The 288358-nt window shown below is 34.3% G+C and overlaps 2 protein-coding genes across 3 annotated transcripts; one reads left to right on the forward strand and one right to left on the reverse strand.

Moving 5' to 3' along the window:
* Positions 1-12953: 12953 nt before the first annotated feature.
* Positions 12954-178587, forward strand: LOC118195624 (F-box only protein 32). Of its 2 annotated transcripts, none has more exons than XM_085825529.1 (9): positions 12954-13200; positions 118345-118457; positions 127663-127715; positions 151606-151698; positions 162198-162291; positions 162398-162573; positions 165604-165872; positions 166526-166598; positions 177976-178587. In XM_085825529.1, exons 1-9 carry the CDS (start codon positions 13088-13090, stop codon positions 178120-178122), a joined length of 1131 nt encoding a protein of 376 aa, XP_085681655.1. In that variant the 5' UTR covers positions 12954-13087; the 3' UTR covers positions 178123-178587. The 2 variants fall into 2 exon arrangements, with proteins under 2 accessions (XP_085681655.1, XP_085681656.1); XM_085825530.1 differs by having other exon boundaries at positions 118345-118403.
* Positions 178588-277101: 98514 nt separating this feature from the next.
* On the reverse strand, positions 277102-285426 carry LOC118200875 (uncharacterized). Its single transcript, XM_085825531.1, has 3 exons — positions 284173-285426; positions 283613-283733; positions 277102-278194 (listed from the first exon to the last, which is right to left on the reverse strand). The coding sequence occupies exons 1-3, from the start codon at positions 284185-284187 to the stop codon at positions 278004-278006; spliced, it is 327 nt and encodes a 108-aa protein (XP_085681657.1). The 5' UTR covers positions 284188-285426; the 3' UTR covers positions 277102-278003.
* Positions 285427-288358: the final 2932 nt, after the last annotated feature.

Raw genomic sequence — 288358 nt, forward strand, 5'->3', positions numbered from 1 at the left:
TTTAATAAATAATGGGATATAATTTAAAAGACAATAATTTAATGTAAGAGATTTAGATTGACAAATTTGCACACGCAAATGAATTATCAGATTTTGTAAGGTTTTATTTCATGAAAAACTTTGATTTTTGAAATACGGCATTTGAAATTATAAACGTGTGTGGACACTGAAAAAGTGCTGCACATATAAGAACATTATATATTTCAATAAGTTTCATTATTGAATAATAAATTCTCGCAGTTCTATGCTATAAGACTAGGGTATAAGTTTGTATAAAAGTTCCTATGTTAAATAAAAGAATTTAACTCTTTATGAATATGAATATAACTTTTTATGATGACTGTTTATGAATATGTACTTTCTTACATTTAAAGGTAGCATATTTGCACAATACCGTTTCACGATGTTTATGACCCTTGTGAAATTTTGCGATCTTGTTTTAATCAAAACAGCAAAATTTTGATTTTCATACAGTTTTTTTGCCCTTTCAAATTTAAAATATGTGAAAAACTTGTTTCCGCACTCAAAAGGCAAGAATTTTTTTTTTTTTCACATCCATCGTCCTCAAGTTATGTCAAACAAATAACACGTAAATTTCAGTAACAATAACTAAAAATTAATTAACAAAGAAATCAAATTCAAGGAAGATAAGCAGGAACTATTAACAGCCCTCGCTCCCGCTAGCGTATTTCCAAACCCTACCCCACTTTTCGAATTTTTGACGTCATGGAAAAATCGACTAGTTTCGCCTGGATGGTAATTCTTGAGCATGTGCTGCAGGGCGAGAAGTAACGTAAATAGAACTTTGGCTTCCTTTTGTAAACAGTATGAAACATATAATTTGAAAGTGCATTCGTTTATGTACTTGCATAATTTGACTGTTTCTGTAATAATAGAACTTCATTCAGATAAAATTTATTTTAATATTATTATCTGGTTATAAGATTATACGAATACTATCGTAATCTTCACATAACTTTTCACATTGTATTTTGTCTTATCATTATAAGATATATTGTATTATAAAGATTAAATTAAAGCAAATTACTTTGTTAGAGTAGAGATATGAATGTTCTAACCGGGTTATCTTTTTATCTCTTATTATTTATTTACGCTTTGAAAACAAGTTTATATTTGACAAATATTTATCTCCGTTGAAAATTTTTTGTTTGCTTAAAAACTATATTTATCAATAATGTAATAAAAACTCACTAATCTAGTGCTTCGTAGATCAATATGACAACAAATTCAAAATGTTTTAAAAACAGTTCTTTAATTTTTAGTTTGTAGTAGATGCAATTAAATGGCACAGAAAAAAAAAGTATTTCAATAAAAACGTTCTCCATGTTAATCAATTGCAAAATTATTTCTATTTCAGTGAGAAATCCGCTTTCAATGCTTATATAACAGAAAAATATAACATAAGCCTTTTGGAAGTTTTAAATATAAGCTAAAGGTTTACTATACAATTTTATGTGAGAAACGTAATAATTTAGTTTCATTCCTTTTAAATCAGCATATTCGTTTCCAATAGATAACTAAAATTTTTGGCAAGTTAGAGACTTAACTTGAACACACAGTAATCCGTCACTTAAAATATCAATTAATTGTTCTTTCCCATTTAGTGATACATTGGAATTGAAAATACCAAATAAATAAGTAAAAAAAAATTTTAAATTGGGTCACAGATCCAATCTAATTCCTTATATGGAAATTTTTCAAAAAGATCTGTATTATTTTCTTTAGTAAATTCTGAAAACATGTTTCTGTTGTTTTTGTTCAATTCTCCTTGCCAAACTATTAGCTTAGTTTTAAAAGCTTCAGTATTGGTGCTCATTATTAAAATGTTTGGGATTTTAGAAAATGTTTGTTATGAAACTGAGTTTTCCTAACTAATCATTATTAATGAATGAACTTGCTGATGTATGTTTTTTGTCTTCCAAAAATATGTAAACTATATTTCTCAAATCGAAAATATGATTCAGTATTTTTGTGTGTGAAAGCCAACTGACTTTGGTAATAATGTCTCATACACAGCACTTATCTCATTACATCGTATTAAAAAGTGATAACTGTTTAGGATCTTGCCTTTTAATCTAATTAATTGCAGTAATAACCCTGCAATATCCTGTACAATTCTTCACAATGAGGAAATATTATATGGGTAGCAATTTTCATTATTAACCCTCTTAGTCCTTTATAATTAATTACCTGTTGATGCTGCAGCATCATCTGTACAAACTGTGTCTAGATAAGATTATTCGTTTCAAAATATCTGTTAATAATTTCAAATATTTTCTCTCCAGTTGCTTTTCTTTCCCAAATATTATAACATAAAAATTATTCTACTGCATTGTCTTCAAAAACGTATCTCAGATAAACAATGAATTGAGACATTTTAGTAATGTCAGTAGTTTCACCAAGTTGTATAGTAAAGACAGGATTTTGTATTCTATAGTGTCTGATATGACAGAAATTTGGTGAGAAACGATATCTTTTCGTAATGCTTTTGTTTTTAAATCATTACTATTTTTCTGCTTGCATAAATGATGCCATTTTAATTGCTGAAGGAAGAAGAAGCGATTCTCCAATTGTATAATGTTTTAAATTTTTTGCAATTAAATATGAAACTTTTAAGGATGCCTGTAAAGCCTTCTCAGGAACTGTTGCATATTTTTCCAAAAATACATTTTAATTTTTCATGCTCTCAGCTTATTCCTTACAAAAAATTCTTCAGATTTATTTGCTAAATCTTTATGTTTAGTTTCTGAGCTACTTTTCTGTTTCACCGGCACAAATCGCACCAAGCAGACTTTGTTGGCGACAACATACAGTATACATATAAAAAGTGTGGTACTCTTCTGTTTTGAGGGCCGTAAAAAAATTGCAGCGAAAATGTATGTGCAAAAGCGCCAAATCTAGCAAACGCGCCCATTTAACAGCGCATCAAATCTAGCGTATGCGCTGGTTTCAGATTGTGTAAGTTTATATAGTTTTGTATTTCTTAAGATGCCATTGAAATACTAGTTTAATTTTTAAATCCTTTTTGATATCCTATGGATTTAACAATTTGGGAATTGCCCATGATGAAAAGTTGGCAATTGAATTTTGGGTAAAGTGCAGAATCACTCACTGCTTGACGCGTTTTTAAGAATTGCACATACTCGGTATACATGTGCACATCGACCTATTTTCACTTAAAAAAAAACCCAGAATTGCACAAAAATGGCACTGCACACCCCCTTGACTTTATCTATGTACACATCGACCTATTTTCATTTAAAAAGTAAAATAAAATTGACAAAAATTCAATTATTTTTACCCTTGTAAAATAACAATAAAAACAAATAAGTGAGCGATTCTGCACTTCTGAATTCCGATTCTGAGTATTTTCAAAGAAAAGGCATCATTCATTATAGAAAATTACGTTTAAACAACCAACGAGATGAAATTATGCTTTAGCGTCAGTAGCGTAATAGCGATGGAGGCATCCATTCAGTTATGTTTAGCAATTTATATATAAATTATAATAATCATCTGAAATAGTTATTTACTCTTATGCTGCCATTCATTCATGTTTAGCCTTTTTTATATAAATTATAATAATAAAAAAGTATTATATGAAATAACCCTTCATCTAAATTAAAACATCAATCTTAAATAGTTATTTACTATTATACTTCATTTTTTGCCGCAATTATTTTTGGTAGCATTGGCATCAACAATAGTTTGGCGATTTTTTACGGCCTCGAAACCGAATAGTACCAAAAATGTTAACAAACGTTAGTTCTAAGAATTTTTTATTTTGAAGGCATAAATATTTTAATATGCTTTAAAATTTTGTAAAAAAGCCAATAAATAAAGACAATAAATTTGTAAAAAGACGTTAAGAATTTACTTTGCTTTCATGGTTCAAAATCCTGATTCGCCAGTTCGTATCATGTGACCTCATCTCACGTAAACTACACTACAAAAATCTAATTCTCTCAGCAATTATCTACATTAATTTCAACTTAAATCTTAATTTGGAATACAAGTTTAAATTCAAGAATTATTTCAATTCGTACGAATAGCTTACTCAGAAATTATGTAAAACCGCAGTGCTTTACTTCGCTAGTGCATTCTCATTAGAATTGATGAATTTAACACCCTGATTTTGCCTTTTCTATATTTTCACCTTTGGATGAGCGGTGTGATTGCATTCTAATTGACTTAATTACTGCAAATGGTCTTAGGGCATAAAATTTAACTTTCTTGTAAAAATTCTACAGTCAAAAGTCTTTAATCCGGATTATCGGTTTTTCCGGATTATAGATCATCAATTTAAATCTGGTAAGATGGCATGCAGAAATTATAAAGTTAAAAATATGAAACTGTAATTTATGAAATAAAGAGCAATTATGATCTAAAGGGTATAAAATTTACAAAAAGAAAGCGTAATATTTATTTGTTTACTTTATTAAACATTTCTTTGAATGCGCGCATGTGTAAAGCATACATTACGCATAGTCGAAATTAGAAAATTGCAACCAGAAAACTATTTGATGTATATTCGTGATATTTATAATGACGAGGAATTTGATTTAAATCATATCAAAGACGGAGTACATCGAGATGAAATACTACATTTAGTAAGGAATTATAAGCCGAATAAAATAAAAACATCTGCCCTGAAGATAAGGATAGTGCTGACAGATCAACTTCCAGTTCATTGCGCGCCGCGATGTCCCCCCCCCCGCAGAGCAGCGTCAAATTGATAAGCAGATTTCGGAATGGTTAGAAAAACAAAAGATATGCCTCTATCCTTTTTTTTTTTTTTGCAGCAATTTCACTTTTTGTTTAATGCACATCGAAACATTCTTTCGCTCTTTGTAGATAGATCCTCTGGCAGCTCCAGAATCGGAAATTCTATTTGACATAATCGAAAGTTCAAGCTTACTTTTATAAAATTGCTCTAACAGTCAGCAAAAAATAATAAGCCGGATCCAATTCGAAGATTAAGGAACAACGCAATCTGCAACATTAACTGAAATAGATAATTTTAGCTTAGCTTATACCGTCTGTTACACATTAAACGCGCATGTGTAAACGTATTATGCGCATGCGTAAAGGTATTTCGCGCATGTGTGAACATAATATGCGTTGGCGCGTTCGCATAGTTTGTAGCTTTCAGGTCCGGATTATAGATCATTCCGGATTAACGACTTTTGACTGTATGTAATTTTATGCCAGTATTGAAAGAAACAATCAATCTGATAAGAAATGGCTGTGACTTGTTTTGAAAATGAGGCGTAAAAGGTAACCCAGCGAATATATTTCGTTTGGCATCAGTTGTACCGGCTACTGTTTCTAAATGTGGTTTTAATTTCACAGGTTTCATGCTTTCCATGTGCTGCATTTAACGCACAATGGATACTCATTTCCCATTGATAATGCAACATGTAAATAATGGTGTGGTGTGGTGCATTTAATTATGGCAAAGCACACTAGGGCTATCTGGCTAAGGGGAGGGATGCCTTCGTGAAGGACTTTCTAAGGGAAACTGGCTCGTATGCACGTTACACATGGGGAAAACCACGAAAACACCCTTGCAGCCAGCCCGTTCGCGAGATTTGAACACCATGTAAATAATATAGTATAAAATAAACTGTTGATATTTACTCAATTTTTTAGAAGTAGAAAGAGAACCAGTGGATGCATTTTTGTTTGCATTTTCATTAATAGTTTTTCTCTTTATTTGATCCATCCCGTTTCTCTTGTGAACATTGGGTATCTTTTTTGGGCCATTTAACCATCATGAACAAAATTGTAACTAAAAAAAAATGTTTTTATTATCCTTCGAGACACTACTAAATTTTGCAATACTTAGGAAATGTTATGTGCTTACTTGACAACAAATTTGATTAGAAATAAGAAACATAGTTTATAAATGATGTGTATTGAAATTACAATTTGCATGCAAGACACTACTAAGATAGCCGAAAAAAACTACATCTTCGCTGCACGTATGCAATTGCTTTGAATTCGAGCTGTTTGGAAATCAAGTATAATACACAAATCAAGTGGAAAGCAATAAAAATCAAAATTAAAATATGGAAATGTTCAATTGAAAATTCCTGGCAAATGTTAAAAAACATCCAAAATTCTCTTCAAATTCCATATATCTTTTATTGTCAAATAATTTTTTTTGAATTTGGTGACCCCCCGTCCAATTTGATCATGACTCCCAGGTTTAAATTTTGTAAAAAAGAATACAAGTTATCAATTGCATTTTGAAAAAAAAAAAATGATTTCAGACTTGTCTTCAACAGAACAAACAGCATGCAATAAATTATTTTCAAAAGTACGGGAAAGTGTGACTTATGTGAAAATGGATAAACATTGGCTGTCCAATGTGAAAAGTGAATTACGGTTTAATATGTTATGTCCATGGCTTGTGTATTTTGATTATCTAATTAAATACAAAATGATCCGTTCCTTCAAGCTTCTGCCAGAATAACTGCTATCAGATCTATCCCATTTCAGATGAACAGAAAGCAAGTGTATTCTTATTCAACAATTACAGTACTCTCGCATAATACTTACAAGGAACGAGTTAGGTTATTTAACTAAAGTGCAATCAATTTTATTCCTTATTTACATGAATGACGTATTACACAATGCTGTGTAGGCTGGTGACCTAGTGATGATGACTCAAAATGCATTTCTGCATTCAGGCATAAACTCCTTGTAAGAATATAACCATGCACTAAAATCCTAGCTTCAGCAGGTACATTTTGCTGTGCTATGCAATCTCTGTGGGTCCTAAATTCTAAACAAAAAACTTTTCCACTCCTCAATTCCAAAAATGTTGCTACTTGATAATTCTGTTAATTCCAAAATTTTCCTCACCTGCCATAACCACATTGGCTGTGGCCTCAGTTATCAAATGTTCTAACAAAGTCAAATATTGTAACGTTATTATAGACCACTTTCTTAAACTCTGGATCGCAACCCCCATCTATAGCAGCGAGTCGTAAAAAATTTTAGTAGTTTTGGTATTTCTTGAGCTTAATATAGTAATTTTACAATTACCCAATATTTTTACACAATCTATCTGAAAATAGATAAAGATAAGACAATACAGACAAAGAGAAAAACAAAAATGTTTCGATGCACTTTTTTTTATAGTGTAAATGTTCATTTTACTTGTTTCACGTGACGTCATTTCATCTGGTACTTAATAAAAATTTTGTTCTATGTCTTAAAATTAGAAATTAAAGTTAATGACCTAAGACTGCAACACTATCTTACAGTACAAGTGAAAAAATTGACAGTTTCACTCATGCACGTGTCGGATTTTCGCAATGCTCATGGGGTCCCACAAAATTTTCGTAAATATTTTGGTGTCATGAAAAAAATCTGTGATAAAAAAGGGGTCACGACTGGAAAAAAGTTTTAAGAAGCTTTGCTTTAGACCAATCACTTTACTGACGCCAACCCATTTTTTTGCCTGTTTTGTTTCTCAGCTGAATTATAAAAAGGAAAAAAAAAAAATAGTATAAAAGAACAAGAAAAACGAGGAATCCAGCCAACTTCAACATAATAATATCGTCAAGAGGAGGTATGTCAAATTTAATTACATTTTCTCTTCTAAAACAAAATCTTTGCTTTTCTGTATCCAGAATCAGCTGATGAACCATTTCAGTATACAGTCAAAAGTCGTTAATTCGGACACCCATAATCCGGAATGATCTATAATCCGGACCTCAAAGCTAAAAACTTTCTGCGCATGCGTCATGTTGACGCATGCGCGTAAGACCTTTACCGCTACGAATTTGCGTGTGCGTGTGCGCAAAATACGTTTACGAATGCGCGTTTAATGTATAACGGACGGGATAAGCTAAGCTAAAATTATCTAATTATCTATTTCAGTTAATGTTGCAGATTGCGTTGTTCCTTAATCTTCGAATTGGATCCGGATTATTATTTTTTGAAAACTGTTAGAGAAATTTTATAAAAGTAAGCTTGAACTTTCGATTATGTCAAATAGAATTTCCGATATATATTTACTAATATGTAAAGGATATACAAAGCGAAAGTATCTTTCGGAGTCCATTAAACAAAAAGTGGAATTGCTGCAAAAAATGGATAAAGGCATATGCTTTGTTTATCTAAACTTTAACGTCTGTTTATCTAAACTTTAACGTTTGTTTATCTTTAACGCTGCGGCGGCCTGCAATGAATTGGAAGTTGATCTGTCAGCACTATCCTTATCTTAAGGGCAGATGTTTTTATTTTATTTGACTTATAATTGCTTACTCAATGTAGTATTTCATGTCGATGTACTCAGTCTTTGATATGATTTAAATCAAATGCCTCCTCATTATAATTCGCTTCCGAGAGCGAAGAAAGTGACAGAGATTATTGAAAACGAAAAAATTTCGATTGACAAATTAGTCGGTATTCTCGACACAGCAATTATAGGACTTGAACAGCGGAACTTTGTAACTGAACAAGAAATTATGTCTGTTTATAGAATTAAAGAGAATGTATTATCACATAAAAAACGAAGCAACTTAAACAACTTACATTGAAAGAAATGTTTAAAAAAGTAAACAAATAAATATTAAGCTTTTTTTTGTAAATTTTGATACCCTTTAGATCATAATTGTTCTTTATTTCGTAAATTACGGTTTCATATTTTTAATTTTATAATTTCTGCATGCCATTTTACCAGATTTAAACTGATGATCTATAATCCGGAAAAATCGATAATCCGGAATCGCCGAAGTCCCGACGATTAACGACTTTTGACTGTATTTTTTTTATCTTAATAGTTCACCTGCAAATTCTGGTCCTCCTCAAAGCGAAGGAAAATCATTAAAAATATCTTCCAATTTAAAAATATTTTTATAATCTAAAAAGAATCTTTAAAAAAAATGAAAACATGTCCTTAAAAATGTAAAAAAAAATTAAAATCCTACAGTGGAAAATCTTTGAAAGTTCAGAAATAATGTTAACACAAAACTTTACTAGAACCTCTTATCAAACAGCAGTAGCAAAGGAAAATGGGGGGGGGGGAGACAAATCATTAAAAATATCTTCCAATGTAAAAAGATTGTACTAGTCTAAAAAGAATATTTGATATTCTACATTACAGGATTTTATCAATTTGAATTTTTATTCGGCTAATCTTTGGAATATGGTAACAGGTAGTTTGGCGACATTTTGGTAAAGGCGATAAAGGTTACTAGCTAGGACATGGATATAGTCAAGAGTATGCGCAATGCCATTTTTGTGCAATTCTGAGATGATTTTTTAAGTGAAAATAGGTCAACATGTACATGGATGATACCATGTATGTGCATTTCTTAAAAACGCGGCAAGCAGTGGGCGATTCTGCACTTTCTCCCAATTTCGCACCTAATCTTCGTCATGATTAAGCATTTTTGTTCCATAAAAGTTCTAGTATAAGTATAATTCGGCTAGCAGATTGTTGGAAAAAATTTTAAGTAAAAAAACAAGCCTTTATTCGTGAAAACAAAATGGCATCCAAAATAAAACTAGCAGGTTGCTGTAGCAGGGTTGGTCGCCAAAAATCGCGAAGTTGCCATAATCCAAAGATTAAACTTTTATTCTTTGTGAAAAATTTGGTTCTAAATTTCTTTCTTTATATATTTACTGATCAATTTTTAGCAGGATAATGCACGAAAATTTTCCTTTTAAAAAATAATTTCTATATACATAGTCCAAACACATCTGTATACAGTGGAATACGTTTAAAACGAAATATCAGTTAACACGAAATAATGCAACGGTTCCGACAAACTACTATGTATTTTCATGCATTTTTGTTTCTCTTCACACGAAACAAAAATCGCTTAATGCGAAAAGATATCCTTTCTGGGAAAGAACAAAAATATAGAAAATACCCGCATCGCAGGCGAGAATTGAGCAGGGTGTGAAATGAAAGAGAGGTAGTTATTATTTGATGCTAAAAAAGACAATGCAAAGAAAAATATCAGATTATTTTTCCCAAAACTCAATATTTTGTTTTTCAAAAAGCTTGAAAATTTTGTATTAAATTTCATTAAGTTCTTGAGGATGTTTTTTCGTTTCATTGATTTTTATTAAATACATACATATCACTGCAAATAAAATGTACTCTAATAAACTTATTTTTGTTGAATATATGTTTTTTTTTTTTTTTTTTTTTTTTTTTTCAATATTCCACAAAAAGTATTTCAGTCCCCTCAGTTTTGTGTTAAATGATTTTTACTGTATATCTATTGCACATAAATCCCTTTCTTACATAAAATATATATGTATGTACTATAAAATAACCAAATAAATTGTAAAGGAAGTTTAATTAACAACTATGAAATCTTAAAAAAGTAGTATGAAATTTATAATGGCAAACATTAAAATAGATGAAAGTAAATAAAATTTAAATTATAGAATTTACTTTATAAAATTAATAACAAGTGATTAATATATATATTTTAATTACTTAAAACATGGACGTTATTTGGGCAGAGATAGTTGGATATAAAATTACTACTTCAAATTTTCAGATTACTATTATTCACATTTAAAGTCTCAACTTGCAATCTTAATCCACTTAACAACCATTGCAAAAATCACCCGTTATCATATTCCAAAGATCAGCAGCATACATTTTTTTTCAAAATCATGCATATTAAATATTGGCTTTTGATAGTCAAGTTGATACAAATAAGATGAACTGTTTTTTATGATTTTTAGACTAGTAGTCTATTCTTCCATTCACTTACTTTTCTACAGTATTTCATTTTTTGTATGCTCGACTACCCAAAATTTCAAGAGCGGCTAATCTTTCGAATATGGTAACAGGTAGTTTGGCGACATTTTGGTAAGGCGATAAAGGTTACTAGCTAGGACTTTAGCAGTGTACATGGATAAAGTCACGAGTGTGCGCAATGCCATTTTTGTGCAATTCTGGGATTTTTTTAAGTGAAAATAGGTCGACATGTACATGGATACCGTGTATGTGCAATTCTTAAAAACGCGGCAAGCAGTTTGCGATTCTCCACTTTCTCCCAATTTCGCACCTAATCTACGTCATGATTACGCACTTTTGTTAATTAAAGTTCTAGCATAAGCGTAATTCGGCTAGTAGATTGTTGGAAAAAAATGTTGAGTAAAAAAAGAAAAAAAACATGCCTTTACTTCGTGAAAACAAAATGGCATCCAAACAAAAACTAGCAGGGTTGGTCGCCAAATTTTCACCAAAAAATTGCAAGTTACCATAATCCAAAGATTAACCTCAAGAGCTTACCTGATATTTTTTTAGTTGAGTTTTTACTGTACGCACATTTCAGTATTTACACCGTCAAAAGTGCACAGACACATACTTGAAGTGAATTTACTTTTACAGCTAAACACAGGAACTGGAAAACAAAAAAGTACTTATTTGGAGATTGTATTTCTTTTTCGTTCATGAAAATCAAAGTTTATTACACAAACATGCAAGCATGTATGGAAATTCTTAACACATTTAGTAATCCTGATAATTGATTACACATTTAGTAAATAAATCAGAAAATATTTTAATGTATAACAAATGAATAAAGTAGTTAAGCTTTCATAAAACAGAGCATAATACTACAGTTACTAAGATATTTAATGTTATAAAGTTAGGTAATTTAGTAAATTTCAGTTTTTCACCAAAGCAATGAAGTATTTCGATAATTATGAAGTTCCTCATATATCTTTATAGACAAACTTTATTGAAATTCTTCTTATTATTATTTAGTTCACATAGAGGCACTCCAATTCTTTCATATTCCTTGATCTGAAGTTTTCTGCAAGTGTTTTTTTTTTTTTATTAAAATTGCTGTATTGGCACACATACAATTTTTGTATAGTGGCTTCAGATGTGGATAAGTTTTTCGAACAATCTCGTTTGTTTTACTGTCGTCGCTGAATTTTGCGCTGAATTTTGCGACATTTACTGCCGAGTATCACCTTCCAGACTTTTCATACTGTTAATGTACATCAGCAGTGAATTATTCTCCTCTTTTCTCAAATACACTACGGCGATAAACAATAACCGTTCACTAAAGATTTTGCGTAAGTTTCCACTCATAATAATTTAAAGTGCTCAAATCTCACAATTAAAGCACCTAAACACACTATTCAGCAGAATTCTTTCGAAAGCGCGCCGTAGTAGTCAAAAGTGGGGTAGGCCGTCTTGCCCAGGTGAAACTAGTCGATATTTTCGTGACGTCAAAAATTCGAAAAGTGGGGTAGGGTTTGGAAATACGCCTCCCACTACCGCCTGTCTTATGGCAAATCGGCGTAAAATGCTTGTACCTGGGCTGATTGTGCACATGCGCTAACGTAGGTGGTGCCAATAGCCTCAGAGGCCACTGCGGCTGAAAGTACCGGTTCTCGTCCTATCTTCCATGATTATAGGCCCAAATCTACATAAAGTTGATTTCCCTTCTAAATGACCCGATTATTTTTTGATAACTTCATTGTAAATTTTCGAGATATTGTAAAAAATTAAAAACTGTGAAAATTGAATTTATTTTCTCAAACTCGCTTTTACAGTCTACCTAGAGTTTCAAAAAATATTTCAGAAAACTAATGGCCAATAACGTTTCACCTGGATAAAATCACTTGCCAATATTTCTTCAATTCCTTTTCCCTATGAAATCTTCCTTTCCCCTCTCTCTTCCATTCATCACGAAACGTTTACTTGTGATGACGAAATAAAATACTGTATCCGTCCTTGAAGCAGCCAAACGTAACCGCGAAAATAAACTCTGATTGGTTTGATAACACAAGCTAACTTTGTCGTAAATTGAAAATTTTCCAACTTTTGTCTTCCAGACCTCCAATTTAACTTTTTTGAAATCGTAATCGAATCAGTGACGTCATTATCAGCATGCGCTTTATGTTGTTAAACAACTCAACCACCACACATATGTTTTGTGACGTCATGCACGTCAACACAAACTCGCTCAAATGAACGTATAAAGGACGATAAACTGAAACAGTTCTGCGTAGTGTATGTTTAAAAGAATTAATATTTGTTGTTTGCTACAGTGATAATTCACACATGCCATTTTTAGGAAGAGATTGGAGATCACCAGGTGAAGCCTGGGTTAAAACATCAGAAGGTTGGGAACGAAAGAAAATCTTGGAATATAAAAGCAGTCATGGTCAGACAAGGTAAACAATGCATTTATTACAGAGAAAATATTCCTTTGTTACAGTTGCACAGAGTATTTTTCATTTGTGGGAAAGTTACTGCCTCATAAGTAGGCAGTATAATTTATATTGTCATTTATTACTAAATAATAAACAACCAGCTGCACTTTGTCTTTTGTAAACAAACCATAAATCTCAGTTGAGCTATTGATTTTTTACTTTTTGTTTACATATTATTTAAATCTGAAAAAGAAGGTTGTTCGTTTGGACAGTTTATTTAGAAAAGTTACATATTTATTTTTTCAGTTTATTTAATTTAATTTTCACTTAACTCCTGGAATTTTTATATTATGAGGTTTATCTTTCTTGATCTATTTAAATTTGTCGTGAAAGGTACTTTTTTTTATTCGTATGGTATTTTTCATACTTCCGTTTTGAAATTTTTTTTTTTTTTTTTTTAGTGGTAATAAGTTTAAAGTTGTTTCAAGTATTTGCAAAGAAGCCAGTTGTTGGTAGTCTAGAGTGATTTAATGCTTTTTAATTCAAAAGCATCCTTCAGTCCAGTACAAGGAGCAATGCAGCCAGCCTTTTATTTACTTGCTAAATATTTAATTTTACTTTAGAATATGAGAAAAAACTACTTTTATTCAAGTTTTGGTATTTATTAATATTTTTTTCTTTTACATGAAATTTATAAAACACTGTAAAGATATATCTAAATTTAAGTAATTGTATATGTATTTTCTGAGTTTTGGAAAGGAGGGGAGGGATGATGGTCTAGCAGTGGTGAAAGGGGTGAATGGGCAAGACAGGTTGAAAACCATCACTCTGCTTTATGTTCAACATTTTAAAATAATTCAAGAACTGAAAACTATTGCTGGAGTAATATTGCAGTTACTGTTTTTGAAAGATAGAAAATTTAAAGTAGTTTAAACTGCTAAATTCACTTCTTTTTAACACCAAGCAGTTTTTAACATGATGTTTTGAAAAAAAAAAGTGAATACTAGTCGCTGTCTTGCTTAATACATAATATTTAAATTTTCAGATTTTGTCAGTTAATCAGTCTTTTTTTTTTTTTTTTTTTCTTTTTTTTTTTCTTTTTCTTTTTTTGAGTTTCCTCATATATAAATTGTTAGGAGTTGGTCAAAGTTATGTTTCCCAAAACTACAATGAATTTAATTTCAATTAAGCCAGAAGATGATATTCATGTACAAAAGTCATCATTCGTTTTAATGCATCCATAATCAAAAATGGAGATAAATGTCATTTCGAATTTTTATAAGCTTAGCAGGAATAACCGAAAATGAAAATGTGAACAAATTGCAAAAATTTTGAAAAAATAAAAATAATAAATTTTAAAATCTTAGTTTTTATTAGATGACAGTTTTTTTAAAGGTTTCTGTAAATAGAAATCTTGATATGTTAACATTAAGTTACATTTCTGACACATAATTCATATGACAAGTAAATTAATAGATCAATTGCTTGGAATTTTTTATAAATCTGAAGCATTGTGATAAATAGAAAGATTACATAAGTATTAAATTATAATATATGGTTGCAAATGCTGAATATTTAGTAATTGTTACAATGCTTCCTGAATAGTGATATTTCCTGTTGTCCAAGCTTTTTTGAATAAAAAACATCGAAAGTAATCTTGTACTATTTGTGTAAAAAATCTTATTTAAAATGTCATATCAATTTTGAAATTTTACCACAGTTTGTATAAAAGTATATATGCTATTATTTTCACATTTAGACAATTCTACATAGCATTAAAGCTTCATAAAAATAATTTTTATCACCAACAGTTAACGCTTACTCACTGTAATTCATGTTCGAATTATCATGCTCATGCACAGTCTTTCCTAAGATATGTTCCAAAGAATTAAGAAATTGCATTGATATGTTTAAAACTAGTTAAACTGTTTCTGTATGTGGAAAGTAATAATGTAGCTAATAAAAGGTTAAAAAAAATAATTGTTAAATAAAAATGCAAATAAACATAAATCAAATTAGAAGAGAAATACACCAATGTAAAATTAAGCAAAATAGCAACATTAGTTTTTTTTTTTTTTTTTTTTTTAGAATTTGAATAAAACTATCTATTTTGAAAGCAGTCAGATTAAATCTCCAAGTTTTATTTATGTCATTTTCAGCAGCAAAAAAGGATTTTTGATCACCCCCCCCTCAAAAAAATCCTTTTTTGTCCTTAAGAAGAAAGAGAGTCTTGTGTTTGATCTCCCTGGAAATTGAGAATTTTATTCTCCCCCCCCCTCTTCCTGAAACAGAGTAATCTGTGTCTGACTACCTTCAAACCTGTGATAATGCTTTAATCAAAATCTATGTTGAACTAAGGCTGCTTTTTTTTAAACCTAATTTGAAGACTTAAATGATTTACAACATAATTCATAATTTTTACAAGATTTGCATTGTTTGCAAAATGTTCGTCATTAGCCAGCTATTTTTCAGCTTGAATTCTTTCTCAATCTGTCAAGGAATTCCTTTGACCCCAGGGGGGTATTTCATGCTATCTGAAGAGAACTGCTGTGGTATCACTAAATGTATTCCCTTATTTATATCTATTAAATATAATAATTAGTTGCATATTAATAAATATGTAAATAATATATATTTATTAACTTTAAACTAGAATTTATATGTGCTTTTGTAATATACTAAACCAAATGTTTCCTTTTTCATGAGTTATTTGAAATTCTTGACTTGAAAACCTTTAGGGTGGATAATAATCTATCATATTGTGAAATAAAAGTAAATTGGGGAGAGAAGTTGAAAACCATTAAATATATGAAAATTATTTTAAAATATATTAATTATGAAGAATGTCATGAGTTAATTTAGTCCTCTTGTGCAGTTTGCAGTATTTTCGTAAAATTTAATATTATTTTTTAATGATTTATTTTTACTTCAGTATCACTTGTATATATATTTCTATGGCAATGTAATTTGAAATAATAAGCTGGATTTTAAAAAGTAACTTCAGCATTATCAGTGAATGCCAGTATGTTAGATACATTGCTTTTATTGTTCAGCTGTGCAGAAACAAAGCTCAGGAATACACATAGCTGGGAGCCCGAGGTTATGCCAAATTTAGATTTTTGCTGATTTAAGATCATGAAAGAATAAAGTATTTATGTGTTGTGGCAACTACCTTAGTAGAATTCGCCAGATTTTGCAATGTGCCAAACTCTGGGAGCCATGCACATAACCACTTTTCAGGCAACCATTCATATATCAGTCCTTCAATTTAAGCAGCGTCGGTATTTTCATATGCGTTTTCTTATTTTAAGTTCCAACAGATTTTATAAGCAAACTGTGGTTTTTTTTTTTTTTTTTTTTTTTTTTTTAAATATGCGCTTGCGGAATTTGACAGCAATGGAAGAAACTTCAGTTAAATTTCTGCAGGAATACTGAATTTTTCCACAAAATGTCTACCGGGGAACAACCAAGAGATGCGTTTGGTAGATAGCCGGTGTTGCCGAGGTTTGCGTGATGAATCTCTTCAATTCTGTGATGTTTTTTAAGCGAAAACAGATCGCTGTGTACTTGGGGAAAATAATGGAGCAAAAAAATTGGTAAAAATATATTTACGGGTGTCCCTTGGCGATTTTTGGTGGTACATGGACACCGAGTTTGTGTAATTCTTTGACTTGTTATTTTGGCTGAAATCGCCGCTACACTGTACTGAACGTACTGTCACAGACAAGTCAAGGTGAAGTCTTAGAATCATGTACTCAGATATTTAGATGCATTTGACGTTGACATTATTTTTGTGAATAAATATCCGGTTTTAACGAAAGTTTCCCGCCATCGCAAATATCGTCTGCGCAAACAAATCACGTTGGCATGTTTAATCATATTTTGTTAAACGATTTCTGACATTTGAAAGAAAGAGACACTTGCTATAGAACACTGTGTTGTGAAATTTGTAATATATATATATATATATATATATATATATTGTCGTCATTAAGTACAAGGTGTCTGAAATGGAATTATCACGCTACCAGATTAGAACCATCATTTACTTCCAGTTCCGTTGCAAAAAGTTAGCTACAGAATGTCACGAAATCATGTGTATATCTTTAGGTACTAATGTTGTATCATAAGACACTGTGAAGGTTTGGTACTGAAAACTCAAAAACAAGGACTATGACATTCAAGAAGCAGAGCGTTCTGGCCAGCCTACTGATGTTGATGAGGCCCGCCTGCGAGAACGTGTGGAAGAAGATCAGTATGCAACCAGTCGAGAGCTTGCTAAGGAGTTAGACGTTAGTGCCGTGCCCATTTGTCATGCTATGCATCGCATAAACTTGATGTACAAGCTCAATCGCTGAGTGCCGTATGAGCTGACTCAAGCAGATAAGGATATATGTGTTTCAGGCCTCTACTAATTTGCTGGAATATTAATGGAAGGACAAAATTCTTGACCGGATCGTTACTTGTGATGAAAATGGATTTATTTCAACGACACAGGCCAAAAAAGGGGTTGGTCTGCGCCCGTCAGCAGCGTCGCAAAGCGCAGTTTGACTAACAAAAAGATCATGCTTTGCATGTGGTGGGATTGGCCGTGGTATTATCCACAAAGAGTATCTGGTAAAAGATAACAACCTAAAAGTAAGGTGTGCAGTGCGATGCTGGCCCGTGTTGATGCTGCTATCAAGGAAACCTTTTTTCGCACCTGCAGCTACATCTTGCTGGTGCCATCTTCCATTTTTCAGAGGACATCCGAAATGAGGTTGATCTGTTTTTGGACTCGCGACCACCAAGGTTTTGGGCCCGAAGGCTTTAAGAAACTACCAAAAAGTTGGCAGAAAATCATAAATTTGGCTGGCGATTGCTATTCACACTAAAGGTACTGCTTTCAAGTTTTTTATTCTAACTTTATTAAGAACGTATTTTGACGGAAAACTTTCGTTACAACTAGATATCTATCCATATAAAGCTAAGCTGATTTTCTGTTTTCTCTAACATCTAGATTTAAGGTGGTAGATAGTCTGTTGCGAAGTGCTGAAAAGAGTTATTACAAGATGTCAACTTCTTCCTAGAAAATGTTGTCAAAAATTAAACCTACTACAGTGAAAAAGTTTTCATATTTCTAGAAAGTGTAATTATTTAACGCTTACGCAATTTCATACTCTCAGTAAAATGCTTACGTAAAATTTGGAGGAGTATATTCATTTTCTCCACCAACATGATCTTCTAAGACATTACGAGATCTCTAGCTGGAAAATTCTAACTTGCAACAATTATACTCATGTAATCTGCTATTTGTGCGGGAATATTCGCTAAATGCTTTTGGTTGCAAGAAAATCGTCAACCAAGTTTGCTTTATGTTTATGCAGATATCATCTAACAAAAGTCAGATTTACATCACCTATTAAAAAAATTGTCTTATATTGGGTATAATATGTTTTAAAAACAGACACAGTTCCTCTGTCAAATATGGAAGTAGATACAGACGTATTAATGGACAATGGAGCAGCCGTATATGGAAATGCGCTTGTTGACTATTATTCCTCTCTATATTCATCTTATTTGATAGATGCAATAGTGTTCTAAATGATGATGGAAGTATTTCGTGTTTATGGTTCTTTTGTAAGTGTATACAGTATCTTAGGTTAAACCAAACCTTGACTTCTCATTATAAGGGCCTTATTAAGCAGTATATTTCAGTGTATTAAGTATTTTAAATTCCAGCTTTGGAATTGTCTGCGCAGATCCATATAGGCCATTTTTCAATGCTAAGCTAAGCTTTCTGTCAGATAAAGGTTTTTATGATAACATCGTTTATAAACGGCGTACATTCTAAACCCAGGATTTAGTAATCAAACTCTTTTCGCAGGTACTAGTAGTTGTAATCAAACTCTTTTTGCAGGTACTAGTAGTTAAACATTGAGAGAAACATTTATTTATACAAATGTCAGACATTTGGCCACTAAGTCATTAGTCTTGATCTTGTTTTCCAATACTTAAAAACAATAGAATTAAAAGAGAATAGTATAGTATATTCGTCAATATGCTCCTTTAAAAAGAGGTGCATTCAAACGATCGTGCCCAATCAAAAGACGAAATAACGCCACGGCTTAATTTGCCATAATGTACTACAATCCAAATGCTCAAAAGAATAAGGAAGCGAGACAACCCTGTGACAGATTTTGCTTTAACCAGGGTGCACCACGAGGAGGCCTGTCACGTTACACCCCATTTGAGAGAAACGGATCTTTAAAAACAGTTTCTTTTATGGTCTTGTCCCGGCTTTCACGTTCAAAATTGTCAGAATTGTTGCCCAAGGTCAGAGATTATCAGTTTTGAAATATTTTGCCATTTACGTAACTGCTTTGTGAATGACATTTTTTTTTTAATTAAGATTTTACAAAAAAATATCTTATCAACTCGAAAAATGAAATCCTAAAAGCATTAAGGATTCATTTGCAAGTGTGTAATTTATGCAAATTTAATAATAATAGTTTAGTAGTTTAGCCAAGATCTTTAATAAGTTTTTTTGTTCAATTTTACGGCTGAACCATAGCGTAGAGCAGTGGTGGCGAACCGTTTCCCGAAACCTTTTTTTTGGGGGGGGGGGCGAGAGGGGGCGTGCCCCAAACCTCTTTGATTAAATCCCCATCGGAAAGCCGTTTACCATGTTTTGCCAAAACACAGTGAGATTTGAAAGCTGGTCGTTGTTAGATGGTTTGTTTTAGAAAGATAATTGCAAAAACTAGCTTTCTGTTAATTATAATTCCTCAATTTCCCTTCAATAAACACCTTCCCGTTCAGCTTCATCAAATTTGGAAAACAATCTTGTGGTTTGTGTTAAAGTGCCGTCTGACACTAGATGTGCGACAGACAGCACTTTTCCCGTACAGAATGCATAATGCTTTCCTATTGTGTTCAATAACTCTAAATGATTCTGTCCAGGGCTCTTAAAATGATCTTCCAGTATCAGTGTTTGATTTTGCCTTTTTTGCTGGAGCCATTTGTGAGGGTTCAAGACCTGGAGTATAGAAAATCCATTTAACAATGAAAGTATTAAATCTCACTGGCAGTTTGCAATAAATTTGAATTCGTGTAGCAAACATTAGCTGCTTCAATTTTGGAGTATTTTTTTTTTTCCATGTAACAAGTAATATGATCGGCCCAAACAATTGAAACATCATAAACTGGGTCAATAAATATGTATATATCATTTCTATGGCGATATATGAAAATCTTATATCTAGGCTTAGGCTCCATGTCAGTGGCATTATGCAATAAGTAAGGGAGTAAAACGTTCAAGAACAGAATAAAACACTTTTTTAAATTACATAGTATCATTTTATTGTAATTATTGATTAAGGAAATAATATTTTAGTCGCGTGCCGGCTTATGAGGCTTTTTGTGCCAACTGTGGCACGCTTGCCGTAGGTTCGCCATCACTGACGTAGAGAAACTACATTGAGCTTGTGGGGTTTTATTTATTTTAATGAGCAGTTACTTTTATTTTGGAAGCATCCTTTCTTATGTTGTTGTCAACACACACTTTCTTGCCTGAATGAGATTTCAGTTTCGCGCAGTACAAAGTAGGGTAGAAAACCACTATTTAAGCTGGTGGCTGCTTTTCGGCCACATTGTTTCTCTGCTATTTAAGCTTGCTGTTTTTACGGTCGTGCATACTGCCGGCTAATCTACGTCGCTGGTAGGGCCAAGAGCCAACTACGCGTTAAAGTATCGCTGTGCAGCTTCGGTTGATTATCAAACTTTAGTTTTAATTTTATGTTTCTCTTGTGAGTTGTATTTAAAAGTATTGGCGTGGACCTGCAAGCACCAGGAGTGCTCTTGAGTTGAATAAAAGGGTCTTTTCACTCTTTCCATGTCTTGTTACTGATACAGTTGAACCTAGCGAATAGTCGCTTCACAGTTCAAGTAAAGATCTAGCCAACAAAGAAAATTTAGCTAGAATTTTATAAGCTTATATAGGACATTGATGCAAACTCTAAAAAAAAAAAAAAAAAAAAAAAAAAAAAAGAGTTCTTTTTAGTGGTCAGCTGTGTTCCTGAGAGAATCTTTGATTTGAATGTCTAAGAAAATTTTAAAATTTTAAAACATTTTCTATCTGCAATCTTTGGATCTCAGCAGTGCTATCCTGTCGCACCTGAGTGGTTATAGTCTAGGAATTTCGTTTGATTTCTGGACTGCGTCAGGAGTTTGCCATGTAGGTGTATTTTAGTTAGTTAGTAAATCTTAGAAAAATCGTGTGACCTGCATTTTTTCTGATGCGAGTGAATTATTATATAATTATGGTTCCAAGAATCATCCGTTGGTAACTGTGGAAGCACAGACTGCCTGCAACTCTAAATTTGCTATAAAAAGAGTAGTCCTGAGTTCTTTTGCTTAATACTCGTAAATAGCTTGCCTGTCTGAAATTAATGAAGAATTGGCTTATGTGAAAGTTGTAAATTTCGTTAAAAGACACCTTTAGAAGGCAAGATGCTTAGGAAAGGGAGGGACTCTTATAAGTTTTATTCCCGTTTTATTTTACCGATAGAATGTTTTAGCATGGTGAAAATATTGATTTTTTAAGAAATGTTTTTCAGTACATTACGATCTTGGAAAAAATTTTATTGATAATTACCTATAAGTTTATCTATGACTGTTTTTCATTTGTTATGTTATTACTGGCACTGCGTCCTTCAGAAATTAAATTATTCGCATATTGTTCCCTTCTCGATTATCGAACATTAAATTAGTGAAACAAAAGGGGGAGACACAGAAGGAAATATAGTACAAGTTTTCTTCTTATCAGTTACAGTTTTCCTTAGTTTGAAGAACGTTTGTTCTTTTGCAGCTTTCTCGTTACTTGTATATTACTCACATTTAAAGAGATCTTCTGAATCGTATTGTTTTAACTTTGCCAAAGAAATTTGTCTTGATTAAAGACGAAGGTGCTGCTAATAATAATTAATTTGCCTTTCAATAACTGCAGTTTTCCTATTAGGAAATAGAACGAGCTATTAAAATCAATATCTGCTTCTTAATGTTTCGAAACATGAAATAAAGATTTTCGTAGTACCATACGGGATGTGTTTTGACAATATAATTGTTCTACATTTCTGCGTGTTCATTATCGTTGCATCAAAAATAAAACCTAATGATGATTATAAAATTCTTACTGGTTCTTTTGAGTTTTAGTTCTTTTGAAAATTTTAAATGGCGGAACGGTAAAGTTGCTGGTCATTGGTAGTTCGAACTGGGTTCAATTCCAGGCGAATGGCTATGGCTGCATATTCGTTTTTGTGTTTTCCTCATGTGTAATGTGGATACGAGTCAGTTCTCTATAGAAAGTCCTCCACGAAGGCATCCCTGCTCTTAGGCTGATAGCCCTTGCTTTTTTTGTCACAGTCAACACAAACGAAATGAAATTCTGTGAAATCCAAATTTTCAAATATGAGCATTATGCTTCGTATTACTATTCTGATAACGTTCGTAATGAGAGAATATGCCTATTTTTTTAACCGTGCGTTTCATGTTTTGTTTTAAAATGTTTAAATACATAAATTTACAATTTTGCCATAAAAGCTGTAGATTTCTGTCGTCATGAGCACTTATACAGCCTTCTGACTATCTGGCTACTCATGTAAAGGAGTGAGATTCTTTCTTCGAAGCTCAGAATTGGGATTTCGCCTTACTGTTTCGTTCATGTGTGCATGAGCACAGCTCGAAAAATATGAATTCTGAATTCGTTCTCTTCATTGTAAAATCTTTTTTTTTTTTTTTTTTTTTTTACCAGCAGCACTAGTACACATTATAGTTCAGTACCTGTACCGCACTAAAAGATGACAGTAGTGTGTCTATTTCATTTTTGCTTTCTTGCGTACTGATAATCCTCAGCTTGCGCCAGATTGTTGTAAAGGATCTCATAGATAAGGCATATCAAAATTTTATTGCAAATTCTAACAATGACATTGTACATACCAACGACATTTCTGTCTTGAAATTGCCCACCATCGGCCGAGCGGTAACGTCGCTGAACACTGGTAGTTCGGTCCGAGGTTTCGAATCCTGCGAACGGGCTGGCTGCATGGGCGTTTTCGTGGTTTTCCCCATGTGTAACGTGTATACGAACCAGTTTCCCTTAGAAGGTCCTCTACGAAGGCATCCCTCCCTTAAGGCAGATAGCCCTCGAGTGCTTTGCCGTAATCTAATAAAACCAAACCCAACCAATCTGTCCTGAAAGTAGAGAAACAAGCCTTGGATTACTATTTCTATAAGATTTCTTATAAAGAAACGTATTTTAAAACTGTCAATGTGAAAATTTTATTGCAAATTCTAACAATGACATTGTACATACCAACGACATTTCTGTCCTGAAAGTGCCCACCAGCGGCCGAGCGGTAACGTCGCTGAACACTGGTAGTTCGGTCCGAGGTTTCGAATCCTGCGAACGGGCTGGCTGCATGGGCGTTTTCGTGGTTTTCTCCATGTGTAACGTGTATACGAACCAGTTTCCCTTAGAAGGTCCTCTACGAAGGCATCCCTCCCTTAAGGCAGATAGCCCTCGAGTGCTTTGCCGTAATCTAATAAAACCAAACCAATCTGTCCTGAAAGTAGAGAAACAAGCCTTGGATTACTACTTCTATATGATTTCTTATAAAGAAACATATTTTAAAACTGTCAATGTGAAACCCTCCAGACTGAGGAAAACTCTGCAGTACTTCCGGGAAGCAACTGAAAAAAAAGCTTGCAACAAACCTCTTGCAATATCTAAGAAGAAATTTAACGATCTACGAAGTTTAATTCCAGCAGTGTATTACTAAGCTGTTTTTCAGCAATCTAAAATTTAAATCTTAAAAAAATAGGTTCTGTTTTCAAACATAGGGTGTAAATATAGGCTACTCTTGGGAGATCGTTTTCTTTCTTTTGTGTTTTGATTAATGGTGTAGCACTGAAACATTTTATAATTTTTATAATTTTGTAGTAAATGTCAGTGTGCTAACATTATCAATAAAAACCTAAACTCTTGCCTTTAAATTTTTTTCATTTGTAATAATGAAAAAATTTAGAGGCGAGCCTCTAGCGGCCGAACTGTAAAATCACTGAACTCTGGTAGTTCGGTCCGGGGCTGGAATCCCAACGAACGGGCTGTCTGCATGGACGTTTTTGTGATTTTCGCCATTTGTAACGTCTATACGAGCCATTTTCCCTTAGAAAATCCTCCACGAAGGCATCCCTCCTCTTAGGCAGATAGCTCTTGAGTGCTTTGCCATAATTAAGTAAACCAAACCAATTATAAGCCGTGGTTTTTGTTTAGTTGACTGCGGCAAAACACACAAGGGCTAAGCTGCCTAATGGGAGGGATGCCTTCGTGGAGGACTTTCTTAGGGAACTAGCTTGTATACTCGTTACACATTGGGAAAAACACGGAAACGTCCATGCAGCGAACCCGGTCGTCGGAATTCGAACTACAAGCCATGAATTTCCGGTATAGTTCAACATAATATGTTGGAACACACACACAATTTAATAAATTTTATTATTAAATGTTAATTTTATAGCATTTTATTATTATTATTATTAACCAAAATCCTATGAAGCCTTTTTAGTAATGTTTACCCCTCTATTCAGTATTTCTCCCTCTGGTTGCCAAACTACAAGTTATAAGGTATTTCTCCCATTTTACTAGCGTGCTTTCGTGGTGTAGTGGTTCTGCACGCTGGGCCAATATTCCAGAGGTCCGTGGTTCGATTCCCGGCGTAGGCGTTGCTAATTCTTCATCTTGCCTGCTTCCAAAAATTCTAATATCTCGACAGTGGGCCCGAACTAAAAGGATGTTGGATGAGCATTCTCCACACCCAGGATTTGGCGATTGGGTCCACTAAAAACCCCAGTAGCCCTTTAAAAAGGGGGTATATAAGGTATTTCTCCCATTTCCCTAGCGTGCCTTCGTAGTGTAATGGTTCTGCACGATGGGCCGGTATTCCAGAAGTCCATGGTTCGATTCCCGGCGAAGGCGATTGCTCATTTTTCATCAGTCTGGCTTCCAATTAACCTAATGTCTCTACAAAGTGGTCTTCGAATCCAGCCTTTGTGATCCTCCAAGACAACCAGATTTTTAAAAAAGACAAAAGTAAAATAAAAGTAACCACATGTATCACATTATAGTGTAAAATTTCAGAGTTTGGGGGCAGGCCACTCACAAACTACAGGGCTCAATTGTAAGTGTCGTCTAGAGTTTGTGGAAACAGTTTCTGGACCGATATCGAAAAGACCTAGACAAGGTCGACCATGATCCACAACAGCGAATGAGGATCCAAATGATACTATGAATGAAAAGAGAAAGCTTTAATATGCGAATGCTCCAAGGAGGAAGGAGGGGGAAGTAATTTCATTACAAAACAGTATTTCCTGGAAGCCAGTGTGGTGAAAACCTCTTTGGACTCCCTTCATTTATTATCGCGAATGCATATTTTTCTTTAAAGATGTTTATTGACTAATGCTATTGACTAAAGGAAAAAAGGCGATGTTAAAGAAATATATATTTTAAAATAAGAAATTCTTTAGCTTTTGGGGTGCGGACATTGTGCATGCCACTTTTTTTTTTTTTTTTTTTTTACATAAACTTTATCTGTAAAGCTGGGGATGCGTATACGGTATACTCCCCCTTTTAAAGAACAACTGGGGATTAGGAGACCCACTCGCCAAATACCGGTAGTGGAGAATTATCATCCAACATCTTTTTTAGTTCGGGCGCCACTGTAGAGACATTAGGTATTTTTTGAAAGCACTCCTGCTCCAGATGAAAAATGAGCAATGCCCTCGCCGGGACACGAACCACGGACCTTTCGAATATATGCTGATCGCTACACCGCGAAGGCATGCTAAGAAGGCGGGAGAAATATCTTATAACGTTTTCATAAAGCGCGACTGTTCGTTATTTGGCAACTGCCAAATTATGTAATCCTTATTCATCCTTTCATTAAAAAGGGTACAGAAAAGACGAGGCTTAACAACGAGGAAAAGACTTAACAACAACAAAAAAAAGTCTGCAATAGAAAACCACTGGATCGATTTGTATTCTTCCTGCTATTCGCCATGTCGTCACTAAGAACGTATGTGAAGTGAAATAAATAAGCTACTAATAGTAATAGTTCGCGCTTTGAACGATGTGAATTACGCATCTCGTTAAGGAGAAAATACCAATTTTTACACATTTTTTATTTTTTAATTTTATTCCGATAGTAAAGATTTGAGCTCTGTTTAATGGCAGCAATATTCAACCTTCACATTCGAAAACCGTCTCGACGCTAAAAAACAGGTGTTACTTTTTTCAAAATAAGAGAAAGGAAATTGTATGGTTTAATGCTAAAAAACGGGTATTATATTTTTCAGAATAAGGGAAGTTAAATTTTATGGTTTAATACTAGTTTATATGCTATCAAGATTGGATCGTAAAATCCGAAGTTCTTAAAATTTGGTTTATTCATTATACATATGCACGAGCCCCATCAGTTACCGAGTGGTTATGGCTGCTGAATACTGGTAGTTCTACTAAAATTCGAACCCAGGCGAATAAGCTGTCTGCATGAATGGTTTTCTTGATGTGTAGAGTGATTTTCCTGATGAAAAGAGTTTTCTCGGAAAGTCACCGTGGCCCACCAGCGGCCGAGCGGTAAAGTCGCTGAACACTGGTAGTTCGGTCCGAGGTTCGAATCCCACGAACGGGCTGGCTGCATGGGCGTTTTCGTGGTTTTCCCCATGTGTAACGTGTATACGAGCCAATTTCCCTTAGAAAGTCCTCCACGAAGGCATCCCTCCTCTTAGGCAGATAGCCCTCAAGGCTTTGCCATAATCACACACACACGGAAAGTCTCCGCGAAGGCATCCCTCTCATTTTAGAAAGATACCTTGTGTTCTACTTTATTTAAATAATTAAACCTAACCATACGTATCCACGAAAATATTATTCAAAGGACATTCTTGGGTATAATTGCAATGCATGGAGTAGCACAATGTTTCACAATCTGTGGTCCATGGACCACAAGTGATTGTCAAAGCCTGCTGATATTGTCTACCTAGATGCTCCCCCCTCCATTAAAAGAACAAAATTCAAATTAACTTCATATATCGCACTATAGCTGAATTTCTCAGAGTTTGGAAGTTACACATGACAATCATCTATCATTTTTTCTCTCATGATTGATGAAATTTATTACCAGTTGCTCTACTTACGGACTTCACGTTCTAGTCTTAGCAGCACAAGAGGGATTTAAAGCAGTATGATTAGTGCTTGTTGTGTACCTCCACACATTAAACAGCTAAGCAAGAATCAGCAGGCTCATCTATCTCGTTAATGTGAGTATCAGAATTTATTAAACTTTTAGTTATTTAGGTAGATTACCAAAACTCTAATAGCCTTGGAATTTTAAAAATAAATATACATTTTAATTAATTAATTTAATACCTATGTAAAACTTAATGAATTTTAAAGTAACATAACATGCTAAAGAAATAGCTTTTGAAGGGGACCTGAGTAATGTGGTCCACAGAACATTTTAATTTATATAAGTGGCCCTTACTTTAAAAATGTTTGAGAAACCTGTAGCAGCAGCCTTTTTGTTAAAATGGAAATTGCCATTAGGCGTGTCCTTTTGCTGAGAAATTTTTGATGCAGTACTGTAAAATTGTATCAAATGTAACAGAAAGCATCTTTTACTAAGGTATAACTTTATTTGAATAAATTCAATTAACCCTCTTATTTCTAACAATGCTTGTATGTATTTCTGTATTTGCTGTCGGGTTATATTGTCACGCAAGCCATCAGCTACTTGCGCCTCACCCTACATTGTATAAATAACTGTGCATTCTTAATTGAGTTCTCATTATTTTGTATTGCCTCCCGAAAACCTATTGCTAGGTTTTGTTCTGCTGAAAAGCTATTGCTGTTTTACAGGAAACCGGCATACTTATTCTGAATACCATTTATTAATCAATACTTATTACTTCTCTTTGAATGAAATTGCTGTATTAGGCGCCTTTGTTTTCGTGCTCTGTGGTGTAAAAGTCTTAAGCGTCCCAGACAAAATTCATCGCATTGAAATAACCTTCGACGTAGAAATAGAGACGTTATGATTTATAATATATTTTATCGTGACAACAATAGCGGTGTTTGCATCTATCTGAATTCGGTGAAGGTCGCCTGCTTTGCTTTTTTGCCTTCCCAGCTGGTTCCTGCGATGACGGATGAATACGTATCCAACCAGCCGTCTGGGATTAAAAAAAATATAATGTAGCAACAGTTATCTACTTAACCTGCCTGAGTCACAATTCGACTCACGGATATTTTGCCACTTCTTTGTTCCGTCGTGCGTGAAACTGTATCTCGAATTTTTGTCTCTGTCAATGTTTTGCCATGCCTGGTACGAGAAAGATGGAACGTTGTAGTGATTTGGTTGACCTACTTACCATGACTGTTGTGTAATTCCTTTTCCCTCTCTTAATGAATGCGTTTACTCGTGTATTTTTGTAAATAATTACTGGATTTTCGAGGTTTGACAACCTCAAGTTCCGCGTGGATTGCTAGACTTTAGTTTTAAGAATATCCTAAAATTGCGTGGCTTTAGAACTCAAATGTGACTTTCCTTTACCATAGCAAAAATTCTGTATTGTGGAATAGATCAATAAGAATTTTTTAGAATGCTTAACGAACGCACTCCATTGTTACCTGCTTTTATAAGTAACGTAGGGGACATGAGACATAGTAAGGGGATAAGAAAAGGTGTTGTGTACCTGCCACAGTCCTAATGTTGATTTTGAATTTCTTTTTTAGTTCATTTATGTAATGATTTAAATTGTAATGAAGGCTAAAACATATATAAATTAAAATTCTAACTTTAATTTGCAATAGTCCGTAATTCACTGTTTTAATTTGGCTATTTCTCCTATGCTAAAAAAATAATTGCTTATAATTAAGCTCTCTAAATTGCATCATTTAAAAATTAATAGCTGTCACATGATTCTTGCATAAATCTAGTGACGCAGGTACTTGCATAATGCTTTAGCCAGTTATTAAGTTTCAAATTTGGGAATCGAAACTCGCTCATGGGGAAAGTAAATCACTCTGAATCCAGCTTTCATCATAAACAGGTCGAATTCGCTCTGTGCGTCTCTTGATAGGGAGATGCTTTCTTAGCGCAGTTTCTCTAAAAAGTATAAGTTCGTCAAGAACAGTTGTCATTTCGACACCTAATTTAAATCTCGAAGCATAAAGATAAAAGTCAACAAGACTGTCTAAAATGTCTTTTATTCTTGATATATACAGCCAGACATAATTTGGGGTAGTAAGCATACCACTTCTCGCAGAATTAAAAATTTTTTTAAAGATATCGCACTAAGAAAAGCAGCCACAGCAGTTTAGCAAGAGAAACAGAGAACGAATTCGACGTCTCTAAGATGTAGGCTGGGGTCAGAGTGATTTAATCTTGAATTACATTGCCCCCATAGGGTGTTAAAAATTTCGATTCCCAAATTTCAAACTTATTAATTGGCCAAAGCAGTATTCAGTTCTCTGCATCATTACTTTCATTAGTTTTAAGAATCATATGCGACCGATTAAATTGGAAATGACGCAGTTTACAGAAGTTTGTTATAAGCTTATTTAAAAAAAAAAAAAAAAAAAAAAAAAAAAGACACAAAATGAATAGTGAAGAAGTTAAAATCATAAGAGCAAAGCGAGCAAAAAAATTTTTTTTTTACCTATGTCAAGACGAAGCAAGAAAATTTAACGTCAAAAATTATTTTTTGGGGGGGAGGGTTTAGTTTAGGTTTGTCAAAGCACACTAGGCGTATCTGCCCAAAGGAAGGGATGCCTTCGTGGAAAACTTCCTAAGGGAAACTGGCTAGCCATACACATTAAATACGGGGAAAACCACGAAAACGCCCATGCAGCCAGCCCGTTCGTCTGGATTCGAACCCATGTCGGAACTACTGATGTTCAGCGACTTTACCGCTCGGCCGCTGGTGGGCAATAAAAGGTTGGAAATTGAGACTAAGAAAATACAAAGGTTTGAAACATCTATTAAAAAAATAAATAAATAAATTAAAAAAAAAAAAAAAACATTAGCCGAAATGAAGCTATTTTAAGGCAACTGATTTATACCAGTATATGTGTTAAATCATCACCCACTTTTAAACTTTTTATTTCGAATTGAGGTAACGAAATGTTATTAAATAATAATGAGCAGAAAAGTACAAGATCAGGTTTTGTGGGTCCGAGCAGTTTTAATCATGTCGGGTCAAACGATTAACAATCGTGAAAAACCTTGGTTACTGAACTTCATTTAACTAAATCTGGCTTATCTGAACCGATGGATGAAAATAAAATTAAGTGCTCGTTCTTCTCGGAAAGCCTTTTCAAGTAACGAAGTGTTATTAAAGGTTATGTTTTGCTGAAAAGTTTTTTTTTTAATTATAAAAGTACTATTAAATGCCCTTTAGAAATACCAAATGATGACTATTAAATTCAATGTGTAACTTGAAATTTATTATTCATCGAAAAGATTATATATTCTCTATCATTAGTAATGAAACATTTGTTTGTATGTTCCTCGCATTGCTGAAAAACGGCGGCACCTAGAGCCACAGAATTTTGAATATGCGTAGTCTTCCACTTGAGCATGTACATTTTGAAGCCAGAATGTTGAATTTATTTTTTATTTATTTAATTTTTTTATACGAATGTGATGAGAACTATTTTAGGCGGCTAGTCGGAAGCGGCTAGTTTCTGTAAATACTACTGCAAAAATGTTTCCATTTGAGTTCAAAAATACATCTGTTCGAGATTTGCAAGAACTAACCGTTCTTTCTCCTAATAAACTTAAAATAAAATAACTTTACATATAAAATTCTACAGCGTCATATTTATTTTCAAAATCCATAGAACTACAAGAAACTACAACAAAATCATCTGGCAGTGACAAACTATGAAAAGAAAATAACAAATGAGGCTGGGTTCTAACAATACTCCCACCTTTTGATTGATGACATATACTTAATCAATCAAAACAAAATATAATAAAAAATACTGTCCATACAAATATTAAGGCTAAATAGTAAACAAAAGAAAAAATTAAGTTCTTGAATTTCTACTCTAAAATAACTCAAGTAGTGTTCAGGTTAGAAATCTAGATGGAATTTTGATTTGTTGTCCACTTCTAGTCACGACAGTCTTAATGTCCTTTGATAAATTTGCAGGTGAATTATTCTTTGGTAATTTTGAGACTAAACTGTCTTCACCCTGCGTCTCAGTTTCATTTGCCTCATCTGACTCCAAAGATGAAGGTATTTCGAGAGGGAATATTCTCTGGATTGGTCGAACTAATTCTCCAGACATGGTTTTGACACGAACTACTCGAATGTTGCCGTCCTTTTCGGGATATAGTTCAATTACTTTCGCTAGAGGCCACAACACCTTGCGTTTGTCATCACATTCGATAAGAACTGATTTTTATCTGTTGAGAAATCGGCACTGTAGATGGACGTTGCACTAGAAGGCCGAGATATTCATTTCTAAATCTCTTTCTCAAGAGCTCTCGTAAATTCTGTAAATGTTTCAGTCTCTTGTTGAAATCAACTTTATCAAGATGATCCAAGTCAGGAACTCCAAAGACTGGACTTTCACCTAAAAACAAGGACGGTGTCAAAGGGAGTCATCAGAGTCCTCTGACACATAAGTGAGTGGTCTGGCATTCACAGTTGCTTTGCAGTCGCACAGCACACTTATCAATTCTTCATAATTCAGACATGACTGGCCTAGGACTCGACGCAAAAGCTTCTTAATCATTTGAACAAGTCGTTCCCAAAAGCCACCCCACCATGGTGCTGCGGGTGGACTGAACTTCCAGTCGATCTTGTTTGTGGCGGCTTCTATCTCAATGGTATTCCAATTAATGGATCTCAAGAGATTATTGGATCCGACAAAATTGCTTCCCTTATCGCTATAAATTATCGATGGCCTCCCTCGACGAGCAATAAATCTTCTAAGACCAAGTAAAAATCCTTGAGTTGAAAGGGACAAAATCAGTTCCAAATGGACCGCCCTGAAAACAGCACATGTGAAAAGTAAAATCCAAGCTTTTCTTTTATCCTTCAAAATTAATGGGCCAGCTAAATCAACGCCGACAATCTCGAAAACACGAGCCTCTCTAACTCTGTTTTCTGGTAGAGTAGCAGGCACAGTCTGTAGTCGTTTACCTCCATGTCTCCTGCACCTGACACATGCATATAAAGCTTTTCGAATCGTAGCTCTACTTTTCAGGATCCAAAATGTCCCTCAAGTGTTGACATCAGTACGTGAATTCCTGCCTGAGACATAGAGATATGTTTATCAATTATCAATTTCTCCACAATCTTATGATTCTTCGGAAGTAACATCGGATAAATAAAATTTTCATGGTCTTTCCTTTCAGTCAATCTAGACCTGACACGTAAAATGCCTTCGTCATCTTTGAACACACTTATTGACTTCAGCTTCTTAATATCATCAGATGAAAAAGAATCACGTTGAATAATCTTCACGATAGATTTCTCAGCCCTAATCAATTCATAAACTTTTAACTCTCCTGGTTCTCTTTCTTCTTTCCTCTTTCGGGTATTCCCTATGAATCTGTGTATCCACCCAATCATTCTAAGTATTTTCTTATACTTTGAAAAATAGCCAAAGAATTGTGAAGACATATCGTTAACATTGCTTAACGAAACTATAACTGCTTTACGTTTTTCAGTATTAACCTCTTCTTTATTATCAATTGGGATAGAACGCGGCCATTCTTCTTCCGGCAGTGCTAACCAAGGTGGGCCCTCTCACCATCTTGATTCAATGAGTTTCTTCACAGAGCATCCTCTTGATGGCATATCGGCTGGGTTTTCCGCACCTGATACATGATGTCAATTTTCACGATCCGATAGGATTCTAATTTCTGAAACTCTGTTATTCACGAAAGTGCTCCAAACTTCAACGTTCTTTATCCAGAATAGTGCTGTTGACGAATGGGTCCAGTAATATTCCTTTGAAATTTCGACCTTAAGGTTCTTCTTGACAAATGATGCTAATCGCACCCCAATAAGACAAGCAAGCAATTCAATTCGTGGTATACTTATTTTTTTCAGGGGTGCCACTTTCAGGGGTGCTTGCACTAGGGTCACTTTGACTTCTTTATTTTGACTTCTCAAATATACTGCACTTGCATAAGATCCCTGTGAAGCATGCACTTGCATAAGATCCCTGTGAAGCATCGACAAACGTATGCAAACTAAAAGATTGTCCTTCTGTTAATGAAAGTAGTCTGGAAATCTTCACAGAGGATAACAAGGGCAATTCTTTGACCCACTTCAAGAATTTTCTTTTAATATCTTAGCTCTGCATCCCAGCTCAATTTAGTTTCCCAGCTCTTTTGCAAGTATAACTTTGGAAAAAGTGTAAAAGGGCATGTGAAACCTATTGGGTCAAAAACTCTCTGTACAATCGATAGAACGTTTCGTCTTGTCACTGAGAGATCAATCAAGTTGATATTAGGGATGTCACAAAACAAAGAATCTTCATATTTATCCCACAGAAGACCAAGTACTTTCAATGGTTCGCTCATTGTAGATTTTCCACTGTTCAGTTCTGTTTGCTCCCACCCTCTTAAGTCAAAGTTAGCACTTGCCATTAACTGAGTTGATTTTGCAATAAAGTATTCTTCTTCTTCATTCGAATTCACTGAAGTGACACAGTTGTCAACATAGATGGAATTTTTCAATTTTGTAGCCACTTCCTTCAAAGAAGGTTCACATTGGTCTAAATGAGAGTTGATCACTGCTCCTAAAAGAAAAGGACTGCATTTTAGTCCGAAGACTACTCTGCAATGGCGAAATTTTCTTATTTCCTTTTGTTCCGAGTTTTTCCACCATAGGAATCTTAGGAAATCACGATCAGATCTTTGAACAGATATTTGAAGAAAAGCTCTTTTAATATCTGAGATAATCCCTATTTTTCCGAGCCTAAATTCAAGAAGCAATCTAGGTATTAATTCAATTAAATTTTGACTTTTTGCTAAACAGTCATTAAGTGACAGGAAATCTTTTTGCTTGCACGAAGCGTCAAATACAGGCCTTACTGCTGTTGTACAGTTATCTTTGAAGACCGGTCTGTGGGGAAGATAATGATTGTTAACTCGTTCCTCTTCTTCTGTTACTTCTTCTATTACTCCAGATTTGAGCCATTCTTCGAACACTGCATTGTATGTTTCAAATTTATCTTTCAACATGAGCTTCTTTGTCGTGGAAATCAATCGCTTTTCAGCAACTTCTCTATTACTTGGTAAAGCTTCTTTATCGTTGATCCAAGGTAAACTGACTTCATAGCGATCATCCACCCTCTTCAGAGTCTTGTGAAAGTGATTCCACACTGCTTCTTCTAACTCTGAGTCAATTTTGCTTTCTTTGGCATCTGTAATTCCCAGTGGTTCTAGCTTCCACAAGTTTTCTATGTCACTGCTGTGAGTCAACATCGACGTTATGGTTGAAGACATGGACAAGGAGTTTCTTTCTGAAATGTTATCTTTTATCTTTCCCATGATTGTCCATCCAAGTAGTGATTCCACAGCAGTCAGCCCATTTTCTAATTTCTGAATTCTTCCGGTTAACAGAACACTTGCGACGTCAGCTCCAATAAGGACTTCTATTTCCAAATCCTTTTTTCCTACATCAGATGCATGGATATTCTTCTGTCTTAGTTCTTCTATCCATGGTCCACGCTGTAAACTGACTACTGGTCCACAAATCTTCGACTGTTCCAACAAGATTAAAGTGCATGGATTAAAGATTCAGATCCAATTGCGTGGCACCCTATGTCTACAGCAGTCTCCTTTAATATGTACGTTGCGATCCTGTATCGATAAGTGCTCTTACTGTATTCTGCTTTTTGTTTGCGTCTATATTAATTAATAGTGTTTGAAGAAACACTTCATCTAGAAAATTAGTGCTCGCAAGTGATACGTTTTGTGTTTCCTCTTCTTTATTCTTTTCAGCATTATTGCTCTTTTGATTGGTGGGCAAATCCGGACACATGACACACCAATGTCTTTTCGAGCATATCAAGCATCGTACATTTGTCTTGCATTGCTTGGCCCTGTGCCCAATTTTGAGGCAGAAGAAGCACCCCTTCTTTTTATTAATTTCATCATTCTTTTGACTCAGAGGCATCTTCTGAGCAACAAAGCAATCTCGACTTTCATGAAATTTTTCACAAAATATTCAAGAATTCTTCTCACTATAATTCGTTGCTTTATTTTGACCTGAGAATAAATCATTTGCTGTAGGAACGAAATGTTCACTCTGGTACTTTTTATCTTTTCTACTTTCTCTCTTGGCACTCGAATCAATTAATTTAAATCCAGCTTTTGCCAAAGAAATTCTCTGCTCTCCTTCCACTTCATTCTTTAAAAACAATAATTGTTTCAATTTCTCAGAGTGAGAATTTTCTGCTGTAATTATTGATGCATAATTTCTAATCCAAACTCGTAAAATTTCCTCGGAAATGCAAGATTCCACGAGCGGAAACAGCATTGCAGCGTATTTATCGCTTGTCATTCCTATTGACTCCAACGAACGCAAATACGACTCTAACTTGTCATACAATTCTGATATACTGTATTTTCCCTTTTGATCGGTGACATTTTTAATAATCAAACCTAATAATTCCCGAATATAGAATTCTGTAATTCTCCTAATAAACTTAAAATAAAATAACTTTACATATAAAATTCTACAGCGTCATATTTATTTTCAAAATCCATAGAACTACAAGAAACTACAACAAAATCATCTGGTTGCCACTCTGGCAGTGACAAACTATGAAAAGAAAATAACAAATGGGGCTGGGTTCTAACAACATCTGCTTCTTCGTAAAAGATTTTGTTTTGCTATTTCCAGTTTAATATTCCCAGAGGGGAAAAAACAACTGTGTTAATAAAAATTAAGCGAAAAGCCAGATAAAAAGACATTTGAAACTCCTTGTGCGCATCAAGCTCAGAAAGCTTCTCCACGCCGCGATCGATTTCTAAAAGCTGCAGTAAGGGAAAAAAAAAAAGTCATCCTTTTTGTCATAAATTATTCATTATAATCATCAAAGCTACTCGTTGCACTCCATAGTATAATCATTGTGTGCGTATATTGGGAGAGGAGGATAGATCGCATATTCTTCTCTCTATCGTAGAAACAGCGTTTGGCTAAAGAAAACGGTCGTCAATTTTTATATGGAACAAAGACGACAGCGCATTCGCAGTGTACAACTAGAAGTGTACAACAAGAATTCTACCAACAATTCTTCCCTGCCGAACCTATTTTTTAAGCTTTCTATAACTTTTTCATAATTTTGGGCATTTTCAGGGAAGCTGTTTACAATATCCCGTGGTCTCGTACCGGGAACGGTCGCTTGAACGAGATAATGCATCTTATTCTCGTTTTGAATTTCTTTATCTTCATGTATTCGCCGAAATTGCCCCCAAAACGGTAACCAATCTTTAATTTCGCCACCGAATTGTTTTAACTCAATTTTAAGTAATTTCAGTCTCCGTTTGTTCGAATTCGGCGAAACACTGCCTATGGATAGTGTCGTTTGGCGATTGAAGAATAATTCCGTTTCTACTCGTATTAAATCTAATTTTTCTTTGTATTCTTCAATTTTCGCCCATTCACTTTCAAACTGATCATTTGAAGAAAATTCCGAATTTAATATTTGAGTATCAAATGCATTAAGTTCAACAGATAAACGTTCTAAAGTAACAAGTTTCGTTTTTACAGATTTTGCATCAGGAATTTCCTTTTCTAATTCTTGCAAAATTGCATTAATTGTTCTCGTAAAAGACGCTCTGCAGGTTTTCGTTTCTCAATTAACGATTCCATTTCAATAAAAATAAATTCAATAAAGTCAAATAGAATTAAATTCGATAAAACCAACAAAATTACCTTGACTTATTTTACCGATCACTTCCGTCGTCACCAAAATTGTTCGAGATTTGCAAGAACTAACCGTTCTCCTTTCTCCTAATAAACTTAAAATAAAATAACTTTACATATAAAATTCTACAGCGTCATATTTATTTTCAAAATCCATAGAACTACAAGAAACTACAACAAAATCATCTGGTTGCCACTCTGGCAGTGACAAACTATGAAAAGAAAATAACAAATGGGGCTGGGTTCTAACAACATCTGCTTCTTCGTAAAAGATTTTGTTTTGCTATTTCCAGTTTAATATTCCCAGAGGGGAAAAAACAACTGTGTTAATAAAAATTAAGCGAAAAGCCAGATAAAAAGACATTTGAAATTCCTTGTGCGCATCAAGCTCAGAAAGCTTCTCCACGCCGCGATCGATTTCTAAAAGATGCAGTAAGGGAAAAAAAAAGTCATCCTTTTTGTCATAAATTATTCATTATAATCATCAAAGCTACTCGTTGCACTCCATAGTATAATCATTGTGTGCGTATATTGGGGGAGGAGGATAGATCGCATATTCTTCTCTCTATCGTAGAAACAGCGTTTGGCTAAAGAAAACGGTCGTCAATTTTTATATGGAACAAAGACGATAGCGCATTCGCAGTGTACAACTACCGCGTGCTATAATCTCAATGTAATTCATTTCCTTTCATTCGTTCTTGGAAAGTTCAGATGAAATCTGTATCTTGTTTACACATTCATTTTGATATTCGTTATTTCATTTTATTACAAAAATTTTGAATTGAGATTTCTGATGGATAGGGGAAGTTAAAATCGTGCAAAATTGTTTTATTCTATGATTTCAGCGCTAAGTTAATAGCCATCTTTTAGCCGTTTGAATCGTCTGCACTTCTGTAAATCTGTGAGCTCAGACTAGCGCCCCCCTCTCGAAGCAATTTTATGTAGCCAGGAAGACATTTCAATTATGCCCCCCAAAGTCCTGCTATGCTGCCTCAACGTGGCGGGGGGGTGTCACTGGGCGGAACGGGCGAAGTACGTCGGGAGCATAGCTCCTGGTAGGGCCACCCTAGGCGTGAAGGCTGTTCCAACATGCCCAGCTAAAGCATAGCAGGTGAAGAACCCTCAGGGGATTGCCGTCTTGGTGATCGGGTATCACACTCCCGGGGCCCCAGTGATCTTTCCTCCTCTCTTTCCTCTCCTCTTGTCTAGCTCTCTCTCCTAATTTTCTCCCTTGTGGTTTCCTCTACTGGAGGTTGGGGCTCACTGTGAGATGCAGCTACTACTCTTGGTTTCTGTCTCACCATGGTGAGAATACCGCCTATGCGTTTGCCGTGCATGGTGACCCGTAGGGTGGGAAAGGAGGATCCTGGCAGTTGAGGGGCGAGGTACTGTCCCCAACACACTGCTTTGGCCTCTGCTTCTACTTAAAACGGGAGGCACTTAGCTGTCCCCGCTAGTGTCAATCGGCTGGCCACTAGTCCTATTGGTCAGTGGCTAGGGGATAAGCTCTCGGAAGTCTCCGCTTTTGGGAAAGCCGACTGTGGGGGCTTCAGTTTGCGTATAGGCCCGGCTAGCCCTAACACAGGGATCTGTGTTCCCTTGTTGGGCTCCATGGTGGGTGGGGCGGTCGGGCCCGAAACCTTCTCTCTTTTCAATATGAATACTTTAACTTCTTCTCCTAACCATATGGATACGAAAAATTCTGGAGCTGCTAAAAGAATTTGTACTTCGACCTTAATTAGCACAAACAAATATCCAAAGTTCTTAGTTATCACTGGTGAGCTAGAAAATCTATCACCATTCTTCATCCATAAGCATATTGCGGCCTCAGTAGGCGAGCCAAAACACATAAAAAAGGATCTCTGCTCATCGAGACTACATCTGATGCACAATCTTCCTCTCTCCAAAAAATGACCAAAATGGGGGAACCTTCTATTACTGTATCCCCACATAAGTCTTTGAACACGTCAAGAGGTGTCATTTCGGAAATAGACTTGATATCAGTCTCTGAGGATGAACTTTCAAAAGAACTCGCCGAGCAAAATATATGTGGCGTCCGCCGAATAAAAGTCCGTAGAGACGGGCAACTCGTCAACACAAAACATCTTATTCTGTCTTTCTCCTCTCCAGAGCTACCGAAAGCCATTAAGGCAGGTTACCTAAATTGCCCCATCAGACCTTACGTGCCGAACCCACTGCGCTGCTTCAAGTGTCAACGGTTTGGCCATGCGAAGGCCGCATGCCGGGGAAACCTGGCATGTGCTCGCTGTTCTGCAGGAGGTCACGAAAGTCAGGATTGTGTAGCTGATCCAAAATGTGCAAACTGTCATGGCAATCATCCAGCATACTCACGAAACTGCCCTAAGTGGAAAGAAGAGAAAGAAATACAGCATATTAAGACTACAAGAAAAATCTCCTATCCTGAAGCTAAGAAACTTTTTAGCACGGGTCAGTCAAAAGCAAATGTCTCCTATGCACAAGCCACTAAATCATATCGGTCAATAAGTACACAAACATCGCATAGCACACAGAAGAAGATACCTGAACCAAAAACAAATGATAAAGAAAAAGTCTTTCTTCTACCTCCTCCCAAACAGACAATAGAAAGTCGAGAAATAAAAACACAAGAAACAGAGAGTTCAAAAAAGAAAATCAAAAGCTCAGAAAAGAGAAGCTCAAGCCGAAGCTCTATTGAAGGAACCTTTTCAGACTTTATCGAATCTGAGATGGAAACAGATGGAGGCGGAGATCTTTCGAAAAATGTTCTACCTCACAAAACAAAGAAACAGCATCGAAGCAATAAACATTCCTAATGGCTACTCTCATTTCGTGGAACTGCCGGGGCTTCTATCAGGGTATTGATGGCATTAAGCAACTTATTAATAAATATCGACCTATTTGTATAGCGATACAAGAGACATTCCTCAAACCTGGTAATTTTGCAAAGCTACGTAGGTACTCGATGACAAGAAAGGATAAGACATTCAGTGAACGCGCAAGTGGTGGTGTCTGTCTACTCACCTCAATTAATTGCCCATCGAGTGCTCTCCCTTTGGATACTCCTCTCCAAGCAGTTGCAGTACAGTTGAGAATTCGAACACTGACTACTGTCTGCAGTATTTACATCCCGCCTAATGAGAACATTAACTTAAGAGATGTAGAGGATCTAATTGCCCAATTACTAGCTCCGTTTATTCTAGTCGGTGATTTCAATGGACACAATCCCTTGTGGGGTAGTAAAGACACCAACCCACGAGGAAAGCAAATTGAACAGCTACTCCACGACCACTGTCTCTGTATCCTTAACAACACAGAAAGCACTTATTTTCATCAGCCAACAAGGACCTTCCATTCCATTGACCTTGCTATTGTTTCTCCACAGCTTTTGCCTTTTTGTTTTTTTAATGTCGAGAATTATCTATATAATAGCGATCATTTTCCTATTATCATAAGCATTACAGGAAATAGGAGTGTGTTTATACCTAGAACACCACGCTTTTTGTTGGACAAAGCCGACTGGGACTCTTTCTTACATTATGCTCTTTTTACTGAAGAAATAATAAAGAATGTGCACATTGATCAGGCTGGGAAGATCATTACAGATAAAATTATTCAAGCAGCTGATATATGTATACCAAAAACGTTGGGTAAACAGCCAAAATACCCAAAGCCCTGGTGGAATCCTGAATGCCAGGACGCCATCAGAAAACAAAGAAAAGCTTGGAGCATTTTTCGGCGATATCCTTCAGAATCAAATCTCGTAATATTCAAAAGGGCTAAAGCAAAAGCTCGGCAGGTGCGAAGGAAAAGTCAGAAGAATTCTTGGATCACGTATGTGTCTTCGATTAGCTCTTCAACTTCGGGTAAGAAGGTGTGGGAGAGAGTCCGGAAAGCGTCCGGTATCTACAAAGAGCACACACTTTCCATTTTAAAGACAAGTGGTGAAACAGTTACTAGTAGGGAAGAAATTGCGAACGCTATTGGACAGAGTTTCTCAGCCATCTCACACAGTAGTAACTACCCTCTTGAATTTCTTTCCGCAAAAAAATGCATTGAAAAACAACTAATTAATTTCAACTCTCCCAATACTGAACCATATAATCAGGATTTTACTGTGCTTGAACTGAAAAGAGCTCTGCTGCAGACAAAAAATTCATGTCCTGGTCCAGATGATATTGCCTATCCTATGCTGAAACATCTTCCTTCCAAGTCATTGACAACCATCCTCTTTCTCTTTAATAGAGTATGGAAGGAACAAGTCTTTCCAAATGACTGGAAAATAGCTTTTCTCATCCCCATTGTTAAACCAGGAAAAGACCCTACTAATCCGTCGAATTACCGTCCCATCGCGCTTACTAGCTGCCTCTGCAAACTCTTTGAAAAGATGGTCAACACTCGTCTGGTTTATTATTTAGAGACAAATAACTGTATCTCCCCTTATCAGAACGGTTTTAGAAAAGGAAGAGCAACTATCAATAATATCCTACTCTTAGAAACAGGTATCCGTAGAGCGTTCGTTAGAAGAAATCATTATGTTTCCATTTTCTTTGATATAGAGAAAGCCTATGATATCACCTGGAGATACGGTATCCTTCGTGACCTATATAACAATGGTTTACGAGGAAACATGCCGATATTCATCAAACATTTCCTACAGGATCGGAAGTTTCATGTGAAGATAGGCGATACACTTTCTGACATGTTCCATCAAGAAGAGGGCGTTCCGCAAGGAAGTGTATTAAGTGTTACATTATTTAGTATAAAAATTAATTCTGTTTTAAAACAACTGCCTCTAGCAGTCCAGGGTATGCTCTATGTCGATGACCTGCAAGTCAGTTGCCAGGGAGAAGACCTGAAAGACATCGAATGTAAATTGCAGACATCTCTCAATAGAATTGTTAAATGGTCACAGGAAAATGATTTTAGATTCTCTACTCAAAAGACTGTGTGTGTACATTTCTGTCGAAAGAAAATTCTTCATCCTGACCCCGAACTTTATCTGCAAGATGTGCTGATTCCTGTAGAAAAGGAAATAAAATTCCTAGGAATTATAGTTGACCATAAGCTTACGTTCCTCCCCCATATTACATATCTAAAAAAGAAATGTTTAAAAACTATGAGTATTCTGAAAGTACTGTCAAATACTTCTTGGGGTGCTGATCGAAGCTCAATGCTTCTTATATATAGAGCTCTCATTCGTTCGAAACTAGATTATGGATCAATCATTTATGGGTCGGCAAGGCCTTCAGTATTAGCCAAACTTGATCCGATACATCACCATGCACTTCGGATATGCATTGGTGCCTTTAGAACTTCTCCAGTGGAAAGCTTATATGTGGAAAGTAATGAGACCTCCCTGCAGTTAAGACGTGAAAATCTTTGTCTTAAGCATTATTTCAAAGCCTTATCACAAACCGAAAATTCTACACGGTCAATATTGCTTAATGACCAATACTCCCGTTTATATCAGGCACGACCATCGTGTGTCCCATCTTTCGGCTTGCGGATGAGTGCTCTGGTGGAGGAGTATAATTTATCTAATATAGATAGATATACAGATGGAGGATTTTTTTGGAATTCCTCCCTGGGAGGATAGGAGAATCCATTCTCTGGATACTTTTCGACACTGGAATAAATCACAAACTAATGAAATCATCTACAAGCAGATTTTTTTTCAACATAGAAACAAATATAGGAAATATATCCCTCTATATACAGACGGATCAAAATCCCAGGATCATGTTGGCGCTGCTTTCGTCACAGAAAAAACAATAGTAGGGTTCGATTACATACAGTTTGCTCTGTGCTTACTTCTGAGCTTACTGCAATCCATCTGGCTTTGACTTACCTTTCAAAACAAAAGTACACAAAATTTATTATCTACACAGATTCCATGAGTGCCTTAATGTCATTGAAAAATCACGCTCAATGTACTCATCCAGTTGCAATCAGAATCCTAAAGTTGAATCATTCTTTAAAAATTCGGGGATACCAGATTCTATATTCGTGGATCCCTGGACACGTTGCCGTTAAGGGGAATGAATTGGCAGATATTGCAGCTAAAACTGCAACCACAATGTACAATCTCCAGATTCCACTAGCAGACATCAAAGGGTTTGTCAAAAGCAAAATCCTCAGCAAATGGCAGAAGCAATGGGATGACAGAGTATGTAACAAGATGAGAAATGTAAAACCCACCATTGGATACTGGCCATGTATGGTTAATAGAAAGGAAGATGTCCTCTTGACTCAACTGAGAATTGGCCATTGTCGCCTGACCCATGAGTATCTTCTGAAGGGAGAAGAGAATCCCAGCTGCCCAAACTACAACGCAGATCTGACAATTCATCATATCTTGGTGGAATGCCAGAGTTTTAATTATTTTCGCCAAAAACATTTTAATAGTTCAGAACTGGACTTAAAAAATTTAATTGGAAAAGCACATCATCGTAATCTGTTTCTGTTTTTAAAAGATATTGGCTTTTATAATAGATTTTAACCTGTTTTTTTTTAAAGATATGAGCTCTTATCATAGACTGTAATCTGTCTCTTACCTAAGCTGGAAGTTTTTACAAATGACTAATTGCATTGTTACCATTTGTCTGGCGCAGATAACCTAGACAGGTTTTGTGCCAAGACAGGTTTTGTGCCAAATTACAATAATCCAATCCAATCCATTTCAATTATGCATTTTTTTCAAAGATATCAAGATTTTATAGGGTTGGAGGGAAAGTTCTGTCGTATTTTAAAGAAAATATTTGAATTCATTTATAAAAATATGTGTTTAATATTAATCAATTATATATGCTCCGTTATTTGTTACAACCTGTTGCCATCTTCAAGGTAACCTGTAAATTCCTGTTTTGTAGAAGTTCTCATCCATGGAGTTAAAATAGTCAGCAACTGCCTTAGAAACACTTTCAAAAGACTTGAATTTTTTCCCGTTAGATAATTTTGCAGAGATCTGAACAGGTAATAATCAGAGGGTGCAATGTCAGGTGAATACGGGGGGTGACTAAGGATTTCCCATCCTAACGCATTCAGTTTTTGTAGTGTCACCATTGCAGTATGCGGGCGAGCATTATCGTGATGGAACACTATTCCTTTTCTGGACGCTAATGCTGGCCTTTTTTTTTTTTGATAGCTGTATTCAATTTATCCAGCTGATTGCAGTACAGATCCGCGTTGATGTTTTTTCCCTGTTTCAGCAACTCGTAATACACTGGACCTTTAATGTCCCACCACAAAGCAGTACTTTTCGTTGATGGATACTTGGTTTTGGAACTGTTGCTGATGATGTTCCTGGTTTGCAGTAAGATTTTTTTCTTTTAATATTCTCGTAAAGAATCCACTTTTCATCTCCAGTAACCAGCCTGTCCAAAAACGGCTCCACATTGTGTCTAATCAGATGTGATGAACATATTCTTACACGATCAGACAAATTCTTTTCCGTTAATTCATCTGGAACCCAAACACTTTGCTTTAACACAAACCCAAGAGATTTAATGTGATCTCCAACAATTGTATGATGAATGCCAAACTCTTCTGCAATTTCTCGACTTGTTAAATGTGGATTATTTTCCAACATGGATCGCAAAACATCATTATCGATCTTGGATGGTCGTCCAGATCGAACACTTTCTTTGAGGCTCAGGTCCCCGGAACGAAATTTGCTAAACCATCTTTGACAAGTACGAACATTTACAATATATTTTCCAAATACCGCACATAAATTTTTACATGCAACAGATGCGTTGCTTCCTTTTTGGAATTCATATAAAATGCAGTGTCGTAAATGCACTTTATCTACGGACATGTTTTTCCTTTTAAATATTAGAAGTAAATGATGAACGGTAAAAAAGGGCACCTTTTATATTATACAGCAGCTAAAAAAACAAAAAAAAAAAAAAAACAAAAAACAAAAAAAAAAAAAAATCCGATTGACTCACTAGCCAGATGTTTTTTTTATTTACAAGAAAAATCACCTGCCTATTTAAAATAGGACAGAACTTTCCCTCCAACCCGATAGTTATTTTGTAGAGACGTTAGGGTTTTTGATGCTGAGAGACGTGAAAAATGTGCATTTGCCCTCCCCGGGGCAAATGCACATTTATGCCGTATCTCGCATAACTCAAAAACGAGTAGCCTCAGAACGTTGAAATTTTGTATATAGGACTGCTATAACATGTAGACGTGCACCTCGTATTTTGGTTGCAATCGGCCGCACCAAACGTATGTAAATATATATATATCCACTCTGTTACCCGGCTCAGTGATCTCAGTTTCTTTACTCTTATATGCTCGTAAACTGTACATTTTTTCCTTTAAAAATGACTGAATTATGTAGTTCGTATCTTCCGGTTAAGGTTTTTATGCCTTTAGTAAATCTGTATGCAATAGTTTTAGAATTATCAACAATTTTAAAGTTGTTTAAATGCCGCTAAGCCTAATATTTTTTTAATGGCGGCCATTGCTTGTTTACATTTGAAACAGCAGGATAGTGGATTTGCTGCCAATCTAGAGAAACTTAACTTCGCAACAACAAAGATAACGCCCTCATTTATTATTGCGAATTAAATGAAGCTTAATCCTTTCTGGAATTTTTTCGACGAAATAAGTATTTAAGATTTACTTCCTAATTTTTAATACAGATATTTTGTGTTTTTATGTATTTTTGGCCTTTTCGCGAAATGAGAACTGAATTAATTGAATGAGAAATAATCAATCGTCTGTGAAAAACTGTTTCTTTTTTTTGTTTTGTTTGTTTAATTTCTTTTATACATCGTTCTAGCTTTATTATAGTATTTAAATAGAATATGTGGCAACGATTAGATAATTCTTTAAATGATATAAATTTTGTGCATTCTGAGTTATAATATGAACGAAATATAATACTGTTAAGTGAACCTAGCGCCAGAGTGTCGCTATGGGAAACAAATAGAGTGAATTTTTTAAACTGCATTTATTCTATTGTGGTTTATGCGCTGTCGGCGAGGTAGATTTAATTCAATCCAATATGTTTAAACGAAATGCAAGAAAAAATACGTATAATTTAATATTCCGTACAAGGAAGTCATCAGAGTGTACACATCAGATTTTTTAAATTTGTGATGCATTTAACATAAATATCTATTAAAACTTGCTTTTCAAAGTATAACTTTTCTTTTTTATGTTAAAGATTCGTTATTACACGCGCAAGTTAAGAATTAAAACAAATGTAATATACATAAAAATTCAGCATTTGAACAGATAAATCCAAAATTGTATAAATATTTAAATTTTTAAATTAAGGTTGATTTTAAGGTAAATACTTTAATCAAGTTTGTTAAATTTGTAACAGTACGAATAAAAGAAAATCATTAAATTTATACAAACTGCATGTTTTACAATTAATATATTTTCGATTTGTTAGAGGGCTGGTAGCTGCAAAATGGAGCTATTTATTTTTTTTAAACAAATTTCTCTGTTTTAGCAACAAAACAAAGAATATAGTATCAAAGTAAAAGAAGAATTCCATTTCTGTAAAATACCCATAAATATTATTTGAAATTCTTCATTGCTAAACAACCTATAACGGTGCTTTATATTTTTTATTGATTAAAAACATATTTACACAACGCCATAAGAGCATTATATTTCATCGAACATTACATTTCACCGTTTGTTACAAATAAATCAAAATTCAGAATATATTAAAAAGTATGACAGACGTAAAAAAAATACATCTATATTTAAATAAAAAATCACATGTGTAGTCAGAAAATATAGTAAATAAGTTAAAAATTACGAATGTTAAAATGTACGAAATAAGTTAAAAATTACATCTAAATTAAATGCTTAAACAATAAAAGTTAGTAATATATTAATATTACGGAAAATGTCATCATAAACAGATGTGGGTGAATAAGCAATTAAATTCGGAAAACGTGTTAATTAAGGGTACATAGGAATTAACCATTATTTACGTAATAAAGTACCTCGAATACAAAGAAAAATGTATGTCTGAATGAGTAAAAATTGATTAACAAAGGAAATTACCGCCGAAGAAAGACAATCTCGTATCAAACTATAGTGTCGTCTTGATCTTTCTTCTTACCAGTTGGTTGTGGATGCACGTTGCTTCTGTGGACTTACGCACTGCGTCTCCTGGGCATGAGCTGTCCGTTTCATACTATTGTTATGTTATTATTTATCATAAATTTGTTATGTTTGTTCTTATTTATTATAAATTATATTTTTATATGCAGTTATTTGCAGTATGATTGTGTTGTACACTGTATGCTGTAGAGAAAAATGTGAGGGAGCCCGATAAAGAAAAACCATTCCTATGAAAGGGAACAATGAAAAAAAAAACAAGTTTGGGAATCCCTGTTCTGGAAGTAACTGCAATTTAGAGTAACTACTGCGGGGATTTGAAAGCATGTGCTAAAGCGTGGAACAATTTACCGGGTCCTGGTACTCGAAATTTATACGAAGTTCTGTCAGAGATAATCCTGTCTAATCTAATATGTTAAGAGTACAGAGAAAATTTTATTTGGTCCTAAATAAATAAATAATAATAAAATGCAAGTGCATTTAGTGCAAGGAACAATGAATGACTATTTATCTATTTATTCCAAAATAATCTGTGTGAGGAAACTTAAGCAAGCTTGGAGAATTATGATGAAATAATAACAGGTAGACATAACATAATAGTTGCTATTGTTGACGTGTGATATTATCACTACATGCACTGCTGTCTGCGTAGAAAACGCTACAACTAAGGCAGTTTATGTTGTATAAGATCTAACAATGGCAGACAGGCACTATAATTTGTATAAATTTATAAGGTATTTTCTCCCTTCTTTCCGCATGCCTTCGTGGTGTAACTGGAAGCACCCTCGACTCGTATTCGGAAGGTCCGGATTTTGAATCCTGGCGAGGGCATTGCGGATTTCTTTAGTTTCTTAAAGTCGAAAAAAAATCTAAATTACTCTACAAATTAACTGAATGCCTTTCATCTGCAAAGCAAGCAATAGTGAAATAACCCGCGATGGGTAAAGGGATGTTATACAAGTAAATGGGATCCACGATTCTGGAACCTTGGGCTTGAATCAGAGACTAAGTATTCAGACTATTCAGAAATCTAGATGAGACTATACAGAAATCTAGATAAAAAGCTAGCGTGTTATTACTGAGCCGCCTTCTGTCTTAGTAAAGACATGAGTGCTTTTTAAATTGGTTCATTAGTGCTACATTGCCCGTTTATCTGTGTTCGTATGTACAGAATGTGCCAAAAGTTTAATATGAAGAAGAAATCAAAGAATGTACGGAAACCATTTTATACATATTGAAAGGAGTGAAAAGAAAAGAATTTCAAAGGAAGAGGGTGATTCAAAGAAATAGCAGACTAGGAATAAAATAGTAATTTATTAGTATAAATCTTTTTTTGGTTACCGCTAAAACGACGTTTTCATCATTATATTCTCCCCCCCCCCCAAAAAAAAAGTTTTTATTTAGTCCATGGTCAAACACTAATTCGTAGCTTTGACATATTCGAACTTTTTATAATGACTCCAAAAGCACCTCGATGAATCGCTGTCATTTGCGATAGGCGACGGAAAATGTATTGTAACTTCTGTTAAAGAATCTCACCAAGACAATGAGGCATTAACCTACAGACTGCGTTGGAATTCAAGTGACGACAGCGACGCACATTTCGAAGTTTCGCAAACATCGATTGTTTGATTCGACGCAATTAGCGTCTCGCGTGGAATATTTATGCGAGCTCGGGGTTACGCTTCCAGCTGGTGCTGCTCGAAACAAGTTAGCAAATTCGAAAAAAAAAAAAAAAAAAACGGTAAGTTTACCAACAGTGACCTATTTTATGTTCAAGCAGGAGTCCTTCATTTTTAATGATATACTCTTTCCCTCCCTTTCCTATGTTGACTCTTCCGATTTGACTTCCTTGTGATCTATTTTTCAAGGTAAAAATTTGTTTTCATTTGCTAGATGATGATCAGTTGGGTCCGACGAAGTAACAATATAATTGGCCTTCTTTCTCGGGATCGGTGATGCAATAATTGCACATTAAAGTGAAACTAATTATAGGATTCTATGTTTGTTACATGAGTATTTTGTAAGTCGATTAGAAGAAGTACAAATGCCATTCTTTTGTGTTGTTAGTTAGAAAGTTTATAAATGAATAAAATAATTAATAAGTTCTCGAGTAGAGTTTATCGATTTGTTTTTATTTTTTCCTTTTTTAAATTAAGCGACAAAAAATGAAACTAATTATAGGATTCTATGTTTGTTACATGAGTATTTTGTAAGTCGATTAGAAGAAGTACAAATGCCATTCTTTTGTGTTATTAGTTAGAAAGTTTATAAATGAATAAAATAATTAATAAGTTCTCGAGTAGAGTTTATCGATTTGTTTTTATTTTTTCCTTTTTTAAATTAAGCGACAAAAAATCAAGCTGTTAACTTTTCCGTGCTTTTTTCAGAAAATCATGGGTATATTGGCGAGCGGCTGGTAAAATGTGTTCATTTCCTAAATTATAGCTAATTTGCATATGGTTTCTAGAAATGTTTCAATGTAAATCTCATTAATTCGTAATTCAACTAACCCACGGTTCTCAACCAGAGGAGAACCACCCTGGGAGGGCTTTTTAGTTTCAGGGGCGTGGGGGAAATGTGGTCTTGCCTGCTGACTATTTTGCCATTAAAAAATAATCTAAATCAAATGTATATGCATTTTTCGACTTTGGATGAGGTATGTTGATATGGTCTAGCAAAGGTGAAAGGGGTGCATGGAGGAAAAAAAGTTTGAGAACCACTGAGCTAACCGCTAAATCTCAGAGCTAACTCATAACTGACCCCTAGCTTTCCCGTAGTGTCTGGGAGCAAGGTTTCTTTAATATTAAACTCTCTGGGAGTATCAGCCGTAGGGCTTCGAAAATGTGTCTTCGCGAATTTCCTAATAAATCGCCAAGTTGGCGAGATATCTACGAATGTCGCCACCTTGGTAGCAAAAATTGTCGCCGAGCTTCCTTAGGAACGAAATTATTTATATCTCGTCTTCTATAATAGTTGAGCTATTCTTAAAGCCATTGCATTCAGAATTAAAAGATCTACAATTCTATGCAGAAAATAAACACTTAAATACAAGGCATGTGGCCCTAAATTAGATTAAACACAGAATAAATAGTAGAGTTATCATTCTAAAAATAATAAAAAAATAAAACAATACGAAATGATACAAAAATACAGAAAAAGAAAAATATAACCAAAAAGGGATTAAAATATTTACAACAGTGCATATGCAATTGAGGTTTTTCATTCATTTAATACACTTTGTGCTATGAATGACTAATAATGATTACAGTAATTGAACACAATAAAGAAATTAGACATAATTTTTACAATCCGATTACTTGTGACACAATTACAGTAGTTCAGGAGACGATGATTTGGGACAAATAGTAAGCTAATTAATAAAACAACAACCCCATTTCGAGTCCAATCAACAGTTCAGACGAGATTTCTGTATATAAATTGAAAAGGTTTTATATAGGCATACAGGGATGCAAATTTAAAATCGAGGGAAATAAGGAGAAATTAAGTGAATTATCAGTTACACATTCATCATCCGCATAAACTCCATCAACTTCTTACCCGCGGAATGCTCCGCTGCTTATGACAACTAATCCGTCGTTCATACTTCTCTTATGGATCAAGAGGCTCAAATAACCGAATAGGACGGTGATGCGCAGTTTCGAAATCTGTAATACCTGATTTCATGCAATTAGTGTACCAAAAGGGAACCATTTCGGGAATCTAATTATTTTTAACCTTTCATTAATCGATAAATGAAAGGTATAAATCATGAATTCCCACTTATACGCAGTATTATGATGCAACATGTGTGCAATGATGTAGAGACGTTAGGGTTTTTGATGCTGAGAGACGTGAAAAATGTGCATTTGCCCTCCACCAAACGTATGTAAATATATATATATCCACTCTGTTACCCGGCTCAGTGATCTCAGTTTCTTTACTCTTATATGCTTGTAAACTGTACATTTTTTCCTTTAAAAATGACTGAATTATGTAGTTCGTATCTTCAGGTTAAGGTTTTTATGCCTTTAGTAAATCTGTGTGAAATATTTTTAGAATTATCAGCAATTTTAAAGTTAATTCAGAAGTCAAACAACAAAAATCAGCGTTAATTTACAAAATTTTCACAGGACTAGTTTCGATGGTTTTACCGAACCATCATCTTCAGCTGCAAAACCGCGGAAATATTACAAGCAAACTTGTTTTCCAAAATAAATATTACAAGCAAACTGAGGGATTAGCCATGGGAAGCCCCCTCAGTCCCATCCTGGCTGATATCTACATGCATTATTATGAATCAAAATTGTTTGAAACTTTAAACTTCCCGGCATGGTTCCGCTACGTAGACGATACTTTTACCCTGTTTGAAGGTAATAAAGATGATTTAAATAGAGTTCTTTCAACAATGAATTCTATTGATCCTACTATTCAGTTCACTTTTGAACTTGAGACTTGCAATTCTCTTCCGTTTCTCGACATTCTGGTCACACGTAACACATCCAACTTCAGTACTACAGTTTACCGTAAACCTTCATCGGTTTGCCTTCCACCACACTTTAAATCATGTCATCCGACTAAACAAAAGTTAGCTTCATTTTATTCCTATGTTTTCCGTGCTCTTCAAGTTTGCTCCTCCAAACTAGCCCTTGATGAAGAACTAAATTATTTAAAAGCAATAGCTATTGACAGGGGCTTTTCACCCAACATTATTAATCAAGCAGTTAAAAAATTCTCATCTCAACACACTAAAAGCCACACTCTTATTTTAGGAGATTATAAAAATTCTGTTGTCATTCCCTTCTTTCCATCAATTAGCTATAAAGTTGCACATATTTTGCAGAAATTTAACTTTCGGGTTGTTTACTCTCCCATCAATAAAATTCCAACTTCTATACTCAAGGACCCCATTCCGGATATGAATTCCTGGGGTATTTATAGGATTCCTTGCCAGTGCGGTTTAATTTACATTGGCCAAACTAAGAGAGCCTTAAAATTTCGCGTCAAAGAACATGAGGCATATGTTAGAAAAAAGGAAACACAGAAGTCTTCTGTTGCTCAACATTGTTGGTCCGAAAATCACACTTTCAATTTTTCTGCTGCCAAAATTATTCAAAAAACATCTTCCGTTGGAGAACTGGATTTTCTAGAGGCATTTCACATTCATAAAAATCTTTCTGTTCTAGTTAACGATCCTAATTCCAATCCAAATTTGCCTTCGGCTTTTAGAGAAATTATGTTTTAGTTCTGGTTTCGCCAACAGATGGCGCCACTTGCTTTTTCTTGTCCAGGCTTTCTTATCTTATCTAAACATTATTTCCTATCTTGGTCATTTGCGGTTTTGCAGCTGAAGATGATGGTTCGGTAAAACCATCGAAACTAGTCCTGTGAAAATTTTGTAAATTAACGCTGATTTTTGTTGTTTGACTTCTGAATTAGTATTTATTCGGCGTGTTATTGTGTCTTAATTTTAAAGTTGTTTAATTGCCGTTAAGCCTGTTTTAATGGCGGCCATTGATGTTTACATTTGAAACAGGAGACTAGTGGATTTGTTGCCAATCTAGAGAAACTTAGCTTTGCAACAACAAAGATAACGCATTCATTTATTATTGCCAATTAAATCATGCTTAATTCTTTCTGGAATTTTTTCGAGGAAATAAGCGTTTGAGATTTACTTCGTAATTTTTAATATAGATATTTTGAGTTTTTATGTATTTTTGCCTTCTCGCGAAGTAAGAAGTGAATTAATTAAATGAGAAATACTCAATCGTCTGTGAAAAACTGTTTCTTTTTTGTTTTATTTGCTTAATTTCTTTTATACATAGTTCTAGCTTTATTATAGTATTTAAATAGAATATGTGGCAACGATTAGATAATTCTTTAAATGATATAAATTTTGTGCATTCTGAGTTATAATATGAATGAAATATAATACTGTTAAGTAAACCTAGCGCCAGAGTGTCGCTATGGTAAACAAAGTGAATTTTAAAGAATGCATTTATTCTGTTGTGGTTTATGCGCTGTCGGCGAAGTAGGTTTAATTCAATCTAATAAGTTTAAATAAAATGCAAGAAAAAATGTGTATAATTTAATATTCCGTACAAGGAAGTCATATGGTGTACACATCAGATTTTGTTTTTTACCATATTTGTTTACATTTGAAACTTAGCAGAATAGTGGATTTATTACCAATCTAGAGAAGCCAAGTTCGCAACAACAAAGTAACGTCTTCTTTTATTATTGGAGATTAAATTATGTCTAATCCATTATGGAATTATCATTTAAGTTATAAATTATCCCATATGTTGACTTAGCTTAGCGTCCACAAGAAATAAGTCAGTTTCTACTCCTGCAGTGTCTTTTTGTCGAGTGAGACCAAAAGTAAACGTAAAGTTTTGTGCACCGAAAAATCTGCCTTCTGGCCAGCTGGAGTAGAAACTGTAATTACATTTTTTTTTTTTTTTTTGTGTGTGTGTGTGTGTGTGTGTGTGTGTAATTTTTTGAATTGTATTTGGTGTTTTATGTTTTTCTGCATCTTTCAATTTTTAATATAGATATTTGGAGTTTTTGTTTATTTTTGCCTTGTCGAAGTGAGGTCTAAATTAATTGAATGAGAAATAAATCTCTAATGAAAATCGAGGAAATAAGTTTAAAGGAAATGCAGGAAAAAATGCGTATAATTTAATATTATGTTCAAGGAAGTCATGTGGTATACATATCAGATTTTTAGTTACAGTGAAACCTCGGTTCACGAATTAATTCGTTCTTGAAGGCCATTCGTCATTCGAAAAGTTTATAAACTGAAACTATTTTTCTTATAGCGATGAATTTCAAATGGAATAATCTGTTCTTGAACGACAGATGATTAATTATCTAAATTTTAAAACGGTATTTTGCATAGAAGTTTGCAACACAAAACCAGTGGAAGTTATTAAATCTAAGAGAATATAATATTGAGCATATAAAACAGACGAAAACGTGATTTAATTTTAGTGCACTTGAACCAAGGGGGATGAACGACAGTAGTTCAAAGAGATAAGGAAGAGAAAGGGAAGAGATGTTATTGTTTCGATAAGGAGTCCCTTTCCCTAAAAATAACTGTCTTTCAGGGGCAAGTGCCACTTTCCATGAGACTTACTGGGTCTCCGTTTCATTAAAAATTTGTCTCGTGATTTGTTGTTATTTGACTTCTAAAATATTTCTAAAGTGAGGTAATGGCATTCTTGTAGCAAGTGGATATGCTGGTTGTCTGCTGCTGCTGCTGTATATTTGTGATAACACTATTTAGAAACTTTGCATCTTGTGCAAAGTGTTGTGCATTAGTGTTTACTAATGCAGATCCATTGTAGGATTCTCCACTGTGTAATTCTAAGTTGAAGTTGAAAGTGAAGAATCTTAAGAACTAGTAAGCGAATAATCGCTTGAATTCGTGTACCGGAAACAACAACTAAGAAGAGTGAACTAATCCTTTATTATTCCAACTAAAGTTTAACAAAACTCCGTCTTGGAGTTGTACAATAAAGCCGACACTTGCGCTTGAACTTAAGAGACTAAGAATTAAACTAAACTAATCTTAAAGAGACATAGCCAAAGCTATCAAGATTCTAACAGAGTTGACCCCTTAACGCTAATTGACTAAAAAGCTATCAAGGGCTTAAAGTACGGCCGAGCGTAATAATAGCTTACGAGAGAGTAGCCTAAAAAGGCGGAAGCATGCAGCCAGAATAGCTGGTATCTCTCTAAGACCGTAGAACTTCGCGGTTATATACCACTCTTGCTCATTAGCATTCAGACGGGATTCTAAAACTACGTTCTGGCCGGAAGTGGTAAGTTGAAGTAAGAATCGATAGGAAAGGAAGTTTAACTCAAAATTTAGCTGTTAATAAAATTAACATAATTCTTACATCATTTTATTGAGAGGGGTCAAATAACAAATAATAAATAAATAACAAATCAGAAGAATAGAATGCAGGTTCACTGTTCTTTCTATCCATCTCTACACCAATGTTCCACCTTTCGTAAGTTGATCTAAAAACCGATTTTAGGATTGGAGATGTAATTTTTATTCTCAACATTTGAAATTCGAAATTTTATTTGATTAAAATATCACTTTATATGATTCTAATTTCGTAAAATGTCCGTTAAAAAATCAAGAAGCTCTTGTGAATGTGAAGTACACATTCATCGTGGACTGTGTCCAGTCTACTCATTAAAGAATGTATTACCACGATAGTAGCAAAATGCACTGTTGCTCTTTCTAAGTAAAGAACAACTGAGTCGAAAATACTATCGGAAATTAGCCTTTGCTATAAAGAAATTTATAGTAAAAACTATTGCCTGTCACAGTTGCTTTGAACTCGTGAATGGCTCTCAGTACTTAATAATAGTCACATGCCGCATGAAAATATTGCATATGACTGTTAATCAACCCATTTGATGTTATTGTGGTGATTATCCATTCCATAAGTGTGTGAAACGTGGACTTAACAGTAAACAAAACAAGTTCAAATCTTCATAAAGCCTCAAGACGATCGGTATAGTGCTTAGATAAGCGAAATGATTTTTATTATCAATGAAATGTAGCTGAGCATATGTACACCACGATATGGTGTTAAAAACAGTTTTCTATTTCAAAATTCTGTTGGCATTACTGACTTTCATTTCATTGCTAGGAAAAGTAATTTATCTCTCAGCTTTCCCGTTGTTACTCTACATTGGTTCAGTAACTGCAAACACATTGTGTCGGCCATCTGTCTATTTCCGGAACCTTGTCACGTAATTCATTGTGCCCGAGACGTGTAAGGACTGTAAGGCGAATGTATATCTGAGCACTCAGCCGTGCATGCTTAGAGCGTCAGATTTAAACCTTCCTGCATTTTAATGGCATATTATCAACATACGCTGTTGTGTGATCCTTGAGTCTTCATTTTGAAATTAACTTTTTTTTTGTTATTGCTTTAGTAGATTTCCATTAAAAGTACTGAATTTATCTTTGAGACCTTATAAGATATTTTGTTGTTGCTCAAGTTTCGTAGTTAGCGCAAAATTTTGTTTTGTGTGTCAACAAGTAATGAACCGTGGCCTTTTTGTGTTTGAGGAAGTCAGTGTAAGGGAAATGGGATATTTTCCTTAATGCTTTTTGCAACAGTGATCCTTTTACGATTTGAAAACTTTGCCATCTATTAGGATTAGCTTTCTTTAGAGTTGTATTACCTATCTTTAGAGTTCTTAATTTAGTTGCCTATTAGGTTTTGTGGTCGATTAAATAAAAGACCGCTTAACACCGTTAGTTCATCCTGTGTTCGTTTCATGGTGTACCTTCTGGCTTCATGGGGATTTCGTGGTTTCCGCTTGTGTGACGTAAATGTGTGCTGATTTCTCTTATAAACTTAGGCCCACAAGCGGCTGGGCGGTGAAGTCGCAGAATACTGGTAGTTCGACCTGAATTCGATTCCAGATCAACTGCCTAGCTACATGTGCATTTTCGTGATTTTCCCCTTGTGTAATACATACAAGCTAGTTTCCCTCAGAACAGAAGCTCCAAACCACGGGTGCAAGATAGCATTCTATGGGGTGCAAGACGATATTTTAATTTTTGGTTGAAAAATTTCGCTTACGACATTGGTACGAGTGCAGAATATATTTCCTACTCACGCGTCGATAACAGATTTGCCGCGTATATTGTTAACCTCAATGTGTGATGTGTTTGTGAAGTGTGTGGAAAAATTATGGATCATTTGGAAATATTAGAAGGTAGGAGATCCCCTTAAGATTAGAATGAAATTGGATACCCTTACAGAGAGGCTAGATGCTTGCCATTACAAGAGCCTTCAGTTCGACTGAAGTTGCCTGCGTCCTTGCGGGTGTTCCACCCCTCTCGATTTTATACAAATTATACTAAAAAAAGTTTCTATTAGCTAATAAAACTATTATAAGTATTGAAATTGGACAAAAAGTACTCACTAGTAAGGCCTTTCAACAAGAGAATGAGGATATTATTCACCCAATGACGCAATTTGGATTACTTTATGATCTTGAGTTTCCGTTTGGTGGCGAAAAAGACGTTTTTACCATGGAGGTATGGGGGAGTGGGTAGCGCTGTGGTAATTTATTTTCATGCAGTGGAGATAGACAATGTGAAAATAAAACTTAAACTAGTGAATAAAACTTAAACTAGTGAAACTTAAACTAGTGAAATTAGTGGTCTAACAAGCGTTGACAGAGGCTATGAATTGGATTAATATAAATTTAACAAAATGGCGGCACTTGGGCATAGTACCGATTATTTTGATATCCAAGATTCAAGAAAAAAGACCGTTGCTGAAATAGAAAACTGGATTTATACAGAATGGAATTTTTGCTGGGAGTCGTCTAATAAGAAAAAAAGTGTTAATGAAAAATATAAAGTTAAACAAAAAGATGATTATTAGCCGAGCGTAGTAATAGCTTAGTGTAGCCAAAAGGCGGACGCGCGCTAGTCAGAATCTCTGGCTCTATAACTCAGTGGAACTTCGACTTTAAGTACTGCTCTTCCTTTATTTTCATTTAACCGCGATTCTAAAAGCAAACTCTGGTAGGAAATTTCTAAGCTGAAATTAGAAGCGACAGGAAAGTAGCTTAAGATAACTGTTAAAGATAGATAACTGTTAAAATTTACCTTACAATATTAAAGATTTACTACAGATAAACCTTACAATATTATCAATTAGATTTATGGGAAGTCATTTGATGAGTATTACAATTAGATTTATGGGAAGTTATTTGATGAGTATTTTTGAAAACTTCGGAAGCATGGATTATAAAACCATAATCTTTTAATTTGGATAATATGTCGGATAAACTGAGAGATCTTTCAGAACCGGCACAAATCTTGTTCCTGAAATGCAGTTTGAAAGCAATACTTTGGAACAATACCAGGTGCTGGACAATAAATATGTTCCCAAAACTTTGTGAAAAGGAACTGTCTGTGGTCATCCCATTTGCGACGACATACTTATGCGAGTGGGAATTGAGTACCCTTTTGTCAATCAAAACAAAATTCAGAAAACTCTTGGATGCACAGATATGCTATTTGCTATTAGTAACAAAGTGCCACGATTTGAAAAACTCGTATCCAATAAACAGAAACAAAAAATCATTAATTTTTTTGAATGATTTATGCAAATGATAATTTTTTAAAAATATTTTCTTATTTCTATTTTTTCAATTTTTGTTTATTATTAAAATTTTGTTATACAACCCATTTTTAGAAACTGCTTTAAGGAGTAATAAAAATATTAAAAAATTAATTCCTTTTTTTAAATTAAAATTTTTTAGGGGTACGAGACATGAAAGAGATTGGGAACTCATGCCTTAGAAAGTCATTTGTCTTGTCATTTGAAAGTCATTAAGGCAGGTAACCCACGCGTGCTTTGCCATGATCCATACCAAACTAAACCCTTAAGGGCCGTTCACGGCTCTGGCGTATTTTATGCACGAACCGTATTCTTAATTCACATCATCTAGACTGGTAACATGGTGGCTGTTCTTTAAATGTCGGTTCTTGTATCTCCGCCTTAGTGTGTTGAGAATTTTAAAGTCCGCCTCTCCTAAAGTGGGTTGAGAGAGGCAAGTCTTCGAGCCAAATTACTATGCTCCCCTCGGAAACATTTTGTCTGAACCCTCTCCTCCTGCCTTATAAGAATTTGAGCCAAAACAGTAAGCCATATAGTCAGACCTTTTGAAGATTCGGGAGTGTTTAGAAATATTAATATTATGTTTATTATTCAATTAGCCAAATACAGGCCATAATATTCTGTGCAATTAATTCATTCAAGTTAGTTTTTTTTAAAGCTTATTTTACATCAGGTGAGAAAATTTATCATTTCTTTGGATTAAAAATTAGGCGAGGTAGGTAAAACTATAGTTAGACAACTTTGAAAATAGCTTGATCTGGGCGAAATTGAGAATGAATTGTTACTGAAGTAAATTGGTAGTGAATAGACTGACAGACAACTTTTTAAAATTTTGAAACGTTTCCGAAATATTTCATTATAGCAACGAGCTCAGACGATCTGTTAAGGACTCTGAAATTCCTAATAACGTGAGTGACTTCATCTGAATTTTTCCTTTGTTTTATTACTGTTTTTGTATGTTTTAATAAATATTTATGAATTAAAATTTAAAATTTCGTTAATATTTTTTGAAGGTTTTTAACTTTTGTTAAAAAAATGTTCTAGTCCATCAGCTGTTTTCAGATCATCCATTCGGCCCGCATGCAATTTGAGTTTGAGACCGTTTGTCTACGTGTTCGTTTATTGTTCCATGATTTGCATTGACGTGTTCAAATGGAGTCCCATAACGTGTTACAAATTCAGCGTGTATAAACTCAGCTCGGAAGAAAGCCTTTCCTTATTTCTATTTCTGTCTTTTTTCTCTTCCATTTTCCAGTCACGTCGGAAAGCCTTCGAACTCGGAAAGGAAGCCTTCGAACGAGTTTTCCAGTTTTCGAATTTCGTGATCGACCTGAATTCCTTTAGGCTTTACATTTTCCCCAGGTATCACGCTATCAGATATGCGCGAAAAGAGAAAGTCTTGACTTTCGACCGGAACTTTTATCTCATTTTCCCGTTGAATCTCCAGATGGCCCACTTTGTAGATGGAAGCTAATTATTCGATTGTTCTTTTCCTTTGTCCTACCGATGTATGAATTGCCGTACTAAAAGGCCTCACTATTATCAGATTATGTAGGATACTGTTTTAAAAGTATTTTTGGTTTTGGAAAATGAAGAAGGTGACTGGTGTTCGTAAAATAATCTCTATTACTCTCTCTTTATCGAAATAACTATCCGGTTTGTTAATTTGTATCGGATTAATGAGATGCAAGTAGGAAGAGTAGTTTAGAATACGTTACCATCTACTTTTATAAAGCAGAATTTTGATAATATATTTCGATTTATTTTCATTCTTTGTTTCTAAAGCTTTGGGGAAGAAATACAATGCAAGATCTGAAGAGAGAGATGGAATTCTATAGGAGCTATTGAGAAAGTAAAACTGAAAGAAGAAAGCATGACATTATAGTGGTTGCCGACGGTAAAAAACATGGTGTGTCGGCCAAAACTGTTTCTACGATATGGGGAACTTGGACCTTAAAATCTTCGATTTAAGATTCTATAATGCCTTCTTACAAGTGTTACAACATTAAGTTGCGCCTGCCACATAGTAGACCAATTTATTCAAGCTGTTTGAGTTACATATCGACACATAAAACGGTGCTGTTTTTGATTTTGCAGCAGGTCATGCATTGCGCTGCGCAGGTTGATGCGGAAAAGAATTACAAGCTACCACACATAAAACAATTCGATTAGAAAAAATTCGATATTTGCTTTGTTGCTCAGCATATTCCCTAAAATTCATTCAGATGTAAAATTAGATAGATTTCAGATGGATAACATATTAGCGTATATTAACATTTTTCGCAACATTTCAGTCCGATTGCGGATCACTGAACAGGTATTTAAGTAGTTTAAAAAATTAATAATCGAAAATTGTGGAATTTCATTGTTTCTTGCATTTTAGGTAACCATTAGGTTTAAGCTAAAGTAGGTTAATGGAAAAACAACAATTCGCCTTTTCCTCTAACATTTAAAAGACTCTAATTACGATTGCTGTTGAAATGGATTTATAGAGTTTAACTTAGTTAATAAAAATTAGATTTATGGGTCAGTGATTTTCAACTACAATTTATTGTATGCTGGCTTACTCAGGTGGCACTAAATAATGTGAAATCCGCATTAGAATGTGATATTGGTGTATGTACTGGAATGTAATAAAACTAAAATTAGTGGAACCATGGCAGCAACTTCCTTAAAAAGACTACCTCTTGACTACCTCTAGTATTTCGTGATATAGCACTCCTTTTTAATTACCGTAATTTAATTTTTAAAATTACTTTATTCATATCCTTTAAATATTAAAATGAATTCGTCCACTTAGCGATTGTTTTTATCTTATTAATAAAACAAACACCTGCAAACTGCATGCGAAGGTCGCGCCGAATCTTTCCGTTCTAACTCTTGAAAATTATGCCAACCTAATGTAAGAACCATCACAGCAAAGTAAACACGAACTGACATTCAGTCTACGATATTGAAAGTTGCTCACAAAGTTCGCTGTTCCATCATGCATGTCTTATCCATTTTAGCCCCACTAGGGTCCAGGTGAAGACCGCTGAATACTGGGTACTTGATCCGGGTTCGATCTCAGACGAATGTGCCTGCATGGTTGATTTTCATGGTTATCCTCATCTTTAACGAATACTAGTTTTCTTTAGAAAATCATCCACAAAGTAATCTCTCTCCTTAGACAGATGGCTTTTGTGTGTTTTATCATATTCAAGCAACTTAATCTATTCTTTTCAGAGGACTGTTTATGCTGGCCTGGATTTAACATAGTCTCGCATGTAAGACAGCGCTACACTTATTTCCTCAGCAGAGAAAATGATGTCAGGAAACTGAAAATTATCCTAAATTAATTAGGATTTTTTTTTTTTTTTTTTTTTTTTTTTTTTTTTAATACAAAATTTGAAGTTGGTTGTCAGCTGAAGCCAGCAGGTTCTTCAAAGCAGTTTTATCTGCCTTAATGTCGCCTGGATCTCTGCTTTCGACTGCTTAGAACTGGTTTAAATAATAAATCAGGATTGAACTATTTCTAAACTTGTTTTTACGATAAGCAGAAATTACTTTTGTGTACTTCTTAAATACATTTTGCATACATTCATTATTTATTTTAGTGTATTAAAAACGAATATAGCGCTTAGAAAGAAAACAAAGATTATCGCACTTCGGACTATAAGAATATTGCTTCCGACCTCCCAGTTGGTGTTAGAAAACCGAGCGTTTCTCGAATTCCGAGAAGGCGCATTGAAATCATTTTCTCCAAAAAGGAAAGGCATATGCGGAAGAAAAAGGAAGACATCTCCAAAATATGATCAATTCTTATTCAGAAACAGCATTATTAATCCAACAAAAATTAGCAAAGACCTTAAAAGAGATTTTTTGTTTATTGGTGTTGATATTCATCTTTAAAATGTGGCTCGTAGACTCACTCACTGGTAATCGGAAGGCGGGAAAGGAAAGCCAATTGAAAAACAGCTTTTGGTACGTCAAATGAAGCAAAAATGATTATTGTAAGGAAAAAAAAAAAAAAAAAAAAAAAACTTGACCCATAAATGGCTAGGAAAATGTGATTTTTAGCGATAAGATTTATTTATTTGTGTATGATCGAACATTTGTTGTTGCTAGACGAAGCAAGAGTGAATCTAGTAAGACCTCAGCATATCCAACAAACCGTAAAATATTCTCAAAAACAAATGTTTTGGTGTTTCTTTACTGCCGAAGGCACTGGAAATTTAGTTCCTATTGATAAAATAATGAATTCATCGAAGTATATAGAAATATTAGATGATACCATTCTTGAAAATCTTTGCATGGACATTTCAACATGACTTAGCTCCATGCTGAATTCATAATATGTTTGAAGGTGCATGTTGGAAAATAATACTATTGTGCTAAAATGACCTGGAAATTCACCAGATTTAAACGCAATAAAATAATTCATTTTATTCTAGATATTGTGGCACATTTTCAAGAAACACCTTAGCAAAATGGGTTGTATTGAAAAAAAGCTGATGATTAAGAACGCTATAAAAGTGTGATTCCTGGTAAAGAACTAAAACATATATGCACAAGATTAGTAGAGTCAATTCCTAAGTGCATTCTAGAGGTCATTTCTGCTAAAGGGCATATCGGTTATTAATTTTTAATTATTTATTTGTATGTGAAGGTATATACATAAATTACCCCAAAAAAATCGGTTTGCCTCGATTAATGTGCACACTGTAGCAGTAACCGCTTAAAACAAGGATGTCAAACTTGCGGCCCACAACAAATATTTTTGCGGCCCGGCCAATATATCGGCAAATAATAATCTATAATAATAAAATAACATATCGACGAAGAAAAAAATGAAATGTTTACTGCTAAGTAATTAACGATAATTTATTCAGTGTTGTTAGATTACTCACAGCGAGCTGACACACACACTACTTAAATTAAAAATGCGTGTGAGTAGCTTGCGTTCAGCTACCTTCGGCTTTTGGGAGACACGTGCACTCAGAACTTGTACGCATCCCCCGATAGCCGAATGTGGCCGAACTCATGGTCTCAGTTTATCATAGTTTTGTACGATATATAGGTGCATGCATGTGCATGCACTTTGCTTTATTATTAATTATTACTTAATTCATATTGTTACGGATTTCATAGTTATTTATTTATTTAGTTTTTTTTTTATTTAGAATTGTAATTAGATTTGCTTCATGTTGCCTTAGCAACGCAGACGATTTTTGAAAAGACAGCTGCGTTGGAAGGTTAAAAATAGAACAGCGCGTGCATTTAATACCTAATAAATAAATATCTCGTAATTGCTGTAGCCATCCACAGAAATCCATATATTTATAGATGTTTCCAGTATATTCGAGAAATTAATTATAAAGCTTATAAAAGCCGAGAACAAACAACTCATCTCAGTAGTAGCTGTAGTTCTAGCGAACTGTTTGTTTACTGAATGCTGTGATTGATTTGTAGCGATTTCGCTGTGAGATAGAATTAGTTTCTCTGTTTTGAATTGATTTTTGCTAAACGTTTGACATTTTATGATATTGTTAGAATATTTTTGAAGAAATATTTCAGCATTTTGATTTATCTCTTGTGGAAAGAATAAATTTTTGTTAACTTTTTAACGTTAACCGTGTTTATTCCAGCCCTTTGTATTCAGTATGTCTATATCAAAACCAAGTGGTAGTAAAATTAAACGAAAAATCGCTGACGAACATAGAATATTCCAAGTAAAATGGGAATTAGAATATTTTTGCTGTGAAATAAAAGATAAAATAATCTGCTTGATATGTAATAATACTATTAATGTACCAAAGTTATATAATATTAAACGTCATTACGAACAACACAAATCGAAGTATAACAATTACGAAGAAAAGTTGAGAGAAGAAAAGTTGAAAGAGCTCAAGTTAGGAGTGAAAAAGCAACAGTCCATGTTTGGTAAAGTATTGCAAAAAAGTGAAGCGGCGGTACATGCAAGCTACGTCTTGTCCGAGTTGATAGCTAAACATTCGAAGCCTTTTACTGACGGTGATTTTATCAAGGAATGCCTAATGAAAGCTGGAGAAATTGTTTGTCTTGGAAATGTGAAGGCTTTTCAATCAATTTCATTGTTTCGAAATACAGTTGCGGAAAGAGTTACTGATTTAGCCGCGAATTTAAGTGATCAGATCAAAGCAAAATCATCTAGTTTCGAAAGTTTCCCCATTGCCTGTGACGAGAGCACGGACATTAGTGGCAAAGCTCAATTAGCAGTGTTTCTTCGTTCTTGTGACAAGAATTTTAACATTTTTGAGGAATTACTGGAACTAATACCGATGCCTGGTACTACCACAGGAGAAGATATATTTACTTGTGTTTTTGGACTTCTGCAGAAATACAATCTACCTTTGGCAAAATTAAATTCTGTAGCTACAGATGGCGCTCCATCAGTGACCGGGAAAAACAAGGGCTTCGTAGCATTACTAAGAAAAAACTTAGTGAAATTCACGGTTCAAACATTCATCATATGCATTGTATTATACATCAAGAAGTTCTATGCATGAAAGTAATAAATATGGAGAATGTTTTGTCATATATAAAAAAAAGTTATAAATTTTATAAGATCTCGAGGTTTAAATCAGCGTCAATTCACTGCTTTCTTAAGTGAGTTAGATAGTGAATATTCGGGTTTGTCCTACTATACCGCTTGCTCCAAGATTCTCAAACAATTCTGGGATTTGAAAAGAAGAAATATGTCGGTTTTTAAAAACGAAAAATCAAGACGTAAGTTTGTTTTGCAATCCAATATGGATACAAGATTTATCTTTCTTGGTTGATATAACCAAACACTTAACCGATTTAAATTTATCGTTACAAGGAAAAGATCATATCATTACGAACATGTTTGACATAATTAAAGCATTCAAATGTCAACTAGTTCTTTGGGAAAAACAACTTAAAAATGAAGATTTGACGCACTTCCCGACGTGCAGCATGAACAAATCAAGTTTAGATGATAGTTGTTCGTATCAAAAATACGCAGAAAAAATTGCAAATTTATCAACTAAATTTGAAACTAGGTTTAATGATTTTAGTTCCCTCGAAGACAATTTTTTTTTTTTTTTTTTTGTTTTCTTCGATTTTTCTCAATAAGTATTGACTCAGTACCCAGCCATATGCAAATGGAGGTGATCGAGATTCAATGCAACTCAAATTTGAAAGCAAAATTCATTGAAGTGGGCGTGCCTGAATTTTACAAATATTTACCAGCCAGGTTTGAAAATACTCGAAAATTCGCATATGAAATTATTTCCATGTTTGGTAGCACTTATTGGTGCGAGCAGTTATTTTCAGTCATGAAAGGTAATAAGTCTGCTATTAGAAACCGTATTAATGATGCTCACCTTGGGTCAGCGTTGAAAGTTATCACTGCAAACAAAATTTCTCCCGAAATAGGAAAGATAATAGCAGAGAAGAGATGTCAAATATCAGGACGTAAACATTAAATTTTTCTTGTTCTTTTCTATATAAATATATATATATATGTTTATTATTGTATTATTCGAAATAAATCTACGTTTCTATGAATATTTATTTTTTATTTATTTATTTATTTATTTTATTTTATTTTATTTTATTTTATTTATTTATTTTATTTATTTATTTATTTATTTATTTATTTATTTATTTTTTGCGGCCCGCCTAAAGTTAAACCTTGTTTGTTTGGCCCAAGTGTACCTATGAGTTTGACATCCCTGGCTTAAAAGAACAATAGTTAAAAGTAACAGTTTAAAAAAAGTTTACCGTTAAAATTTTCGAAAACAAAAAACTGTTAAACAGCTTAATAAAGTTAAATAAATTTGGAAGAAAAAATTTTTGAAGTTTTTCAGCACAAATATTTCTCTTTTTATTTAAAAGTTATCCATAAATTTTCTAACTTTAGCATGTGCGTTCTCATTCCGTCACATACGAGTTACTGGATAAATAACTGCATGCTACGGTGCGTGCCATTGTTTGCGAGCAGTTTAAAAATAATTTGGCCTTTTGTATAATGGTAGGATTAAATTACTTTGCCCAATAGGTGTTATCAGCAATTAGCGTGACGCAAAGCGTTACGCATGAGAAGAGTCTTTAAGGAAAATTGAACGGTGTGGTTTTTCTGTCTTGTAATTTAAAAACCGGCTTGAAAAGTTTGAATCAGTTGACATGATCCTCTACGAAAGACCAGGAACTGTCAAAACGAAGCATCTTTGACTAGCTGTCGGTAATTTTGTAGGTATTTATTAAATGCACGCTTCAACAAATTTTCAAAATGACTCAGTGTGCTTTAAATGATAATCATCTGAGTTGCACAGTTTAGCCCAGAATTTGCAGAAGTCTTAAGGAATATGTTCATGGTTGTGTGTGTTTTTAGGTTTGATCTTGATATTTTGCGGGAAGAAGTGGTTAATATTTTTAGTAAAAAATAATTTATTATGGTAAAAGCATCATAAATCATTTATAATCTTAAAAAGTAGTTGCATAATGAATAATTTATAGAGTTAACTATGATAATTTAAAATGGGTGTACTCCAACTGCGCTAATGAAAATCCCCCCCCCCGGGTAGAGCTATAGTCCAACTGCGCCAATCAAAATTTCTTCCCCCTGCTGCCTACAGGGTTACAATTTAACTTTTCGAAGCCAATTGTAGCCAAGAGAAAAATAAAAATAAATAAATAGAATTACATATCACAAGAACAAGTAAAAAATATCTAACAAGCAGGCTAATTACTTGAATAACTGTAATAATGCGATAGCTAACAAAGAAAATAAAAGGTATTGATAAACATACATATTAGCATTGCAAACAAACATCTTTGATTTATTATAATAATATCATAAATTAAATAATTATAAAGCAAACAAATTATATTTTTAATAAATTACATCAATAATAGTCAGGATGTCTGAGCTAGACTGGAAAATTTAATAGAGCGCAAAAATTTATTCCATATCAAAGTGTGTTAAAGTGTGCTAAAAATATTTCTTGTTAATTAAAGTAACCATGTAAATGTTTGCAGAAATTAAATTTAGCTAAACTTAAAAAAAGCTTAGCATGTAATCTATTATAACAACATTATTATGCATTTGGAACACTGACATATAAATTGTAAATAAATTTAAATTACTATGCTAAGAAGTTTTTCTAAAATTTATCTAGAAGAAAGGAATCCGATAAACAATACTGCAAATTAATATAATCAATCAGGCCTCTCAATAAATAAAAGTTTAATTTTTTAACCAAAAATAAAAAATTGGGATGCAAAAGTTTTAGTAATATACTTGGAAATATCTGAACATATAATTAATTAGAAATGTATAATTAAATTAATAACAAGCTAATTAACAGCAAAATTAAGCTTAATTTCATTCAATCTAAAACAAGCAATCGATCAGGAGCTCCGCGTAACTGAAGTTTTATTGCTATTTTACGTAGATTTGCGTATAAAATGAATATTTGCATTTATGAAACAAGTGAATAATGTACTGATAGTCAACAGGAATTAAAATAACAGTGGTTAAAAATATGACTACTTGTCAGAAGGTATGCAAAGTTGCCAAAGCTAGAGAAATTGAATGATTATAAAAAACTCACAATATTAAGCGCTACAATGTGAAAAGAACATTCTGGAATAAACATATTAAGAAAATTAGATGGAGAAATAATCCTTAATTTATTGATATCCATACAAACTCTATTCTTTTGGAAAAATGTAACATATAATTTGATTCGAGGTATCAATCACGGAAACCGAGTTAATTTCTTTCCTTATTTTTTCTTATTAGAGGGATTTGTAAAAAGATATGCTAAGGTAAAGGTGAAAATTTTTGCAATATTTTTAAAGAATAAATTAAAAAAGTATTTTTACTTCATGAACTGAAATTTTTACGCTAAGGTATAATATTCATTCAATATGAAAAGATATAATATTCATTCATTATATCTTTTCATTCATTATATTTTTACACAGTAAATAAGTATAAAAAAAGAAAGAGCTGGGGGATCACTGGGACAAGAAACTCAGGTCGAACTACCAATGTTTAGTGACTTTTCCGCAAGACATTTTGAAATTAGGCTGAATATATTAAAGAAAATAGAAGATACAGCACACGTAAGAACAAAAGTGGGCTGAATTAGAGATTTACATGTTTGGTGAATGAGTTAAACTTACCTGTATGTCATTATGAAATATTAGGAATGTAGCATAAAAGCCTGAGTGAAGAAGGCATTGGCAAACTAAATCATTGTAATCTAAATGTGTAACATTATCAATATCTGCTATTAATTTCAATACTGCTGAAAAAATTATGAATGAATTATATTATAAATCACATGAACTCGTTGCATTACAAATTACAACAGTTAGAAATATTTTTAGCGTGATTTAGCGACCATCTTTGTTAACAAATAATTTCAAGTAATCAAATTTACAACTAGGTTGGAAAATAAGCTACATGCTGAAGATTAAGCTTTGCCAAGGTGTTAGAAACATCTTCTGTTAACTAAAGTTGTGATGCAAGAATTTGTAAAAATTATCATTTAAATATAACTTGGCATAAATACAATACAAAGTATATAAATTCTACGTACATGAAAACTTGAGTACAGTGCAACAATATGTGAAAAAGGAATGGATTAAAAGGGAACTGAAAATCCCAGGATATGAATATAAGTGAGTTTGAAATTTTTTTTTCTTTGTTAATTATGAAAATTCTGCTGACGCTCATAATTATTAATTTATTAATTAAATCTGTATTAGAGATTAAATGTATGCCAAAGTACATCAGGTGGAAAACAGAATAAATATTTAAACGTTTCTAGTATTAAACTATGGAATTTGTAACAAAGTTAAATAACCTTAAAATAACATCAATGATTAAAAATGGAAAGCTTAATACGGGAATATATTGCAAAAATATTAGTGTCAATTTAGAACGACTTAAGACGTCCAATTTTGAGATTTAATAAAGAGAATTTTTTAAATTAAATTAGAACTGTTTACCAGAAATGGTAAATTTGAAAGTTAAAACCATTCTTCTATCTAAGAAGATTTGTTAATATTTATCTAGACAAGAAACTTATTTAAGGTGAGCTACAAATCCGATATTTGATACGTTGATTATGTATCAGTTTTGTGTATGTCATTAATCTATCAATTTTACTATTCAAAACTGATATATATCAGAGACTAAAATCTACAACTTGGAAAGTTTTTAATTCTTAAAGAGAATAAGAAAAGATCTGGCTCATAAAGATCATAAAAGCGCATAAAGCATCATAAAACTTTAAAATGAGCGTAAAAGAAATTTATTTTTACTTTAGCACACGCCAGACTTTAAATTAATATTTGTTTTGCATGCACAATTTTTACAATATTGATAAACGAAAATAAAGGCTTGCAGTCTCAATAGAATGTCCCATTAATGGCGATAAATGCCTTTTTGTAGCACCCAATCTTCTTGGGAAAGAAATAGGGGACAGAAAACATCGCGCAGTTCGTGGATTAGAAAAGAGGGGGACGGGTATCTTCGATCAAATTTGGCGCAGTTCGTACCCTACCCTTAAAATGTTAATATTATTTTAATATAATAATCAACGGTTTTGTTAGGATGTATAATTTTATTGTAGAATACTTTTTTTAATTGTCATCTTTTTAAATGCTAAAATCCATTATCCGTAACTGTGCAGGGCATACTCAATTGAGATAATTCGGGCTGTATCTCTGCTATATTCTTGCTTGCACCTGATTGTATGAGCGTACGCAATCTTCCAGGCGAACAGTTCCCCCCCCCCTGTACTGCAGGTCATACACAGGCTGGTGGGGGACGGTATTATGCTTCCGGGGGACATTATCATGGGTAGCTTTGGGACCCTTTGTGGTAGAACAGATCATGAAAGCTGCGGACTGTCTGAACATAACTGTGGATCAGTTGCACCCTTAACATGTCGTCTGTCTTCCTAACTGGAAATCGAATCTTGCAGCAAAACAACGCCTCATGTCATAAGGCTCGAATTGTATTGGAGTGGTTCGAAGAGCAAAAGGATGAATTCCAATTAATGTCCAGGCCACCTGACTCGCCGGATCTTAACCCGATAGAACACACTTAGGATGTCCTGGAACGGCAGCTCAGAGCTAAACACTACCATGTCGGAATATCTCGACTTTGCGTGACCGCGGCGTGGATATTTGTCACAATCTGTCTCCAGTCGTCTTATCAAGAACTTTTAACAGCCATGCCAAGGCGAGTTGCTGTTGTTTTGGAGGCCAAAGGTTGCGCAACGCATTATTGAATAGGTGGTCATAAAGTTTTGGCTCTTCAGTGTATATAAATGAAATAGATTGGAGAGGTTTATTCCGTAGATAGAATAATGAAATTTGGAGACGACCGTAGCTGTAGATTCAAAACATTTTATTACTGGATAAAATAATTTTTAAACACATATTTTGATTCAGTCATCATTATGGGCGCAGCATGCACCCCACATTTTTGGAAGGTTAGCACATTTTAAGACCGTGGATGATACAAAGGAGTGAGCCGCTAAATGTTAGTTGGAAGCAAGCAAGCGGGAAAGTATTAGCCTGGAAGAGTATCAAAAGGTTTTGGTTCGAAAGAAGTTTTGCTTTCAGTTGAAATATTAGTATTTGCTTATTGGCTAAAACGCACCTGCAGTGCAGTGTTATGTAAAACCGTATGATATGGATTAATTTGAAATAAACGCAGCTTAGATTGATATATTAAAAACAGTTACTGTTTTTAGGACAAAAAGGGGAAATACCCAAATTAAAAGGAAGAATATAAGGAGCTATAATAAAATCACAAGTTTTATCTATATGAAAGCCGAATATGCTCCTTTATGCTATTCGGCTTAGATGCTTCTTTGTCTCTTCCATAAATAACAGTTAATGTCAAACTCCTCTCTTCAAAACTTGCACGAAGAATAAGAACAAAGTAAAATGACTACCTGTTGTTTATGGCGAGATTTTAGGGTTATTATTATTATTTTTCACCGAACATGTTTTTTTTTCCCCATTATGTTTTGGATCTTTATTGTCATTTCGCGTTTCTGTTTCTCTACCAGAATGTAAATGAAGGAGAAAGAGATATTATTTAAAACATGGATAGCTAACCCGTGGCACTGTGGCACGACGTTGTTTTAACATTAGCACGCGAAGACTTACTGAAAAATTAAAAAATCTGAAAATATAATAATGTCGTCTTCAGGAACTGTATCAAAAATCCGTAAAAACCGTATTTATACTCTACTGAATACAACAGCGCCGGAAAGCAGTACTGCTTGACACCACTACCACCTTGCAGTAAGAGAGTGTTGTCATGGGTTACCTTGGCTTTGGCGCCTTTGAGTCTTTATATGGCTATTCGTTTTGGAGCGATAGAGAGTACGGCACTCTGGCTGTTTGCTTCAGTTGATTTTAAACTGCCGAACAAGATGTTAAACATTTTTAAAATTATTTTAAAGTTTTATCTTTGTCTGTCGTTATTTTAAAAATTTGATTTTCACTATGTTCATGGGTAAACCTTCGACGTCGAAAAGAGAATATGAAGAAGATGTTGCAATTCGTGATTTTAAAACTGTGTGGGGAAAACAATTTTTGTTTACGCATCAAAATACTTCCAAGCCTTCTTGTTTGATATGTGGAATTTTCGCAGCAGTGCCGAAAAAATTTAACCTGGACCGACATTTTCAACAATTCCGTAGTGATCTCAACAGTAAATATCCTGGCGGATTACGCTTGCGAACAGAATTTACCAGTAATAATAATAATAATAATAATAATATCCTTAGCCAGCTAGGAACCCTTGTTCCAAAAGAGAAATGACGAACTGGAAATTACGGTAAAGGCTTCTTATGAATTTTCTCTGTCGTTAGCCGGGCCCACCAGCGGCCGAGCGGTAAAGTCGCTGAACACTGGTAGTTTGGTCCGAGGTTCGAATCCCGCGAACGGGCTGGCTGCATGGGTGTTTTCGTGGTTTTCCCCATGTATAACGTGTATACGAGCCAGTTTTCCTTAGAAAGTCCTCCACGAAGGCATCCCTCCCCTTAGGCAGATAGCCCTAGTGTGCTTTGCCATAATAAAATACACCACTACACCACACCTGTTGTTAGCCGCAGGAAAATAATCTACAGTGGAACCTCGAGATACGAGCACCTTTATATACGAGAAATTTGATCGAGATACGAGGAAAATATGAGCGGAAAATTTGTCTCTAAATACGAGGATTTACACGAGTAAATAAACCAGACCGTTGGGTATGCATGGCGCCATTTCACAATGCGGCTCGACTCGGGAAATCCCCTCATCAGATCACTCAGTGTTCTTGGATGTACGTGTTTGTGCGCTTGTGACTTAATTGTTTATTACATTAAACGTGAAAATAATTATTTCACAATGCCTTCCAAGAAGATTGTTGCCTCAGATAGTGCTGCACAGAAAAATAAGGATCATCTGAGAGACATGAAATTCAGAAATGAGAGACAGCATTTTGTTTTTAAACGATGACAAAAACATAGTTGCGCAAAAATGAATACACTGCATACAGTATGGAATCAAACAGAAAAAAGGATTTATTGAACTCATAGTATCGTTACACATGATTGTCTGTACAAGAGGAAGAACAACAAGCAGATGTTCTTTAGTATGGGATATGCCTATGCTCTACCCTTACTGCAATGGTAGCTTCCCACCGTCTTTCCATACTCAGCACCAGATTGTCCAACAAATCTTGAGGTAAGAGTGCTCATTCCTCAATCAGCATCTGTTTCAGTTGTTGGGTGTTCCCCCGAGGATGTATTTCAGTTGTTGGGTGTTCCCCGAAGGATGTAATATTGCCGCAAGGCGTCTCCCCAAAGCATCCCGCACATGTTCTATGGGATTTAAATCAGGGGAGTACGCTTGTCAATCCATTCGAGTGGTATCTTCACTTTCCAATAGCTCCTCAACAGCAAGAGTCCGATGTGGCCGTGCATTGTCATCCATAAAAATTAAGTCTGGGCCAATGGCACCTCGGAACAGACGCACATGAGGAAGGAATACCTCCTCACAATAGCGAACCCCGGTTACAGACACTCTGTCTTAAAACACATTCGCGACCGGCAGATGTTTTACTTTTCTTATACTGACAAGTAAACCTTCTCTTCTTTAATACAAGTTTCCCGGAAACCCGTATATTTTCTGAAAGCTTATGTCACAAGTAGAAAAACTGGGAAATCTTGGGGCAGAAGGACAAGCGTTTAGGAGCTATAGGACCCACAAAGTATAAGTAAAATGTTATAAACATGACACCAAAATTTGCTAAAATGTTTGTTTCAAGTATTTGTATGAACTAATAATATGGTAAGAAGGTGGACATCCCAATAAAAGGAAGAAACAAGTCGTTGAAAAGAAACAATATATGTTGGGATGTTGAAAATGTGACTTGTTTTTTGACTTCAAACAAAATCTATTGCAAGAGACAATGAATGTGCAGTTCGGGGGAAAAAAAAAAAAAAAAAAAAAAAAAGAACCCTGTGAGTGAGACGGGCAGAAAGACGGTTCACAATGGGCACATTTTACAAAAGCGATAGCTTCCCAATCTTTGAACATACATAATTTGTCAATGAATCGATGCAGTAACCCATAGGCGCAATCCACATTCCAGGTTCGTCGTCCAAGTATCCGTCCTTATAAAAAGCATACTTAATCAAGTTATTGAAACGATGAGCGCTGAAATGAGATATAGTGAAAAGTCTAGGGGGCTAGAAAACTATCGCGATGCCAAATGTGCTCCTGCGTCTGGATAATGATTGTGTCCGTTATGTAACGAACAAAAGATTTGTAGTGTCTGAAGAAATGAATATCCAGAGACTGGATCTTTCACGTACATCCTTCAGGTACCACTTCTTTTTGTAGGACTTTATCACCAGGTACTTCGGAAGCAAACACTGCATGAACATACAAGAAATAGAGACGTCATTGCGGGAATTTGTCCATCTGTACAAACTTTAAGCATACTTTGTGGGTCCTATAGCTCCTAAACGCTTGTCCCCTCTGCCCCTAAGACTTCACACTTTTTCTACTTATGGCATAAGCTTTCAGAAAATGTTATGGGTTTCCGGAAAGCCGGTATCAAAGGAGAGAAGGTTTACTTGTGAGTACCGGCGAAAATAATGAAATTCTGAAAGTGGTTGCCGCAAACTTGTATCGTTAGGGCGAAGAAAAAAATTTTGAAACATGAACATTGTAAATATGTGTTGTTTAAAATATTTTAATAATAAGATTTTTCTTAATTTGTATACTTGCTTTTAAGGTAGATAATAGACCACTTGGTAGTATTTTGCTTAGTTCATTTAGCATTATATTACATGTAGTTTGGGATTCCAAAGATGAAAACTAAAATTTAATATTTCTATTCAGTGTGATAAATCGGAAAACGTTAACTTTTGCATAAGGGAACTACATAATTTGCATACATATGAAACATCACGGTGCTTTTTAGGAGTCTTGCAGACTCTACAACGTATGATGTTCAGTAGCGGAAGCAATCCATTCTTATGTTGATGTTTTTAAGAAGTCCAAAAAGATTATTTTAATATTTGGATTGAGCCTATGATATAAAATAAATTAATTGAAGACTGTGCAGTCTAAAAGCTACAGGAAAACTCTTTTTGTCCATTTGATAGCTTTCGAAAAAATGAATAATATGAAAGATATTGATCTGCAAGGCATTCAGGCTTACGAACCTGCTGTCTAGTTTTTTTTATTTATTTTTCCAGTCTCGACGGTATACTGTGTACAGCATCTCGTTTATTTTTCCAATTTTAGAACTAGTACCTCACTTTCGCGCCGAAAATCAGGTCACCTATTTTCAATCTGAGATCCTTTTAGATTCTTTGAAAAAATCTTATTCCTACGTATAGTACCACAAATACGAATTTTCTTCTTCAGTAAGTTTTCAGCTAATGTTAAATTGTTAAAGTAATTGTCTATATATACGTGGCGCCATAAGTTTTCGTTTTTATTTTTAAAAAGTTGTGTTTTTTAATTATCTCCTTTTCCACAATACAGCTGAAAGATGCAGACATATCCAGTACTTGCCTGTCTCAAGACACTGACTAGTATTCCGTATTTGTTATTTTGCCTGGACTATAAACCCTAAAGGACCTTTTTCAACGGTATTGGTATCATGGCTTCATCTAAAGAAAGCTCCTATTCTGGTTTGTACACTGTGTTAAATTTATGTAAAAGATAATTTATTGCGGTTAGTATTTTACATAACTTGCTTGGTTTGACATTTCTGGATCATTGGAAAAGTGCAAAAAACGCAAATTTGAAGGAATCTATGTCTTATCATTATTTGTGCAAAGAAAGGCGTCGCGATTGGTGGACGAGTTGACCAATTGTAGTTTCTGCACCTATCGCATCAAAATATGTAATGCGATTTTTTTTTTCCATCTAGGACACTGTGATCACTTTTTTTATTTCTTTGTGCATTTATGTCTGCGGTGAAATCTCTTCAGCTTATATTTCGTCATTTTCCGTTATAACAGGAAATTGTAGTACAGTTTGTTAAATAATATATAAAAACCACGTAATATATTTATTTCAGCTGTAACTTTATATTTCCTTTTTATTTATGTCGCTCTTAACCTGCTTCCGAACTTTAAGACTAATGGTCGCTTACGATGTTTGAAACAATTGTGTTTAGACATGATTTCTAGTATATTTTCCTGTTCCCTTTAATCCGCAGCGGGCATGATGAGAACAGGCATGAAGGGTTTCCTGCAGCAAGGAGAACTTGATGAAGAAAAATGGTTGCTTATACACTCATGTCCATAAATTAAGGATAATGCAAAATCAGGCAAAGGAAGATTTAGAAGCAAAACAAATTTGACTTATTTATAAAGCTTATTTATTAAACAAAAGGTAAAGAGCAGGAAAAGATGCTATTTTTTTGAGATTATTAAAAAAATTAGCGATTTTTTCTCCCTGGAGCAAATTACAAAAAAACGTATTTACAAAAAACCAATATTACATGGTTGGTATGATTGTTAATACATTGTATGTCTCCCAGACGATGCAATACAGTCCGTACAACGCCTAGGTATGCTGAGTATCAAATTATCGATCTGATCTTGGGGGATATTACACCAGTCAAAAAGCAATACTCTCCGAAGCTCCGGTAGACATATAGGAGGAGGTTGACGGGCTGCAACTCGTCGGCCAAGCATGTCCCACACGTGCTCTACTGGATTCAAGTCCGGTGAGAATGCTGGCCAGTCCATACGGGTGATATCCTCTAATTGAAGGCATTCGCTTACGATGTTTGCATGGTGAGGACGGGAGTTGTCATCCATAAACACAAATTGTGCGCCCATGGCGCCCCGAAACAAATGTACATGTTGTTCCAGAATGACGTCCCGATAGATTTGGCTTGTCATGGTTCCAATTTGAACATGCAGGTCAGTTCTGGAACCCAGAATAATTCCACCCCAAACGAGCATTCCTGCACCACCGTAACGGTGTTGTTCAATGATGTTTTCTTGGTGGTAACGGGTACTACCTAGAGCTCTCCATATGAAAGTCCGGCGAGAATCAGACTGCAAGCTAAACCTGGACTCGTCGGAAAACATCACACAAGCCCACTGTTGCGGTGTCCACAATGCATGCTTTCTCCTCCAGGCTAACCGCAGGCGACAGTGAGTTGCAGTAAGTGGAACGCATCTGACAGGTCTACGAGCATGTAGATCAATCTGCCCTAAGCGTCTGTACACGGTCTGCCTTGAAATTGTCGTACCATTTTCTGAAGAGAGCTGACGAGACAGGTCTGAGACTGTGCTCCGCCTGTTTCTTTTGGCAGTAACTGCTGAATACCGGTCCTCATTCGGCGTTGTAACTCTGGGGCGACGTGTGCTGTAACGTCTACTCACATTACCATCATCTTGGAATCGTTGCCAAAGCCTGGAGATGACACTGTGGGCAATTCCAAGTTCGTCTGATACTTCCAGTTGGGTACGCCCCCATTCCAGACGGCCGATAATTCTACCACGTAGAAAATCATCCAAATGCGTCCTTTCTGTCATAACTATTCGGTTATTGCACTGAAATGCTTATAAAGCGCCTGCGAACAATTTTACTTCTTTGCCTGTATTCCTTATATATCACTCTCTTACACTCTTGTCATTGTGACGTTTCATCGGTGTCATCTGGTTACTTCCTGGAATTTGCATATGATTCTTGAAGATGTGTGTGGTGATTTTACAGGTGATATATTTATTTTAGAGTTCGATTTCCGCGTGACTCCGAATTATCCTTAATTTATGGACATGAGTGTACTTTGATACATATGTCCATATGTGATTATACTCGATTCCTAGTGCTTAGGCAATACTATTTTCTGCATAGGCAGGCATTTTTATAAAAGTTCTCGCAAAGACGAGCCCAGCGCCTTTGAAGGGGAAAACGCGGTAAGGTTTGCCTCGTCTTTCTCGAGATTTTAGCATTCGGTTATGAATAACAAGACTTGAATCCACGTCAGCGACAACCGGGAATAGAATTCGAAATGACGTGAATTCACACGTTAGCGGTCGCGAATATGTTAGGAAGCTTTCTAAATTTAGGATTTCACCTTCTCTTATTACATTCCAGCTCACTGTAGACTTATCTACTGGTGATATGTTCGATCTTTCGAAATCCAGGTCTTTTGTTTGCCCCTTCTTTTTCTTTCTTCCGATGTCCATCTTGACAACTGCAGTCAAGACTTCATGTGATATGTCCCTGAGGCTTTACATGTTACCGTCAGCTATCGTCTCAGTCTCCGTCAGATGCTGTAATTTTTATATTATTGTAATGTAGGTTTCTTTTAAAGAGATACTATTGCGATAGTCACCAATAGTTTATCCATGACTACTTTTTAATATGTTCTTACATTAACCGCGTTCTTCGGAAATTAAATTAAACCTTTCGATTTTTGGACTACAAAATTAGTTAAAAAGAAGGCGTGGGGAATACGCGAGGAAATAAAGTATGTTGAACACATCCTGATAAACCAAAATATCGTCATACGCTGTTAAAATATGACAAAAGTGTGTAAAAATTATGTTTTCTTTCTAGGAGTTGATAAAAAATGTATTATTTTTTTAATGTTGTTATTATTTTTTCTGCTTAAAGTTCAGTAGTTTTACAAACACAAGATAATGTAAATTTTAAAAAATAATAATAATCGTAAGAAATGCATTGCTGTTGGTTCACCTGGTTGTCAGTGAAATGATAAAAATATGTTTGTCTTACATGTTATATAATCGTTATTAATAAATCGTAGCTATTAATATTATTTACATAAATTTTATATGTAATTAATTTTATTTTATTTTTGTTATTCTTTCGATTGTTTACTTCATTGTTTATTTTAAGTTTCAGAACATTTCAAGATAATAATGCTCACAATTCTTGTGACTAAATTCTCACAAATTAACGACGGATGCTTCGAGTTTAGAACTTCGAGTGCTTCTTTCTCAGACATTAAACTTGGAATGAAGATGTCACGTTTGGCGTTGGAGATTTATCATCTCGTAAATTTACTCTTTAAAGTTCTAATGAACGCTTTGTTTTTTATTTTTTGCCAAATCTTGCTATAAAACAGACGATCTCTCAATAAAATTAACCAGCTAAACGATAAAATTAAATGCAGAGAACTTTAACTACTGTTATTTGTGGTTTAAATAATTATAAAATGTGATTTTATCTTTATTTCCACTTCATTTTTCTGTGACTGGATGTTTGCGATCTATGTAACAATTCTGATTGATTAGGCAACTGATTAATCAACGCTACCGCATATTTCAGACAAAGACTAAAAACGGAAACAAAAATTAGAATCTTAATATTAGTTTCACATCATTTTTGTGGAAACGTGGTGGTAATTTTCCGCCGTTTTATTTGTAATATCACAGACATAAAAATCAGGACTGCGAAGTTAAAAACAAAAAATTTTTATTTCTGGATTAAAATGCAACGAAAACTATTAACAATCAAAATAATCAACGAAACGTCTTTTGACGTATTCGTCATCTCAATGCAGTTTCACCACGAACTTGTTTCCTTTAGGCGAGCAGCTGCAATGTTAGCAGCACGGACTAAGGAATAATACATTTTATTGTAATAGTTAAATATGTTAAATTTCTGATTTCCATGTAGTTTACTTTCTGTAAGACTTAAGGGAGGAGACAACGAAAAAAAATTAATATTCTTTAAGACTTTGCAACTGAGTTATTATAAAATGCTAGGAAGTATTCATTATAATACTTGTCAAAATTCTGTTCTTATATTTAACAACACACATTCTAAACATTGTACTTTAAAACTATTTTAAGTACGTATTGCATCCTATCTACTCTGTCTTCCATAACCTTTCAGTAGATTGTTTACCAGGATGATTAATTCGTGCTTAAATACTTTATAAGTACATCTGCTAACAGTACTTTTAATTTATGTTCACAATTAAATCTTATTGTATGATATATTATTTCATAATTAGATTTCTTAATAATAATAAATCGTTCATTTTCAGATGCATGTATAAATAATTTAATTAATATTTACATATGTAATTAGAAGGAAATACATGTTTCTTAAAAAACATATGTATAAACAAATACTCCTATATATTTAAAATTTTTCCTTTTTCGACCTGTGCAAATCTTTATTTTTTCTGCTTTTTGTACAGTTTTCTAATTAAGTAATTTATAGTTATTTAGCATATATCAGAACTTTTATGTAAGATATATTTATAAAATGAATGAAACTTACATGCATGTTTAATGTAATGTTAGTAAAAATATACTTTTAATTCATTGTTCATAAATAATTTTCTTGATTACAACCTTATCAGTCGTCGAGCGATTAATAATTGTTGTATGCTGGTAGTTCATTCGGGTATGTATTGTTGCATGCTGGTAGTTCATTCGAGAAATGGAGGTAGCTGTATGGTTGATTTTTGTGGTTTTCTCTATGGGTAGCATGAATGGGTGTCTCCCATTCGTGCTACCCATAGAGAAAGTGAAACAATGCAAAATGTCATTTCACGCTATGAAACACATAGAGAAAGTGAAACAACGCAAAATGATGTTTCGAGACTAATTGCCTTTCTGGGCTAAAAGTCTGTTTTACGCATAACAAGATTTTATTGATTTTCACTTTCTGTCAGTAAACGGCGCGTGCTATTGGAATATCACTGCTATCGCTAGAAATGTGGACATCATCTTATATTCATGAAATTCTTTTTGTGATCTCTTGAGCAAAATCAGCACGAGTCTGATCTGGTGCTGATGTTTCACCGGTTTTTACAAACGAATTCAAGTATTAATCGTTATGCTTTTGTTTCGGTTAGATCGTTATATAATTCTCTTTAAGAGGTTATCAACTAATAGCATTAGACATTAGGTTGTATCTTATTCTTGCAAAATTATTCCATCCGCTTAATATCATTTAAACTGCTCAGCGCTGCTGGGTAAAGTAGGGTCTTTCCAACAAAGGAGAAATAACAGATTGCCCCATTTCTCTCGATCGAAGCATTAATTTTCATTCATGTATTTCTTCTTCTTCTTCTTCTTTTTTTTTTTTATTAGTTCTTGAATTATTTTAATATCTAGTTTTGAAGCAATACTTTTTTAAAAATAGAGCATTCGGTTTGGTGAGTAGTTAGTTGGTTAAAATATAAAATTACCCAAACTTCTTTTTAATAATTAAGTTATGAAAGAATTATTGTACTGAGTTTTCTATTTAAAATATCATCAGATGCTGTTTGTTTTCTATCTGTGTGTGTGGAATAGGTTTATGGATAACTCAAGTTCAAAAGAGGTGATGATCTGAATTGGGAAGTTGGATTATGCAATAAATAAAAAGCGCAGTAGAGTTCAGCGTCTTTTTCTATTCCAGCTGTTCCAAAAGTAAGAAAGAGAATAATAAAATCACGGATTGTTTTCATTTCATTCCTCTCCGTGTCATCTGCCAGTTACTAAAATTCTGCATTAACTCTTCTCAGGATATTTTTTTGCTTGCGTTGTACTTTTTACTTAGTTACAAAGTAATGGGAAACACATTTTAAAATTCTTATGTCATGTGCTTCTGTCAATTTGTATACCTTTGATTATCATTGTTTTCATTTTCGTGCTAACCTTTTTAGAAGAGAAATAGTTTTAAAAAGAGATTCAAAATTTTATTAGTTTGTAAAGCGATTGATTTGTTTAAGATAAAACAATGTGAATTTAAGCTTATGATTTGAAACAGGTATAGATAGAAGCTAGGCCAGCACCTACGTAGTACCACAGGTAATTGAGGTATTACTGAACCTAGCTAACTGTTAAACTTTCCACCCCAATTTTGAGGGAGAACACCCCGGGGGGTCTGAGGTTCTCCCGTCCCTCCTTTTTTACCATCAGCTTCTTGAGAGGACTTTCTGAGATAGCTGACTTCTGGTATTAATAATGTACACAAATCATACTGAGAAAAGACTGCCTTGAAAAGTTCAACAACTGATGCTTCCAAAAGTCTAAATGTATGAACAAATGTCCTTTCTAAGGCGGAAGGTGTAATAAGCAAGTCTTTGGAGCTACCGTGCATCAGCATTGCGTAGAAAAAGGAAATTCTTGGAACATTAAAATAAAATATATATATGTATTAGAATGATATGGAGATGAATAAGCGTTAGATATGACAAATGTCCAGCCCGAGTCTTTGGATATGTATAAGAACGTCTCTGATTTTGGCCCTAAGGTGTCTGTTTTTTATTGCATATTTCTTTGATGGTATTAGATTGTTGTTAGGCTTAATCAGATGTTTGCCTTATTACAGTCAAAAATGTAATTAATGATCAGGGTCACCCCACGCAAGAGGTCTTTACGCAAAGCCATAAAAATTATGAAAGAAATTATTTACCGTTAGAAGAGAAGGGAAGACACTGATCTTGCGATAAAAATAAAAACAGTTGAGATCCAATGTAATGAATGTGACACCTTCACCACAGTGTTCAAAAAAGCATTCGAATGGGAAGCATTTATTTACTTGAGGTGATCTCGCCGATGTGTTTTCAACTGCTAGTTTTTCATTGTAAAAAAATTTTGTGTGTTCGGTCGTTCGTGGCACATAGAACAATCTAAAATTATTGTGGGATTAATTTTGAACAATTTGTTAATATAATTTAGAAATTTTTGTCTAAAAATGGAAAAAGGAATTTATATCTAATATAATGAGCTAAAATATGTCATGCATAAGAGGAAAAGTAAAACAGCTTTAGAAATATCGGTTAAAAGAAGGCAAAGAATTAGCTCTTTGCAGCTGCTGAACCAATGACACCATAATGTGAAATGATCTAGAATCAGTCGCTCGAAACTGAACTGTAAGCCTGTCGCACTATTATTAGCAATTTAGAATATCTTTGAAACTTCTTTGGTATTCACCGGCGTAGCGTGTTATCTTTGCTGCTTCATTCAGATTTTATACAGGACTGTACAGTTGTTTGGAGCTTGCGTTTAAATTTTCTTCATTAGCCTTAAACATACCTTTGGCCTGGTGGTTAAAACTACAGACTATTGGTAGTTCGTCAGTTGTTCGGTTTCCAGCGACTAACTAGTCTGATTGTTTGAGACTTTACCGACTTTCTCATCTGTAAAATAAATACAACTCTACAGCTTTTTCTTTAAGAAGGTGATCCAGGACGATATCGCTTCCTTAAGCGAATAATTTTCAAGCGCTTTGCTATAAATAATTAACTAATTAACTTCAGTTCAGGTGCTACCTATCAAAGCAAACTGTTAAGTGTTAAAAAATTAGCTAAGCCTTAAATTGCTCAACGAAAGAGCTTATTGGTTCTATACAAATAATTTGCACAAATCTCCCGAAGGAAACCGCCCGATTCCACACTACTCTCTTCTTTGAAAGTGGCCGTCTTAGAGAGATGATATTAAATATTTATGTGTATTTATTTATATTCTGAGAAATGTTGGTATCTTTCAGCGATGGTTATCTACAGCAGTGATCTCCAAACTTGTTTGATCGCATTCCCCTCAGACGAAAATAATTATTGCAGAAAATGCTACCCCACACTGGTATGTAGAACCAAATGCTAAGACACTATTCGTTGCTCTGCTTACTAAATGTGAATGTTCGGTTTTCAATACCATCCACCAATTATAAAAAGCTTTTCTTTAAATTCGTAATTTTCTATAAAGTTATTCTTTTTCTCATGTCAATTAGCTGTTCTTGATTTATTGAGGAAATGGGTTCATGACTCATTAAAACTCTGTTTCAATATTAGGAAGATCTGAAAATTGATTACAAAATTCTATCCCCAAATTTTTTAAATGTGTTTATTTTAATGCGAAGACTAATTTCTTCCGCATTTTCTTCATTTTTCAGAAGCACAATGATGGAAACATTTCGAAAGATCTCATCTAAAGATCTAAATTCCATACACTTATAAATAATTGCGAACTTACTACTTTGGCATACCCCTCCCAAGTATCACTTTGTGTGCCCCCATTTTAGAGACCGCTCATCTACAGGAGGATGGTTTCAACGAAGCATTTCGTGGTATTATTTACAGACGTATTTCAAAAGATTACCTTGGGATGTAATCAAGGCTCAAGTGAGAAACACGAATTCTTTATTTATTTAATCAATTACCATCAATAATATTGTCACAGTTTCTTTCATCGTAAATATTTAAATGAGTTAGGGAATAGTAATATAGCTTTGATAATAAAGTCGTATATTTTAAGTAATTGGCTTATTAATATGTAATTGCATCATTGTTGTGTCCCAAGGCATATAAAACAAATGACGTCATAGTAATATTCAAATTACTGTATGTATTTATTTCTTATTATCATTTATAAAAATCTATGTTCACCATCATATATTATCTTTATTACAGTCAATATCACCTTTCCCTCCCCCTAATATTTGACCTTCAAAAATCAAGACGTTTAGATTATAGATCGCGCTAGTCTTAAAGGGAAAAAAAAAAAAAAATAACTAGCGGCCGTGCCTTTGTTAAATTACATGAACTTGCCACACCTTAGCCCACGCCCTTGGCATGAGCATGGCGCCATATCCAATTGATAATAATATTAATAAATATAAGACACACGAGTGGAGAAATACGAGTAAATATCGCGTCCCTTTCTGAAAACGCAAGAGCGATAATAAACTTGCTCCTCATTTTCCGCTTTTTATCCCTCCCCTCCTCTTTGCTTTTCTCTCTGACCTTAATAGATGCGTCTACAGAGGTCGTCGTCTGCTGTTGCCGTTTCAAAGGTGGCTGGTTTAGTGATGATTCATTTGACGACGGTGTTGCTATAGCCGTTTTCGGTGTTCCTGATATTTTTCACTCGCTTGACATGTCAGTAAAGTGAATCGTCGTTCATTGACGTTGGTCTTTTAAAGTGTCTCCCCTTCGTTTTTTATTTTTTAGCCAGTTTCGATATTTTAAATTAACATGCGGTTTTGCAAAACTTGTCCTAATTGTAGCAGTTAATTAATCATTATTTCTACTTTAATAAGTGTTTCTTGTTCTGTACATTTCTTACCTGGTGTTACAACTTAATGCAAAAAGTGAATGCCATTGAATTCTCATCTGATGAATCCAGATGTATCACCTTCCCCATTTAGAATATTTTCTTTTCATTTTAACGGCCATCTTAACGAAATAAGATTTTCCAGATTTACGATGGTGTTTTTGTATACTTATTTATTAAAGTGACTGAAAGTTTAGGAATTTTATCGCCATTCCCTTGCGATTCAATAAATGAATTCGATTGCAAGTGTAAACTTTTGACGAAGGATACAGATCAAACTTGGAAGACCTTAAATTCGCCATCATGTGCAATTTTCTGGCGTCCAGCGGCATAGTTAGAGCTTCTGCCACCGAGCGATTCGTTTAACCGCTCTTCTCAATGCACATCTATAAAATTCGAAACGGCATGTAGGGAAGTAACTAAATGCTGGGTTTTGTTTTTGAAATAGCATTTTAATTTCAACATTCTAAAGTGTTATTTCACTCCCTATTCTGTTAACAAAATCATTGATAACATTCTAGAAGTTTGTTTCTCTACTCCAGTCGTTCTACTGTAGACAGAACAATAAGATTTCTTAAATGCGAGGTATACTTCATACTCGATCTGTGTTTAGAAAGGTCCCGATCTGTGTGTGAGGAACGTTCGCAGAAATATTACAGTATCTGGAACTGCATTCTGGATATTTATTTTGAAATAAACTGAAAAAATTCAAAGCGACCATTCTTCCATCTCTTTGTTGTTCTAAGCAGTAATAGAAATTAGGTTATTCAGATATAGCAAAGCACGTTGGATTTACCTTCCCTAAGGGCGGAATGCCTTCTTGGAGAACCTTCTAAGGGAAACTGGCTCGTATTCATGTTACACATGAAAAAACCTTGAAAACCAATTATGTAGCCTGCCGCTTGCTTGGGAACGAACCGGGATCTTAACCATTCGGCCACTGGTGGGGCCAGTAACAAACATAAAGCTAAGAACTATTTATCTCTCAATGATAAACTCTTCCTTATTTATGTTACAGTGATCACAAATTAAGACATTCGTATTTTTCGTTTACAAAAAGTAAGAAAGACATACCAAGAACAGTGTCCACCAGTGCTAAAGTCTCTAAACATTGGTAGTTCGGTCCGGGGAGCGCTAGTGGTAGAACGGTCCCTAGTAGTTCGGTTCGGGGCTCGAATCCCGGCGAACCGGCTGGCTGCATTTGCGTTTTTGTGGTTTCCCCCATGCGTAATGTGTATACGAGCCAGTTTCCTTTCCCTTTGAATATCCTCTACGAAGGCATCCTTCCTCTTAGGCAGATAGCCTTGGAGCGTTTTGCCATAATCAGATAAACCAAGCTCAATCGAATCCTCGTAAAGAGGCTGGTTGCATGGGTGTTTTTGTGGTTTTCGTTGTGTATAACATATATAAAGTTCTTTGCGAAGGCATCCCTTCCTTAGGCAGATATCTCTGGAGCGCTTTGCCATAATCAAATAAACCAAACCAATCGAATCCCGGCGAAGGTGCTGCTTATTTGGGTGTTTGCTTGGTTTTCCCCGTGTGAAACATATATGCAAGCGAGATTCCCGTAGAAAGTCTTTCACGAAGGCATTCCTATCCTTAAAATGATAGCCCTCGAGTGCTTTACCATAATTAAATAAACCAAACCATACCATACTACAGCAAGAACATGAAGTAGCAAAGGCATAGCAAGGCCATGAAGCCATTGAAATATCTTTGTAATTTCTTTGAATACTCTGTCCAATGTAAAAACCGTTTTCTCTTTAATTCAATATCTAGTGATTCTTCACCTCACTACTGAACGATAAGATGATTGAATACTGGTAGTTCAACCTAGCGTCAAATCCCGAGGAATGGATAATCCATCTGCATGAGCATTTTAGTAGTTTGCCTTATGTGTAACTTTATATTGACGCATGCATGCCCCTTCGTAAATATGAGCCAGTTTCCAATTTTTAAGTCCTTTGTGAATAACTTCGTGAGGAACTTTTGACCTCCCCAAAAACATGCCTCCCCTAAGATAGATACCAAAGACAGCTTTGTTATAATCTTGTAAATTGAAATCTTATAGCATATCTCGTACTTCAGTCGCAACTGCTTGTACATCAAATTCCACGGGAGCACACTCGGCAACATCGTTATCAGTACTAACAAACGTCTCAAAACTAGCACCAAGGGTTCGCAACGTCTTGTAGGATATTCCATTCTTAAGTTCCATTCGCCGTCGCGATGATCGCGATTGTTAAGCTGTGTTACTCTTGCTGGTTATGTTTCAAAGAATACAGTGACGTTTTAATTAAGCGGATGAAGCATTTCTGAACGCATCCCTAGCAAAGAAACAACATCATATGAAAAACTTTGAAAGTTCGTGTTAGATGCAAAAATCTGACGATGCTACGGACTAGAAAACAGTTCATAATTCGTACTAACCGAAATTCGTGTTAACCGATATAATTTCGTATAAGATAAGGTACATTGCTGTCGGGATCGAAATTTTGTTCATGTTAACGAAGAGTTTGCCTTAAGCGAGTTCATGTTAACGGGGAGTTACTGTAATATGTTTCATATGAAATCTACCTCCCGAAGCTGAAAAGCAACCCCCCGGTGTAAGCAACCCCCCCCGACGTAAGCAACGCCGGCGTCTGAAGGCCAGGTCGTTGTAAAATATTTGCTACCTTTCGTTGGATATTAACTGAACGACGAGTGATTTTAAATTCAGCAAAGTTCCCGAAGATATAGTGTATATGTATATATAACGCCTGTATAAATAGTATACGTTGCTGTTTCCACTTAACTCTTAAATATGTTTGAAGACTTGCGTTTTGAGAAGGAGCTTTTAACGTTATTAAGCAATGAAGCCGTAAATTTTATTTCAGTTTCCTTAATGGAATGATTTAATTTTTAAACATCATTTCCATTGTTTGAATTAGCGAAGCATGTGAAGGTTATCGGCCTACGGAGAGGGACACCTCTGTGGAGGACTTTCTGAAGGAAACTAGCTCGTGTTCACCGTACAGATGTGGAAAAACCTCGAAAAGTATGCCACTTGCCTGTTTGCCGGAACTTCAGGTATCAGTGTTCAACGGTTTCACCGCTTGGCCACTGGGCATTAATTTGGTGTATCGGTGTGGTGGTGGTGTATTGAGAATACGGCAAAGAACACTAGGGCTATTTGCCTAAGGGGAGGGATGCCTTCGTGGAGGACTTTCTAAGGGAAACTGCCTCGTATACACGTTACACATGGGGAAAACCACGAAAACGTCCATGCAGTCGGAGGTTCGCGGGATTCGAACCTCGGACCGAACTACCAGTGTTCAGCGATTTTACCGCTCGGCCGCTGGTGGGCCCCATACAGTTTGAATTTGGTTCCGAAGTTAAGGTTTTATTGGAAAATGCTGAAGAGTTTGAATTATTGTCGTCTTTTTAATTAATTACGAGTTTTTCTGATAATCAGAAATAGGAGATTCCTGTGTACTATTCTTTCTTCAACCATACTTTGTTTGAAAAAGGAAAATGGTCTTAAGATTGGTTGTTTAACTTTCGAGTTTTAAAATTGCTGGCTAGAATAACAGATAGCATTTTTTAATTTCCCCTTCTCCTGATACCAGAGGTTTCACAGCATGAGCACTTCAGATTGTATAGTAATAAAATCCGATTCATGGTGATGTTGGTAATTCTGTATCTGTATTTCGATGTGTCACAGCAGAAGTTTCACATGCTTCGCTTAAGGCTTATGACGCAGACCCATTTTGCTTGTCGAGAATTTAAAGCAATAAACTTTCTTTCACCTGAGTATGGCTGGCGCCAGTATGATTAGGACGTCTGTGAGGGTCTTAAGTAGACTTCTTGTGATCTGGGATTATCTTAATGGTAAATGGTAGAAATTACTTCTTAAAAAAAAATATATTTGACGCAATCGAAAAAAATTAGGAATTTTTTTTTTTTTTGAGGGGGGGGGATGTATTTACAATCGACGCGTGTACTAGTTGTATTGCTTACTTAGATGTTTTTGAGAAATGTATCTTTCCTGATAGTGAAGCAAAGCTTTAAATGTAAAGGATGGTCGTATAAATTCTTATCTACATTTACACAAATACAGTAAACAAAACATTATTAACTATTAAAAAAAAAGCAAGGATAGTGCGCAGCTGAATTTTTCCCTTCCTACTTTTTTGTTAGTCCGCTTCCACAGGAAAGACTTTTTATGGATAGGAGGATTTCTAATTTGTGATTTCAAGCCACGTTCTGTCCATTAAAGAGACAAAACCAGTGGCGTCCGTTATTTCTTCTTATCGGTGTCTTGGATGACACTTGTGAAATACATTTTATCTGCGTCATAAGCCCTAAGGAAACGACTGACAGTGTGTCTGTCTGTCATGGTGGCTGTAGTGTGTAACCTTCGCGCCCAGTCCATCTTGCTTGGAATCATGGCACTCAGAACTTACAACTATTAATACCCAATGGAATGAGGCACCATTTTACCTAGGCTTGAATTTCATGCATTTAAATGCTGCAACAAATTTTGGTGTATGTCATGAACCTTGAACATCTTTTAAAAGGTTATATTGTAAGGTTATCTATTTTGACTTATACGTATTTGTAAGGAGTGGTAACTTGAAGAGTAAAGAGAAGACAAATCATTTTCGGTAACTTTCGGTTACTTCAACTAGCAATTTTATACTAACTTATATTAACAGAGGTCTTGCATTTTGTCCCGGAACATCCTTATAGCAATGCCATGTCATATAGGTGCTGGCGGTTTTATTTAAACTAGCCCAGGGTAGTCTACATAAAACAAATGTTGACGAGGCTAGGAAACTTCATACCGATAACCTAATATACTGTGAAGTCGCCTTCAGAAAGCTGATGCTACCACTTTCATGAAGATTGATATTTTAATTAAAAAACAGCAACCGCTTTTCTTCAAAATCTAGTTATCAACTGAAACTCTCTCAATCAAAAATTAGATAGAGTTTGGCAGATAACCCTTTGTGTCTTCTACTTCATCAAGGCAGAGCAGGCGAGGGCTGTGTACCAAGTCTCCATAAAGAACTTTTCCAAGAGAAAAGTGTCATAAATATGCACTCATGAAGAAAAACACGAAAATACTATGCAGTTAACTTATTCACCGGGATTTGAACCAAATCATGTGCATTTTTATGAGCTTAGCCGTTAGTGGGTCGTTTTTCATATTGTTACGAAATGTACAGACGTGGTAAGATAGATTCCCCGCAAAGCAGTTTTAGGGTTGCCATAAAATAGAAAAAGAAGGCAGGGTTGCCACACTTGGCGAGAATTCGCTCATTTGGCGACAAGATTGGCGATATGCCATGGACGGATGGAGAACCTTCTGAAACGAATTCTTACCGGTTTAGCCCAGAATGTTCTCGAACACAAGCCGAAAGCTATATAAACCCTGCTGATCAGCTGTGTGGGCGTGCCTCGTCTAGAGGGCGAGATGTTAGTCTCAAGTTAGTCAGTCCCTGCGGAGTCGATCGAGTTGACAGCCGGGCAGCGAGTGCCGAGTGGGTCGTCAAGTGCATCGAAGAGTCTCTTAGTGTTTCGCGGTTAGTGCATCGTCGAGAGAGCGTGTTGAGTTCCGAGAACGACTGAACCGAAGAGTCGGGAGCTGTGCTCTGTGTGTCGTCAAGTGCATCACGAGTTATAGCGTGGAGAGTTTCGAGAGTACGTGGAGTTCCGAGAACGACCGAGCAGAGTCGGGAGCTGTACTCTTGTGCTTTGTAGTGAAGCTGTCTCCACCGTTATTGCCTGACAGTATGAAGGCTGTGCCGCTGGGTGCTCCAGCATGTTTATAGTATATCTTCGACGACTGTAAAAAGTGACTTTGGAGCTGTCCTCATTAATATTGGCTAAATAAAGTTTATTTCGATACTTCATCAAGTGTCGTCGTTGTTCACTCCAAATCCATATGAACCCCGTACGAACATGAAGGAAGAAAATAACGTAACAACTGGTATCAGAAGAAAAACATAACAATATTTAGATAATCTATCCAAAGTGCCCTTCAGCGCTAATGGACTCATATATTACATATATTCATATATTCTAACTTTCCTAATCATATGTGTCGCTTTCAGTCTTTTATTGTAGCATGTGTGTCTGCTCCACTTTCCCCATAGTACACAAATGTGCATTCTCCATTGAATAAATCGGAAAAGCGTGCATGGTGGTTTAAGTATCCTCATTACGATTTCTGCGTCTGCTTAAGGCCCTGCTATGTTCTGTGACATAATATAACTGCTGTCTTTAAATATTTGGTTGGAGGTTGAGCTGAGCTCTAAGAAACTATGCATTTTAATCAATGGTTAAGAAAATTTGTTTTAGTGTGCTTCTTGTTGGATTCGCGTTGCTTCTTGCCTGCTAATAAATAATGAAGAGTTTGTATGTATATGTATGTCTTTGTATGTATGTTCCTCACATTGTACCTTTAAGTAAGATGTTCGTTGCGACATTTGTTATTACATCCAATTTTCGAAAGTGAATATTCAAAGCGACTTCTTCATTCTCTGAAATGGCGTTCACTTATTTTTCTTTGTTTTGTATATTTTCTTATAATTTGTTGCTTGTGTTTTAATAATCACTAAAAATTTCATCAGTGATAACGTGCCATTGCGACTGAAAAACAAAAAATGAAATACAGTTTAAAAGGATTTTATACAGTAAGCTTTTATTTGAAATGGATATAATAATTAATGCACTAAAAGGAGAAAAATAATTTACCGTATAGTTTAATGTTAATAACAGATTAAATAAATTCATTTACAGAATTTTTATACGACTTTATATCCTGAATTATATAAGCATGTGGCCTCTGAAAAGCAAAACCTCTTAACTGAATTGCATTGGGAAATGTATAAACCATTGCTTTTCCTCCTATTAGTGCATTAATTATCAGATCCACATATATATATATATATATGTATACTTTACTACATATGTGCATACTTTATATGCGTTCGCCTCTTTTATGTTCTTCCGAAGGACAACCAAATAACAATTCTTGATAGAAGTTTTCTTCATAAATCTATCTGAAACTTGCAATTAATATTTTTGAAATATCAAATGTTTCGTCCAACTGAATAATAAGTTTTGGTCTAACTTGTTAAGTTTAGTAAGAAGTTGCTGGAATTGGTAGTAGCTAATTTCAGAAATTGAACTAGCGACAGTACCGTTCGACGAAAGGATTTTCCGAATTTCATCGCCATATTTACTTCTATGAAATATTTCTGTTATAGCAGAAGATAATGCAAGATCTTCTCCAATGGTGTATGGCCTTTTTATGTTTAAATTTAAATATGAAGCTTTATGACGGGAATGAATTATTTTTCTCTCATAAATTTCGCAAAATATTCTTTTTCTTTATTTGAAGATTTTAACAGTCATTTGAAATACTCTTTACGAACAAGTCGTACGAAGAACACTTAGTTTCAAGATACTTTTTCAATCTTGATGATTCCATACTTTCCATAGTCAAAATATTATTGCAGATTAAACCGAAAGATTGTTCATTACCTGTGTCTTAATGCATCTTTCTGGTTACTATATCCTTCTTTAAAAGACTTTACAGCTAATGGCATTGCCGTTTGCGTCACTACCTTTATTACTCAAGTTCAACCACTAATCATTGAGTAAAAAAAAGCACTTTTATCCTAAAATATAAACAAAGTGACATATCGCATTGCAATTATAATGCTAATAGAACGCTTAAACAGTAAAATGCGATAAAAATCGTTCTTCTAATGCTGCTTACTTGTTGCTACGAAGCAGAACAACTGAACTGTAGTAGAAAAGCGTTATCACTATACTGTACTATTTGCAGCAGCTTCCCGACCTTATTCTCGGCTCGCCTGTGTTGTGCAGGACATTACGAACTGTGCGTTTGAAGCATACTTTAATTCTGAACTGACTTAGATGCTGAACTTGTAACATATAATACCACTATTATAATGCGTTAAAATCGTATATTTCAGCATGCAGATATAATTTACAGCTCAACTCTCCTGGTACTACGATTCAATAATTTAGAAAAATACTTTCTTTCCGTATTTGCCCCCTTTTTTCACTAATTTTATCGCCCGAAAATCAAGAGGGAAAAATTATACGAATAATTTTATTTCCGTTTACAGTAAGAACATATCAAATGAAAAGCGGTCGAGTATAAACTACAGATGTAAACAATGTTATGATAGTTATATCACAACATTATTTCTTTAAAAGAAACTTGCATTTCAATAAGAGTACATAGTAATATTAACTTTACTATATCTAATAAGTTATCTTTGTTTTTACTTGAATCTGTAACTTGAATCTAGTCCGTTCTTATTGTTGTCTTTTCGACTTCTTGAGCCTCAAATTATCCATAAATAATTAGAGAAGATGGATGTGCAGTTGACTCAACGAAATCATATAGTTCATGTTCGCTTGCCTGTGATCGGTCGGTTCTTGTATTAGGTGGGCATAAAGTTCAACAGTTAGGTGAAAAAAGGTTCAGGTTCGGCGTCCCCTTAGCTGGTAGTTTCCAAAGGTATCTCTTCGTTAGTAAGATGAAAACAATCACTATGTGGACGAATCCATTTTAAAATTTAGAGAAGCTCGTTCTCTGAACTCACTGAGGAAGGGGAAAATTACGCGAATGATTTTAAAATTTTCGGAATGGCGCTAAAAAGCGAGGGGGGAATAAATAAGGAAATACGCAGAGTCGTAGCTAGGGTTTCCAGCGCCCAGGGACAACTGAAGATTTCGCGCCCCCTTCTGCTTGCCAAGGATGGAAAACATTTAATTCTAAAATGTCGTAACATCTGTTTGGCGCCCCTTGGATCCTGCGCCCGGGGACAGATGCCCCCCTTGCCTCCCTCTAGCTACGCCCCTGGAAATACGATATAATAAATTAAAGATAATGAAGGGATTACCACTAATGTTTCTTTAAATTCATATATCTAAATTAATTTTTCCCACAGTTTAAGAAATGCTGCTCTTATGCACATAACTGAACGCTATAATCTGTTTTAGTCAGTGATCAAAGGCATTGTAAATTTTGCAAATCGCTGTTAAAATTGTGTAATTATTTTACTTTTCTGATTTGCAGGTCTTAAGTTAATTACAATGGAGTCTCAGTAATCTGAAATAAATTATACCAGGACATGCGTTCGGATAATGGTTTGGTTATTTCATTCTGGTAAAACCCGGTCTTCGTAAAGGGAGGGATGCCTTTGTTAGGTACTTTCTAAGGGAAGCTGGCCAGTATCTAGATTACGCATGGGAAAAACCACAAAAACGTGCGTGCAGCCAGTTCGGTTGGAAACGAGCCCAGGTCGAACTTCTAGTCTTCAGCGGCTTTACCGATAGAGGACTCTTGTTTGCATAATCGATTTCATATTAAAAAATGACTTTTTAAATATAAAATTCAAATTTAAATAATCTTTTATAAGCGAACTTTATATTATTTATTTAAATGAAAGAGAAATTTATTTTCAAACATTAAGCATTTTATTTTGGCCAAGCAAAATTTTGGTGGTTAATAGTAGCCGTAGCAAATATATTTTTAATTGTGTATGTCGGGGAGGGGCAGTAATCGTACAAATACCAGTAAATGTTGGTTTTCCCACATTCAAATCCACAATTGCACTAGTTAAACACCTCGAAGCCGTATTTATTGATTTCATCAATTAGGTATCTTGTCCTGATAAAATGAAATGTATTGCTTCTTGAGAGAAACATTTATTGCAACCCTCAAGTTCAAGCGATCCATTGAAGTAAAGGCGCAGCTACGTCTTGAATATTTTTTTTAATTAAGTAAGTGCACTAGCTTCCATGTGGTGTAATTACAATGAAGTTATTCTCTCTTCTTATTACATACCTACGCGGTATAATTCGTAGCACATCCTGCTAACAATTAGGAAGTCCGAAGTCAAACCCAACGTGGGCATTGCTCATTCTTTATGTTTCCTGCTCTGATAAAGAAGGGGAGGGGAACTAATGACTCACAAGAGGGAATTTTTTTCTGTCTCATTTCAAATGCAAGATTTTATATTTTGGTTCCTGGGGAGGTGGAGGACTAATTCTTAAGCTACAAGATCTGTTGCAGCTGGCTGCTTAACTTAAAATTGCTTCAAGCATTATACTGGAATGTGCATTTCAAGATTAGATTAGAATTTCTTTGAATTCTTACCTCCCCCCCCCAACATAGTCAGGTTGCAATTTTCTTTTAGTAATAAATAATTTGGCATAACTGAAATGACACTTTTTTTTTCTCCCATATGAATGCTATAATTACAAATAATACATTAACAAACACATTTTTTCATCCATATTCAAAAATTGAAGCAAACTGAATAAAGGAAAGAAATCTAGAATAAGAGAGAGTGAGAAATGTTATAAATTAGCTGAACAGAGAAGCAGTGATTACATTAAATCTTATAAATCATATAAGTTGCTAGACGAAGAGCTATATGGAAATTCTCATAACTCTTTACTTGTGTTTTTATATGCAGACGGCCCTACCAATGGTTTAGCTATTAAAACCATTGAATATTGATAGTTTCGACTAGGGATGGAATCCAGGCGAACGCCCTGGCTGTATGGTTAGTTTCTGTGGATTTTCCCTTGCCTAATATGAATAGAAAACGATTTACCATAAGTTTCTTCACGAAGGCATTCTTTCTCTTAGGCAGATAACTCCCGTGTATTTTGTCATAAGCATATCAACCAAACACCCCTTAAAAAACCATCCACGAAACATTCGTCTCCTTAAGGGCGATAGCTTGCGTGTGCTTTGTCATAGTCAAATAACTCAATCTAATCTTTATTTTCTATAATTTCTCCCAATTCGATAGTCGAGTAGATAAGTTCACTTAACTCTGGAAGCTGTACTCGAATTTTAATCTTGGTGTTCGGGCATGCTGCTTGGACATTTTTGTGGGTACGGTTTCCCTTAGAAAGTTCTCCATGAAGATAACCCTTTTCATAGAGGAAATGATTCCAATCTGATAGTCTTAGTGTGCTTCTCAGTAATTAAATAATCCAACCCACTTCTTTCGTAGGGCTGCATTATCAGCGGATTCTAGTTGCTAGGTTAGGTTAGTTTTAAAGCACAGCAACTCGAGGTCTGTCTATCTACTTATGGAAAGGAATCCCTTCGACTACGACTTTTGAAGGGAAACTAGCTCATATACATGAAACCACGAAAATTCCCATGCATTCGTCGTGATTTAAACCCGGGCCAAGCAACCAGTTTCAGCGATTTTACCGTTCGTTCACTGTGGGCTTATAGTTGCCAGTAATATATATTAACTTTTTATAGATTTAACAGAGTGACGGTAAATTTGCGAGTGTCTGCAGGCAATCTAAAATCGAAGATTTAGAATCTGTTTTCTGATATTTAGCTTGCTAATTCTATATGGATTGTTACACCACAATTCAATAAATAGTAGAGAAATCTACCTCCCTCTCTCGTCGCAGTATCTTAGCATCATTATTAATTAGTTTTTTAAGCAATAAGTTTCCTTCATGCCAGAATCATGGTGAAATTATAACCCGATTTGGCCCTTTTTATTCCCTGTCACACGAAGTAACCTATAAAAGAAAGAAGTGATTCCAAACAATTCAATAACCGCAATTCCATTAAACCAATTGCTGTCAATTTCTGCTTTCGTGCATGTTACAGTTTAAAAACAAAGAGGGAATGGATAAGTGACTCAAGGAAATGATTCCAGTCAAAGAGCAGGTGGTTGGTACAATTAGGTACACTCCTGTTCTGAAAGTAGGGGCAAGCAAAAGCAAGATTAATGGATCGTAATTAGGTAAATCAGCATTCTTTTATTTAAAAAAAAGGAAAAGAAAAGAGTAAACTTAGAAGTTGTAGGATCCGGTTTATTAAATTTTTTTGTAATCCGATTTTCCTCGTGATTTGGTTTTTAAGAAAACACCATGAGGTTCCAAGTGGCATGCTTAATGAGAAACGTTATCTGAATTTACAGGAAGTTTTCTTCTAACGAATTTTTTATTGTACACTTTCTTAGATAGAAATGCTTTTGAAGAAATATTTTAATAATCTCTCTCTCTCTCTTTTTTTTTTTTTTTTTTATTTTTTTTTATTTTAAATGCCTAATCAAGAGCAGTTTGGCAGTTGTACACCTTGAATAAAAAATCTGATGTGTACACCACATGACTTCCTTGTACGGAATATTAAATTATACGCATTTTTTCTTGCATTTTATTTAAACTTATTAGATTGAATTAAACCTACTTCGCCGACAGCGCATAAACCACAATAGAATAAATGCATTCTTTAAAATTCACTTTGTTTACCATTGCGACACTCTGGCGCTAGGTTTACTTAACAGTATTATATTTCATTCATATTATAACTCAGAATGCACAAAATGTATATCATTTAAAGAATTATCTAATCGTTGCCACATGTTCTATTCAAATACTATAATAAAGCTAGAACTATGTATAAAAGAAATTAATCAAACAAAACAAAACAGAAACAGTTTTTCACTGATTGAGTATTTCTCATTTAATTAATTCAGTTCTCACTTCGTGAGAAGGCAAAAATACATAAAAACTCAAAATATCTGTATTAAAAATTACGAAGTAAATCTCAAACGCTTATTTCCTCGAAAAAATTCCAGAAAGAATTAAGCATGATTTAATTCCCAATAATAAATGAATGCGTTGTCTTTGTTGTTGCGAAGCTAAGTTTCTCTAGATTGGCAACAAATTCTGTTTGTTAGTCTCCTGTTTCAAATGTAAACATCAATGGCCGCCATTAAATCAGGCTTAGCGGCAATTAAACAACTTTAAAATTGCTGATAATTCTAAAATTATTGCACACAGATTTACTAAAGGCATAAAATCCTTAAACGGAAGATAAATACGTTCGTACAGACGCCACGAAAAATTCTCTTCAGAATTAATTTTAAAGCAGTTTTATAATTTTTTTGAAGGAAAAGAGTATTTTATTCTGTCCTTACGTGCAGATATGACGCAAAAACATCGTTAAATTGCATTCGATAGCGGTCAAAATGGATATTTTTGTTGAAATATGCTGCCTGAAACTTTTCGTGATTACAATACTTCCTTTTTACTTCGTACAAGGAACTAAAAAGGATACAGTAGCAGTTTCAACACATTAAAAATAAACGTTATGCAGTGCGTGCCCCTTAATGTGATCATGTTTGTTCACGCTATTCTGATAACGTTAAACAATCCAAAAAAAAAAAAAAAAAATACTCGTAAAAATGCAGAGCATGCTTACTTATTTTTAGAACGATTTTGAGGCCGTTTAATTAATGTTTAAAATGTAAATTTTCGTTTTCTAAATGTTCGATCTGTAGCCCTTTTTCTGAACTATAAGTTTACATTGTGATTTCCATGATAGAAGGCCTTTTATGTTAATTAAAATAAGCTTATCTTTATCAAGAATTATCAGAGATATTGTCAGTCGACGATCAACTAATTCTATTCAGTATTTTTATCAACGACTTTCCTACTTCCCTATTTTTAAACGTGGTTTCTCTGCAGATGAATAGTTGTTTTTACTAGTTTTTAGCTACTTAAATGGCTGTGAAGGAATGCAAAATCCTGTTTATGTTATCGTCAGCTATTGCAGTTATGGCTGATTGAAGTTAATTCCGGGGAATATTTTACTGTTATGTTAATAAACATGTACCATCATCACAATTTAAGTATTTAGGGTATTTGGAAGAGAGGCTGAGAACTCCATTTCCTTGTATTTATTTTTGACATTTATTTCATATTATAGACTCTTTCAAAATAATGTATTTTTTTCCCTCCAAGGCTTTTGAATAATGTGAATAGAAAAACACTGTGAACAAAATTTGTCTTTTATGTTACCTTCAATTAGTAAAGGATTCAGCTTCTTCTTCAATGGCCAGACAGCCCAGGATGTGCCCTTGCCTTCCTCAGAATCGAATTCCAAGCTCTTCTATCCTTGGCCATGGACATCCAATCGGTTATTTTTAAAATTCTTAAGTCTGTTTCCAAACAGTCGAGCCGCCTAAGTTTAGGTCTCCCACTTTTTCGGGTGCCGAATGGTCTGGCCGAGAAGATCGTTTTAGTTACTCGATTTTTATCCATTCTGCACAGGTGTCCTGCCCATTTAATTCTCTCAACCCTTATATATTTTACTATATCTATTTCTTTATTTAAAGGATTTATAGAGTTCAGAGTTAGTTCTTCTTCTCCAGTTATTGTTACATTTTATTCCACCAAAAATACTTCTCAAAATTTTTCTTTCAAAGACAGAGGATTCAATTAAGACACAATTGTGTCTTAATTTCTGTCACAATTGTGTCTTAATATTTTGATGTTTGACTTCTGAATTAGTACAGAGGATTCAGCTAGTAAAAAATGTTTTTATGGTTTTAACTTCCAAAAAGCTGTATATCTTTAGGAGTAAAATTTCGAAAGTTGTGCATTGTTAATAATTTCAGAAGCTCAGCTGAATGCTATTTACTCTGTTGCAGATCTATATGCATCTATAACAGGTTTTGCTTTATTCCGTTATGCCATATAATCACCAGAATATTAACCTTTATATCGGGCCGGGTCCTCGGCCTCAAATCCTAAATATCCCCAAAAGGCAGCAAGTAAACGATATTTTCGTCAATTCCAAAATGAGCTCTCACCTTTGTACCTTTGTATGGACATATTTCAAGATGAATGGCTGCGTAATCAACAGTATCATAGCAAATATATTTTATGTATATGTGAAAGAAAGATTAAACTTTAAAAACGTAGTGCTTTTTTTTTTTCTTTGTCGTGCTATACTATTATTTTTCTTGCGTATGTTTCTTTAGGATTTATTATTACTTTATGATTTATTAAGTACACAGCAACGGAATTAGGGAATATTAAATGATAAGTATATACGTAGCTCCATCAGAGAGGTTAGAATCAAACATAAAATACGAGCCATAAGCTATGTCGAGTTTCCGTCGACTCCCCAGTGGTTTGGTTGTGTTTGTTTAATTATGGCAACGCACTGGAGGGATACTGCCTAAATGGAGGGACACATTAGTAGACTTTCTAAGGGAAACTGGCTCGTAATTAAGTTAGACGTGGGAAAACGCCAATGTAGCGAGCTCTTTCGCCTGGGAATCGAGCCCAGGTCGAACTACCATTGTGCAGCGACTTTACTGCTAGGCCGCTGCTGGTGGGCAGCTTTCTGAATGGAACTCACTGCTCTCAAATTTTAAGGCAGCTCGGTACTTCTCTGTTAAGAGGGCACTAGTCTCCAAAATGCCGAATGTGATAATATGTTTATATCGTGTCATAAACAGCTGTACGATCACGTCTTTGAGAATAAGCGGAGAGAATGTTCATCAATCCAGGAATTTTAATTTTTTAAGCAAGTGAATTGGCAGCGGCCGGATATGAACGTAGTTAGGTTACGGAGGACGGGGCGCCTGGTGTCTAAGAGAGGTAAACAGGCATGTGTCCCACGCCCTCCTCTAACTACAGTAATAGCTCCCTGGAGCCCCATGAGGCTGCACCAGAAGATTATTGAGGTTGTCAAAGGGAAGTATATGGCCTTACAAAGGCATTAGTAGGATTGTATTACAGATTGAAGAAAGCTGTGGTGTTACAGATGGTAAGTAGTTAAAAAATGCAAAAAGACATAGACATAAATACGCATAAACAAATAATACACAAAACGCAAAATACATAAAGACACAACACATAAAAACGCATAAATACGCATAAACAAATAATACATAAAACACAAAGCGCAAAATACATAAACACTCAACACATAAAACAGGTACATGCACATAATCACTTAAAGCACAAAAAGACATACATACATATTAATACGCATGAATACAGATGGAATTGCACAGGTACGTAGAGGCGCGAAAGACATGTGAGAACATAGCGTAAATGATATGAGTGCATGTTGACATATGAAATCAAATGGATTAGAAATGAAAGTACAAGTATAAATGTGTAAGGGTTATGGACGTGTGGTCACGTGGTGGCATGTTAATTTCTCAATTGGAGTACATGAGGTCACATGAAGGCTGGAGCACAAAGTTAGTGTTGGGCAGTTTTGCAGTATATAAGTACAGGTACGCCTTGAATGATGAGTTCGTAAATACTCATGTGTGCAGATGCATGCAGTTAGATTGCGTAAGGAGTTGCTTATTGTAGCGTCTGGCATTGATATAGCACTTACTAAAAAAACTGATTAAAATAGCACGAGGATGCTGTAACACTAATTACTGGGGCAGTGCCCCAAAATTAGTACACTGTCAGGCACACTGCACCGTAAAGCACACAAACGTTCACTAACACTGCATTAGAAGATGCTTCTTCTCACACACACATATCATTAAAGAGGCATTACACATCTCAATAAGGACATGTTATGCACTTACGAATTATTATTATTGCACACTTTAAATTGGTGGGCATGGGAACTTAAACACACAAAGTCGTTGTAATGAGCAGAATCCACATTGGACTAGCGGTAGAGCTTATCGTCATTACAGCAGAGCGTGGAGGCCGATGTCTGCTGACTGCGTCATTTTAGCACGGTTGGCAAAGGTCTGCAATGATATTGTTGCGTGCGTACGGGTTCGTTACGAAATGAATGCTGATAAAAAATGAACAAAGTCCGATGAAAAATGAACAAAAACTTATTATTATCACAACAAATATGCTTAAATTTCCTCAAATTATCGTGCAGTATTACAATATCTCACAGTAGTTATCTTTTAACTACTCAAACATTCAATAGAACTTAACTCAAAACAGCCGAAGAAAGCTATAATCCACGAATTCGCAACAATCAACAAGAGAAGTTTTCTAAACAACGACAAACTAAGTAACTGCAACGAACTGAGAGGTTTTCCTCCTTTTATAAGATTTTAATATCGCGCGCGAGAATTTTCTAGTACTTTCTCGAAATCAAAAAGAGATATTTATTAAATGTTAAATGCACACGCTCTTGTATTTTCAATTTTCCAGCTTAGCTTTCTTTTAATATTCGTCACGCGCTGCACTGCGCGGGAAATAAAACCATTTAATTTATAATTGAACTAACATTAGCTTTTTAAATACCAAATTCGTAACACTGCCCCCTTCCCAAGGACTGCACGTCCCGGGCAGTATAATCCCTGGACAGGAAGTCAAACTTATAACTGAGGCATAAATGCAACTGATGTATAAACATTACATTACAATATGAAACAACATGAATAATAAATGCAATAACTAACTTAAACAAATCAAATGCTATCAAATACTAAATACAAATTAAATACTAAATACAAATCAAATCCACATTTTAAAAACAAAAAGAACCATGGTCTTATACTATTTACAATTATTTACATTACGTACTATGGCCATAGTAATGAACTAACCTGTCGTAATGAACGACTTTAGGTTTAGAGTTGTTCGATTTGTTGTTGGACAGCAGAAACCTTTTCTTCAATTTCTCCAACTCTATTTTCAACCATGTCCACTCTGTTTTCCATAGCCTCAAATTTGTTTTCTATTATGCAAGTAATTTCCCTTTTCATTTCCTCTTGACCTGCTTCAATCTTTTCTTGAACAGTCTTCATTTCTACTTTAACAGCTTTCATCTCTTTTGTAACAGATTCTTCCATCTTTTCCTGACCAGATTTAATCTTTGCTTTCATTTTTTCCTGTCCCGCTTTCATTTCTTTCTTAAACGAGGCAAAAGCTGATATCAACTGCCTGAACTGTACTTCCATCGCTCTTGTTATTGGCATTCAAACCCCACTCCTGACACCAAAAATTTTTGCGTGTGTACGGGTTCGTTACGAAATGAATGCACAAGTCCGATGAAAAATGAACAAAAATTTATTATTATCACAACAAATATGCTTAAATTTCCTCAAAATTATCGTGCAGTATTACAGTATCTCACAGTATTTATCTTTTAACTACTCAAACGTTCAATAGGACTTAACTCAAAACAGCTGAAGAAAGCTAATCCGCAAATTCGCTACAATCAACAAGAGCAGTTTTCTAAACAACAACAACAAACTAAGTAACTACAACGAACTGAGAGGTTTTCCTCCTTTTATAAGATTTTAAAATCGCGCGCGAGAATTTTCTAGTACTTTCTCGAAATCAAAAAGAGATATGTATTAAATGTTAAACATTGTATTTCCAATTTTTCGGCTTAGCTTTCTTTTAATATTCGTCACGCGCTGCACTGCGCGGGAAATAAGACCATTTAATTTATAATTGAACTAACATTAGCTTTATAAATACCAAATTCGTAACAATATTAATGATGCTGGAGATTGAATTAACCGCTCGTTCCTTTATGCGTTATAAGGAACCGGTGATAGACATCCCTATTATCTGGAGGTAGCGTGAGATGGTATGCAGCAGTCAAAGGATATTCAAATACGTAATGATCTGGTGACACATCTGATCCGCAGACACAGACATCAATATATGAGATGCCATGGCGATTGCAGTAACTTGGAAACGGGCCGTGACCCCGTGATGAAGTAGGTGAGAGGTGCTACGGCGAAGAGTCGGTTGGTGGAAACTTTCGGGAGGTGATTAAAAGTCCGTCTGGCTGTCTCGCATTCGGTCCACTCTTGTTTTCATTGGTTCATTCCTTCCTCCCGTAGGTGGTTCTTTAGGTAAGAGGAGAGTGCAGTTGCGGTGATGGCTTGGACTGTCGAGTTGGAAATTTCAACTTTGGCCAACGTGTCTGCAGCCTCGTTGCCCTCATTATCCGCATGGGCTCTAACCTAGACCATGTTAAGAAGATATTCAGGATGTTGCATAAGGAGGTGTTGGAGATTGAGTTATGAGCGGTGAGACAGGATGATGGTTCTCAAGTGCAAGTAAAGCTGACAGGCTATCGGTATAGATGGTTGCTCGTGGGATCTAGTTATCTATGAGATGTTGCACTGCAGCCGTAATTGCCAGCATTTCCGCCTGAAGATGCTATTGTGAGTGTCAAGACGTCCTTGCCAGTCGTGTTCAGTTTTGCCATTCTCACTATGCACAAATGCACTGCCTACACCATTCTCCTGCTTTGAACCGTCTGTGTAGATCTGTGTCCTGGTGCGTGTGTCGAGGTGTGAGTCTGTTGCTTATCAATTGTGATGTGGATTCCATTTCTTTTGAGAACTGGAGAGATGTTCGAACTGGACTGGACTGTAGCTGGTATTTGCGAAAGTTGCATCTGTGCGTAGGTGGATCATTTTAGTGAAAGTTGCCTCCATCTCTGCTTTTATATAGAGTGGTAATATACCGGCTAGAAGTGTTCGGTGTGTCGTCAAACTGATATATAACCATTAATGACCTTTTATATTTCGTGCCCTTTTCCAAAATTTTGATTGACATTCAATATATTTGAGCTCTTTATGCTGATTGAGAAATCGTTACGCCATTGCTTTTGCAATTTTGCACTACTTTTGTAATGCTCAAACACAGCAGTTTTGCTTATCGCAATTATAAAAGCATCACAAATATAAAATATAATCACAATTATAAAAGCATGCACTATTTTCTTCTTAATAGCTTTCGTTGAATGAGGTGTCATTTTATAAATATATATATAGCATTTAATTGAAAACTGCTAGTCTTTTCGAAGAAATTAAGCGCTGTTTCTAGAGAAAGTCGTATTACTATAGCAACTTGAAAAATTGGCATATATATTTGTAGTGGCTTAAGAATGAGAATTTCTTGACTAGTTTAGTTCCCATTCTTATCAGGGGCGTTCTTTAAAAATCTATGAGATTACCGCTTAGGCTTTAATCACATACTACAAAACAACCTCTTTTAATTTTACCAAGTCTAAAGCCGCTGCAAAGTGTCAGCAATCTAGAGAAAGTCTCACGATTACTATAGCACCTTGAAAAAAATTCCATATATATTTGTAGTGGCTTAAGAATGAGGATTTCTTGGACTAGTGTAGTTCGCATCTTTATCAGGGGCATTCTTTAAAAAGCTATGAGATTGATGAGATTACCGCTTAGGCTTTAATAACATACTACAAAACAATCTCTTTTAATTTCACCGGTTCTAAAGCCGCTGCAAAGTGTCAAACTCATGAAGCAACAGTGTTTCTGAAACAGGAACACGTGTTGATTTCGTCAAAGAAAGAAATAATTTACCACATCAAAGATGTTTAATGGTATCTCAGAACTGTACAATTTTGAAAAGAATTATTAAAAAGAATGCAGTCTTAAATAGAAAAAGTAAATTTGTCAGCAGATTCTCATACAGATGAATTTATATACCTATATTTTACAAAGCAAGTCTATAAATGCATGTTTTTAAACGAATGAATTTTCTATTAGCAGACAAAGCATAATATGTGGTATGTCTTGGTACGCATTTGCGTAATTCCGATGTGTATGGAAGGATCATAATTTCAAATTTAAAAACATTTATTTCTCGATGCACTGAGACGAGGATGAGTTCGGTACCGGTTTTTCGTTTTTGAAAAAATGCCTTTATCCAGTGCTTACTGGATACTAATTTATTGCGTATAGAAGAAGATAATGAGGCCGGAAAGCCAATTCAGAATGAAACTACCTTTTTGGTTCTAAGACTTTCTCCCATGTCTTGGCCTAGATCATATCTTAGGAATTATCTCTTGACAATCTCAGTAAAAAAACTGCAAGAAGAATAGAATTTCTGTGAATAGGGCGGGCGCACACCTTTAACTCATCTAGCTGGCAAATCGAAATCAGCAACGACACAAGGATCCGCAAGGTCCGTAAAAATTTCCCAATGCTGATCCTTATGTCTTTGCGGACATTGGATCTCCGGATCATTATATTATGAAATATCCCTCAATGAAACCATACCATATTAAATTTCCTGAAGCTAATTCCTTTCAAAAAGTTCTAATTACGCAAAGACATCATGTTCTTAAAATTTGTAAAATTATGAATCTACTTTCTGCCTTGGGAAAGGAAAGTATTGTATTTGCCATCCCGCTTAGAAATATGAATGTAATAGTAGCATATTTAGTTCTTAAAATTTCATTATCTTATTTACAAGCTGACACGCAGTAACTTTACATTATGAGCTTAAGGATTCAATTGCATTATTTTTATTTTTCATTTGCATTATTTTTAGTTTTTTTACTCCGCTTTAATGTAAATATACTTCAAATTTATACTTTTGAATTATGTATTGTAGTATGAAAAATGTAATTAATTTGTATAGTACTCATATTAAAGTTAAAATAAATCTAGTTAATGATGAATGTGGGACAATACCTGATAACAGCTGACGGCCAGGTACCCCATTCATCGTTAACTGAACTGCAGTATTATGTTTATAGCAGTCTTATTATCTTGTATTAGAATACTATGTCAAATCTAATAAGAAGTGAGAGGTAATTTTAAATACAACAAAAATTATACCTTTTCGTAGAATATAGAAAATGAAAAAACTGCGAATTACTAACATGACAACGTAGATTGGTAAAGATACATATTTTTACATAACAGTTTTTGTTTACATTCTAAAGATACATATTTTTGCATAACAATTTTTGTTTACATTCTAAAAATAGAAATGCTTTTAGTTCTATTAACGCTGCAGTGGCGCTGCCAGCTAGTGTATGAAACATCCTTTGTAAAGGCCACCACCATGAGCTTTGAAATTACGGTATGAGAAGCTTTATCAAAAGATGCTTTAGCAGACCATGGAATTACTGCCATATTGGCCTTTGAGTCCGGGAAAATAAATAAATGAATAAAAGAAAGAAATGGTTTGAAAAGTCTTTCGTTTTTTTTTTTTTTTTTTTGTGGAATCCTTGCAAGCGTGCCTTGCGCATGTTATCGCTCAGGGCATTGAACTATCTATTTCAGTTACTGCAGCGATACGGTTCACTTAGCATTCAAACAGCTGGAACTGTTTTTTTGATTATTTTTTAATATCATTATTGTTATCCATTTTGAGGAAATGCATTGAAATTGAAAGTGTGCTAACTACCGTATCAGTAGGAAGATAAAAAGGCTTTTAAAAATATGCCGTATTTACGCATTTTCGGAATGTGCGTGGTGGGATTCCTGATTCATGATGTCATATGTGTAGTAAGTAATAAGAAGACCGTTCCGTGTTGTAACAGCGTATTAGTGTCTTTTTAACTTCCTTGTGAAATATATAAGTAGATTATTAATGGGGTTAACAAACTTCTGTCTTTTAACACCATGCTCAAATCCCTATAGAGCATGCACAACATAATGTGATTATTCCATTGTTGTCACTAGTCCATCTTAGGACAGATAATATTAAGTTAGCACCGGTGGAATTGTTAATTAGAATTATAGGATTACTCTCGCATTTCCTTTTCTGTGGGGTTATCTTTCTTTCTCGACTCCCTTCGGCAACTTTTATGATGCCTTTTGATTCCTGAATGTGTTATGAATTATATCAATATTACGTAATACAGTGGTCTCAAACTAACGGTCCCTGAAGCAATTTTATGCGACCCCCGAATATGAGTTGGGTTTGTCGCAAAGATTTCAATATTTTAATTATTTGAAGTCTGAGTTTATATAATTTTCATTACCATGAAAAATTAACATGAGTCACGCAACAGTAAATCTATAAATGGAGCTAATTAATTTACACTGTGATATAAATCTTCTTCGAAGGTTTGAAAACTCAGATTTTATTAACCTTTATTCGTACTTGTCAAAAAGTAAATACACTCTGTTACGAATTTTTAGACCAAGAATAATCGCTTTGTTTCGGAGTACATTTATATGCGAACAGCTTTTTTTCTCAGTTGAAAATTAATAAGAACCCGAAAGACTGATGAGCATCTACAATCCGTTATGAAGATAATATCTAATAATTTCTCGCCAAGGCTACAAACTTTATCAGAATTAAAGCGCCATCAGGTGTCCAACCGTAGTTAAAAAATTAAAAAGTTTATAATTACTTATACACAAACATATATTTTTATTTGTGCACTGAAGGAATATTTAGTTAGAGGTAGTAAATACTAGGTTGTCGTTATTTATTTTAAGGTCTTGTACCACTTGGGAAGAAATTTTAACTAAAAATGAAATAAGTTTTCAGTGATTAATTGAACATGTTAGAATTATTTGAAACAAATATAAGTCTGAAAATGTAATATTTAGCTTGAATTACAAAGCGTAGCGAACAGAAATTTCTTGTAGGTACCAAACATTAAATTTCGGTAGAAAATAAATATAAATTTGAATTTTTTTTTCTTTGGATATTGTTATTACTGGTTATGTATGTTTCGGTAAACATTTAGTAATAGAAATTTAAAATTTATGAAAAATTCAGCTCTGTCAGCTGTTTTTAGATCGGCTTATTCAGCCGCGTGCAATCTGAGTTATAATGTGTTAATATATGTATATGTGATATAAAGTATACATTATGTGTAACACAAAATGTATGTTAAATGCTTAATAAAATTTCTGTAGAATTATGGAAAATTATGATTTCTCTTTCATTCCAATAATTTGGGCGATGAATTACAGAATATTCCACATATAACTTAAATATGTGTTATGAAGTTATAGTGTTGCGAGGCCCCAACTTGTCAGCAACAGTGGTAGTGACTGCTATGAACTGTAAATTACACAAACTCGTAAGAAGGGTTTAAATCCCTTTTTATTCCACTTTAGAAATAACAGCTGCGTTCACTTGACGCTCACAAACTACGCCGACCCGGCGGCTTAACAAAACAGAAATGTGAAACTAAAAATAAATGACAGGATGAATAAATAACGAGATCACTACCTACGAGGCTCTAAAATCGTACCTAAGTTAACCGCGTTCTAAGATACAGCTGAGATTCAGCAAGCTTACTGATTAAGCAGTTGAAGATTCAACGAACTGCCGAAATAGGCTCACAGGCCGAAACGCGCGGTTCTTAAATTTCTACCTAGCAACCTTCACGCTCGCGATTCAAGAAGCACGCATACAATCTCGTTTCCATTCTATTTAAACTCAACTTACTTCTGCTAAAATTTGAATATACTGCACGTTCTACTACAATTTACATACTCTGGCATTGGCAATTCTAGGGGAAAGTAAAGGCTTGACAGAAAAGATAGCTTAAAATAAATGTTAGTTAAAATAAATATAAACCCTATATTTGCCGCTGCCAGAATTTGGTAAACTTGGAAGCAGGTCCTAAACACGACCTGTTGAAAAAGTTTCCATATTCTGACCTAAGACTCAAGAGCCCCGTTTACAAAAACAAACTGTTTCCTAAAACAATTACAATAATTTCTGTAGATGATTAAATTACCATATCTTCTTACAGGAACTTTTCTGGTCTTCATCAATCAATCTTTTTCTCTTCCTTCCAGCATCTGGAAACAATAAGTATCAGTATATTCGAAATACATTATGATTTACACTTTCTTAACACTCGATACATTTTCGTTTTTGATTCTTTTCTTTTCCTTATTTAACTGCTTACATTCACATTCATTCAAATATTCAAACATGAATTTAACCTTACCCTGGTTCTCCACCGTATGTGGTGTCAAACGGGAATCTTCGTGTTTTGTATTACAACACTTCCCCTAACCACAATGATTTGTTAGAATTCAACGACCAAATATGACACACCTTAATCGAACATACTGAAACTCGATGAGCTATGTTTAACATTCTTAAAATTCAAGTGTAGGTGGAGAACCCTACAAAACACATTCATTCTAAATTCCCCCTCATTCATCTTTAGACATGCAGGCTTTCGCTCTAAAGCATGATTTTATCTACTGTTTAATAGTTAGATTTGAACTCGTTTCTTTTGAGCATTTACTTTTAGCATCTAAAATTTTATGCTTCTAGACAAAATTCTACTTTTACATAACTTTCAAGTATTTACCTATATTTACAAAATTCTAATAATTTTTACAATTTACAATAAGATGAATAAGATAAAAATAAATTTTTACTTCACGCTTTCTTCGCCAAGCTGGCGGCACTGAAACTAAATATTCCATTAATACAAGAATACGAAGTTATTTTACTTTCGGCCAAATTCTGGCTTAACATAACAGAACCAGTCTTTCGACCAACAGGAACTGCTTGCTGTTAGATTTTACACTTAAAGAAAATAATGCTTTTGCCTTAGCTGACTACAGTAAACAAAACTAAGTCTCAACCGAGACAAATTGACTTCCGTCAACACATAGAACTTCATATTTACACATAACATTTCAGAACAAAAGAAAAATTCATAGAAGATTTTAACTTATCTTTGAGTTTTCAATGCTTGGAACTCCGACATCCTCTTCTGGCAAAATTGATCCCAAGTTACAGAGTTCATGGAAGTTAATCTCCGCTTTTGGGTCCTTCGAGTTTCCTCCATGGTGACGTTCCTTTTTCGCCCTCTGAACGCCGGCCTTTTGGGGTGGTAGTCTTCGGGTTCCTGTCTTTTCCGTTTGGCCCCTGGACGGCTGATCTTGGCGGCTTCCGGTCTGGATTCTTGCTTGAATTTTTTCTGCTGGTGCCAATCTTTTCTTTCCTCTTGCTGTCTTTTTCTTCTCGTGAACGGCGGCCTTGTTTGCTCCTGACTATCTGGCCCTGGAAGTGGTTTCCTCGACGCAGATTTTCTACCGTGGGAAGTTGTAACTGGTCTTTTCCTGTTTACCAAAGATTTTTTACGAGGCGGTGTTGATTTCCTGCACTTCTTGAATGCTGGAGTGTGACCATTTTCCTTCCTTCTTTTCGGGACCCTAGGAATGACTTGTAGAAGGGCTAGGTTCCTCTTCTGTTCTCTGCTTCTTGGGTGGTTGAGCGGGTGGCGTTAATTCTGGAATTTCCACTTCTTTTGCGTTTGAGTCCTGCAAGAAACTTTTAAGGATTTCAAAATCATTTTGATTATAATATTTTTTCACCTGGTCGGGACTTGCTTTACAGGTTTCCCCCTCTCTCGTTCTTAAGGTACAATACGACTCCCTTGATTTCCTGTATTACATAGGGGCCTTCAAACTTTGGAGCCAATTTTGCAATGAAATTATCTGGGGCACTTGATAAAGAAAATTTCCGCTTTAACACTTTATAACCTACTTTAAAATCTGCTTCACGGCGTTTTCGATCATAGTAAAGTTTCTGTCTATTTCTTGCCGTATCCGAACTTTTAACCGCCTGATCAATAAGTTTCTGTATATCTTTTTGTTTAAACTCTTCTTTCCTTTGTTGCACAAAGAATAATTTATCTAGTGGCGTAATTAACTTACGTCCTAAAAATAATTCTGCTGGAGTTTTTCCAGTAGTATCATGATTTGCTATTCTTAAAGCATAAGCTAACTCATTTATGTAGCCATCCCAGCTCTTGTGATGTGTGCTAACATAGCTTCGAATTATTTTGACAATATTTTTATTAACTCTTTCTGCGATGTTTGCCTGTGGTCTATACGGAACCATTTTGATATGGCGTATGCCAAGTCCAGAGCAAATGTTTTCAAAAATTTGGCTAACGAATTGTTTACCGTTATCGCTAATGACTTTTATCGGTGCACCGTATTTTAAAATGTACCTGTGTAAGAATGCATCTGCAACGGTTTTGGCTGACGCGCGTTTAAGTGCAACAATTTCTGTCCACTTTGAAAACTGATCTACAATTACTAAAAGAAAACGATTTTTATTTAACTCACTCTGAGGAAAAGGAGCAAGAAGATCTATGCCTAAAATTTCATTCGGAAATGTAGCGCGAATGCTATTTAAGTACCCGGCCGGGCTGTAATCAATATCATTTATTAATTGACATTGATTGCAGGACCTGACATACGCAATTACTATTTTGTATAATTGTGGGAAATATACCGCCTCGCGTACCCTTTTTATAGTCTTTCTGACCCCTAAATGACCCGATGTTGGCGCGTCGTGTAATTCCTTCAAAATGCTCAATCGAAGAGATGCTGGGAAGACTGGCCTGTACTCAAAATTTTCGTTTGTTGATTTCTTATAAAACAATAAATTATCTATTATTTCATAGTTTTGTGCTCTACTTCTTATTGCGGCGACATCTGTATGTTCAAAGATTTCGGAGTCTTTTAAATAAGCATAAATACTTCCAAATTCAGGATCAGCTTTCAATTCAGCAATAATTGTTTCTCTAGAATCTAAAATTTTGAAGTCAACACAGCGCATTTGAGTTCATTCCCTTCATCGTCCAGTTTTATTCGGGATAGTGCGTCAGCTACATTATTTTCTTTCCCTGGTTTATATTTAATTATTAGATTATATTCTTGAAGTTTTAAATCCCATCTTATTAACTTGGGCGTTAGGTTTTTCCCCGAGTAAAGTCTACCAACAGCCGCATAATCCGAAAAGACTGTTACTGGCGCTTTACCGAAATAAACTCGAAATTTGTGTACAGCCATTAATACGGCTAATGTTTCTCTCTCTGTAGCTGTATAATTCCTTTGCGTAGAGTTTAAAGTTTTACTAAAAAAAGCCAAAGGATGGCCATTCTGCATGAGAACCGCACCTACGGCATAGTCCGACGCATCTGCTGCAATTTCCAGGTTTTCGTCCCCTTCCGGGAATTTCAAAACAGGAGCATTGATAAGTGCTTCTTTTAACCTTTCAAATGCTGTATTTGCTTCTGCTGTCCACGTAAACTGACTTTTTTTCTTTTAATTACTAACAACGGTTCACTAATATTCGCGAAATCTTTTATGAACGACCGATAATAAGAACATAACCCAAGCAAAGAAGAAAGTTTCCTGGCGGTATTGGGAGGTGGGAAATTCTTGATGGCTTTTATTTTTGAATCCTGAGTTTCTATACCCTTTTGCGAAATTTTATAACCCAGATATTTAAGTTTTTTAGTCGCGAACTTGCATTTTGATGCGTTAATTGTAAGATCGGCCTCTTTTAATAATTTAAAAACCTCTTCCAAATCTTTAATATGTTGTTCCAACGTATTACTCGTTATAATTATATCATCTAGATAGATTAAAGTCGATTTTCCTAGGACAGGCTTTAGAACAATATCCATAGCTCTCTGGAATATTGACGGGGCTCCACACGACCCAAAGGGCATGCGTAAAAATGCATAAGTGCCCGATTTTGTGATAAACGCGGTTTTATGTATATCTTCAGGTCTCATAGCTATTTGATAGTAGCTAGACGTTAAGTCCAATGTAGTCATGTATCTCGTAGACTTAATCTTTCTAATAATTTCCTCTATTACCGGCAAAGAGTAAACCGGGAACTTAGTAATACTATTAAGCTTTCTGTAATCGATAGCAAACCTCCAAGCCCTTTTATCCGAAGGAGGGAAATCGTTCTTTTTCCTACATAGTACGACTGGACTCGCGTACTCACTATGTATGGGCGTTATTATCTGGTTCTGCAGCATTTCCTGAATGTGTTCCTCGATAATTTGCTCTTTCTGCTTATCATACCGGTAGGGTTTAGTCCTACAGGGTTTATCGGCAGTTAGTTGTATATCATGTGTTACAATTTGACAGTTACCAGACCGTTCTGAAAACAAGTTTGAAAAAGTACTCACCACTTGCTGGATGGCTTGGCTTTCATGGACACTCAAATGGCTAAGGTCTACCTGCGGTGGCTCCACCACCCTCCGATCCATTTCCAGGATAATCGAATTCTCCTGAAAATTTAGCTTGGCTTTCGCGGCCTTTAAAAACTCCATGCCTAAGATGACTGGATTTTGCAAATTTTTCACCACAAAAATTAATACTTTAAGGCTTTCATCTTTTATCTGTATTTTTAATGATAATTTCCCGATACATTGACAGGTTTTTCCTTGAGCCGCTATAATTTCTGTGTTTTTATTTTTAAATAATCGTAACCTATTAAAATTCTTTCTTGAAAAATGTATCACTAATAAAATTACCTTCTGCCCCTGTATCAATGAGGGCTTCTACTGGTACATCGCCATCTAGGACTTGTATAATTGGTAATTGGGAATTCTTTACCACGACCGTGTTTAAGTATCTTCTTAAGGGTTTTTTCGAAACTTCCGGGGTCTGGACCCTCGCTTTTACAGGCTCCTCTACTCGTTTAAAGCTTTCCTTTCAACTTCAATCTTTTGGGTACGCGGACTGTTTTTTTCAAATTTCCTTTTTGCGCCTTGACCTTCTAGCTTCGATGAGTTGGCTTGTTAGCTCTTTCCCCCATAAGAGCGATTTGTGTTTCCGGTCTGTTGATTTGAGAATTGCCTGCGGGGATTTTAAGAATACGATGCCCCTCTAGATTTTTCCGCTTTCTTCGGTTTTGGAACTTGACCGCCAGCTCGAAGAGTTCCTGCAAGGTACTTGGATTTCGAAGTAATCTTGGACAGCAGGTAGCAATCTTGGTAAGATTATTTCAATTATCTCCGTGTCGGGTTTCTTTCCATACAGCATATCCGTCAGCTTAACTTTTCGCAGAATAAAGTCCGTCAACTCTTCCATATTACGTTGATAAAAACTATACAGCTCGGCTTCTAGCTTTGCTCGGTCTTTCACTATGGGGAAGGCCTTTAATAATGATATTTTGAAATTTTCAAAGGTATATGTTTGGCCTCCGAATTCTCCTAATAAAAATTTCCCTATACTCTTCCACCATAGTGAGGCCTGTCCTCTTAGTGCAGACGTGGCAATGGCAACTTTTTGTCTTTCAGGCACAGGGTATAACTGGAAGTGATTTTCGAGGCCTTCTAAGAATATCGCCACCGATTTTTTTCCGTCGAAATTTACATTTGGCTTGATAGATGCTCTCATCGTTTGGACCAGATATCCAAATCCTTCTAACTGGTTCGCCATTTCTTGCTGTTGGAGTTGTACAGGAGCTTCAATCCAGTTATCGGCCATCTAAGTTCGTAAGATGTTCGGGCGCCAATATAGTGTTGCGAGGCCCCAGCTTGTCGGCAACAGTGGTAGTGACTGCTATGAACTGTAAATTACACAAACTCGTAAGAAGGGTTTAAATCCCTTTTTATTCCACTTTAGAAATAACAGCTGCGTTCACTTGACGCTCACAAACTACGCCGACCCGGCGGCTTAACAAAACAGAAATGTGAAACTAAAAATAAATGACAGGATGAATAAATAACGAGATCACTACCTACGAGGCTCTAAAATCGTACCTAAGTTAACCGCGTTCTAAGATACAGCTGAGATTCAGCAAGCTTACTGATTAAGCAGTTGAAGATTCAACGAACTGCCGAAATAGGCTCACAGGCCGAAACGCGCGGTTCTTAAATTTCTACCTAGCAACCTTCACGCTCGCGATTCAAGAAGCACACATACAATCTCGTTTCCCTTCTATTTAAACTCAACTTACTTCTGCTAAAATTTGAATATACTGCGCGTGCTACTACAATTTACATACTCTGGCATTGGCAATTCTAGGGGAAAGTAAAGGCTTGACAGAAAAGATAGCTTAAACTTAAAATAAATGTTAGTTAAAATAAATATAAATCCTACAAAGTGATGACAGTATAATAATTATTCGACACTTTGATATTTCGTGGGTATTCTGGCTTTCAGCAGGAAAGTTTATAATTTGCCTTGGTACAGTTTGATAATAAAGAAATGGAAGCTATTTACACTGCTGGAGTAAAATAATCTGGAACTCGGCATTCTTTTGCAGGCCTCTGAAATTTAATTTCTGTATTTTTATGACGAAAAAAATGAAAATCTTGCTTTTTTTCTCCTTATTAGTTTTTTAACTCGTATAAAAGTTCACTGATTTGTTACTCATGTTTAAATACTCTGCATCATAAAATATGCATGATGAACTGCCATGAAGAAGTTTTAATTATTATAATTATATGATTTAATTAATTATAGAATAATTTTAGAATTTCTAAAATATAGGGCTTATTGATTTTGAGTTTTGCAAGTTGTGATATATATATTTAGTTATACAGGTTTATCATTTTATCATCAACGTATAATTCAGTTTTGTTTACGAGCTCCTGTCTACTGTTTTACGTAAGATTTGGCTTCTGGGTTCTTATATAGATCTGCATATTTTTCTCTGCTTTAGCCTACTGATTTTTACGGGGATTTAGCCTACGGGTACCCGTACAAGTCTGTTGGTTATTTTACCTGTAGGCGAAATCTCTGTACAATTTTTTATGGATGTCCCGAACAGGGGATGACTGTTCGGGGAATCCGGGCTTGAATCAGAACCCACTGCTTAAAGTTCTTGGTCGAAAAAAAGTTTTAGAACGTCGTAAAATTTCATTGTCACGAGAATCATCAGCGGTAAACTCGGTTTTCGCAGGAATATTTCCACAAATTATCTGCACTGTTTTACGTAAGATTTGGCTTCTGGGTTCTTATATAGATCTGCATATTTTTCTCTGCTTTAGCCTACTGATTTTTACGGGGATTTAGCCTACGGGTACCCGTACAAGTCTGTTGGTTATTTTACCTGTAGGCGAAATCTCTGTACAATTTTTTATGGATGTCCCGAACAGGGGACATTTATCAGGGAATCCGAGCTTGAATCAGAACCCACTGCTTAAAGTTCTTGGTCGAAAAAAAGTTTTAGAACGTCGTAAAATTTCATTGTCACGAGAATCATCAGCGGTAAACTCGGTTTTCGCAGGAATAATTCCACAAATTATCTGCACTCAATTAAACAATTTGTGTTTTAAAGAATTGTTCTTGATACTTTTTTTAATATCATAGTAGTAGTGATCCAGTCATGTTAGGTGGAATTTAGTTATTGAAGTGATATAGGGCAAAGATCTAGATGGAGATAATTAGGGAATTTATGAAAACTAGAGAGAAATGGTGCTTGAATGATGCTAACGTAAAAAAGTTTAAAAAAATAATTTTATTAATGTGGAGGACGAGAGTCATTCAAATCAAATCGAATCTTTTGATCTTATAAAACAAAAGAACAAATTTTTAAGGCCTAAAAATTGCATTTATTTTTCAGATACTTCCCTGCTTCATTTATACTTTTTAATCATAGCCATTAATTAATAAGCCTCTGCCTAAAAATATTTATGAATCAGCCTGTACCATATTAGAATAGCCTGCCTTCCTTTGCCATCAGTGTTGCCAACCTGATCGGTATAATGCTTAGCAATGCTGGCTGCCGTATCTAGGGGCCCGGATTGGAATCTTAGTATGTGCGTGGCATGGAGTACCTAAAATACTGGAGAACTAAAATACAGAAAATCCTCTCGCGATGTCTGGTAGTAAGGAGAAAAGGGGGGAGACTTTCGGATCCGTCCACCTGGGGTATGCCCCATAATAATCGGAACCAAACTGTGCAGTTAGTGAGATGGCATTATACCTGTAAGAACACTTAATGAAGTTCTGGTGTCTCACTCACTTGTACGTCTCTTATAACCAGTGCTGAAATGCGGACCTCAAAGGAGCTCTTTTAGATTTTTTTTTTTAAAAAAAAAAAAAAAAAAAACCCACTGTCTTGGTAATCAGCATGTGCTGACTTTTCGAAAGTGCGAATTTTTGTGAATAATTATGCTTAACCATATCCATCAAAAGATTCTTCTGTTCTGCATTTTGATGACAAGTTAAGCTTCTATGATCCAGGATCCTTAAAAAAGTTCCTAAACTATAAACTCGGCGGCACAAACAGCCCTTAGAGAGCCATGGCCGGCAGTGCCCTGATATCTACTTTCTGGGCCCCGGGGTGCATGAGCATATTGCCTGCACAAGTGGTCAGGTTGGTCGCATTACCCCCCCCCGGTACTCATTTTATTGACTCTGTCAAGGGATGGAAGGTTGAGTCAACCTTGAGCAGCCCGGGAATCGAACCGCAAACCTGTGGTTCTGCTGCGCGACGCGCTAGCCATTGCGCCACAGGCCTACTTGGAGGTTAACATACCTGAACTGATGAGATAAAATGAAGCAAGCCATGCGGTCACACTAACAGATCTTTCAATAACAAAACCTTCCAGAGAATAGTTAAATGTAGAGATAAATGTATAAATATAGCAAGGGAGATAAATGCGGTTTTCACACCTTCAAATTTTTTGTTTTAATGTATAAATTAAAAAATCTCAGTTTGATGTTTGAGTGCTCCTCGTGATAACAAAAGAACAATGAGTTCAGCGGTACAAGTTAAACTTGCAAATTATTGTGAAATATTTCTGAGCAAGATAAGAACAACTTCATCTCTGAAATTTGGGCACATCTGTAGCACCTATTTAAAAGTTTAATGCAAATTTTTTAAATCATATTTACATATATTTGATGTAATTTGTAAAAAAATATTAAAACATTTGTCTCATATTACCATTCATACTTTTTTTTGTCATGTATTTATTTATAAATATTCTTCAGATATGCTTATTTTACTATATTTCTTTTCAGGTTTTGTAGAAACCGGAGTGCATTCCATGAAAAGAAACGAGACACAAGTAACTATGAAGGTAATCCTGAATATCCATTTGGAAGTTCGAATAAGGCATACATCAACAGTTCAGGTACAGGAAAATGAACCAGTAAACTTCAAGCATGTATTGTATTTTTTCAAAAGAAAAGGCTAAAAAAATTATAAATGAAATCAATATTAAAATTATATGGCTTATTCTCTATACATAGTCTGTAAATACATCTATAAATATTTTTCTGGGTTATTTTTTAAAAAATTCCGTGTATATCATAACTCAGCAGATAAATGACTGAAGATATCACATTTTAGTACTTAATAAAATATCAGATGCTACAGTGTTCAGAGATTTGATTGAACCAGATCTGAAGTATTGTGGATTATCACTTTCATTATTCTGACTGTGCTGAAACTGTGGTGATGTGTATGAAACAATCGCTTTTTAACTATTCGTTAAGATGAGATGTTATTGTTCATCATCATTTCCCCTTTTCATTCCTAACGCTTGACTTGCAATACATCAGAATGATGTTTCATACAATCAGTCTTAATTGAGTGTTAAGATCTTCAGAGATAATAGATGTTTAGATAGATGTTTTCATTCCTTATTAGTCATAATTATTTTAGTCATAAGAATTCTGTATTTTCTCCCCCTTTGTTTCCAGATTTGGAAAAATATCATAATGTGTATGATGCCTTTTTGAGTAGTAAAATGTTCTGTGACTGCCTGTTCATGATTCTGCAGCATCATGTAGAAACTCCTTCCCCCTACAAACATGCATACACAAGTCATCAGTTTGATGAAATATAGTACAAAGTCCGCAATCCGGACTGGTAAGGACTTCGGCGATTTCGGATTAGAGGATTTTTCCGGATTATAGATCATTAATTAAAATCTGGTAAGATGGCATGCAGAAATTATACAATTAAAAATATGAAACCGTAGTTTAGGAAATAAAGAGCAATTATGATCTAAAGGGTGTCAAATTTTACAAAAAAATGCTTAATACTTATTTGCTTACTTTATTAAACATTTCTTTCAACGCGCGCATGCGTTAAATATACGCACGTAATGTATGCGCATTCTCTACGCGCATGCCTAAAGTTTGTGGCTTTGAGGTCCGGATTATAGATCATTCCGGATAATGGACGTCCGGATTACAAACTTTGTACTGTATCATATATTTGTAATCATATCGATTGTATTGATATCTTTTTAGAACGCTGTTAACATTCTACTTCTTTATCAATGAATGTATGGACACAATTAAATTTTACCCAAACTTGTAATCCAAATTAATATACCTTTGCTGTCATCAAGTATAAAAGGATTTTGTAGGAAAGGAGATAAATAATATTTAGTTTGTTGTACAAAGTAACATAGAGAATAAGAAGGAATTTGTTATTCTTTCTTCTGTAATTTTAATGTTTTAAATGACTGTCATTTAATTTCAAAATATTATGTTTGCCATGAACTGAATATGTACAGAGGCTGTTCGCACATTTTTTAGACGAATTTCATTGTAATTACAGAAATATTTTACCTGTAATTTGTATGTTTTTGTTGTTCAGAGGCCAATATTTACAGTAAAGAAGGCATCGATTTAGGACAACACACTTTATTTACACGTATAATGAATAAAAGGATCACACAGGAAATCGTATTGACCATCACACAGCAAGTAACATCTCACCATCTCCATACGCTCGAAGCTCGAATGACGGATGTGTCGGTAGAAGAGACAGCTGCGCCATCATAATACGCATGCGCATAAGAAAAAACGTTCGCTCGCCTCTACCCAACACACCCCTCCTGCGAGCAACATTTTTCAATACAAAAATGAAATACAAACAATATATAACACATTACATTAAGAAATTAAGGAAATTACTTTCAATGTATACATTAATTTTTCTTCATTGACATTCTTAGTAAGAAAATCTGCAATCATATTATCAGTTTGTGAATATTTCAACTTAATAACATTGTCCTTTGTTAAGTCCTTCATAAAATGGAAACGTAAGTTCATGTGTCTGGATTTCGTAGATCTTGCACAGTTGATCCACTGGATGGCAGCTTGACTGTCTGTATTCAAGACCACTGCAGCATTCAAAAATTGTTTACATTTTAATTCTGATAATAAATTTACAGTCCAAATAATATCCTTACAAATTTCAGAAATAGAAAATAATTCTGCTTCACAAGTAGACAGACTAACACTTCTCTGCTTACGACATTTCCAAGAAATCAATGAATCACCTAGTAAAATAGTACCACCAGAAAATGACTTACCATTTTCTGCATTTCCCCAGCTAGCATCAGCATATGCATTTAAAACTCCAAAATCATTGCTATAGAAAAGTTTTTTATTTTTTGTACCTTTTAAATACCTTAATACCCTTTTATCCAAAAGATAATGCCTTTTTTCTGGTACATGATTAAATTGTGACAAATAAGTTGTTACAAATGATATATCAGGACGCGTTCTATTCGCTAAATATAAAAGTTCCCCAATTAATTCCTGATACAAAATTGCATCAATTTTTTCATTTGTACATGAAAAACCTTTATCTGCTCCTTTAACGATTGGCGTTTTCACTGCTTTACAATTTTCCAGATTGTGTTTAGTCAGTAAAGATTCAATATATTCTGTTTGAGACAAACATATACCATTTTCAAGTTTTTCTATTTGCATTCCTAAAAATTTTGAATTAGTATTTTCACGTAACTCAAATACATTTTTTATTTTAGAAACAATATTTTCAAGCATTTCTTTATTATTACAGAATACAGCTAAATCATCAACATACAAACACAATATAAAAATGTTTTTGGAATCATTATAAATGAATATACAATTATCAACTAACTAACTGTACCAGCCCAAGTTTTTCTAATTCATTTTTTATTTTCATATACCAATTTCTACCGGATTGAGGCAACCCATAAATACGTTTCTTCAATTTACATACTTTACCTTCTCCAATCAGTTTTTCATAACCAGGTGGAGGAGTCATATACACATCCTCGTTTAAGTCACTGTGCAAGTACGCTGTTTTTACATCATAAAATTTAACAGTCAAGTTTAATTTAGCTGAAAGTGCAAGCAATAATCTACAACATTCAATGTTAACTACTGGTGAATATGATTCGGTATAATCCTTATTTTTTATTTGATTAAACCCAGCCGCTACTAATCGCGCTTTATATTTTACTTCCCCAGAGTCTCCTTCCTTCAAAGTATACACCCACTTACTTTTTACTAATTTTGTTTTTTCAGGCCTCTCTACTATTTCCCACACTTCGTGTTTATGTAATGAATCTAATTCATTTTCCATTGCGGATTTCCAGTCATACCAATTCGCACTTTGTTTTGCTTCTGAAAAATCATTCGGAACATTACTGATTATACATGATGCTAGTTGTTTTGATTTGAGCCTCTCGGATCGTCTTAATAGTATTTCATTTCCATATTTATTACTTTTTTCATAGCTATCAGATGTTTGGACTTCATTCCCCCTGTCATCACCCCCGCTACAATGGCTTATGTCGGCGATTTCGAAATTCGATGAGTCATCATATTCGCTTGCTTGGGTATTTTCCGTAACAACCAATTCTAATTCGTTTCCCTTTCTTTCTAATTCTTCAATATCCCAAGTTTCTAAGGTTTTATTTTTTCCCATATAATTACTACCCTTTAAAGATTCGTTAAATTTAACTGATCGTTCTTCAATTATTTTGTTACTTGCTATATCATAAATACGATATCCTTTACTTTCTCTAGCATATCCTAACATTATCCCTCTTTTCCCTGGTATGTCAAATTTGTTTCGCATTACTTTCGGAATGTGAAAGTATGCCACACATCCGAACCTTTTTAGATAGTTTAATTTGGGTTTTTTACCAGTCCAAATTTCTTAAGGAATTTTTTCTTTTCCTTTCCGGGGTGTTAAATTTGATACTTGAGTACTAAAATTAATTGCTTCTGCCCAGAATTTTACCGGAAGCTCACTCTCATGTAGTAATGTCCTAGCTCTTTCTAAAAGAACTCTGTTTGCTCGTTCAGCTTTTCCATTACTCTCACTGTTATATGGAATTGTTTTTTCATGAAAAATACCTGAATTAGCAAGATAATTATCTAATTGTTGATTTACAAATTCTAAACCATTGTCTGTTCTCAAACGTTTAATTCTTTTACCAGTTAAATTTTCATACTTAGCTTTAAATTTACAAAATGCGTCAAACACTTCACTTTTACTTTTAAGAAAATAAGTAAAATACATTCCAGAAAAATCATCCACTAAGATCATAAAATATTTAGACCCACCAATTGATTCAGTTTGAACAGGGCCACATAGATCCGAATGAATTAATTCTAAAATTTCTGAACTCTGATTAATGTCAATATTTGGATGACTTTTTCTAGTTATTTTACTTATGTCACAAGTTTCACACTTAAAATCACTTACATGATTAATATCAATGTATTCTTTCATTTTAAGCATATATTTTGGATTTAAATGGCACAATCTACTATGCCAAAGTTCATAATTATTACCAGTACAATCATTAGCAATGCAAGATTCAGAATTATAATATGGTTCTAAATTAACTTCAAGCCTACCGTTATTCTTAAATGCTTTAAAAAGTAATTCATTACACCTACTAAAAACTAATACAGAATTATTCCTTGATTCAATTTTACATCCTTTATCCATTAAGGCAGTGAGTGACAATAAGTTATTTCTTAAATCAGGAATATAACTAACATTACTAATAGTTAAATTAATAAAACTTGAATTCTTTGTATTTATAGCTTTTGCTTTAACAGTACCAATACCTTTTGAATATATTTTTGAGTGTTTACCTGCCTGGTAAATTTCCCTCACCTCTGGTGTAATATTCTGAAACCAAAAGAAGTCTTTTGCCATGTGTCCGGTTGCACCACTATCCAGCAACCAAATTTTATCACATTCATCATTTTTTCCACGCGTAAGTTGAAGAGCAACATCATTTTCTCTTTCACCAGAACGAGATGAAACGTTCACACTTGTAGGTTGTAACTTCATTCTTTCCTTGTTACCTTTGGATAACTCCCTTTTTGGATTCTTGTTTCTGTAATAGCAGTCCTTCGCGATGTGACCAGGCCGTCGGCAAATGTAACAAATTCTTGGCTTATAGTTTTTATTCCTTCTTGATATGAACGCCTCTGCGTTGTTTCCATCAGGTCGTTTCCCATTCGTTGAATTGTGAACGGACTCTTCCTCACGGCGTATCTCGAGTACTTCATCAATTGTTTTTTCACGCTGAGTTTTTACAATTTCCCTAATTCGAGAGAATTTCCCACGAAGTCCACGGACTGTGTAAAACACCAGTTCTCGAGGAGATACATCTAGGCTTAGCGATTGACACTTAGTTGCTATTCCTTTCGCTCTTGCGATATAATCATTAGCCGACTCATGCAACTTCATTTCTAAATTTTTTAACTCATTACCAGCATCTATTTTTCGATCTTCGGCTTGTCCCGTAAATGTTGACTTTATTTTTTCCCAAAGAATTTTTGCATTCTCTTCTGTGGAGAACTGAAGTGCCTGTTGATCCGATAATGAAAGTTTTATATATGCTACGGCGTCAGCGTTTTTCTCATTCCACAATCTTTCATCTTTCTCGTCTAAATTTTCTGGTTTTACCGTTGAAATTACCGAGTCAAGTCTTTTCAGTGATAAGGCAGCTTTAATTTTTAATGCTCAAATAAAATAGTTCTCTCCAGTTAATTCGGGAACGTTCCACTTCTCCATTTTTGGCTTCCACTAAGACAGTTTCGGTTTCGACTTGGTCTCTTATATCCAATTCTTCTTGACAAAACCACGGAGCTGCTACCATTTGTTGTTCAGAGGCCAATATTTACAGTAAAGAAGGCATCGATTTAGGACAACACACTTTATTTACACGTATAATGAATAAAAGGATCACACAGGAAATCGTATTGACCATCACACAGCAAGTAACATCTCACCATCTCCATACGCTCGAAGCTCGAATGACGGATGTGTCGGTAGAAGAGACAGCTGCGCCATCATAATTAATACGCATGCGCATAAGAAAAAACGTTCGCTCGCCTCTACCCAACAGTTTTATGTTCTATTCGATAATCCTTATTCTTCACTATCTTTCTACATTGTAATTTTGAAGCCAATAAAGGCCTTTTGTAGTATCGAAAGAGATATTTTATCCAGTTGCTAACGAACAGCTTTCTAACGTATAAGGAGGTTGTAGGTTGGACAACCCGCTTTTTAAAAGTCCAAAAGCGCAAAAATACAATGGTGACAAATCAGGAGATTTAATAAGGATCTAGTGAAGGGTTAACGCCTTGGTATCTGTTTCTTGGTCCATTTTTCCCAGGAAATTAACTGTAGATTTTGGCATGTCGCTGTTTGCTTTGTCTTGTTGCAGTTCTACTGATTGATCACACTGTATAAAGAGAAGGTATTTATATCTGAAAATTGCGTATAAAATGTGTTTTTGATAATATGTGGAGTTGATCTGAACATTTTTCTTCACTCTTTTTATTTTTAACTTGCCGGTATATGAAACCCCAGCAAAAATCATAAGTCCCTTAGAAAAGTTTTCTTTAGATTCCTTGAACCATATTTTAAATTTTTTTTCTCCTCTTTGATGATAATAAATGGATCTTCTTTTTATTTCACTCATTTAGATACACTCAAGATTCATCTATTTCTCCATTTTTGTCCGGATAAATTTTTCTCATAATGAACTCTGCGGCATATTCTACTTTTGTCGATATGTCGTGGCGAAAGACGATGCACATTATGTTTTTTTGCCGATTCAAGATTCAAATCAGCAACCATTTTATTTACAGTTGACACTGAGCATTTTAATGATTTTGCAACTGTCCTTTGACTTGGAGGATTTTCATTTTACATTAAATAGCTTACTTTTGCAACATTCCAAACAATCCGTTTTCTCCTTGGATATGTATTTGGAACAATTTTTCCACTTGAAGCTAAATTTTGACGCTTTTTTACTTTATTGTTGACAACATTATCCTAGCTTTAGATATAAAAAAGTCGTGTCTTTCACAACATTTTTTAATAACTATCGATAGATACGAATAATTTTCTTTGGGAAGAAGATAAACTTAGCCTTCCATCCATTTCTTCTTTAAAGCAATGTTATACATGAAAACAAAACTGTCAAGTAGCAGACGATAATTTATACTTTCAAATATATAATTGCATTTAATTTTTTCCCCCCAAACGGAAGTTTTTTTTTTTTTTTTTTTTTAAACAGCAAAGCAAAATCGTCCAAAAAATGTGCGAACAGCCTCTGTATGTAGACAATCAAATCCACACTTTCTTGTGGATGGAAGTTTAAATATGAAAATGAGATATTTGAATAATACATTGCAGCGAGAGGGAGAAGACTGCTCCAGTCATCTGATCAAGGGGGTCCTCAAGATTTTAAGTATATGCACCTGTATGTAGGAGTATTAAAAAGAAGGAAGCTAAAATGTGATTTGCATTGAAAGTGTTAGTTTATTGTGCACTTGGACGTCCAAGAACTAGTCTCTAACTTTTATTTGGCGCTGAAGGTTTTTTGACAATATGTGTTTCATTTGCTTCTTGGAAAAGAAGCTTTTCAAATTTGAAGTTGATTAAAAGCTATCTTTGATTAACAGTGAGCAAAGTAAGACTTCACAGTTTGGCAGTCCTTTCAATTAAAAATTCATTAGCTAAAAACATTAATTTTGATGAAGCTGTAAAAAAATGTTCAGAAGTCAAAGGTCACAATAATCAGTTTTAGCTTTAGTTATTGAGAGAAAAGTTAAAAACATTTTTTAATTATCAACAATGGAATATTAAAAAGCTTTTTTTTTAATATATTTTGTCTATAGTTTTTTTTTTTTCTTTAGTCTTAAGATTTTGTTTCCAAACCATTTTAAATTTTGAATTTAAATTACATAAATGACAATTATATATTTTTGTTGACATTTGGTATGGCGATCCTTCCGATGGAGTCCCCTAGAAGGTTTCCTCCCCAGGCCTTCACAGTTGTAAGTATACCACTGCACTGCAGTATGTGTCATTGCAGGAAATTAATCTCTGCAAATGAGAATATCTATGATGTAGAATTAGACTTGGATCTTTTATCTAAACAGATTACAAGCTATTTGCATCATAATATTGAATTATAGTTTAAATCATAGCTTAATATTGCTTGTAACAACTTGTTTGTAACTGGTATAATATTGCTACGAAATGTACAAGCACAGTGAGATGGCTTCCCCGCAAAGCAGTTTTAGGGTTGCCATGAAGTGACAAGGGAAGGCAGAATTGCCACATTTGGCGAGAAATCGCACATTTGGCGACAAAATTGGCGATATGCCATGGACGGATGGAGAACCTTCTGGAACGAATTCTTACCGGTTTAGCCCAGAATGTTCTCGAACACAAGCCGAAAGCTATATAAACCCTGCTGGTCCGCAGTCAGTTAGTGGAATGCCTCGTTGAGAGGGCGAGTCAGTGTGTGCCTCGCATAGAGTGCGAGATAGTATCGAGTTGGTGTCTCGTCCAGCGAGTCAATCCCTGCGGAGTCGATCGAGTTGACAGCCGGGCAGCGAGTGCCGAGCGGGTCGTCGAGTGCACCGAAAGAGTCTGGTAGTGCATCGTCGAGAGAGCGTGTTGAGCTCCGGGAACGACTGAACCGAAGAGTCGGGAGCTGTGCTCTGTGTGTCGTCGAGTGCATCGCGAGTTGTAGCGTGGAGAGTCTCGAGAGTACGTGGAGTTCCGAGAACGACCAAGCAGAGTCGGGAGCTGTACTTTAGTGCTTTACCGTGAAGCTGTCTCCACCGTGATAGCCTGATAACCTGGAGGCTGCGTCGCTGATTGTGTCAGTGTGTTTATAGTAGTTCACCGACGATGTAAAAACGTGTTTTGGAGCTGGCCTGACGGTACTGGATAATAAAGTGTGTTTCGATACTTCATCAAGTGTCGTCGTTATTCACTCCAAATCCTCATGAACCCCGTAACAACTGATATTAGAAAAGAAAAACACAACAATATTCTGAAATTATAACCACTGTCTTCCAACCATAATGTTCTTCATAATTATATGATTGCTTTCATTTCTTTTAAAATATTTTTTCTTAAATCTTTTATCAGCAGTGCGTGTATGTGTCAGTTATTTTTTTCCCTGTCTATAATTTGATTTCAGTATATAATATTTCTTCATTTATATCTAATTTGTGATGCATATTTAATAATGGCTTTTTTTTTAGTTATAAATGAATGTCAACCTCATTGTCAAATCACTTTGAAAAATACCAAAGAGGTGAGTATAATGCTGTTATTATAAATTTAAGTTATGATTTAATCACACTCATACTATTTAAACTTTTGTAAAAATATTGTATTTATTATATATACTTATTCATTATGCATATTTGTGGTTTAGATCGATTTATAATTATTTCGATTGTAAATTTATTATAGCAATACCCATAGATAAGGTTATCATAATTTAAAGTATATAATTGAGTGTTTTTTTTTCCTTCTTTTTTAATATTCCACATAAATACATTATTTGAGCCTTCCTGAACGTATGTGTGAAATGCCATAAAAACCTGCTTGTATTAAATTAAAAAAAAAAAAAAAGTAAGAAAAGAACAACTGAAAGAGCAGTATGATCTTTATTTTAATGGACTATACACAGATTTATTTTCCAGTGAAACATAATCCTTAAAGAACGTTTTAGCAATGTGACTGAAGGAAAATTAATGTATTACCAACATGAAAAAATTACATTTTTAGCCAATTGGAAATCTGCTGTAAACGGAATGAAACTTAATTTCCTGAAAAAATAAAGAATAAAATTTAAAAAAATATGAATGTATATTGATAATTATTGGAATAAACTTTCATTTTTTAAAATGTTTAAAAATTGTGTTCTTTCTCTATTTCTTTTAAATGTTTTAATATCTACATATTTATTTATTTTTATAAAAGGAAGGAAAAGAATAATTTTGCAGATTTGCTAACTTAGTTATTGAAAGTTGTGAAACACTTTTCCTTCACTTTTAAAGTAATTTTTTAGCTATTGTTTTAATGCTAATTATATGTATTTTTAATATATTAGCCACTCCTTTGTTATAAGAATGAACATGACTATACGTTTTTACTTTAGTTGATTTCTATGAAAACCTTATATAAAATACAATAGAACCTCAGTTTATGAATGTAATTTTTTCCTGTCTTGAAAGCTGTTCAGGAATGAAAATAATATTTTCCATAGGAATTAATGTCAAATGTTTTTGTTATTTCGGTTCACTTCTGTGAAGGCACTTAAATTACTGTGAAACCTCAGTTCATGAACTTAATTTGTTCCTGAAAGCCATTTGTAAACCAATTTTTCCCTTAGGAATTAATGTCAAATAGTAAAATTAGGCAAATAATGTCAAATAATGTCAAATAGTAAAATTAGGCAAGGCAACAACCTTATGTTTGGCATAGATTTTAGTCAAGACTCTATCGATTTTGAGGGCAAACATGTACAGCTCCCTCTTCATCGGGAACAAAGAAATGTGCATGAAAGGGCTGTATTTATAACCAAAAGGAATTAATAGAATTTTAAAAGCCGTAGTTAATAATGGATTGGAATTAAAGTCATTAACTGAACAAAATAAATATTTGCTAATATGAAAATCTTAAAAAATCCTATTCAGCAATGGAAGAAGCTTTTTTGATAATTTCTGCACCCCCCAAGTCAAAATTGTCATTAAATTTACGACTATGATTAGCTATCCAAGTCTTGTTAATTTTCACTTTTCAGGTATAATTTCATGTTCCTTGATGCGAAGCTCCGGCGCTCTTTCAGTTTCGTGGATATGTCTCAAACCACACAAGATGTACTATAAATTCCCTAAGAATTATAGGCAGAAGTGAAACTTTTAAGAATCAATGGATTTTATTGGCAGACGAGAAAATGATTTGAAAATTGAATTTCTGGAGAATTCGTTCAGTTTTATAACTAATAGAAAGATGATATAAAAACATGACAGAGTTATTAATGCTATTTCTAATAACAGAATATCTTTTTTGATCACAAGATGAAAAATTTTTAGTCTTTATCAATGACCACGGAAGAATGGTCAGTGGCAACTTATGTCAAAAAATTGGGTTCATTAGCAAGCAAAGATTCTGAGGAAAAGAAAGCGTGAAGTACATAATAATAATAATAAAAAGCGTTTTAGCATGATATTCAAATGTGATAAATTGAATGTTACACACAAATGCAGGTGTTAAAAGAATATTCAGAAATTAACCTAAAAGTATTGGTACTTTTCCGTTTCGCCGGCGCAAATCTCGCCAAGCAGACTTTGTTGGCTACAACATACAGTATACACATAAAAAATGTTAATTCTAAGAATTTTTTTTTATTGTATAGGCATAAACATTTTAATATGGTTTAAAATTTTGTAAAAAGCCAATAAATAAAGACAATAAATTTGTAAAAAGATATTAATTTAAGAATTTACTATGATTTCATAGTTCAAAATCCTGATTCGCCGGTTCGTATCACGTGACCCCAAGTGATCCATCTCACGTAAACTACGCTACTAAAATTTAATTCGCTCAGTAATTATCTACATTAATTTTAAGTTAAATCTTAATTTGGAATACAAGTTTAAATGCAAGAATTATTTCAATTCGTACAAATAGCTTACTCAGAAATTATGTAAAACCGCAGTGCTTTACTTCGCTAGTCATTAGAATTGATGAATTTAACACTTGATTTCGCCTTCGGATGAGCGGTGTAATTGCGTTCTAATTGACTTAATTACCGTGAATTGTCTTAGGGGATAAAATTTAAATATCGTGTAAAAATTCTATATTATTGTATGCCAGTATTGAAAGAAACAATCTGATAAGAAATGGCTTCAACTTGTTTTGAAACTGAGGCGTAAAAGGTTACCAGCGAAGATATTCCGTCTGGCATCAGTTAAACCATTATTGGCGACTTTATCGTTTGCGCCGGCAAAACGGAAAAGTACCAAAGTATTTAAATTTGCTGATGCAACTCTGGTGCTAATACTATACGTATCTTTTATATAAAGGATGGAAATAAATTTACAGAACTTTCATTGCTTATTTTGAAAAATTAACTACCACAGATGGTTAAAATGGAGTTAAAATCGAGATAAAATACTCTAGAGGTTAATACATTGGAGTCTCATTTTAACATTTATGAAAATACATCAACTTTTGCAAATGATCAGTCTGATTCATCAGCTGGAGCTGGAATGGATGATTTGAGTAAGATCATATCTTTTATTAGTTTTTGTGAGGTAGTTTGCGGTATGGAGAATCGATGCCTAGGTACAAAATTCTTGTTTTGATTGATACAATTGACAATTGCTTTTTCGCATAACTTAAACTGGAAAACTAAGATTTGCATAAGTTTTCTCTGAATTTAAATGTATACTGGTGAAATAAATTAAGAGAATTTGCATATTTTATCAAATTGCATGAAAAAAACTAACTGAAGAGGGGAAACCACTGCTTCTAGATAAAAATGCAAATCCTGTACGGCAAATACGTAAGCGTACAAGTGTGTGTAAGGCGGAGTCAACAAAACAGGCTTTATAAGCGCGTGGAGGGTATAAGACGAATGCGTTCGCTAGCACACCTTGGCGAATTTTTCGGTGTTATCTTGCAGCAATCGGTTAAATTCCCATCGGAACAGTAGAAATGAGTTTTGCTTATTGCGGGTGATTTTAATGCTACGAGTCCTCTTTGGGGTGGAAATCAAGAAGATCATAGGGCTGCTAAAGTTCTTAATTTTATCCACGAAAACAGACTGTGTGTTCCTAATTCCTCCGATTCAGAGCCAACATTCTTGACTGTCAGAGCCAAGGGTTGGCCTGATATTACATTAGCTTCATCTCCTTTTGCAATTTCTATTACAAATTGGAGGGTGTTGACAGGTTTGTCTATTAGTGATCATCAAATTATTTTGTTTGAAATTGGAATCTCGGAAGACATAATTTTGAAACGTAGATTTAAAACTTCATATGGTGGAAATGAAAAATTTATTGAGAAACTTCGTCCACGAATTTCTCAATTTATAAATTTATTTGAATCTAATACTTCTCGAGAGGATTTAGAAAATAACTACGACTTTTTTATTGGTTCATTGATGGATGCAGCAACAGCGTCCTATAAGTCGAAAAGAGTACGGATTAAAACCTCTACATCATGGTGGTCTGACTCGCTCACAATAAAAAGGAACAAAGTTCGTGCTTTAAGGAGACGTATGCAAAAAGAAAGGGATGACAATATAAGGCATTCACTTAAAATTTCTTATAAGAAGGAACTAGCAATTTTTAAAAGATTGATTATAAAGACAAAAAGTGAATCTTGGAAGGCATTTTGTGCTGCTATTGAAAATCCTTATGGCATCACTCAAAAGATTGCAGTGGACAGAGTATTTCGACCTCTTCAGCTGCCAGTAGAGGTAGCTCCGGACTGTACTTCTCTGGGAGAGAAATATAAAAAAAAAATTAGATGAGTTATTTCCATTGGATTTGGAGATTGACGATATGGATTTACATAAAGTAATGCGAGAAAAATTTAAAAATCAAACTTGGAATTCTACTTTAAGTGACTCTGCCCTACTGGAGCTTGAGGAGTTAGTAAATACATTTCGTTCTCTACCGTCTAAGAAGGCCCCCGGACCAGACGGTCTTGATAATATTATCATAAAGATACTTTTCAAAGAATTCCCCCAATTGTTGTTATCTTTATATCGAGCATGTTGGAAGTTGGCTTTATTTCCACGGCAGATGAAAATTGCCGAAATAGTTTTATTTGGCAAAAATGGTAAAGATCCTGCTATTTTGTCTTCTTATAGACCAGTGAGTCTTCTTTCTTCTTTAAATAAACTCTTTGAAATATTAATATTGAACAGACTAAATTATTTTCTAACTGAAAATAAAGTGATCAGTGACTTTCAGTTTGGATTTAAAAAGGGGGTTTCAACTGAAATGGCTGTTTTTAATCTGCTAAACACAGTAAAACGCAACAGGGATGGTAACAGGCACACGTTAATCATCTCCATTGATATACGTGGTGCATTTGACACGGTCTGGTGGCCTGACATAATTGATGCATTGGATAGCGCAAACTGCCCTGTTGAAATTTTGAATTTAATTCGAAATTACTTGGAACAACGCAAAATTCAATTAACCCTGGATAATGAAATTTTAATAAAAGATTTGCAAAGAGGCTGTCCACAGGGTTCCTGTTTAGGACCAACCCTGTGGAACTTAGTCGCTAATTCGGCCTTTGGTATGTTTGAAAATACTGAACAAGTAACTTTGCAAGCTTATGCCGACGATTTTCTGTTAATTATCTCAGGCGTAAAGGACATTGAAGTAAGAGCTCAACAAGCGATCAATAAGTTTGTAGAGTGGGCAGACTTGCATAAATTAAGAATTTCCGAAGAAAAAACTACTATGTTGTTTATCGGTAGGAAAAGAAAAATGCGTCGAAATCCGTCTATAAAAATCCATGGAAGGCCTATAAAATGTGCAAGCACCTTGAAATATTTAGGCTTTGTTATCAGCAATACGCTGTCTTGGTTTCCACATGTGAAACATCTTAAACAGAGATGTGCCGTTCTTACGAATGGCATGACAAAGACTATGGGCCTTAATTGGGGTACTTCCCCAAAAATCTTGCGGCTGTGGTATAAAACAATCACTGAAAGAGTTCTTTTGTACGGAGTCTCCGTTTGGGGTTTTGATATGAACAAAACTATGAGTGGCTTACTGAATTCAATACAGAGGCATCAGCTATTACTTATTTCCAAAGGTTACAGAACAACCTCGACAGCCTCACTGCAGATTTTGGCGGGTATACCTCCATTAGATCTGCAGGCTCAAAGAGACTCTTTTTTAGGACGGATCCTACGATTACGATTGAATGGGGATTTATGGAACCAACATCACCTAGTAAATGATTATGAACTACGGGTTCCATCTAATCTTGGCCATCCTGCCTCTTTAAAACTCAAATCTGCAGTCAATTTATACTATACGGCTCCAGTAGCCAATGACATTGCTCTATTTACAGATGGTTCTAAAACTGAACGTGGAACAGGTTGTGCATTTTGTGTATTTAACAATACTCAAAAGGTATATACATGGACTCGAAGGCTTGATAACAGAAATACTGTTTTTCAGGCAGAACTTTTAGCGATAAACGCTGCTCTCACTTATGTTAAAAGAAATCTATTGGGCAAGACTAAGATCTTCAGTGATTCATTATCTAGTCTGCAGGCTATCTCAGACATTACGAATAGAAATCCGATTGTACAAGTTATTCAAGAGAAATTGCTAAGATTTAATTCATCTGAAAGACCACTTCTTACCTGGGTGCCAGCTCATGTTGGCATACTGGGCAATGAAGAAGCAGATACTTTAGCTAAATGGGCTGCTAATGATATCAACGGAATTGAAAATCCAACGAAATTGCCTTTTTCACACTTGAAGAGCGAGACTTTAAATACACTGCTTGTGAAATGGCAGGAAAGATGGACTAATGACTCCACAGGAAGACGAGTCTTCTCTTTCTTTCCAAAAGTTTCACTCAGTCAAAGAAGCACATCGAATTTTTATACTCAATTTTTCACTGGTCATGGACCTTTTAATACATATCTCTTTCGATTTGGACTACGTACGACTGAGCTTTGTTCTTGCGGGGAGTTGGGAGACCCTGAACACTTTATCTTTCACTGTCCATTTACTAAAAACCTTCACTTGAATAAACCTTTAGATCAACACAGGCCAAAATGGGCTGAAATGATATTAAAAAACTCTAGTGAGAGTAAGAAATTTAAGGAAATTATGCTTTTCTGTCAGGAATTAAATTTTTCTGTAAATAATTCTCTCAGATCATCTCTATTGGGAGTGAGTAATTGACTTTCAGCGACAGTTAGATTTTTACTATATAATGGTAATTGTTTAACTTTGTGTGTTTGATGCTTATTATTGTTCAGTTTTGTTGTTTCCACTACTTATGTTACGGATTTAAAATTAGAAATGGTTTTACGTAGAACAGACGTATCTGACATTGAATGCATCTATGCTCTTATAAATTGTAACGGTTACTTGTAGCCTATTAGTTTTGTAATTGTTAATTAAATTTAACAGAAAATTTTTGTGACAATTTTATTATTTTGCATATTTTAATGCGTTCTTTTGTAATTGAATTGATTCACTTTGGTGAATTTGATAGGCATTAATTGTGCATTCTATTATAAAAATTTACATTCATGATAGTTATTTTATATTAATTTTCTTTACTTTAATCTTGAATGCATTTTGTTTTTGATTTTGAAATTCTGTAAAATTTTGTGTCGGCATTTTTCTAGTATTGCATTTGTCTTAGCGATGCCAGCAAACCTAATCTAGAATAATTATTTTGTATACCTTTTTGCACTTTTCTGAATTGAATAGTTGACCTGTTTTTGTGAATTTTATTGGTTTTACTTGAGTTCTCTATTGTAAAATGTGCATTTAAGGCAGTATTTTATAATAATTTTCTTTGACTTATTTTTGAATGTATGTGGTTTTTGGAATCGGAATTTTTCATATATTTATGTTGGCATTATTCTTGTACTGTATTTCTATCGCGTTGCCAGCAAACCTGATGTAGAGTTTTTATATTACTTGGAGTGGTTTTGTTTTTAAACCAAATTTATGTTTTGCATTGTAATAATATCTCAGGTTCAGTGTATTTTATGATAATATTGTTCAGGTATCAAAGTTTTTGGTTCTTAATTCTGAATTCATATGAAAAAATTTTATTTGGCAGTTTATTATTGTCTTAGTTTATCTTTATGCATTTTTTTTCTAAATTGAATGGTTCTTCTTGAAATTGTGAATCTAATTGATATTAATTGTGTATAATGCAGTAATGGATGTATTATATTTTGTTTGCACTATAGTTTTTATTTAAATTAGTTGGACTCAGTTTTGAAAGTATTTCGTATTTTCAGTACAAATTATGAAAGTATACTCGGTTTATTGTTTGAATGCTATAGGTACTACTTGTAACATGCTTTCTTTAGGGTCTTTTATGACTATGTTACTTATGTTCTTGTGTCCTTGAAGGCCTTGTATGCCACTGTAAACTTATTCTGCTTAGTCATAATAAATAGCTTCTGGAGGCAGGGGCTTTAATCCGTGTAAGGCAGACATCATGTCAGCTAGGTAATGGAGCCCCTGTTCTCTGGTTAACAGTAGAAATGAGTAACCGTAACCACCAACGTTTAGATGATGGAATGAGATGGCGAATTGTGGGGAGGCTAGAGGCAGGCCAGTCGCAAGTCCAGATATGTAGAGTTTAATTTAACCCCCAACGTCGTGTGTAACCTATGGAAACAGTTTCAGGATACTGGATCCATCGAGAGAAAGTCTGGGCAAGGTCGGCCAAGACGGCCAGAGAAGATCGCTATTTGTCCATTTTAGCGAGGCGTAAGTGGGGCTACAGGTTCTCAGCTCTCTTGGGACCTGTATGCAGCCACAGGAACCCGTGTAACAAGGGTGACTGTTTCCAAAACACTGAATGAGAGAGTGTTGTTTGCCAGAAGACCGGCTGTTTGCGTCCTGCTCATATTTACGGACAGGAGAGTCCGATTAGCATGGTGCAGGCAGCATAGTGATTGGAGTGCGGAGCAACGGGCGACCGTTCTGTTTACCGCCGAGTCCCGTTTTAGCCTAAACAGCGATTCTTATCGTACTTACATATGGAGAGAATCAGGGACCCGCTACCTACCCTCCAATGTCCGCGAAATCAACGATTATGGCGTTGGCGATGTAATGGTCTGGGCAAGCATCATGTTGGATGGCCGCACAACTCTCCACGTCTTTGACAGAGGCTCTGTGACTGGTGTGAGGTATAGGGATGAGGTCTTGGAGCCCTATGTTCACCTTTTCCGAGGTGCAGTGGGCCTCGAGTTCATCTTACAGGACGATAAAGCGAGGCCAGATAGAGCTCTTCTGGTCGACGAATTTCTCGAGACTGAGGATATTCGCCGGATGGGTTGGCCAGCCAGGTCTCTAGACCTCAGCCCTATAGAGCATGTCTGGGACGCTCTGGGGAGTGCAATTGCAACTCGCAACCGCCCTCCGAGATCTATCCAGGAACTGAAAACAGCGTTGCTGAATGAAAAGGGACCAACTACCACAGGCACTGATAAACTGCCTTCTTTCCAGTATGACATCACGCTGCAAGGCCTGTATGGCTGTGAAAGGGGACCATAACCCCTATTAACCCATTTCTTTTGTGTCTTCTGCAACCGCTATTTCAGGTCTTCAGACTCCCATGAGTGTTACACACGAATATGTGTTTCTTTTATAACTGCTGAATGTTTATTTTGTTTGTATTATATCAACCTATGTTCAGACTAAATTTTGTCAAAATCTGTCCAGTAGTTCTGGAGATCGTAGATCAAATATGAAAATTCTCTTAATTTATTTTACCAGTGTATTTCCTGCTTTTAGATTTAATAATTACTAAATGACAGTTATAAAATTTAAATGTTCTTAAAGAACAAAATTATTGAATTTGCCAACTTTTACATACTTCAGTATTTTGGTGCTCCTCTTGTTCTTTCTTGAATATGGAATTTAATACTGTTAATATTATGGAATATTTTAAAAATGACTTTTTTTATCAAATATCATATTATTAAAGCCTAGTCCTATGCTAATTTAATTAACTTAGCATTTTAGATCTTTCCTTTGAAAAATTTTGACATATTGTTACGAATTAAGTATTTAAATAGCTATGTTAGTTGAATTGTAAATTAAATGATTTTATTTCCCGCGCAGTGCAGCGCGTGACGAATATTAAAAGAAAGCTAAGTCGGAAAATTGAAAATACAAGAACGCGTGCATGCAACATTTAATAAATATCTCTTTTTGATTTCGAGAAAGTACTAGAAAATTCTCGCGCGCGATTTTAAAATATTATAAATAGTAGGAAAACCTCTCAATTCGAGAGTTAGTTAGTTTGTTCTTGTTTTAAGAGTTTGTTTAGAAAACTGATCTTGTTGATTGTAGCGAATTCGCTGATTAGCTTTTAGCTGTTTTGAATTAAGTTCTCTTGAACGTTTGAGTAGTTAGAAGATACTACTGTGATATATTGTGATACTGCACGATTATTTGAGGACATTTAATTATATTTGTTGTGATAATAATAAATTTTCTTCATTTTTCATCGGACTTGTGCATTCATTTCGCAACGAACCCGTACGCACGCAACAATTTTTGGTGTCAGGAGTGGGGTTTGAATGCCAATCACAAGAGGATATAATGGAATAATGGAAGAGAAGTTAAGACAGCTGATATCAGCCTTTGCTGCATTTAAAGAGGAAATGAAAACGGGCCAGCAAGAAATGAAAGCGGAACAAGAAGAAATGAAAGATGAGATGAAATCCCGTCAGGAAAAGATGGAAGCTGGTCAGAAAAAGATGGAAGAATCCGTTAAAAAGGAAATGAAAGCCGTTCACGAAAAGTTGGAAGCTGGTCAAGTAACTTTTAAAGAAGACATAAAAGCTGTACAAGAAAAATTGTAGCAGGTCAAGACGAAATGAAAAGAGAAATAACCTGCGTAAAACAAAGTAAATTTGAGGCAATGGAAGACAGAATAGGAGCTGTCGAAAATAAAGTCTGACAAATTGAAGAAAAGGTTTCTTCTGTCAAAGATGAAATAGAAGATAGAGTGTCGGCTGTGGAGCAACGAGTCGAAGGAAGAGTTTCGGCCTTCCAACAACAAATTGAAGAAAGAGTTTCTGCCGTCCAAGGACATAATGAACAACAAATCGAAGACAGAATTTCTGCTGTCGTCACCAAAGAAGTTGACACTTTAAAGAAATTCGTAGCGACGGCAGGGAGCACTTCGGATGGTTTAAAATTTCTACCCATGCCTGCTCGTCCCTCTCTGAAGCTATCACATATGATGGGAAGACCTCCTGGCAGGTGTATAAGAAACAATTTTCTATCGTGGCGGATGCGAATGGATGGGATTCCCAAGCTAAGGCCTGTCATCTCGCCGCTTCTTTAAGAGCCGACGCAGCGGATATCCTTCAGACTCTTCCCGAAAACAAAAGGTTAGATTTCGAAGCTCTGTCAGGCGCCTTGGAGCTGCGCTCTGGGGAGAAGTGTTTAAAAGACTTTAGCAGGCTCCAATTAAAATCTCGTCAACAGGAGCCTACCAAAACACTTCAGGAGCTCGCCACGGATGTTAAAAGCTTTTCATCTCGCCTTTTCGGAATGCCCGACAGAAACAAGGGAAATCCTGTCCTTGCAATACTTTATCAACGGCATCCGGGATACTGAAATACAGAAAGCTCTACGAATGGCGGATGTAAAAGATTTAAAAAGCGCTGTAGGGTACGCCATGAAATTCGAGGCAGCCCAACAAGCAACTCGTAGAGACTGCCACCCAATCAGAGCTGCTCATGTCCAGGAGCCTAGGGATCAAGTCACTGTTCGTCTAGACGATATAACCAGGGACAGGGACAGGGAAAAGTGGACGGAGCACCAGAACTTCGTCAGTGACTTTTACAGGTGTTGCTCCGTCGCACTACTGTACCCCGCTGGGCTTTTAGTTGGCCCGCATCGGATGCTAGCCTACCAAGACATTTACATAGTAATTTTACATTAATATTAGACTTACGTATTGAATATACAATTACAAAGACATAGTATACAATTATTGCAAAGAAATTAACCTATTAACAAAAGTTGGATTATGGCAGATTGAAATAACATAATTACTTCGAACATACATACAAACTTTCATTGTACATTGTACTTCATACAAACAATATATTTACATTAGTATATCTAGTTACATCGAATTAAAATAAACATCATTTTAAGGAGCTAATTGAAGGATTTTTTTTTCCCACTTTATCATACTTAGTTGAATTACTAAGGCGAATTCTCTTATTAATACATTTCCTTTCATTTTTTTTAACTTGTTACACACAAATGCATCAGCACTGAAATCTTACATTATTATTTTTGTAAATTAATGTATCATAAATACAGAAAATATACATTAGAAAATCACATAATACTTACATTTACACTAATATATCTAATAGAGTCGTATATTATTTATATTATTTTTTAATTAATGATTTAATTATTACATTAATACAGTCCAAATTCTTAATGTAACTATTTTATAAAAACTGTTTATACCATATTTAGCCTGTTTCAGACACTTGCAATATTTCTGAAATCTTGCATTATTTTTGCAAGTTGTAGAATAAGAGGTATTTATACAGATGTGATAGCATCTTGACATATGTCTTCTCTTTTATATGCAAAAAGTTTCTTCATAATCAAGGAAACCTTTTGTTGTAATTGAGGTATCGTTAGCATGCATTTAATGTACTCAGGCGTAATTTGTGACCTTCCTTTGCAGTGTAGCTCTTTTGTGAGCTGGCACTTGAAAACATAGTGTTCTGGGTCTCCCTTTTCCCCACATACGCACTTGTCTGAATCGCTCAAATTTCGTGCAAAGTAGTACGTGGGGAAAGGACCATGTCCAGATAAGAATATGTTGATGAAGAAGTTATAAGAGATTGGATCATATGTGGGTTTCTTGTAGAAGTTGAAAAGCCTTCTACCTACTTCTGCATTTTCCCATTCAGTTTGCCATTTTTTTAATGTAATATTTTTCAACATATGTTTCACATACGATTTAGGGAATGGGACATTGATTGGAGGTAGAGATGGGTCTTGAGCTGCATTTTTAGCAAGCGCATCTTCCCTTTCATTTTGGGCTTGTCCAGCATGCGCTTTTACCCACTTTATTTTTATAGATGTTCTCTTGCGCTGTGATAATAAATCGTAGATATCTTGCACTATTGATGATTTGTTTCTTGCATCATCGACAGCTTTAATTGCCGCTTGGCTATCACTGTAGATGGTAACATATGTTAGATGCTTTTGATGAGACCACAGAATAGCGTGTTTTATGGCTGAAAGCTCAGCTTAGAAAACGCTGTTGTTGTTCCTTAGGTGTCCTTTCCATTCTGTTGTTTCTTGTTCTGAGAGGAGTGCAAAGAATGCGCATCCTACTTCTTCGTTTAACTTTGACCCATCTGTGTACACGACTGCAAATGAAGGTACACTGAGGGTGTCTTCTTTTGTAGATATTCTGAGTTTTGCATGTACTGCAGGGTGTCTTAGGTAAGGATTTCGTGGCTGTTCAAAATCAAGAGGGCACAGGTTTTGATCTTCTACCTCTATGTTTTTCTTGAGGTGGAATAACGTGGCTAAGTCTGCATCTTCTTTTGCTTTCAGGTGGAGGGGTGGGATTCCTGTTAATACACAGAGAGCTGCCGTTGAGGTAGTTCTGTATGCTTTTGCTATTTGTAAGAGGAAGGGGCGTTGGATCGAAGCTAAGAGTCTTTTCTTTTTCACTGTCATAGGGTGAGTCCATGCTGATGCCCCGTAGAGGATTATCTTTTCGATCACGGTATTATAGAGAATGTTTTGCATCCTCGACTTTAGGCCCCACGTTGTGCCTTGCATCCTCGCGAGGGCTCTAGAAATAGTTTGGGTCTTCTTCCGAATTTCCATGAGGTGTGGGATCCAAGAAAACTTTTGATCAATTTTCAATCCAAGAAATTTGATTTCTTTTGAGATCTTGATTCTTCTATTATTGATTTTAATGCAAGGTAGCCTTTGTAGCGATTTGCCCGGTTTTGGAAATAAAATAATATGTGATTTAGACTCTGAAAAGTTTTTGATTGACGCAGAGTGAATGGAATATGGAGAGAGTCTCGTTACTATTCTTTTCTAGTATGTCTCTTGAATGCCCATTTGTTACAAAGGCCACATCGTCGGCAAAGGCGATGAGCTTTGTATGGTCCGGCCACTTGTAGGAGGTGATATAATTGAAGGTGATGTTCCACAGGTCTGCACTTAGACAAGAACCCTGTGGACAGCCCCTCGTTATTCTTCTTTCTACTATACAGTTGTTGCTGATGATTATCGTTGCTCTGTTTGTTAGGAAACTATTCATTAGCTTGAATATGTTCTGAGGGCATTTAATGTTGCGCAAGGCTTCAAGGATACCAGGCCACCACACGGAGTCAAACGCATTTTTGAGATCCATGCAGAGTACTGCTGTATGGAGAGCTGAAGATTTATTCCTACGGATCTGCTCTTGAAGTTCTACTATTGCATGTGATGTAGATTTGAGAGGTCTGAAGCCGTATTGGTTGGGGCTTATGGTTTCGTTTTTCTCTAAGTGGTGGCGTAATCTGCCCGCGATTGCACGTTCCAGAAGTTTACCTATTGCAGGTAAGAGGTTGATTGGTCTGAAGGCTTCCGGATCCGTAGGATCTTTATTATTTTTCTTGAATAGTATTGTTTGTCCCTGTTTGAGACAATTCGGGAAGACATAAAATTTGAGGCAGAGGTTTAGTAGTTTGTGGAACAGAAAAGGCATTGCGTGGTGAATTATCTTAATAATCCTGTTGTCTAATCCGTCAGGTCCCGGAGCTTTATTATTCGGAAGATACTTAATAATTTTTGAAATTTCTTGTGAGTGGAATTCCACATCGTCTGGAGTATTTGGAGCGGTATTATTGTATCTAATATCGGAATGTGAGTGGCCATCATCTTCTGCGTTATCTTTTAGGAAGACAACATCTAGAATATTGTTGAGAATCTTTTCAGTGACATTACCAAGCTGGCTGTTATGTGAGAGTTGATCTCTCGAAAGACCGATATGTGCGGGACTAAAAACTTTACTTGTAGCCATTTTATACAGCTGGCCGTACGTATCTTTATTACTACAGCAGTAATTCTTCCAGCTGCTTAATTTTGCTTCAGTTATTTTCTTTTTGTAATTTGCCAATTGTTGCTTGTATTTTAACCATATTTCCATTTTCAACCCTTCCGGAGCACTTTTCATTTTTCTACGAAGGGCCCTTGTATGTTGCTTTTCACGTCTTAATTCCTTTGTCCACCAGTTAGTCTTCGTAATCTTGTTGTTGTTACGGAGTTTAAATGTGTTGGTCGCTGTCTCCTGTATTGTTTTAATAATTGTTTCCATTAAATCATGGACTGCATCGGGTGATGTGCATTTATCTATAAGTTTCTCCGCATACTGAAGACATGTGGAGATTTTTCTTCCAAATTGCCTTGCTTTTTGCTTTGAGATTGAAAATCTTCTTAATTTGAGGTCGGAGATTTCTTCTGATAATTCAAATGAAATGTAGTTATGATCTGAGTGGCTTGGATCATCAAGAACTTTCCATTCTTGTATTTTATTGGAGATACTCAATGTTGACAGTGTCAAGTCCGGCCATCCTTTACCATTTGTTGTTTCAAATGTAGGAGTGTCTGAAGAGAGGTTATGTATATACAGATTGTGTGTAGCAATAAAGTCAGCTAGTGTATGTCCTCTATTATCTGTATTATTGTAATGCCACATTTGATGGTGAGCATTGAAGTCACCTGTAATCACGTGCTGTGATCTTCTGAGATTACTAAAGATATTTTCTAATGTGTGGAGATTCGGCCCCATATCCTCTCGTGGTGAGCAGTAAATGGAAGTAATTAATAGCTGTTCTGATTTACAGTTAATACTTATCGTCATCACATCTCTATGGCTTAATATAATTGTAGGGGACCATTTGGTATTGGTGACTATAATACTGGCACGTGGGTTAACTAGAGGATCCTTTTCAGTAGATTGAAATATTTGCCAGTGAAGGGGAAGGCATCTAACTTCACCTTTTACGCAATACGGCTCAGTAATGCAAATTACATCATGATTGTTATTTTCAATTACTTCACTAAGTTGTTCTGACGCCTTTTTTCCTCTGCCTAAGTTTATTTGAAGAATTCTAAGCTTGTCCTGTGGAGGCGAATTATTGTGTAAAATTGTCGTAAACAGTTGAGATTGGGGAATTGAAAGGGCGGCGGTAGTACTTGATGGATTCATGTACAGAAAGGGAAGTTTAAATTAACTTAAAAGAAACTAGGTAGTAAGCTAACTATTCTTCTTGCTTTGATGTGTAAACTGCAGCAGCTTTAATTTTTGAGATTTCCCTCTGATATAATGGGCATTTGGGGGAGAATGCAGCATGTGAAGTATTGATGTAGGTTCCATATGTGCAGTTGAACAGTTTACAGTTGATACAATCCGGTACGTCTTCTTTGCAATTCCTTATGGAGTGAGGTCCGCCACAGAAAGCGCAATAAGTCCTAAATTTGCATGCACTACCAGAATGTGAGAAATCTTGGCATCTGTAGCATCTCCTCACTCCGTAGAATTCTGCGATTGGGAGAATGCTCCAATTAATTATAATTTTCCTACGTTCAATACATTTGGATAGAGTACGAGGGGAGCATTCGAGAACCCACTTAATGGTGTTTGGGTTTTTGCCTTTTGTGTAAAAGAGAGGTGAAATCTCCTCTTTATCAATCCTTAGTTGGTCAACTAGTTCTTCGAGAACTAATTTTGGTGGTAATGTATTCGGGATATTATTGATTGAAATTTTCGGTTTTTTAACCCTTGGTGTTTTTATTTCTATTAAGTTATTTGCTTCTTCGGAAACGTTTATGGCGTTAGTAATCTTGTTGAGTTCTTCCTTTGAAGTGCTGCTGATCGCGATGCCTCCATTCTTAATATTTGCTATATAATCAATATTGGCATTTATTTCTTTGAGGGGAAGGATCTGATTTAGTTTCTCTGTAATATGGCATTTTAGCTCTTGCTTTGGGTATAGCAAAATAGTTGGGTTATTTTTTCTTGGTACCTTTGCTACAGCATCAGCATATGAAATTTTAGGAACATTATTATCCTCTAATAATGACGGCATTGTTTCTGTATTAATTAAGTCTGTGGTGGAATCATCGCACTGACGTGTGACGGCGTGGGAGGGATGCGGAATACCTATCGGAAACGGAACGTCGCTTACGTTACTGATCCCATTACTTGTAGCAATATCTCTGAGCTCATCGAGCATCTTTTTAAGCTTTGTGAACATTCCTGGTGGGATGATGCGTTTTCCGCCTCGTCTAGTACTGGCTAGATCTAGACATGCATGATAAAGATTTACGGCTCTTATATGCGGTTCTTGGCGTACTGTTGCTGTTTTTTCCGGTGGTAAAAGCATACTTTCCGAGTTGACGGACACTGGGCTCGAAGGACATGTAGTTTGAGCCATGCTGGAAGCTGACTATGAGGGAATTACTATTATAAATTGTGAACAGTTATACTGTGATAAGTTGCACACACTCCTGAGAAATGTCGTAGTACAGAGATAATTGAATGGAAATGCTTTCTATACGTAGAGAGCCTTTTTTTTTTTTTTTTTTTGTTTTTTTTGTTTTTGTTTTTGTTTTTACGATGAATAATACCAGTATAAATTACTAATCAGATTAGATGAGTTAAATATAAAATATATAACAAAAAACAAGTACAAACATAATAATAGAATGTTAAGAACAAATAGATTCTATTCAGTGCAATAAATGAAAAAAGTAACTAATATAAGAATGTAACTTATTAAAAACATTGGTAAAATGAAATGAAAAATGTTAGGCCGAATATATATTAAGTCAACTGCGTTATTCAGCACTTAAGAAAATAAGGAATATTAGGCACCTTAATTCATCTCTTTAAACACTAAGCAATTAACTCTGTTTGTTATTAAGCTATGCAATGCGTGTGGTATAATTAATCAATTACAGAAGCAAGGAGAATGAGAAGCGGGGACGAAAGAGTAAAAAGTCCTACCTTGGTAGCAGTACTTCTTCCGTAAGTTAGACAATTTCCAAGAGAGAAAATTCTCAATTCTTGTTAAGAAAAGAGTGCGAAAACAATGAAACACTAATCTTATCACACAATATAGAGTCTGTACAAGCTGTTACTAAAATCAAAATTTCACCAAAATCACTAAAATTGAAGTAGATGACCGATAGAGATGCAAAGTTCACTTTTAAAGTACTCTGGAAGACTTGAGAGGGAATTTCTCTGTCCTGTTTCCGTTTTCTAATTGAATAAAGAGTGACTGCACAATTGAGGAATATCCACTGTCGTAAAAACCGCAAACGTAGTGGGAGAGGCTCTTTGTTCGTAAGGGTCCTGGGGGGGAAGGGGAACGTTGTAGATTCCTTCCTTGTGGGGATTGCTGCGGTGGGATTTCCTCCAGGGTAGAAAGGAGAAAATAAGCCAAATTTTACATTTTCTGAACTATTTGACGGAGAATCTTTTAATTTAGAAATCCTTAATCGTCATTTTCCGCTGATTGTTGTCATCTTTTTTTCATGAAAAAAGGGCTGTAAAAACTGGAGAAACTGCCTGATGAAGAAACCACTAGTACCTTTTGTTATCAACAGCTTTTCTTATCTCTTTGGAGCTCTTTGTCATAGTTAGCAATACGTTCAGGGATGAAACCGTACTTTTTCCTGCAATTTCACAGATGACTCATCACACCACTTGCTAGCTAAATAATCTTACGTAATTAAAGTAATAATAATCTGATCACTACGAAAATAGTTCCAAGGAAAACCTGACACGATTGCGCGTCCGGTGATATAAATCTTGAGAGTAAATGATGGACTAAAGTGCCATGTTGTTCTTCCCTTGCATGAACAATGGCGGACACAATGGGCTCCCACGAGTAAACTAGAAATTAATTAATAACTTTTTACGTATGGATGATACAGGCTTAATCCATATATCAAAACGCACGTCTTGGCTTCCTCAATAGTATGGTATGATTTACTCAACCTAATTATGAGGACTTACGCGAAAAATTGCGAATATTGAGGAGCGTGAAAACAGCGATGCACGGCAGTTCTTCGGCAGGTGTATCTAGACGATATAACCAGACAAATTAATGACTTGAGAAGAAATATCAGTGAAAAGAAACCGACCTTAAAATGTTGGAACTGTGGAGCTGAAGAACACATACGGCGGAACTGCAAAACGCCCCAGGGCACGGATGTTAAGACCGCTCCTAGCAAGCAGCAGGGAAACTAATTAGTGGCCATCTCGCGGGGCGGAGGTTGCCAGATAATGAAAAGCCCCAGTTTAAAGCGCTTCAAATTTCTGCAGTGAGAGGCGGCAGTAATGGACTTTTCGTAATAGGACATATTAATGGAGTTCCCTGCAATATGACGATAGATACAAGAGCCAACGTTTCCATCGTCCGAAAAGATTTGGCTCAACAACTGGGAAGCAAACTTATCTGGACGCCGCCCTGCGTTACCCTCCAGACTGTGTCCGGTGACAAGATCGATATCGACGGAAAAGTAAACGTTAACATCACGTTTGGAAGTGTCTCGTACCATCACACGGCATATGTAGCAGAGATCACTGATTCTTGCATACTCGGATTGGACTTTCTAAGGAAATACAATTTTTCCTTAGACTTTAAAAATAACGAATTGCATTCTACATCTGAGGACATAGCCCTATTCGGAACTAATGATAGAGTGAAATCTATCCACAAAATTATAGCTCAAGACGATATCACAAGAAACCACAAAATTATAGCTCAAGACGATACCTGCAAGAACGATACCACAAAATTATAGCTCAAGACGATACCTACAAGAACCGAGTTTTTACTTCCTGGATCCATAGCCGAAAATAGAACTTTCCGCTACGGCATCATAGAATATCCCAATAACTGTAATAGTCCGAAAGGAGTACTAGTAGCCTCAACACTTGTCGACCTATCCAGAATGGTTATCCCGGTGAGAGTCGCCAATGTAACTGAGAAGGCGAGAGTTATTAAGAAAGGTGAAGTGGTTGCAGCATGTACTCCAGTAACCAGCATTAAAAGAAAGAGTAATGTCCCAAAATCCGTGTCCTCAGAGAGCATTACATCTGAGTTATTGCAGAATGCGCAATTAAACGATGAAGAGAGGAATGCTGCCGATTGCGTCATTAAAGATCTTCAAGTTGTTTTCTCCCGCTCGTCTTCTGAGGTGTGTCGAACCGGTTTGCCACAACATAGAACATAGAATTGATACCGGCGATCATCGTCCGATCAAGCAACATCCAAGATGACTACCGATTGCTAAACAGGAAGAGGTACGAACACTTTTAAAAGATATGGAAGAAGGCAATGTCATCGAGCCTTCAGCAAGTCCATGGGGATCTCTCATCGTTCTTTCAGAAAGAAAGACGGCTCAACAAGATTTTGCGTTGACTATCGCCGATTGAATGAGGTTACGAAGAAAGACAGTTACCCTCTTCCTAGAATTGACGACATTCTAGACACTCTTTCTGGAAGCAAGTGGTTCTCAACACTTGATTTAAAGAGTGGTTATTGGCAGGTAGAAATACAGCCTGAAGACCGAGAAAAGACGGCATTTACTACAGGTCAAGGGCTTTGGCAATTTAAGGTGATGCCATTTGGACTGCGTAATGCGCCGGCAACATCCGAACGCCTTATGGAGACTGTTTTGAAAGGTCTTTCCTAGGAAGCCTGTCTGATATACCTGGACGATATCATCATCGTCGGAAAGAGTTTTGAAGAGCATCTAGAAAATCTTAGAAAGGTGCTTCAGAAACTGAAAGAGGCCAATCTGAAGCTGAGTCCCGCTAAATACAAATTGTTCCAAAAGGAATTGACTTACCTGGGACATGTCATCTCTGCAGAAGGTGTGTGCACGGATCCTGAAAAGGTGTCAGCCGTTAAATCCTGGAAATGTCCCGAAAATGTCCACCAGTTGAGAAGCTTCCTAGGGCTTTGCACCTACTGTAGGAGATTCGTGAAGGACTTTTCTTCCATCGCAAGACCCCTTCACAAGCTGACAGAGAGCAAGCAAAGATTCTTGTGGACAAAGGAATGCGAGGATGCATTTAACAACTTAAAAGAAGCTTTAACATCTTCTCCAATCCTAACATATGCTCAGCTCCACAGACCATTTATTCTCGACACGGACGCGAGCAATGAAGTGTCGGTGCTGTCTTGTCCCAAGAAATAGACATCCAAGAACATGTAGTAGCTTACTGGAGCAAGTGCTGTCTAAACCGGAGAGGAATTACTGTGTCACTAGGAAAGAGTTGCTTGCCATAGTTAAAGCCGTAGAGCATTTCCATCATTATCTATACGGCAGAAAATTCCTCCTCCGCACGGACTATGCCTCATTGGCCTGGCTTTTAAATTTTAAGAATCCTGAGGGTCAAATAGCCAGGTAGATACAGAGACTCCAAGAATATGACATCACTATCCGTCATCGTAAGGGGTCATCACACAGGAACGCCGACGCCCTGTCTAGAAGACCTTGCTCAGAAAGCTGCCGATATTGTTCCAGGGTGGAAGCAAAATACCAGCCGCTGACTCCCGTCGCAAGACAAATTACAACATCAACATTGGCTGATCGAGAACCGTGGAGTGATGATGAAGTCAGGAAAGACCAGCTGGAAGACCGCAACATTAAACCCATAATTGATTTAATGGAGTCATCAAACAGAAAACCTACCTGGCAGGATATTTCTGTCTGTAGTCCTACAAAAAAAACAATATTGGGCACTCTGGGATTCACTTCACATTCAAAACGGCGTCTTATACTTGAAATTCGAATCGGATGATGGGAAGACGTTCCGATGGCAGCTGATACTTCCAAAATCCACCATTCCTAATGTTCTTAAAGAACTACACAACAGCCCTACGGGAGGTCACTTTGGAATAATGAAGACCTTACAGAGAGTTCGTGAGCGCTGTTACTGGAATAATGCAAAGGATGACGTGCAAAAGTGGTACCGATGCCTGTGCAGGTAGAAAAGGACCAAGAAAACGCTGCCGAGGCAAACTGCAACGTTACAACGTAGGTGCGCCTTTTGAACGTATCGCCTTTGACATATTGGGACCTCTGCCACGAACTGCTGATGGAAACAAATATATACTCGTTGTCATTGATTACTTCACCAAGTGGCCTGAAGCGTACCCTTTTCCTGATCAAGAGGCTGTCACAGTAGCTGAGGTGATGATACAACACTGGATATCCATGTTCGGAGTGCCTCTTCAGTTACATTCCGATCAGGGAAGGAATTTTACGTCGGCAGTAATCAAAGAACTCTGCAAACTACTCGGCATTGACAAAACCCAAACGACGCCATTACATCCCCAGTCAGACGGCATGGTAGAGAGGTTCAATCGAACCATCCTTAATATCCTCTCATTAGTGGTTTCCAGAAACCAACAGGACTGGGACAAGAAATTACCACTGTTTCTACTGGCTTACCGCAGTGCTGTCCACGAGACTACCGGCTATTCCCCATCACAGATGCTCTTCGATCGTGACCTTTGTCTGCCTTGTGATCTTTTGTTTGGTCGTACTCTGGGTGCTCCTTAATCGCCTGAGGAATATATTCAAGATCTCCAGGCCCGGTTTGAAGTGATGCACAACTTTGCACGAGAGCGAGTAAACTTGGCGACGGAGAAGATGAAGACCTGATATGACACAAGAGCTACGGAACATTAATTCCACGAAGGAGACAAGGTGTGGTTGTGGAATCCGACTCGACGAAAAGGACTTTGTCCGAAATTGCAGTCCGAAATTGAAAATACAAGAGCGCGTGCATGTAACATTTAATAAATATCTCTTTTTGATTTCGAGAAAGTACTAGAAAATTCTCGCTCGAGATTTTAAAATCTTATAGGAGGGAAACCTCTCAATTCGAGAGTTAGTTAGTTCGTTGTTGTTTTAAGAGTTTGTTTAGAAAACTGCTCTTGTTGATTGTAGCGAATTCGTGGATTAGCTTTCTTTAGCTTTTTTGAATTAAGTTCTCTTGAACGTTTGAGTAGTTAGAAGATACTACTGTGATATATTGTGATACTGCACGATTAATCGTATTTGTTGTGATAATAATAAATTTTCTTCTTTTTTCATGGGACTTATGCATTCATTTCGTAACGAACCCGTACGCACGCAACAATATGATATTTTTTTATTAATAAAATGTAAGTTGAATAGAAGGTTTACTTTTTCTTAAAATTTTACATTATCTCCATTCACATGCAAGGATTCTGCTAGGCATTTTGCTGCTCAGTGCAATTTTTGTGAATATAAAATTGTGCTGCCTAAAAGGGCTTTCTAAATTCTAAAAAAAATGCCACCTGTATGTTCTGCTGCCCAGAGCCTCCCTTAAATTCTAAAAATTTTGCTATCTCTAAATTTTGCCATTGAATACTTCTATAAAATTCCAAAAATTTTGCTACCCTTAAATTGTGCCACCCAGCATGACCACACCGGTTACACCAGTTCTGGCGATAGCCCTGTTCATATATGATTTTTGTGATGATTAGAATTCTGAATAAAATAATTGATGCGAGATTAATGTAGTCATCTGTTTTTAACTTTAATTGAACTTCCTCAAGTCGGGATAAAAAGAATTTAATATAATAAATAAGTTTTTGAAGCACATCATTGAAATTTTGGAATTATAAAATATATATAAGTAAATATTTTTAAAATATTCCAGAAAAAATTATGTTTTAAAAATCGATTGAACCAAGATATGCTATAAATTTCCCAAGAAATCAAAGTTCATAACTCAAGAGAGGATTCGTTATCTGAGGCCTTTTTTTGTTCAGATAATTCGTTCATGAAGCAAATTGTTTATGAAAATAGGCATTTGTGATTCAAGGTTCCACTGTACATACTGTATTCCTTCGTCTTACATTTTTAAATCATTAAAACTGGCATAAAACCATTCCTTTAAATGAATTTTAAATATCTTGCATTCCACTTTTCATTTTTCTTGACTTTTTATTATTCAATCTTAAAATTGGAAGCTGGGAATGAGAAATGATTTCAGGCCAGAGAAAGAATCTTGAATCATTTTTAAATCTGCTTGTGTAGAAAATAATTTATGAATTAATTTTTATTATGAATATGAATTAGCATCATCTAAATTATTATATTTGTAGATTGTATGCATGTAGGTTATGTGAAAATAAAAAGTATGTAATGAATTATAAAACAACTGTTATTTAAAATTTAAGTTCAAAATATTATGAATAATTCATAGTAATTTTTTCCGAAAAGGAATTTGTTTATAGATGCTTAGTTATTTCAAAATATTTTAAGTATTTAATAGCAGTTTATTTTATTTATTTTTTTTTTCAAAAATTAATTTCTTTTATCTAATAGGTTATTGGTTTCAATAATATTAGTGAAGCTATACAGAAACTGGATTTCAGGAATGCTGTTCATGATATTAGAAGATTTAATTACATATGTAAAGTAAGTCATCAAATTTACATATTAACACTGCAGTGAACTTTTATGTCATTGAAAATATTTTAATAAAGTTATGTTTATAATTTAATAATTTCTACATTTCTTTTAAATTCTAACTTTGATTAATTATTTTTCAATTTTTTATAATGAGTTTTATAATATTTAACTACTAAAATAGTGCACGTTATATATTTTAAAAATTATTAGAAAGGCTTAAGAAACCTAACTCATAAATCATGTGAAACTGAAACATTAAAGTGAAAACCATTTTGTAATGTAAAGCAATATTTTAGCTATTGAAAAATTTTTACAATAATTTTATATCTATAAATCTCTCTGATTATTCAGATTATTACTCCTTGAGAAGTCGATTTGGAATACAAAATTTTAATATCATCAATTAGTTCACTTTCAATAAATTTTAAAAAGTTTAAAAATTTGCATGGGATTAAAACTTGTGCTTCATGTTTTTAAAATTTGATAGGTTCTTTTAATATAATTTTAGAATTTTCCTAGGATGGTTTAATCTACTTCTACTATTAAATTAAATGTTTGATATATTAGCAATAGCCTCTTAATTCCTCTTTTCTTAATTTAAGTTTTTGATATATATATATAATTAATAAGGGATGGCTAAACTTCAAGACGGTGGGAGCCGCATTATAGGTTTTATGAACGTTGAAGAGCCGCAAGTCCAAATTTATAATATAATGAGACAGGTTTTAAATATAAAGAAACTTTTGAAGTAAATTAATGAGTATGTGATTAGCATGATTACATTATAAATATGAATAAATATGCCTTATATCCACTGTTTTGTGTTCAGAAAGTCAAGCCCCAAGAAAATAAAAATCTGTAACTCTTGTGCTGGGCAATTGAACGTTTTTTCTTCAGCTAGAGAAACCAAATATTCTCTTCCGATTTCCTTTATACCTCTCTGTTTATAATTATTGTTGCTTTATTTTATTAGAAGTAAAATGAATCGGATGTATATTAATTGATCTACAGTGACATAAAAGCTGTTATTTAAATAAATTACAAATCATTATTTAAGAAAATTGAGGGTTTATTTTATTTTATTTTATTTTATTTCTAACTCGTGAGCAGTTTTTTAGAAAGGATATGTTGTTACATGTCAACGTGCATTGCAGAGAAACTGTTATTCGAGAAAAAATATTTATTTAAAAATAAGCTATTAACTTATTTAGGCTTTTGCTTAAAAAGTAATTTTGTTTCTCCACACAATTAGCATAAGGACCAACATAATAAAATCTTTCGAATCTTTGGATCCTAACCTAAGAAACCGTTAAAACACTTTCCCCAAGACTTTTGAATGACTATTTTTACTGATGCCCAGTATAGAAGAATTCACCCCAAAAAATATGATTGCAATTTCAGTGGTATTTGAATAGTCAGTGTCTGTCATGATAGCCCTGCCCAGTGGCGTAGCTAGGGTGGGGCAAGGGGGACATCTGTTCCCCGGTGCAGCATCCAGGCGGCCCCCAGTTGATGCTATGAAATTTTTTAATGAAGTGTTTTCCATTCTTGGCAGACAGAAGAGGGTGCAAATTCTTCAGTTATCCCCGGGCGCTGGAATCCTAGCTACGCCACTGGCCCTGCCTGATACAGTATTTCAGCATGGCAACCAATGAAATCTGCCAGAATTTTTTAGTAATCAGTAAGCTGCTCATCACAGAAAATTCTTGAAACTATCTCTCGAATCATCCCAATAATTTTGAACATAGATAACGAAGTTCATACGCATCGCTGAAAATTCTTGAAACTATCTCTCGAATTGTCCTGATAATTTTAGGCATAGATAACGAAGTTCATGGGCATCATTTAAAATTCTCAAAACCACCTCTTGAATCCTTATGATAATTCTGGATATACATAACCTATTTTAATAAATCTAGTAGTTCATGCCGGGCTAATGCAGATATAGCATGAACGCATAACTTTTCATATTTCTCTGGCCATGCATAGATGTTCGTGGAGGTCTTTTGCAACACGGGAGGCGTTCTGCACAATAGTTTAGTTCCTAAGCACTTGCCAAATAGGTATATGGATCCACAATATTCTAACAGTTGGATCCATAAAGGAAGCCAAATGACTTACCATCTCGTCTTGAATTCTGAGTAAATTAATTCAGAAGAAGGTTTAAAATAAATCATTGTCAGCCTAAAGGCTGACAAGATAGTACAACTTTTCATTGGGTTACCTAACTTGCGTACAGAAAATAAATCTGAAATGGAGTTTGTAGGCATAGAATACTTTAGAAAATAAAAGATAGGACTTTAAAAATAAGCGTTTACGCGAGCAAATTTCGCATTATTGCCTGAAATTTGTAGTGATCAATCAGTGGCTCATTGTGCAACTTTTCATTTGACTACTAAGCTTTCATGAAGGACATGTCAGACGTACATGATGATCGAAAATTAAGAAGACAAACAATATCTTCAGATTAAAAGAGGTGTAATACGGGCATCAGAGCCAGTGCAACCGGTGCAACTGCAGAGCGGCAGTACTAAGATGTGAAAAATTTTAGATACACTGAGCAACAAAATGACTCTAATCTAGTGCAACATTTACTGGCGGCTGTAATTTAGTACCTCTAACCTGTTATTGTTGATACTTATGCAACTTGTCTTGATAGCAACATTAGCTCAAACCCACAAAATCCCTCTTGGCAAGGAGCGCTCAAGATAAGCTTGTCGTTAGCAGCAGTCTTGAGCACTTTACAGGTGACAGTGCGATTCTGCCTCTAACCTAATGCAGCAAAATGCCTCAGACCTAGTGTGAGGTAGAAGGAAAGAAGATCGTCAAACAAGAAATCGAAAAATATGAGAAAATATCACAAGCTAAAGAGATTTCACAAATGTAAATATGCCGATTTTGACAGAAACTTTGGAGAAGACAAATGTTTATGTTCTGTTGATCCCTCATTGTATGATGCAACGTTATTGATGTAAAGATATAATGATTAAGGTAAAAGATTCTATCTGGAATAATAATATTTGATAAAAATGGGAATTAAAATATTGACTAAAATTTAAATCGTTGTAAAACCAGCAATTCTTCCTATGACTCCAAATATTTCAGCATGCACAACCACTGGTGAAATAAATTATGATCTCTACCTAGAATTACCAAGGAATTATTATGAAACATAGAGTTTAATGTGGAAAAGTGTTCTTTAAGCATAGTATTGTGAATGGTTGCAAAATCTGTGAAGCAGTTGCATAAAAATGCTTGAAATGCTTAGGGACAGGAAATTAATATTGAAGGAATTCCGCTGAAACTTTTGACAAGTCTCCTAACCAAGAAAAAGGCTGAAAGTTCACTCCACCAAAAATAAAATTCTCGTAAAATTCTTCCTCAGATTAAAAGAGCTTTCTCTCTCAACTGACAACACTTTACTCCTAGACTAATGTATAAGAAGTGGGTTTTGCAGTAGACGGATGGTGCCACCTATCTTGGCTGTATTTTTGGCAAGCGCTTAAGCTGGAGAAAGCATGCAGAGCATGTAGTTGTTAAGGCGGAGCGTAGGTTACCTATCCTTAAACGCTTAGCAGGTATTAAGCGGTAATGGGGTTGTGGTAGAGAGGCTCTCAACTCGAAGTATAAAATGTATATTCGACCAATACTAAACTATTGCTGTGAGATATTGATCTCGGCTACACGAGATGTGATGCAACGTCTGGCGGTATTGCAAAATCAGGCATTGCGCATTATAAGCGGAGCTGTTAAAACGACTAACATTCTGGCAATGCAGTTGGTATCAGCAAACCAACCTATGACAAACCTGATTCAGAAAAATGCGTTCATTATTTTCCAGAGACTTTTACGAGAATACGAAAAAATATCACAAGTAACCCTCATTGGAGGGTTTCGACTACTAAGTAATCCTCATTGGAGGAATTATAATTATAATAAACAACAAAATCTGAAGCCACAAAATGGCTTTCTGTAGTGTGTCTCTCGCCTAGAATAAATACAATCATATAAGAACACTGAAACCAGTACTGCTGGTTTTGCTAAATCCTTTGTATTATAGCTTCCTTGATATGCGGTTGGGCCTGGAAATGAAAGTAGATAAGAAGAAAATGAGTCCAGAGTAAATAAGAGCTATAGCTTTGAAAACAATTGTGCAACATTTTCCGGCTAAGGAATGGATGCATACATGGATGGCTCTCTAACCGATAGGATCCAGGGGGCTGGAGCTGGAGTTTTTAGCAAGCTTTTCAGTTACTACATACCGGTAGGGACTTACTCCACGCACTTTGATGGAGAACTGAAAGCCATTCATGTGGCTCTCCAACAATTATCATTGAGACAGAGCTCGTTCAGGAGGGCTGCTGTACTGTCTGATTCGACTTCAGCAATACAGGCCATCTCCTCTTACCAAGAGTTTAAGAACATATGCGTTTAATAGTGTCAGGAGGTCATAAAAGAACTTTCCCACAAGATATCTTTTCAATGGGTACCTTCACACTGCGATATTTATGGGAATGAGATGGCTGATATGCTCGCGAAAAAGGGGGCTACAGTTCTCCAAAAGCCAAAAACGAGTGCAAGCCTCCATTCTATTAAGCATCTGACAACGCTAACATATCAAAAGACTTTTAGAGATTTTGCTACTCGGGCTTGTGAGGGCAAGCCTTGGAGTGTTTTCTGAACAAACCCAACTATTACTGACCATCAGCGACCAGTTGCGGTTGCATCTTTTAGACTATTGACGGGTCATGACTGTACACAGAATCATTTATTTCACATAGGATTAGCTGATTTGCCGTTGTGTGTTTTATGTAATAGTGGATGGCCAATGACGGTGGAACATTTGGACGAGTGTGAAGTACTGACAAATATTTCTTGTATATATCAGCGCTATTGGCAAGCAAAGAGTTTAGTGGCCTAACGGCCAATGTAACTGGCATTTGACAAATAAAACTAAAAGAGCTCTATATGGATTGCAAGGTAAAGCACATTTCTTCAGAGCCGATGCTGCGATTAGCCGATTAAGCTATTTGCACCAACATTAACCACGCATGCGCATAGAGTTGTCAAAGGCGGGTTTCTATCTTGGCGTAGTTTATCATTTTTTAAGCATTGGCGACTTTCAAAAGTTTACAAAGGAAAATGGGTTCCTTTATTTATAAAAAGAAGGAGCACATTTCCTTTTATTAAAGTATATATAAAAAAGGGCAGATTTTTATGTTCGCAATGTTTATCCTTTTCTTGAACGGTTTAAATGACTGGTTTGAAGGGTGAGGGCAAAATCGTGTTGAAATTTTTGGTACTTAGAATACATTTAACTTTAAAGATGTGTTTTGCTCAATCAAACCTTTAATTCATTTCTCTTTGAAAATTTCGTCCGATAAAAGATACTAAAAATTAGACAGCGGATTTCTGTGTAGAAAATTTAGACATGAAATAAGTTAATAGCAGTTATATGAACTATTAAATGAATTATTCTGTATGCCTGCGTATTTTTTTTTATGGAAATACTTGGCATTTTCAGGACACAAAAAGTGCTTCAAAGAACTTTGAAATATTAGTACAAACACATTAATCAATTAAATTGAAATAAATAATGGGATGTAATTTAAAAGACAGAAATAATTTAATGTAAGAGATTTAGATTTAAAAATTTGCACACACAAATGATTTATCAGGTTTTGTAAGGTTTTATTTCATAAATAACTTTGATTTTGAAATATGGCATTTGAACTTATAAATCTGTGTGGATACTGAAAAAGTGATGAATATATAAGAATATTATCATTTTCAGTAAGTTTTCTTATTGAATAATAAATTCTGACAGTCCTATGCTATAAGAATAGGGTTTAAGTTTGCATAAAAATTCCTCTGTTAAATAAAAGAATTTAAGTAATTTCTGTAGCCTTTTTGTCAATACACCAAAGATTTTTTAACTAATTACTCATCCTCCCTTGCAATTAGAACCGTCATTAAATCCCTATTTTATCTCATCATTTCCTGAACATTATCATGTATATAGATTGACTTCGCCTTTGTAACTGATAATTATTACTTGCAAATTATTCTCTTGCTGGTGAACTATTAACAACCCTTTCCTATTGCTGAGTTAGGGTTAACAACTTTCGCTCTCACTACCGCCTGCCTTATGGAAATCGGCGTAAAATGCTGGTACCTGGGCTGCTTGTGCGCATGCGCGAACGTAGGTGGTGTGAATAGCCTGTTAGCTATTCGCACTGTCGGTGCAATTAGCCACTGCGTTTCTTCAGCAGTTACTCACGCTATTCAAGAACTGAATAAAAGTAGTACCCCACAACGAATAGCAAATCTTCTAAGTGGATCACAATTGTTGTGAACAATGGAATGTAAGCAGATACTACCTGAAGTAAAATTAACTTGAGGAAAAAAATATTAGGGAGAATAATAAAAAAAAAAACATATTAGCATTGCATTTTGGATTAACTTCGTATTAGTATATTCCGGTGACCATTACCTGTTCAAAAGTAACATAACTGGAAGAGTAATTACCAGAAATTGAATTATTTCAAATTTTACGTATTTGTTGTTCTGACGATAAGCCAGCAGTGAACAGTTTGAAATCTATCAAATTTTGACATACATAATATCAGAAATTAAATTAGCGATTAACAAAGAAATGTGGCCTGCATGATTCCTAGTTCAGATTTCATTTGTATTAATAAAATAAACTATATTTATTCAAAACAAGTCGCATTTCGGATGGAAAAGCATCGCAAGTAGTCGCGAGCCGCAGTTTAGTCATATCTGATATGTGTGTATGTGTAAGATAAAAAAAATGTGTAAATAAAATTGTAATTTAAATTAGCAATAGCCACTTAATTCCTTTTTTTAATAAGGGTATTTCCTGTAAAAATAGTAAAACTTTTTTTATGGACTATGTCATTTCTGGATCAGTCCTTACCATAAAGCTTTCATAACGCTGATGACGTAGCTGATTTGGAACTGAAACTGAAACTTTCTCTTAATAAGCTGCCATACTGGAATAACAATGCACTTTTTCTTATACCTCTGTTTCCACTAAGACACTGACTCACTGCTCTCTTTCTATTGCAGCAGCATAAAAAGTATAAATGTTCTTGAATAGGCATGATTAGAGTGCCAAGTGTATTGTGACCGCAGATTTCAGTTGAAATAAAGATGAATATTTAATCTTTTATAGCTTCTAAGTTTGCTTTTCAATGTGGATCAATATTCTACGCCATCAGTGTTGCTAAATTTGTTTATTACATACTTATGCAGGGTCTTTCAGCACAGCAGTTACAAACTTTCAGGAGAGATAGAGTGCACCTAAATGATGGAAAATCGCATAGCAATGCATGATCAAAAACACTTTTCTGCCGCGTCTTGACAACATAAAACACAAGAAAGGAGAGACATGAACAGGGAGAGAAAACATGTGTATTATTCTTAGCAGGAACCAAGAAATAAGAACTGAAACAGATAAGAATCGTCATCAAAGAAGGTGTTCGAAATTATGACCATGAACTGTGATGGAAGCCTTGCATCTCTGGCGTGTGGAAGATCTAATATTCTGGAAAATACCAGTTATGTCCCAGGCTTGCCCAGAAGGTACCATGATGCGTGCAACAAGTTCCTCAGCACTGTTAACAGGGGTTTCGTATTTCAGTATCTTGACATACCCACAGAGAAGTACTCAATGCATATGCGAGGTCTAGTAATCTTGCTGGCCATTGCCCCGGACAACCTCTGCCTCTCTGATTCACTATTGAGGATATGTTCCATTCAGATGGATATGCACATCAAGGCTGTAATGTAAGAGGGACCCCACCATGCTGAAACACCATGTGGCAGAACACACCACAGTGTGTATGTGTGCACCATCCAGTATCTGTTGCAGGATTTGCTGAAGAAAGAGGAGATAGGTTGCACCTGATCCATAGATTGTAGCCACAAGTACATGCCAACCCATACATTAACTAAAAACCATCTCTTGGCTGCACAGGCTCTTGCATGAAGGTCTCATTGGTGAAAAAAATGTTGGCTGGAAAATGAGGAATCTGTTGTGCACATCTATAAATACCACTGTGCAAAGGCCAGGTCATGGAGCAAAATCATCTTCGTCCAGTAACTGCATGCACTGGGTGTGATACGGGTGCATAGAGTTGTCATGCACAATATGCCACATGCTATTGTGGGAAATCCCCAACGTGACTCGTGATAGCCCACGTACTGGCACCAGGATTATTCTGTACCATCTTCCCCCACAGTCTCCTTGCTGCTAGCATTGTTACTTTCTGTTCATTTAGTTATGTCTCCTTGCTGAAGGATCCCCTTTCTGACAACTTCCTCTGTGTATGAAATAAAGGTGTGGCTGGGAGTTTGCTTCATGGGGTAATGTTGGGTGCACAATGGCTACGTGCCTTACCCATTACAATCAGTGGCCAGATGCATATCAGCGAGCTCTGCCTTTGTGTAATGTACCAACTTACTTCCACTATGTCAGCAGGGGAAATGAAACTTTCCAGTGAGTGCAGCTGCAACTATCACACACATACTATGGCATTTGATGTTTTGGTGTATGTAGTGCCATCTACCCTGTACACCAACCAAAGCCGTCCCAACATATTTTCTCACCCTATTCATATCCTTTCTTTCATTACTATTGCAATAGGAAAGTGTTTCCTACTGTAAATACGCATATACATTCTTTGTCGCTAAAACTCAATTCAAATCAATATATAAAGAAATCTCACTTACCTGTCAGATGCATTCTCGACTTTTATCATTTTCTCTATATTTTATTGACGACACAATTGAATACATTTACAACAAAGAGAAGCACATATAAACTTTGGTTAATGTTTCGTGATGGTGTTACATCTTTCGCAATCATCAAGGTTCTGCACTTGTCCGAAGAATTCAAGTGCACACAACGCCATCTGGTGCAATACAGTTTCTACACCTACCATACATTGCTATGTGATTTTCCAATGTCTAGATGTACTCTGTCTTTCCTGAAAGTTTGTAACTGCTGTTCTGGAATACCCTGTATACATAAACAGCAATAACAATACATAAGGATAACATCGGAACAAAAAACCAGTGTTGTGATATTCATTGCAGCTCTCCAAAGCATTTTTTACTTCATATTTAATCCTTTTTTTTTTATATAAAGGGCAGTGATTTAACTTGCTTTAATAAAGGCTTTCAGTGCTTTGATCAGTCAAAAATATTATGACCACCACTACACTATGAGAATGCACTCAACAGAATAATACAGATAACATAAGGCAAGGAGGTAATATTATTTAAAGATTGCTGAGGATATTGAGGCATCATTTGTCAACTTTGTGCTCCTGATTTAAGAACCTTTAATAAAGGCCACTATGTGATGGCCTAAAAGATAGAAATGAGTATCTACAAATAGCGCTGATTGTCAAGTATTTATAAGCTGTCATTTTTACCACCTAGAAAGAATGGAAGAAGGATACTAAAACTAATGGTAGTTGTGAGGGCATCAGATGTTGCACCTGATCAATGAATGTGAATATAGGAAACCATTCTGCTTGATGAAGGCAAACAGGTAGTTGCTGCTGGCTCGGCTGTCAGCTAAATACATTGCAGATCAAAATAAAAATGTATATTTGAGCATACAGTTCATCAGCCTCCGTTGAATGTGAAATTCCAGTGCAGGTGTTTCTCCTGTGTATTTGAGTTGACTCGCCATCATTTAAGTTTATGCCTAATTGGATGAGTCTCATCAGTGATTGTGTTAGAGTACCAGATGAACTGGTTATAGATATATGTATAACGGAATCTAAGCAAGCCAGTGCTGAAGGTGCTTTGAAAGATGTTCTTGTGTCCTCCCAGGGACTAGTTATTGTTATAGATCACATTTTGACAGCTGGCAACAATGTAAATATCAATACTGGCTAGTTATATCTTTCATATGTTTTCTCACATCCAAAATGGATTCTTCCAGCAGGTTAGTGCTGTTGATCACAAGTTAAAATTATTCTACCAAAGTCTAAGAAGTGTGTTGAGGAATTTTAGTTGATGTTCTGACTTCCAAATTTACTGGATATTAATCCCGTTAAGTGCATTTGGGATGTTACGGAGGACCGTTCAGAAATCACCAATCAACTCCTTGTAATATACAGGAATTGTATGATCTCTGCTTGTGAATCTGGTAGAATCTTCCTCTGGATACTTACCAAAGACTTACAGAAATTATGCCATGATGGGTTATTGCTGTTTTGCATGCAAAGTTTACACAACGTATTATTATTAAAAGGATGGTCATAAAGTTTTAAATGATCATTATATGATTAGTTTTCTTTCAATCCCCATTCATATGATAATTGTCATTCTAGTATTATTTGATTTCTAATTGTGTGGTAAAAGAATTCTCTTTGAACTTTTAAATTTGAATGAATACTGCATTAGAATATTTTTATTTATTTATTGTTAATAAATTTCTGAGGTATATATGCATTTCTTTACAGCTTTTACATTTATTGATCACTCAAAATCTGACTACTTTAAGCGGACGTGCAACTCAAGTGCTATTTGCTGTGTTAGAAGAAGTAGCAAGACAAGGTATAGAGTTAGCAAATATTTTTCACATCATATTAAACATTATATTTAAATTATTGTGTTATGCAATCTTCTTTCCTTTCATACTGATTAAGCATTTCTTTATCAGTTGCCAGTAACCAGCAGAATCTACATATACTGCACATGCTATTAAATGACTTACGGCGAATAATAAGAAAATATTATTGCTGGGGTCGGCCTTTAGGGAGCACACTTCTGTGGGAGCAGCATTTAAAGACAATTGACAGAATATGTCAGTTTGCAAGTGATATACAAATTAAAGAGGTACTGTAATATAATACTTTTTTTTTCTTTGTGTGTAATATAGTTTGTATATATTACAGTGGGCAGATATTTTGAGCTGTCAAAAAATCAGCCAAAATATTACTTTGATAAATTTATATAGTGAAGTATGATGGATAATATTTTTTAATGATTAAATTATTTTCAAACATGCATATAGTATCTAAATGAGAACAATCAAATGAATTTATTATATTTACTAACTATAAATTTACATACATTTGTTATGTAATCAGTCTGTAAAGATAGTTAGCTGAAAGACTATTGTTATTAGAAATCATTTAAAGCAAATTCTGTATTTTTCAAAGCAAATTGAAACTGTATCTTTTAGGATACAGGTCACTCAATATGTTATGTTTAGCAAATATTTAGAAATAGGCTCAGTTCTAAGATTTTCAGTGTCCTAGGCAATTGGTATGGTGAATGCCTTTTAAAAATTAGAACTACTAATAATTGAAAATGCCAAAATATACTTTTCTTTAGGTTTCATGTGCGAGAAAATTTACCTTCCGAAAATCGCTGTTTTGGCTGTAAATAATTATAAAGTTTTTATGTAAATACAAAATTTGCTTTCATAATAACAGTGCACTAAAGAAAAATTACTGAAAATTATTTCATCAGATTATACATGTTCATTGGCCACTCGGGTACATTTGTAATTAAGTTTGTACTGTGAGAAGAAGCTGTGCACTTATAAATGTATTCCCGAAACAAAGTGCTTATTCTAAGTACAACGAACTTTTTTTGGTCAAGCATAAATGTAAGTTAATCAAATCTATATTTTCAAATCTCTGAATAAGATTTACATCACACTGTAAATTGATTTGGTACATTTATATATTTTCTGATGTGTTATTCGCATTCGTTTTTAATAGTAATGAAAGTAATATAAACTAAGACTTCATATAATTAAAATCTCTGAAATACCATATTTGCTGTAAATGCATAAATAAAATGCATTTGTGTGCTGCATAAATCTGCTTCATGGTTTGAGACCACTGCTGTATATTCTGGAGTAATAAATACCAGCTATTTCAAAATTTGTACATTATTAATTTCAAACATTCTGTATACAAAAATAACTGTCATTGATTTTAAGAATGTGCTTGTAGAAAATGTAGATAGTATTATTTGTCAGATTTAGTGATATTTAGATAGTGGAATATGACTAGTATCATAAAAATAGCATCATTCACTGGTAAAGCAGTTAAAAAAACTGGTTTAATAGGTTTTGCATGTGTACTTTTACTGAAAATAAATTATCCTAAATTTTGTTCAGTCTGAATCCTTTAAGATTCTCAATTTTTTTAATTTGTCAGATCCTTCATGTTGTAAAAACAATAATGATAAACTTAATATTAAGTTTTTCATTAAAGCAAACTGCATTTAATGAAAAACAAATTTAAGAATACAATTTTTAAAAATGTACTTTATTAAAAAGTTGTAAATGAAATTTAATAAAGAAAGCATACAATTAGAGCTCTTGAAACTTGAACTTTATTCTTTTTAGTATATTTTGGCAAAAAAAAAAAAAAAAAAAAAAAAGTTAATAGTTCTTTACCCCCCCCCCCCCCCCCCGAGAATCTTTCTAAATCAAATCAAATGTGAAGGAGAGAGGGCTAAGAGAGAAGAAAAACATCCGACATAAAATTAGGCAGAGCAACAAACTTGGCCAAACACAAACGTGACTAAAATCTGTGCTAAGCACAAGGTTGCCTAATTTTATGGAATAAGATTATTTTAAAATTTAACTTAAGCACAAAACCAGGTTGATTCTTTCCAGAAAATTAAGAGAGCGTACTAACATCCAACTTAAGGATCTGGGACTACTGAAGTTGGAACAATTGCATTCTTTTTTATGAATTCTTCCGCTGGATGTCAATAAAGTTTTTTGAGTTAAAACATCTATTTTTGACTAACACTTTTTAAGGTTAGAATTATAAAAGAAGTGCAAGGATTTGAGTTTATGAATCTCAAATTATTTCAAGGTTAATGGGATTTGAAATTTCAGGTGTCATTAGCAGAAATTATTAAAATTTTTATGACAGTTTTGATCATGACCAGTGTAGCCTGAAATCTTAGCTAACTTTGCACATCTGATTGAATGAGCTGCTGTGTCTTCTAAAGATTTAATGACAGATGTAGTTGATAAATTGAAATAATGGTAAGATATTCATTTTTCTTATCCTCAGTGTTTATTTTCTTTGAAATAACGACCCCAGTTATTTTTGTGACAATTAATACCTTCTTATTTTATTATGTAACTAACCAGAGTTTGCGGCATTTGCAAAATCTTGGAAATGCTCAGATTACTTTGCTCAGTTTTTAAATGAATGCTCAAAATTAAGAATGATAATGTTATTTTTGTCAGCAAATCAACTGCTAGAAACAATATAAATTCTTTTCTCTCATAAAATCTTTAAAATTTAACAGCTTCAGTCATATGCCAAAGAGACTTATACTATTTATTGTTTGTGTCTTGTTTTTATATTGTTTAATGCATTATATAGTGGCTAGCGCATCGCGCAGCTGCACCACAGGTCCAGGTTTCGATCCCCAGGCTGATCAAGGTTGACTCAGCCTTTCATCTCTTGATTGGGTTGATAAATGAGTACCAAGTTCACTTGGGCACTAAACACCTGGGTCTTGCGACAAGCTGACCACTTCCCCATGGCATATATGCTGATGCACTCCAGGCCCAAGGTCAAGAAAGCAGATTTCGTGGCACTGCAGGCCATGGCCCATTAGGGCTGTTGCGCCACTGAGTTTAGTTTTATGTGTTATGTATTTTTTTTAGGTTTAAAATTTTTTGTGCCAAATTACTTTTTTGTTTTATTGTATTATGATATTCTATACTTTTTTGTTTTATTGTATTATAATATGCTATAGTTTTTTGTTTTATTGTATTATGATATGCTATATAAGCTGTACCATTAATGTAAAAACTCTTAATATAAATTTAATAAAGTGGATGTATATATCAAATTTATATAGATAAAATTTGTTTTATAGCCTATTGAAGATGGTTCATACAGATTATCAGACATGCCGGCAGCTATTTTGCGAGAAATTTTACTTAGATTAAGTGACTACAAAGATCTGATGAACTCTGCTCAGGCTTGTGATGATATGAAATTTCTTATTGATGAGCAGCACATATGGAAAGAACTGTGTAAATTTCATTTCTCAAGGGAACAAATAAGGCTTTTCTTAGAAAATGAAAAGCTTAAGCCTGTGAACACAAAAATAGATTGGCAGGTTGTCTTTCACCAGCTTCGCAGGTAAGTTTTTAAATTTATTTTTTAAGATATGTTAAGATGAAAAGTTTACTTTAAAATTTGAACTAGTGTGGTTTTGTAATTTTTATATAATTGTGTATTTTAATTTATTGTTTATTAATTTTGGATTCATTTTTATTTACTTTGTTTGTACTAGTCTGCTGTAATTTTATGCACCTATTCTTTGTGGGTATTATTGTATTTGTATATGTTCTGTTGGCCTATTATTTTGTAGTATTTGTATTTTTTTTATTTCTCAGTTAGAAATATGTCTGTTGTTCAAATGCAACCAAGGATACTGTTTCTAAAAATCTCATGCTCAACAAATTTTGGGTATCAAATTAACTGTGTTCGTCTGTTGCTTGTGAATAAATATCATATAATTTTTAAATTCAGATTTTTAAACATTTTCCTTACATTTTCCCTTAATTAGATGGAGGGTGAAATTATAAACATATCCACAAAGGAAAATAACTACATAGTTCTGTCTAAATTCATTAATTTGAGGTTTTTGTTCGTTATTAATCCAAATAAAGTTCAGAATTACAAAGTATTCCGTAGAAATATTTAATCCAAATATGTGTTTATAAAACACTTGTAAATCAGTTTATTACTGAATTAATTTTAAATACTTAAGAATTTTTGTAATTTAACAGAAAATATGGTTTGAAGGAGGAATATGCTGAGAGCTTATTTTTGTGTCGTCATTGCCGGTGCTTATTTTGGAAGGTAAGTAAATTTTGTGAAATACTTTTAATGCTGTTTGTTTAAACATTGTCTTTGTATTCTTTTTTTTTTTTTTAATCGCGAGTAGAGTTGTTCTTTATGAAATCATTCAAACATTTTTTCCGAGACATATTATCTGTAATTGTTTTTATATATATGTATAATATAATTGTGAGTTATATTTGTTCCTAGAAGGTGCCTCTAGTAGAAGTTTTATTTATTTATTTTAAACTTTACAGTGGCCAGATTGGTTGTTAATTTACAAATAAAACTACTTATACAGGTCTTATTTATATAGTTAATTTGGGAATTTTCCCATGATCTGTTTCTTCTTGTGTATGTTTTCTTTATAACTCCAAACCGTCATTCTTGTCGAGATTGCTAATTCGTGATATAGAGCCTTTGTGTACTCGGGAATGCAGCACAGGATTGACACTGCATAGAACTGAGAGGCTTGTGTTGGCACAAGATCGATGAGGCAATTAAAAAACTTGTTCCAGCTCAGTGCCAATGTTCATCCTATGCAGGCACCTAAAAAATTATAATTTAAAATCATATTGTTTCCCTTTTGATTATGTGTTAATTCTAATTATAATCTTTAGCTATATTATACAATGTTCATTTATTCTAACATCAATCCTATGCCATGTCAAGTTTATGCATGGTTTGATTCCTTGCATTGTCACTTGTATAACTGTGACAACTCTGTGAACATGATAAATGTTCCTTAATCCCCTTATTTATTATTACATAATTATCAAATTTTTTGGTCATATAAATCATTTCCCACTAACCTGTGTCAGTTTTATGCTGGTGTCAATTCTGTACCGTGTTAATCTAGTACATTGCAATATCAATCATGTGAGTTTTAGCCACATACTTTCTTATCAAAATCTTAACTTCAGTTTTTTGAGCTCAAGAAGTGTGCAGGGTGTGATATAAAAAACTCTCTATTGGAATAATCATAGCTATGGTTTGGGAGAGGGTAGAGAGAATGTCATTGACTTGCAAATTATATGCTATTTCAGAGTAGTCTGTTACTTGGTCACGAGAACATTGTGCTTTTGTTGTACAGCAATTTATTCACAATAGCAATTTCCCATTAGCAGTGCAGTGTGCCTTTTGCAATCACTTTGCACTTGATCGATGGGATCCTGTTTCCGACAAAAAAATATTTACCATTAAGTGTCCAACTTTAAAAGCTCTGAAGGAGACAATTCAACAGAAAGTTGCTACCATTACATCCGAAGTACAGATTTTGGACAACTATAGTACGAAGTCTGAGATCCAGATTTGGGATTTTTTCCAAATATTAAATCATCGTAAATCTCATAAGAAGATATATAGAAATTTTAAAATTAAAAATATGAAATAATTAAGAATTTATGACCTTAAGGGAATAAAAATTAACAGAAAAAGCTGAATATTTATTAGCTTGCTTTATTAAACATATCCTTCAATATAAGTTGTTTAATTGCTTCGTTTCTGTGCTAATATTTTCTATTAAATTTTGTAGATAGACATAATTTCTTGTTCAGTTTCAAAGTTCCACTGTTCAAGTCTTTTAATTGCTGTGTCAAGATTTCCCACTAAATTGTCTATCAATTTTTTTCTTGTTTTCAAGAACCTTTGATCATTAGTTGATTGATGATTGGGACTTTATCACCACAGTTAAAACCTTTTGTTATATTATCATTTATTATCACTGCTTCACATATTCCATTAATTAGAAAATTTCGCATTTTGCTTGTGATATTTGAAAACCTTCAAATTCGTAGCTATCACCATAAAGTTTAGCAGACGTCTATTATATGCTATTGGTAATGTAACACCCAGATTGGTGATTAGACTTGTTGCTCCACTAAATTTTATCTTGCTGCTGTCGCATACCGACAAACCAGTATGCGACAGATTCACAGATTAAACAGATTTCCTGCACATGCTTAACCTTCCAGCATGTGTGCTTGGCAATTTTATATGAGCATGCGCACGTCGTATTTATTTCGATATCCGTTATTTTACCATTTTTGCCACGAAAAACAGCAGAAACGAGTGAATATTGATAATAAAATATTAATCTTATTATTGCAAAATCAAATGATATTGCATTCAAATATAAGTAAATTATTTTTAAGTTCTTGTGTTAGTGAGAGGGAAATGCAATTATGTATTTCATTATAGAAAATTTTAAATTTGTAATTTATTAATTATATTTTAAAATCGAAGCTAATTTTAATATTCATCAAATACAAGTATAGACAATAAAAAAGGAAAACATCTTGGTAGGGGAAAAAAGTAAGTTTAGCATTACTTACTTTTCTGCAAGAAAATTTACTTCTTACTGGTTACAAAAACACACTTTAAACTAACTTTAATGTTTTTATTTATTTCTAAAAGATAGAAATAAAAGAAAATAAGGAATGGAAATCGCTATTGTTCTCCCATCCAAAGGTTTCCTTGTCTTCCTTTTCTTCATCAGATAATTCTTGAAGAATCCGAGTAAGATCAGCTGGTGGCACATATTTTTTTGGCATGAAAACCGATATAAAATTTACAGAGCCAAATGTATTCAAATTAAAATAATACACGGCAAATAATAACACAAAATTACAAAATATTTTAGAAAAAAAAAAATTTCCGAATTTTAAAACACGACCACGTGTGTGTCGTAACTTTTATGAAAAAGCTGACACATAGCACAAAAGCCCAGTTAAAAAATCAAAAAAAAAAAAAAAAAAAAAAAAAAAAGTCATGCCTTCCTTTTGGCACATTCCATCATGTGGGGAAGGGTAGAAAGGAGGAATAGAAATGACCTTCAGATGTCAGCTTCGATATGCGAAAAATGTGCGTTAAAAGCTGAATTTGTCATAAATTTTGTGCATGTGCACATGCTGAAAGGTTAAGGCTTACCTAACCCTGAATAAATAAATTTCTGCATATAATGAAGGCTTATCCAGGGCAGGCACTAAACACTTTGTGGCTAGGTGCAGTTTCGATGGGTCCTGAATTCTGCTGCAAAATGCCTCACTAAATTCTAAAACATTTTCTGTGCTTAAATTTTGCATCTCAGTACCTTCTGTAAATTCTAAAGATTTTGCCATCGCTTAATTTTGTTGCTCAGTGGTTCTCTAAATTCTAAACATTTTGTCATTCTTAAATTCTACTGCGCCAGCTCTGGTGCTAGTCCAGGGCTTATCTGAAAAATAAGTCAGTTATTCTCAATTCAGACAGCATTCAGTGTAATCTTTTCGCCTTTGGATATCAGTAATCTAATTTTTGCATATGGAAAGAAATTTCTGTTAAATTTCTCCTCACAACACTTTGCAGTCCAGTTAGCTCTGTAAATATTGCCAAGAGTAATGTCAACATAAAAGGTTACCATACTTCTTTGGTATTCAATAACTAATATTTTTTTTTAAATATTTAAACATCACTGCGGGAGTCAATTCTCTAGCTGCCTGTATTGATAGTCATGCTGTGATGAAAGCAAACACTGATAAATGCTGATGGGACCAGTCGGTGGCAGAAAAATAAATTATTCAGTTGATATAAAATCAGCAGTGTTTCCATGTAGAATATTTTGGTTCGAGATGCAAAGAGGCGAGAGCCAAGTTATTGATCATGCAGATTTATGCTAATAAATGGTAGTTTATTCAGTATGGAAGCATTTTATTTGATGTTGAAGGAAAATTAAGAATCTAGATTCTTCACATGTTTATTATGACACAATATCAAAGGTTGTCGGGGGTCCGGAGGTCCTAACTTCATTCCAGATATTAGACATCTGAATTTCAGACTTCTTACTGTCTTGTACAAAGCCTCAGTCAGTATATAAAAAATGGAGGCCATCACTTATTTTTTTTAAATCAATTAAAATTACGACATTATTTTGTGTACTTTTAAAAATTAATATAAAAATTCCAATATCTTATTGGGTTTGGATTTTATTACCTTCACAGAACTGGATGTTCTTTTTGCTACACCCTGTAATTACAGTGCAGCATTTTTGCAGTAGTTAATTTTTGTTACTGAACAATTCCAGTGTTGCTGCTGTTTTGTTATCTTCACTGGATAACGTGCACATCAGACAATTTCTCTTGCTGACATTTTACTTCCAACCCTTGGAGGGGAAGAAATACTTATTCATTAATAATTTTTAGTGCATATGTAATTCTTCAGGTATCAACATCATTTCGGGCGTCCATTGCAGAATGGAAGATAGCACCAGCAAGATGTAGCTGCAGGTGTGAAAAAAAGGTAGAAGTCCGTAGGAGCTATATGGTGGGTGGCAAAAAAAAAATCTTATTGGAATCCGTATACAGTCCAGCCGGTGAATGCAGACACATGTGGTCTTGTATTATCTTGATGGAACATTACCTTTTTGTGCATGTACTCAGTTCGAAAGTTTTTCCTTGAAAGCAGCTTCAACACGGACTAGCATCTACTGTTACCAGCTTACTATTGAGGGTTTTACCTTATTTCAGATACTCTTTGTGGATAATAATGTAACGATTATGGTTTGTATCTGTTCCCACCAGATACAAACTTTAATCATTATGTTAGTCAAATTGCACTTTGCAACGCTGCTGGCGGGCTCACCGGTCGCAGACCAACTCCTTTTTCAGCCTGTGCTTTAAAAGTAAATCTACTTCTCATCACAAGTGACGATCTGGTCCAGAATTTTGTCCTTCCTTTGATATTTGAGCAGATTAGTGCAGTCCTGAACAAGTCTGTTCGTATCTGCTCAAGTCAGCTTATATGGCACCCAGCGATATAACTTGTATGTCAAGTTAATGGAATGCACAGCACAACTGTCACTAACAGCTAACTCTTTAGCAAGCACACGAATGGTTGCATACCGATCTTCTTCCACAAGTTCTCGGCAGGGAGACATATCAACATCAGTAGGCTGGCCAGAGCGCTCTGCTTCTGAATGTCATAGTCCTTGTTTTTAAATTATAGTCATAGTCCTTGTACCAAACCTTCACACTGTCATATAATTTAACATAAGTACCTAAAAGCTGTATCCATGATTTGGTGGCATTCTGTAGCTGACTTTTTGTGGAAGACGTCGAAGTAAATGATGTTTCTTATGGTAGTTCTATTTCAAACACCTTGTACTTAACGATAATGATATTTGCTTATAAATTTTGCAACACATTATTCTAAAGTAAATCTCTTTCTTTCAAATGCCAAAAATCGTATAACAAAATATGATTAAGCATGCCAATGCAAACTGTTTGCACAGATTATATTTGCGGCGACGTGAAACTTTTGTTAAAACCCCATATTTTTATGAGCCATCTGGCTCTCGTATGTAATTTCTTCTTGGTATAAAGTAAGAATAGTAGGTCATAGAATTTGTTTTCCTTAAAACTGAGTGTTTTAAGTCCTATCTTTATTCTTTCTGACTGTTGTATCTCCAATTTCCTTGTCAATTTTTTCTTTAGTGCCTGCATATATGGGAGTTAGTTATTTGTGATACAGTCAAAAGTCGTTAATCCGGACTCGTCGGGACTTCAGCGATTCCGGATTATCGATTTTTCCGGATTATAGATCATCAGTTAAAATCTGGTAAGATGGCATGCAGAAATTACAAAATTAAAAATATGAAACCGTAATTTATGAAATAAAGAACAATTATGATCTAAAGGGTATCGAAAGTTACAAAAAGAAAAAGCTTAATATTTATTTGTTTACTTTATTAAACATTTCTTTCAGTGTAAGTTGCATCGTTTCATGTGATAATACTTTACTTCTCTTTAATACTTCTCTTTAATTCTATTAAACAGACATAATTTCTTGTTTAGTTACAAAGTTCCGCTGTTCAAGTCCTATAATTGCCGTGTTGAGAATGCCGACTAATTTGTCAATCGAAATGTTTTCATTTTCACTAACCTCTGGGTCACTTTCTTCACTATCGGAAGCGAATTATAATGACGAGGAAATTGATTTAAATTGTATCAAAGACGGAGTACATTGAGATGAAAAACTACACTTAGTAAGGAATTATAAGCCAAATAAAATAAAAACATCTGCCCTGAAGATAAGGATAGTGCTGACAGATCAACTTCCAATCCGCAGCGTGAAATTGATAAACGGATTTCAGATTTCAAAACATACTTTTGCTTTGTAGATACAAATTACATATTAGTAAATATATATCGGAAATTCTATTTGACGTAATCGAAAGTTCAAGCTTACTTTTATGAAATTGCTCTAACAGTCTGCAAAAAATAATAAGCCGGATCCAGTTCGAAGATTAAGGAACAATGCAATCTGCAACATTAACTGAATTAGATAATTTTAGCTTAGCTTATAACGTCCGTTACACATTAAACGCGCATGCGCACAAACATATTCGCAGCCGTACAGGTCTTACGCGCACTCGTAAACGCCTGTGCGCATGCGTGAAGGCGACGCATGCGCACAGGCGTTTTTGTAGGGCGTTTTGTTTTGTAGGGCGTTTTTGCACAGGCGAGTAAAGTTTTGTAGGGCATTTTTGCACAGGCGAATTTTGTAGCTTTGAGGTCTGGATTATAGATCATTCCGGATTATGGGTGTCCGAATTAACGACTTTTGACTGTATTAGTATTTTTTCATGCTTGTATAAATGCCGTAAATTGTAATGAGTAAATTATATGCAGTGAAAGAATACCAACATTAAAAAAATTTGGGGATATTCAGAAAGATAGCAACATAATTTGCTAAAGGGTGATATTTTCTTTAAAAGGATGTTAAAAAAATTAACTTGCAATCTGGAAACTTCTACGTACAATTTAGTAATCTGTTCAGTGATATTCCTAATAGCCATTGTGTGCTTAATACATTAAGGAACACCTAAGACAGAGATGGGCAAACTACGTCCCATGGGCCAACTCCAGTTCACCGGAAGGTTCTATCTAGCCATCGATAGAATTTTAATTTGCCACTCAGGGGCAAATTAAAAGAAGTATATATTTATATATTATGTATTCATCTCCTTTTCTACTTTGTTTAATTTTTTTTCAAAGGACTGATGATCTTTTTAGTTTCTCTATTTTTTGTTCTACAGAACATAAATCGATGGAAATAGCAAACACAGACAGCTTTCAGTCGGTAAAGTGTTTAGCGGAAGTTCTTTGTTAGTTATAGCTGTAGATTGGCGCCAACAAATGTTATTTCTTTCGGGGAGCAGACATATGGGAATCCACTATAGGTGAATTAGACCTCACATGTGGCAGACTGCGCATTTTAAGCTCCAGCCAGCAGCTTTTTCTTTTGGCGCGAGTTCTCATATTATTTATTGTGCATGGATAAATTGTGACTATATAGCATCATTGTGACTAGTGGGGAAATTATTAAAAGTATAACATAGCTAGTGCTTGTTTGGGTTATTTCTAAAACATTTCAACCTCAAAATGGCTACTAAAAATGTAAAGTTGATTCAGAATGTCATGCTTTTAATGATGAATGGACCTGGAAATATTTTTTACAGTTGTAAAAGATAAACCAGTGTGTCTCATCTACAATGAAGCTATAGCAGTCTTCAAAGAATATAACATTTTCCGCTATTTCGCATTTCAAGATTTCAGTGCCATTCAGACAGAATTGGATATTTTGACCATGCCTCTCAACGTAAATTGTGAAGCAGTGAAGTCAAATTTCCAGCTTGAATTAATTGAGTTGCAATCTAACAATCATCTCAAGCAGTTGTTTCTAAATATGCCAAAGTTAGAGTTTTACAAATCATTATCCAAAGTAAGTTTCCCAAATTTAATATCTCATAGCCAAAAAAATCACTGCTATGTTTGCTTCATCTTTTCACACATATAAGAACATATATAAAAACCTTAGAAAGAATTACTTCGGAAGTAGACTGACAGATGAGCATTTAAACTTGTTTCTTAGACATTTTTCTCTCGTACGTCTCATTTCGAACCTCAATATAAGGAACTTTCAAAAAATGAAATCACAATTTCTTTCATCTCATTAACATATTTAAATTATAATACTTGTATATTGCTTTTAAAATTTTAGAAAAATTTATCTTGGCCTGCCAAACTTTTTTTTTTTTTTAAATTTTTGGCTTGCGATCGAAGAAGTTTGCCCATCCATGACCTAAGAGAAGTTTAGTATTAAAATCAAAATGTAAACAAAAGAAACATTCGTGCACCCCTTTGCCCCCAAAAAATACTTTTCATTTTTAAATTTTTTAAAACTTTTTTTTTCTTTCTTTTTTTTTTTAATTATGAAATGATATAAACAAAATATTTCTGTATTAAGAAAATTTTAAAATCAAGCATATTTCTATATTTATAAAATTTAAAAGCAAAAGAGGTGCACAGAGGGAGGGAATGGCGGTCTTAATGTTGCTTCAAAATTTCATCATCTGTGTTGGGTTTTATTTTGGATAATAATAACTCAGGCAGTTATATCTTATTTGTTTCGGATTTTATTAGCTTCCCAAATCGGGACAATTATGTGTGTTACAAGGTTTTAGAAATGTATTTTATTTATCATACTTTTACTATAAATAGTGCCTATTTCAAACTGTTATTAATGACAGATCGAGTAACATGTTATATAATACACTGTTTATACTGATGGGCAGCATGTTTTTATAATATCATTAATGAATAAGGAAAATGTATGCATTGGTGGTTTGTAAAAGTATGCTGCCGTGTTTCTGGTGTTCATGATTAGGCATGATTTTACCAGTAACACATCACTGCAGTATTAATTTTTTTAATTATATAGATATCTCATTTCTCCTTTTAACAAAAGTTAATTCCCACTCTTTTCAACCGATAAATGTAATTTTTTTACTGCTAGATAAAATTAAGACTTAATTTTTAAAAAATCTATGATTATAGAAACTTCACATGTGTTTATTGTTTGAATGCAAAATTCAAACGTGAAGCCAACATTTGAGAATGGTAAAGTATCAAAATATTCAGAAGTATGTCAACCATTTAAGTAAAGAAAAACAGAAGGTAATTGCATTTTATATATTGCTATAAAATTTTGTCATAGCCATTAGATTTTATTTTGGAGGTGCAAGAAGCAGAATCAGAAATTTTACATTTGACGTTAGCATATTAGGAACATATTTTATAAATTACACTTCTGGTAAGATGTATTAAAAAATTTAGTTCAGATTGTTTTAAAATTAGTTATTCCCGTCTTTATGCTAATTAGCGATGCACTTATAGTATAACATAGAAGATAAGCAGATCTGAAGACTTACATATTGCTAGTAACATCTAGTGACACCTATTTCTGATAAGGATAGAATTTTATATACTATTTATGAAAACAGTAATGTACCTTTCATATGTTAGTATAGCTATTACAGTCAAAAGTCATTAATCCGGACTCGTCGGGACTTTGGCGATTCCGGATTATCGATTTTTCCGGTTTATAGATCATCAGTTTAAATCTGGTAAGATGGCATGCAGAAATTACAAAATTAAAAATATGAAACCGTAATTTATGAAATAAAGAACAATTATGATCTAAAGGGTATCAAAAGTTACAAAAAGAAAAAGCCTAATATTTATTTGTTTACTTTATTAAGCATTTCTTTCAGTGTAAGTTGCATCGTTTCATGTGATAATACTTTACTTCTCTTTAATTCTATTAAACAGACATAATTTCTTGTTTAGTTACAAAGTTCCGCTGTTCAAGTCCTATAATTGCTGTGTTGAGAATGCCGACTAATTTGTCAATCGAAAAGTTTTCGTTTTCAATAACCTCTGGGTCACTTTCTTCACTATCGGAAGCGAATTATAATGACGAGGAACTTGATTTAAATCGTATCAAAGACAGAGTACATCGAGATGAAAAACTACATTTAGTAAGGAATTATAAGCCAAATAAAATAAAAACATCTGCCCTGAAGATAAGGATAGTGCTGACAGATCAACTTCCAATCCGCAGCGTGAAATTGATAAACGGATTTCAGATTTCAAAACATACTTTTGCTTTGTAGATACAAATTACATATTAGTAAATATATATCAGAAATTCTATTTGACGTAATCGAAAGTTCAAGCTTACTTTTATGAAACTGCTCTAACAGTCTGCAAAAATAATAAGCCGGATCCAATTCGAAGATTAAGGAACAATGCAATCTGCAACATTAACTGAATTAGATAATTTTAGCTTAGCTTATAACGTCCGTTACACATTAAACGCGCATGCGCACAAACATATTCGCAGCCATAAAGGTCTTACGCGCACTCTTAAATGCCTGTGCGCATGCGTGAACGTGACGCACGCGCAGAAAGTTTGTAGCTTTGAGGTCCGGATTATGGGTGTCCGAATTAACGACTTTTGACTGTATAAAATATACTGTACTGCATTGTGAATTTACAGTGTAATTTCTTGCCTTCATTTACATGAAAGCAGGGAATCATGACATTTTAGCCTAATCTGCAAGAGTATAGATCAAAGAAGAAAATGCTGTAATTATGTATAGTTTGAAAAGTTGACAAAAATAAACAAATAGTATGTTTTCCTTCAAAAAATTGCATGAGCAATAAAACATCAATCCAAAATATGCATGTGTCAGTGAGTGTGCTTAGCTTCAGAATTATGAAATACAATACTCAGTACAGTTTGGCTGCAGTACATTGCCATGTTATAACCTGTTGTAACTTTATGCTTGTTTAATAATGTATAAATAATGTTTGTGTTTACTTTAAAAAACTTTTTGAAACATAATGAACTACAGATACATATGTAAAGGCATGGCATTTTGTTTAATTTGATCAAATTTTGTTTTCTGGAAATTCACTTACCAAAATTGAAGCAACTTATGTATGTATATGTGTGTGAACAAAAAGTCACTTAAATATGGATACATTGAAAAAGTTATATAAAAATACTATAAAAGCAGTAAATTGGCACATTGGGAAGTGCAGCTTGCATTTAAAAACACTTACTGCAGAAGTTTTTTTTTTAATACATATGCACATTTAAGATCATTTTAATTGATAGATGATACTGTCTTATTGATATCACCAAATGTGCAAATTTAAATTTTTTGAAATATAATTTGCTAGTGATAGCCTGTTAGCATTATTAGTATCATTGTAATTACTCTTGAATACTAACGAATAAATGCTGTGTAATTATAAATTTTCACGTTTTGTATGTAGCATATTTCTAGTGATACTATTTATCAATGGAAATTTCAATGATATAATATGATTTGAAAAACAATTCAGCTGTAATACTTGGCTAAATCTGATAAAAATTCTTTGTTACATCTTTAGATGTACACCCTGGTAAGCCAAACTGCTGATTTTATAGGATTTAAAAAAATATATTTAAGTTTATTGGATACCCTGTTTGTTATAATAATGAAATTTGTGTTCTATTTTTTCTTTTATAGTCATTTGGACATCCCTGTGTTGATTTAAGACGTAGTATTCCTAGTGGTATGGAATTCATGAACGAAGAAAATGAGAGCCTTGTCAACACTGTTCCGCTGTATATCCCTATACCTCCTCAAGCATTTCTCAGCTTTTTTTCATTGTGATATTATTGATCTGACTATGAATTCGGTGTGAAGTCTGAATTTTCAAGTTATTTGTATATACTGCTTGTTTGGATGTACTTGAAATGTGTACTTTGTACAGTGTGTGTATTTGTTTTGTCATCCTGCAGGTCAGGATGTAGCTGTGTTTTAAGAAGTAATTGATGCAGTTATATTGAAGTTGTATTTTTGTATGATAAATAATTAATTTGAAAATGTCTCTTGCTTTCCCCCCTTTTTTATTCAGTAAGAGACACACAAGTCATCAAGGTTTGTTACATTTTAAAATTTTATAGTTTTGATTATTACATTTTTTATAACAGTCATTGTGAAAGTTTGGTTTTCTTTATTGTTTTATAAATAGGTTGTAACTTTTATGGATTATGTTGGAAATGATTTTGGGATACATGGTCTGAATTATATGTACATTATATATAGGTGATTATGAATAAATCTGTTTAGTGTAAACGAACTTCTTTAATTTATTTCATAGCATTTAGTCTTCAATTTTCTGTTGTCTCTGTTGTGTGTCTTAAAAGTGATGTAATTGTTATTGGTATATCTGTAAGCTATTTGATAAAAAAATATTATTAAAACAAACTTATTTTAAACAGTAAAGTTTCAGTTGATTCATAAAACATAATTTTTAATGAAATCTTTAAAGATATTTACTTATAAATATTTTATAATAAATTCCAAAATTTCAATGCCATTGCTTCAAAATTGATTTATTCTGTTAAATCCTTTTTTATCTTGACTCGAAGTTCAGTTAAAATTAAAAATAGATGGCTACATTAATTTTGCATCAGTTATTTTATTCAAATTTTTAATTATCACAAAAATCATATATGAAGAGGGCCAGTGCTAAGAAATGCTGGTCAGAATCTTGATTTTCAAGTCATTTTCTCACCTGTCAATAAAACCCATGGTTTTATTCTTAAAAATTCAATTTTTGACTCTTTCATATGAAATTCATAGTATATCTTGTCAGTGTTGTTTATCTGCCAAACTAAAAGAGCATTAAAGTTTCACACCAATGAAAAGTCTGTAAAGGCGAAATTAACAAGTCTTCGATAGCTAATCATAGTTGGAAATTTAATCCTTACTTTGGATGTACAAAAATTACCCGAAAAGCTTCTTTCATCGTATAAATAAGATTTTCTTGAAGCTATTCCTATTCAGAAAGATTTATCTTGTTTAGTTAACGACTTTAATTCCAGCCTGGTCCTCCATGACACTTTCAAAATTCTTATTAACTTAATTTTTCAATTTTTGTGACTCTATCTACTGCCAGAATGCACTACCTTCTCGTTTGCTTTCAATGAGGCAAAATTGGAGGAACACGCTAAAAATACAAATATTAAAAATTTGACTTTGATTTAGTTCCTGTTTCAAATAGTGTGTTTCGATATTCACTTTGACGTACCTTCTAATTCCTAGTTGAGAATATTCCTTCAAAATTTGTGCTAAATGAAATAATCAAAGTTTATTCATTCACAGATTCAGTGTATATTCACAGTATGCTAATTCAGTAATCTGTGTATTAAAAAAAAAACAGAAGTGTTACAGAGTTTAACGTGAGGCAACCTTCTGTCCTAATGTAATTACGACAGCTAATAAAAAATAAAGCTTGTAGAGATCTGTTTTTGGCACGGTTATAAGAGTAGGAGGTCGCTTTCCTTTAATCTCTTCTATGTTAGAAAAAACTTTTGAAAAGGACTTTTTTTTTTTTTTTTTTTTTTCAGGAAGGGAGAATAATCGTAAAGATACATATGTGCAGAATACGCGGAATTACCGAGTACACAATACTTATTTCCGGGGCAAAGCGACTGTTCTATGTGACTTTGATTAGTGAGATGATGCATTATTGTGCATGCAATACAACTCATTTTGGATAATGATTCCCAACTAAACAACTTCGGATTGAAAACATCTATTTAATTCTCTCAGTCATTCAAAAGTCAGATTTTCAGATAAACCTAATATAACTTAATCTAAAAACGTGTTAAATTTTCCCAAAGTGAATAACGCAGGAAGATAATCATCTCGTTTTAACTTAAATTCCAGGAACAGCAAATAAACGTTCATTTGCACATTACACGGCTAGCTAGTTTAAAAACTAAACTCTTTTTGTGCCTGTGAATATAATACTATTTTAAATACTTGCAAATCAAATAGTGAATTAAATTTTAATTACCTAATTAATTTAAAAGAATTACCCGGCTACTAGTAGGTCCTCCTGATTTAAGAGGTTCTGCTAGTGGCCAAGCGGTTAAAAAAGGGCTGAATAGTCCCTGGAGTCCGACCGAGCAAATGAGATGACTGCATGGTTCGTTTTCGAGATTCTTCCTATGTATTGCGTGAATTTGAGCCACTTTCCCTTAAAAAAATTTTCCCTTCCATAAAAGCATTCATCGCCTTAGGCAGATAACCCCTGTGTGATATGTCATAAATTTTTAAATGGCCAATCAGCGTAATTTATGGGTGGTTTCTAAATGCAGATCTTTAATCTATCAAAACAAAGAACTCGCCGAAAACCAGCCTATCCAATCTGGAAAAATATGAGGGATACAGCATTAATGGATAAAATGTCATTGAGTTTAGATTATCATTCGTTAAAATATACTTAATGTATAATTTTTGTGCAGTTGGTGGAAAGTGTAGAAGTAGAGTTGTTAAAATGCAGGTTAATATAAAATTAGTAATGTGTGCACAGTTTAGGACAACCGTTAAATTTTTTAAAATTATTTTACAAGAAGGATTTTGATAAATTCTAATATAACAGTAAGTAATAGTTATTTATTATATTACTAATAAATTTAGGTCTCGACAAATACATACTAATGTAGAATTTTAAGCACATAATGATAATACGCTACACAGGAAAATTCATTTTAGGATACAAAAAGTCTCCTTTGATTTATTTAATACAGAGTGCGCCCTTCTTGACTATTGAGGCCTATAAGCAGAGCGGCTTATAAGTCTCTGAACACTGGTAGTTTGACCCGGGTTTGATTCTTATGCGAACAGGCTGGCTGCATATTCATTTTCGCAGTTTTCCCTTCTGTCACTTAGATAATGATCCAGTTGCTCTTAGAAAATCCTCCATGAAGACATCTCTTCCTGTAGGAGTCCCTCAAGTGCTTTACCGTAATTAAATAGAACAGACCTTGGCTATCGAATCCAGAGTAGTTGCGGATGATTTCTACATTAAATTTTGAACTTTCTAAATTTGACTGTTTCATTCGATCTCTATAACGATCGAATGTTCGTATCGCAATTTCACTTTTATTAAACTGATTATTCTAATTCTTTTGTTTATGTAAAAACATACTCTGTTCTAAAAAAGGGGGGCGGGTCCTTGAACAATAATAATATTTAAAGGCTGTTTCGAATATAAAAATTTTTTGTTTGTGTGTGTGCGGGTTCTTAATGATTTAATGCTAACCAATGATAGCTAGCTAAAATTTATTTTTGAGGTATGTGTGGGTATCACAGGCCTAAGAGAAGATCGATAGAATTATATGGACAAACAGCAATCTTAATTAAGACAGACAATTATTAATCTAATTTAATAATAAAAAAACAAGATAGTTGCCGACTCTATAACGACCTGAAAAGGACAGAGAACGACCCAACAAATACACGGATACCGGGATTAACAGACTGCAGAGGCGGGGAACTTACACCTCTCCGTCAGCCTGTAATGTTGCCATACAGGCTTAAGATTGTCTTTCGCCAGTTGGCGGTTTTTCTATCCAGTTTTGAGTTCGTATCGCCTGTTTGGCGATGCCACTGATACTCCCTCCGCAATGCCAACAAAATGTGATATAGCGATGCTAGAATCGGATGAATCGTCCAGAACGCGTGGTACAAATGTCTGAGGGTTTTTCCGAACAGTGGGAAATAACTTGAGAAGAATCCATGGTTATAAAAGCGAGTTTTAGTCTATCTATGGAGATTGTTTGCTTAATCCCTTTTATTTCGAGATCAAATGTTTTATCTCCTTTGCTAGCACTTTAAAATGGTCCATCGTAAGGAGCTTGGCTTTTTAACCAAAGCCCCTGAAATAGCCACCTGTTATCTTCAGGGGGTTTTGTTTCTAAATCCGTCAAGTCGAACAAACACATGCGTGGACTCGTTAAGTCGAGGATGAACGAAACGGGTCTGGAAGTTGTGGTCGGGCGGATGCTGGCAAAGTTGGATTTTAAGTCCTTCACGAACTGTTTGGAGAATGCGTCCGTAGATGTCGGATCAAAAAATTCTTCTGGGAGATGAATAGTCTTTCAGTACACAAGTTCAGAAGTGGTTGCCCCTTGGTCCTCTTTGAGAGCTGAGCGGAAACTCATCAGGAGCGTTGGAAGGGCCGCAGGACTTAAATTGCGCCGGTTTCGGTACTTCTCAGTTTTTGAGTTACATTACAATTCTAGCCGAAACGCACCGGAGCCCTAAATAAGATGAGCTCTGTTACTTGTTTTTATAAAACTGAACCACAATATTTAAAAAAAAAAAAAAAAACTAGAATTCGTAATGTTTTACTATAACAATAAGTAAGACCTTTCAATACTCTATTCCCTGAGATACAAACTCATGAGACATTCAAGAAAAATTTTCTCACTCACATGTGGAAATCTTTTAGTTTAAGAAGGGCAATAAATTTACGAGAACTTGCTTAGGAACGCGTAAATTTCTCGTCACGCCATCGTATCTAGTGTTTTGTTATAAATAGTCACAGTTCATTATCTTCGCAGGAAGGGAAATTTATATGCGTTAAGTGACAGCAAGCGTAATAGAATGAAATACTGAGATGAACTACTCAAGCACGCCCTGTACTATCGCACAGTACCCACTAATGTAACCAAATACCGGGGGGGGGGGAGTGTCACCAGCAACTTTATGTTCGTTCTTAGGAGTCAGATTCAGAACTGTTTTTGCCAGTGACACACGTTTCGCTTGATCGCTATAATTATATCAGTCAGGGGACTTGGTCAAAGATAACGCTTTTTCTCTCCAGGGAATTCCCCAGCAACTCTTCCTTGTTTCATATCCCGCTCATTTCCGTTCAAAATGTCTCTCACACCCTCAATCTGTTTCACCCTGTTTATACCATTATCTGTATTCTCATCAGCAATAATTTCGAATATAAACATTTTTTGTTTGTATTCGAAATTTTTTGTATGTAATAATTTTTGTGCTGGTAGAAGAACATTTTTTAACTTACAATCCCTTGATATAGTGTATTAAATTGCGCAGAAAATGTATTTATTTATTTTCTTACTCGGCTTTTGGAGGATTAGAGTAATTCTTCAAAATCCGTTACTTTCCATACGTTACGAAACAATATGAAGTAGATTTTGCATTACTTTATCGATCAATACAGTATGTAACATAGTGCAGCCTATCAGATACTTCATTTTACTTTTGCTTAAAATTCAGGCGCACGTATTAATTTATCGTCGGTACTTTTTTTTTCCCAGTAATTTAAAGCGTAAGGTTTGGAATAATTATAAAAGGTCATTACTAAAAATTAAATTTCTTGGATAAAATTTAATGCTCAAAATATAGCTGGTGTGAAGGTAAATAAAATGTAAAATTTTGTTTAAAAATGTTAATATTAGTTTTTGCGCTTCTGTAGAAAATTTATGTAGGATAAATATTTTTATTCAGATATGAAGATCAATATTGACTAACTGAATTAAAAGCATATATTGCAATAACGAAAAGTACGAAATTTATTATTTATGGTATTTACTCATTTTTTATTCTTCGTAACCTACCGCATTTTTAATTTTCTCATATCACGTTTGTTTCACGACTGAGTTAATTTCTATAATGTATTTGTTACTTATTTAATTGATTATTTATCTACTTATAATTTATTTAATAGCAATTAATAATGTACTTTATATTTTATTTAACTTTAATTTCTCGTAATCTGGTGTTTTATTATAATTATTTCGTTCATCCATTTTTTATGTATCATTCCTAACGGGTTACGTTTAAACGTAAATGCCGGAGGTTTACGTAGGGTGATTTTAAAAATTAAGCCCGCAGGGCTGCCACCCAATGACTGGTATCATGCACTTTTAAGGTAGCTTTCAAAGAACGGTGAAGCTCCTCAATAAGTCCATTCGCCTGTGGGTGGTACGGAGACGTCCTGATCCTTTTGAGCCTCAACAATTGTGAAAGGGCTCGAAATAATCCTCTTTCAAACTGTCCCCTTTGGTCAGTAGTAATAACAGCCGGACAACCAAATCGAGTTATCCAGTGGTCGTAGAAAGCCTGTGCTACTGTGCGTGTAGTTGTGTCTGGTATGGGTACCGCTTCGAGCCGTTTAGTAAACCTATCAACCATAGTTAAACAGTAATAATTATTTTGGGAAGGAAGTAGTTGACCAGCAAGGTCAAGGTGGACGTGATCAAATCTCTGTGATTCGTCTGTAAACTTCATTAACGCGGTTCTAGTATGTATGCTTACTTTTGCTTCCTGGCACGGAATGCACTGTCGCGCAATCTTACGGATGGAAGACCAAACAAACCGAGAATATATTAAATTAGCACGAATGTCAGGGGGAGACAAATTCTACAATTTTGCAAAAACTTTCTCACGAAATGCCGGGGAAATGTAAGTGCAGGCAGCACCTGTTGACAAATCGCAATATATTGCGATTTGTCAATTAGGTAAGATACAATTAAGTAAGATAATTTTTTAGCTACAATTAGGTAAGATAATTTTTTGAGTTGTAAAACTTTTGAATCTTTAAGTAAAGTTTGTAATTCTGGATCGATTTATTGCATTTTAACAATTTCCTCGGCATGCTTATCACTTCTGTGCACGAAAGTGCGCCGGCAGTGATATTCTCCGATCCTTTTTGTATGGCGAATGCTTCAGCTCACTAGGATGACCTAAGGATACGTAGATGATATCCTGCTGCCGGTGACACTCCCTGACGTGTCCAGTCACTATATCTAGGAGGCATACTCAGTGGGACGGTGCTTCAGGATACCTGGGTACCTAGGCTAAAAGCCTTACCTCTTGTAGAACATTAGATATCTTGACGAAATTGTTAGAGCATAACCAATACAGGTATAGAGGGGTTTTTTTTATTATTATTATTTCTTTTAAATTATATTTTTCCCTTAACTTAATAAAGTTGAGCTTATGCATATTACAGATTTAACATTACTATTGCCGTTCAATGTTAAAAAATAAATGTAAGGCCTTATAGTTAAAGTTTTACCTCATGTTTGAAATTTTTAAAGTGAATTGGGAAAGCAGAAACAGAGAGCCGCCGAACTGGTGATTACCCGGAATAAACAGGTTAGTGACATTTTTAAATGAGGTGAAGTGTGAGCAATGGCATCTCTAATCCAAGATAATAGATATGGGAGATAAGAAGCAACATTACATATGAGTATATAAGCACATAAACAAAAAGACAGATTAGTATAAGCAGTGTTACATATTGCAAACATAATAGCAAGTACATAGTAAATAATGGCAAACGACAAGTGACAGGTTACATGATCCAGGGGTTCAGGATGGCCAAAGGACGGTTAATGTTGGCAAGATCATAGGGGTTATAGCTGGCAATTTTAACAGCAGAATTGTGAATGGTGTTCTGCTTAGCATGAAATCTTTTGGCAATTTTGTAATAATGGGATCTAAGCTGACAGATCCTTAGCTCTTCGTGAATGCGTTGGTTTCTAATGTACCATTGTGCATTTGTAATTTGTCTCAGTGTGCAATTTTGAGCAGTTTGCAATCTTTTCTACCATTACTGTTAGAGTACGCTCAAACAGGGCAGGCATAACAAAGTAATGGTCGCAAGATGGATTTATAAATGAGCAACTTATTATCTATAGACAAAACACTGTTTCGAGCAGTTAAGGGGGAAAGTCTAGCTTTTACGATCTCGAAACTTCTTTATGATAGCTGTGATGTGTGGGGTCCATAAGAGAGTTTTAGTGAGGGTCACCCCAAGATAGGGGACTTGCTTTGCCCAGGGTATTGAGGTTCCATAGAATGAGACAATTTTCTTGAATTTCTGTTTCCTTGTGAACATGATGGCCTGTGTCTTGTCCACATTTACCTAGATTTTCCACTTAGTGAGCCAAGTCTCAAGTAAGTGTATGTAATTTTGTAGTCGTTGGATGACTGAACCAGCAAGTGCACTTTGGGTAAGGATCACTGTATCGTCTGCATACATTGCAATGGTTGTTTCATGTGTTGTAGGGATGTCATTCACATAAATGTTAAAGTAGTTGGGCCCTAAAAGGGACTCCCAGGCCCGGGGAGTGGAGTTTGTGCCTGATATGTGAACGACAATGTGTCTACTAGTCAGGTAGGGCTTGGTGATGTTTGTGATGTAGTCTGGGAAACTCAGACTGTGTAGTTTGTAAATGAGGGCGTCCAGCCACACCCTATCGAATGCCTTGGCGATGTCGATGAAAACTCCACCTGTTGTGATGCCTTTGTGGGTTCCCTCAGAGATCTTCTCCACCACTCTATAGAGCTGGTTGGGGTGCCCAGTTGTTTTCGGAATCGGAATTGATGAGAAGCAATAAGGTTGTTGTTGTCCAGGTGGCTATTGATTCTCTTTAGTAGAGCTGCTTCGAAAATTTTGCTTAGAGATGAAAGCAAGCTGATAGGCCTCTAGGAGTCAGCTTGGGATGGAGGTTTACCATGTTTGGGTATAAGAATGACCTTTGCTGTCTTCCAGGGCTCCGGGAAGTGCTGGTAATTAAGCATGATATTTGAGATCTTGAGTGGAATCTTTTTTAGCATAGAGTTGGTGATGGCGTCCAATCCAGGACTAGTCAGGTAGTCTTACTTTTCTTATTCTTGAGTCGTTTAGTATAGCCAGAGATCTCCGATGGTATGACAGGATCTATGTTGTCACTGTATGTGTTTGTTATGAGAGTGGAGTGGAAATTGCTAACTAGATTTTCTGTTGCAGTGTCATGTATGTTGTTAGTGCCAAACTGAGCTTCTAGCAACTGGGCTAAAAGTTCCGCCTTCTCAGTTTCAGTGTAGTGGATCCTTTGGGGCCTTTAAGGGGCGGAATTCTGTTGTGGCATTTGGTATACCTAGAAATAGCTCTCGACAGAGAGTTATCATCTACGGAGAGTGAATTTAGGTGGTTGGTCCAGTCCTGTTGTGCGTGTAAGTTAGTGAGAGACTTGACTGCATTCGAGAGTCTATTGAAAAGTTGTTTATCCTCTCTGCATCTGGAGCGCTGAAATTGTCGCCTAGTAGCATTTCTACGTTTGATGAGGTTGGCAAGTTCCTTGTTTCTTATCCTTTTCTGCACCTTAATCTCCTTCAGTGCACTTTTGTATGCAGAGGTGATGTGTTCCGTAAGAATCATGATGTAACTATCAATGTCATCGCCCGAGTGGATCGCGGGGAGTGTGTAGTGTATCTTGTTGAGAGCTTTGACAAAAAATTGCCAGTCAGGGCGAAAGGCTCTGTTGTCTAGTGTGGTGTAACTACTGATGTCCAGGATTATCCTGACCGGATTATGGTCGGAAGAAAGTTCATCCAGCACAGAAACATTCAGTGGAACACTGGTGTTTCTGAGCAGGAAGAAATCTAGAATCCCTGTGGAACTGGTAGTATACCGTATTGGGATTTTACGAGCTGCTATGTGTAATCCAGGCGAACAGGCTAAGTTGAATATTACACGTCCATTGTCATTTGAGTTGTAGGAGTTCCATGCGCGGTGTCGAGCGTTAAGGTCTCCACCTATGAAAATGTGTTGTCCGAGTGAAAGTAATATCTGTAAGTCAGCCAGGACTGCCGAAGCATTATGTCCCCGGGGGTATGTAGGTGGAGACAAAAATGTAGGTAGTGGATGTGTTTCTAATGAGTGCAACAGCTGAGGCCTCAATGACTGAAAGCTGTGGAATTGTGACTGAGTAGTGGGGGATGCAGCGTTTTATCAAAAGTGCGGTGCCTCCGCCTCTTGGATGAAGAGCAGTAGGAGGCCTGTTGAATCTGTGGACTACATAATTTTGTACAAAGATTGGAGAGGAGGGCCCAAGCTTGTGTTCTTGTAGGAACATGAGATCTGGGTTGTGCTCATTTATAAAATCCCGCAGTTCATTAATCTTGCGGGATAATCCATTTGCATTCCATGTGATAATGTTGACACAGTTATTTACATTTACATTATTCATTATTTACATTTTCACATGAGCCAAACACTTGTTCAAAAATATAAAATACCACAAATAGCTTATCTATGGGATTTTCAGTAGCCTGGAGTGCAGGTAGTTTGACAAATATTTTTTTTTAAAAAACAGACAGTAGTGAGATACCTTTAAACAAATTTGCTATCTCTTTAAAAAACTTAATTTCAAATAGTCCATTCAGGACTAGAAGAGAAACACGCTAATGTGACAATCAAAATCGTAAAAAACAACCTTATATTTAGCGTAGGTATAATGAAACACTCAATCGATTTCGAGGGCAGCTAAAGGTCCCTCCTCATCAGGAGAAAGAAATGCATAGAAAGAAGAAAATAGGAATCACAGAAACACGTGGTGCTTATCAGCACTGCACGTGGTTATAACTAGATTTTTAATCAGAGTTGCACTGGCCGCCTACTTTTACTGAGCCAGGCTGTCTGATCAAGCATAAAGAAATATTAGCGAAGTTAAAATAGGGAGCGAGGGGCAAATGCACATTACGCTCAAAATCTGAACTTCAAATAATGGAAAGCAACCACTGAACGGATTTTTATACCCTCTGGTAGTACCAAGTGCGAGGAGGTAACGCCATCTATCGGCAAAAATAATTGAATTAAGACAGTAGAATTTTAAAGGCATTAGGAAGGACTGGATTGGACTTCAAATCATTAACTAAACTTTCTAAATCTTTGTGAATGTGAAAAGCCTCAAGAAAATCCAATTCGCCTATGGAAGAAGCCTTTTGGATGATTTTTGCAGACCCAAAATCAAAATTATGGTTAAAAGTCCAGCTATGATACGCTATTGAAGACTTGTTAATTTCCCCTTTTTTGACATAAGATTCATGTTCCTTGATACGAAACTTCAACGCTCTTTTTGTTTGGCCAATATATCTTAAACCACACTGACATGATATACTATAAATTCCCCAAGAATTCAAGACAGAAACGCAATCTTTTAGAATCGAAGGGTGAATTTTATTAATAGGGGAGAAACCGACTTGAAAATTGAATTTCTGGAGAATCCGTGCAATTTTATAGCTAACAGAAGGATAAATTGGAAGCACGACAAGGTCATTGATATTATTTCTAACAGTGGAATGTCTTCTTTGATGGGAATCTGAACATTTTTTGACGGCTTTATCAATAATCACGGGAGAAAATCCACGGTCAATCGCAACTGCTCTCAAATAATTAAGTTCATTGGTAAGCAAAGATTCAGAGGAACAAACTTTTAGCGCGCGGAAAACATAATAGTAAAAAGAAGCCATTTTTTGCTTAACAGGGTGGCATGACTTGGCATGGGGTGGTAAACAAACTGCAAAGGGTTTACGGTACACAGTGGTGCTAAAATCGGTTTCATTGCGGATTATAAGAATATCGAGGAAGGGGAGGGAATTGTTGGATTCAATTTCAAGAGTGAATTGGATGGCTGGATCAATTGAATTCAAAATAGTGCATATAAATGTCAGCAAGTACCGGACTGAGAGGATTACCCATAGCCAATCCTTCAACTTGACGAAAATATGCATTTTGGAAAACAAAGTGGGTTTGACTTAGAGAAACTTTAGTAAGCGAAACCAACTCATTAATTTCAGTATGTGTGAAGTGAAATTCCCGAAGCCTAGTTTCAAGACAATTTAGTGCTCCTTCGACCGGAACATTAGTAAACAATGATTTGACATCAAATGAAACCATAATGGAACGAAGTGGGGAAATATTTTTAAGTTTATCAATGACTTCAACAGAATTTTTTTACAGTGTGAATATTGTTATCAAGTAGAGGAGAAAATCTGGAAACTAAATATTTGGCCAAAGGATATGAAGCAGTACCTATGTTGGAAACAATTGGTCGAAAAGGAATACCGGTTTTGTGGACTTTTGGAAGAGCATAAAGTCTAGCGCAATTAGTAATAGGCGGAATAAGTGATTTCTTCAACTGAGTTGGCAGAATGTGGGAAGATTTAATAGCACTTTTTACTTTCATGAGGTCCGAAGTTGAAGGATCTTTAGGAATCGAGCAGTATGGGCCTTCATTTATCAATTTAGAGACTCCAGTAATATATGTGTGTTTGTCCATAACAACGATCTGACCGCCCTTATCAGCTTTAGAGATAATGATATTAGTATCAGAATGAATTTCACGTAAGATCTCATTTTCCTTTTTGCTAAGATTAGAACCCAAAGATTTATTGTTAAAATTAACGTTATGAGTAATTAGGTGGCGGATTGTATCCTTCTGCGTTTCCGAAATTTTGGAGAATTTAAAGGCCTTCTCTATAGGGGCGATGATTTGAGGAATTGAAGGTTTAGATGTCTTTGAAAAGTTGAAATTATATTTTAATACTTTTAACTGATCCTCCGAAAGATTCCTATTGGAGATATTAACGATGGAGTTAACGTTTACAGTGGGAAGATCAGCTAGATAATTGGGACTATCCGACTGGTGTGTGAGTTTTTGGAATTTAGAAATGAGCACATTTTTATGCCGTTGACAAACGGTATCAGTTCTAGACCAGCATGTATGTTCAAATGAGGAAAAATTTTCAGTGGAATTAGCAATTTTTAAATGGAGGTAATATAATTCAAATTCAATTTTAGATAAACGTTTGCGTGTGTCCCTTATAATGTGACGAAGAAGTGCCAATTTGAATTTATGCAAAATTTTTGAAACGTGAACGGAAGCTTTAAGGCTACATTTCACATGTATAAATTTGGGAATGAAATTTTGATGTTTGCATTTAAGTAGAAACTGTAGATGATTCAAGAATTTCGTACGCTTAAGGCGTAACTTACAAAATCGGTTCCTGTCAGTGGACATATTGTGAAAAGGGCACAAGCAAGAAACAAGTGAACAAAAGAAATGTAATTCCGAAAGTCCAAACAAGTAATTACTTATAACATGAAAAAAACACCAATAAATAATGAAGACAATTTTCATCAACAAATGACAAAAACATTCCAAAATGAGAGAAACATCCAATACTGAAAACCAATAGCCACGTGGAAAGAAGCAACGAAAGTCAAAATCGTGCACGTGGTAAACCGAAAAAATATAGAATTACCTCGAAAATGCCGGTTGATAGCATAAACCAAATCCGAAAAAATGATGGCCACGTGGAAAGAAGTAAATAAAATGGTGCACGTGGTAAAACAATAAACAGTAAAATATTCTCGAAAATGCCGGTTGATAGCACAAACTAGACTAGAAGAGAAACACGCTAATGTGACAATCAAAATCGTAAAAAACAACCTTATATTTAGCGTAGGTATAATGAAACACTCAATCGATTTCGAGGGCAGCTAAAGGTCCCTCCTCATCAGGAGAAAGAAATGCATAGAAAGAAGAAAATAGGAATCACAGAAACACGTGGTGCTTATCAGCACTGCACCTGGTTATAACTAGATTTTTAATCAGAGTTGCACTGGCCGCCTACTTTTACTGAGCCAGGCTGTCTGATCAAGCATAAAGAAATATTAGCGAAGTTAAAATAGGGAGCGAGGGGCAAATGCACATTACGCTCAAAATCTGAACTTCAAATAATGGAAAGCAACCACTGAACGGATTTTTATACCCTCTGGTAGTACCAAGTGCGAGGAGGTAACGCCATCTATCGGCAAAAATAATTGAATTAAGACAGTAGAATTTTAAAGGCATTAGGAAGGCATTTTCGAGAATATTTTACTGTTTATTGTTTTACCACGTGCACCATTTTATTTACTTCTTTTCACGTGGCCATCATTTTTTCGGATTTGGTTTATGCTATCAACCGGCATTTTCGAGGTAATTCTATATTTTTTCGGTTTACCACGTGCACGATTTTGACTTTCGTTGCTTCTTTCCACGTGGCTATTGGTTTTCAGTATTGGATGTTTCTCTCCTTTTGGAATGTTTTTGTCATTTGTTGATGAAAATTGTCTTCATTATTTATTGGTGTTTTTTTCATGTTATAAGTAATTACTTGTTTGGACTTTCGGAATTACATTTCTTTTGTTCACTTGTTTCTTGCTTGTGCCCTTTTCACAATATGTCCACTGACAGGAACCGATTTTGTAAGTTACGCCTTAAGCGTACGAAATTCTTGAATCATCTACAGTTTCTACTTAAATGCAAACATCAAAATTTCATTCCCAAATTTATACATGTGAAATGTAGCCTTAAAGCTTCCGTTCACGTTTCAAAAATTTTGCATAAATTCAAATTGGCACTTCTTCGTCACGTTAAAAGGGACACACGCAAACGTTTATCTAAAATTGAATTTGAATTATATTACCTCCATTTAAAAATTGCTAATTCCACTGAAAATTTTTCCTCATTTGAACATACATGCTGGTCTAGAACTGATACCGTTTGTCAACGGCATAAAAATGTGCTCATTTCTAAATTCCAAAAACTCACACACCAGTCGGATAGTCCCAATTATCTAGCTGATCTTCCCACTGTAAACGTTAACTCCATCGTTAATATCTCCAATAGGAATCTTTCGGAGGATCAGTTAAAAGTATTAAAATATAATTTCAACTTTTCAAAGACATCTAAACCTTCAATTCCTCAAATCATCGCCCCTATAGAGAAAGCCTTTAAATTCTCCAAAATTTCGGAAACGCAGAAGGATACAATCCGCCACCTAATTACTCATAACGTTAATTTTAACAATAAATCTTTGGGTTCTAATCTTAGCAAAAAGGAAAATGAGATCTTACGTGAAATTCATTCTGATACTAATATCATTATCTCTAAAGCTGATAAGGGCGGTCAGATCGTTGTTATGGACAAACACACATATATTACTGGAGTCTCTAAATTGATAAATGAAGGCCCATACTGCTCGATTCCTAAAGATCCTTCAACTTCGGACCTCATGAAAGTAAAAAGTGCTATTAAATCTTCCCACATTCTGCCAACTCAGTTGAAGAAATCACTTATTCCGCCTATTACTAATTGCGCTAGACTTTATGCTCTTCCAAAAGTCCACAAAACCGGTATTCCTTTTCGACCAATTGTTTCCAACTTAGGTACTGCTTCATATCCTTTGGCCAAATATTTAGTTTCCAGATTTTCTCCTCTACTTGATAACAATATTCACACTGTAAAAAATTCTGTTGAAGTCATTGATAAACTTAAAAATATTTCCCCACTTCGTTCCATTATGGTTTCATTTGATGTCAAATCATTGTTTACTAATGTTCCGGTCGAAGGAGCACTAAATTGTCTTGAAACTAGGCTTCGGGAATTTCACTTCACACATACTGAAATTAATGAGTTGGTTTCGCTTACTAAAGTTTCTCTAAGTCAAACCCACTTTGTTTTCCAAAATGCATATTTTCGTCAAGTTGAAGAATTGGCTATGGGTAATCCTCTCAGTCCGGTACTTGCTGACATTTATATGCACTATTTTGAGATGAAATTATTTGATAAATTATCTTTTCGTCTTTGGATTCGGTATGTTGACGACACTTTCGCACTTTTTGACGGTTATAAAGAGGATTTATCCGAGATTCTATCTATTATGAATTCAATTGATCCAGCCATCCAATTCACTCTTGAAATTGAATCCAACAATTCCCTCCCCTTCCTCGATATTCTTATAATCCGCAATGAAACCGATTTTAGCACTACTGTGTACCGTAAACCCTTTGCAGTTTGTTTACCACCCCATGCCAAGTCATGCCACCCTGTTAAGCAAAAAATGGCTTCTTTTTACTATTATGTTTTCCGCGCGCTAAAAGTTTGTTCCCCTGAATCTTTGCTTACCAATGAACTTAATTATTTGAGAGCAATTGCGATTGACCGTGGATTTTCTCCCGTGATTATTGATAAAGCCGTCAAAAAATGTTCAGATTCCCATCAAAGAAGACATTCCACTGTTAGAAATAATATCAATGACCTTGTCGTGCTTCCATTTTATCCTTCTGTTAGCTATAAAATTGCACGGATTCTCCAGAAATTCAATTTTCAAGTCGGTTTCTCCCCTATTAATAAAATTCACCCTTCGATTCTAAAAGATTGCGTTTCTGTCTTGAATTCTTGGGGAATTTATAGTATATCATGTCAGTGTGGTTTAAGATATATTGGCCAAACAAAAAGAGCGTTGAAGTTTCGTATCAAGGAACATGAATCTTATGTCAAAAAAGGGGAAATTAACAAGTCTTCAATAGCGTATCATAGCTGGACTTTTAACCATAATTTTGATTTTGGGTCTGCAAAAATCATCCAAAAGGCTTCTTCCATAGGCGAATTGGATTTTCTTGAGGCTTTTCACATTCACAAAGATTTAGAAAGTTTAGTTAATGATTTGAAGTCCAATCCAGTCCTTCCTAATGCCTTTAAAATTCTACTGTCTTAATTCAATTATTTTTGCCGATAGATGGCGTTACCTCCTCGCACTTGGTACTACCAGAGGGTATAAAAATCCGTTCAGTGGTTGCTTTCCATTATTTGAAGTTCAGATTTTGAGCGTAATGTGCATTTGCCCCTCGCTCCCTATTTTAACTTCGCTAATATTTCTTTATGCTTGATCAGACAGCCTGGCTCAGTAAAAGTAGGCGGCCAGTGCAACTCTGATTAAAAATCTAGTTATAACCACGTGCAGTGCTGATAAGCACCACGTGTTTCTGTGATTCCTATTTTCTTCTTTCTATGTATTTCTTTCTCCTGATGAGGAGAGACCTTTAGCTGCCCTCGAAATCTATTGAGTGTTTCATTATACCTACGCTAAATATAATGTTGTTTTTTACGGTTTTGATAGTCCATTCAGTCCTGAATCATTACTATTGTTGTTATTATCGTTAATATCATTAGAATTACTGGGAGCAGCTAATCTACTCTCAGGTTTACGTGAAGGCTTTTTATTCTTAACACTATTAGCATATGAAATACCTTCCCTAGGAGTCTTTGTGGGCTTTTCACAATCCCTCAGGGGGACAGGAGAAGGTTTGCTTACAGATTTAACACCACTGATTTTAACATTATTGACAGATTTAACACCAGTGATATCAACATTATTTATAGTAGCATTAGCATTATCAACATTAGTATATCTATTGTCATTATGAGGAAATTTAGGGCACCCACGATAATTCATTGGGTGACCTACCTGTAGACAGTTACAACATACTACCTCAACACGTTTGCTCGAACAGTCGGCAGTGCGGTGTGGCCCGGCACACTTTACGCACCGGGGCTTTAACTTGCAGGTGTCGGAGGAATGATGGAAGTGTTGGCAGTTGTGACACTGCACAACACTTCCATTTACAATATATTTTCTAACGGTGACATAAAAATCCAAAAATTTTGTAATATTATAAATTTTTTCGACCCCTGGGGCTTTCTCCAGTTGTATTTGAAATAGGGGCATAGGAGCCCTGGTTTTGACTCTGTGTATTTGCGCCACACGTCGAACTTTGTAACCAAGCCTTTGCAGTTCTTCATGGATTTCCTCCGATGGCTGGTCGATGGGTAGACCCCTAATGACGTATTTTCAATGCTTGCATTTCAAACTCTTACTACCCGAACCCCTGGAAACTTGCAAAGATCATCATGATACCCAAACCGGGGAAAAATCAACTTCAACCAGACGGATTTCGTCCAATCAGTCTCCTCCCGAGCCTAAGCAAAGTCTTTGAAATAATTCTACTGGAAAAAATGAAGTCTTATCTCACCTTACTGTCCCTGAACAATTTGGGTTCAGAGCTTACCTTTCAACTTCCAAACAACTAGTAAGATTGATTGAGCTTATAGGCTCAGCTTGTCACTGTAATCAAAATGTTGCTATCCTCATGCTGGATGTGGCGAAAGCTTTCGACCGCGTCTAGCATGAGGGTCTCATAGGGAAACTTATTGATTTCAACTTTGAGCTCCTGCTAATTGTTTTCTCTTTTATCACCAGCAGAAAATTCGTAGTTTCTGTTCACGGTGCCTTCTCTTCAGAACGTCCAATTCACAATGGAATTCCTCAAGGGAATGTTTTAGGTCTAATTTTCTATCTCTTGTATGCTGCAGACTTCCCTTCTGTACACTACAACAATAGCTCAATTTTAGCTTGTTACGCAGACGACACTGCTTTTGCGGTGAAATCTGCAATTGTGAATCATGCAGTTAAAAAACTCCAAGACTACATCCCTTTCATAGAAGACTGGTGCAAAAAGTGGAAAGTACAAATTAATGCATCCAAGTCTCAACTACTCATCATCAGAAAAAGGAAAAATAAAAAGAACCTAAAGAGGCAACTCCTATTGTTTAATGAACCCATACCTGTTGTGAAACATGCTAAGTACTTAGCATGTTTCACACGAAGCGAAGGCCCGTCTACACGAAGCTATTTTCTCGGCCGACATTCTCGCAGAGCAACAATTTTAAGGATCTGCGCATGCGCCAAAAATCGGTCATGTTCTCTGCCGCGATTTCAGAACTGGTGTTCACTGCTCACTAGCGTACGATAAAATTGGAGTCTCTAGCCAATAAGATTGCTTTGAGTGATCACGTGCTTTTCTCCTCATTTGGAATAATAAACATGGCTGCATTTCGTTGGAGCGGAACTCAACTAATAGATTTCTATAGAGAAAATATTGTGTTGTGGGACGCGAGTACTGTAAATTTTAAAAATAAAAAATTAAGGGATTTTCTTATTTTGATAAGATTTGTCTTTCCCACTACTTTATATATTCAAATATTTTCTAATTCCGGGTGAAAATGATTTTTAACTCCTCCAAGATCCAAAAACTATTAATGATGCCGTATCATGGGTACTAGACGAAAATATTCAGAAACTACTTGAAACTGTGGTCGCACTTATTGAAAGAATTCAAAAATCAAAATCTCCAGTCGAGAATAAAGCAGCGCAGAGACTCAGTTGACTTTGCCGAAAATGAGAATTAATCAGGTGACGAAGTACATAGCTTTTCCGACAGTTCCTATACGAGAGATCATAGCCTAGTTGTAAAGAGGGCCCTATTCACGACAAGGAGCGTAAATAACGATCTTCTCTTAACGGACGACCGCTAAATTTCACGGCTCCAGTAACCGTAAGGACTGTTGGTTAAATTGGCATTCGTGACAACGACCGTCAGAGGAATCCTTACGGTAAGCAACCTTCGTTCGAGAGTTGGGAAACTTCGTTAAAATAAGCCAATCATATTACAGTTACTAGAGACACAGGTTGACTCATCAGCCATGTTCAAGCGTGGGCCTCGTATTGTAGCCACGCTTTAGGGTTGTAATTAAGGTTTCGGGTGCCATTTTTGGCTCCTTTGTGGTGTTCGCTAAAACTTTATTACTTAACATTTTAGGGTATTCAAACTTCCGATTTTTTGCATTCAAATAATGATGTGTGGCTTTTGCCCCTTTCTTTTCTCTGCAGTTCAGCTTATTTCTTGTATTTTTTTAAAATGCGAAATTTCTCATATTTAAGTTATTTTAAAAGTTTCTAAAACATTTTCATATATTATATTTCACATTTGTATATTAGTTAAAAATACTTTCTTTATTGAATTTTCAATTTTTACTTGTAAATACATGCATAATGTTAAGCATCTCAAAATCTATTTTTTGACAATAAATTCCTCGCAGCTGTGTGATTAAATTTTTATGATTTATAATCATACTTTCATAGTTATTTAACTTTTTTCCTTTTAGAATTCAAGGTAATTTCATGTGTCATATAAAAATTAGACGTCTCTATTTGTATGATAATTCTTAATTTCTGAGCTATGGCATTTCAGTACTGATGGAGTTAAGCATATTACTTTTATTTACATTACATGTTAAACTATTTAGAGGCCATTAAAGCTGTGGGTGCAAATTGGTATAAATACAACTTGTAATTTTTAAGTTTCAAAAGTTTTCCTGAATCAACAGATAATTTTCTAAAATTGTCAATATATTTTTACATGATGATTTTTACATGATAATATATTTTTACATAAGTGCATGCTGGCGCTTTAATATATCTAGCAAGTTCACAGTTTAAACTTCTGAAAAAAATTAATAGCATGTCTGCATATAAAGCATGTTTTTTATTTTAAATATGCTATTTGAAGTTTGCTTACTTGGAATCTAACATCTATTATTGTAGCAAACTGGTTAAAAATGTTATTTTGCATGTGTTTCCAGAAAAGGCTTTATGATTTTAAATACTTGTTCAAGACATGTAGTTCAAGACATGCACCTTTAAATTATAATTCTCAGATTGAAGTGCAAAATGCTGTAAAAATACTTCAGTTATCTGATGGCAAAAAAATAAATTTTTGTATAGATTTAGTAGAGTAAAAATTCCACATCAAAAATATTTTTCACCCTTGTTTAGGTAAAACGAAATTAAAAAATAATACGTACATAAATAAATAAAAATAATACTTCTACATACGGAATTTGCAGATATTATTTACTAATCAATTATTTGTTATTGATAGCTACTTTTTATAACACATAGAAAAAATACTGATAAATTTGTAAGAATTTACATGCATTAAATGATGGAAAAAAAACATACATATGCTGTTAATAATAAAGTATTTCTTAAAAAATACATAACCTAAAAAGGTATTTCTAAAAATAGAGAAAACAAACAGCAGAGCAAAAATACGATGCTTTTATTGGAATTACAAACTATAGCTATTTTTTGAACGACAGTATCACGAAGCACGATCTCCTGATGATGACAACACTCACTGTTGCCAGAACTTATCTAAACTATATATTATATTATTATTATTTTTATTAACATACTTTAATACTTCCCTTGTAAAAAAAATAATAATAATAACTTAAAAGAAAAAAAGTCACAAAAGTCCCATCTTATCACAAAGAATTAACAGTCTCGGTTTAAATAAAGGTTTAGTCATTATGTCAGCAACTTGCGCCTCTGTAGGTACCTGCTGCACAATGATTTCCTTTTCTAGAACTTTCTCTCGTATGAAAAAGTGCTTGATATCAATGTGTTTTGTGCGTCGATGAAACTCCGGGTTTTGTGACAGTTTCACTGCAGCGGCGTTGTCTACTTGAATTACTGTAGTTTCACGTAAATTGGTTACATCACTAAATAGTCGCTTTAACCAAATTACTTCTCTAGAACATTCACTAGCTGCAATTACTTCTGCTTCAGTCGTCGAAGTTGCAACAACTGTTTGCCTTTGGCTAATCCATGATATAGCTCCACCACTATATAATATCACTACTCCACTCGTTGATTTTCCTGTTTCTTGACAGCCTCCAAAATCTGCATCACTATAGCATTCTAGAATTCCTGGTTTGTATTTATTCTTGTATGTAACACCTTTAGTTAGAGAACCTGCTATGTATCTGAATACACGTTTCACTTTTGTCCAATCATCTTTCGAAGGATTTTCTAGGAAACGTGATAGAATGCCAACACAGTAAGCTAAATCTGGTCTTGTGCATAACATAAGATACATTAAAGCTCCTACAGCTTCTCTATAAGGAAAAATTTCTCTGTTTGATTTATCTTCCTTTTTCTTTTCAGTTAGACCTTCCTTCAGGATAGGAGTTGACACTGGCTTGCAATCTTCCATCCCAAATTTTTGAAGAATTTTTCTTGCATAAGCTTGCTGACTAATTTTAATACTTCCATCTTCAAGATGTTTAATTTCAAGTCCAAGAAAGTATACTGCTGGTTTAGTTGTGATTCTGAATCTCGGCTTCAATTCTCTGAGAAATTTTTCAGATTCTTGTAGATCTGTTGATGCTACTAAACCATCATCTACATATAAACTTACGATTAGCTTCTTGCCGTTATTGTTTCTTATATATAAGCATGGATCAGCTTCACTTGTCTTGAAGCCCAGCTGTGACACAAAATCTCCAAAATATTTATTCCAGCAGCGTGATGATTGTTTAAGTCCATACAAACTGCGTTTCAACTTACAGACTTTCTTCGAACCGTCACTATATCCTTCTGGTTGCTGCATGTATATAGATTCTTCAAGTTTTCCATATAAGAATGCTGAACCGACATCAAACTGAGAAAGATGCATTTTCTCATTGGCTGCGATGCTCAAAACTGAACGAATAGTTCCTAACTTTGTTACTGGACTAAACATCATTTGATCATAATCAACTCCAAAACGTTGAGTACATCCTTTGGCAACAAGTCTAGCCTTGAATTTATCAATAGATCCATCAGGATTCCTTTTGATCTTATAAACCCACTTGCATGGTATAGCTTTAGCATCTTTTGGTAATTTTTCTAAACTCCATGTTTCATTCTCTATCAATGATTTCATCTCTGAATCCATAGCTTCTTTCCAATTAACACTTTCCTTACAGTTGATCGCTTCTTCATAAGATTCAGGTTCTTCAGAATCAATAATAAAAGCTTCACTTATCATTATATAATCTTCAAACCGCTTTGGCTTTCTCAAGTCAGCTCTATCTCTTAGGAATCTCGACTGTGCATTATTTTGCAAATTAATATAAATTAATATCTTCACATTCTTCTCTTTCAGAATGTTCTTCTGATATATTTCCAGATATTTCTTTGTTGTATTCTTTTTCTGAATTATCTTCTTCACAAAAAAACTTTTCTGACTTATCTTTTTCTGAATTTTGTTGATGTTCAGAGCCAGAAATTAGGCTATCTTGATCTTGAATAGGTAACTGAACCCTTTCTTCACAATCTGTGAGCTTTTCGTTAAATATAACATCCCGTGAACAGATCACACTATTGGTTTCTTGGATCCATAGTCGGTATCTTTCGTCTCCATCATAATCAATTAAATAAGCTTTTGTAGCCTTATTATCCATTTTCCTTCTTCTTTGTTTAGGAATATGGGCATAACACACAGATCTACTATACGAAGATGCTTAATTCGAGGTTTCTTTTTAAACCATAGCTCATAAGGACTCATGCTTTCTACTGATGATTTGCCAGTTCTGTTTAGTACATATATGGCAGTGTTGACTAGTTCAGCCCACATTGCTGCAAGAAAATGAGCTTCAGAATTTGAGTACTTAAATGTTCTTGCCATTTCGATTATTGTACGTATGTCTCGTTCACTAGAGCCATTTTGTTCAGGAGAATAAGGTGCTGTTAGTCTTTGAGTTATACCTTCAGAATGCAAAATAGCACGCACTTTGTCATTGTCAAACTCGCCTCCATTATCGCTGAGAAATTCTTTGACTGAATGTCCTAAAATTTTATCATGTGCAAGCATGTGTTGTAACATATTTACAACAGCAGATTTTTCCTTGATAAAATACCCATAACGAAACTTTGTGTAGCTATCTTTAAACACAACTAAGTATCTTTTCTTCTGGAAAGATTCATCAAAAGGTCCACAGACATCAGCTGGCTGGCTTTCTTATGCCAAATGGTAAACGGTGTGCTTTGCCAAAAATGCATGGTTCACACAATTTTCTTTGAAATGGGATTTTAATTCCTAATTCTTTCTCAAGCATGTTCTTAATGTGATGTTTATCTTGATGTCCCCATCTCTGATGATATAACTCTAACAAGGAATTGTCTGCTTCAGCAGCATGAACTTCTATAATTTTATCAGGCATAATAGGTTCGATAGCTGCCTTGTATAAAGTACCATATACTTTGCGAGTTCCAAAAAGCACTATTTGACCATTAACCTTTAACCAGCATTCTGCAACTGTTGAAATGAATTTATTATTCGGATTTCTATCTTGAGCAGCAAGTAAAGAAAATAAATTTCTGTTTATCTCAGGGACATACCAAACATCTTTAAGGTAAATTCTTTGGATTTTACTACCAATAGTTGTTTTGACACATACTGTACCTTTACCAAGAGCAACTAAAGTTTCTTTTCCAGCAGCCTTGATGCTACAGGGACTATCAAACTTCATAAAGTCAATAAAGTATGTGAAACAATTCATGATATGTCTTGTAGCTCCACTATCAATCCAAAAAGATGTTCGATCAGTCTTAGCCTCTTCGTCAATGGACATCAGTATTACACTGCCTGTATTTCCTTCATTGGTTTTCGTTAACCTATTCTTGGGTGGTCTTCCATCAGCAATCCATTGTTTACAATCTTTTACCCAGTGTCCTTTCTTTTTGCAATAATTGCAAATATCTTTTTTTCTTGGTTTTCTTCTGAATTTGTCTTTTTTATATTGCTTTTGTTTTTCAGATTTTGACATTACTAATGCCACTTATTCATTTGCATTGCCTTTCTCATGACTTTTAAATTCTCTTTCATGAGAGCAAAGCTGTGCTGTTAACTCATCAACTGTTCTTTTGTCTTCACCCAAGAGTAACCAACTTGACTTAAACAAATGGCATTGTCCTGGTAAGACATCTAAAATCTAGCAATTGAGTAGCATGTCAGGTAACTTATTTTCATTTTTCTTTTCAAGTCCTGAATTCAACTCATTCCACAAGTTTTTTAATTTGGAAAGATGAGCCGCCATATTATCATTTTCATTCCACTTGAATTGAAAAAATTGCATGCATATATTATACAATTGATCTTCTGATGATGCTTCAAATAACTTATGTAATTCCAACCACACTTCTCTAGCAGTCTGAAATCTCATAACTTTTTGCAGAGTTTCTTCCGTCATGGAATTCGTTAATACCATCATAGCACTAGTGTTTGCATTTTGAAACTTCTTAACAGCTTCATTATATTTCTCTTGTTGAGCAATCGGAGCATCTACAGGAAGAATTTCTGGTTTCACTATAGTTCCTTCTACAATTTCTAAAGCACCAGGATGATAATTTAAAACAAATTTTATCCTGTATTTCCATATAAGCCAATCGCTTTCACCTGATAAAGGCTTTACTTGGACCTTAGATAATTCCATACTTTGATTTCTAAACAACTTTCGATTGCTATAACGAAAACAAAACACTTACTTGATTAGGCTTAACGAGTTCCGTTTCTTCGAGAAAACATCAATTCAAAACATTTGACGCAATATGGGAGTTTGCTTGACCCATAACCTAAAAAAGTATTTCTTAAAAAATACATAACCTAAAAAGATATTTCTAAAAATAGAGAAAACAAACAGCAGAGCAAAAATACGATGCTTTTATTGGAATTACAAACTATAGCTATTTTTTGAACGACAGTATCACGAAGCACGATCTCCTGATGATGACAACACTCACTGTTGCCAGAACTTATCTAAACTATATATTATATTATTATTATTTTTATTAACATACTTTGATAGTTAATATTACACTTATCTGAATATTTAATGATAATTCCATATAAGATTCAATCTATATAAGATTCAATCTATACCACTGCAAGGGCAATGCTTAAATCACAGTTCTTCTTATTAGTTAATTTCCATATGTAAAAACATAAAACTATCATTTAGCTACAGATCTATAGATTATGGCCTCTTGTAACAAGCATATGCAAAACACAGATAGTGAAAATAATGCAAAAACAGAATTTTTTTCACTATTTTTTTTTTCTTAATGTAGTGCAATTCATTCCATTATATGGAAATCTTATTAAAATACAGCAGTAATTTGATATGTTTTTCTATTATAAATCAACAGCTTTATATAGAATGATTTTACTTCTTATTTAAATGAATGTATATGGAAATATCAAAATAAATGAAAAAAAAAAGGTCTGAATAAATCTTAGCCAACACTGCTAAGATATTCTTATTTTCAATAAAATGTTTCAAGGTATATCATTTTAGTTTAGTTCTTTTTCTATTAAAGCAGCTAACCTAAAACATATATCTCATTAATTTGTTAAAAATATAGCTTAAAATGTAAAAATTAACACGTTGACTGCCGCGTGCATTTTACGTGATTTGCGCATGACGCCAACTTGAAATTTTTATTGTGCGATATACATTATGTCGAAATATTATCTACAGAACATAATGTTATATAATCGTGCTTCATGCTGGGGGTCACCAGCGACCTCCAAACATCTGTAGACCATTTTTGTGATTTATAATTTAAATTCTTGCGATTTATTATTCTTCAAACCATTATAGTAACAATGGTACTATTTAAAAATTTATCAGTATCAGTATTTATTCTAATTATGTATTTTACTTTGGTAGCGTTGCCAGTGGCACCCACAGCGCTGTAGCCAAGTCGAGAGCAGGTTACCGGTTACCCCCACGGCAGTCAACATGTTAAAATAAACCATCACAAGAAAAACCAAAAAAGAAGTATAAAAGAACAAGAAAGGTGAGGAATAAAACCAACTTTAACATAATATCGTCAAAAGGAGGTATGTCGAATTTAATTACATTTCCCCTTCTAAAACAAAATCCTTGCTTCTCTGTATCCAGAATCAGCTGATGAACCATTTCAATATATTTTTTATCTTAATAGTTCACCAAAAAATTCTAGTCCTCCTCAAAGCGAAGGAAAATCATTGAAAATATCTTCCGATTTAAAAATATTCTTCTAATGTAAAAAAAAAAAAAAAAAAAAAAAAAAGAAAGAAAGAAAGAAAGAAAACATGCTCTCCTGCAGTGGAAAATCTTTGAAAGTTCAAAATAATTTTAACACAAAACTTTACTAGAACCTCTTATCAAACAGCAGTAGCAAAGGAAAATGGGAGGGGGGGAGGGAAGTAAAATCATTAAAAATATCTTCCAATTTAAAAAGATTTTACTAGTCTAAACAGGATTTTATCAAGTTAATTTGAATTTCAATTTTTATTCTTTCTGAAAAATTGGTTCTAAATTTCTTTCTTTATATATTTACTGATCAATTTTTAGCAGCATAATGCACAAAAATTTTTGGAAGGATTCTAAATTTTCCTTTTAAAAAATTATTTGTATATACATAGTCAAACACATCTGTATACAGTGGAATACGTTTAACGCGAAATATCGGTTAACACGAAATAATGCAACGGTCCCGACAAACTATAGTCAAAAGTCGTTAATCCGGACTCGTCGGGACTTCGGATTATAGATCAACAGTTTAAATCTCGTAAGATGGCATGCAATTATTCTAAAATTAAAAATATGAAACCGTAATTTATGAAATAAAGAACAATTATGATCTAAAGGGTATCAAAATTTACAAAAAAAAAAAGCTTAATATTTATTTGTTTACTTTATTAAACATTTCTTTCAATGTAAGTTGTTTAAGTTGCTTTGTTTTATGTGATAATACTTTCTCTTTAATTCTATAAACAGGCATAATTTCTTGTTCAGTTACAAAGTTCCAAGTCCTATAATTGCTGTGCCAAGAATACCGATTAATTTGTCAATCGAAATTTTTTCGTTTTCACTAACCTCTCTGTCACCTTCTTCATGTCTTTAACCATTTTTTGCAGCAATTCCACTTTTTGTTTGATGGACATCGAAACATACTTTCGTTTTGTACGATCCTTTGGGAGCTCCAGAATCGGAAATTCTATTTGACATAATCGAAAGTTCAAGTTTACTTTTATAAAATTGCTCTTACAGTCTTTAAAGAATAATAAGCCGGATCCAATTCAAAGATTAAGGAACAACGCAATCATCACCATTAACTGAAATAGATAATTAAATAGTTTTAGCTTATACCGTCCGTTATACGTAAAACGTGCACACGAAAACGTATTCTGCGCTTGCGCAGTCGTAAAAGATCTTACGCACATGTGTCAACGCGGCGCATGCGCAGAAAGTTTTTAGCTTTGAGGTTCGGATTATAGATCATTCCGGATTATGGGTGTCCGAATTAACAACTTTTGACTGTACTATATAATTTCATGCATTTTTCTCTTAACACGAAAAGATATCCTTTCTGGAAATGAACAAAATACAGAAAACACTGGCATCGCTGGCGAGATTTAAGCGGGGTGTGAAATGAAAGAGAGGTGGTTTCATATGTTTCGTAGAAAAGAGGCTAATTTGAAATACCCTCGGAATAGCCTGTGACACGAGCCAGTTTTGTTTATCTACGGACTTTTGCCTTCCACGTCTACAAACGCCACACAAACATCTCATCTCTCATCAGTTAGCTTTGGAATTCAGTGATGAGTACATGGCAGTGTGAGTAAAAAATTAGTGAGTTTGGCTCATATGTTGCACTGCATAGAATTCAGCGACTCCAAGGTTGAATGAAAATTTTCATTACACACGATTCTCAAAAGTATCAGATTCTTTGGCTCCGAAAGAAATGGAGAAGTAGGATATTGAAACTGAGCTGACACTTAATGAAATGTTCTGTATTAATGAAAGATTCTGTATTAATGAACTGTTCTACTGTACTATCGAAGAATTCGTTGCAGTAGTTTATGATAATGTGTGTACAGCCCCAATTATGGCAGACAAAGTTATTTTGGAGTTTGTTTAAAGCTAAAAAGATATCATTGATGCAGAGACGAAAATAAAATGAATGCAGTTCCTGTTCCCATGTCATCCGAAATGAGGAATATCATAAAAAGTATGGACAGTTATTTAGACGCACATTTCCAATGGTAAAATGAATAACAAAATGTTTGACATTGAACAATTTGATGCTGAAAAGAGAATGCAGAGAAAAATATCAGATTATTTTCCCAAAACTCAATAAATGTTTTGTTTTTCAAAAACTTGAAAATTTTGTATTAAATTCCATTAAGTTCTTGTGGATGTTTTTGTTTCATTGGTTTTTATTAAATACATGCATATATACATATCTATGTAAATAAAATGCATTCTAATAAGCTTAATTTTGTTGAATATATGCTTTTTTTTTTCTTTTCAATATTCTTTAACACGAAAAAATATTTCAGTCCCCTCAGTTTTGTGTTAAATGATTTTCACTGTATATCTGTTGCACATAAATCCCTTTCTTACATAAAATATAAATGTAGGTATAGAATAACTAAATAAATTGTAAAGGAAGTTTAATTAGCAACTATGAAATCTTAAAAAAGTACATAGTATGAAATTTATAATGGCAAACATTAAAAATAGATGAAAGTAAATAAAATTTAAATTATAGAATGTACTTTATAAAATTAATAATAAGTGGTTAAAAATATTTTTTTTAATTACTTAAAACATAGAAGTTATTTGGCAGAGATTGTTGGATATGAAATTACTACTTCAAATTTTCAGATTACTATTGTTCATATTTAAAGTCTCAACTTGCAGTCTTAATCCACATAACAACCATTGTAAAAATCACCCGTTATCATATTCCAAAGATCAGCAGCATACATTTTTTTCAAAATCGTGCATAATATTAAATATTGGCTTTTGATACTCAAGTTGATACAAATAAGATGAACTGTTTTTATGATTTTAGACTAAGTTTATTCTTACATTCACTTATTACAATATTTCATTTTTTATATGCTCGGCTATCCAAAATTTCAAGAGCTTTCCGGATATTTTTTTTGTCGAGTTTTTACTATACATACATTTCAGCATTTACATCGTCAAAATTGCACAGACATATACTTGAAGTGAATTTACTTTTACAGCTAAACACAGGAACTGGAAAACAAAAAGTACTTATTCGGAGATTGTATTTCTTTTTCGTTCATGAAAATCAAAGTTCATTACACAAACATGCATTCACACTGCACAAGCATGTATGGAAATTCTTAATACATTTAGTAAATAAATCAGAAAATATTTTAATGTATAACAAATGAATAGTAAGTAGCTAAGCTTTTAGTTAGTAGTTAGCTTTTAGAAGTAGTTAAGCTTTTATAAAACAGAGCATAATAACACAGTTACAAAGATATTTAATGTTATAAAGTTAGGTAATTTAGTAAATTTCAGTTGTTCATCAAAGCAATGAATTATGAAGTTCCTTGTGTATCTTTATAAATGAACTTTATTGCTGTTTTAAGCAATTAAACAACTGTTCAAGTTACTTTAATAATTTTGAAATATATACACTAAAAGAAACAATAAAATGTATTAATCTATTTGTCAAACTTGATTTTGGCACGAAAGTCTGCAGAATGCTTCATAGTTTTTAAGCACATAGAGGCACTGCAATTTTTATTCCTTGATCTGAAGTTTTCTGCAATTTTGTTTTTTTATTTAAACTGCTGTATTGGCACACATATAATTTTTGTATAGTGGCTTCAGATGTGGATAAGTTTTTCGAACACTTTCGTTTATTTTACTGGCGTCGCTGAATTTTGCAATGAAATGCAGCACATTTATTGCCGAGTATCACCTTCCAGACTTTTCATACTGTTAATGTATACATCAGCAGTGAATTATTCTCCTCTTTCCTCAAATACACTACGGTGTTAAACAATAACCATTCACTAAAGATTTTGCGTAAATTCCCACTCATAATAATTTAAATTGCGAAAATCTCACAATTAGCACCTAAACACACTATTCAGGAGCACAATTCTTTCGAAAGCGCGCCGTAGTAGTCAAAAGTGGGGTAGGCGTCTTGCCAGGTGAAACTAGTCGATATTTCCGTGACGTCAAAAATTTGAAAAGTGGGGTAGGGTTTGGAAATACGCCTCCGGTACTTCTCAATTTTTAAGTTAAATTACAGTTTTAGCCGGAGCGCACCTGAGCCCTAAATAAGATACGCAGCTGCTAATCGCACCGACGGTGACCTACGTTCGCGCATGCGCACAATCAGCTCAGGTACCAGCATTTTACGCCGATTTCCGTAAGGCAGGCCGTAGTGAGAGCGAAGATGGTTAACCCTAACTCAGCAATAGAAAGGGTTGTTAATAGTTCACCAGCAAGAGAATAATTTGCAAGTAATAATTACCATGTTCAAAGACGAGGTCAGTCTATATACGTGATAATGTTCAGGAAATGATTAGATAAAATAGGGATTAGATAAAATAGGGATCCAGAAATTACTTAAATTCTTTTATTTAACAGAGGAATTTTTATGCAAACTTAAGACACTATTCTTATAGCATAGGACTGTCAAAATTTATTATTCAATAAGAAAACTTATTGAAAATGATAATATTCTTATATACTCATCACTTTTTCAGTATCCACATAGGTTTATAGGTTCAAATGCCATATTTCAAAATCAAAGTTATTTATGAAAAAAAAAACCTCACAAACTCTGATAAATCATTTGTGTGTGCAAATTTTTAAATCTAAATCTCTTACATTAAATTATTTCTGTCTTTTAAATCACATCCCGTTATTTGTTTCAATTTAATTGATTAATGTGCTTGTACTAATATTTCAAAGTTCTTTGAAGCACTTTTTGTTGTCCTGAAAATGCAAAAAAAAAAAAAAAAAAAAAAAAAAAGCAGGCATACAGAATAATTCATTTAATAGTTGATATAATTGCTTTTAACTTATTTCATATCTAAATTTTCTACACAGAAATCCTCTGGCTAATTTTTAGTATCTTTTATCGGACGAAATTTTTCAAAGAGGGATGAATTAAAGTCTTGATTGCGCAAAACACATCTTTAAAGCTAAATGTATTCTAAGAAGTACAAAAATGTAAACAAGATTTTGTCCTTCCCCAAATCAGTCATTTAAACTATTCAAACCGTTCAGGTAAAGGATAAACATTGCGAACATAAAAATCTGCTCTTTTTTATATATACTTTAATAAAAGGAAATGTGCTCCTTCTTTTTATAAATAAAGGAACCCATTTTCCTTTGTAAACTTTTGAAAGTCGCCAACGTTTAAAAAAGGATAAACTACGCCAAGGGAGAAACCCGCCTTTTTTAAAAAAAATGGTTCACTAGAACAGTTCGTGTACGTTGAATCCGTTCCTTTCGATTGGGTTCTATTGACGGTTCTGACAACTCAATGCGCATGCGTGGTTAATGTTGGTGCGAATAGCTTCAGCGGCTAATCGCACCGGTGGTGCGAATAGCATCGGCCTGCAAAAACAGGATCGGTAGCAGGCGTAATCTCAACGACGAACCTACTGGCTCGCGTCCACCCTCCGAACGAGTGTATGGTTCCAAGTTCCTCTTTAAGCCGCGATTAGAACGCAGTAATTACGTGCTGTGTTCCGGCTGTCTTGATTTAGATGCTATTAAGAGGTAGGGAAATGCTTGAGCTGGGCGGTGCAAGAAGCTGGGATGTAAAAAGGGATGTGACCAAAGTCGCATGAGCTCTGAGATGACATCTGTTTGGTGTTGAAGTATTCGTCAAAAAGCAACATATATAGAATACAAGAAAAATACAAAATAAAATGCAGACTAAATAGTTAAAAAACAATATTATAGGTTAAATATAGATTATATACATATGTACATAGTTTCAGGAAAGCTTGATTACAGGAAAAATACATCTGAATAGCAATGTGCACAGGTCACGTGGGAGGCCACCATCCCAAGTGCTGGCTCTGATGAATGCTGCTTCATTTTGGAGCCGTTTTGGTTCCAATAGTCACTAAATGAAATAGGTAGCAATTATATACGAAAGTTCTGATTGCTATTCAGGATAAAAGCAGCAAAAGGACGGAGATGTCTGTCTTTGTCAAAGATTTCATAATGAAATAGATTAAATCAATTCAGATGTTCACAGTCTTTAACTTTCCTGAAGAACTTGTCATTTGTTTTGCGTAAGAAAGTATCTAGTGGCTCGATTTTTAAGTCCCTGTGGAGTACTTCGTTCCAAACAAAGTAATGAGCACTAGTTATCAGTCTTAGAAAACGAGTTTGCACAACCTGAAGCTTGTTTAAGTCAGTTTTAGTCACAGTAGTCCAGGCTGGTAAGGCATACGTCATGATAGGACGAATAGTTGAGAGATAGATTAATTTCTTTTTCGTGAGATCAAGTTTTGAAAAGCGTTCTAACATAGGATACAAGCATTTCATTACATAGATGGCTTTATTTCTCACATCATTAATGTGATTAGTCCATGTCATTTTGCTATTCAGGGTAAAGGCCCGTCAACACGTAGCGGTTTTCTCGGCCGACAATATCTGAGATAGCTCGCCTCTCCACACGGAACGATTTTCACATTAGTCCAGGTATTTACTCGGCCAATCACTATGAAAGGAAAGCTTACGGTGTTGTCAAATAGTCAAAATAATGGATGACTATTTTAAATTGCTACTATAGATACAGCTACAACTTTGAACTTAGCTACTACTACAGAAGGGGAAAAAATGCGTTTGGACCAGAAATTGGGTCAAACGACGAGAAATTCATAGTGCCTTCGTAATTCCCTGCTCCGAGATTTGCGTATTGAAGACACAGTACAATTCGGAAAGTATTTAAGGATGATACCGCGTGATTTTGATTTTTTGCTAAATTTAGTTTGCAGAAAATTTTTAAAAAATAAAAAAATAAAAAAGCTTTTCTTTTGTGTACTGAGTACACAGATTACTCCTTTTTTAGTTTATTTATTTATTTTTAAATTTCACTTTCTGGCACTCCTATTTGTGCATTTAAATCTTGAAATAATAAAATAACCATGTTTCAGAAAAAATAAGTAACTACTGTGCTATTTTTAGTTTATTATCTCTGTCTTTAAAATATATTGAACTCGCATTCTCTAAATTGATTATATATTCTTTATGAAAATGAATATTTAGACAAAATAATGCATAAGACAATTAACATTATATAACTATAGAGAGCTAATTCTAGAATGGCTACTATGTGGAAGGCTATCAAATACTGCATTTTTAAAGTAAATAATAGAAGCATATTTCTATCACAGCAAGGAGGTTAGAATACATGGGATGGCGTCTCTGCTATTGCAGTACGAAGAAAGTGAAGCCAGGGGGAAGGAAATAAGCCACGCCAAGTGAGGGCAAGAAAACGATTACCTTACTAAGCGAAGTGTGGTAAAACGCCAGCTGGTTTCAAGTTATCAGTGTGTTTTCTGATTTTGTATGCGTAGATCTGAAAGGCCTAAAAGGCACTGAATTGTTACAGCGATTTAATGTCTACATTTCCGACTTCATGTCCATGTAAAAGAATGTTTTAGAACGTGCATATACAAGTAGAATAATCGAAACTTATGTTTCAATGGCCTTCAAGAAAGAGTTTGTGTATTTTCTTTGTGTAAAGTACACGAAGAAACATATATAGTTCTCAGATTTACCTTTTCATTATAATAATAAAAGCGATATTCGTAATTAACTTATATGTGATAGCAAAACGATAAGTAAACAAGGGGAGGGGAGTGGCTAGCTCTCCATGAAAAAGAAAACAGTTTACTTTAATGACTGATCATAATTACATTACAGGTCTTACCTTTTATGTGTTTAACTACATTTTATTTTGTGCTCAAGTAGATTTGATTTTTAGTCACATTTGTTGTGTGAGTTTTAAAATAGCAACGTAAAGTTTACATATTTCTATCATTGTTTATTTTTTCGAAACATAAGTAATATTTATAGCATGAAAAAGTTGAGAATTATATATACATAGAATAAGTAAATTATAATCAAATAATAGTTTGGGTAAATAGTTACTGTTCTGCGTTCACAATACTTTTAATGCTAGCATTCATTAATTACAGGATGCAATTACATAATGTAGAAATTATTGCAATTACATAATGTAGAAATAAAATGAAATGGCGAGAAAAGTAAGGGAAAGAGGACGTGAAGAATCTGCGATCCTTTATCACATTAGCTGTTTGTTGCCGGGACAAAACGTTTGTAGCAACAGTTCTGAGAAACGGCCTTTGGCGAAATAGGGTTACCATCTTCACTTGGCAAACAGGCTGAAAGCCAAACAAGAATCAGTTATCGCTCAGATTGGAGAAAGTGACGTTTCCTTTCAAGTGACATTCGCTTCTTCGTGTTGTTTTGTAGCGCTCACACGCTTTTCGTTTTAAACTTTATTGTTAGTAATGGAAGATAATAGAAAGGTGATTGCTATCAAGTTAATCACTTTGATCTCCCCTCTGGCACTTCATGTAACAGATAAACACACTTCTGGTTATAGCAATCAATTACATCAGTAATAGCCAAATTCTGTATACACCTAAGAATAGTTTAAAAACATGTGCTAGATAAGTCTATTTATCACACATCGCTTATGTGTATTTTCTGTTGTCTGCATTTCAATGAAAATTTGATGGCTCACTGGAAAATTTGTGACCTGGTGAAAGCATTTTCTGACTAACTTTATGGCTCATAATTACTGTTCTGTCCATTCAAATGACAAAAATCTATATGGCTGATATTTACCTCCTCACAGCCAGCAGATACTATTCAGCAAAATGAAGATCAAATAAAGCATATGAATACATGAGCAAAAACATGTGCGAGTTGTTTACTGTCCAATAGAACACTCGGTAATATACCTAAAACACATTAATTATACCAACTCTAGAAATTAGGTGTTCACATCATGAGTTTGTTTTATGGTTTGGTTTATTGAGATTACAGCAAAGCACACTGGGGCTATCTGCCTAAGGGAAGGGATGCCTTCGGGAGGACTTTCTAAGGGAAACTGGCTCGTATACACGTTACACATGGGGAAAACCACGAAAGCGTCCATGCAGCCAACCCGTTCGCGGGATTCGAACCTCGGACCGAACTACCAGTGTTCAGCGACTTTACCGCTCGGCCGCTCGTGGGCTCAGTTGGTTTTATGTGATTACCGCAAAGCCTCGAGGGATAACAACAGGAAGGATCCCTTTGTAGAAGATTTTTTAAAACTGGTTCGTATACCAGTTACAAATGGGGCAAACCAAGGAAACGTCATGTAGCCAGCCCGTTCGCGGCATTCTAACCTGAGACAGAACTACCAGTGTTCAACGACGCTTCGGCCACTAGTAGGCCGGTGCACTTAATTGGAAAGTGCAATTCATTATGTAAACAGACATGAAAGTGATAATCAGTTGTGCGCTGTTTTAAGTAATCAAATGTTATAAATGCACAGCTGTTACATTTCTTATTATTTATTAGTCATGTTTTATTACGTAGATCATACGTATGACATAATTATGAATTAACCCAATAACAAAATGTGTACACTCTTTAGTACTCAAATACTCATCAATTATTTTTCAACTGATTATTACATACCCATAATAATTTGCAAAGAACTGATAACTATAGTTGCTGCCAATTACACAATCGTTATCTGAATTAAAAGTAACTTCAAATAAACTTCTTGGCAATGTTCATTTTTGTATTCATACATACATATATATATATATATATACATCTAATAAGTCATATATTTACATACAGATAGAGAGATTCAATGTTTTAGAAGTTGTTAATATATATTTTTTAGTATTAATGTAATGAATAAGATTTATATTAATGAATGTATATACAAATGTTTTTCATCATGCATAATAATAAATCCATAAATTTTCAATGTTTCAATATGTAGCATTTACAAGAAAAGTATAGTTTCTAATGTATTTATAATTCAAAAAGTATTTCATTAATAACATGAAAATAATAGACAAATTTAATGAGTATTCTCATTATTCATAAGCTATGCTTTTCTTTTTTATGCATCTTTTATGCTGTTTAAAATGTGTCACTGATTATGCAGTTCCGCGCATATACAAACGGATTTTAAAAAATTATTCAAATTTAAGAAATAAAATTCTATTATATAACAGTGTTATAATACACAATCAGCACGAAATACGACAAATTTGGCGAACTTTTGGCTACGAACAATTTGTAAACAAATCCGAAATGCAAGAACGTCGTAAAATACTGTCAACTCTGAAATTTCCACGATTATATATTTAATGAATATATACACATTTAAAAAATGACTCAGGCAGTTGTATTACAACAAAACAGCAATAATTAAATCGGCCTCTATTTCCACCGTCCATCACTTCACAGTGAGAGCCATCGCCATATTGAAAGTTACCCGTGATCCTTCAGAAGCTGACCTTTCGTCTGATTGCTTGAACGTTCGAGGAACACGTCTCCAGCCGGAACATTTTGGGAAAAGTTTTAAAATGTTGCTCGTAGCCGGGACAGGTTCCTCCTAGCTAGACGAAACATTTCTCGGAAGCCTGCCGCTTAAAGCCGTACTACTAGAATCTCGTTTCTTGGAATTGTCCCGGGTAAGCGCGCGCGTCTATAGATGTGATAACTACCGGGAACAAAATTGGGTGTGGTTAGAGCACGTCAATCTTTCTAAGCCACGACTACTAAGGGCATGCTTCCCCCCTTTTTTGGCTTCACTTGGACTGCGTGGAGGGCATCTCCATGAGTTCTAATCTCCTTGTATCATAGTTATATGAGAACTGAATAATATGAGATTATAGTATAGTTATTTATACGAGAATATCTGAAATAATATTTTCACAAGCATACACATAATGTTTCAATACTTGAGTTTTCAAAGCAGAAAAAGTTATAAAATAATACACATCTAGAAATAAGTGTCAAAAGTAGCTAGTTATGTGATATATATGTAGATCATATGAGCAGGAATGTGATATATTAATACATGTATAAAATCGGATCGAAAAGTAATTGCCCTGCGTTTTCGCAATACTTGACTTTTAATGCTAATTTAGCAACATAATAGAACAAAATTAGGAATCAGATGCCAAACAAATATAAACACATCTTAATCCCGTTTTTCCCCATGCATTTTCCTTTTCTCCCTAGCACTTATTCCCCACATGATATTTACTTCCGTTGGCATAATAAAATGTCGCCCATATCTTTAAAGGAGCCAAGTTGGCCCAACCAAGGCGTATGTTCCTAAAACGTACTCGCTGTACCTCAAGGAGGTCTAACCTCCTTGCTGTACCTCCTGCTATGAGAGCTGCTTCGCTGCTATTGGTTAGAAGAATTTAGACGTAACATAGAGCTTTCGACGTCATTTGTTTTGTCACGTGGTAAAGCTTCTCGTACTCCAGCCATACTTGTTCGGATCGGATCGCATACAGCGGTTATGTTTTAATCCTTTACAAAAATCAGTTAAGAAGTCAGAGGTGATTTTATGTACAACTGAATTAATTCATATGTTAATATATATTTTCACTTTATGCAATACACACTTGAGAAATACCGGATCATTACAAAGGAAGGAAAATGGGTTATTTGCTTGAGAGGGTTATATCCATATTGCATTTTGCTAATGGAATGTTGGAAAAACAATATGTAACATAGTTTATTTATCTATAGTATATATTTATCTATAACATAGTTTATTATCTTTTATTGTGATACAACCACATTTTTAAGAACAAGATTACAAAGTTTACAATTATACACCTAAATTTATCTCAGTTTTCACTCTGAGATGGAATCCCAGGAAAAATATTGTTAATGATGGACTAGATCAAAGTAGTTATATAGAGAAAGCACACGTGGGATCTTTTCCTTTACTGAATAACATTTGCCAGTCAATTTACAGCAAAATATATATGCCTACATTGCCTAATGTCCATTAAATTAAATGTAACCTTTGAATCGCTCTTAATATTATTCTTGTTTTAAAAGTAACTATTGTCAGTTAATTCTATCAGTAACCTTTAGTATGCATTAGGTAGTAAGGAATATACTTTTTAGACACATAAACATTGCTTGGATTATCCTAAATTTTCATTTTTATTTTTAAATACACAGTGTCATTTCCATTATCTATTTCTACTTCATTACTTTTTTTTTTTTTTTTTTTTTTTTTTTTAAGATGGGGATGATCTTGTGTGACAAATTGCATTTTGAATGTATTTTAAATGTACCATTAATATTTTAAACTACATTTTGCACCAATATTTATGTTTGCTCTACCATTAAGGGAAACAAATATAATAATATAAGTTATTAAATTAAAATTCCTATATTTAAATTAAAATTCCTTTGTTTAATTCCATCTTTAACAAGAGCCATAAAATATATGGAATTTACATTCTTACCACAGATGTGGTAAGTCATGAACTCATTGGCACTGAAAAGTCATGAACTCATTGGCAACTTTGAAGAGCATTTGCAAACATGTTGGTGAGTTAGGAGAGGGATGTTTGTTTGCATATCTTTAAATTTATTTCAATGATGCATCCACCACCACCTATTGTTTTACATACTTCTTCTTCAATACAAGACACGCACAATGCTAGGCTTTTTTTTAGTGTTGTTTTCCCTATAAATCTTTTTAATAAAAAAAATCAGAAAATTGCAAAATGTTGGCACCAGAATCCTAAAATGAGAAAGGAAAGAGAGGCATGTGATGCCTTTTATGTTGTATGCATGCAGAAAGCAACATCGCCAAAGATTTTACCAGAGACAACAGAAACTGCGGTATGTGGTCCACCCTTATGCTGAAGTACTGAAATTCCCATAGGAGGGATCATAATCTGCAACCAGACTGGTGAAAATATCTGGGGAAGTGCTGTCTGGGAGAATGCTATGTGTATACTTGGGTTGCCATATAAATAATTTTTAGTGACATGTGTAGCCACATACATTTTTCTTCGCATCATGGTTTAGACCATCAATACTTTTTCACAGCATTCTGGTGAGGTCCAGAAAATTAGAAAGTACCAAAATTCATCATTTTAGAATTATTTTGAGTAAGTTATACACTTTGTGAACTATGATGAACAAAAATTAATAAGCTGTGCTTCCCTCAAACAAATTTCCTTTCTTCCACATAATGATTTATTTGCATATATCAGAACTTTACTAATGCAATATGCTTTTGGAATGATTATTATTTCAATCTATGAAATTTTTACTTTACCACCAAAGAAAACGCACAGACATCATTGCTGGGAAATAATTACCTCTAAAAATCTGAGATGTATTAATAATAAATAGGTACCTTTGTCACAATTTGAATTATTATTTTTAAAGCACATTGATACTTAATTATGTTAAAAGGAAAAAAAAAAAAAAAAAAAAAAGCACTATCCTACTTGATCTGGTTTTCCTACCTGAGCTAGTGAATGAACTTACTAGTTTGACTCATTGATTAACCCACCGGGCGGCTCGCATTCAAATCTATTTACGTCTCGAAAACTGCAGTAAAATTTAACCATGTTTACAACTTTTTTTTCACTTAGAGTGAACCAAAATTGTCCTGGAAACGGCCTTTGTTAGATTTTCTTCCCCCCTCCTTGTAGGGCGATCAACAAGTCGTTTCACTTAAGTGATGGCTTCCTACTGTCCTTTGATTACCGCCTAGAGGCGATTAAGCAGATGGGCTGCTTTTGCCCTTACGGAGGAAGGAACACGTTTTGTGTCCATGCTTTGGTTAGACGAAAAAAGATATTTTTTTCTGGAAATCCAAAACAGAAAAGGAAGTTTTGTATTGCATTGTTACTAATTTTGTGCATATTTCTAATCTTAATTGCTTATCAGAGCAGTGCAAAGATATTTTTTCACCTGAGGCAGAGAGGTCAATGCGCGTCCATATAAATATAAAAATAGCTACACTTGTGTTAAGCAAAAGTAATTGCATTAAATCAAAATGTCATAACTCTTATAGCATAATTATACCATAATTCTTAAAGTATTTTTTAATCGTAGTTTTATAAATTCAGAGAAATAATGTAGCCAATTATTTATAATTTTTTAAATGAAAACGTTAAAAAATTCGTTTTTGATAAATAAGAAATAACACTGAAATGTATATTGCATTAATTTCCAGGTTTCCTTGCAATTTTTTTTTATTTGTTTTATTGATTTAAGTTTGACGAAGCTTATTTCCCCTAATAATTAAAGTAATTTTCGAAAGCGTATAGCCAATTTGGCGCCTCTTTTAGTGATTCACATGAGCCCGGCTTTGTTGCTTTTTAAGTATAAATGTTATTAATTTTTATTGCGTTTCGGTATTTTAATGTACGTTTATAGAATGTTAATTTGTTTTTATATTTGTTTCAGTAATATAATCTTACGACTAGTGAGACAGTGTAGTTTAACTAATTTTCTGCTTTTGATTCATGTTATCGAGCTTTAACGCTAAGAAAAAATTTACAAGAGGCTTAAAATACCTAATTCCTATTGAAAGCTACATGTAATTGTTAATTAAATTACTATTAAAATAACAAACACATGCTCAGTGTCAGTCATTTCGACATAATGTTTGTAATTCATTTTACCACAAATTTATTTCGTTTATCTTGTTTCATATTTATAAAAGGGAAATTTACCTTCATCGCATTTATTGGTTGATTGAATATTTTGAAACAAATTTCAGTCATAATAACCTTATTAAAAATTTTCTACATATAGACAAGATGTCACAGATACCTCTCAGTTTCCGAACTAAATTACATGGTTCTGAAATTCGGTGCATTTTCATATGATTATTTTTGACAGAAAGAGTTAACTTACGTAAATCACAAAAGAACATTGTTTTAATTCTTAATTAAATATAGCACTTGTATTAAATTGCTAAAATTCATTGTTAGGAAAATCTCGCTCTAAAAAATTAGACACTTTTACCTTTCAAAGTGGAATTTTTGTGGTTTTCTCTGTGCATAATGTGGGCGCGAGTAAGTTTTTCTTAGAATGTCCTCCACGGAGGCATTCCTTCCTTTAGGCAGATAGCTCTCTCTTGCTTTGAAGGAAAAATAAAGCAAACCAAAACAAAAGCTTCAAAATTGGTGTTTAAAATTTTTTTGTTTTCAAATACGCAAATTACTTAGAGATCTCAATTCACATTATCAAATGTTATTAGTTAAATAAATAAAAGCAAGCAGAGGATTTCCATTTAAATTGTTTGTTTTAAAATAAAAAATAAGAACAGTCAGTTTTGAATAAATCTTGTCAACATCAAGCAGGGACAGGAACATGCCAATGTAAAATTTAATATTAGGCCAAAAAGAAACGCTTTGACGTAGATTTTGGATAAAACTTAATCAAATTCGCAGGTAGTCAGAGACAGGCCTTTCTTCAGTAGAGAGAAAAAAAATGTTTCTGAAGTATTTGTGTATTTATTACATAAATGTTTTAATGCTTCCATAGCACTGCTAATCGATAAAATTTATTTGATGAAAAGTAGGAAGTTTGCTTTTAAAATTCCGATTTTTCAACCTTTTTCAGTGACATATGTGGCATCGAAAAGCACGTCTGGCCAGGAGGCAGATTAATGGCTGAAAAATTCTTAGAATTTAAAGAGGCATCGAACAAGAAAATTTAGGGATGGCGAAATTCTAAGAATTTGGCACTTGACAACGGCAAAAGTTTTAGAATGTAGAGAGCTACAGAATTTAGGCAGGGCAAAATATTTTAAATTTATAGAACATCGGTCAGTAGAATTAAGATACCACAGCGATTGCACTGAGAAACAAATCGACCTGCTACTCGATTATGCGGATGGACGCAGATTAACTTCCGAAAGCTCAGTGACGCAAGAGCTATACATAATGCAGCTATTTACGATTTCTGCTATAATAAACTGAAATTTCATATAATAATTTAACACTATATATCACTTTACGAAAACATGATGATACTTTTGAGAAATTTTCTTTAATTCCCCAGTACACTAAAAAAAAAAAAAAAAGTACAATAGATTATATAATGATATTACTAACAAAATGATGCCGATGACGCATTTAATTTTTATCTTTTTATTAATCTAAATAAATATGTCATAGAGTTTTCCATAACTTATAGTTTTGCAAATTAAAAATGCTCAATAATATAATATGTGATTATGGTATTATTGGTATGGTACTATTCAAGGCAAAGCACACGAGGGTTATCTGCCTAAATGGAGGGATGCCTTCGTGGAGGACTTTCTAAGGGAAACTGGCTCGTATACACGTTACACATGGGGAAAACCACGAAAACGACCATGCAGCCAGCCCGTTCGCGGGATTCGAACCACGGACCGAACTACCAGTGTTCAGCGTCTTTACCGCTCGGCCGCTGGTGGGTAATATGTGATTATGAAAGCTGTATAAAAGAAGAAAAATTCTTGCATATTCGTCAGGCAGCATACGATGGGCACCTGCTTGAGGAAAAGGATGCGTTTGTAGATGACTTTTTCAGGGAAACTGGTTTGGTATATTCAACCTAAAATTCACCAAAATACCAAGCAACGAACGCCTTCGCCGGAATTCAAACTTAGGCAAAACTACCAGTGTTCAGTTGCAAAAGAGAGTTAACAACATAAACAGGCAACATGTCTGAAATTAGTATTTATTGCATTCAACAGTGATATGATTTTCTGATATAATTTAACGGAATATGACTGTAAAAGAATGGGAATCTTTTTTTTTTTTTCTCCTTTTGCAAGGAGATTTTTTTCCGCTTTGTTTTCAACATTTGGTTGAAATGCAAATTAAATAAATATTTACAAATGCAGAATATTGGATAGTTATTGATGATTTCGAGATTCAGTTTCTGAAATCCATTTCATGTGTCATTTCTTTAAAAAGGTGATACTGAAACCAACTTTCGAGGAGTAAAATGATTACTAGAAAAGAGTTTTCGATTTCTTTCATTCTTTTATTCCCATTATAAATTTATCCCGTAGTTCTTAGAACATTCTTCTATCCGTAAGTGATGATTTGCTTTCCGAAAAAATTTTCTGAAAGGAATAAATTACTTAGTCTTTCAAACCATGGGAAAATCTTGCCATCGCCGGTACTTAATTCCCTTCATTTACTGAGATAACCTGCTTTGTTATAAGTATGGTACTTCTTTTCTGATTTTTACTGAATTTGCATGCTCAAAGCTATCTAAATAAAGAAACGCTATTGTGAATATCAGAGTATGAGTGCGTATATGAAAGGGCTATATATTTTTCAGAATTCCCCTATGAGCTGTTTATTCTTAGGGCAGAACGAGGAGAAAGTTTGCATACATCGCCATTCCCGGAAACTAGACAGTACCGAAAACATTACTAGACAGTCCGGTTTACCAAACAATAGAGTTTATCTGATTCCAAGTTGTAAAAGCTGACAGTTATAAATTGTTATGTTCATGGCGACCTTCAGAAGGCATCAAATTACTTCAAAAGTTCCGCTGCTATAAATTTTCAGACTGCAATTTTTTTCCTTTAAATTTTCGAAAATACCTATTTTTTAAGTATTTTTCGGTACTTATATTAATATTGATACAAATAATACAGAAAGCACCAAACGTAGCTATGATGTATTTCAATTTATCCTTAGTATTTTCTCACATATAAGTACTAACACTTTGTCTACACGTTTCTAATGTTTCACCATAGTAAGCCTTCTCTTTCCGAATGTATTCAGTTCCTTTTCGCTTTCGTTTTCTGCTTCTTCTTTTTTTTTTTTTTTTTATTATTTATTTATTTATTTAATGTTACCATATCCTGAGTTTTACTCTAGCTATTAGCTAGAGTAGCTACTAGGTAGCATTCATTATAGTACATTCATTATATTCATATAGCTACTAGCTAGCATTCATTATAGTACAAAAACTAATATAGCTTGTCAATATCAACACATTTTTATCTTCAATAAAATCCACTAATTCGATTGATACTGTAAAAATTACAATTTAATACTTTAGCCAATTATTCTGATTATAGTGATTTAAATTCGATTTTAGGCAACATATGCATTCTTTCAGAAAACGCGATATATTGAGCACCGCTGTTACAAGTAAATACTGTACATTCAACCATTTCATAATATGTAAATGTAGCATAACTTCTTTTCGAGTGCTTGCACTGAGAGTCTCCTTCAAGTATACCTTAATGGAACTTTATTTCATGAAAATTTAGAAGTATTATAAAAGCCTCAGAATTATTTCCATTGCAAACATTTATGAATTATGCAGAAAAATATATAAGAAAAACATCAATGAGAAACTACTATTATCGAATATACATTTCATGACAGTAGTAAAACATTTTTTCAGTACCGACGGTATTAAAAAGCTCAATATTGTGATAAGCTAAATAAAATAAAACGGTATTAAAAGTTTAATATTGTGATAAGTATACTAATCTATAACACTCATTTGATATTTTTGCCATTAGAACTAATTCTAACCATTAAAGTAACATTGTATTTGTATTAACTAGAATTATAATTGTAATTTCAATTAAATTTATCAGTACTCGTTGTTTCCTGCACCTTGAGGGAGACGCATTATTATTATTTTTTTCTATTATATAAAATACTGTCCTCAGAAAAAAATTTCTCTAGACATGATTCTGTCTCCAAAATTAATGGATGAGGTGAACAGAAATAATCTTGGAACAGCCTTTGGGCAAGTGCTGCGAGTATGCGAAATGTAAGACTGTAATTAAACTTCGACCATCCTGGAGACTACACATTCTTAGAATATTGCCATTCGACAAATTATAAGACCTTCCATTTATCTTTAAAGTTTAAGCTATCTGTTATTGACTGAGAAAAGCTGGTAATTCATTGTAGTTACTTTGTAGTTAAAACTACAACTAATGCAGTTATAATTGTAATTGTGCCGCCCAGATGGTATTGTGGTTAGGGAAGCCTGACTGCGATACCGAAGGGCCTGGGTTCGAATCCCGTAGAAGGCATGGCTTTAACTGTTCGTCCTTTCATAGGAGGCGATAGTGGTCCACATATTAGATGCCTCCATAATAAAGTGACTGCAACTTCTGGCCTTGTATAGACTAATGGACTGTGTTGCACTGTAACTGTTCCCAATCTGCCATTGGGGAAAAAATAAAATAATAATAATAATAATAATTGTAATACAATGATTGTTCGAATTACAATATAACTTCAAAAGCAATTAGATTTTTCGCTCAGCAGAGTAATAAATCGTCTTTTGAATACTACTAGTTCAAATCGGATGCCCATTTTGGCAAACAATCTAAATGTTTAGATAGCTCCGTGGATTTCCTTATGTGTAACATGAATACAAATCATTTTATTTTAGAAAGTTCTCTATGAGTACATCATTCTTCTTAAACGTGTCGTTGCATTCAATTAAATAAAGATCTTTTCCTGCTTTTATTAACGGATGATGTGAACATGAGCCAGTTTCCCTTAGAAAGTCCTCCACAGAAGCATCTTTGCAGTCTTTACCGTAATCCAAATAATATGACAATCACAAATGCATAAGAAAAAGTTGTACTTTTATTTGTTCTTACGTGAAACAATGATGGAAAATAGTTCATGCAAGTACTTTCACTTGTAACTGAATAATGCATTTTAACTATTTATGGAAAATGTGTGTTATGTTGAATAAAAGACCAATTCGTAATTTTTTTTTTCCAATGGCAGGTAGTAGCCGTTTATAGACATTGATCACTACTAAGGCCGGTCATGTTATTAAGGAGGGAACTAATACGTGGGCCACCGTTGCCACCTATGAAGAGGACGAACAAATTACATTCATGCCCTATCCGGGATTCGAACCCAGGCTCTTCGGTACGGCAACCAGAGTCACGAACCGCTTCACTGTCTGGGCGGTAATTCATAATAAATGGATTTAGTAAAATGTCTAATACACACAGCAATTAAGCATACTGATTGCTGATCAGAATCCTTTTTTACCAGCTAAAGCAATAAGCTGGATAAAATTATGAGACTTAGTTTAGTCATTGATGATCTCCTTTCTGAAAAGAAAAGGATAAATGTAATTTTTATGATTTATTTCTTGTGTAATGTAAACAAGACAGGCGTCCCGTAACAAATCCTTTGCGAAAACATCCCTTTGCACTGGCATAAACTCTTTGCTTGCTTTCCCTTGATCTTGTAATTTAAGTTCACATGTATATCGAAGATCATAAGCATACATATTTGCTTACTAACGTTATGTGCATTTCGGTTTATATAAAATATTTCCTTTAAATAAACTCCTATTTATGCTGGTACCACAAACTACAATATATGTAAGATGATTCAGAAGACATGGCAGAAAATATTAATATTTTTCTTATAGGTGATTATCCCGTTGTATTATTTAAAAACTCATTATCTAAAATGCAGAAACATTTCGAATATAATATTATTGACTGTAATTTTCAAATATTATCACGATTTCCTTAGCCTATGTCACTGAAATTATAAGGGGCAGTTGTTTTTCTGATTAAATAGTTACAATCATCTGCTGCGCAATTTTAATTAAGAGGTCATTACAATTCCATTGCAATTTTTATTAGATTATATAATTACAGTTATACTGTTTATTCAATTAGATTTCACAATTAAAATGCAATTATAATTAAAATGCATTTGAGTAAATTGTATATGTAATTAAAAATTGTTACATTGTAATTACAAGATAATTGCATAATATTATTCCAATTACTATGTGTTTTCAATTGCATTCTGCAATTACATTTGCAATTAAGATCATGATTTTCCTGGGCTCCGTAACTTCTTTTATCAGAAACAATTGCTATCCTAATTACATTATTATAATTACTTACTGGAGTTACAATGACAGTGTAATTGTAATTAGATTATATGATTGCAGTTGCATTGAATATGAAATTGGATTTCACAAATATAAAGTAATTGTAATTTAAATGAAATTACGTAAATTGTAATTGTAATTAAAAAACAGCTACTTTTTAACTATAACTACTTAGTAATTGCATACTACACTTAGAATTACAATTATGATCATAATTTCACTATGTTAAGTAATTCTAATTATCAGAGACAATTACTTTCCTAATTACGCAGTTATAATTACCTACTGCAATTGCAGTTAAAATTACGTTGTAATTAGCTAATATTACCGTAGTTGTGATTAGATGCAATAAAATTTGTAATTGTAATTAGATTATATAATTATAATGTTTGTAATTATCATTGCATTGTAATTGTAAGACTTAAGAATTAAAATGCAATTACATACATTATTGTTGCATTTAAAAAGTACTTACTTTCTAATTGTAATTGCGAAGCTAATTACAATTGCAATATAATTGAAATCACATATTTCAAAATATTGTTGCAGTTTCTTGCAATTTTAATTTTAATTCCAATTACATTTTGCCAAACTGCATCTAAAATTTGGAGAATAATTAGGCAGGAAAATGAAAATTCTCTTTACGAATATAAACATTTAAGTTTACTATAGCTGGTATAAGCACAGACAGCTGGAAGTTTTGAACGAGCTGTTTATTCCGAGCTGTTATTCAAAACGTAACGATAAAACCCATTTTCCCCTAGAGAATAGATAATATCCTAATATCCTCTCCTCAATTACCTCCCGCAGAGAAAAATTATCACCTGTCAGTTTACATTAAGAGCAGAGAGGGGAGGGCACTCTAAGACAGGCCGTATATATGCTGCTTTGCCGTTTCGTGCCAAAATTTAAGTTTACGTATATATGCTGCCTTGCCGCCATGAGGACCAAAATATTTGGACGCATATATGCTGCCTTGCCGCTATGAGAGCCATTATTTTCGAACGCATATATACGGCCTTGCCGCCTGGAGGGTTAAGATAAAATAATCTATATGTATGGCTGTTACAGTTATATTATTCTTCAGTTCAAAACTAAGTAGGTGCTACATAGCAAAAAGTTAAAGTAGTTTTTTTTAAAGTGTCCATTGTTTCAGCTAACTTTGGTAGAAAAAATAAGCAGCCCTTAGATGCTTTGCCATGTTCAAGTAACCTAACCAAACCCTCGTTAGAACATTATAAGTGACTACAGCTATAGTTGTGCATAGAACTTTTCAAATAGAAGGATAAATAATATAAATTCATTTTATCCAGATGAATCTTAATCCATCAACACCATCAAGGATCACATCCATGGTCTGCATCAAAAAAATGCCACATTATGTCATGCATTATGCATCCCCATACAGGTCTGAAACCAAGTGTAATCGTATGGTCCATTACATTCCAGTTGCCTTCACGTTTAATGCTCATCGGTGGCCAGGGCAACCTGTATGAGTGCAATGGGCAGCAAGACATAGGAGCGTCAAAATTTTTAGAATTTTGGCAGGAACTGGAAGGCATAATTTGCAAGCAGCAGTTATTCTATTAGGTGATAAAATATCTAGCTCTGGCTTCACTAGCAGCCAAGCAGTAAAGTAGTTGAATACTGATAATTCGACCTGGAGTTTACATTCTAGCGAACAGGTTGGCTGCACGTGTGTTTTCATAGTTTTCTGCATATATGAAATATGTATAAGCTAACTTCTCTTTGAAAGTACTCCATGAAAGTATCTCTACCCTTAGCCAAGTTACTATACTGTAATCGAATAAATTAAACACCCCAAAAAACAGCCTCCATGTTTAATGTGCAGTTGAACAGGTGCCATTGTTTAGGGCTACTGTAAATGATTTATCAGATTTAAAAATTCTAATATCGAAAATATTATGCATATTATAATGACTGAATTTAAGTAAAGAATGAGAAATTATCCAAATTTTCTTTACGTACAACAAATGTTTTGCTGTGTATGTTATGTGAGCACCAGGTGCATTTTGTACATAATGTATTAACAGTACATTATGTACAAAAATGCACTCCTTAATGTTTGCCGAATGGAAGACTTCAAATGTGATAGATGATGCAGTATGGAAACTCGTACAAAAAATGTGAAATCAATAGCCATTTGGAAGTGTGCTATGTGATCAATGTTCATAAAATGTATGTAGCATGCGAGGTAATTTTTTAGTTTCTAGTTCATTTCCATAAATTGATTATTGTATGTATACTATTTATGAAAAGGCAGTGTTTTTAAAATCTGATGAATCATTTATTATTACTCTAAGGTTTTCGAAGCTCACTGCTGTCTATCTTTAGAGGTTGTCTAGAACTAGTGATCAACAAGGAATGTCTGGCACATAACAGAGAGCAACTCCTAAGTTCCCACCATTTTTTTATTGATCTATTAATCCCTTGATCTATGATTTCATCAGATCTGTTATCTACTGAATATATCAGGCCTATGATTATAAAAAAACTAACGTACCACAGTCTACCCATGGCTACATCAGCTGAACACTGGTAATAACTGAAATCTACTTTTCTCACATATTCTAGGTGCACATCTATTATCTGTTTATCTACATGCAATGGCTGTACGAGGTGGTATACTTTAAGTTTAACTGTTTTTTAAACCATGTACTTTAAGTCTAACTGATTTGCTTACACATGTACAGTTAAACCATGTATTAAAATTTATTTGTATAATAAATATGGCTTTATCTCCTGTCTTCAATAATGTTATGCTTTTAATGGCCATCAGTGTTTTAAGATTACAACAGTTATTTATATTAATGTTAACCCCCCAAAATATTAAATCATTGTGGAAATCTACAAATTAGACAAACTGCAATTATCATTTTCTTCTAATATTTAATCTAAAGCAACGGTTCTCAACATTTTGACAAACGCGTACCATCTAAACAAAAATTGAAAACCTTTAATACCACCACCACTCTTGAACAAAGCTCAAATCACATAAATTTACGAGTGTTAGAAAAAAACTCAATCAGGATGTTGGGTTTTAATTTTTTAATTTAATAGTTAAAAATACTTTGCTTCTTTGTATACCACCGGTTGAGAACCCCTGATCTAAAGAAATGTTCTTATGTTGTTTAGATTTATCCACACTCATTCTGCAAATAAATTAGAAAATTTTTATATTTTTGTCTATTAACAGTCAAATGGTAACTGCGTTAAGTCATAATATCAGTAGAACATATTTGCTGTACTGATGATTTTCATACTCTTTCTCAAATGTACACATAACTACTAATAATTTATTCATAGTAAATCATTAATAGAAGATTTTACTCTTTGATGAAACACATTTTACTTAACTTATCTTTTTTGCACTTTTGTAACATACATGTTAAACGTCAGTTTACATATTTTCTAATTAATATTTCTTTCACTTAAATCATCATTTCCTAGAAACTGGTATTGCTGTTTGTTATTAATTTTTCATTAAAATGCTTTCATAAGTTTTTTTTTTTCCTTCTCAGAATTTTACTTCATGTAATGAATAAGCATTATTTGCATTAAGTTGGAAAATTTGGATCTAGGAAAATATAAAGTTTGTCCAGTTTTGTGTGACATTATTCTAAATCTCAAAACAAATCTATAGCGCATTACTTTAGAGACAATTTTGATTAAAAAATCTGTGCAAAATAAGATTAACAAGAGAAGTTATCCTAGCTGTATCTAAGCAAATCTTCTGTGATACATATTTATGTAGGTATAATATATTTATGATATATTTTATTATAAAGATTAAGAGTTTTACTAAACATACATCACTTAACCTAGCTTCATATTTAAAGACACAAAACATTTGTACGCTGATCTCAGGCAGGTCATGGCTGGCTTGGTCTTTCATGTATTTTCTAATCGGAAAAGCAGGTATGAGACAAATATCATTTAGTAGCTTCCATGAGAGCATCTCTCAAGAAAAATACTTGTCAAAATTAATTAATTAGCTTTTAAAGGTACATTAAAAGCATGATGTTACGAAGAAGAGAAAAGTTCCACAAAGCAGAAAAAAAATCTAAAGTACAAATTAGCAGGAAATCCAGCCTTAGTCCTACGAAGCTTTATTATAGCACTATTATATTTATTGTTTTAAACTCTAATTCATTTACTCAGAAAAACCATTCTATTAAGAAATTTTATATAACCATCATTAAGAAAAATATATTGTTTTTAATATGTTTTTATATGACTACTTCATTTTAGACAACATATTACTTTATGAAGCCAAATAATAGATATGCAAGACTTAGTTGAATATCAATTGTGTAGATCTTTTGAAATTTTAATATATAATTAGGTGCTTTATTAGTGTTGGAAACATGATTTTGTAAGTAATTATTTTCTTCTCAGATGACATGCTGTATTTTTGTCTTAAATCTGGCTGGTATTTTCTAGGGAAGATAATCTTTTAGAAGACTTTTGCTTACATTTTTGTTTGATTTATCCCTTAGAAAATTTCATGAATATCATGATGTTGACTGAGCAATGCTACTAAGGCATTAGTTTTATATCATTATGCACAACGGCAAATGGTATGAGAGCGACTAAATGGATAGTCAATAAGACAGTGATTATTTCTGGTGCTTTTTATTAAACACGATCTGTAGCTTTCATAAGTATAATAAAATCTGAGATAGAGTTAGTAATTCATCACGAATCAACTTGACTGCTTTATGTAATCTTAAACAATGCCTAAGACCTATGGAAAAGCCACTTTAATAAGGGAGTGTACAAAGTGTCTTTCTAAACTTACAGCTGATATCACTCAAAACAGTTTTATGTATCTTATCATGCACATAAATTATGTCATGATGCAAAATATTTTCCCAACATGATGATAATGTAAGTCGAGCCTCCAGCAATGCACACTTCACATTATCAGATATACCCCATTAATAGAGAATTCCTGATTTAAGCAGAGAACCGCTGTACACATATATAGCAATCCTGTAACTGTCTAGTAGCGGGTGGTTTTACTATTCTTCACCTTGTTGTAATGATGCTATTAATTATATCTTCAAAGATATCCCTGCCACTATGATAATCAAAAACTGCAGTTGCTTATGATAGTGTCAAACTTAATTTTTCATCTGTTCAAATATTAATTTGATCCAAGACACTCTGATATTTATTAGTAACAAAGTGCCATGCACATATTATGCGAATATAATTATTTTGGCTTTGTATATATTGTTAATGTTTACTTCAGGACAGTTTGGCTATGTTGTAATTGTAAGTCCCTTTGTTTTTTATTTGCAATCTATCGGTGGTTGGGAAAAGTATAAAAGAAAATCATCTAATATGAATGTGTTGTCAACTCCATTGATGGCTGCACGAAGTCTTTAGGCGCTATCTATTCTGCATCAATAATTTTTTATACAGAAATATGCAATAGTTTTATAAACTATGTAAAGTCTTGAAGTCTCTTAGATAACTGTTAATCAATAATACACTAATAGCCATTAAAATTGCTATAGCATGAAGGAAAGCAAATAAAAAAAAATATTTGTTGTGCGTAAATAGTATGGCATGAAGACAAAAATGATTAAATTTGTAAGCAGCCTGGGATTTACAAGGGTGCGAAATCAGTCGAAACAACAGCTCCACCTGGCAGCTAAAACGGCCCTTATCCGGTTAGGCACTGAGTAGAATTTCACTTGAATGACAGAAATCGGCATCTCATTCCATTCTGATTCAAGTCCATGCCACACTTCATCAATCGTATTAGATGGAGAGGGTTGCTAGCCAGTCCTCAGCAAAAGCAGGTTTTTTCAATGGGTGACAGATCTGGAGACCGTACAGGCCAGAGCAGCAATCAAATACACCTAGGAAGGTCAGAACACAATGTGCAACATGTAGTCTTGAATTATCCTGTTGGAAGATTGCATTTGGCAGGCCTCAAAGATAGGGCACAACCCCTGGATGTAAGATGTCACAAATATACCGATCTGCCATTCAAATTACCATCGATCTGAACTAAAGATGTGTGTGCCATGTGCTCAGTGGCTGCCTATACCATCACATTAGGGTTCCTATGCTGATACTGAATGCAACCAGGCGATGTGCGGTCTCCTTGGAGCCTCTAGACACTTATACGACCATCAGAATAATGCACACAGAAACGGGACTCGTCTGAAAAGACGACATTGTACCCCTCCTATATCCAGCTTTGCTGTTGGACACACCACAGTAGCCATCTCTCTCTGTGCTGCATTGTCAAGGAAAGCTAAAGTAATGGACACTGTGCTGATTGTTGAAATTATTTCTTTTCCCCTCCGATGGATTCAGTTTTTCTTTTATTTTTTATCGTCTGTCGCCGACTAGGTCACGTGACTGGCGGCAGAGAAGGAATGTAATACTCTTTTAGTTAGCTTGAGGGCGACGCCTTAAAATGATCTGTTCTTGGCCGCATAGCGGTAAATGTTCTTGATAAACGAATTTTGGCCCTATGATGGGAAAATTTATAATATATGTATGATTGTGCTTTCAGTAATGTAAATAATGTACATAAGCTCTTCATTAAATGTTTTGTTTTTATATAAAAAAAATAGAATCGTGAATTCGTGAGCATAAACGTGACAATTTTTATACACATATTTTTGGTGCCGAAATTCCCGGACCTTTAGATACTTTAAAATCGAAACTGAATATAGTTGAATATAGTTCTATGCTGGAATAATGGAAGGATACCTGAAAATATCAGGTAAGCCATTTTCTTTCATTCTTGAAGTATTCAACCTTGAAAAATAATGATTGAGTTGAATAAAAGTATTGAATATTTATGTTGTTTTATTGAAATATTACTTGAAAGAATAATACTTCATTGATGCTTAAAAAAATAATTTATCTTAATCGAAGGAAATTTGTGGACTATAAATATATTGTTTTTAAAGGAAGTGCTTAAAATATTGAAATACTGTACTTTAAATTTTGTTACAATTATTTGTTGAATTTTATAAGGTTATATTCCATTACTTGAAATATGGAAAATATAGACAAATTAAAGTCGAAAAGAGCTGCTATCAGATCTGCAATCACTAAACAAATAAATAAAGCAGAAGATTTGCTGGTAGCAGCGATTGAAAGAACTGACACAGATTCCTTGTTAGAGTGTCAGGATATTTTGTCAGAAAAAGAAAATTCTTTAAATGAAATTGATAAAGAGATAGATAAATTGATTGAAGATAAAGCTGAATATGAAAAAGAATTAAAATCGGTTGAAGAATACTCTCATAAAATTTTGAGTATGAAATCCAAAATTAAGAATAGGTTAAAATGTAAAGCAGATACCGAAGTTAACGTAGTTCAAAATGTACCTGTAACTCCTGTAATCGAAAGTAAATTTGTTGCGGCAGTTAAGTTGCCGAAATTAAATAATGAAAAATTCTCTGGTGATCCCAGCACTTATTTAGAATTTATTAACTGTTTCAAGAATGCTGTGGATAACAATGACTCTTTGTCAAAAATAAGTAAATTTCAATACCTGAAATCTCTTTTGACAGGTACTGCATATAATGTGGTATCAGGGTTTGATCTCACTGATGAAAATTATGATGAATGCCTAAAATTGTTAAACGAAAGATATGGTAGGCGTGATACAATCATAAACTGTCATATAAATAAAATTTTGAACTTAGAGCCAGTAAAATCATCAAATAATATAAAGGGACTTAGAAATCTGTATGATAAATGCGAAATACATATCAGAAATCTCAAGTCAATGGGGGTAACAACAGGTTCATACGGGCATCTACTTTTGCCTATACTGTTAAAATTGTTACCAGAAAACATGGTTCTAGAATTTCATAAGAAAAATAATACAGAAAATGAGTATAAGGTCAATGACCTACTGGAATTTATAAGAGAAGATTTACGTGCCCGTGAGGCCCCAATATTAGTAAATAATTCTTCTAGTAATAAAATACATGATACTTACACTAATTTTAATTCCAAACAAAAATATAATCAGAACTTTTCTTCTAAGAAAAGTGTTCCTTCGGCTGCTGCCTTGAACACTTCTATAAAAATATTTTGTGTATTTTGTGACTCTTCGGATCATACAAACTTGGGTTGTAAAAGGTATACAGACCAAGAGAAACGTTTTAAATTGAAGAAGGGAGGACGCTGTTACAAGTGTTTTTTAAAATCACACCTGTCTTCTAACTGCAAAAGTAAATTAACCCCATGTTCGAAATGTGGTAATAAATTTCACAATGAGCTGTTCTGTAATAAATCAGAAAAACATGAAAGTCCTGAAAATATTAACGCAGATAAATCCACAACCTTAGTATCTTGCGTTTCTGAACAGAAAAATAAAACTATTTCTACATTACTCCAAACTTGTATTGTATGTGTCTCTGGTGGTGAAAACAAAATCCATGCAAGGGTTTTGTGTGATAGTGGTTCAGAAAAAATGCTTTATAAAAGAAAATTTAGTAAGAAAACTGAATTTAAAGCCTATTAGAAAAGAAAATTTATTAGTATATTCATTTGGCGGACGAAAACCACAAGAATCATCATTTGACGTAGTTTCTCTTGAATTACAAAATGTTTCACAAACAAAAAATTCCATAAATATAGAAGCCTTGGTAGTTGAAAAAATAACTGGCGCTACAGTCAAAATTCCAGACAAAGGTTTGATTCAACGCTTGAAAATGAGAGGATTTAATCCTGCTGATACAGGGCATGAACGGGAAATAACTATTTTACTAGGGTCAGACTTTTTATGGCAAATTCAATTAGGTATTGTGGGAAAAATTGGGAAGCATTTATACATTGCAGAAACTATTTTCGGACATACTATTCAGGGACAGATAGAATCAAAAGATAGAAGAATAAATTGTTGTAGTGTATCAGTTGAGAGTGAAAATGATGAACTGAAGAAATTTTGGGATTTAGAAGTCATGGGTATTGTTGAGAATAACGAAAAGAATTCTAGTGATTTAGAAATCATAAATGACTTTCAAAATAATTTGAAATTTAAAAATGGTCGTTATGAGGCAAAGTTACTATGGAGCAAATCTCGCGAATTATTGAGAAACAATCTTGAAGTGGCTAAAAGAAGATTTGCTAGTCTAGAAAATAAATTTAAGTGTAATGAAATGTTATTTGAAGAATACAACAATATTCTCAGGGAACAAGAACATTTAGGAATTGTAGAAGTATGCCCTGAAAACAGCTCGACACTTAATTCTTATTATATGCCTCACCATCCTGTAATTAGAGACGACAAAACAACAACAAAGGTACGCATCGTTTACGATGCTTCTTCAAAATCAAATGATGCTCTTTCTCTCAATGATTGTCTTCACCCAGGGCCAAATCTAAATCCAAATGTTTTGGACGTTATTTTGAAATTCCGCGAAAATAGGATCGCCTTTTCGGCAGATATCGAAAAGGCATTCCTTCAAATATCAATCGCAGAAGAAGACAGAGATTATCTGAGATTTCTTTATTTTAAAAACCTTGATAGAAAAGAGAGTGTAATTTCTTACAAAATGACAAGAGCAACCTTTGGTGTAACTTGTAGTCCTTTCATCCTTGCTTGCACAATAAAACATCACATTGATAAGTACAAGAATTCTAACTTTAAGACTTTTGAAATGCTTAACTCAAATCTTTACGTGGATGACCTATTTTCTGGAGCGACAACTGTTGAAGAAGCGCTTAATCTATCAAATGAATCTGTTAAAATTCTTAATGAAGGAGGTCTAAATCTTAGAAAATTCGAAACCAATTCCCTAGAGCTTAAGCAGAAATGGCTTGAGGAAAAGTTAATCTCTCTCAATAGTGACACTCCATGTACATCCTTAAAAGTACTAGGTTTAATATGGAACAATGATGAAGATGTCTTAGGACTAGAATTAACACCCTTACTGTCCTCTATAAACACTGAATGTACCAAACGTAATGTATTAAAAATAGCAGCCAAAATTTTTGACCCATCTGGATTTATCGCACCCTTTGTAATTCGAATTAAATGTTTATTGCAACAGCTATGGCTTCAAGGGGTACCTTGGGATGAGATCTTTTCTGGAGAACTCGAAAATGACTGGAAAATATGGCTCTCTGAAATAAAAGAACTTAAAGTGTTGAAAATTCCCAGATATTATTTTCATGTACCAAATTTAGACAGGGACACTGTTCAGTTACACATTTTTAGTGACGCTAATTCGAATGCGTATGGCTCAGTCGCATACTTGAGATACAGAACTGATGAAGATAAATTTGAAACTACATTTGTTTTGGCAAAATCACGTGTTGCACCATTAAAGAAATTAACGCTTCCCGGCCTTGAATTGATGGGAGCACTGGTGGGTGCTAAGGTTGCCAACTACCTGAAAAATATTCTACATATTTCAAATGTCATTTTATGGTCAGATTCGGAAATAGTTCTACATTGGATTAAAGGTACAGCTAAAAGATGGAAAACCTTTCATTGCTAATAGAATTTCAGAAATACATGAAATTTCAGATCCTTGTTCATGGAGACATTGCGAAGGAAAACTCAACCCTGCAGATCTAATAACAAAGGGTTGTTCTGCAAAAGAACTGATAAATTCTTCGAAATGGTGGCATGGCCCTGCATTTCTTTCGTTACCTGAAAGTCAATGGCCAAAACCCAAACTATCGACGTCAAAATTACATGATGTATCAGAAGAATCTCGAAAATCGGAAGCTATCCTAGCGTGTTTGATCAAAGCAGACAAAACTGAAAATGTTCCACTCATGAATTTGACAAAATTTAGTTCCTTGAAAAAACTTTATCGTGTGACTGCTTGGATTTTCAGATTTATATCAAATTTAAAAGTAAAAAGGAAAAATAGAAATTTTGCGGAAATTTCAGCAGAAGAAATCAGTAAATCTGAAACCTTTTGGTTAAAACAAGCTCAAGAAGATAGTTTTCCTGAAGTTATAGAGTCTCTAAGAGAAAACAAGCATATTCCAAAAGATTCAAAATTGTTCGAATTAAATCCCATATTATCAGATGAAGGTCTACTTTTGGTACGAGGTCGGTTACAAAAGTCAAACCTACTATTTAACAACAAACATCCAATAGTAATCCCTTCAAAACATAAATTAAGTGAATTAGTAGTACGAGACGCTCATGAAAAGGTTTATCATGCGGGTGTATCAGATACTCTGGTGCATATACGTGAAAAATTCTGGCTCTTAAGAGGAAAACAATACGTCAAATCAATCCTGAGTAAATGCTTAATATGCAAAAAATATAATGTACGTCCTGGACAACAAATCACTGCACCTCTTCCAGCGGATAGAGTTAATGAATCTCCACCTTTCGCAATTTGTGGACTCGATTTTGCAGGTCCTTTGTATGTAAAAGAAAATGACAACAAATACTACATTTTATTGTTTACTTGCGCTACTACAAGAGCTATTCACCTTGAGCTCGTAAAAGGCATGAGCACTGAAGAATTTTTACTTGCGTTCCGCAGGTTCGTATCCCGAAGAGGTTTGTGTTCCACTGTGTACTCGGACAATGCTAGAACATTTAAAAGAGCCGAACTTGTATTAAAGCAAATGTGGAAAGTGATTAACCACCCTGAAGTTAAAAAATTTTATGCTTCGCATGGAATCACATGGAAATACATTGTGGAACGTGCTGCCTGGTGGGGCGGTTTTTATGAACGTTTAGTTCGCAGTGTAAAAACTAGTTTAAGAAAGAACATTAGGAAATCATCTTTGACTCAAAGTGAATTAGAAACGCTTTTGCTTGAAATAGAAGCGATGATAAACTCGCGTCCATTAACATACGTCTTTTCTGATCTTGAAGAGCCCTTCGCACTTACTCCAGCCCACCTGTTGATTGGTAAACGACTCTTGAGTTTGCCAGCTGTAAGGAGGAATGACTTGAATTTACCTGGTTCCAGAGAATTTATGTTAAAACGTTTCCGTACACGAGAAAATCTAATAAATCACTTTTGGAACAGATGGAAAAAAGAATATCTCCTGTGCTTGAGATCTGCTCATTATACCGGTCAGAAGAAACCATCTGCATTTAGCGTAAGTGATATAGTACTTGTTCATGATGAAAATTTACCTAGAAGCTGGTGGAAATTAGGAAGAATAACTAAAACCTTTATTGGTAGAGATGGAATGATCAGATCGTGTGAAGTGAAAACTGGTAATTCGGTAATCAAACGTCCAGTGCAGCTATTGTACAATTTAGAAATTGATGATATCAGTAATTGCAATAATCAGTGACTGGTAAAAAAAAAAATTGGACTGAATGACTGATAAACTGATAAAAAAAATGTTCTTTTTCATAATGTTTTCATTTATTCATTATTATTTTCCTTGGTTTAATGATTTGTGGTGATCTTGAGAAATGTTAATTTAAATGTTTTGTTTTTTCTATAGTTTCAGAAAAAATTTTCTTGATGTTAAGAAATTATTGATATAATGTGACCTGTATATGTAAGTAATTTTTATTTGTTTCTTATTGTTATAGTAATATTGTAATAGTTAAATTTATGATGAACCTATTGTTCATCGGGGGGGGGGGAGTTTGTTGAAATTATTTCTTTTTCCCTCCGATGGATTCAGTTTTTCTTTTATTTTTTATCGTCTGTCGCCGACTAGGTCACGTGACTGGCGGCAGAGAAGGAATGTAATACTCTTTTAGTTAGCTTGAGGGCGACGCCTTAAAATGATCTGTTCTTGGCCGCATAGCGGTAATTGTTCTTGATAAACGAATTTTGGCCCTATGATGGGAAAATTTATAATATATGTATGATTGTGCTTTCAATAATGTAAATAATGTACATAAGCTCTTCATTAAATGTTTTATTTTTATATAAAAAAAAATAGAATCGTGAATTCGTGAGCATAAACGTGACAATTTTTATACACTGATAGTCCATGCTGATGCAAACGTTGACACTCCGTACGAGCAGATACTGGGCATGCTGCAAATATGCCCATTTTCTGACTAATGGTCTGTGATGTGGTTGTAAATTTGGAGGACTGACCTCACAATATGCCTGTCCTTTCGGGTATTAATCATGGGACGGCAATGAGATCCTGCATGCCGTTCAGTATAATCCTCAGCATTCCATACATGCCATATTCGCTTAACAGTGGTTGGATGTCGACTAGTGCAACGAGCGATATCACAGAGCGATAATCCACATACTCTATAGGCAACAATCCTGGCTCTACTGAATTCTGACCCTTGCTGGTAAGCATTTCCTGTTATTATTCAAGGCATGATATTCTGAGCACATTCCAACCTTGCAAAGTGCTTTCCGAATGACAAATCCACTACACAACTTTTTGAAATTATTAATTCACCATGCCAAACTTTGCCTAGAAATACCATAATGACTGTTTCCAAGTTTTTGAATGCTTATTTTTTTCCTGTGATTCACATAAATTAGTATGCAACTGAATACCCACATCCAAAAATGAAACAATGCTTTTTGATATATTACTTGTGACAATGACAAAGTAGTGTTCTAGTTTGCCTTTTTGTACTTTTTAAAAGACGGACATCATCAGAAGTTGCTCTATATTTTTAAATAATCGAAAACAATATTCTTTTAAGAATATCGGTTATTACTGCAAATATTAACAGTCCTCCATTTTTTAATTTTAGTTCCAGTAAATATTAACATACCAATGAAATATTAAAAGGTTAAACTGTTCTTCTGCCAAAAATTTTCAAAAATACAAAACTAATCTTGTTTTATTATAAAATAAATAAAAAATCCCTTCATGCCAAGCTCCAACTCCCTCAAAATTGAATCTCTAATGTTAAATCAAAATTCTCTTACATTATATCACAACCTCTGATATTTGAAAATCTAAAGTACAATAATAGATACTTTTATGCTCCGGTAACGAAATTTCTTTTGCATAATTATATATTTTGTTTGCCGAAATTTGTCTTCCTAGTAAACATATCTTATGCCGTCCGAATAAAATACTTCAAGCGGTATGTCTGAAGAGGTTTGTGTTCTATATTCTTTACAAGCTGTACCTTTTAGTGGTTTATTATTAATTCAGAATTGTATATGCACACAAAATTTATTACGTCTTATACAGCAAACTACAAATCACACTTAAACAACACTTCAGAATCCATGCAATCGGCTTGTCACGTGACCAAACAAGTGACGTTTTTTACGTAGCAAGTCGGTCAGCCAATAGTGATTCAGCATTGTCACAGCAAGGGGTACGGCGAAAACGTTTTAGGAACATGCAACCAAGGCTGTTCTCCGAACCACGGAGTATAATGAAGGAGGTGAAACCAAGGAGGTTAGAATAGAAGGAGGGAGGGTTCGCAGTTTCCTCCACTATCAGGGAATGAAACTTCACCGAACAAGCGGCGTCCATATTTGTAACTTCAAAATATTGCATTACGGCAGTGAAACGTACGTGTTTTTAAGCTGTTCCGTGCATGTATTTTCCACTAAAAATATGTAAAATTTATATTTAAATACTTTGCTATTGTTAGTTTTTTGTTTTAAAGTTATAAAGATGATATCTGTAATTTACTACGTACAGAAAAATCATTAAGAAATAGTTCGAAATCTAAATGCATGTGCATAACATTAAAGCCTTTAAAAATAATGTTTCTGCATATTTCAAGAATTTGTTTAGGTTTTATTAGCAACCTGTTGGGTGTACTTTCCAGTTTTTTTCTTTAAGAAGTGATATTACTGATTTATTCACAATATTGTAATTTATTAAAGAATCATTTAAAATATATTTAACCTGAAATTAATAGCAGATAATTATCTAAAAAAAATAGTCACAGGTTGCATTTTTTTAAATGAAAGTTTTAAATAGATTCTTTTCACAAACAACAACCTTATAACAACAAGAAAGTAAATATTAATAAAATAAAACAGATTTATGTGAATTCAGTAATTTCAGTTTATGCGCGTTTCATATTTATGAATCTCAAAGAAATTACCTTGAATTAAGCTGAATTACAGAAATATAGACCTATAACTATATTTTTGGGTACATCTTTCCACAAGTTCAGTTGTGTAAATATTTTACTTACTTTTATCGCTATACTGCCCACAAATTTCTAAATTTATGTAAAACAAAAATTTAACAACATGAAAGTTAGTTTATCTTGATCAAATGCACAAATTATATTCCTAACAGTTCACAAAACTTAAAAATTAATAATACTTAATACATAAAGAAAAGCATTACTTTGTTTAACACCTCTACAATTCATAAAATAGTAACAATTTGTGTCTTACTTTTCATGAAAATTATCAAACGAATTACCTAAAACGTTCAAATTATACAGTTTAAATTCTAGCATACATCATTGTATGTTACGGAACAAAGATGCCAGCTATAAACAGAAACATTAAAATGTATTTAACATATTTTGATTATTATTAAGTCCTTTTTTTCACATCTGGAAAGAAAACAACATGACATTGTAATATTTTTTACCGAACTTATTACATAAAAAAAAAAAAAAAAAAATCAATACTTACGCGGGAAAAGTAATCTCAGAAATCTTTTTCGAAAATCTGTTTGTGCATTCATATACAACACAAGCTGACATGCTTCAAAAAGAAAAGAAGAAAAATATTGTAATTACGGACTTCCTTGCACAAGTCACAGCGATAACAGTAACATGGCCGCCAAGCTTCACCTTTTGAGTTCAACCTTCCCTCCTTCTATTCTAACCTCCTTGGGTGAAACTGCCTAGTAGAAAAACGGTCCTAAAATGTCGCGTTCACTAGATGGCGCTGTTGTTCCATCTTAGTAGCAAGGAGGTTAGAATATAAGAAGGGAGGGTTGGCTGTTTCCTCCACTATCGGGGAATGAAACGCCACCGAAAAGCGGCGTCCATGTTTGTAATTTTGTAGTGGCTCAGTTAGTGCATGAGAAATAATTATTTTTTATTTCATATATTTGTTCATGTGTTTAATTATTTTATAAAATTAACTTTAATATTTTGTTAATATTCATATTTATATTTAAATTTCTTTATGCTGAATGGCAACTAGTTCTAGTTCTGATTCATGATTGCTAGGTTTTGGTTTCAAAACGTTGCTCGTAGCGTCGCATTTCGACAGCCGGAAAATAAAATTCAATAACTTAGCTATTTGTTTATAATTCATGCTGTTACTAGTCATAAATTAATTTTAAACATTAGTAGCCAAGGCTACATCGTGGTGACCCTGATTAATTTTTGAAATGTCAACAAATGACTCTGAAACTGCTATGAAAGATACGATGCAGTCACCGGAGCTTCATAAGGTGAGTGTAAAAATACCTCCTTTTTGGATTGATAAACCGGAAATATGGTTTTTTCAAGTTGAAGCTCAGTTCAAAATTAGTAATATCGTTTCAGAAGAAACGAAATTTAATTATTTAGTTTCACAGCTTGAACCTAAGTTCGTCGAAAATATTTGGGACATTGTAACGAACGATAGTGCCACAAAATATTCGGATGCTAAAATTAGGTTATTACATTTATTCAAAGAAAGTGAAAATGTACGGATTAAACGTTTGATTACTGGTATCGAACTTGGAGACATGAAACCAAGCCAACTTCTGCAGAAGTTGAGATCAGTTGCTACTACAGATGTGTCTGAAAATCTAATCAAAACTTTATGGCTGGAGAAGCTACCTGACTCCATAAAAAATATATTATTAGTTAGTGATGAAGATGTAACCAAGTTAGCGTCTATGGCAGATAAAATTAGTGATATGAATCGGAAACCAGAAGTATTTAGTACTAATGCTCCTTCCGTTCCCGCAAATGATTTGTTGCAAAGAATTACCTTTCTTGAACAAAAAATTGATCAAATCACCATTCGCTCAAGACGCAGGGACTCGGATTTACGTAATTCACGTTCACGATCTCGAAGCCGATCTCGTAAACGATATGACCCTACTGGCAAATTTTGCTTTTATCACTTTCGTTTTGGAGCAAAATGCATTCCAGAGAAATGCAAGCCTCCGTGTGCTTGGGTAAAAAACGATTCCCAAAACCAGGAAAACTCGAATCTGCAGTAGGTTCAGCGGCAAACGCTGCTGCAGAAAATATGAAGGATTGTCGCAAATTTCGTTTATTCGTTCGTGACCGAAGATCAAATTTGCACTTTCTTATTGATAGCGGAGCTGACGTAAGCATAATTCCTGCTACTTCACAGAATAAACGTAAAACTGAATATAAACTGTATGCAGCTAATGGCACAGATATTTCCACTTATGGCATAAAAACGCTAACTCTTGATTTGGGATTACGTCGTGATTTTCAGTTTCCATTCATAATTGCTGATATCACAAAAGGTATTTTAGGAGCTGACTTTCTTCACAAATATAAATTGCTTATCGATATAAATAAGAAAAAATTAATTGATGGCGTAACACAGCTTTGTGTCCAGTGTGATGTCGCTGCTATTTCCAGTGATTACTCAGTAACCACATTAAATAAATCCATAAAAATTTTCGATTTACTGTCGAAATATCCCGAAATTTCTAAACCTAACCTTTTTCCTACACAAATTAAACATGGTGTTACACATTTTATTACGACTGATGGTCAACCCGTTTATTCAAAGGCACGACAGCTCGATCCAAAACGCTTAGCTATAGCTAAAGAGGAATTTAAATTTATGCTTGACAATGGAATAATTCGTCCATCAAACTCCCAGTGGTCAAGCCCCTTGCACCTTGTTACGAAAAAGGATGGTTCATATCGTCCTTGCGGAGACTACCGACGATTGAATGCGCAGACGATACCTGATCGATACCCAATTCCTCGCATTGAAGATTTTCATCATATTTTAAGAGGTACAAATATTTTTTCTAAAATTGATTTATTCAAAGCTTATTTTCAAATTCCCATTGCAGAAGAAGACAAATGTAAAACGGCTATCATCACTCCTTTCGGTTTATACGAATTTAATGTAATGAGTTTCGGTTTAAAAATGCTCCTGCAACGTTCCAAAGATTTATTCATGAAGTCTTTAGAGGATTAGAATTCGTTTTTCCCTATTTAGACGATATACTCATTGCATCCAGTACCCATGAAGAACACGAAAATCACCTTAAATTAGTTTTCGAAAGATTACATACATTTGGGTTAAGAATTAATGTTTCAAAATCTGTCTTTGCAGTTCCCCAAATCGAGTTTCTAGGCTACTTCATTACACCTAAGGGTTCCCGTCCTTTGCCAGAAAGAGTTCAAGCTATTACTAACTACAAACGACCAGAAACAATTCATGAACTTAGAACTTTCCTTGGAATACTTAACTTTTATCGTCGTTATATAAAGGATGCAGCGAAGAATCAAGCATTGTTACATGCGTATCTCAAGGGAGCTAAAAAGAGGGACAAACGTAAAATCGAATGGACTGAAAAAGCTGAAAAACAGTTTGAAACGTGCAAGAATGACCTGGTGAACAGGGCACTGTTGTCTTTTCCCAATTCTGAATTACCTCTGGCGTTATTTACAGATGCTTCAGATACGGCGATTGGCTCAGTGTTGCAACAATATGAAAACTCCTCGTGGAAGCCAATAGCATTTTTTTCTAAAAAATTAAGTGATACTCAGCAAAAATATAGCACCTATGATAGAGAACTATTAAGCATATATCTTTCAGTTAGACACTTTAAGCATTATCTAGAAGGAAGAGTATTTACAATTTATACAGATCACAAGCCCTTAATATTCGCCTTTCGTCAAAAACTTGACAAAGCAACACCTAGACAGGCTCGCCAACTTCAATACATCTCCCAGTTTTCGACTGACATCAAATATGTAAAAGGTGAGAATAATATTGTGGCGAATACATTATCTAGAGTTAATGAAATTTCATCGATAGATTATGATAAAATAGCTGATGAACAAACTCAAGATGAAGAACTGAAGAGTTTGCAAACCACTACTTCCTTGGATTTCAAGCAATGTTCTCTACCTTCGGGGAAATATTTGTGGTGTGATACATCAACTAAACATGTTCGGCCGTATATCCCTCAGGCTTTCAGAAAACACGTCTTTCAAAGAATTCATCGTTTATCACATCCAGGAATAAAATCGACTATGAAATTAATGACATCAAAATTCATTTGGCCTAACATAAAAAAAGATGTACAGTTGTGGACAAGAACCTGCATTCCTTGCCAAAAAGCTAAAATCAGTCGGCACACCAAAACAAAATTAGGTGAGTTTGAAGTACCACCAGGAAGATTTTCTATCATCCATATCGATCTCATAGGACCACTTCCACCATCTAAAGGGAATATTTATTGTCTTACTTGCATAGATAGATTTTCGAATTGGATGGAAGCAATTCCTTTAGAAAATATTTCCGCTGAGAACGTCGCAAGAGCCTTTTATAGCAACTGGATTGCGCGTTTCGGAACGCCAAGTAAACTCATTAGTGATCGTGGATCCCAATTTAAAAGTGATACATTACGAGCTTTGTCCAAAATCTGTGGCATCAATTTACAACACACTACTGCCTACCACCCCTCGTGTAATGGCAAAGTTGAGCGCCTTCATCGAACATTAAAAACAGCATTAAAAGCCCACAACAACATATCTTGGACGGACACGTTACCAACAGTACTCTTGGGTTTGCGTACTGCTATTCAAGAAGATACCAATCATTCTATTGCGCAAGTAGTTTATGGCCAGAGTCTCAGACTTCCTGGAGAGTTTTTCAGCGAACCAAGTATCCAGACAGCATCGGAGACTTTTGCTAATAAACTCCAGAAACAGATGGAAGTTGTTGGACCGAGACTAATTCGTAAAAATTCATCTGAACAGATATTTGTCCATAAAGACTTAAAAACTTGTTCTCGTGTGTTTCAGCGAATAGATCGGGTAAAAAAACCTTTGGAACCTCCTTATGAAGGACCATATCCTGTTATTGATCGCAAGGACAAATATTTTACTATTAGCATAAAACGAAAACATGTTAATGTATCCCTGGATCGCTTGAAACCAGCATATATTTTAGCTGAGGAAAATTCTCAGTTGATACAACCTGACTACACTAATTTGCAGAGACCGGACTCAAATTCGGATGTGAATTAAAAACATTCTCGCACAGGCAGAACTATACGTTTACCTGTTAGATTCAAGGACTGACTAAATTATTTTGATAGTCGTTAACACTGCAATACTAGTTACTACCTATTTCTCCATCTTCGTAACGTAACTTAGTTACTGGGGGGGGAGTAGTGTAGTGGCCCAGTTAGTGCATGAGAAATAATTATTTTTTATTTCATATATTTGTTCATATATTTAATTATTTTATAAAATTAACTTTAATATTTTGTTAATATTCATATTTATATTTAAATTTCTTTACGCTGAATGGCAACTAGTTCTAGTTCTGATTCATTATTGCTAGGTTTTGGTTTCAAAACGTTGCTCGTAGCGTCGCATTTCGACAGCCGGAAAATAAAATGCAATAACTTAGCTATTTGTTTATAATTCATGCTGTTACTAGTCATAAATTAATTTTAAACATTAGTAGCCAAGGCTACAATTTCAAAACATTGCATTACGGCAGTGAAACATGCGTGTTTTTAAGCTGTTCCTTGCATGTATTTTCCACTAAAAATATGTAAAATTTATAATGAAATACTTCGCTATTTTACCTTGTTTGAAGGTAATAAAGATGATTTAAATAAAGTTCTATCAACAATGAATTCTATTGATCCTGCTATTCAGTTCACTTTTGAACTTGAGACTTGCAATTCTCTTCCGTTTCTCGACATTCTGGTCACACGTAACACATCCAACTTCAGTACTACAGTTTACCGTAAACCTTCATCGGTTTGCCTTCCACCACACTTTAAATCATGTCATCCGACTAAACAAAAGTTAGCTTCATTTTATTCCTATGTTTTCTGTGCTCTTCAAGTTTGCTCCTCCAAACTAGCCCTTGATGAAGAACTAAATTATTTAAAAGCAATAGCTATTGACAGGGGCTTTTCACCCAACATTATTAATCAAGCAGTTAAAAAATTCTCATCTCAACACACTAAAAGGCACACTCTTGTTTTAGGAGATTATAAAAATTCTGTTGTCATTCCCTTCTTTCCATCAATTAGCTATAAAGTTGCACATATTTTGCAGAAATTTAACTTTCGGGTTGTTTATTCTCCCATCAATAAAATTCCGAGTTCCATACTTAAGGACCCCATTCCGGATATGAATTCCTGGGGTATTTATAGGATTCCTTGCCAGTGTGGTTTAATTTACATTGGCCAAACTAAGAGAGCCTTAAAATTTCGCGTCAAGAAACATGAGGCATATGTTAGAAAAAAGGAAACACAGAAGTCTTCTGTTGCGCAACATTGTTGGTCCGAAAATCACACTTTCAATTTTTCTGCTGCCAAAATTATTCAAAAAACATCTTCCATTGGAGAACTAGATTTTCTAGAGGCATTTCACATTCATAAAAATCTTTCTGTTCTAGTTAACGATCCTAATTCCAATCCAAATTTGCCTTCGGCCTTTAAAGAAATTATGTTTTAGTTCTGGTTTCACCAACAGATGGCGCCACTTGCTTATTCTTGTCCAGGCTTTCTTATCTTATCTAATCATTTTTTCCTATCTTGTTCATTTGCGGTTTTGCAGCTGAGGATGGTGGTTCGGTAAAACCATCGAAACTAGTCCTGTGGAAATTTTGTAAATATAACGCTGATTTTTGTTGTTTGTCTTCTGAATTAGTACTTCTCTATTGTTAGTTTTTTGTTTCAAAGTTATAAAGATGATACCCGTAATTTACTACGTACAGAAAATCATTAAGAAATAGTTCGAAATCTAAATGCATGTGCATAACATTAAAGCCTTTAAAAATAGAATTTGTTTAGGTTTTATTAGCAACCTGTTGGGTGTACTTTCCAGTTTTTTCTTTAAGAAATGATATTTCTGATTTATTCACAATATTGTAATTTATTAAAGAATCATTTAAAATATAGTTAACCTGAAATTAATAGTAGATAATTATCTAAAAAAATAGTCACAGGTTGCATTTTTTTAAATGAAAGTTTTAGACTCTTTTCACAACTAACAACCTTATAACAACAAGAAAATGAATATTAATAAAATAAAACAGATTTATGTGAATTCAGTGATTTCAGTTTATGCGCGTTTCATATTTATGAATCTCAAAGAAATGGCCTTGAATTAAGCTAAATTAGAGAAATATACCTATATTTTTGGATACATCTTTTTACATGTTCAGTTGTGTAAATATTTTACTTACTTTTATGGCTATACTGCCCACAAATTTGTAAATTTATGCAAAAACATTTTAACAACAGAAAAGTTAGTTTATCTTGATCAAATGCACAAATTATATTCTTAACAGTTCAAAAACTTTAAATTGAATAATAATTAATACATAAAGAAAAGCATTACTTTATTTAACACCTTTAAAAACCATAAAAATAGTAACAATTGGTGTCTTACTTTTCATGAAAATTATCAAACGAATTACCTAAAACTTTCAAATTATACAGTTTAAATCTTAGCATACATCATTGTATGTTAAGGAACAAAGATACCAGCTATAAACAGAAACATTAAAATGTATTTAACATATTTTGATTATTATCAAGTCCCTTTTTTTACATCTGGAAAGAAAACAACATGACATTGTGATATTTTCTACCATAGTTATCAAATTACATAAAAAAAAAAAAAAAAAAGGAAAATCAATACTTACGTGTGAAAAGTAATCCCAGGAATCTTTTTCAAAAATCTGTTTGTGCATCCATATACAACACAAGCTGACATGCTTCAAAAAGAAAAAAAATATATTGCAATTACAGACTTCCTTGCACAAGTCACAGCGATAACAGGAACATGGCCGCGAAGCATCACCGTTTGAGTTGAACCTTCCCTCCTTCTATTCTAACCTCCTCGCTTAGTAGTTCCAAATGTAAACATTTATTGAGTAGCCAGGCGGCGAAGCCTGGCTACTCAATAAATGTTTACATTTACTACCGAATGAAAAAAAGTTTATGTTTTTAATGTCATGGGTTGCGTTATTATCAACGTTATAATATTCTGCTCACTAATGATTGTATTTTATTCCTCAAATTATAAAATTAATTTACAGCTTTCATGCTGTAAGGCTTGTAGTACTTTTTATGAATGATTAATTTAATGATTATTTTTCAGTCCCTCCCGCTTAGAAAAATAATCATATTACTAGTAATAATACTTTCTGTATATATGTTAAATGTAAATGGAATGGTTTCTTCGCGTCTCTCATTTTGTAAAATGCTTAGATACGCAGCTTGATATAAACTGTGGCGAAATTTTAATGAAGATTATAGAATTTTTTGCTTCAGTCAGTAAATTTTCTGTACTATCATAATAAGTTATTCTTTTTTATGAATCAGATATCAGTTTTGATTTTGATATTTTTATCGTTTTCTGTTAAAAATTTCCATATCTTTGTTATTTGAGAAGTATGTTTCAAATTGATTTCAAAAAATTTTAAAATAGAATTCTGATTTGAATTCAGTTAAGTATTCTGAACATTTGGTTATGCTGAACTATATTATTCTTAATTAAATATAAAGAGTAAAAAATATTGATTAATTCAATCTATCTTTAATTTTGTCCTGCTTGAACTAACTTCTAACCAATAAATGCAGTATTTTAACTATATAATGCAGATCTTTTTTATTTTAAAAGTACATGTCCTCTTTTCTTTCCAAAGGAGGAAAATTCTATCCCATTCAATAGCCCAAAAGATGAATTTCTTATGTTCAGACAAATTTTATCACAGTTATAATGATATAATATTTTCTCGCTGTTAAGTTTCAAATCGGTACATGTAGCTTTTTTGAAAAAAATGTTTTGCATGTGTTATGTTTTACTGGAAAAGATCCCCTATTTTTTATTTTCCATTTGTTGAACTGATCATTTACTAATAGAGTCTAATTACATTTGTTGCAAAACTACCAGTTTAATATCAGAATACCTAATGTATGCTTGCTGCGGTATTTAAAAACATCATTAACTATATAAAACTAAAGTCTGTTTTCTCTTGCAGTAATTATTTACTTTTTTATTCTCAATTTAATATCTCTTTTTCAACGATTAAAGACTCGTGTTCGCGCCTGCGCATCTGTAATGTAATCCACGCATGCGCATCTGTAATGTGATGATCAGACGAGTTTGAGAATCGCCATTGACGGTGTAAGAGAGCTAGTCACAGCTATGAGTTAATTGTAATTAATTATGAGAATTAATAAAGAATCGAACCAGCGAATTTATTTAGTGTGTGTTATTTGGGACGAGACCCAAACATATCTGGTCGTAGTCGACCGGAGCGTGAATAAGTAGTGTTTCGTTTTTGAGAACACAGGAGTGTTTGTGTTTGCCAGTATTCCAAGCTTGTTCTTTTCAACGAATATCGCTGATTTTGGATACGGATATTCATCAAAAGTGAATCACTGCAGAGGTAAGTGATTCCTCTCTTGTTAATTCTGTACTTTCTGTGCTTGTTCTGTTATAAATAACAATGTTATTTAAGGGTGCTAAAAAAGAAGATTTAAGGCTTATTGCCTTAGAAATAAATCTAAATGTTGACGAAAAAGTGACTATAGCAGATTTGACTGATATTATTGAGAATAGTGAAATTTTCAAAACTAAACAAGATTTAGTAAAAGAGATAGCAAACTCTATTATCGAAAATAGAAAACAGGAAGAGCAAAAAGAGCAAAAACTTGTCGAGTTAGAAAAAATAAAACTTGAGAGATCAAAGAATGAGTTAGAGTTGGCTAAGCTTAAAGCAGAAACTAAACTTGATGGTGTAAGCGAAACCGAAACAAAATCAGAGTCACTAGATCAATTAATAAAAAGTATCAGAACCTTAACTGTAAAAATTCCTATACGGCCTGAGAGTTGGGGATTTTTCTTTTCGTCATTAGAACGAGCGTTTATTACAAAAAATGTTTCGGAGGACTATAAAGCAGAAATTCTGTTAAATCTGTTAGGAGATAAAGCTTCGAATATAATAACCTATTTACATGATAAGGATATCGCGAATTATGAAAAAGTAAAAGAAGTAGTTCTGAAGGAGTTTCAGCGAACACCATATTCGTGTTTAGAAAACTTTAGAAAAACTGTTAAACAACCACATGAAACTCATGTGCAGTTTGCTTCTTGCTTAGTAACTACTTGGGATTATTATTTAAAATTAAGGAAGGTAACTGACTTCGAGACCCTCAAACAACTAATAGTTTCAGATAGGTTATACCAATCTTTAGATGCGGGAACAGCTTCTCACATTGCTGTGAGGCAAGGTGATTCATGGTTTTCACCTAGCGAATTAGGTAAAGAAATAGATTTATATTTCACGTCACGAGGAAAACCTCTTACTGAGAATTCTCATGTTAATCGTAAGTATAATAGCTCAAAAAGTGTAGCTAAAGTGTTTTTATCAGATGTTAAAACAGAGAACTGTATTTTATGCCACGAGAATCACGGATTGGCAAAATGCCCATCGTATTTAAAATTACCGGTACAAGAAAGAGTACAGGTTGTGAAATCTAATAAATTATGTTTTAACTGTCTACATATGCATTCAGTATCAAATTGCCCATCGAAATATTCTTGTTTTTGTCAAAAACGGCACCACAAAACTATTCACTTTCCGAAAGCAAATAATATCGTAAAGGAGAAAGAATGTTCTTCATCGGAACAAAATAAAAACAAAACAAATGTATCTGACTGCAACATTCCCAAACGAGATGACTCATCGACCTTGAATGTTAATGCGCAGGAGTTCGTTCAAAAGGCATTTATTAGCAATTATTCGAATAAACAGAGTACAGTTCTGCTTTCAACAGTCGTATGTTTTCTAATTGATAACGAGGGGAAAAAACACAGAGTGAAGTGTCTGCTGGACGGGGGCAGTATGTCGAACTTTTTGACACGGAATTTTATTGAGCATTTGCAGTTAGAGAAAGAAAAAACAAACATTTCCGTTTCGGGAATAAATGATGCTACTTTAACAATAAAGCATAAAATTAATGCTTCGATATGCAATAAAGAAGGAACTTTTATAAAGAATTTGGACTTTTTAGTAATTCCAAAAATAACTGCTGATTTAACACCTTCGCGCAAAATTAAAATTTCAGTGCAAGATCTTCCTAATTTAAAATTAGCAGATGAAGGATTTAATGTTCCAGAAAGGGTAGATATGTTGTTGGGAGCGGGAGTTTTTTATGAACTTTTGAAACCGAGTCAAATTCGAATGAATAATCCTGATCTTATTTTTCAAGATACAGTTTTTGGTTTTATCGTGTCTGGAAGTATTCCAACAGAGACTGAAAACATGGTTCATTGTGGGTTTATGAAGGAAGAAGACAACTTAGATAAAAATCTTAGAAAATTTTGGGAATTAGAAAATATTGAAACTGAATAGAAATGGGAATTAGAAATTAAAAATTTTGGGAATTAGAAAATTTTGAACCCAAAAACAAAGAATTTTTAATTTGTGAGAAACATTTCGTAGAAAATTATACACGAGATAAAACCGGTAGGTACGTTGTTAAAATGCCATTAAAGGAGGATTCGGACACTTTAGGAAGTTCTAAACAAATTGCAACGAGTAAATTAAATTCCTTATGGAAACGCTTAGTAAAGAATCCCGAATATTTAAAATTATATTCAGATTTTTTAAAAGAATATCAACAGTTAGGACATATGGTTGAGGTGAGTGAAAGCGAGGAGGAACGAGGTTCATATTACATTCCTCATATTGGAGTATATAGGGGAGAAGAGAAAAGTAAGTCGACTCCCTTGAGGGTAGTATTTAACGCTTCTTCTTTGACAAGCAAAGGAAACTCTCTAAATTCTATACAGTATAATGGAGGTGTGATACAAGATGATTTATTCTCAATTATGCTGAGATTCAGGAAATATATTTTTGCTTTCACTGATGATATACAAAAGATGTATCGAGCTATTTCTATCCATCCAGATCAGTGGAAGTTGCAAAGGATTTTATGGAAAGAAGGCATTGATAAGCCAGTTAAAAACTTTGAGCTAACTACTGTAACCTATGGAACTGTGAGTGCACCATTTTTAGCAATGAGAACACTTGTACAGCTGTCAAAGGATGAAGGAGATAAATTTCCTTTAGCAGCACCTGTACTGAGAGAAGACATGTACATGGACGATATTCTATCTGGAGCTGAGTCGCTAAGTTCTGCGTTAGAACTTCAAAATCAGTTAATAGGCATTTTGAAGAGTGGAGGTATGTTACTCCATAAGTGGTGTAGTAATGCTACTGAACTGTGTCAAACAAACGACAAAACATATCCCTTTGGTAAATCAGAAGAATCTAAAGCATTAGGTATTTTATGGAAGTCAAAAGGAGATTGTTTGAGCTTCAACGTTAAAATCGAAGACGACGTAAAGGTTACGAAACGGCAAGTGTTATCCGTCATATCTCGCATCTTTGACCCATTGGGTATAATTTCTCCAGTTATAATTGTAGCAAAAATATTTATGCAGAAATTATGGCTGTTGAAATTGAACTGGAATGATGTTTTGCCAGAAAAGGAAGCTAAAGAATGGAAAGAATTCTCCACTACCTTGCAGCTAATTAACAACATTGAAGTCCCTAGATGTATTTTATTATCAAGATTGAATAATAGAATCAAGATTGAATTACATGGTTTCTGTGATGCCTCAGAGGCCGCCTATGGAGCAGTTATCTACTGTAGAAAAATTGTAAAAAATTGTATAATATGTTTTAAAGCTAATCCCATTGTAGCTCAGCAAATCATGGGTGATTTACCCAAGGAAAGAATCACAGCTAATCTTACATTCAATTGTACTGGAGTTGACGTCTGTGGCCCATTCTTAATTAATACAAAAACCAGAGAAAAGGTATATATCAAAAAGTTTATGTGTGTATATTCATTTGTATGGTTACTAAGACCATTCATTTAGAGCTGATAACATATCTAACATCTGAAGCATTAATAGCTACCTTGAAACGTTTCTTTGCACGAAGAGGTAAAAGTTTAACAATATTTAGTGATAACGCTACGAATTTTGTAGGTGCAAATGCAGAATTAAAGAGGTTAAACAAACTAGTGAACGAACAAGATGAGCTTTTAGCTGGTTATCTGAGTTCTGAGAATATCGAATGGAAATTTCTCCCTCCCAGAGCACCTAATTTTGGAGGCCTTTGGGAGGCTGGAGTTAAATCTTTTAAGTACCATTTCAAACGTGTCGTAGGTAATGCAAAATTGAAATTTGAACAATTTTTAACAATTATGATTCAGATTGAAGGAATTTTAAATTCCCGACCATTGACACCCTTGTCTTCGGACATTGATGATTTAGAGGTTCTAACACCTGGGCATTTTTTAATTGGTAGAGCAATTAATTCGATCCCTGAGCCAGATATCACGGAAGTTAACATTAACAGGTTAAAATTGTGGCAACAGATCACAAGATTAATACAAATTATCTGGAAAAAATGGAACTTCAATTATTTAAGTCATTTACAAAATCGATCTAAATGGCAAAGTTCTAAAAACAATATACAAGTTGGAGACATGGTCTTAATTAAAGATAATTTGCCTTGTTGTAATTGGGCGGTTGGTCGTATAATAGAAGTATTTTATGGTAAAGATGGAAAGGTTCGCGTGTGTAATGTAAAAACTAAAACTGGAACTTTCAAACGACCAATTACCAAATTATGTGTCTTACCAATACAAAAATGAGTATTGTCCTTATAGTTATTGTACAGTATTGAATGTGTTTCACATAAAATGTCATTATGTAACTGAAATGTTATATTGTATTGCTTTGAGTTGTACGCTAATGTATATGGTAAATGTCTAATTATAATAATGATTTTTATGTAATAGTACTTATTCAAAATTGTTTATGATATACTTGTTTAATTTTTTTATGCTATATCTTAATTACAATAGTTGAATGCTAAGCATTGCAACGCGGGGCGGCATGTTCGCGCCTGCGCATCTGTAATGTAATCCACGCATGCGCATCTGTAATGTGATGATCAGACGAGTTTGAGAATCGCCATCGACGGTGTAAGAGAGCTAGTCACAGCTATGAGTTAATAGTAATTAATTATGAGAATTAATAAAGAATCGAACCAGCGAATTTATTTAGTGTGTGTTATTTGGGACGAGACCCAAACAACTCGCAATGAAAGAAACAAGTTCAATTAAATAACAAAAATTTAATAAAAATGTAACAGTAATTATAGAAATAATCCCGAAACAATCTTAGCAGTATTGTTTTATATTGTTACACACAAGGGTGAGCTGTAGGAAGTGTGTGTAGTGTTAAGAGAATACTTCAGTAGTACAGTGGCTTAGGATCATGGTATTTGCCATGTCATGGTGAGCTGTCCAATAAAAGGAAAAGAAGAGTCCTGGATACATTTTCAAAGATCTTTTATTTATCAATTCTCGTCAGACTTTGCTCCATATTGATTGCATGAAGTCCGCCACAGTAGAATCCCTCCTGGCACCTAAAAAATTTGTATTTCTGTGCACTGAGCGCAGTTTCACAGCCTTCGTTAACAACATTCAACATTTCTCATACGGTAAGTGGAAACAAAAAGTCAAACATACTCCAGAAAGAAAAGTATAAGGGCTGTCTCTCAAATTTGGAAAATAATGGCAGCTGTCATCACTTTTTTTTTTTTGGTATATAAAACATCTCCAGTACTAATACCATAATATAGTAGGGCTTATTCCGCTAACTGCAAAAGAGGGCGAAGAAATGCTAACCACGAAAAAATCAACTACGACATATTTGAAACAAGAAGAGTGCACGCAGCAGAAATCCAGAGGGAAGCGAAAAAACAATGAATAGACTAAGAGATTCACTAATTCCCACTATTTATAAGCTAGCACAGTTACACATTTCAACCAATAAAAATATCAAGGATCAAGAAATTTTAATTTATGGAGCACTTAGCACGAAGCCTTTATCTCCACATCATCAAAGATTAAAAATTTATCATCATCAAAAGAGAGGTTCAGCTAACAGGATAAAAACTTGGAAAGCCAAAACAAAAAGCTATAAACGAATAAAGTCTTCACATGAGAAAAAAGGTAAAAACACTTAAGAAGGACTTTTTAATTAAATTTTGCATCAATACATTAAGGACCAGAATTTAGAAAGGGCACTCATATCATAATTTAGAATAGCGAAATAAAAAACGGGAATTCCTCGATTCTTGATAAAATTAAAAGTACAGACAATGCAGAAGATAAGAAACAAAATGAAAATATTCCACAGCGAGAACAACCAATCGTAATATTTCTTTCACTTTGCAGACAAACTGAACTGAAATGAGTTGTCTGATGACATAGCTTGGTCATGTTATAACAAACCTGTTGGCAAAAATATTGTCGCCAGATGAAATCCCTTATCTGGTTCTAGATGGCTGTAATAATTCCAAGGACATAAATTTAATGTGACCTCATCAGATATTCACCCCTTTTTGAGGGAAGGAGGAAAAATTAATTATGTGCATAATAAAAATTCCGGTATCATGGTGCCAGCCTCATATAAAATTATGACAATCGCTATTGAGCTAACAGTCTGAAATACATATTACATAGATTACATTTTAAATGGGAAGATTTTTTCATTTAGATATCACCAAAACCATGCCATCTACACAAAAACAAAATTTTTAACATTAAAACATAGAACCACTTATTTAAATTATTCCATAATTCAATACAAGAAACTTTTTATGCAAAATACATATAAGTGCATGATATAAATATGGTACATTAAATTTTCGAATATACGATATTGCAAGTACACAGTACAGAATTGTAAATGAAGTATTTCTATGATAAAGCAAAATGCAATTTTTGTACATCCCCAGTTACACTTAATTAGATAAATCACACACAGGATGAAGAAACAATACAAACCATTATAATCACATCATACCAGGAAATTTTGAAATCAAACACTTATGCACTTATATATTAGGCACAATGTCGTTGAATCTCGAAATGATATTTAAGGGTGATCAAGCCTTAAACTCTAATGATTATGCTCACACAATGAAGAAATCAACAAAAGACACATAACAATAAATTTCGAACAATTTAACATATTGCATAACTTGTAATAATGTTCTATGATAGTACAAGAAATGAGTGAAAAAAAAAGAATTAAGTGTACTGAAGTGTGGGAGAATCTTTTAGGAGCCAAACGAAGGCAACTGATGTGAATTCTATAAATGGCTCAGAAAAAATCATTGTCAAGTGCACAAATAACATAATTTACATCATTTACTTTAGAAGAAAAAGTTTTCGAAAACCTATGCTGGAATGCAACCTTAGATTTCACATACACTATATCATTAACATTGAATGATCTTAATATGGCATTTTTCAAGTATTCAGTTCTATTTGCTTTATTCCAACATCTCATAGGCATGCTCATAACTTAGTTTTAGCTGCATTAAAAGATCACACAAATAATGTGATTTTTCCACCGGAATGGCCTTGGATCAGGATTAACCATATTAAAAAGTAATAATTTTCTTCCAAAATGCAGAATATTAGGAGAATAACCAGTTGATGGATGAACAGTACCATTGTAAATATTTTGATGGATAAGCAATGCATTTTCAAATGGAATACCTTTTTCATGAAGTATAAGCAAAGAGCTCTTGATGCAGGTATTAACATGTTCATTTTGTTCATTATACTCAGGTTTCTGAGGAATACAGTGAGATAATTTAATATCCAAGCATTTGGTAATCGATTCAAACACCAGTGAAGGGTATTGCGTGTCTAAATCAAGATCATTTCTGGTCTTCCAGGTACATATATTGTAATAAATGTGCTGTAATAGTTTCAGCAGTGAGATTTTTGAGAGGTCATAAAACGAGATGTTTAGAAAAATGATCTAGAATAACGAGATCATGTCCACAATTTCGTACAGGACAACCAATATACATGGAAAAAAGTCATTTGGATATTTAGGTATTCTGATAGCTTTAAATGGAGCCTGTTTAGGAGTGAAAGATTTGTATTTGTTACGTAAATGATACGGGAGAACAAAATTCTTTGTATCATTATACATACCCTTCTAAAAGAATCTTTCAATAAGATTTCGTACATTTTCTGAACTCCGAGATGGGATGATGGGATATATGAGAAATTTCTCATTTTCACAGGATTTCAGTGCTAGTGGGACAACAACTAATTCAGCGTTATTTCATTTATTCAAAACAAACATCAGAAGCTTATTGAATCATTTATGAAGAAATTATGTACTTTTGCTGAATTAAGCAAGACAGGATTTTCAAAATGTTGGTAATTTCTTTCTGAAGTACATGGATCAGAAATTTGCTGAGCAAGATTGCTGATTCACCTGGATCTAAGTGAATTTGTGTTTCAAACAAGCATTGCAATCTAATGATATAGTATAACAATTAGCATTTGCATAACATTAGCCACATTAATTAAAGGTACATAAAATTATTAAATTGAGCTATTGCATCTTTAGTACATATTAACACATCATGTTTGGATAAAAACAAACAAAACAGCAAGACAAACAATATACACTGTCTGAAAAATTAAAATTGGACTAGTTAGCACCCAATTATTTAGACATGGGAACAAAATACCATTATTAAATCAAAACAATGAGAAAGCAAGAAATATTATCTATAAAATAATATACAATTAATATAATTGCTTATAAGGTATTACACAGACTGAGCAATGAATTAGAAATGCAAGATCAATATTTTATTGGATCACAGTGCACGAGGAAATTGACAGATGCATATTACTTTACGAGGAGAAAATTTTTAATAACGATTTAATCAATGGATCTTGGCCATTACACTTAACTTCATGTCGAAACAGGTATTCAGTAGGTGATTAGCTAATTCTACTTTTCAAGACCACAATTTTGTACTCATAATTTCAGAGGCAGCAGGATTTTATAGACTAAGTGCATCAGTTGCAACTTAACAAAATTTGCGAGACAATTAACAATCTTATGCACGTAATACCCATGCCTGCCTATGGAATATGCCTGCCATTTGTCAGTATTAATAATTGGTTCTTCTGCCATATGCTTCTTAACCAGACACTTGTTGGTTTCTTTCCTAAGGCATGAAATATGCCTAATCCATTTCCATTGAGACATAATTTCATGTTATGTCTCTCAGAACATGTTTTTGATTGAAAAATAATCCTTCTAAGACACTACAGACAAGTATCATCTCTGAAAATTTCCTTAATTAAAAAAAATTCCATCTATTCATAGCTCAAAAATTCAGAAAAGATAACATAGAAATCTGAAAAAATAACAATAAATAAGTGAAGAATAAATTACACATGAAAAAAAAGCAATAAATGTGTAGCACAATAGTACCAAGTGCCGTTTGACGCGCAATACTGAAATTATAAAAATGTCATGAATTTAACTACCGAATTTACAGCCCACAAACAATGCGGTTTGGAAATCTTCTGCACACTTTCAGTCAACAGTGGAAATGTAAAATCCGTTTTAGTAGCGGCAACATTATGTGCAACCAATGGAGCATTCTTTTCACAGGCACATTTCTTGCAGCAGGTGCTTTTCTTTTACGTGACGGTTTGGATAAATATGAAGGCGGATTTGGAAAGATTGAGGGTATTGCTCCTTCTTGGAGTCTAGGGCGGTCCATTTCCAACTTGAATATTGTCCCATCGAACAACTTCGTCTCGTAAAATCGTTTTATATCACTTACTGCAAAATGATGCTCGCATACAACATCCTACTCTGAAAGTACTCGGTCGGCCCGAGGAATTGCATGTCTACATTTGTCTAGCAGCACAGGATCCTGTAAAATATATTTCAACAAGTATGTATAAATATCAGAATTCAGTTACATACAAAATTAAAATACTCTTGTTGTATGCATTTTTTTAACGTGACTTTGATGCAAATTTAATATTTAATGATTAAAATTTAATTTGAAAATAGTAATGGCAAATTAAAATTTAATTGCAGCACTAACGCTTGAATAGTTTCACACATTCAAATTTAAAATCCTTGTGCATAATGGTTCTCACTGTGCAGTGTATCAAGATTTAAATCTTAACTTTTAACAGCCATTCAATTATGTGATTAGGTGGCATGATTTTATAATATTCATAACTTATTTAATATGCTGAATTTATCTCATGGAAAATCAATTTTTCATTACACTTATCTGCTGTTATGTTTACACTCAACCATGCAAGTGAAGTTAATTTTAAGCAGCACAATGTTCATTTCCATTTATTATAAAAACCTACTTCAAACGGAAAAGAAGGGGAAATGAGTTAATCTTCTTTTCTGTAAATGAAATAAAGAGTCAAATATTCCATCATTCTTGCATAATTCCAGAAATTTATTTAACTTTAAAATCTCAGGATTGCCTGCTTTCATGCACGAAATGCAAATGCACATAAATTATGTGAAATATTTAACTAATTTCCAAGTTCTGTGAAATATTTAACTAATTTCCAGTCTATTACTTTTTAAATACCCTCTTATTTACTAGCGATCCAGACGTTCTGTAAAGTTATATAAATTTGTCTGACTGTGATAAGGCATGATATTAATGTTGCTCGCCTTTGGAGCTCTAAATATACTTGGATTCTTGATTCCCAAGCTTTTATTCTTCTGCCTAACAGATGTATAACCAGTGTTGCATCCAGGGACGAAGAAGGTTGCACTATAAGAATTACTCATGATGGAAATTGACATCAAATCAATATTTTCTGTATTGCTGCCTATGTCAAATCCTAAGAAAAGTAGAACAGCTAACGATTGCAGCGCCCTCTATAAATAATGCGACAAAAGTGGACCATTTTTGGGAAAAGTTGTAATACCAGTTTCCCCTCCTTGTACTCCGTGCTCCGAAACTTATCCGAAGGTTCAACTGAAATGCTGAAGCTTGGCGGCCATGTTCCTGTTATCGCTGTGACATGTGCAAGGAAGTCTGTAATTGCAATATTTTGCTTTCTTTACTTTTTGAAGCATGTCAGCTTGTGTTGTATATGGATGCACAAATAGATTTTCGAAAATGATTCCTAGGATTATACTTTTCACGCGTGAGTATTGATTTTCTTTTTTATGTAATTTGATAACTATGGTAAAATTATCACAATGTCATGTTGTTTTCTTTCCAGATGTGAAAAAAGGACTTAATAATAATCGAAATATGTTAAATACATTTTAATGTTTCTGTTTATAGCTGGCATCTTTGTTCTTTAACATACAATGATGTATGCTAGAATTTAAACTGTATAATTTGAACGTTTTAGGTAATTCGTTTGATACTTTTCATGAAAAGTAAAACACCAATTGTTACTATGTTTATGAATTGTAAAGATGTTAAATAAAGTAATGCTTTTCTTTACGTATTAATTATTATTCATTTTTAAGTTTTGTGAACTGTTAGGAATATAATTTGTGCATTTGATCAAGATAAACTAACTTTCATGTTGTTAAATTTTTGTTTTACATAAATTTAGAAATTTGTGGGCAGTATAGCGATAAAAGTAAGTAAAATATATACACAACTGAACATGTGGAAAGATGTACCCAAAAATATAGTTATAGGTCTATATTTCTGTAATTCAGCTTAATTCAAGGTAATTTCTTTGAGATTCATAAATATGAAACGCGCATAAACTGAAATTACTGAATTCACATAAATCTGTTTTATTTTAATAATATTTACTTTCTTGTTGTTATAAGGTTGTTGTTTGTGAAAAGAATCTATTTAAAACTTTCATTTAAAAAAATGCAACCTGTGACTATTTTTTTTTAGATAATTATCTGCTATTAATTTCAGGTTAAATATATTTTAAATGATTCTTTAATAAATTACAATATTGTGAATAAATCAGTAATATCACTTCTTAAAGGAAAAACTGGAAAGTACACCCAACAGGTTGCTAATAAAACCTAAACAAATTCTTGAAATATGCAGAAACATTATTTTTAAAGGCTTTAATGTTATGCACATGTATTTAGATTTCGAACTATTTCTTAATGATTTTTCTGTACGTAGTAAATTACAGATATCATCTTTATAACTTTAAAACAAAAAACTAACAATAGCAAAGTATTTAAATATAAATTTTACATATTTTTAGTGGAAAGTACATGCACGGAACAGCTTAAAAACACGTACGTTTCACTGCCGTAATGCAATATTTTGAAGTTACAAATATGGACGCCGCTTGTTCGGTGAAGTTTCATTCCCTGATAGTGGAGAAAACTGCGAACCCTCCCTCCTTCTATCCTCCTTGACCTTATCCGACCAGTAGATCTAAAACATGCGCCAACGGCCATTCGAAAAATAAAAAGAAAGACGTTGAAATTCAATAAACACCCCACCCGTAGGCGAAAAAATAAAACGTGACTTTTAAATCATGCTGTTCGAATTTACTGATGGAGAAACTAAATTTAAAAGTTCTTCCAGGCGCAGAAAGTCCAAAAATTAACGTGGGGGGATCGAACCTACTATCTCGACGTACGGAGAAAACCTAGGGCTCGATTCATGACATTTTTAACCACAGCGTTAAGTGAGATTTACGGAATCACGTGGTACTCTGACGTCACAAGTAGTTAAATCGCAAGTATTGGTATTCTCATCAAAGCTAGCGTTAAATTTGACCGTTAAATTGACGAGACGGCTGTTAAAGTAAGGACAGGTCTGATCCTTCGTGTTAAATAGACAGATGGTTATATTTCTGGCAATAAACATGGCGGAAGGTTTTGCGTCAGTTTTAGCTGAAGCGTATTTGAATAAAATTAGTCGAATTTCTCTGCGTCAGCAGCGAATTTTCCGTGATCGAAGCAATACGTTCGATTTACAAGCAATATAGACAATGGATAATTAATTATTGCCAAGATTAATGAATTCCGGGCTTAGGAGAGTGTCGTTGGTGAGGTAAGTTCAGCTTCGTATTTTTCCATAGAATGTTAAAAAATTACTCTTCGTATTTCTTCAGAATGTGTATTTTTATTTCATTGTCACTTATTGACGATCAACTGATTGTATAAATACAAAATGAATTGCGGAATGTGCATGTGTTTGTGCAGTAAAATTATCGCCAATACTGTTTGTGATGTTTCTTTTATTATCGCAAATAGTTTATGCTGTTTGTAAAATTGTATCCTACATTTCATGTAAACTTTGTGCTGAGTTATCACAAAGGTTAAAAATGTGATGTGCTTTATTTTTATTTAATTTTACTGTACGACTGGTAATTTAAAGTAGCATTCTATTTTGATTCTAATATATTGTCGACAAATCTGTTAGTTGGCGCCAGTGTTAAAAACTTGATAGTGTGATCTAAATTATAAATAATTTTGTTTTTTCTTTATAGTAAGATACATTATGTATTTTTTACGAATTTTGAAGACGTTAAGTATTAATTTAAATGTTCGACAAATTGTTTTGAGCCTATTGTAATACATCTAGTAGTAGATCTTCATGTTGCATTTTTAAGTATACTTACTTTAAATTTACTTAAATGTGTGAACAGGAAATATGTTTTAAGTAGCTTTACAAAATTAATCCTATTTTCGTATAAAAATTAAAATTTATCAGAAAATTGCATTCTTAAAAGTGTGATTAAATTCATTTAATACATTTAACTGTTCTTAAATACTAGTGCTTTAGATTTTAATGTTAAATTTCATGCATGCTTTTGTTAAATTTGCAAGTACATTTTAAAGAAAATCAATTTGTTCATAAATTTGTTGTGGAAGATCTCATGTTCAGCTAAATCAAATTTACTTTTGTGTGACCTTAAATTTGGGCACCGATCGTGAATTTGTTTTGGCATATTCATAATTTTGATTGGAAAACTTAGTGCTACTGTGAAAGGATGATCAACTGATTTTTACCTTATTATTGTAATGACTTGCAGGATTTTTCACAATGTGATGTTGCATACGTTTTACTCTTCTTTGTTATCAAATACAAAAAGAGTATATTCCTAATCTGATGTAGCCTACCAGCGGCCGAGCGGTAAAGTCGCTGAACACTGGTAGTTCGGTCCGAGGTTCGAATCCCGCGAACGGGCTGGCTGCATGGGTGTTTTCGTGGTTTTCCCCATGTGTAACGTGTATACGAGCCAGTTTCCCTAAGAAAGTCCTCCACGAAAGGCATCCCTCCTCCTCTTAGGCAGATAGCCCTAGTGTGCTTTGCCATAATTAAATACACCACCACCTAATCTGATATTTCTTCTTTTGTAAGAGTGTAATATATCAAAATGTGATACTTGGGATTTTTTTTAGAGTACATATCAGTTTTTTTTTTTTTTTTTTTTTTTTTTTTGACATGCTAATAGAACCAGTGTATTTTATTTACTTGTTGCTTTAAAACAGGTTTTAAATCAAGGCTATTTTTTTCTGCCTACTCAGTATGCACATAAAACTTACTTAAATTATCCTTGTTCCACATTTATAGGATTTTATGAAGATCATTTGAACTTCAATTTTTTTGTCTTTGTGAAAAGTTGTTTCTAGATTTCTCTATATACTATGTATAAGAACTCCTACACTCCTAGAAAAAACTAATTTATATATTTATTGATCCCAAATTTTCATTTTGAAACATTTTAGTATATGCTTTTCCTCAATATTTTAAAAGTTGATTTTTTGTTGAATTGAAATATGTAATATGGAAAAACTCTATCAAAAAACATAACTCGGAATCAAAACAGGAGATAAATAGAGATAATAATAATGTGGGATATTCGATTCTCTTCCCCTAATAGTCAGTTGAAACATTTTAGCGTGTTTTTCCATTCAGCTGAAACAGTAAAAATATAGAAAAATTCCCACAGAAACATAATTCGGCTTAGAAACAAAACAGGCAAAAAAATGGGTTGGTGTCAGGAAACTGATTGTTCTAAAACAGGGCTTCTTAAACTTTTTTTCAGTTGTGATCCTTTTTCATCATAGATTTTTTTCATGACCCCAAAATATTTATGAAAATTTTGTGGGACCCCATAAGCATTGCGAAAATCTGACACACGCGCGAGTGAAACTGTCAATTTTTTCACTTGTATTGTAAGATAGTATTGCAGTTTTAGGTCATATCTTTAATTTCTCATTTTAAGACATAGAACAATGTGAAAATTTTAATTAATTAACAGATGAAATGACAGCGTCATGTGCAAAGCAAGTAAAGTGAACATTTATATTATAAACAGAATGCGTTGAAACATTTTTGTTTTTCTCTTTGACTGTATTATCTTATCTTTATCTATTTTCAGATACATTGTGTAGAAATATTGGGTAATTGTAAAATTATTATATTAAGTTTAAGAAATACCAAAAATACTAAAATTTTTTGTGACCCCCTGCTGTAGATGGGGGTTGCGATCTACAGTTTAAGAAAGTCTGGTCTAAAATAACGTTATAATATTTGATTTTGTTGGAACATTGGATAACTGAGGCCACAGCCAGTGCAGTTATGGCAGGTATGCAAATTTTGGAAGAAATATCAAGTAGCAAAATTTTTGGAATTTAGGAGTGGAAAAGTTTTTAGAATTTAGGACCCACAGAGATTGCATAGCATAACAAAATGTACCTGCTGAAGCTAGGACTCCAGTGCATGGTTATGTTCTTATAAACAGTGTATGCCTGAATGCAAAGATGCATTTTGAGTAATCATCGCTAGGTAACTAGCCTACACAGCATTGTGTGATACATCATTCATGTAAATAAGAAATAAAATTGACTGCACTTTAGTTAAATAACCTAACTCATTCCTTGTAAGTATTATACAAGAGTATTGTAATTGTTTTTTCAAAAACAACCTCATTTTCGAAACAGGTTGCAGCCATTTCTTATCAGATTGTTTCTTTCAATACTGGCATACAACTACATAGAATTTTTACAAGATAATTAAAATTTATGCCCCAAGACCATTCGCGGTAATTAAGACAATTAGACTGCAATCACTCCACCCACCCGAAGGCAAAATCAAGGGTTAAATTCATCAATTCTAATGAGAATGTGAGAATGCAGTAGCGAAGTAAAGCACTGCGGTTTTACATGATTTCTGAGTAAGCTATTTGTACAAATTGAAATAATTCTTGCATTTAAACTTGTATTCCAAATTAAGATTTAACTTGAAATTAATGTAGATAATTACTGAGAGAATTAGATTTTTGTAGCGTAGTTTACGCGAGATGAGATCACGTGGTGTTACGTGATACGAACCGGCGAATAAGGATGTTGAACCATGAAAACATAGTAGATTCTTAATGTCTTTTAAAAAATTTATTATCTCTATTTATTGGCTTTTTACAAAGTTTTAAAAGATATTAAAATGTTTGTGCCTTCAAAATAAAAAATTCTTAGAACTAACGTCTGTTAACATTTTTTATTTGTATATTGTATGTTGTCATCAACAAAGTCAGCTTGGCGAGATTTGCACCAGTGAAACTGAAAAGTACCTCAGAAACTAAACATAAAGATTAAGTAAATAAATCTGAAGAATTTTTGTAAAGAATGAGCTGAGAGCATTTAAAATTAAAATGTGTTTTTGAAAAATATACAACAGTTCCTGAGAAGGATTTACAGGCATCCTTAAAAGTTTCATATTTAATTGCAAAAAATTTAAAACCTCATACAATTGGAGAATCGCTAATTCTTCCTTCAGCAATTAAAATGACATCATTTATGCATGTAGAAAAATATAGTAACGGTTTAAAAACAATAGCATTAAAAAAGATACTGTTTCTCACCAAATTTTTGTCATATCAGACACTATAGAATACAAAATCCAGTCTTTATTATAAAACTTGATGAAACTACCGACAGCACTAAAATGTTTCAATTTATCGTTTATGTGAAATATGTTTTTGAAAACAACGCAGTAGAATATTTTTTATGTTGTAATATTTGGGAAGGAAAAGCAACTGGAGAGAAAATATTTGAAATTATTATCAGACATTTTGAAACAATCTTACCTAGACACACTGTGTCACAGTTTGTACTAATGTAAGCTTAGCCAATACTAACTAAGCCAATACTTTGGCAAGGAAATTGAACCAATACTTTGGTTCTAATAAACTAAAGCCAATACTTTGGCAAGGAAATTGAACCAAAAAAAAAAAAAAAAAAAAAAAAAAACAGAAACATGCTTTTTCACAATTTACTAAAGAAAATAATACAGATTTCTTGTTTAAAACAACATATGATAAAATTGACAGAAATGTTTTTGAAAAATTTCCAAATAAGGAATTAGGTTGGATCTGTGACTCATTTTGCCTTTGGTATTTTCAATTCCAATGTATCTCTAAATGAAAAAGAACAATTAATTGATATTTTAAGTGATGGAATACTGTGTGTTCAAGTTAAGTCTGTAACTTGCCAAAAATTTTAGTTATCTATTGGAAACGAATATGCCGATTTAAAAGGAATGAAAGTAAATTATTACGTTTCTTACATAAAATTGTACAGCAAACCTTTAGCTTATATTTAAGGGTGAGTGAGTGAGTGAGTGATAATGGCGCAAAAACCAGAGATGGTTATGACGCGCCAAACACAAGATGGGATGATTACAATTGATGACATTAAAATTCAATCAATAAAAACAAGTAGATAAATGTACCAAATCCAGAGGATGAAGTCATATAAACACAAGTTAAAAAGCACATATTAAAATTCAAGACACAGTCTTCAAAACAAATTACATTTGGTAATAAAAGCCAATCTCTTTTAAATAATAAAATAAATTACAATTCACCTCTCTTCCGATTAAACGGTCGAGAGGTAAGTCACAGCTATTAAAATATTTCTGGCGAAGACTATTAAAACATGGACACTCAATTAAAATATGACGAACAGATAAACAAACATTACAATTAAAACAAACAGGCTCATTTTCAGCTTTGAGAAGATAGTTATGTGTGACTCGAGTGTGACCAATTCTGAGGCGAGTCAAAAGAACGTCCTCCTTACGATTTCCAACAATATCCCAATGCTCAATTCTAGGCTTGACGTTTCTCAACTTGTTGTGATACTGAACATCCCAAAATTGCTGCCATTTTTTTCGGACCTTTCCCTTGATGACATTGCAGATATCTCTAAAAGGGATAAGGCGACTGGACAGTTCAACAGCAGATTTGGCTGCGATATCTGCAAGCTCATTTCCTTTTATTCCAGCATGTCCAGGAACCCAGCAGTACACGACTTCATAACCTCGAATCGTTAAATTTATATGAATTTTGAGAACATCCACTACCACAGGATTCTGAGTGTTGGGAAAAGCTTCCAAGGATTTAAGAGCACTATACGAGTCTGTGTAAACTATGAACTTTTTGTGGCAGAGCTTTGAGATATACAAAAGACCATAATATATAGCAGTCAGTTCAGATGTTAGGACTGAGAAAGCATGGTGCAGGCATCTGCCCTCTATGTAATTTTCAAATACAAAAGCCATCCCAACATGATCATTTGTCTTTGATCCATCTGTGTATATCGGATAATAACTGCTATATTTGTGCCTGTGCTCAGCAAAGAGTTGTCTATAAACGATCTCGTTAGTGCTTGCCTTCACGTGATGTTTGAAAACATCAAGAAGCTGAATCCGTGAATTTTCCCAAGGTGGGATTTCAAAGTTCTGTACTGCTTGGGGGCGCATATCAGAGAGGGAAAGTTTCTCAATGATAGGGCGAAGTCTTAAAGGAAAGGTAGGAACGCAGGATGGACGTGTTTCAAATAAAGTGTTACACTCATTATCAAGTAAGCACAGCTTATTGGGATGTTCAGGTTGGGATAAGATGTTAAAATATTGTAAAAGGGACAATTGCTCACGCCTCAGATAAAGTGATGGTTCGTTAGAGTCAACATATAGGCTGTGTACAGGAGAAGTCCTGAAAGCTCCTGAACAAATCCGCAAACCCTGATAGTGAACAGGATCCAGTTTTAACAAAACAGATGAGCGAGCGGATCCATAAACAGCTGAGCCATAGTCCAGTCTAGAGCGGATCAGCGTTCTGTAAATGCGAAGCATGGAGCAACTCTCTGCACCCCAAGAGGTGTTCGCCAACACTTTTAAAATATTTAGTGTTTTGAGACACTTCTTTCTCAGGTTTAAAACATGAGAAAGGAAAGTCAATTTTTGGTCGAACGTCACTCCTAAAAATTTTACTTCGGGCGCAACTGGAATAATTGTACCATTTAGATATAACTCAGGTTCAGGATGGAGACCTCGCTTCCTACAAAAGTGCACGCACACAGTTTTCTGTTTCGAAAAAGTAAATCCCTGTTTGTCTGACCATTCTTGGATCTTATTCAGAGCCATCTGCAATTGCCTCTCTATGTATCTCATGTCTGCTCCTCGACAGCTAATCTGTAAATCATCTACATATAGTGATCCCAAGATGGTATGAGGAAGTTCTTTTAATACAGAATTTATTTTTAAATTGAACAGCGTTACACTAAGCACACAGCCTTGAGGCACACCCTCTTCCTGCTGAAAAACATCCGAAAAAACAGAGCCAATCCTTACTTGAAAAGTTCTAGCGTTCAAGAAATTCTGTATGAAAATTTGTAGGTTGCCGCGCAAGCCACTCTCGTGAAGATCCCGGAGTATACCGTATCTCCATGCCTTATCATAAGCTTTCTCAATGTCGAAGAATATTGAGACAAGGTGACTTCTTCTGACAAAGGCTTTTCGAATAGATGTCTCTAATAGAAGCATATTGTCTACGGTCGTTCTCCCCTTTCGAAAACCGCTCTGATAAGGCGATATAATATTATTTTTTTCCAAGAAGTAGACTAGGCGGCTGTTTACCATCTTTTCAAACAGTTTGCAAACACAGCTGGTAAGGGCAATTGGCCGATAGTTCGAGGGATTCCTCGGGTCTTTCCCTGGCTTCGCAATAGGAATGACAACAGCTCTCCTCCATGCACTGGGAAATGTACGCTCCTTCCACACTCTATTGTAAAGTGTGAGAAGGGCACTCAGTGACTTATAGGACAGATGCTTTAGCATTTCATAATACACGCCATCCAGACCCGGACAAGACCTATGTGTCTGCAAAAAAGCTCTCCTTAATTCAACCATAGTAAAGTCGCTATTGTACGGCTCAAAGTTGGAAGAGTTGAAAGCGATGGGATTTTTCTCAGAGCGTTGCTTGATAGAAAGAAATGCAGGTGAGTAATTTCGGCTGGAAGAAACGGCAGCAAATGTCTCACCAATTGTATTTGCAATTTCTTCTATGGAGCTAATCACTCGGCCATCTTTTTCCAGAAAGGAAAGTGAGTGGTCTTTATACATTCCACATGCTTTTCGAACTCTTTCCCAAACCCGCTTACTAGGCGTAGAGGATGTTATTGAGGACACATATGAAATCCAGGAATCCCTTTGGCTCTGCCTTCTTACTTTCCGTGCATTTGCTTTGGCTCTTTTAAAGGCTATGAGGTTTCGCAGAGTAGGATATCTACGAAAAATACCCCATGCTTTTTTCTGTTTTTTCAGTGCTTCATGACAGTCGCGATTCCACCACGGTTTCGAATATTTTAGTGTTTTTCCTGATATTTTAGGAATCGAAAGCATAGCTGCCTGAATAATAGTATTAGTAACAGCTTCCACAGCGTCATCGATATGCACATCTTCTACCATTTGCTCTGTGAGCTCTGCGGAGGAAGAGAAGAGTTCCCAGTCTGCCCTGTCCAGGATAAAACGAGGGACTCTCGACACGGGGTTTGCTCCTCTTCGTGCAAGAGACACAAAAATAGGATAATGATCGCTGTTGTACAGGTCATTTCCGACACTAAAAGTGCAAAATGGCAACAGAGATGGTGAACAGATGGCAAGATCGAGAGCGTGGAATGTCCTTGAAGCCTCATGGAAGTACGTATCTTGCCCATTATTTAGGAGACAAAGGCTGTGATCTTCGATCATCTGCTCAATTTGTCTTCCTCGGCAATTTGTATCTTTACTTCCCCAGAGTGGACTATGGCCGTTAAAATCTCCTATTATGATAAAAGGCTCAGGCAGCTGCTCTATTAGATTATTTAAATCTTGCTGATAAATGTGCTCATTTGGAGGCAAATACAAAGAAACAAATGAAACAACAATATCAAAATTTACTTGAGTAGCGACAACTTGGAGGGATGTCGTCAAAGGAAGTACATTTGAGGGATAATCCAGTGAGGAGAGGAGACCTACTCCTCCACTGGCACGCTCACCTGCAAGGTTATCCTTCCTGACGAAAGAAAACCTCCGAAGTTTTGCATGGTGTTCTGGTTTCAGATTTGTTTCCTGTATTGCTAAGCACACAGGATGGTACACATTTATTATAGATTTGATGTCAAGCAAATTTCGGTGGAAACCGCGACAGTTCCATGACACGAGGGTGGCCATTATGAATGGTTTTTGTTTTTCCTGTGCTGTTCTTTTGTTTTTCGTGGAAGTAGATGCCTGGGAAATTCCAGACCCTCTTCCACTTCCATAAAGTCTGAATCCGCAGATTCAGAAATCATGTCATCAAGAGAGCTATTGCTGCGACTTCTATTTTTATTTGATATTTTTTGTGTGGCAGTTTTCGGCTTACTTTGAATAACTGTTTCTTTCTTTTGTACTATATGGGTTGCATTTTCTTTTTTCTTGTTGGATATAGACGGTTGGGTTTTATTTGGTAGGGTCTGTGTGCCTATTGATGTTTGGGTGGCAACTGTACGATATGATTTAACAGCACTGGCGTATGATGAATTTGGTCGAAGCTGTGTGCTCTGGACTAGTCTTCTGGCTTCGGCGTAAGAGATGTTCCTAGTAACTTTTGTAGTCTGGATTTCTTTTTCCGATTTCCATTTTGGGCACAAGCGAGAAAATGCTGGGTGGTCACCCTTGCAATTTATACACAAAGGCGCAGCGGTACAATTATCAGAATCGTGGCCAATCTGTGAGCATCGGGCGCATGTGAGGCTGCCACGACAAGACGTCTTAGAATGGCCGAAACGCTGGCATTGGAAACATCGCATAGGGTTTGGAATATAAGGTCTTACAGGAATATTTAAATATCCGGCCTTAATATTCTTAGGCAGATCAGGCGTGTTGAAGGTAAGGATCACGTGTTTCGTGTCTATCAACTTACCTTCCTTACGCATCTTGATCCGCCTTACACCGCAGACATTTTGTTCGGATAACTCAGAAGCGATCTCTTCTTCAGAAACATACAGAAGGTCGAATTCTGAGATTACACCACGACAATAATTCAGTGACTTATGGGGTGTTACAGTGACATTGGCTTGCCCAAGTTGAGTAATCTGAAGTAAAGAAGCAGACTGGGTGGCTGAGTTTGTATCAATAAGCAAGTCTCCGGAGCGGAGACGCTTTATGTTTCTCGGCTCACCAATACAAGACTGGATGTATTTGTTTATTACGAAAGGAGACATCTTATGCATTTCGCCAGAAGGACTAGAGATTACTAGGAAACGGGGACTATTGTTATGATTTTTTTTATTTGCATCTGTCCGTAATTTTTTTGCAGAATTTTCAGAACTAGGTTGAGCGACAGGTTGAGTGACTGGTTTAGTAGGAGACGTTTCAGAACTAGGTTGAATGATTGGTTTATTAGTAGATGTTTCAGAACTAGGTTGAGTGACTGGTTTAGTAGGAGATGTTTCAGAACTAGGTTGAATGATTGGTTTAGTAGTAGATGTTTCAGAACTAGGTTGAGAGACTGGAGTGACTTCAAAGTTTTTTAATAAAAAAATATGTGTATTTGCCATATTGAAAATAGAAAAGATTCGGGTCCGACGGCCCCGCCCACCACGGAGCCCAACAAGGGAACACAGATTCCTGTGTTAGGGCTAGCCGGACCTATACGCAAACTGAAGCCCCACAGTCGGCTTTCCCGAAAGCAGGTACTCCCGAGAGCTTGACCCCAAGCCACTGACACAAGGACTAGTGACCAGCCGATTGACACCCGTGAGGACGACTAAGGTGCCTCCCGTTTAGCTGAAGCAGAGGCCAAAGTAGTGTGTTGGGGACAGTACCTCGCCCCTCAACTACCAGGACCCTCCTTTCCAGCGACACGGGTCTCCACGCACGGCAAACACGTGGGCAGTTTTCTCGCCACTCGAGAACTAGAGACAAGGTCTGTTCCAGTCTCTCGTGACGAGCCCCAAACTCCGTAGAGAGAAACCACGAGGGAGAAGGGAAGGGAAAAAGTACCAACCAAGAGGAGAGGAGACGGAAAAGAGGATAGATCACTGGGGCTCCAGGATCGTGACACCCGTCTCACCAAGAAGATGATCCCCTGAAGGGCTAGGGTACCTCGGGATTGCCACACCCGTACTCACAAAAGTGAGCCCCCTGAGGGCAGCTTATATTTAAAACTTCTAAAATGCTTATGTTACATTTTTCTGTTATATAAGCATTGAAAGTGGATTTCTCACTGAAACAGAAATAATTTTGCTACTGAACTAACATGGGGAACTTTTTATTGAAATATTTTTTCTCTGTGACATTAATTGCATCTACTACAAAATAAAGATTAAAGAACTGTTTTTAAAACATTTTGAATTCGTTGTCATATTGATCTATGAAGCATTAGATTAGTGAGTTTTTATTACATTATTGACAAATATAGTTTTTAAACAATCAAAAAATTTTCAGCGGAGATAATTGTCAAATATGAATGTGTTTTCAAAGAGGAAATAAATAATAAGTGATAAAAAGAAAATTCAGTTAGAACATTCACATCTCTAACAAAGTAATTTGCTTTGATTTAATCTTTATCATACAATATATATTAAAATGATAAGGCAAAATCCAATGTGAAAGGTTATGCGAAGATTACGATAGTACCTAGAGTATTCAGTATTTCGTATAATCCTATAACCAGATAATAATAATAATATTAAAATAAATTTTATCTGAATGAAGTTTTCTTATTACAGAAACAGTAAAATTATGCAATTACATAAACGAATACACTTTCAGACAATATATTTAATACTGTTTACAAGTGCAAGCCACAGTTCTGTTTATGTTACTTCTCGCCCTTCAGCGCATGCTCAAGAATTACCATCCAGGCGAAACTAGTCGATTTGTCCATGACGTCAAAAATTCGAAAAGTGGGGTAGGGCAACACCGACTCTACTACAAGCCAGATGGCGGTTTTGTGACGTCACAAGTTGTGGTCATCGGGGATTTGATGCGTCGTCCGTTGTAACGAACGAAGCGTGGTTGTTGCTATCGCGATTTTACAGTGTTCTTTTGTTGACATATTTGTTGGTCGATTCCGACTTAATTTTGACAAATATGGGTGGATGTGTTGCATCAAATTGTTCTAATCATTCAAAAAATAAGTTTAGGACGTTTCGCCAAAAATGAAGAAAGACGAAGAAAATGGATAATTAATTCTCGTCAAAATCAATGGATTCCGGTCTCTAAAGCATGTTTTTGAGGTAAGTTCAGCTTCGAATTTTCTCATAGAATGTTAGAATAAATTACTCTTCGTATTTCTTTAAAACGTGCATTTTCGTTTAACTATCATTTATTGATGATTAAAGGATTTTATAAATACAAAATAAACTGCGGAATGTGTGTGTGTTTGTGTAGTAAATTATAGCCGATACTGTTTGTGATGTTTCTTTTATTATCGTGAATAGTTTATGCTGTTTGTAAAATTGTACACTACATTTCATGTAAATTTTGTGCTTGGTTAGAAATGTGATATGCCTTTCCGTGTTTCAATTTTACTCTACGATTGGTAATTTAAAGTCGCATGCTATATTTTGATGTATTGTCACCAAACCTGTTGGTTTGCACCTTTGTTAAAAATTGGATACATAGTTATGATCTAAATTATAAATTATTTAGGTTTTTCGTTATATTAAGATAAATAAATTGTGTATTTTTCTAGGCATTTTGAAGAAGTATTAATTTAAATATTCTATGCATCATTTTGATCCTATTATCATGCTTTTATGTTATAGTAAACCTTCATGTTGTATGTCTAACTATAGTTACTTTAAATTTATTTTCAATGTGTGAACAGGAAATATGTTTTAATTAGCAGTATTAATTAATTAATTTTGCAAATTTAGGTGGGGTTTAAAAGTCCCCCTGAAATTTTTAAATTATGCTTTCTATGTGGAAAAATAATTCAAAATTTTCGAGACAAAATAATATGTGGAAATATAACCATGGATGAAAAATTTATAAATATGCAAAAGCAGAGGAGGTAAATATTCCATCCTGTTACAATATCAAAACAAAGATCACAAAATGTTTGACTGCACGTGGAATATTTTTTTTTTTTTTTTTTTTCAAGAAGCTTATTCAAAATAAAAAGCAGCATGAGGAAAGTTTTGAAGCTCCTGCTTTTAAAAGGAAGAAACTAAATTAGAATCTGAATCGACAGTTTAAGAAGTTTTTACTGTTCAGTTCTGTCTGTGAAAAAGTACATTAGTTATTGCTGAAAAATTGTTGCTTATCTCTTAGAACAATAGTTAGACCCATGAGTAGCTGAATGGTTAAGGTTACTGAATGCTAAGAGTACATTTTCTGTTCTTTTTCTGAACATGCTGGCTGCATGGTTTATTTATTTATTTATTTTTTTTTAAGTTTTTTTTACGTATAATGTGAATACAAGCCAGTTCTCATTAGAAAGTCCTTCACCATGAGCAGATAGCACTTTTGAGCTTTGTGATAGTCAACTAACCACTGTTATGAATATTAGATAATAAGCTTAACATTGGTGAAGATCTTTCTCGTAAATTTGACATGGAATATCTCTTGGTCTGCTAAATCAAATTTACTTTTGTGTGACCTTAAATCAGAGGCACCAATCGTGAATCTGTTTTGGCGTGTTTTTAAGAATTATAAATGAAAACTTTATTGCTACTGTGGAAGAATGCTCAACTAATGTTACTTACTTTAATCAATTCTTATAGTATTGTAATGGCTTGCTCTGTTGCAAATTTTTCGCTAACCAGAAACTTTCAGTAGTACATTTCCTTTATTTGTGTTTTTGTTTATGCCCTTTCAGTTATAATTCTTATAATCATAGGGATAATGAAAGTATTTAATTACTTTATATTTAAGAAATAATTAAGTTTTTTTATTTATGGTAATATTTTGCACAGATTATAAAGTAAACATTTCACACAAGAGAGCATATATTTTCGGGAATATTGTTTAAAGTAAAAATGATTTCAGTTTTTAAACATTATATATATATATTAAGAAAATAAAATCAGGCTTTAGTGTAGAATTGGGTGCCCCTTTGATTAGCGACATTTTTTTTTTTTTTTTATTTTGGAGATGAAACCTCGCTTTAGGTTACCATGATAGTTTTAACTTTGTTTTAGCTTCCTTATTTAAATGAAAATAGATTGATGTGTACATGGACAAATGTAAAGCAGTGCACAATGCCTAGTCTGTGCAATTCTAGGATGCTTTATTAAGTGAAAACTCCTTTTACTTATTACATGCTCCGCCTTTAGGCACTACAGGAAAAGGAGGAATGCCCCGTGGAGGTCTTGGTAAAATCCTAGTATATGGTGCAGCCTTGGTGCAATTTTGAAAATTATCGCCAACACCAAAATGACCTGTTTAACTACTCATCGTATATGTCCCGTTTACTGCTCATCATAAAGTGGGCAAAAGTAGCCAAATCCCTTGTGCACGAGATACTAGGATTAAACTGGTAAAATCCTAGTATACGGTGCAGCCTTGGTGCGATTTTGAAACTTATCGCCAACACCAAAAATGACCCAAAGAACGTCTATGTATATACTATACACTTTATACATAGTATATGCTATGTATAACTATATATATTCTTTGAATGACCCGTTTACTACTCATCACATATGTCCCGTTTTTACTGCTCATCATAAAGTCGCCAAATTCTGTTTGCACCGGATACTAGGATTAAACCGAGGTCTTTTTAAGGTAAACTGGCTCATATCCACGTTACACATGGGGAAAGCCACAAAAACGCCCATGCAGCCAGCCCATTTGCCGGGATTCGAACCCTGGACCGAACTACCAGTGTTCAGCGGCTTTTACCGCTTGCCCATTGGTGGGCTTGTGCGATTCTTTGACTTGTTATTTTGGTTTTGTATAGCGGCCATTTTGAAATTGTGCCTTTCTGACGCCGATCTTGGCGTCAAAAAAGAAGCGCCAAAATACAAGGGACACCCAGTTGTAAACTTTTACCTAAAATCACTACTCATCATGACACCAAATTTTTTTAAATGAATTTAGATCAGTAAAATATTCAAGACTATGCAAATTGTAAACAAAAACCAACGCACGTATAAAGAATTCTTTATTTGATTGCAGTCTTAATGTGACATGTCAGAATACTTTTCATATTTCACATTTTATTTATTCATTAAAAATTATTATGCATTCCAGTTTGTTTTCATTTTAAACTTAGTTTTGGAAAGGCATAATAAATTATTATCCAGAATATAATATCTGTTGTAATGTCCATAGATGGATTTATATTAAAATATAAAATTTTATTTGTTAGAAAATACAAATTTTCATAAATTCAACTGCTAAATAAAAATACACAACAGTACATTTATAACAAATTTTATTACAGCATCTTTACACCTATCATTATAACTGAAATCCGACACAATTTATTGTGTGTTGACACAAAAGAAATACAATGCAAGAATATAAAACTCGATCATTATAAGAAATGAACATTCGTAATATGAATCATTTATTATCTTCATAATAAATGGTTTTCTCTCCTTTTAATGCAATATTCAGATATAGAATCCCGTACAGTTCTGTTATGGAGAAGCCATCGGCAAATTTTTTGCTAAACTCGCCATGAGACTGGTTCATATGAAGTCGCCAATGTTTACTTCTAAAGTCATTATAATGTTAACTTTTTTAAGAAAATGTAAAAGAATGTCTTTTCAAAATTGGCAATGAGAATGCAAATTCCAAAGACGTAATGGTCACTTGTATTTCAATCAACAGGCCTTCAACACAAGTTTCCCATATTCTATTATAAAATCTCTGGTTTCAATGATAATTGTAAGAGAATACATGTCAATATAGAATAATGACAATACACCAATGGCATTTTAGGAAAAAAAAAAGTTTGCTTATTATCAATAATTAAATTCACAATTATATGAAATAAAATAAATATACCCATTACATGCATCACAAGGTAATTTGTTTAAGAAATATTTTTCCATTCTTATGATACTCAGTTTCATAATATCCACAATTATCTGGGACTTTTTTTACTTCTTCAGCACATAAAGCTCTTGCAATAACCAAAGATCTTTCCATCTATTTTATAATACTGACGATTTGTTACACAAGACACCACACTTGACAACAAATGTATATTACCAAATGAAGAGTTTTTGTTGAAAATAAGGAGGATGAATTATTCCAATACTTATATTTGGAATTAAATCATGCACACAATCAAGTTCTAGATATTCCTTTGTTAATCATTTTCTTTATCATTCAGGACTGATCGATATTCTTGAACAGAGTGGTGTGATAATGGATATTGCACATATTTTTTAGTCCACAAAGCACCAATTCTTAACTTCAATATACTAAGATATATCCTATGCATTTTTACACCTGAGAGCCATTTCATGATAAAAACACTCCTTTCTTCGTTATGAATACCTGAAACAAAGAAAGAAAAACAGAACAAATTTATTTTTTAGTCTTTAAAATCATATATCATATAACTATTATACAGGTGAAATGTTATAAAGACCTATGTATGTAACTTTGTAAAGACTTATAAATTAATATCATAATACAGTCAAAAGTCGTTAATCCGGACTCGTCGGGACTTCGGCGATTCCGGATTATCGATTTTTCCGGATTATAGATCATCAGTTTAAATCTGGTAAGATGACATGTAGAAATTACAAAATTAAAAATATGAAACCGGTAATTTATGAAATAAAGAACAATTATGATCTAAAGGGTATCAAGATTTACAAAAAAAAAAAAAAAAAAAACCTAAATATTTATTTGATACTTTATTAACAACTTACATATTCAATGTAAGTTGCTTCATTTCATGTGATAATACTTTCTCTTTAATTCTATTAAACAGACATAATTTCTTGTTTAGTTACAAAGTTCCGCTGTTCAAGTCCTATAATTGCTGTGTTGAGAATACCGACTAATTTGTCAATCGAAATGTTTTCGTTTTCAATAACCTCTGGGTCACTTTCTTCACTATCGGAAGCGAATTATAATGACGAGGAACTTGATTTAAATCATATCAAAGACGGAGTACATCGAGATGAAATACTACACTTAGTAAGGAATTATAAGCCAAATAAAATAAAAACATCTGCCCTGAAGATAAGGATAGTGCTGACAGATCAACTTCCAATCCGCGGCGTGAAATTGATAAACAGATTTCGGATTTCAAAATATACTTTCGCTTTGTAGATACAAATTACATATTAGTAAATATATATCGGAAATTCTATTTGACATAATCGAAAGTTCAAGCTTATTTTTATGAAATTGCTCTAACAGTCTGCAAAAAATAATAAGCCGGATCCAATTCGTAGATTAAGGAACAACGCAATCTGCAACATTAACTGAATTAGATAATTTTAGCTTACCTCCGTTCCACGTTACACGCGCATGCGCACAAACATATTCGCAGCCGTAAAGGTCGCCTGTGCGCATGCGTGACCGCAACGCATGCGCAGAAAGTTTGTAGCTTTGGGGTCCGGATTATAGATCATTCCGGATTATGGGTGTCCGAATTAACGACTTTTGACTGTATATTTATAGAGCTTGGGTCAAAATTATTCTTATGAAATATAATTATTGCTGTATGTCTCTTTTTCTTTTTAATAAACAACAAGGTGTTAGCCGAGGTTTCCAAGCCTCGTTACCAAAGTGTACGTGGTAGAGCCTTATCATGTCAGGAAAAGTGCAATGACAGAAAAGGATACCGGACATCCCTTGCAGTCACACTTCATCATTCTTTATTTAATTATTTCAATAACTTTTCAAACTTTTAGTCTGTTTGCTTATTTTTCATGTTCCAAAACAAAAAGTCCCTAGGCCATTTCCAAGTCGTTTTCCAGTAGAAGCAGTCCGGCTAATTCTATCTTTGGATTTCTTAACAGTGAGATTTTTTATGGGGTGGGATAGTTAGCCCAACACCCAACCCACAACCTGGAGGACCAGTTCCCTGATATATTCCCCAGGGGCAGGGTGCCCGGCTATACCCCAGACGCTGGGTACCCACTTTAGTCACCTTTTACGACATGTATGAGCTACATTGGGACTATTCTTTCACACCCGGTTACCACACGGGTATATTAGTAGATTGATTTGTGCTTATTCACTGTGAATAATGTGAAGAGCAAATATTACTTGAGCTGAACATGTAGTACTATCCAGAAAGAGTCCATACAATTATTGCATAAATAGAAATATTAGAGTTAGATTGTGCAGAAAGAAGACATTATGGAATTTGTCTTCTTTCTACACTACTACACTATGCCATGTAATATGTTCTTTCTACACTACTACACTATGCCATGTAATATGTTCTTTCTACACTACTACACTATGATTATGCCATGTAATTGCAGGATACAAAATCTTAAATAATGACGAACATTTTAAGAAACACATTTGAAATACAAAATAGAAACTTTGGGAATTTGAGAAGTAACTGAGTATAAAGAAAATTTTAAATAATATAAAATCTTCAGTAATACCGAAAACTTGGTTAAATAACTAAATAACCAAAGAATAATATCTACAAGTCCAGAATAAATTATGATATTTAGCATTTAAATGTATAATAAATATGCTTCTTAAATCTCAGCTGCTCAGCAACGATGACACGTAGATATTTAGCAAAGGCGCTTGTAAATACAATATAGAAATTTCAGGACCTTGAGAAGTAACTTAGTATAAAACAAATTAAAAATTATATAAAATCTTGAGTAATATTAAAAACTTGGTTAAATAACCAAAGAATAATATATACAAGTCCAAAATAAATTTTGGTATAAAGCAATTTAAATATATAACAAACATGCTTCTTAAATCTCAGCTGCTCACCAAAGATGACACATAGATATTTAGCAAAGATGCAGCTTGAGAGAACTTTAAAAAATTACTTTTAAAGACAGCATCAATGTTACTTTGCAAGTGTCTGAAGTTTTTTTTTTTTTCTTTATTGGACTTAATATCGTCATTTTTCCTATTGCAAAGATTCTTGAGCATGATATTTGTTGATATCCAAATTATCAGTTTGCTTATACTTTTGTATGACCATTATCACAAATAATATCATCAAAGAGCATTTCTTTTAATTCTAAAATTTTAAAAGTCAAATTTGCTACAATTTTCCTCTGATTTTGTTCCAACAAAAAATCTTTATATTCTTCACTACACAGCTTATTTACAATTAAATAATTATACATAATTATATTTACAATAAATGGTTTTGGCCACCTGAGTCCACCACGATCAAGATTCTTTATAAGATCATACGTTTGATCATGATTAACTGTGGAATTTATTGTAATGTTTTGTTTGCAGTTACAGCATTTTACTTTCTTTAAAACTGCATGACAACAGTAACCACCCAAATAAGTCAGAACTGGCAGATGGCTACTAATTCCCTTCACATCACTCTCCATAATATTTAATGATGGGTAATATACTGTATTATCTCATTCTATAATATCATGAAGATTATCATCATATTCAAATGATGTTAAAGGGACAGTAGTATTTTTAACAATCAATTCTAACTTAGTACTTGATTGTATTCTTAATTTTTTTTCACATTCTAATAACTGTCTCATTGAAATATGATACTGAGAACCAGAAAGTTGTCTGTATTTACCAAACCGGGCTTCAAGAGCATCAGTCTGAATTTTGACTGGAAGTATATATTTCATTCCAAGCTCTTCAACACAATATCTAGTCAACTCCAGTATACCATAAGTAGTTTGTTTGATAACTGCATGTTTCTTTTGTAAGCATGCCTGTTGAACATTTCATTGATTCCCATGCATCTAACCAGTTAAGAAACTGATTGAGGAAAATTACTTTTGAATCAGAATCATCTGCTGTTAATGGCTTCATAAATTCACTCTTTCGATGTATACCTTTAAACATAGTTTTAACATTCATAATATCCCACCATTTGCATATTATGGATATAAACTCAGATGTATCTGAATAGTGTGGTATTTCATGCAAAGGACCCAAATGAATCAGACCTTCAATAGTAAATTTATTGAAAATCTTAAGAACCAGTTCAATGTTTTGTTTCTCTGAATTTAAAGGTGAAAGACTTTTTAGAGTTAAACCATTAGAAAATGTAATCAGTTGGTCATTTTCAATTTCATGTAGCTTTCTCAAAGACATAAACGAAGCAGTTTTGAAGTGCTTATTTGAAAGACCTTCAATATTTGGAAAAAACATACATGTACCAGGATTTTTCTGGTTCAGCCAATTGTTCCTTATATTTTTAAATAAATGAACTGCATCTATTATGTAGAAAAGAGGCCTATTCCCATTCATTGGATGTTTGTAAACAAATGAATTACGTGGTGGATTTGAAAACAAACTCATGGCTTTTCTATTTATTGCATTGTTGTCTGTAATAACACAAATAACAATAATTCCCATATTTTCAAGACCTCTAATCACTTTTTTAATTACATAATGTAATGTTTCAAAATTTATTGTGTTAACAGGCATAATATGTACTACCTCTTTGAATGAAGATTCCAAACTGGATATCATAAAAGCAAATGCACTGGTTGCCGGACTGGAAGAATCAAATGCAGCCCCAACGACAGAGCCTCCTTTGTAATCAAAATATGGCTGAACATAAATTTCATCTACCAAAAGAATCACTTTTCTTTCTCGATCCTCAAGGAAAGTTACACGATTTTTTATATAATTAAAAAAATTTTCAGCAATAGTTTCATTACACGGTGACAATACTAAATTGCTACAAATTTTTTTTAAAGTCGAAGGATGAGGCATAATAATATTGCCACTATCCCTTAAAAATTTATATGCATGTGGTAATATAGTATTTAACAATCTAAAATTATTTTTAGGGCAAAGTAAAAGATTCATCTAGTCTTGCAAAAATTTAATAATGCTCTCATTTTTGTTGTTAGAGATAGTTTGCAGTAATTCATTAATTATATCAATTGTTATGGTTAATTTTGAATTTAACTCTTTGGTTTGAAGATTAGCCAATTTATCTAAAACAGTCCTAATTTCATTAAAATTTGTAACTTTATGTGGGAATGTGTAAGGAGATAATTGCATAATAGATTTTTATTTAATAAATACAGACATTTCTTGATTGTCATTCACAACTACAGAATAATCAATTGATGGCCCAGAACTAAAAACAATATGAATAAAGTAAACAGTTGAGGTATCTGGAACTGTGTATACATGCCAAAATGCTGATATTCCATAGTGATCAATACATGACAAAATATCATTAGAACAATTAATTTTCAAATCATTATTATACATTTCATATTCTTTAAGGCTTTCACGCAATGCTTTCTGTAAATTATGGCACTAGCGGGCAGTTTTTTTTGCATCAGGATCTTCTCGTACAATGGTGCTACTTTTTGAACTGTATACAGATGGATAGTCCTTAAATATCGATGGCACTGTATTTTCTTTTAATCTACGCACCTGAAGTGGAGCAGAAATTAAAATTCCATTCTTAGAATCAAATGCTGAAGCTTCAACTTTAAAATCACTTTCCTTGAAATGCAATTCACAAACCTTTAGAGAAAATTAAAAAAAAAAAAAAAACCCTTATGTTAATAGTAATAGTTTAAAAATCAGAGGGTTCATTCTGAGCATTTGTAGTAAAGAATATTCATTTCACAGATAGAACCAGAGAATATCTGCAGTGATTAAAACTCTATTTCAATCCTTTATTTCTGTATATCCTGGTTTATGTAACAAAATATTATCATTTAAAAATTTCTGAATGAACTCTTATATGTAATTAGAATATACACTGTTAATTAATAACTCTACTTTACTTACCTTTGAACTCTTTTTGGGTGAAAAGTCGTTCCGTTGGATTGCAGAAAGCCACTCTCTCTTTCAAATCTTCATTTTTAGGAAAGGAGAATACAGACACTTTTGGTCCTGTTGGGTAGTTTCCCTTACATAATGGTACACAGCAACCCGGCATTTTAATAAATGAAATGTTTTTATTTAAATTAATATATAAAAGGGAGTAAACAGTTATGTATAAAATATAAATTAATTATTTTTAAATATAAAAAGGAGTAAATAGTTATAGTGTATAGCTAATGGGATGTAAAATTTTAAGAATAAGCTGTGTTAGCTTATATTATAACATCAAATTTATACAGGTCCATAAAAAAATGTTTTATTCTGAAACAGATCAGGTAATATAATTATGCAAAGCCCGTTTATTCTACGATGGGCTGACACAACATTATTCAAAAAGAAATTATACATAGCACAGCAGCCTTGTCTCTACCAGAAATAACACATGTATACTAGAACATACGCCTAAAAATGTTTATATAATTAGAAAAAAATAAATTTACAGAAGTAAAGTAATGTATTCTTACCTCTCTAAAATACATCCAACTTTAAAACCATAAAAAAATCAAAGTATTCTGGTTCAGCGTTCGCACAACGTAAGAAGCTTCAGCAATCAGAAAAGAGCCACTGCATGCGTTCCGAAGTTTATTATGACCAGAAGTCGTGACGTCACAGGAATTTTCGAACCGCGCGCTTAGGCTTGAAGTAGAGTCGGTGTTGACCGGAGCCGGGCTCCGGCGCAGTTTAAGCACTGCCTTGCCAAGAACCAACCTTACCAAGAAATTTCATGAAAGCCAGACTAAAAACAACAATGCAGCCATTAATATCTGTGACTATGATTATAATGACCTGTCCAATTTTTCACCAACATCATCATGTCAAACATCAACATGTCAGACATCTTCTTACTGGGCTACGGGGGGAGCGACTAAATTTCAACTCGGCAGGAAAATTTGATTGGTCAACGGTACACGTCACATGTGACGTCAAAAGCGGGATGTTTTAGATTTACCCCACAGGATTACCTGCCATTTTCGGTTGCTTGTTTGCTGAGCTCTGCAGTTATATTTTTTGGCGGGCTAAAAGTGCTTTTTGATAAAATATTTTAATTGGTAATTTAGTTATTGTTTGCTTGTAATTAAACATGTGATTACAAATTATTGTAAAGTATTTATTTTTGAGACAAACTTTTTGTAATCTATTTATTTTTCATATATTGCCTTTTGAGAACAGATAAATTTAGCGGAAATTTCCTTTGTTGAACAAAGAAAAATGAAAAATGTTTCAGAATAGCAAGCCGTGTTAGTTTCAGTCAAACATTAAATATTTTAATATCATATGCTACCATTTTTTTGTGTCAAACATTAAATATTTTAATATCATATGCTACTAGTTTTTATTCATTTCTTAATATATCTGATGACAAAATAAGTTTTTATTTTCTATTGCAGTACATAACTTTTTGTTATAACAATGGAATATGAAAAGATAGCAGTATTTGAATGTATGTACTGCTGCAAAAAGTACAAAAAGAAAAAGGTTTTATATGAACACATTCAGGAAGTACATAAAGTACCTGTTGTGGCTGAAGGAAATTTGAAATGTCCTATTAATGCCTGCAATTTTTCATGTAGAACGTTTGAAGAGTTAAGAAATCACGCAAGAGATCAACATGGATACACTCTTAACTCCGTTGAAATGACATTTAATACATATGAAGGTAAGATATTAGAAATTTGCATTTTCTGCGATAAACGTTTTTAATTTGAATAGCCCCAAACTGAGTACAAATTACCATTTTTGCAAATTCATTCATCAAGCTGGGGAATAAAATACATCTATTTTTGTGAGTATAATTGATAACAGAATAATTTCCTTAGCATCTTGCTTTTTTCTGTTAGCCTGATAAACCCCCATTATTCTTCAGTAAAAATATTTCAAAGTAATATTTCTCTTCCTCAACTATTTGAAATATGAAGTAAACATTTTCTAAATAATAAAAACATATATAGAGATGCACTGCTGCATAATTACTTATACGTGTAATTCAGTGCTTCATTAAAAAAAAAAGACTATCCTGTTATTACACAAATGGATCTCTTAATGCATATGTATATTGAAGATATCAAAAATGATGTGGACCTAATAAAAAAATTAGTAAAATCTTTATTAAAGTGGCAACCTTCAATTGTAAGTTTAGTATCATAATGATACACACTTATTTTATTATATGTAAATGAGGCTTAAAATTTATTATATGTTATTTTAAAACTACTTAAAGAAATTTATTCGATGTCTTAAAATTTTAATAACCTATACACATTGTATCAGTTATCAAGAAACAGGCTACAAAGTTTTTTTACTTTAGACATAGGCCAGATGACACTCATGTTATGGAAAATGTCTGATGACAATTTGTCTCTTAAGAATAAATTTCTTGCATTATTATACAACTTTGGGGAATATGTTTTTTAAGTCTTGTTTAGCTGGAACACGAGTACTAGTAACTGTCAAATAGGAAGAAAAATATGCCAATGTATAACTTAAAACAGAGTCGTAGCTAGGGTTTTCAGCGCCCAGGGACAACTAAAGGTTTCGTGCCCCTCTACTGCTTGCCAAGGATGAAAAACATTTAATTCTAAAATGTCGTAACATCAGTTTGGCGCCCCTTGGATTCTGCGCCCGGGGACAGATGCCCCCCTCTAGCTACGCCTCTGACTTAAAATTAGGCAACTTTATTTCAGTGTAGATTTTAAATAAAACTATCAGTTTTGAGAGCAATTAGACATAGGTTCCTCTTCTTGAAGAGAAAAAATATTCTGCTAAAGTGACCAGTATCTATTTACAATCAGTGCCAAAATAAGATTTTGGTTAGTTTTAAATTAGTAATTTTGTTTTAAAGATTCAATAGTTCACAATTATAATGGGCTTTTATATTGTATGTAGGCTAATGTTTACCCTTCAAATTTAGATTTCTTACAATGGAAAAGTGAGGAAGAACGAAGAGAAAAAATTTCTTACTTTTTGAGAAGTACAATAACTCTTAAAGAAGGTGGGAAAAAGAGTTACTTCCTTTGTAATCGATCTGGATTTTATAATTCTAAAAGTAAAGGTGTAAGAGCTATAAAATCACAAGGTACCTGCAAAATAGAGGGGCACTGTCCATCTACTATTGAAGTTACCAGTAATGGCATAATTAAGATTTTATATTTCCAAACACACGTGGGACACACAGTAGATCTAGAACATTTGCCATTAACAAAAGATTTGCGAGAAGTGATTGCAGGTAAGTTTCTTTATGAACTTGATTGTGAAATTCAATATAAAACAGACATTATTATACAACATTAGCATATAAATGCAATATTTTCAGGTAAGTTAAATGAAGGCATTCCACCACAGAAAATATTAGATTCCACAAGGAATAGTATTAAAGAAGACATTTACAGGGAGCATTTATTGACAAAAAAAGACATACATAACATTTCTAATTCTTACTGTATTGGTAATGATGAACAATATCATCCAACTGATGCTGTCAGTTTAAGGATAGAAAAAATAAAATGTTTAGATGATAATCCAGTTCTTTTTGTAAAATTCCAAGGAGAAGCAGCAGATCAGCACTTGGAAATTAGTGACTTCTGCATCATCATAATGACAAACGTTCAAAAGCATATGCTTTTAAAGTTTGGATCCGATAGCATATGCATCGATAGCACACATGGGACTAATGCTTACGATTTTCAATTATCGACAGTTTTAGTCATAGACGAGTTTAATTCAGGATTTCCTGCTGCTTTTTGCCTAAGCAATAGAGTAAATTTAGGTTCAATGCAAAAATTTTTTCAGTGTATTAGGGACAAAGTTGGACTGCTGTCTGTAAACTGCTTTATGAGTGATGATGCACCAGTATATTATACTGCATGGACATCAGTAATGTGTGATGCCAAATTTAGGATTCTATGCACCTGGCACGTTAAAAAGGCATGGCTGCAAGCAGCAAATTCAATTATCCCCTCAAAACGAAAGGAAGTTTTGAAATTTTTAAATGTAGTATCTGAATGTCATGATATAAAAGAATTTGAAGCACTGATATCTGATTTCCTCAGCAAACTCTTTGCTGATAGAGATACAGACAAGTTTGCTAATTATTTTGCTTCAAATTATGCAAACAGATGTGAGTTGTGGGCTAAATGTTATAGAAAAAGATGTAACATCACAACTAACAATCATCTTGAAGCACTGCATCGAGTTTTAAAATATTCTTATCTTGATGGATTGAAAAACAAGAGGGTTGATAGGTGCGTTGCGAAGCTTATTAATATGGTGCAAGATAAATGGTTCCAGAGATTTATCAAAACAACAAAAGGGGCAAACACATCAAAGATCAACCAAACAAATTTACGACACAACAGAGCAATAAATTTTCCAGCTAATAATATCACAGAAATCAATGAGTTTTCGTGGCATGTGATTTCAGAAAGTGACCCTACTCTTGAATATACTGTTACTCAAATACATACACAATGCATTAATTGTAACATTGTTTGTAAATGGTGCAAAATTTGTAACGATGCATTTGTATGCACATGCACAGATGCCACGATTAAAGAAAGTGTCTGTAAACATATACATGCAATAATTTTAAAGACAAGATTACCTAATAGAGAACAGCCAGCTAAAACTAAAGAATCAAATGATGTAAAATCCTTT

The sequence above is a fragment of the Stegodyphus dumicola genome, chromosome 10 (assembly GCF_044657685.1).
Source record: "Stegodyphus dumicola isolate Sdum_Otavi_A_Nest chromosome 10, ASM4465768v1".
NCBI classification, from domain to species: domain Eukaryota; kingdom Metazoa; phylum Arthropoda; class Arachnida; order Araneae; family Eresidae; genus Stegodyphus; species Stegodyphus dumicola.

What these genes read in the sequence shown, in the direction of transcription:
- LOC118195624 (XM_085825529.1), top strand. Translation starts at nt 13,088, where the DNA reads ATGCCATTTTTAGGAAGAGATTGGAGATCACCAGGTGAAGCCTGGGTT. An exon ending in AGAAGAAGTAGCAAGACAAG is followed by an intron (nt 162,292 to 162,397) that starts GTATAGAGTTAG and finishes TTTCTTTATCAG; the next exon opens with TTGCCAGTAACCAGCAGAAT. An exon ending in GCCGGTGCTTATTTTGGAAG is followed by an intron (nt 166,599 to 177,975) that starts GTAAGTAAATTT and finishes TTTCTTTTATAG; the next exon opens with TCATTTGGACATCCCTGTGT.
- LOC118200875 (XM_085825531.1), bottom strand. An exon ending in CACCCAAAAAGAGTTCAAAG is followed by an intron (nt 278,195 to 283,612) that starts GTAAGTAAAGTA and finishes TCTTTGTTTCAG; the next exon opens with GTATTCATAACGAAGAAAGG.